This window comes from Budorcas taxicolor, chromosome 13 (genome assembly GCF_023091745.1).
Source record: "Budorcas taxicolor isolate Tak-1 chromosome 13, Takin1.1, whole genome shotgun sequence".
NCBI lineage: Eukaryota > Metazoa > Chordata > Mammalia > Artiodactyla > Bovidae > Budorcas > Budorcas taxicolor.
In genome coordinates, this window is record NC_068922.1 from 56,506,704 (window position 1) to 56,795,061 (window position 288,358).

At 48.5% G+C, this 288,358-nt stretch overlaps 1 protein-coding gene across 1 annotated transcript; it reads right to left on the minus strand.

Annotated features, from left to right (window-relative positions):
• Nucleotides 1-449: 449 nt before the first annotated feature.
• On the minus strand, nt 450-190,570 carry PHACTR3 (phosphatase and actin regulator 3). Its single transcript, XM_052651080.1, has 13 exons — nt 190,453-190,570; nt 88,426-88,587; nt 84,652-84,729; nt 78,250-78,432; nt 69,916-70,128; nt 67,193-67,367; nt 66,140-66,387; nt 38,921-39,074; nt 10,138-10,193; nt 5,960-6,021; nt 4,779-4,919; nt 3,174-3,250; nt 450-848 (listed from the first exon to the last, which is right to left on the minus strand). The coding sequence occupies exons 1-13, from the start codon at nt 190,568-190,570 to the stop codon at nt 833-835; spliced, it is 1,683 nt and encodes a 560-aa protein (XP_052507040.1). The 3' UTR covers nt 450-832.
• Nucleotides 190,571-288,358: the final 97,788 nt, after the last annotated feature.

Below are 288,358 nucleotides of genomic sequence, written 5' to 3' on the forward strand. Positions count from 1 at the left end.
TAGAGGTCATCTTCCTTTTAGTAGAGTTTTTCAACAAGTTGTTACTTATTTCTAGGTTTATTACTCAAATGATTTATAAACTTAATTTGAAAAAGATAATTTGATTTCCTAAGGCACAAACCACAAATACTAAAAGAATTTACAAAACACACAAAAAGTTTGAATTCTCCTGTGTTTGGCTTTTGATGGCTCAAAAATAATAAGATTTGACTTGTTTCACAGATCCTTTTTCTAAAAAAATCTCTTACCCCCACCCCAAGAAACTGTAACACCCAGATTAATTTCCTGCAATAAGTAGTCATTTAATTAAAGAACAAAATTAACAGGAATCGAAATGTTGCAGCTGTATTTTTTGTTAGACATTATATAAAAAAAAAAATACAGGAAATCATTTTGTATAACAGGAACTTAAAGAGTTCTCTAATTGTGATGAGAATAAAAAGGTCTTTTCCACATGGTACTGAAGACACTGTGTACACGTCCCTTGGTCATAGCCTCAGTGTGGTGACCCTGCACACGCACGTCACCATCCTCGGTCACACCGCAGAACTGCAAAACAAGGCGGGAAGGCAAACAACAGTTTTCTTCAGGTCGAGTCCCTGGGGTCTCTTCTGACCCCAAACAGCTGACACTCCTCAGGCCCCAGAGAGTGAAGGGTGTCCTCTGGTCATTCTCTCACAGGTGAGCGTGGCCAGGATTTCACCTGTGTGTGTGGTCCTGCTTCTCTGGCAACCACAGCAGGTAGTCATGAGCTGAACTTCAGGAAAGCTCGCTGATGAATGTTCAGTGTTGGTATCAAAAATTAAGCACAATTCTTCTCAGAAGAAAATCTCTATGGCCTGTGGAATCTAGGAGTTGTAAAAAGACAAGGTTATACATATCTAAGTTTAAATTGCCAAAAACTTTCCACAAATTACTCTGTTGCTATTAAAATCTTTGTGGAAGTCCAACGTGTAAAACATGAGGATGGACCTGGGTTATAGTGGTGTACAGCCCCAGAGGGCACCCACCGCTCAGGCCCCATCATAACACAAAAGGAGTCGGATGGTGAATTCTTAAGCCTAGCTAAAACTTGGCTTGAAAACTGCTAGGTAGGCCCTTGAAGTTCACAAAAACAGCAGGGCTTTCCTGAACCAGCAGAGGTAATGAACTGATTCACAAATGATTGGATATTATTGTAGAGTTATAATTTTGTTCTTGTAGAGTTGAAAATGTGTTTGTGGTACTGTTTAATGCAATTAAAATTTCATATCACTAAAATCATTGCTCTTTTAAAAGCTGACATTAAATGCTAAAATGTGGTATAAAAATCTTAACATTTCCTGATGTGTAAGTTTTGGGCTCACTCTTAAAATTCTGTCATCTAAAAAAGCTATCAAGGACTTACGAGAGAAAGTACATATCTTTAGTAAATGTCTTTTAATAATGTATAAAGAGAAATGTATTAAATATTTTCACATTACCATACATAGAATATGCAGTAATTATATCTTTTTTCTGTAACACAGGATTGAACATTAAAAATAACTGAATATTTTACAGAGAGTGTTTATTTCCTAAACACTTTTTAGTGTTCTGAACACTCAAAAGTAAGATGATTTATTCCTGCCCCAAAATGTGCCAGTCATGGGGGAAAACCTTAAACATCTTTAAACCAACTACTTCCTTCATTTTTCCTGCTTTTCCAACCTCTTCTTCCTCCCTTGATATATTCAAAGTCATCTATCTCATAGGTAGAATTCTGTTTGCCTGCTTTCTATTCCATAGCCACATTGCACTACAAATAACAACCACAGTGGCCACTTTGTGCCAAACAAAAGAAAAGGAGTCCACTGTTTTGGTTTAAGGCAGTATCTCCATTCAGGATTTCCTTTCTCTTTGTGTCTGGGGCCTGAGCATCTCTAGACCAAGGGAGAGATGACAAACAGCCGGTGCAGGTGAAGGCTTGTGGCATCAGGCAGTCCTTTGAGGATAAACGTGTGTGAGAACCTCATCATGGCTCTTCATGGACAGGAAGGGGAAGTGCCGGGGGAATACGCCACTTGTGAGCACTGGCATCAGCAGGCCAACCCGTGCCACCCCTGTTTATGGGTGTATTCCCCTTGTATGAAAAGTCTTGATTATGGAAGAATCAGCCATATCCCCATTGGGATATATGCTCCCTGGAGATGGGACCCTCCTTTACTTATAGCTGACTCGCAGCATAAGAATGGCACACAATACCTATTTGCTGAAGGAACAAAGGCTGTTTGGAAGAGCTTTGGGGGAGCATGAGCTTGTGTTAAAGATGTGAGTATAAAATAAGGTGGGAGACAAGTGGGATTGGTGGGGAGAGTAATTTCACAGCACTCCTCTACATATAAATAAATGGGCGGGGGGGGGGGGGGGGGCGGGTGCGGGCAGGTTCTGAATATGAGAGAAGGGGAATACAGGCAAATTACCTTCAGTGCTTTGAGACTAGTGTCCGACTCCGACCCCACAGATGGCAGCCCACCAGGCTCCCCATCTCTGGGATTCTCCAGGCAAGAACTCTGGAGTAGGTTGCCATTTCCTTCTCCAGTGCATGAAAGTGAAAGTGAAGCCACTCAGTAGTGTCCGACTCCTAGCGATCCCATGGACTGCAGCCTACCACGCTCCTCCCATGGGATTTTCCAAGCAAGAGTACTGGAATGGGTTGCCATTGCCTTCTCCCAATATCTTTAAATACACATTAACTACTTAAATAAAACTATGTGTAATACTGTTCTACATCCCACCCCTCACCAAGTGTTAGTCCCACAGTCCTGTCCAATTCGTTGTGACCCCAAGGACTATAGCCCAGAAGGCTCCTCTGCCCATGGAATTCTCCAGGAAAGAATACTGGAGTGGGTAACCAGCCATTCCCTTCTCCAGGGGATCTTCCCAACCCAGGGACTTGAATCCAGGTCTCCAGCATAGCAGATGGATTCTTTGATCATCTGTGCCACCAGGAAAGCCTGCCAAGCCCTATGTGAAAACCACAGGAACCAATAGCACTTTGAATTGAGTTGCATTCTCTCTGTTCAAGACAATTCTCTGCAGACATACTGAACTGTTTTTTTACCTGAACACAGTGATTTGTGACATTTTTATTTTCTCTTAAAAAAAAAACCGTATTGCAAGTATCATGAAATTCATACAAATAGAAATCTGACCTTGTCAGATGCTTGCTTGATGCATGCACCTCCATTTCATTACTTTTGTATTCATTCAGTTCTTTACGAATTGCTGCCTGGAATTTAAAAACAGCACATTATTTTTCAGGACATTAGAAAGTTAGTATGGGAAATGAGTATCATGGTTGTGGACTGACAGCCATTCCTAATACTTGCTGACTTTGTTATTTTGTGATAGAGTAAAAAAAAATTTTTGTGCTTAGCATTTAGGCTTTTACTTATTTTTATAGCCCTATCAACCTAGTGCAGAGCTGGTGTTCTGGAAGTATTTAGTGAATTTGTTTACTGTGCTGGAGTGGGAATATATCAACCCCCTGCCTTGACCCTGCCCCACCCCCAACCCCATCCCACGTCACCAGGATACATAACAGATCAAACACATGCTCAGGGCACTTATAAAGTAAGGACCTCAGAACAATGAGTGAGGTTCAGCTTTTGGTGAACTTACTTAGAATTTTGCAACTAGATAATCTAGAAGTTATTCTGACTTCAGGATACATTTACATTTTGTGTCATTTGAAACATAATCTTCTTGTTACATGTGGGTGAGATGTGCATCTCAGTCTTTTCAGGGCTTCTCATCTGGCTCTCCTCCAGCTTCCCAACGCCCACTTTCACCGTGTGCGTCTCTCAGATAAACTCTCAGGCCAGGGTAGACAAACATCAGACACAGCTTCTGGGGCAAGGAAAGGCTGCCAAAGGTGCCTGAATTCTCCCTTCACGGCCAGGCTCCTCTGAGCACATCCACCCTGGGCAACCAACTATAGCCTGTCTGCATTGTTCCAAGAGGATGCAATGCTTATGTGCGTTCATGTATAACCTCACAGACTCACACTCAGCTTATGAAGACAGGGACCCATTAGCAATTTCAGCACATTCATTGGCTGAATGTATTATGCTCCTCTCCTTTCGGGAGGCTTTAAAAGTTCTGGAAGTCACTCAAAGTGGGGAGGTAGGAGAGACTCTGTAGACAGAGGCTCCCGGGTCTAAGTCTTGCCAGTCTTTCCCAGTCACCTGTTCAATGGCACCTCTACAGGGATAATAGCAATACCTCTCTCTCAGGAATATTTTGGAGGATTAAGTACCTGGCAGGCTGCCCCTCAGTACAAGCAGCCTGAGGGCTCTTGGTGGTGGTTTAGTCACTAAGTCGTGTCTGACTTTCAACTCCATGGACTGTAGCCTGCTGGGATCCTCTGTCCATGGGATTCTCCAGGCAAGAATACTGGAGTGGGTTGCCATTTCCTTCTCCAGGGGATCTTCCCCACCCAGGGATTCAACCCGGGTCTCCTGCATTGCAGGCAGAGTCTTTACTGACTGAGCTATGAGGGAAACCCATTTGGTAACAACCAAAAATGTCCCAGTCATTTCCAAATGTCCCTAAGGGCAAAACCATCCCCTAGTTGAAAACACAACCCTAAGCCCAGGTTCTGTTTGTGATGCCACATCTGGCCAAGCACAGCCTTTTTTTTTTTTTTTTAATATAATTTAATTGGAGGTTAATTACTTATTTCAACAGCTGATGGTGCCCACTGTCTCCTGACACATATACACCCGTGAGCCAACGTGCACACGTATGCTCAGTACCTTATCTGCTGCCGACAGTCTCGTCCAGGGTTTGTCTGCCCGTCTGTCATAGTCCTGTGCTTTCGCCACCTCCACATAATCACTGAATCGTATCAGAATTTTTCTGTCTCTCAGTTCATCAACCGTGGGTCTCTGATTAAGCTAAAATAAAAGATGACCATAGTTAGGTCTCATGTGCCAAACTAGCTTTCTTAGTTTGTTCAAGTACCCTGAGCAAACCAGGACCCTTCTATAAATAAATGTAACCTCTGAAGCTGAAATAAAACCCTAATGCAAACAAACAAAAAAAAAAAAAAACACCTCTAATGTGAAGGGCTTAAATTATACACTCTTAAATGACAATCCCTTCCCTTTAACACATCTTGTTAAGAGCACTCACACCCCCAGGAAGCTAGTGGTGCCCTATCTACAGCACAGCTCAAGGAAAGCTGGATGAATTATCTAAGGAAAAATTTTACAGCACCAGCTGTTGCTTTTCAACTATCATTAGGTAAGATTTTCCAAAAAAAAGCTACTGATAAAGTTGAAATACTAAATACTACTACTAGCACTCATAACTCAAGCTCAGAAAGGATATTCTATTAACTTCAAGTAGGATGAGAATTTATTATTATTATTACAGAATACAGTAGAGAAAGGAACACCAAAAGACCTGAATTTAGAGATGGTCAGGGCTTTAGAAGGAAACCAAACTTTACAGACTTGCTACCTTTATCGGCCATAGTACATTTTGACTTAACTATTTGACTCTCAGACATAAACCCTTGAAGCTAATGAAGTTTTCCATAGTCAGGAGCTTCTAGACAAATAGAAGGAACCTAAGAGTGTGAAAGGTATACTGACACACTGATATCCAGGCATGCTTTGCTTGAGCACTGTGTAAAGAGCTCAAATAAATGAAGAGCATGCCAGTCAGCATCTGACTTCCTGGAAACAAATGGCAACGCCATTGAGGCCACACGGCCGCAGTCATGTTCTCCATGGCTGAGTGAACACATAGTCCACAGGGACATCAGTCACCCCCAGGTCGATGCAAAAGGCACTGCTTTTTGACTGTCCAGTGAATGAATTCACTGTTGCCCAAGAAGTCACAGGTCAGCATCACAGAGTGATGGCCTGCATCACCCATCTCAGTCTTTCCTACCTTAATATTCAGGAAAGAGATGCTTAAATGATCATACCTTTCTTGTCAACCTTTGCTTGATTTCTCTTCTTTCTTCTTGCTCTGTCTGATCATTCCTTTCTGTGAAAGATGAAAACAAAAGAAGGGAGAAAACAAAGAAGCAGGTTGAGACGTTCTCCTCTTTAGCAAGGACATGTGCTCAGATCTGGACATTTCTGGAGGCTACAGGTGTAACAGGAAGGACACCTGACAGGTGACACTTTTTTCCATATCATTGCACTTTGCCAATCACTGCTCAGGAAACTATGCTCTCATTGTTCCATATAAACACTTGTAGAGGAAAGTTTTCCCATCATCACAGCCTGGTTCTCCTGGGCCCTTTTCTGTGTTAGAAATAACCACACAGATTGATGCTGGGCATTGATTTGCAGGAGAAACAGGAAGCAATTCTCTCCTAATCAGCTATCATCTCTATGTGTATTTACAACTAGGAACATAGATGGCAAACAAAAATTTTTAGTAGGATAAGTTTTATATATATATACACACATATATATAATATATTCAAGTATATATGAATGAATATTGTTAGAACTGTCACTGCTTTTCCATGTAAAAGGGATTCATAGTTTTAGCCAACCAACAGAAGATACAGAACATTCGCCTCAGATTCTGGGCAACATATGCCTGCCTGGAATTCATATTTTCTGGATATATTTCAAATCCAAACATACCCAGGAACCCAGCTGATTCTCCACTGCAGAAGTGAGACGCATGACCTGCCTTTTAAAGGACCCAAGTCTCTCACCAAAACTGGTTTTGCCTAGTGAGTGTCACTATTAACGTGCAAGCCGTGCTCACACCTACACTTGGAAGCTAAAAATGGAGCAGAATGCTGAGACTTAGTGTAAAACTAAGCTCTGCCCTGGGGTAAGAGATAATGGATGTCCTATTTCTGGCTCTCTCTGTTGCTAAATAAAGCCTCAGGTCCCCGGAGGGGGCCCAGAATTCTATTCCTGGGAAAGGGACCTCATCTGTCAGCACTCCTAGAAACACCGCCAGGTTTGAGGAAGGGAAATTCTGCAACTCGTCGTTAACATAAGCTCACGTTACCTGCCTTTCTTTGAAACATTTTAAACATTTGTGCATCTAGGAGATTTGGTGTATGGGCATTTAACATACTAGCCATTGTACTTTTCAGTAATTTTCTTTAAAAAGGAAGATTCATCTTTCATTCAGATGTTTTAGAAAAAGAAACCAATCCCTGCTATGTTCCTTGTTCTTAATCGAAGTGAAAAACCAAAAGAAACCACAATTATAAGCTCTGAGAGCTGATAACACAATTAGAAAAAAATGTGAAAATACCACATAGAAGGCCAACCATAAGAGATTTAAATGATGATATGAAACTAATTCTTTAGATTTTTAAAAAAATTTTGGCACTCAGGATCTTAGTTCCTGACCAGTAATCAAACCTGTGTCCCCTGCAGTGGAAGCACAAAGTCTTAATCACTGGACAGCCAGGGAAGTCCTATAATTCTTCATATTTCTTAAAAACAGGCCATGAACAAATCCTAAGTACACCCTCCATATAAAAACACTGAAACAAGAGCAGATCTTTCTGTTTTTTAAATTGTGGACAACACCGGCATCATTACAAGGTCATCGGAGCACAGCAGGGGTCTTGGAGGTGCCCGGGGAGTGTCCCCCTGCAGGCCAGGTGCTCTGTGGGACGCCAATTCCAAGGTCCTTCCTGAGAGCCTAAGCCACAGATTCTCTGAGCTCCCCTGAGCAATGGGTTTATAGATCTATTTTCAGACTCAGAAGGCCCTGTGCTTTATACAAAAAAAGGGAGCCATAATCAGAGCCTCCATACCCAGATTTTCTGGAAATAGTGCCAGTAGCTTGGACAGTCACACAAGAGCCTTCTGTAAATAATGAGAGATGCATTATTGCTCCTAAGGCAGTGGTCAGAACGTGGATGATGGAGCCAGGCCACCTGCACATGACCTTCAGCTCCTTCCCTCTGCCAACACTCGTGTTAAAAAGTCCTATTACCTTCCGAAGTCTGAGCTTCCTCACTAGGAAGATGGGAACAGCCATGCAAACCTCACGACTATCTGGTAACAATTCAGCGAGGGAACAGAGGCAAGCACTGAGTACAATGCCTGGCACAGAGTGGGCCCACCTTGGAATGACCACTTCTAATATGACCATATAAAGAGGGCCACTGTGTCTCGACACTCTCATATCCACAAACGTACAGGCCCAGTTCTAAGTGTTCTTCCAGCATGATCGCAGTTAGCCATGAGTCCCTACTTGAAGGGGAGAAGATACAATGTGCTGATATTCTAAGCCATTGACTCGAAGCAGAAAATGCAGCAAGAGTGCAAGCCAGTGTCAAGGGCTGTGGGGATGACGCTCTAGGCTGGACTATATATGGTCAGTCGATCCTCATCTCCACAGAACCAAACCAAACACCCACCTCAGACTAGCACTGACATTCTCAAGGATGCTGCCCAGGGCACTCGAGTTGCTTCCAACTAGGGACGGACCTGACTGGCTGAGTGGCAAGGAAGGGACTGTCAGGGCTGCAGCAGGGAGCCTGTTTTCCTGCCCTGGAGGTGAGTGCCGTCAGTCCGGGATCCACCTGCCATCTCTGCTCACCAGGCACAGTTCTGATATTCAGGCTTTCACGTCCAAGAGTCTATGTGCAAAGTTGAACACAATTAGAAGCATTTGCTGTTGGGAGGCCCTGACCATCCACTAGAGCAGAGAGAAAGTGACCACTGGCAGGAGAAATGGTTCCTGAGAGAAAAGCCTCTGCCCACTCTGGGCAGCAAACCAGGCTGAGGGCAGCCTTGAACTTGCCCCATTTGAGTCTTAGATGACTACCTGAGGGGGCATCTGTGACTGATGAGCTTTATAAGTTAGTGACTTAATTTTTAAAAATTCAAATATTCAGTAACAGCTACACGTTTGTATGTGCCCACCTGATTAAGCAGGCTATCCATGAAAAGATGTTCTTGAAATTCTCAGATACGGCGTAGTTGATGTAATATAGAATAGTAGTCACCATATCAAGTTTTAAAAGAACAATTTTTTTTTTTTTTTTTTTTTTTTTTGCTGCACTGCTCAGCATGTAGGATTTTAGTTCCCTGACCAGGGATTGAACCTGTGCCCCCAGCAGGGAAAGCTTGCAGTCCTAACCACTGGACCACCAGGGAAGTCCCTAAAACAAAGAATTCATAATCTTAGGGTTTAAATATTTCCAACAGTCCTTAAAGGGGGGAGTCATCCAGGCAATTAATAAAGGTGCTGAAGTCAAGAAGAGGAAGGAGTCAGTTAGGACTCAGCACCCAGACCAGAGTTTCTGTCTTCTACTTTTGGACAGAAGGTCAGCCATGGGACTGTCTTAACTTTGTAAAAAGACGTTCATGAAATGAAAAACCAAATTCAGAGAATGTCTGCAGTGCTCACTCTTAAGAGAGGAAAACATTTTTAAAATCCAGGCCCTTAGAAAACATGCTATAGAAAATACCTCACAAACTAAGTCTGTTGACCAGATACCTAAGAAGTATCTGGGAAACACCTTTGAAAGGGTTCTACCACCCAAATCCTCAATGCCTTTAATGAGATAGAACAGTGTTCTCTGCACCAGGGAGGCTCTTCCTGGATGCTGGTACTCAGCACATGTTGCAACCACAACCCTCCCTGGGAAAACCCAGGGGATGTGAAGGAGGGGAGGATCTAAAATTGCCTAGTTCTAAGCCACAGGCAACTTCCTAGGCTTCTGTGTTCCTTTGAGCTGCTGCTTTACTCCCCCAGGAGGGAACTACAGAGGGCTGAGCTCTTCCCTGGTAGGTTTTATACTCTGTCCACACCTGCCTGTGATGTCCATGACCATGAGGAGCCCTAGTCCCAAATTGCCAGGAACACCTGCTTGAAACCTAGCCTGCCAAAAGACATCATTTCCCTTCCAACTACAGAGCTGACTCATGACATAACCCCGAAGTAGGGACATTTTTAATGATGCCAGGAGAGCTTTTTCCTTTTTAATTTTCAACGGGACTTTGCTGGGTGTTTCAACTTTCCTGGGGGATTGCTTTCAGAGTTCCCCAGCAGCTCAGGGCGAGGGGAACACAGGAGGGCTCAGTAAGCCTGCAGAGCCAGGTTCCCGCAGCAGCCTCCGTGGAGCACACGTGAGGGGAACCCCAGGGGGCCGCCACTACTCACGTTTCAAGATGTTTCTTCTCTCCAGTTCCTCCACCGCGGGTCTTTGGCTCAGTCGTCTGCGGAAAAACACCAGAATTACATTTTGCACCATGGTGGCTGCCAGCGAATTGCATCCAGGGTCTGTGAGGGTCCGGGGTAGCTGGCGCACCCCTTGAAGATCGCCTCCCAAAAAACAGGAGGCGGGGAGGTGGAGGGGTGGGGGCTCCTCTGTCGGAGGCAGCCTCTTGGTGGCAAATCGAGTCCGACCCCCGCGCGGGAGGGACGTGGCCCTCTGTCACCGGGCGGCTGGGGCAGCCCGCGCTCCCGCTCCCGCTCCAAACAAGCAGCTCATCATGTCCAGATCCGCTGCCGCCCGGCAGGCTGGACGGCTCCCCAGGCGTGGGTCTGAGATCCAGCCGGGAGATGGTCCCTTGTCTGGGGGCGCAGGGAGGGGCGCGCAGCCGCGTTTCCAGCTTCTATGTCCCAAGCTCCCAGCGACCCGGACACTGGCACTCGCCCCGGTCCTGCTCCAGCCGCGGTCCGGCCTCAGCCGACCCTGCCTGCAGGGAGGCGATGGGGAAGCTCCTGCCTCTAGCGGGCGCGGAGCCCAGGCGCGTAGGGAAGAAGCGCATCCAATCCTGGCTGGGAATCTCCTGGGCTGAGGCGCGCGCGCCGGCCACGCCCACGGCCGCCCGCCCGCCGCCTGCTCTGCCCGTCCGCTCGGTGAGATAGGAGGACAAATTATCATTTCCTTTTAAATGGCTTCTCATCGAGGGAGTTGGAGGACGTAGCCAAAAAAAAAGAAATACATAAATAAATAAAAGCCTTGTCAGGAGAGGGAGGCATAATTAGTCAACATTAATGCCAAGCTCCAATTATTTCTGTAACTCCAATAATGTTATCCCTGGGGCAGAGCCAAAAACGTCCCCACTTCCGGATCCTTCTGCCACTGCAGGGAGGTGACAGGCGGAGCCTCTGAATGCCCACAATGCGGGGCCATAATCCTATTTATAACCCCTGTCCCAGCACAAAGCCCAGGGCCCCCCAGGGCTCAGCTGCTCCTCCCTCCACACTCAAGGCAACACTGTGCTGTCGGACTCCTAGGTGGGCTTTGTGTGTCTGCTGGCTGGTGGGTGGTTGCTTAAAATCTTGTCTGCATGTCTGCTGAGACTTCAGCGTGCCCTCAGACAACTCCTGGCTGGCACCCAGGGGATAGGGCCTCCCGCTCCCTGGCAAGCAGCAGGCACAAAACCAAGCTGTTTGGGTGGGGCTCCCTCAGCCTGGTCAAAACCCACCAGGTGCTATTTATTCATTCACTACGTGACTGGGGCGGGTTGGGGGTACCTGCTTTGTACCAGGCACTGTCCCAAGCCCCAGGACACAGTGGTCCTGCCCTTGGAAAACTCAAGTCTAAAGAGGAAGGCAGACAAGCAGCAAGTGAGCAATCATCCCAGCGAGTGGGCAATGCCATGGAGAAGAGAAAACAGGGGTGGGGATGTGATGGATGAGGGAGGGGGCAGGGGAGGTCCGTTTTCTAAGAGACAGCAGAAAAGAAGGAACCAGTCTTGAGAAGCTCACATTTCTAGACAGTGTCTCCTAACTGCTCAGGTGCTGGACTTGGAGACAGCAGTGGGGGCAGTGATCAAGGAGGACTTCCTGGAAGAGGAAACTTTTGGCAGTGTTGTAGAGAATCCTCCCAAGGTGCAGAGCCTGTTGCTTAGGGGCTGCCAGCCGACCAGCTACGATGCCCACAGGGACAGCTGAGGATGGAGACCATGCACCTCCTCAAGCCTGAAAAGTGCCCCAAAACTCTACTCACTTTGCCCCCACGGAGGGCTTTTTCTTGCTGGAGCCCTGTGTTCTCTTCTAAAATGAGGACTGATAATAGATCTTCACAAAGGTAAGAGAACTGAATGAGAAAATGCACAAATACACCTGTTATACCAAGCTTGCTTGGGACAGACATTTCTCAAGAAGTGTGGATATCTCACCACCAAAATCTCCGCTGCTGGCTCTAGGGGTGAAGGCAGGCCTGCCAGGGTGAGGGCCACAGCAGGCCCCCAAAGCACCTCCGAATGGCCCAGAAGGGGCCGTCCAGCAGCTGTGAACAACATGCAGCCTGCTGGATTGTCAGCAACCTGCCCCTCTACCCAGAGGGAGCCCAGGAGCCCACAGCTGGACTGCCAGCCAGAGCCACTCCTTGGGGGACCCCAATCACAGGGAAGCGAGTACTGCAGGTCGAGAGTCCCCATTTGGACTCACACCTACCTGTACCTGACACCCCAGCTCATGAGACTGAGAACTACCTTGGCCTCTTGTGTCAGAGGTTTAGTGAGCACAGAGGACACGCCCTGGGATATGGGATATGGTGGGAAGAAGTTAGACCCAGCCCTGCCCTCAGGGAGCACAGGCTCTAGAGGGGTCAGACATTCAGTCCGTTATCACACAAGTCAGTCGGTCAGTTCAGTTGCTCAGTCTTCTCTGACTCTGCAACCCCATGGACTGCAGCACACCAGGCTTCCCTGTCCATCACAAACTCCCAGAGCTTGCTCAAACTCGGGTCCATTGAGTCGGTGATGCCATCCAACCATGTCATCCTCTTTTGTCCCCTTCTCCTGCCTTCAATCTTTCCCAGCATCAGGGTCTTTTCTAATTAGTCACATTAGGTGGCCAAAGTATTGGAGCTTCAGCATCAGTGTGAAGTTATCATACAAACCACCTTGCATTTCCATAGTGACCAGCACTAGGAGGAGGAGCCTACAGCATCATGATAGCCTAGCGGGTAGGCGGACCGACCTGGACAGATAGGAGGCCTGATAAGCTGATGTTGAGTCAAGATCAGAAGGGTGAGTGGGGATTGCTGAGCCCGGAGGGAGGGGAGGAGCACAGGTCCTGAGATAAGAAGGTCTCCTAAGTGTCACTGGACTGAGTGGAGGTGTGTGTGCACCTATGGGACAGGGGTCAGGACTCACCCACCCTGCAGTCTGGATCTCTGGAGCCCCGAATGTGCTGAAGGGTGTGAAGCAGGCAGGGCGGGGTGGAGAGGATCTGTCTTTGGAAGCACCTCCAGACTCTCCTGGACTGCGATCCAAGGAAGGACAGGGCAGAACCTGCCCATAGGAGACGTGGAGCTGCCAGGGGTGGGGTGAGGGGGAGGGATCCCCATCAGACAGGAACCTCCGGGAGCCAGGCCCACAAGTGGTCAAAGGCCAGTGAAGTGTTCCAAACAAGGGGGAGATATTGGCTCCAGAGTAAGAACAGTGCAAACTATAAATTACACAATACACATTGGACTAAATACATATTAAACACAATATTCCATTCATTTACTACCTGAGACTCGGCTCCACTATCCCTGTGGGAATGGGGCTTCCCAAAGCAGGAGTGGCTACGACCTTAATGTCAAGGACACTCAAGGCGATTATGTCCATTTTACAGAGAGATCGGCGGGGCTCAGAGAAACAAACTTGTAAGCAGGTGTTATTCCTCATGTAGACCGCAGAGCCTGGCACAGACAAACATGCCTGGCTTGAATAAAGCAGCAAACCATGGGTGCCAGTTCCCCTCCCTCCATGTGACACCTTTTTGGTGTGGCCCTGGAGGGGTGTTGCTAAAGCATCCTTGGAGTCTCAGTAGCAGAGGGCTCTCCAGGACTGGCGAAGACATAGCCCCAGGCTGGATGCGCTTTGGGGGGAGGGGCGTGGCCTTAGCCGGAGGAGGGGCGGAGCCTCGGGAAGGCAGAGGAGGAGCCTCGGGAGGGGTGGGCAGGGTCAGCACCCTGAGGGATTCCCCAGCTCTGCCCACGCTGTCCGCTCCCTCCTGATTCAGAAGCTGCTGCTGTGGGTGATGAGCAGGTGCTGCCTGGAACTGGGGAAGCCACAGTCTATTTCTGACTCTCCCCTCTGAGAAAGCACGTGTGGCAGCCAGTTACAGCACTGCGTGGGCGTGGGAGCGACACCAAGAAACCAGGAGAAAGAGAGGCACCTGCCCATCCTCCCACCCCATCCCTGGCTGGCCCCCACCTGTGCACACAGGAGAGGGAGCCCTCCCCTCCCTCCAGGGGGCCGTGGGCAAGACGGCAAGATGGCAGAGCCTCCACACGGAGCGGCCAGGCTGGCCTGTGCATGAGGTTGGCTGCCCTGGAGGGTCACCCAGACACAGCAGACTTCTCCTGCAGGAAATAAGCCTTTTCTGGGTAAAGCCCCTGAGATCTGGGGGTTTCCCCTGAGGCACAGCTGCACCTAATCTAGTACACGAGTGCACGGCTGGCCATGACGCTGGCCCGGTCTCCCAGGGCACCGTGCAACTGAGGCCAGAGCCACTGCCCCCACCTTGCTGCTCGCAGCCAGGTCCAGCCTGGAGCCTTCTCCAGCGCGGTATCAGGGCTCCGGAGCCTCGGAAGTCGTATGCAAGCTCCCCACTCCCTGAGCCCACCTGGGGTGAGGGGGGACAGCCTGGTCACCAGCCCCATCAGATGACCATGGTCCAAATCCAGCCAGCAGCCTCATCGCTGCCCCCATGATACTTCTTAGAATGTGAATATGAAGCAAAAGTTAATCAAATCGGAGTTTTCACTCTTAACAACATCAGCTCCCCTTGAAGACATGGGAGAGCTGGCTCCTCAGATCCATCAGCACCCCTACCCCACCCCCAGCTCCGCAGAGCAGCAGCTGGGCTGAGGGGGCACTTGGCTCCTCGCCGTCCCCATGGCTCACACCTCCCAGTGGCCTCGCTCCCCTGTGGACATTCCACCTGCCTCACCATGGGACCAGGCTCCTGAGTGAGCAAGGCCCCAGGAATCCCCTCCTTGTCTTGAGGACCCTGTGACCCCCTTCTGCCTCCCATACACACTGGACGGGAGTGGCTGCATTCCCGGGAGCTCCAGGCACGGTGGGAAGGTGACCTGAGGACAGCAGGTCCAAAGCTCAGCTCTGTGGACAGTGGCCCTGGCTGGCCACCCAAGGGAGCGTCCGGCAGCTGGTGTCTCCCTCAGGGAGGCTCAACACACAGTCAGACTCTTTCCAGGCACACTCGTCTCCATCAGTTGCCTCACACAGGCTACGGGCACAGGCCAGCTCCTCTCTCTGAGCCTGTTTCCTCTCCTAAAATGGACTGATGACAATAGGCACCCACTGGGGTTGCTGTGGGGTAAGAGAAACGGCCCGAAAAGCACCAACCAGGTGCCTGGCACTCCAGGCCTGTCTATGTCAGTGGCCATGCCTGAATTGTCCTTTGCACACCCCTTCTTGAGAGTCCCTTGCACAGCAAGAAGATCAAACCAGTCCATTCCATCCTAAAGGAAATCAACCCTGAATATTCATTGGAAGGACTGATGCTGAAGCTCCAATACTTTGGCCACCTGATGCAAAGAGTCGACTCATTGGAAAAGACCCTGATGCTGGGAAAAATTGAGGGCAAGAGGAGAAGGGGGCAACAGAGGATGAAGATGGTTGGATGGCATCAATGGACATGAGTCTGAGCAAACTCTGGGGATAGTGAAGGACAGGGAAGCCTGGCGTGCTGAAGTCCATGGGGTTGCAAAGAATCAGACAGGACCGAGTGATTGAACAACAGCATCAGACAGGAACTGAGCCGCAATCTCGCTAAGCAAGGCAGAACGCCTTCCTGGAGAGGAAAGCCACAGTGGCAGACAGACAGCTCTCCGCCCCCAGGGATCCCGGCTATTTTAGGAGCTCCTCCCTGGGAATACCATCCTGTTCCGCCACCAGCCTTGAGTCACCAAGGAGGATTTTGGTGTCCCTGCCTGGGACGGGGTTCCCTAGCAGGTGGGAGTGGGGGGCGGTGCATCTCCCTCCATAGTCATCATGACTCCTGAGCCAGACATGTGGCTCAGGAGAAGACAGCTCCTCTGTCCCCACAGATGCTGTCTGGGCTACGGGACCACCAGGGACACCGGGATGGATGGGGGAGAATCAGGGAGGGGAGCCCTCTCCAGGAGGTAACATGAAGATGAGGGCACGGACAGACCAGAGCCAGGCTGCAGGCTCTGAGGAATACAGCTCATCCATGCTGGGAACAATAGACCCCCAGACCTTAGCCCCCTCTGTCCTTGCAGTTACCTTGGTGAGGATGAATTATCAGCCCACTGAGGGTTTATCCAGCGAGGTGCTGACTGCTGGTCCCCCATCACGGCATCTCACAACCCAGGAACCCCCAACCCCACCTCCTCACATGTCCCCATTGTCCAGCATCCGTAACTCAGAGGCTGGTGCCCACTGTCAGTCATACACTCATCCCAGACCCCAGGGCCACCCTCTGTTCCTCTGGCTCCACACTCCCAGCCCCCAAGGATCTCCAAGTCCACTGGGTTCTAGAGCCAATACCTCATATGTCCATCTGTCTCTCCATCCCCAGGCCACCAGCCTCTGCCAGCCCCCGGCTTCCTTGATGCCCCATGGCAGCAGGCTTGCCCTGTTTCTGAAACATGACCCCCCACTCCCACCATGACCTCAAACCTGGGGTCCCCATCAAACTCAAGACAAGCCCCACAAGGTCAGCGAGTCTGCGGGGTCCCCTCCCCAGACTCTGTGGACCGTGACCCTCACACTGAGCTGCCCACACTGCCTCCCTCAGGCACAGCCATCCTCTCCTAACTCAGGGCCACAAGCTCAGATGCTGCACCCTCCTTACAACAAGAGTTCGGTCTCATTTCCCTTACTCCAGTCCACCAACACACTTACTTTTTAAAAATTGATGTGACACCCAACTGTAACATGCAGGAGGAAGAAGGGAAGTTTTAATCCAATAACATCCATTCAACACATAAGTGTTCAACAGGAGCACATCAGGTGATGTGGTGAAGGCGGATACACAAAACAGTCGCCATGACAACATCAACTACAAACACAGAGAGACCGGGGTCCGTGCTGGTCACTCACACACCCACAGAGATGCCACCTTGGGGGAGCTGTTCCTGAAATGAGTGATTCTTGGTAAAGTTCTGAATGAAACAAGGTGTGTCAATTTCCATCAATTTCCAAGACACTTATGCTCGGGGAAACTCAGCGACAAAGCTCTGCCAAATCCATCTGTGTGTGCATGTCCACTACACACCCAGGTTGCAGGCTCAAGTCATACTAATAGCTCCAGCCCCTCCTGTTTGAGTGTCCAAGGGAAACTGTTTGTGTCCTGTTTTTGATGGTCCTGTTTGAACATCCAAGGGGGTGGGGGCAAGTCTCCTGGGCTGGGGCCTGGCTCATCCCAGTGACAGCCCATGAAGTCTCCCCAGTTGAGCCAGGGGCACCACTGGCTTAAACCTTGTGCTCCCAGGCAGACACCTGTCCTCCTCCAGGAAGATCCCCTGGAGGAGGAGGCCCATCTTTCACTCCAACCCTGGGCCTTGGGGTGTGCTGAGTGGGTGAAATCTGGTGACGACTTTTTGGTCTTTACCAAGGTTGCACCTGGGCTTCCCAGGTGGCACTAGCGGTAAAGAACCCACCTGCCAATGCAGGAGACATAAGAGATAGAGTTTTGATCCCTGGGTTGGGAAGATCCAAGGAAATGGCAACCTACTCCAGTGTTGTTGCCTGGGAAATTCCATGGACAGAAGAGCCTGGTGGGCTACAGTTCATGGGGTCACAAAGAGTCAGACACGGCTGAGGCAACTTAGCACAGCACAAGGTTACAAATGCAAGCATTTATCCTTTGCCCAACACTTCAGGGTTAAGAGGATGTTCTCTGGAGAGCTCATATGGACACAGTGTGTGAGAGCTAGATTCAGGGCAGAGCTCTGGCATCCACTAAGGGCCTGGGTGGAGATGCCATGGTCAGCTGGCAGTACAGCTCCAGGCATGTGTGAAAAAGCACGAACATGTCTAGATTGGTCCTCCCTGGAAGCCCACCTGGCTGCTCTCTGGAGCATAAATCATTTCAGAAGATGCAAAATCATGCCACGATTAAGCACTGGAGCTCTAAATCCAGGCATGGCGTAAACTCAAACACCGCCAACCCGTCTGTTCACAACCTTCTCGGACCATCAGTCGGTGGAGTTCACTGGTGAGGCCCTGTCCCTGGTTCTTCAGTCAGGCACTCATCTAGGAGCCATGGTGGAGGTGTTTTGTAGGTCAATGTCCATAAGCAGGTGACAGTCCTAGATGGCCTAGGTGGGCCTGGCCCTATCAGTGGAAGGACCTGCAGAGCAGGGCTGGGGCTCCCTGGTGAAGAGGGAATTCTGCCTGTGGACGCCAGCTTCAGTCTATGCACAGGAGTTCCGGCCCTTCCTGACTACCAGCCCCATTGGTGGGCCAGATCTGTGCTGCCAGCTCCACAACCGCTGCCACCAACGCCTTGCCATAAATCCCTCAATACACACCTCCCCGGGGCTTCCCAGGTGGCTCCACTGGGAAAGAATCTGCCTGCCAAGCAGGAAATGTGGGTTCAATCCCTCGGTCGGGAACATCCTCTGGAGGAAGAAATGGCAACCCGCTCCAGTATTCTTGCCTGGGAAATCCCAAGGACAGAGGAGACTGGTGGGCTATAGTCCATGAAGTTGCAGAGTCAGACATGACTGAGCAAGTAAACACCCCCACCCCCTCCCCTGGGAGCTGGGTCTCTCTGTCACAGGCACAGCCTCCTTCTCCATTAACAAAGATAACACTACCATGGGAAAAGCTCTCTCGAGTTACCTCCACTGACCTAACCTGGATTAACCAACACTCACAGTCCTTCTGGAAAAGCAGACCCCACTGAGCACACGTGACTGGCATCGCAGGCCCCGTGTCAGCAAGCTGGTCCCTGCCAGGAACACAGGTTCCGTGTTCTCAAACCTATGAGAACCAGGTGAACATGTATCTGTAATTAGGTGATTTAATCAGAATTTATGCACATTGATTTAAATGATTCAATATGGATAGAAAAAGAAAACGTTCTTTCTAGGAGAACTGAGTTGGCTGCCTTGGAGTCGGTAAAGGTGAGATGCTGAAACACGGCCATGCAGGCACGTGTGGTAGAGGAAGCTGTAAATGGTGGGGCTTCCACCTCAGGAAGGACTCGGCTTCTTTGAGTCTAATTCTCACTCCTAGACAACGCATCACACAAGAAAGAACACTAATTGTAGAGCCTTCTGCAATGAGAAGTCTTTGATTCCACCTCAAAAGACAGCGGAATAAACGCACATCTGAATGCCTTAGGTTAAAATAGTGTTCTGAGCATGAATACATCACATTGATCATCCCTTCCTTTAGCCACCTTTGGGGTTTATTACCAGGGCTGTGTACAGAGGAGGGGGCTCTGCTCCCCTCCCTCACGGGTCTGTGGTCTCTTCTCAGCGATGCTCGGCCCCCGTGTGGGGAGGGTGTCCACAGAGCACAGGGCAGGGCTAAGACTCGCCTCCGGGTGGTTCCAAACAGCCCCTGGACACTGGCAGCCTCTGATGGGGTGGGAGTGAGACGCGCTATTTGAGATCTATCATGAGTGTTGGTCCCGTATTCAGATTTGGGAAAGTAAAGTGATGCACAGTGCTTCCCGCTGCTGCCTCCGGCATGAGGGTCACTCGCTCTCCGGTCCACACATTTATGGAGCACCTGCTGGGCACCAGGTCTTGCCCCTCCCCATCCTCCAACACTGCATTTCCTGCCCTCCCCCCATCCTCCCTTCCCTTCCCTCTCACCTTCCTGGGGCAGCTCTCTTGGGTAGTGGGAGGCCACTCCCTGCATCCCTCTCTTCGTCTCCCCAACTGGGGTATCCTGAACATCCTGCTACTTCCCCAGGGCCCTGAACCCCAGGCTCCTCCTTGGCCAAGATCTCAACCATCTGCTGGGGCTGCATCGTTTGGTTCCTACCCCCACCCAGCAAGTCTGGGAGTGGAAGTCAGGTTAGTACAGTGCCCCAGGCCCAGGGCAGAGGCTCAGCAAGACTGCAGTGAACAAGCAAATATCAGGTGAGGAAACAGCAGGGCAGAGACACACAAACTCCACAAAACTGCCCTTGGTTTAAAAAAGGAAAGGGCATCACCCCACACACCAAATAGTCTCAACAGGAGACAGAACCGCACAAGCACTGCTAAGAAGCCTTGGCCTCACCAGCCTGGGGAAAGAGGTTAGGATCTAGCGGGAGTGAGTGGGAGGGAACACGGGACCTCCACAGCGCCCTGAGCACTTCGCAGGCCACTTCCTGTGTCCCCCACGTGCTGCAGGGACCACACTCTCTCTTGCTTGACCTCCCTCCCCATCCCATGTCCTGAGGGCAGCTCCTGCATCTCTCTTATTCCCTCTTCCATCTTGAACGTTCCGTGCCAAGGGGGGTACACCAAGGCTGCCCAGGAAGTATCTCTCCTTGAGCTTCAACGTCATTTAGGGGTTACCACTGAGAAGGTTTCACCGTGGCTCAGATGGTAAAGAATCTGCCTGCGCTGCAAGAGACCTGGGTTCGATCCCTGGGTCGGAAAGATTCCCTGGAGAAGGGACTGGCAACTCGCTGCAATATGCTTGCCTGGAGAATCCCTGGCAGGCTACAGTCCACCAGGTCACAGAGCCAGACACAAGGGAGTGACTTCCACCACCACCACCACCAGTGAGGAAGGGACACTGGTGTCTGACCCCGTCGTCCCAGGGGCCCCTCAGAGTCTGCACCCCCCAACCCCAGCTTCCTGCCACCTCTGAAATCTCTGGGCCCACTGGACAATGGGGAACACAAGGCACTTATAAATGCCCACTACAGGGGCTCCAAGGGACTCCCCAGATTGCTACCTCACAGATGCAAGGTTTTCCCCTCACTCGTCCATCTGTTTGCTCCCCCACTTCCCTTCTTCGTTCAGTCTCTCTCACAACAAAATCAGCTTGAACACCAACAGTAGCAGAGACCTCTAGTTACCTACACAATCTTCATTCTCCCCTCTTATGTACATAGCATCAGAAAGCCAATTCTATTCAAGGAAGCCACTTTTCCAGCTAAGCATAGCCATATGAAGAGGTTCATGATCAAGAAGGCATAGGGAGAAGTGTGCCAAAAAGCCTCTAAAGAGAGTCCTTTTGAAGAGCTGACTCAGCTGGGATCTATGTACCTTTGAGAGCTGAATGTGATGTCTGGCGCTCCTGAAGCCATCCTGGACCATACAGGGTTAAGTGTCAGTGTGAGGATAACTGAGCAGGACGACAGAGGGAAGCCTGGATCTTCAGTGACTATGGCACAAACATGCCAGCCTGTCTGTCTACAACCATTTCACGAAGCAGGGTGCCTCCAGACCCAGTGTCCAGAACCAGCCTGACTGGGTCAAATCTCAGCTCTAGGACATACTAGCTATATGTCTTTGAACATCTTACCTACCCTCTCTGAACCACCATTTCCTAAGCTATGAAAGAGCTAAAACAACAGCATTTACATCTTATGCTTCAGTGAATGCAGGCAGAACACAGTCTCTAGCATACAACCCACATTTAATAAATGTTAACAAAGCTACCCCCCTTCATGGATCACTGCCTTGTCGTGGCAAAGGGGCTTGTGTAACTCAATAAAGCTATGAGCCATGCTATGCAGGGCCACCCAAGACAGACACGCCATAGAGAAGAGTTCTGACAAAACGTGGTCTGCTGGAGGAGGGAATGGCAAACCACTGCAGTATTCTTGCTGCAAGAACCCCATGACTATGAACAGTATGAAAAAGCAAAGAGACACAACACCAGAAGATGAGCTCCCCTCCCCTCCCCGGGTCAGAAGGTGTCCAATATGCTACTAGGGAAGAGCTTGGGGCAATTACCAATAGCTCCAGAAAGAATGAAGTAGCCGAGCCAAAGCAGAAACAATGCTCAGTTGTGGATGTGTCTGGTGGTGAAAGTAAGGTCCAATGCTGTAAAGCAAAATATTGCAAGGAACCTGGAATGTTAAGTCTATGAATCAAGGTAAATTGGATGCAATCAAGCAGAAGGCAAGAGTGAACATTGACATCTTAGGAATCAGTGAACTAAAATGGACGGCAATTGGCGAATTTAATTTAAATGACCATTTATCTACTCCTGGGCAAGAATCCCTGACAAGAAATGGAGCTGCCCTCAGAGTCAACAAGAGAGTCCAAAATGCATTGTTTGGGTACAATGTCAAAATGACAGAATAATCTCAGTTCGTTTCTAAGGCACACCATCCAACATCACAGTAATCCAAGTCTATGCTCCAACCATTGATGCTGAAGAAACTGAACAGTTCTATGAAGACCAACAAGACCTTCTAGAACTAATACCAAAAAAAGATTTCCTTTTCATCATAGGGGATTGGAATGCAAAAGATGAAAGTCAAGAGATATCCAGAATAACAAGCAAGTTTGGACTTGAAGTATAAAATGAAGCAGGGCAAAGGCTAATAGAGTTTTGCCAAGAAAATGCACTGGTCATAGCAAACACCCTTTTCCAATAACACAAGCGACAACTCGACACATTAACATCACCAAATGATCAACACAAAAATTAGATTGATTATATTCTTTGCAGCCAAAGATGGAGAAGCTCTATACAGTCAGCAAAAACAAGACCTTCTGCTCACTATGGCTCAGATCATCAGCTCCTTATTGCAAAATTCAGGTTTAAATTGAAGAAAGTAGAAAAAACCATTAGGCCATTCAGGTATGACCTAAATAAAATCTCTTATGATTATACAGTGGAGGTGCCAAATAAATTCAAGGGATTAGATCTGGTTGACAGCTTGCCTGAAGAACTATGGACGGAGGTTTGTAACACTACACAGGAGGTGGTGACCAAAACCATCCCAAAGAAAAAGAAATGCAAGAAGGAAAAGTGGTTGTCTGAGGAGACTTTACACATAGCTGAGGAAAGAAGAAAAGCAAAAATCAAGGGAGAAAGGGAAAGATAAAGCCAACTGAATGCAGAGTTCCAGAGACTAGCAAGGAGAGATAAGAAATCCTTCTTCAATGAACAATGCAAAGAAGTAGAGGAAAATGAAAGAATGGAAAAACTAGAGATCTCTTCAAGAAAATTGGAGATATCAAGGGAACAAATCATGCAAGGATGGGCATGATAAAGGACAGAAATGGTAAGGACCTAACAGAAGCAGAACAGATTAAGAAGAGACTGCAAGAATACACAGAACTATACCAAAAAAAGTCATAATGAGCCAGATAACCATGACTGTGTGGTCACTCGCCTAGAGCCAGACGTCCTGAAGTGTAAAGTCAAGTGGGCCTTAGGAAGCATTACTGCAAACAAAGCTAGTGGAGGTGATGGAATTCCAGCTTAGCTATTTAAAATTCTAAATGATAATGTTGTTAAAGTGCTGCATTCAATATGTCAGCAAATTTTGAAAACTCAGCAGTGGTCACAGGACTGGAAAAAGTTTTCATTTGAATCCCAAAGAATGACAATGTCAAAGTTCAAACTACCTTACACTTGTGCTCATTTCACATGCTATAAGGTTACGCTCAAAATCCTTTAAGCTAGGCTTCAGCATTACGTGAACTGAGAATTTCCCGATGTAACAGCTGGGTTTAGAAAAGGCAGAGGAAGCAGAGATCAAATTGTCAGCATTCGTTGGATCACAGAGAAAGCAAGAGAATTAAAAAAAAATCTACTTCTGCTTCATTGACTATGTTAAAGCCTTTGACTGTGTAAATCACAATAAAATGTGGAAAACTCTTAAAGAGATGGAAAGACCAGACCACTTTTACCTGTCTTCTGAGAAATCTGTATGTGGTCAAGAAGCGACAATTAGAACCTTACATGGAACAACAGACTGGTTCAAAATTGGGAAAGGAGTAAGACAAGGCTGTATATTGTCACCCTGTTTATTTAACTTTTATGTAAGTACATCATGTGAAATGCCAGGCTGGATGAATCACAAGCTGGAATCAAGACTGCTGGGAGAAATATCAACAACCTCAGATATGCAGGTGATACCACTCTAATGACAGAGAGTGAAGAGGAACTAAAAAGCCTCTGGATGAGGGTGAGAGAGGAAAGTGAAAAAGCTGGTTTAAAACTCACCATTCAAAAAGCCAAGATCATGGCATCCAGTCCCTTCACTTCCTGACAAATAGAAGAGGAAAAAGTAGACGCAGTGACAGATTTGGTTTTCTTGGGCTCCAAAATCACTGCCAATGTTGACTGCAGCCATGAAAATAAAAGACACTTGCTCCTTGGAAGGAAAGCTTTGACAAATCAAGACAGCTTAGGATGTGAGAGTTGGACCATAAAGAAGGCTGAACACTGAAAAATTGATGCTGGAGAAGACTCTTGAGAATTCTTTGGACTGCAAGGAGATCAAACCAGTCAATGCTAAAGGAAATCAACCCTGAATGTTCATTGGGAGGACTGACACTGAAGCTCCGATACTTTGGCCACCTGATGCAAAGAGCTGGCTCATTGGAAAAGACCCTGATGCTGAGAAAGATTGAGGGCAGGGGGAAAGGGGGTGACAGAGGATAAGATAGTTGGATGGCATCACTGACTCAATGAACATGATATATGAGCAAACTCCGGGAGACAGTGAAGGACAAGGAAGCCTGGTGTGTTGCAGTCTATGGGGTCACAAAGAGTCTGACATGACTTAGTAACCAAACAACAACCAAGCTACCACTGCACTGTAACTACTGGGACTATAATTTGTGCAGGATAAGCTCAGACTCTGGGTAAAGCAGGCAAGCATCACCACCCATTTCACAGGCTCAGACAGATGGAGTGATTACCCTGGGTTCCTTCAGTCTGCACTTCCCAGACATGTGAGCTCTCAACCACCAGACCACCTGCGCCCCTGGGTATGGATCATGTTTTATTGATGCTGAAGGGAGACTGGTATTGCTTTGCATTTCCTTATAAAACATGCTGTACTTTCCTTGACAGACTCCCAAGCAACCGAGGAAAACCAAGAGCAGCTGACGCCATGGGAAGTCTCAAAGGCCACTAGCTGATGAGAACGAGGGGGCCTGAGCCCCACATGCAGGGGGCCTGGGGCCCTGGATGCTGCTCTTCCTTCCCTGCAAAGGAGTAGAGGAAAACAAAAGAAAGGGAAAGACTAGAGATCTCTTCAAGAAAACGGGAGATACGAAGGGAATACATAATGTAAGGATAAGCATGATAAACGACATAAACTGTAAGGAGCTAACAGAAGCAGAACAGATTAGGAAGAGATGGCAAGAATACACAGAACTATAAAAAAAAAAGCCATAATGAGCCAGATAACATGGTTATCTGGACACCATGTGCTCCACCCCAAGTCCAATTTTTACGCATATATCCTTGGAGGCTTAGATTTTGTTAAACCTTTCCTGATTTGGAAGTGCCATTTTCTATTGCTTAGCTACTTCCAGCTAAAACCAGAGCACATGAGACCCAGACTTCACAGCCACTGCTCTGCCTGCATTGTCCTGGCCTTGCCCACCTCCCAGACCTTGTGGGACCACCGCATCTCTCCCTCCAGAGTGAGGGGTCTCATCTTACCCTCCCCCCCAGGCATCCGATAGGGCCCACTCTCAGCCCTGCCTTACGAGTCCTTTCTGTATTTTTACAACAAACTGTTGCAGGTACCTAGTTAACCCCAGCATTCCTCTTGACCTTGGAGGCTACATCATATTCACACAGGCCTCTCACCATAGCAGTGGAGCAGCGAGGTGGCACCAAGCTAGGGGTGGGGATGGTTTATCTGGATAGAACAGGCCTCTGTGTGCCCTGAGGTTTCTAAACAGAGGGAAACTAAGAGCCCCAAGAATATGCCCAGAATTCCTGGAGGGCTGGGGAAGTAAGTCAGGTAAATTTACTTCTTCAAAAAAAAAAAAAGAAGAAGAAGAAGAAGAGAAACTGCTAACACAAGGGTCTTTGCTCCTGGGATCTCAAAATCCTCTTCGGAGGGTTGTAGAGACCTGGACCCTGCACCTCCCAGCCTAGGGGTGCCTGGTAACTCGAGATCACCACTCCAACCAGTTACTGCATTGGGTGCACCCTGAGCTGGACTGGCAGAGTCTGAGGGGTCCTCGCCCCACCCTCAGCCTTCCACCACTTCAGGCCCCCTTTCTCTCCAAGCAAGAGTCAGCATGAAGCTCAGATGGGGGCTTCAATTCTGGAAGTGGGGTAGCCGAACCTCAAGGAGACCAAGAGCCACTGTTTCCCAAGTGCTCCCCATGTGTCAAAGACGGACAGTGAAGATGCTGATGGTGATGACAGAGATGTGGATGAGGATGTTGCTAAAGATGGTGGTAAAGAAGACGATGAAGAAGATAACAAAATGATGAAGATAAATGATGTAGAAGGAGAAGAAAGAGACGGATGAGACTGATGAAAATGATGGTGCTGACCATGAAGATGGACAAGGTGATGAAGATGGTGAAGAGGATCAAGACAGTGGCGGTGATGAAGATGCTGAGGAAGAGAATGACGTTAGTGAAGACACAGGATGCTGAGACTGATCATGATAACGGGCCCCCATACAAGTATATCCCTCAACCCTTGTGACAGTAACTGAGAAATTATTGAGGGCCCACATGGCCCAGGTACTGTTCTAAGGATTGGAGATACTGCTAACGGGTGAGGGGCTCCTTGGGGGTGATGAAAACATCCTGAAATTGCTAGTGGTGATGGACGCACAACTCATGGATATGCGAGGACCACTAGACTGTGCACTTCGAAAGGGTGGATTGTACGGTATGGAAATTATATTTCACACTGTTAAAAGAAGCCCCCTAGTTCCATATTTATTTGTTTTATTCTCTGGTGCTTCCTCCCTACCACACAGAAGTCTAGACATTTTACGTATCCCATCTCTCTGCATCCTTTCTGCAGCCCTAGGAGACGGGCTTTGTTGTAATAATTCCAATTTTACAGAAGAGAACAGTGAGGCACACACCAGAGAGGCTTACCTGCCTGTAGAGCCAGAAAACAGCAGAGCCAAGACAGGAAGCAAGACATCCTGCCCAGAGTCCATGCTCTCCCCACCACACAGAGACGCTTCCTCTGATCAGGATGAGAGCCAAGGGGGTCGCACACAAGGTCTTCCAGGTCAGCCCCTTTGCCTACCAGGTGCAACGATAAGACCCGTCAGGGCTGCACAGGGTGCTGGTGCACAGTCTCGGCTCTCGATGCCTCTACTGCTGACCATCAGTTCAGACCCTGACCTGCTGTTTTCCCTACAGAAATTCAACAGTCACAACCCCCCATTCTCAGCACAAACAAGAATGAGCTTCTCATAAAATAGGTGGTATATCACAGGTGGCAAAAGGGTGACCTTCCCCCACAGGACCAATACAGCCCACAAATGTGTTTTCTGGGGTCCACACTTCCTTTTTTTTTTAAATTTTACTTTACAATACTGTATTGGTTTTGCCATACATCAACATGAATCCGCCACGGGTGTACACGTGTTCCCAATCCTGAACCCCCCTCCCACCTCCCTCCCCATACCATCTCTCTTTAAAAGCACTGATACAGAAAGACGATACAAGGATCCTAGATGCAGAGCAGCAGAGGAAACACAGATATAAAGAGCAGAATTTTGGACTCAGTGGGAGAAGGCGAGGGTGGGATGATTTGAGAGAATAGCCCTGAAACATGTACATTACCATATGTAAAATAGATGACCAGTGCAAGTTCAATGCATGAAGCAGGGCACCCAAAGCCAGTGCTCTGGGAAAACCCCAGGGGGATAGGGTGGGGAGAGAGAGGGGTACACATGTATACCTGTGGCCGATTCATGTTGATGTATGGCAAAAACCATCACAATATTGTAAAGTAATTATCTTCCAATTGAAATAAATTAATTTAAAAATAAAATAAAAGAGAAGGAAGATCCTTTCCTCAGTGAGAATCTGCTCTCTACGCGGAGAGTCATACAATCGTGAACCAGCGAGCTGTCCGTGGACCAGCTTCAGGGCGTTACGAAGCAGGTACTGCAGTCAGGGCATGCTGAGAAAAGAACTTGGAGCTGAACAAGTTCAAGTTCATTCCCCACTCAGCTACTCACTGGCTACTGGAAATTCTGAGCCTCAGTTTCCTCACATGCAAGAGAGAGGTTGTGGACCCACCACACAGGAATGAAATGCCATGAGTCCTCAGCACGTGCAGATGGCACAGGACAAAGGGTGAAATTTTGGAAATCGAGGGAGGTATTTTATACCTAGTAGGATTGACCTGTGAAAGTGTTAGTCACTCAGTCATGTCCGACTCTGCAACCCCATGGACTATAACCCACCAGCTCCTCTGTCCTCGGAATTCTCCAGGCAAGAATACTGGAGTGGGTTGCCATTCCCTTCTCCAGAGGATCTTCCCAACCCAAGGATCGAACCCAGGTCTCCTGCATTGCAGGTGGATTCTTTACTGTCTGAGCCACCAGGGAATTCTCAACTTCATGAGCCCCAAGGGTTACTAATCACAGGCCCAACCACCTGCTTTGTAGATTCCAGGTTCCGTATAAAGTGGGGCCCCGTTAGGCTAAACCTTGCCCTTCCCACCCAGCTGTACTTCCTGCTGCGGGGGCCCAGCTGTTAGTTTTTTGTTCAAGAATTACCTTGGGCAAATGAATTAGTCTTATCACTCAGCTCCCTCTTCTCCTCTATTATCTGAAAACCCCTTTAGAAGTTGTCCCCCCAGCCGTTTCAGAGCCAGGGCAGATGCATGTCCTGTTCTGTATAAGAATACTGAGTCCAGCCCTCTGAGGCTCTTGCCGTGCAGTCGAGCTGGGCTGGGAGAACACCCTGTGTCTTCCTTGCGGACGGCGGCTCATTAACCAGCAGCCTCCTTCAACAGCGGCCTCTCCTGACTCAGTCCAGCTGGGCCCCCGGTGGCAGTCCCAGCCTGGCTGCAAGATTCCACCTCCCAAAGTCGGGGAGCCCAGGCCCAGCCCCTCCTCAGCAACGCGAGGAAGGAGTCAGCTGCCCTTGTCCCATTGCATCCAAGCAGAAACACCTGCCCCAATGTGCCAACCGAAATCCTCAAATTACTCAGCATCACCTCGCGGCTGGAGCCCTGCAGGCTTATGGAGCAGAGGAATGTGGGCTTCAAGTTCCCTTACTTCCCCTGGATTACATTTAACGCTGCCCAGTTTCCATAGATGGACGGGACTTATTAAACTCGACACACCTGTTCTGTCCCCAGGGGTCCCCCTCAGGAAAACAGCCGGCCACTTGCTGTCCCTCTGTTGTGCTGCGTGTTTGGAGGGAACACCCTGTGGTAGGAAATGCACCCACGATCAAAGGAACTGCACAACCTGGAAAATGTGCTGGTGCTTCAGTGACCCTGATCTTGAGCTGATGCTGCTGGTAACTTGCATCCTGAGTACAACACCGCCGGGGAGGTGCCTCCACGTGGTCCTCCCACTCCTGCTCATGGATTGGACCCCCAGGAAAGTGCCAGAGATGCGTGTCCAAACATGGATACAGAGCCTCCCTCCTGCACCTGCCTGCTGTCTTCCTGTCTTCCCTTCCCCAGCGCAGAGCATCGACTCCATCCTGTTGGGGCCACCTCCTCCAGCTCTCACCCATGTCCTGCTCCCCGTCCTCCCCCGGCTTCTCAGTCCATCCCTCTCCAGCCACATTGTCATGTGCTGACGTTCCTCTCCTTGGTTCTTACAGACCAGAGTCACGAGCCCCCTTTAGGTCCCCTGCGAAGCCCCTACATGTAGGCAGAGGAGTCCTTGGACGTGCCCTTGCCCTGCCACACCCCTGCTTGCAACCCCTCTGGGACCCTCACTGCTTCTCAGGAAAGGCCAAGATGTCTCTGGCCACTGTTTGCACCAATTTATGGAGTGGCTGCTCAATGGATGAGGGACCATCAAGTGAGAACAGACAGGATCCTGGCATTCTAGTAGGGAGCCAGACCCCAAACCGGCAAATGAAGGAATAAAGGGTAACTTCAGACAGCAGTCATTGCAGGGAAGAAAACAGTGGGATGATGGGATGGAGAGAAAGGCTATGAGGCCATGACCCTGGGGAGGATGGGGGTGGGGGCATCAAGGGAGGGTCCCTCTGGGAGGGACCAGAGGTGGCTGTGTTTGGACCAGGAGCAGGAGAGTGCCCACCCCCTGGCCCTGCTGAGCCCTTCAGCTTCCCCCACCCTGCCCATCCCAGCTCCTCACAACCACACCACGTTCTCCAAGGGGCAATGCGGGTTCAGGCTGTGGTACCCTCTTGCTGCTGCTCTCTGCCTGGGACATCCTTGCATGCCAGCCCACCACATGGACTGACACGTATCAAGACATCAAGACCATACTCCATGTCACCCACTCTTCAAAAACCTCACCCCAACTCTGCCTCCCTCCTGCCAGCTTAATCTCTCCCTCTTAGACCCTTGCTTCCGTGGCTGATTCATACATCTGTTTTGTACGTATCTGATTAGATATGATGGTTCCTGATGCGCCTCTGCACCCTGGCACCCAGCCCCTACGCTCTGCAGGGACCCGAGGTTTGTGACGGGGTTTGTGCTCCCCTGAGACATGCAAGGGCGTGGAAGCGATGCCGTGGGAGAAACAGGCCTGCCCTGCTGCAGTCTCAACCAGATTCCCTGTTAAGTCATCACAACATCCCCTTACATCACAGTGAGCGTGCATACACCGTGGGGTAGGAGGCAAACCTACAAGGAACTGAAGTGTGGTGGTAACAGCTGTCATTACACGAGTCGGGGGTGGTTGCACCAGGCCCTCAGGAGCTGCCCTCTCAGTGATGCCACGGCAGGTGTACATGGCCCCACATGGCAGAGAACAAGAAGGAAGGTTCTAGTGCTGCTGACGCTGAAGCAGACAAAAGACCAGTGGAGGATGTGCACCTTATCCGCTTGTTAGTTCTGATGCACCAGAAATGGATGCTCCCTGGAGTGGAGTGTTTGGTTAAAATATGCGACTTGCCATCCTGGCTGTTCACCTGCCTGGCTGTTTTTGAGTCGCACGCCTGCCAGTGGTGGGTGGCACTTAAACCACCACCCTCTAGGATGGGGTGTTCATTATCAGTATTTATGCTAGTAAAATATAATGTAAACATATTTTAAAATATTTGAAAACTTTGCAGTCACTTTAATTGGGGATGAAAGTTTCTTTGTTACTATGAATTTTTCATATCTCTAGTTACTAGTGAAGCTGAATTATCTTCATATGTTTATTTAGAAATTTTGCTTCCTCCTTCCCAAACCATGAATTCCAGGCTATTTCCCAGAGAACTGTGGAGTTCTGCTAACAACTGGTCTTCATTCATGAATGATGAAATCATCTCACTCAATACATTTTCCCTCCTCTTTTCTCATTTCTGGAAATGTTGTTGTTTTAGTTGCTTCGCCATGTGGAACTCTTTGGCGACCCCATGGACTGCAGCCTGCCAGGCTCCTCTGTCCATGGGATTTTTTTCAGGCAAGAATACTGGAGTGGGCTGCCATTTCCTCCTCCAGGGGATCTTCCTGATGCAGGGATCGAACCCACGTCTCCTTCATTGGCAGGCAGATCCTTTACCACTGAGCCAGCAGGGAAACCCTCTAGAAATGCTGTTCTTATGAGTAACACATAAAAAGAATAAAACCACCGATGTGTGGAAGTAAGCATTATAGGTAGTTTTATATTAAAAGGAAAGATTTTGACAGCAAGAGGGAAAAGGAAAGCTGGTGCTAGTCTCTCCCTTCCTTATATACTAGACCACTATTACAAATGAAAATTTAAACACTAGTAGAAGAATGGAAAATCCTCTGCCACGATGCTAGGTGGCAAAATCTCGTGTATACTATTTTGTGTATACACAAAAATATGTATTTTTAGTTATACTTTTATATTTAAAGTTGAGAACTAGATTTGAAATCATGTATAGAAAAATATACTTCCTAAAGATAAAATTAAGAGTTGAGGAAGTTCAAGTAACACTGAGAAAACAACAAAACAATCCCACTCTGGGGCACATACCTGAAGAAAACCATAATTCCAAAAGATGCATGCACCTCAGTGTTTACTGCAGCTCTATTTCCAGCCAGGCCATGGAAGCAACTTAAATGCCCATCAACAGGAATGGATAAAGAATCTGTGGCACATATATGCAACGGAATATGACTCAGCCATAAAAAAAAAGAGTGAAATTGCGCTTTTGCAGAGTCACAGATGGACCTAGAGACTGATATACAGAGTGAAGTAAGTCAAAGAGAAAAACAAATATCATATATTTAATGCATATATGTGGAATTGAGAAAAATGGTACAGATGAACCTATTTGCAAAGCAGAAATAGAGACACAAATGTCAAGGACAAATGTATGGACACCAAGCAGGGAAAGAGAGGGGCAGGATGAATTGGGAAATTGGGATTAACATTATACAGCACTATGTATAAAATAGATAACTGATGAGAACCTACTGTATAGCACAGAGAACTCTACTTAATGTTCTGTGGTGAACTAAATGGGAAAGAAACCCCAAAAAGAAGGGATACATATACACATACGCACACACACACTCTCAGCTGATTCACTGCTATGCAGCAGAAAATACAACATTGTAAAGCAACTATACTCCAATAAAAAAATTGTTAAAGGAATACAATCGGAGCAGATCTGGAGAACTACAACAGATGGGAAAGAGAGGTAAGAAAAGAAAATTCAAACTGAAACAGAGATGCTCCCCAGTAATCCTGTCTCACTCCTGGCTCATCACTCTCTGCACAACCTCAGCCTCAGGTGGGCATTGGCTTTGCATGAATGCTTTAGAAAAACTTCAAGTTCTATACTTTAGAAATTACTGGCAATTATCCAAAATCCCTAATGTTAGGTCAAATGACAGGAGTCTATTTTAATACATAGTTGGTTTCTGGTAACCACAAGAAAAATGTAACATAGGTGAGTGAGACATAGTATGATCAATAAATGTGAGACTCCTTCCTTCCAAAAAAAAAGTTGATGAAATTAAGACAAAGGCCATACAAGAGAAGGTCAAACATAGACACACAACCCAAATGATACAAGGCAGTTAGTTGCACACTTGGCTCTGAGCTTCCTGGTAGCCAAGACAAAAAGGGAAACATGATTAACTACAAACATGCACGCTCCTTAAAAAACCAACGTAATAAGTCAGGCTTATTTTGGTCCCGAGGTCTCCGAGAACGGTCTCCCAAGGTTCCTGTGACACTCAAGGGAAGGGCTCTGTTGAGGAGATTTGGGGTGGGGCCTCGGAATCAGCACTTTCACAAAGCTCCCTGGTAGCCTGGATGGACGCTCTGATGTGGGCACTGGCATGGATGGGATGACCAGTGACCCCGCCCCCAACACTTCCTGCTGTATGAGCACAGGGAAGTGACTGCACTGTCCTAAGCCAGTTACCTTCATCCGAAAAATAGGACCGTTAACAATTCCTACCCTAGAGAGCTCTCACAAGCCTCCAAGGAGGTGATGTATTTGAAACACCTGACAGGAAGCTGGTACACAGAAGACACTAAATAAGTGTTAACAATGACCATCATTAATAACCATGTTTCTCTGTCCCCACTTATAGGATGTCTGCATGGCTGGACTCAAGACACTGGGGAGGAGCTGGGCTCTTACCCAGCACTGCTGAAGAGGAAAATCAGCAAGTGTTTATCAATATCCGTTATTACGCAATCCCCCGCCCTCTACAAGGATGCCTCAACATTTCCCAAAGGAGCAGCTTCCTTTCCAGCAATTAAGTCATTTTTTTTTTCCTGCTAAGCCCAGAAAAAGTCAGGTTTCAATATTTTCAAAACCCTGTGTCCACAGAACTGAGACCCTGCTCTTTGCCCCAGGTTTCCTGGCACCTTCAGCAGAAACAAAGCCCCACGGCTAATACCCCATGATTATCAGGGGTGCCAATCTCCACCGCCATCCTTAAAAGCAACAAGCCTCCTCCTCAAGTTCTGCAGTTTTCAAGGCAGGTGTGGGGGAGGGGAGCAGTAGCACAAAACACTTATTTTCTGGGAACTTGTGTTTCCTGGAGGCCTGAGTGGCGGCAGTTTGTTCTGGAAACGGGAGAACAGGATGTGCAGAAGAACCAGCTCGAGGAGTATTTAATGCCCACACAAACGTGCTAACTACCAGCTCCTGGAGGACGCTACTGAGCATTCATCAGCTCCTCACAAGGCGGCCCTAGAGCAGAGGAGCCCCCAGGGGAGACTTAATAGAAGGTCACGCAGCATTCTGGAGGCCCCTGGCACCCCGCCCCCCAGTCCAGGCAAATTGCACCGTAAGGGCTTCCCTGGTGGCTGAGTCGGTAAAGAATCTTCTACAATGCAGGAGACCTGGGTTTTATCCCTGGGTCGGGAAGATCCCCTGGAGGAGGGAGCAACAACCCACTCTAATATTCTTGCCTGGGAAATCCCACAGACAGAGGAACCTGATGGGCTACAGCCCATGGGGTTGCAAAGAGTCAGACACAACTGAGCAACTAACACTTTAGCGGGGAACAAAAACAAGGTTGTTAACAACTACACTAACACAACCTGAGTCCTCCAGGTGCCGCTTCTACAGCAGCTCAGCACCCTGGCCTGGCCTCCCAGGTGACCACTAGTCAAGTACATCCAGCCAGGACCACCAGCAGAAGCTCCACGCCCCTCCCCTCCCCACCAGGAACACATTTTCACCTGTCTGTAGAGGGACTACCCTAGAATCTTCCGAAGGTCCCAGGAGGTAGGTGCTGCCACGGTGTTGAATTTACAAACCAGGGGTAGATTCGGAGAAAGTGGTGCTGACCCAAGCCCACAGCACTAAGCCTGGGATTTGAACCCACCTGGCTGCCTTTCCCCGAAGCCCATGGTTGGCCCAGAGTCTCTCTCTGGATATTTTCACTAACCGTGCTGTTTCAGGTATAGGGGGCACATCTGCATCCCCTCCGAGATCCCCACCTTAACACAGGCATGAAGCGTTTTGCACAGAGGCCCAGGGCCTGGCTGGAGGCCTGAATGTCCTGACGGAAGCCATACAACATGAGAAAACCCAGAGACTCAGATAAGCCAGAGACCGCCTCCGAGAGCCTGCTTCCCCTGCCACCCAGGCTGGGAGTTCTGAGGAACCTAGCCCGCCTCCTCAGAGCTGTGTGACTCCGGGCAATTTCTAAACCTCTCTCATCAAGTCTCAGTTTTCTCACCTGTAAAATGGAGATGATGACAATTGGTTCCTACAAAGATTGAATGAAATGAGGGAAAGCAAGCAAAACTCACTGCACGGGCTCTGCACTTAGACGGCAAAGTTGTCATTTGATAACTTTGTAAACAAATGCTGAATTCTAGTGCTGGACACCTCAAGCTTATAATAACAACAACAGTAGTAAAAAAAGAAAGCTGTCGGGCACCCTTGTCACCAGCTCCTCTTAAATGGTGAGCACACAACTGTACTGAAGCAAGACTATAACTTCCAGAACTCACCCACTGTGTGAGTCCCTGGAGCTCTGGGTCTGTGACACACTGCAGATTCATTTACACACACAGTAAGGGTGGGCTGGGCTGCTGGACAGTAAGGGGGTGAGAACTACCACGAGGCTTCACTCCCCACAAGCTGACTCTGACTTCATATGCCCCCCCAACAAGAAGCAGCACGCAGAGTGGGGGAGACCAAGACCACTTCATCCAAAAATGCTCTAGGAGTGCCCAGAAGATGAAAGAGTCAGGGTCTGGAAATTTTAAAAAAATACACAAGACGAAAACACCAACTGCACTTCAGGATATGGTGAATGGCAGATTGCCATGGCAACCAGAGGCTGAATTATTCAGCAAGTGAAGTCAGAAGAATCTCTGAAAGGAGGCAAAACAAAGACAAAGGATCCAATTAAACCACTTCTGTAGGGAAACAAACCAGGCAGCCGGGAGGGCTGTGTATGCCCCCTCACCCCCACCCCCCCGGGTTGTGATTCCTCAGCCACGGCCCCTCCAGGTCTAATTCCGGGTTTGCTTTTCCATTTTTAAACATGGTGACTCCAAGATTTAAAACAAGCTACAGACTCAGTGATTAATGGAGGAAGTCTAGTCCAGAGCCTGGCTTTGGGGTACCACTTAATCAGAGGGACTTCGAGGTCCCAGCACCCTACCTTTTCCCACTTCCTGTCTGCCCTGGGAGACAGGAGTGGAGTCCCCAGAGTTCTCTTAAGTCAAGCATCATCGTGATCATTTTGTTTTCCTTGAATCACATGTACTTAACAATGCTTATTATTTTTTCTTTAATTTGCTTAATATCTTATTTTGAAGGAAAACTTGGTTTTGTTTGAGCGTGTGCGTGCTAAGTCATTTCAGTCGTGTCTGACTCTTTGTGACGCTACGGACCATAGCCCACCAGGCTCCTCAGTCCATGGGATTTTCTAGGCAAGAATTCTGGAGTGAGTTGCCATTTCCTCCTCCAGGGGATCTTTTGGACCCTGGGATCAAACCCGCATCTCTTAATATCTCCTGCATTGGCAGGCAGGTTCTTTATCACTTGCCCCATCTGGGAAGCCCCGGTTTTGTTTAGCAAATAGAAAACCATTATCAACTGGCACAGAAGACAACTGCAAAAGCAACGTGTGTAAAAAAAATTTTTTTTTTTTTGACATCTTGGCAGGGGAGGATGTTTTAAGACTGGGCGCAAATATTATGAACCATAAAGTACATCAGAGGCCCGGTGGGCTGTTCATGTTTGTGTGTAAACCTCCACTGGACCCCAGCCGCACTCACTCACCACACACTGGCCATGACTGAGTGAGTGTGACGACAGAGTTGTGTGGCCACAGCAGACACGGTAGGTCCCTGAGCAATGCTCGTATCTAGCTCCTGACACCAGAAGTACACGATTGATCATCTGGTGACTTTAGAAATGAAGAGCTTTCACAAATCAAAGGGAAACATCAACAAAATGATGAGACCAGCCCCAAAGAGGGAGAAGAGGTGCCATTCACAGACTCGGGAGAGGGCTGGGAGCTGCGATTTCCAGAGTAAACTCAAGTCAGTAAGATAAAGAAAACTTCGGGTAATGGACAGGAAAGGAACCGAAAAAGCTAATAAGCACTAAAAAAAAAAAAGTTTAACCTTGCTAGAAATGAGAGAGACGGAAAACCATGCCTCCTGTGATAGTACATGGCATCATGAGACAGGCAGCTGGGACACAGAGCCTGATCGGCTGGCACATCCCTTCGGCCATGAGATCTATGCAGCCTTGTTCCCAGCCCTCCCTCCTTCCCACCCACATGCACTCATTGAGCACCTGGTTGGTACCAAGTCCGAGACAGGAAGACGTCTGAGGATGCTCTCAGGGGTGTGTGGCTCAGGGGGACCCCTCTCCCTCATTACCCACAGCACCAGCCTGCCCCTCATTCGAGTGAGATAAGCCTTTGCTGACTGACCAGACATAGAGAGACAAGTGCTTGGGGGTCTGACAGTCTCACTGCAATCAGGCTAGGAACATCCAACTTGGAGAGACTCCTTCAACTCATTAAAATCAGGGAATTCAATAAAGTCCCCCCTCACCGCAGAGACTGATCCTGGTTGGGGGTGGGGGGTGGGGTTTGTCAATCAGTATTTTAAAAAAGCTTCTCCACCTGGAGCCCTGTTCTGGGTTGGGGGTCACCAATCACCATGGGCACCTCAACAGCCATCCACAGTGGGCACCCTTACCACGCAGCTCAGAGCCAACACAGGAGGAGGGGCTCCCAGGCCCCTCCAGCCACGGTGAGCACTGATTTGAAAAATGTTAGTCGCTCAGTCATGTCCAACTCTCTGCGACCCCACGGACGCTAGCCCACCAGGCTCCTCTGTCTGTGGACTTCTCGAGGCAAGGATACTGGAGTGGGTAGCCATTCCCTTCTCCAGGGGATCTTCCAGAGGTTGAACTCAGGTCTCCCGCATTCAGGCAGACTCTTTATCATCTGAGCCACCAGGAAAGCCTGAGCACTGACTTACTAAGCACCCACCACATGCCCCAGGTCTGCAATGCACCTTCCTTATGGGACCTCCCCGCAACTCACAATGACCTTGACAGCATCAGCACCCCACTTTGTGAATGAGAAAAGCAAGACCTGGAGAGGTGAGTCCACTGGCCCAACATTAGCACAGAGTGGCGATTCAAACTGGGACTATGTGATTCCAGGCCCTCAGGACCCCAGCCGGGGACCCCACAGCCTGCAGAAACGTGAGCTCACTGCGCCTTCTCTGTGAGCCCACAGCTGGTGTCATCCCCATTCACAGGCAAGAAAACTGAGACCCAGAGAAATGCAACATCTGGGTGCTGGGCTTTACCCACTTACACTCACTGCCCTCGGCCCGAAAAACCTGAAGTAAAGGCATTCAGAGGGTGACACACTGGGCCCAAGCCCCCAGCAGGATGGGGAACAAGGGCCCATCTGCTTGCAGTGAGGCAGCGTAAGCCTCAGGCAGAGGGCGACCTGCGGGGGAGTGGTCCTAGACCAGGGGTGGCAGTGGCTCCGTCCCCAGGGGATGTGTGGTTGTCACAGTGGTGGGGGGCAGGGAGGGCGGGCTGTGAGCATCTCCAGGGCAGCTGCTAAACGTCCCATGGTGCATAGGACACCAGAGTCACCCAACCAAAACATTGGGACCCCTGAGCTCGGGAGCCCCTGCTTTCGAGCCCTGCTTCTCCGAGGGTGCCAGAGACCAGCAGCACTGGCAAACTCCACCCCGTCCCCCCAGAGCTTGTCCAAACCACAGGCCCTGCTTCAACAACCAGTGCCTCTCCACCAGGAAGACTGGCCCCGGCGGGGGGGGGGGGGGGGGGGGGGGCGGTACTCAGCAGTGTCCAGGGACACGTCAGTTGTCACAGGGGATGTCATGTGTCCAGGCCAGGGAGGCCGCCAAGCATCTGATGCCCTGATGGCCCCCCACAGCAAGAACCCAAACATTGACGGCGGTGGGTGCAACGCAGGGCTGGGCTGTGGGCGGGTGGGACCAGCCCCTTTGGGGCCCACGCACCCACACTTACTTGGAGAGCTTCATTTCGATCTGCTGCCGGATCTCCTGCCGCTCCTCGTCCGTCCTCTGGGGGAAGATGTTTCGGTCCTCCAGCTCCTGCCTGCTGGGCCGGTTCCTCAGCTTCACCGCTAGGAGCTCCTTCTTGCATTTCCTTGGCAGGGTCCCTGGGAGAAGGGGTGATGAGATGACGGGTGTCAGGAGGTGCCGGCTGCCGGGGGAGACGCTCCCCACCCCCACTGCAGGGGAGACCCTGCACCAGAGCCAGGGGGGTGAGTCTGGCAGCTACGGTGCCCCGCAGAGAACGGCGGGCACGGCACTTCCCTTCACGAAGCCCCCTCGTCCCACACCTTCCGTGGGTCGTGCACCGATTCTGCATGCAAGTCTCCACTGACCATCGTGAGAGACACTTGCTATCCCAGAGCGATTATCAATAGCACCACCTTCCCTTTCAAAAGTGTCCGAGTTCAGGTCATAAATTAGTTACTTTTATCCACGGTGGCCCTTCCCTTCCTCCCCACTGACTGCTACCCCGTGGCCACCTGGATCCCCTTTCATTCCTGGAATATCCCAGCTCAGGGTCTCAGCAACATGTCCATCCAGTGCTGACCACCCCACTCTGCCTGGACCATCCTGGGCTGGCTACTGTCTGAACCATGTCGTTGGCCCAGAACCCGGCCCTCAGAGACCCAATAGGTCGTCTAATCTCCGTCACCCTCAGGATCAATTCCTCCCTTATCTGATCTCTTTCTGGTTCCTTAGTTTATCATCGTCTCCTCCACTAGACTGAAAGTTCCCTGATAGTCTGTTCTCCTGGGTCCTGGAACAGTGTTGATGCAGCAGGTTATCCAGTCGAGTGAGCCTGACTCAGGGTCTAGAAGGCTGACACTGATCTTTACCTCCTGCCCCCTGAGTCCGGAAGCAGCCGAGTGACATCTGAGTGCACGTAAGATGTAAGATCTTAAGGAATAATGCTCAGATTTACCTAACACATTACTGACTGGGAGATTTTTGCAGAAACTAGCACCTGTAGCTGGCAGTTCACGTAAGCAAACATTGAAACATGCCAGTCACTAACTTTTGGGTAACAAAAGAAAGTAAAAGTGTTAGTTGCTCAGTCGAGTCTGACTCTTAGCGACCCCATGAACTGCACAGCCTGCCAGGCTTCTCCGTCCACAGAATTCTCCAGGCAAGAATACTGGAGTGGGTTACTTTCTTTCTCCAGCGGATCCTTCCCAACCCAGGGAGTGAACCCGGGTCTCCCGCATTGCAGGTGGATTCTTTCCCATCTGAACCACCAGGGAAGTTGGGTAACAGAAGTAGTAGTAACATCTCTCTCATCAGTAAGATTCTAATAGCAGAAATGGGGATTGGCTGCATTCAAAGTCAGAGAAGGGTCACGCCTTAGGTGCCAGGACACGGCACTGAGCTTTCTGAACACCAGAGTCCCTACCTGCCCCAGCCAGTGCACATGCTGACAACCGGCAAAAAACTCCAAGTATTAATACAACATAGACTGTGATTCTGAGGGTGTGTGGTTTTGCACTTTCATTAGGGGATAGGTTTGATTCCTGGAGTTCAAACCATCATCCAATGGTCACCCCACAGCTGGAGGCAAACTATGTATTAAGAATCATGGCTCCCTAAAGAAAGTCAATTCCCAGCATGGGGTACGGACATGCAAAGTAAATACCTCCAGCAAAGTGGTAGTTTAACAGAAATTTGGGATAAAGTAAGATACAAACAATCGTACTTGACTGAAACTTGACTTTCTAATGTAAGCTTGTTTACTATGTGTTTTATAGACAAAGAGAAAAATAATGACCCCAGAAACCATTTCAGCCAAGACTCCAACCTGATTTTGCTTTAATAGCTTTATACATGATTGGAGCTCTGTATTTATAGAATCATAAAAGCCTAAAGCAGTCACACACATTTTTCTGTTGATTTCTGCTACATGGTCTGGGGAAAATTGAAAGCCAAACTGGCATTTATGAATTGAGGGAGCCTCAAAGGTCTCGGGACACGTCCTTCGTGAATGTCAAGGGTCTCATACATGGTGGGGAGGCAAGGGGGGTTGCCATTTCAGATGAGTGTAACATGCTTAACCATGAAATGACACTGAAGGCAGTTTAATCTTTTCAGCTTTTGATAAAGAACGTCTTTAAGCCTACTGCAAATGTCTCAGGCTTGCTGTTACGAACTTTAAGCATATTTGTTCTTAACTGAAAGACCCTTTCATCAGAGATTTCTACATGTGATGAGAATTCACTGCACAGGAAGTCTTAGTTCTAAGAGTGAGTAATTCTCTGCTTAGTCTTCCAGCCTCTATGAGCACAGCTTGGGCACCTATAGGGCCATTATGAAAATGTCTGGGCTGACAGTCTTTCCCAGGCTATCAGGGGTTACCAGGTTTGGTTACTTAAAAGTCAAAGAGAAATTTCCAGACAAATGGCTTAAAGGTTTTACATGAATTTGAGTGGTACTTCTACCAAACTGACAGCATTAGTCTAAATGAGCAGGTGATCCAGAGTAAGGTGTGATGCAAAGAAACGGAGGCCAGGAAACTTCCCTTCTTGACTGTGGGGATCATTGTCTCCGCAAGTGACCCCAAACACACTTGTGCTCCTATCTTTGGAGCCAGAAACACCCAAGAGTCTGCTCCCAAAACAAATGGGACAAGCACATGAAACACACATACGAGGGTGTCCACCCAGCCTTATTTACAAAATAAAGAAATTAAACATAGTCGATTCATAGGAAAAGTCCCTGATGCTGGGGAAGATTGAGGAGGGCAGGAGGAGAAGGGGGTGACAGAGGATGAGATGGTTGGATGGCATCACCAGCTCAATGGACATGAGTTGGAGCAAACTCTGGGAGATAGTGAGTGACAGGGAAGCCTAGCGTGTGGCAGTCCATGCGACTGCAAAGAGCTGGACACAACTTTGTGACTGAGCAACAACAAACACAGCCAAAGCATCCCAACAAGACAGCATGTGCCAAATTACGGTGCGTCATCTGAGTATTATCAACCTATTAAAAACGGTGGTTGTTGTTGCTTACTCACTCAATCGTGTACGATTCTTTGTAACCCCATGGACTGTAGCCCACCAGGCTCCTCTGTCCATGGGATTCTCCAGGCAAGAATACTGGAGTGGGTTGCCATTTCCTTCTCCAGGGGATATTTCTGACCCAAGGATAGAACCTATATCTCCTGCACTGGCAGGCATATTCTTTACCACTGAACCACCTGGGAAGCACCGATTAAAAACAGTGGTATATTCATTATTGAGAGACAAAAAGACAGTCACGATACATTGCTAAGAAAAATAACTTGTAGGAAAATATGCACCTTATAGATAGAGATATATATCTGTATCTATATTTGCATTTAATTTTGTAAATATATACAATCTTCTTATAAATCGGCTTAGAGACACTAGAAATGGACTTTACCTATTAATTTATCTGTATTTTATTTTTAATCATCAACATGGTTTCCTTATCTCTAAATAATTGTTTAAAAAGAAAGACCTTTGTGGAGTGAAAGTAGTGAAGATAGTAGAAAATTCTCCCCTCCATAAGAACAACAAGAAAATTGCAAATATCATCAGGGTCAACTTCTTCAGAATTCCATAAGTTAATTTAAAGCAGCACAGGGGGTCTTTATTCAAGAGGAACTGGTGGAATCTCAGTGAGAATGTTTTGCTCTATCCAGTCCCCTGCCCCTCTCTCGGACTGGAGCACCCTCGCAGCAGTTTGCTGTCTCCTGAGGACCAGGTGCCTGGGAGCCACTGTGGGGAGAGGAACGGCCCTCATCCCCAAAAGAGCTGCATCATTTGACCTGCCACTGGTACCCTGAAGTCCCCACCCCATCCAAGGCTGCCTGCCTTGGATCTGACTCAGAGCCGGCCCAATGCAAAACATCTTCTCCCTGGGGGCGTTGGTTGAAACAATAGTCCTTCCAAGCACAAGGCTTTCATTTATCTTCAGACCACTCTTGCTCAATACTCTATAGAGTTCTTAATTGGCCAAAGTAATAAACATCAATGCATGGGCCAAAAGTACTAAGTCAGTTAAAAGTAAAACCTTGGACTTCCCTGGTGGCTCAGTGGTAAAGAATCTGCCTGCCAGTGCAGGAGACACGGGTTTGATCCCCGGTATGGGAGGGTCCCACATGCCACGGGGTAACTAAGCCCATGCAGCACAATGACTGGGCCTGTGCTCCAGAGCCCAGGAGCCACAGCCACAGGGGCCCATGTGCTCTAGAGCCCGTGCTCCACAACAAGAGAAGCCACTGCAGCGAGAAGCCCACACACCACAACCGGAGAAAACCCACGCTGCAGCGAAGACCCAGCACAGCCAAAAATACATAAATAAGTAAAATTATATATAAAAAAGGACGGCACAGATCCAGTTCCGCTCCAGCCAATGCTGGAGAGCCTTTCCCAGGCACGGCTGGCTGGCAGGCAGGGCTCAGCAGGCACGGTAGGCAAAGCTGGCTCTTCTCCCAGGACCCAGCATGGTCAGAGAGCGGCAGACCCCAGAGCTCCGGACTCCACCTCACCAGGCAGGGGGCAACCTCCTGACTCCATGCAGGCTCACCACCAGCGAGTGCAGAATGCAGAACATCCCCCAATCCTGTATCATCAGCGCCATCATCCACCCAGTAGGGAAAGGATGCTCGTGGGGGATGTCAGGCCTTGGACCACTCTCTTCCTTGTCAAGCCTCCCTCTTCTCTCCCTATGCACTGCACTGGTCGGCATCCTCCCATCAGTGTCATTGGCTGGTTCTTCATCATCCCCTCTCCAGATAAGGGTGTGACCAGGACTCAGCCCTCAAACCCTCCTTCATGTTTGCTTCCTACATGACCTCACCTGCCCCATGACACTAGAGACCAACTACTAACACTCAGATTCTCCCTCTCCAGCCACATCTTCTCTCCTGAATCCATGCTGCATCTTCAGGCTGTCTCCACTCAGGTCCCAATCAAGCATCTCAGACTTAGCATGGCCATAACCAAGCTCCTGTTTTCTTGCTGAAGGTTAAGCAACAGAGCCAAGATTTATACCTGGGCTTGACCCCAGCATCCACTCTCTTAGCTGTGACCTTCATGGATCTATTAGGTCTGGAGTGCTGAGATTCATGGGGTCGCAGAGAGTCGGACACGACTGAGCAACTGAACTGAATTGACTGAAGGCACCATTTCTAGCGGACCTGTTGTTCCTGCTGCACACCTAGCCCAAGAGGAGAAATGACCAGGTGGGGCATACCCTGCTGAGCTCACTTGGATGAAGGAGATGTGAAAACAAGCACCTGTAATGATCTCAAACACATTATGTGTGTGCCTATTTGCACACTCTCACAACATATCCCAATTATCTGTTTGTGTGGCTTCCTCTAACCATGGTCATTATCCAAGCTTGAAACATTTTCACTCAATGGAGGAAAACAAATCTGGTGAGCTCATCCACAAAGAGGATTCTGCCATTTTCATTTCGTTTCCTGCACAAACTCAGGAAATGTCTGCTGAGTTCTATAGTGCGGGCAAGAGAAAACGGGCCACACAGGGAGGGGACTTAGTCAAGATCAAGGAAGGATTTCTAGAGGAAGCAGCATTGGGTGGGGCTGGATCCTGTAGGGAGGATTCCCTTTGGGGTATTTGTCATATCAGAACACAGTTTGTTCCATGAAAATTTATCCAGGGCTCCAAAGGAAAAGTGATGATTTTGATTTCTACTTCTGGAGTAATACATGCTGAATTTCCCACCCACAAATAAACAAAAATAAAAATATATGAAACAGTGGTTTTGATGACACTGGGAAGGATAGTGACCCTTGAGATGGGAACCAAACAGTGAGCTCTATGATCACCCAGCTGACTAGGTCTTGAGGTCATGGACCAGGAAGAGGCACCAGGAAGAGCCTGGAAAGCCCGTGAGTGAAGAAGATGAAGCCTGAAGACCAAGGAGACGGAGAGAGCGAGAGTCTGCAGGGTAGGAGTGGGAAGGGGAAGCAGCACAGAGAGGCTGGAGATCTGAGAAACTAAAGAGCAGATTTAAACCCAATGAAATCAAGGGACCTGTGAAGTGTAAACAGTCTGAAGAGCTTGAAAGAGAAAGTGACTGTGTCCGACTCTGTGCAACCCCACAGACTGTAGCCCGCCAGGCTCCTCTGTCCATGCGATTCTCCAGGCAAGAATACTGGAGTGGGTGCTAAGTCGCTTCAGTCATGTCTGACCCTTTGCAGCCCCATGGACTGCAGCCCTCCAGGCTCCTCTGTCCGTGGGATTCTCTAGGCAAGAATACTGGAGTGGGTTGCCATTCCCTCCTCACAGGATTTTCCCAACCCAGGGATTCCTCTCAAGTCTCCTGAATTGTTTTCAGGCAGATTCTTTACTGTCTGAGCCTCTGAATAGCTTAACTAAAGGCAAAAATTCTCAGGAAGGACAAAAAAGCAAGCACAAACTACATGCTGCCTACAAAACATGCATTTAAATAAAAACACGAGAAATAAATATCGTATATTAACGCATACATGTGGAATCTGCAAAAACTGATATAGACGATCTTCCCTACAAAGCAGAAATAGGGATACAGATGCAGAGAACAAACATAAGGACACCAAGGGGGAAAGGGGCTGAGGGGCGAACTGACTTTGACATGTATACACTATGTAGAAAATACATAACTAATAAGAACCTACTGTGCAGCACAGGAAACTCTACTCCGTGTCTGTGGTGACCTTAATGGGAAGGAAATTCAAAAAACAGAGGGGATATATGTCGATACACTTTGCTGTACAGTAGAAACCAATGCAACATTTTAAAGCAACTATTGTTGTGGTTGTTCAGTCACTAAGTTGTGTCTGACTCTCTGCACCCCCACGGACTGCAGCATGCCAGGCTGCGCTCCTCTGTCCGCCACTATCCCCTGGAGTTTGCTCAAATTCATGCAAAGCAACTATACTCCAATAAAAACTTTAATAAATAAAAAGATGCAAAGAGATGAAAATTACAAAGGGAAAAAGTACCCATTCTAAGATTAATCAAGAGAAAGTTGAAGTGGTCCATTAATATCAGCCAAGGGAGATTCCAAAGCAAAGAGGCTTCTCAGGGATAAATGGGATCATCCCAAATGACAGAGGGACAGCTTATCAGAAAGACAAAACAATCCTAAATATTTATGACCCTATTATAAGAGGTTCAAATATATGAAGCAAAAACCAATAGAACTGAGAGAAGAAATACATAAATCTATAGTTGGTGATTTCAGACCTCTGAGTAATTGACACAACAAGTAGATAGAAAATGTGTAAGAACATGGAAGATGTGATCAACATTGTATCGAGAAATCTGATCCAATTAACATTTATAGAAACACTCTAACACACTACAGAAGAATATACATTCTTACCAAGAGCACAGGCAATATTTACCAAGACAGACATACTCTGGGCCATAAAGCAAATCTCAGTAAATTAAAAAGTCCTCAAGTCATACAAAGTATATTCTTTGGCCAGAGTGGAATTAAATTGGAAATTAATAACCAAAAGATCTCTAGAAATATACCCAAATATTTGGAAACTAAATTTTAAAATTCTGAACAACCCACAGTCCCAAGAAGGTATCACAAGGAAAATTAGGAAATATTTTGAAGTAAAAATAAATACAGCATGTCCAAGTGATATTGGGGGCAATTTACAGCATTAAATGCCTATATTTGAAGAGAATAAAAGGCCCAAATCAATGACCCCTGATTCTATCTTAAGAAACTAGAAAAAGAGCAAATTAAAACCAAGGATGTAGAGAAGAAATAATAAAGATTGGAACAGAAACTGATGAAACAGAAAATAGAAAAACAATAAAGGTAATGCTTTGAGAAGAGCAATAAAACCAATTAAACTCTAGGCAGACTTCTCAGGGGAAGTGGGGAGATAAGAGTGAGAAGGGAAGAGAAAGACACACAGAGAGACACACACACACAGATTATCAGTGTCAGAAATTAGACAGGCAATATCCATCTAAACACAAACCATTAAGACTCACTTAGGAAGATACATATAACTGGAATAGATCTGTTATCTATTAAATAAATACAATTTCTACTTTAAAACCTTCTCCCATTAAAAACAAAAACAAAAACACCTGCAGCCCAGATGCATACATTGACAAACACTGTGAAACATGTAAGAAGCAAATTCTAATTCTATACAAAATATTTCAGAACACTAAAAAGGATAGATGGTAAAACTCATGCTATGAGGCTAGAATTTAGAGGCGTCAAAACTAAGAAAGATACCCTAATAAAGGCTACTAAAGACCAACAGCCCTCATGAACAATGATGTAAAATTCTCCACAAAACAGTAGCAAATCACATCCAACAATTGATAAAAATGATCAACTGGGAGGCAAGGTGGTTTAACATTTGAAAAGCAACTCATGTCATTTGCCAAATTAGCAAACTTAAGAAAAGAAAAAATATACTATTAGATCACCCTTTGATTTATGGGGTGCCGACTCTATCAGAGCAGACTGGCCCCCCTCGGCTCTTCCTGGTGTGTTACCAGTGAGTTAACAAGAGGGAAGGTTAAGTTCATGGAGGTGGGAACTGTCCCAGGCAGGGCTCAGGCAGGCTGCCTTCTGGCTCAAAGAAGCCTGATCTCTCACTCAACTATGAGAACAGTGCAAACAACCAAAGCCCAACTGTGTCAGTTAGAGGACAGGATCCCCTCCCCACACCGACATCTCATCTCCCGCAGAAACCACTACGGATGTTTTGTGGGACTTCCTTCCAGACCTAATTCGTCTGCCGTTAACAACTGACACCCCCATTTAACTGTTTCACAGAAGTGGGATCGCACCACACACGGCACAGCAAAGGCTGGCTCGCTCACACATCTGATTCTAAAGCAGGACGACCTGACCCAACTCTCTCCCTTCACTGGCTCCAGATACTCCCTGAGTGTGGATGTCCCCTGATCCCATTACTTGTTGATCCAGCTCCCCTGTGAATGGACATCTAGGTTAGTGCTTGTTCTGGCTCTTTTAAGCAAAGCTTTAGGGACCGCCCTCATTTCTGTGCTTCCCTGCGCATGAATGAATATTCCCATCAGCTCCATTTCTGGGAAGGCAAGCATTCCTGAGCCAAAGCTGCTGTGTATTTTAGGTTTAGACAGACACTCCTCTCCCTGCTCCACCCTGGATCATCTCCTCGCTATTCCTCCCAGAATCCCAGTCTTGAGTACCATCTTGAGAAGAGGGAGGAACATAAATGGGGTCATGTATAATATGAACAGAAGGCTGAGGAGTTAAAAATAAAGTCAACATGAGATCTTTTTCTTAATTAGTCACATTTCAGAATTTATCCTAAGGACATACTCGTGGAGATGTACACAGCCTTAGCTACAAAGATGCATATCCCCACACCACTAATGCAGCCCTTTCCCCAATAAACGGCATGTCCAGATTGGTGATCCTGGGGGGCGGGGGGTGGGGGAGGAAGCCTCAGGCCACATGAGTGGGGCGAGGAAGACATGAATGTTCCCCTACCTGCCACGAGCTATAGGGGCCCCAATGAGAAGCCCTCACACCTGCCTTGGCACAAGCATAGATGCTGTGGGGCTGTCTTAAAGCTGCTGTGGATTTTTTGGTTCAGATATTATACTTTTTAATTCTAGAATTTGCATTTGGTTCTCTTTTATAGTGTCTGTCTCTCTGTGAAGATTCTCCATCTGTTCATTCATCCTGTTCTTTAAGGCTCTGAACAAGTTTGCAACAATGGCAGGTCTATTTCAGTTTTGAACATGGTTGTCTACTCCACAGCACACTTCTTACTCTGAGGTTTGGCCTTTCTAGGGTTTTAAAAGATGGTCCATGGTGCTCACTGAAATCTCTCCGTGGTCTGGACTGATCCCAGCATCCCCAGTCTCCAGGATCACACACCTTCCTTGCTCCTACAGGTGATCTCTGCTAAGTCCTGAGGAATTCTGTCTGCCCTTGGCTGCCTGAATTTCCACATGAACTTCAGGGGCCCCTTCACATAACCCCCTTTTTCAGGACCCTGTCCTACAAACTCCAGCTGCTTCAGCACCACAGAACTGTGATTTGTTTCCCATATCAATGTGACCACCACTCTGCTTGGAGGTCACTTCCCTGCACCCTCCACCCTAGCAAGATGCTCCAGGCAGAAAGTGGACAGTCAGTTGTGAGGCTCACTCTGTTTCCCCTGTCATCCAACGATAAGAGTGAATTTCAAATGTGAGCTAGTACTGCAATTTCAGTGGATAATTCCATGCATCACTGTAATTCCACATCCCCAGAGTTCTCTGGAGTCTAGAGCCTAGTTTGGGTTGGTTGTTGATACAATAGGAGCTCTGTTGTATCAGATTATCACTGGGCCTATGAGTCCCACACACAACTCTGCTGCTTGGTGCTTTTGGCAAGAACCACCAGAGCCTCACAGGCCCCACCACAAAGAGCCCACCCGCTTGTCCCAAAGCTGGTGGCCAAGCATCCCAGGATGCTGGTCTTGGGAACATCCTGCAATCCAGTGACTTTCTGCAGCGCCACCTGGTGTGCATGTGGGGAATGGCCAGTTTCCAGGTAACGCCAAACCCAGAGCCCCAGGCCAAGCAGGAGCAGTGACTAGTGGTGTTCTGTGCACTCATCCTCTTGAGGACAGGCGAGTTCTCACCTCATCAGACTGCAGGTGACTCTTCACATCAGAGGATTCACTGCCAGGGGCTGTTCAACATACCCTCCACCAATAGGATTCAAATAATAACACACCTTAGCTCTCACTTTTCACCAGTTGTGTCCCGGGGGGAAAGGATGTCAGAGTCTGCAAAGAGGGCCACCCTTTCCTTCAGTTCAGGCAAGATCACAAGTGCCTGGCCATGCCGCTCCGCACGGTGATGTCCCTGTGGCATCACATCGTCCAGCCCAGTGTGTCAGGATTTCTCATCCAGACATGGCCCTCTTCCTCCTCTTTGCCTTCATGGCAACTTTCAGTGTAGCCATGAGCTCCCTGGGGTGCTCTAGTTTTCCCTGAGAATACCCAGGGACCCAGAGCTGGGACATGCAATGCTTGTCCAATAAACAACAAAGCAGATTTTTGTATAAGACACTGTAGCAAATTTTAGCTTTTATCCTAGGGTGGACCTATCAAGGATGAGATGGCTGGATAGTATCACCAATTCAATGGACACGAACTTGGGCATACTCCGTGAGACTGTGAAGGACAGGAAGCCTGGTGTGCTGCAGCCCACGGGGATGTGACCAAGAGGCTGAACGACAACAGCAATGAAGGGTGGATTTTACACAAAGTGCACCAGAATCACTAACCACCCCACCCCCACCCCATCTATGTTGTTTATGAAATGCCAATCTCTGGGCCTCACTTTAAAGATTCAGGAGGTCAGGTGGTGGTACAAAATAAAAATATTTACACAATGGCTATTTCATGACATCTTTTCTTCAGTACTGCTTTTGTGTACATTTTATAATGTTTGCAATACATTGAAGTGAAGTGAAGTGAAGTCGCTCAGTCGTGTCCGACTCTTTGCAACCCCATGGACTATAGCCTACCAGGCTCTTCCCTCCATGGGATTCTCTAGGCAAGAGTACTGGAGTGGGTTGCCATTTCCTTCTCCAGGGGATCTTCCCGACCCAGGGATTGAACCCAGGTCTCCTGCGTTCCAGGCAGATGCTTTAACCTCTGAGCCACCAGCAACTCATGTATACATAGTTTATAAATAAATAAATGAAAATAAATATAATACATAATGAAATAAACATACAAATGCAATATGTGTGTGTGTGTGCATATATATATATATGCTCCTGGGATGCACCAGCAGAAAACTTGGTGACCCTCTCTTTAGACGCTTGGTTCTAAATGCTCATCTGGTCACAGCCTCACTGAGAATGATTTGCTAGGTCCCTTGTTTCCAGGGTGAAGTCCTGCCCCTGAGTGTCTTCAGCTGTAGAGCCTATCTTGGGGGTTCTGTTGAGGTTCAAGTAAACATTTGGATGGCCTTCCCTGGTGGCTCAGTGGTAAAGAATCCACCTGCCAATGCAGGAGACTGCTTGCAATGAAGGAGATGTGAGTTTGATCCCTGGGCCGGGAAGATATCCTGCAGGAGGAAATGGCAACCCACTCCAGTATTCTTTCCTGGGAAATCCCATGGACAGAGGAACCTAGAGGGCTACAGTCCATATGGTTGCAGAGAGTCAGACACGACTGAGCGACTGAAAAACGACAAACATTTGGAATCCTAGGACTATCACAGACCAGATGCTACACCTGTCTGCTCAGGACACAGGGCAGCCCCAGGGCTCCCACTGGGCAAGTCCTCAAAGCAGATCACATGGCTCCCCAGGAGCTCCTCTCCCAACAGGTGACACAGCTCAGCTGCCGGATCAGGTGGGTATGGGAGCTGCCCTTGAGCCGCACAGGGGCCTTTCTCTCCTGTGGCTATTGCCTGGGCTGTGCTGCTGGGCCTCCTCAAAAATCACTGCACTCAGAATCTCAGGTTTTACTTACATTCTTCCCCAAACAGATGTGTGCTTAGTTGCTCAGTCGTATCTGACTCTTTGAGACTCCATGGTTTGTACAGCTCACCAGGATCCTCTGTCCATGGGATTTCCCAGGCAAGAATACTGGAGTAGGTTGCCATTTCCTTCTCCAGGGGATCTTCCTGGTTCAAGGATTGAACCCAGGTCTCCTGTGTCTCCTACACTGCAGGTAGCCTCTTTACCCAATGAGCCATAGAGGAAGTCCTCTTCCCCAAACAGATGCAATGTACCACTCAGTAGTGGTATTTTTCACCATTGGCAATATTGACTGGTGACACCATGGTGGGGATTCTCAGCCTTCTCAGATTACCTAGGCAACTGCAAAACGTTGATGGAGGAGATTCTCACATCAACCCTACGCCCACACCAACAAAGACTCTCCAGATTGTATCCCTTCTGGGTTCCAGGTGGTCCAGGCCAGCTTTAGTTTCCTAAATGCGCCCACCTCTGCCATATCTCTGAGACTTCACCTGCTTGGCAAACTCTTACTTATTCCTCAAAACCCTATGAAACAGCCTCTGGTCCTCCCCCTGACATCTGCCCACCACCTAACCTGTTCTTAGCCCAGGCATCAGCTCCTCTGTTGCAGGCTTTGTTGTGTTACTCTTGCCTATCTGTGTGTTTATAAGACTGAGAACTCCCCCAAAGCAGGAATGAGGGCTTTTCTAAAAAAACACCTATCTTTATCAGTTTGCTAATGATACAAGTAAGACATGTTCATTAAATCCAAAGTAAGCAGAAAACATGGTAAGAATTAGAGCAGACATTGGGGAAATTAAAAATAGAACAACATGGAAAAATCAATAAACCCAAAAGCTGGTTCTTTGAAAAGATCAATAAAATCAATAAGCATGTAGCCAGACTAAGAGAAAAAGATAAAGGACACTGATTGCTAATAATCAGAAATACAAGAGGGACTACTAGGGTAGTATCTACAGTATTATCTATTCTTCGTGTGTTATCTGTGCTTTACTACCTATAATAGTATAGGTAATAGTACATTATTAGTATAGATAATACGGATGTTAAAAGGATATGAAAGGAATACTCCAAACAATTTTGTGCCCATAAATTGGATAACCTAGATGAAATGGACCAATTCCTAGAAGACAATCTGCCAAAACTCACACAAGAAAATTGATCATCTGAACAAGCCTCTACTAAATAAAATGAATCAATAAACAATAATCTTCTGAAACAGAAAGCACCAGGCCCAGAGAGGTCGACTTGTGAATTCTACCAAACTTGTGAGGAAGTATTACATCAATTCTCTACAATCGATTTCACAGTTTAGAAGCAGAGGGATTACTTCCTAACTCAATGAGGCCAGCATTACCCTAACACCAAAACCAAAGATGTCACAGGAAAAGAAAATCAAAGATCAGAATCTCTCATGAACACAGATGCAAAAATCCCTAAAAGATTAGCAAAATTGAATAAAAAAATGTGTAAAGAATTACACACCACTACCAAATGTAACTTTTACCAGATATGCAAGGCTGGTACAGCTTTTGAAAGTCAATTTATATAATGAATCACATCAACAGGCTAAGTACTAATAATCACATGATCAAATTAATTGATGCAGAAAAAGCATCTGACAGACCCAATACCACCCATTTATGCCTTTAAAAACTAGTAAAGAATGGCGTCATGAAATTCAAGCCATGAAAGTAAAAGATGCTTGCTCCCTGGAAGAAAAGCTATGACCAACCTAGACAGCATTTTAAAAAGCAGAAATATTACTTTTCCAACAAAGGTCCATATAGTCAAAGCTATGGTTTTTCCAGTAGTCATGTATGAATGTGAGAGTTGGACTATAAAGAAGGCTGAGCGTCAAAGAATTGATGCTTTTGAACTGTGGTGTTGGAGAAGACTGTTAAGAGTCCCTTGGACTGCAAGATCAATCAGTCAATCCTAAAGGAGATCAACCCTGAATATTCATTGGAAGATGAATGAAGCCAAAATTGAAGCTTCAGCTCTACTACTCTGGCCACCTGAAGTGAAGAGCCGACTCATTGGAACAGAGGCAGGGAAAGATCGAACGGAGAAGGGGCGATACAGGATGAGATGGTTGGATGGCATCACCGACTCAATGGACATGGGTTTGAGCAAGCTCCAGGAGATGGTGAAGGACAGGAAAGTCAAGTGTGCTGTAGTCCATGGGGTCTCAAAGAGTCGGACACAACTGAGCGACTCAACAACAACAAGGAATGACGTCAGCAGCATGGTGGACGAGAAGCTCCTTGCCTGTCCCTGTCAATCTACAACCACAGCTCAAGAAAGCTGCCCCTGCCCACCACGTCAGGACCCTGGAAAATTCCACACACCTATGCATCTACAGGGGGGTGGACTGGAAAACACAGAGGCGATGGGACCTGGGCAACGGCAGAGGTGGGGCCTGTGATCCCAGACCCCCAGCTGCCAAGCTTGCAGCCCCGCAGAACCCAGTAGCAGCACCAGAGGAGGCAACACACACCACTCCAGCCTCCTGGCCACAGTAGCGCCCACAGCCACAGGGAATAGATGGCAGTGGAGGCAGTGGCCTCATTCCTCTGGTCACAGAAGTGCCCATAAACGACCCCCCCCACACAACCTGCAGCAGCAGTGCACATAAACCCCAAGACCCCAGACACACCAGAGCTCCTCAGGACCCCAGCTCCCCCTGCCACAGTGGAGCCCGTGACTCGGGAGACCCTGGACGCAGTGGAAGTGTCCGTCATCTGTGTCCCAGGTGGTGACCAGAAGCAACAAGGTACCAAGACCCTGGACACACAAGCAGAGGCAACAAGGGCACCAGGTGGAGGGTGGAAAGTGCTGATTCTCAACCAAGACCAGAGGGAGTGCAGGTAAGAGAAGCCAGAAACGTGTGCTATAGCACCACCTACTGGCAAAGGAAAGAAACGCTCCTTCCTTCTCACTGGCTAACTCATGTCCCACTCTTCTGCAACCCCAGGGACTGTAGCCCGCCAGGATCCTCTGTCTGTGGGATTCTCCAGGAAAGAATACTGGAGCGGGTTGCCGTATCCTCCTCCAGGGGATCTTCCCAACCCAGGGATGGAACCCAGGTCTCCTGCATTGGCAGGCGGATTCTTTACTGCTGAGCCACCAGGGAAGTCCGTTGAATTGTTAGAATCAAGTTTAAAAAAAATTAAAAAGCTTTACCTAGAGAAGAAAGTTGTTCACAGCTTCAAATGCAGCAGCAGAGGAACACCTCATCAAGTGCCCTGGAGAGCCACAGTAACGTTGCTCCACAAACAAAAAAACAAAACATGACAATTCTCCAGAAATCAAACTTCAAGTCGTGGAATACTGTGATCCAGCTGATAGAGGATTCAAAACAGCTGTCACGGAGAAAAGCAATGAGCTACAAGAAAGCTCAGGAAGTTCAACAAGCTCAGGAATAAAATTAAAGAACAGACAGAATACTGTACCAAAGAGACTGAAACTCTACAAAAGAACAAAAATTATGGAGCTGAAAAATTCAATCAACAAGATAGAGAATGCAAGTGAAAAGCACTGGAGATAGAGGAGACGACAGGCAAGAGAGAATTGGTGAGCTTGGAGATGGAAGTCTAGAAGCGATTCAGGTCCTCTAGAGGAGAGAAAGTGTGAGAAAGCGAAAGTCACTCAGTCGTGTCCGACTCTTTGCGCCTCCATGGACTATACAGTCTGGAATTCTCTAGGCCAGAATACTGGAGTGGGTTGCCACTCCCTTCTCCAGGGGATCTTCCCAACCCAGGGATTGAACCCAGGCCTCCTGTATTGCAGGTGGATTCTTTACCAGTTGAGCCACAAGGGAAGCCCAGAGGAGGAGAGAGAATACCTCAAAAAATGAGGAAATTCTAAAAGAACATTATTATGACTCTTTTAGGATGGACATTAGGAGAGTGAGAAGGCAAGATTTTATTTAAAGAAATAATAGCTGAGGACTTCCCTGGTGGCCCAGTGATTAAGAATCCACCTGCCAATTCAGGGGGGCATAGGTTCGATACTCGGTCCAGGAAGATCCCACCTCCCCCGGAGCAAATAAACCCATCCACTACAACTTACTGAGTCTGTGACAGCAACTACTGAAGCCTGGGTACCTAGAGTCTGTGCTTCACAACAAAAGAAGTCACCTCAATGAGACGCCCACACACTGTAACTAGACAGCGGCCCCTGCTCGCTGCAACTATGAAGCCCCAGCAGGGCCAAAAGTAAATAAAATTCTAGAAAGAAATAATAGCTGAGAACACCCCAGACCTGGGTAAGGAACACACAGACAAGTCCATGAAACGAAGGGAACACCTAATTACCTCAAAAGAGACCTTCCTTCTCCAAGACACACTGTATTAAAACTGTCAAAAGTCAATAACAAAGAATTTTCAAGGTATCCCAAGAAAAAAGAAAAGTGACCTACCAAAGAACCCATCAGGCTGCCAGTGGAACTCTACAGGCCAAGGGAGTGGCCTGGCCTCCTCACAATACTGAAACAGAGGGACTGTCCCCCAAGAGTCTATCCAGAAAAGTTTTCATTCAGATAGGGAGGAGAAGTAAATGCTTTCCCAGACACACAAAGGCTGAAAGAGTCAGTCCTGCTCTGGACCAGCCTTACAGGACATGCTGAAAGGAGCTCTTCCACCTGAAGCAAAAGGGGACAGCACACACCTATGTGAGTAACATGGTAGCAGGCAGAGTCAGAAACTGCAACTCTATATCAGAGTGTGTTTTTAAGGTGGCTCAGATGGTAAAGAATCCACCTGCAATGCAGGAGACCTGAGTTCGATCCCTAGGTTGGGAAGATCCCCTGGAGAAGGGCATGGTATTCTTTCCTGGAGAACCTCATGGACAAAGGGGCCTGGCGGGCTGCAGCCCATGGGGTCACAAAAGGTCAGACACAACTGAGCAACTAAGCATAAAGGTTAAAAGAGGAAATTTTTAGTAAAAATAACTATGTGAAAGTGTTAGTTGCTGAATCGTGTTTGACTCTATGACCCCATGGTCTGTAACCCGCCAGGCTCCTCTGTCCATGGGATTCCCCAGGCAAGAAGACCGGAATGGGTTGCCATGTCCTCCTCCAGGGAATCTTCCCGACCCAGGGATCAACCCTGGGTCTCCTGCATTACAGACAGATTCTCTACTGTCTGAGCCACCAGGGAAGCCCCAAAATAACTATCGCTACCTTCAATTTGGTAACAAACTTGAACATAAAAAGGAATAATGTGAAACATAAAAGGGGAAGAAGAAAAGGACAGAAAGCATATAGGCCAAAGAAGGTGAGAAGGCTACCAGCAGAAAGAGGGCTATTGCATCTATGATACGATTGATACAAACATGGTGAGCACAAAACGTGAATCTAGAGCAGAGACACAAGCACGAGAAAGAGAAAAGAAACAGTGTCCAGGAAAGTCACCAACCCCAAATACAGATACACAAGGGAAAAAGCAGCAGTGGTGAGCCAGTGCTACCAGAAGCCGGAGACAGAACGGCAGCACATCCTCCTGTATCAGGGATCACCCTAAATGCACATGGATGGAACCTTCCAGTCAGAAGACACAGACCACTGGACTGAAAAGTAAGGCCCACGAGGCCCTTCTCCAGGGTCCCCTGACCCTGCCTCTCTCCACTCGAGCGGCCCTTTTCAACAAAAACAAGACAACCATATGCTGCCTCCAGGAGACACATCCTAGCTTTAAGGACAAACACAGGTTCAAAGTGAGGGTATAGAAGATGCTACTATAAGCAAACAGCAGCTGAAAGGAAGTGGATGTAGCCGTACTTATATCAGAGAAAGCAGACTTCAAGTCACAAGAGCAACAAGAGACAAAGATGGCTTATATAATCTTTTTCAACAAATGGTGTTGGAACAACTGGACACCCACACACAAAACTGAAAACAAAAAATGAACCTAGACACAGACGTTCCTCCCTTCACAAAACTGAACTCAGAGTGGATCACAGACCAAAATATAAACTATTACGTGATAACAATCCTAGATCACACAGGCAGTAACCAAGGTGACCTAAGGTATGGCAATGACTTTTTATATACGAGAGCAAAGGCACACTTGAAGGAATAAACCAACTGATGCAGTTAAAACTTCTGTTAGAGACAATGTTAGGAGTATGATGAGAAGAGTTATGGAGTGGGAATCAACATTTCTGAAATATATCTGATAAACAAATGTCATCCAAAATATACCAAAAACCCTTAAAACTCAACAATAAGAAAACAAACCACCCAATTAAAAAATGGGCCCAAAACCTTAACAGACACCTCACCGTTTGGATACAGATGGCGAATGAACAAATGGAAAGATGCTCCATCTCACGTGCCTAGACACTGAGATGTGTGTTAGTCGCTCAGTCTTGTTCGACTCTTTGCGACCCCATGGACTGTGGCCCACCAGGCTCCTCTGCCCATGAGATTTGCCAGGCAAGCATACTGGGGTGGGTTGCCAAAGATGCTCCATGTCATGTGCCACTAGGCAAATGTGAATTAAAACAATGTGATACCACTGCAAACCTATTAGAATGGCCAATATCCAGGACACCGACAACCAACCAAATGCGGGTCAGGATGTGGAGCAACAGGAACTTTGTCCCAGGGCTGGTGGGAACAGAAAAAGCTACAGTCACCCTGGAAGACTGGGGGTTTCTTACAAAACTCAACAAACTCTTTACCATGTGACCCAACAACTGCACGCTTTGGTATTCACCCAAAGGATCTGAAAACTTATACCCACACAAAAACCTACACATGGATGTTTACAGCAGCTTTGTTCACAGCTGCCAAAACTTAGAAACAACCAAGACTTCCTTCAGTGGGTGAAAGGATGAAGGCACTTTGGTACATCCAGACAGTGGAATATTACTCTGTGTGAAAAAGAAATGAGGGTGTGAGGAGGAGAGAAACAGGTGAAGGAGCTGAAGAGGCACAAACTCCCAGTTAAAAAATAAGCGAGTCACAGGCAGGAAATGTACAGTATGGGGAGTATGGCCAATAATTAAGCAGTATCTTCGTATGGTGACAGATGGTAACTAGACCTACGGAGACCATTCTGAAATGCATAGGAATATTGAATCACTCTGTTGTGTACCAGGGACTAATATAGTGTTGTTGTAGGTTCAAAAGCAAACTCACAGAAAGAGAGATCAGACTTGAGGTCACCAGCAGCAAGGGGTGGAAGAAGGAGGAATTGGATGAAGGTGGTCAAAAGGTACACATTTCCAGCTATAAGATAATTAAGGAATGTAATGTACATGATAAATATAATCAGTAGAGTTAACATTGATGTCTGTTATATATCAGTTTTAAAGGAGTAAGTCCTAAGAGTTCTCATCACAAGAAAAAAATGTCTCTTTAGTTTTGTATTTAAATGAGATGACAGATGTTTACTACACTTATGTGAAATTCATTTCAGGATGTAGATAAGTGAAGAACATTATGCTGCGCACCTAACTTACACAGTGGTATTTATCAATTATATCGCCAAAAAAAAAAAAATGGGAAAAAGTAAAAATAAGGGGGGGGGAAATTAAATGAGTCATCCAGCCACAAAGTGACATGGCAGAAGCATAAAATGTATATTACTGCGTGAAAGAAGCCAGTGTGAAGAGACTGCCTACTGTACGATTCCAGCCGTGACACGCTGGAAAAGGCAGAACCAGGGAGACAAAAACGGTGAGTGCTTGCCAGGGGTTGAGGAGGGGGAGGTGTGAGCAGACGGAGCACAGAGGATCGTCAGTGTGGTGAAAACTCTCTACTCATGCACAAAGATGGACATGTCACTATCCATTTGTTCAGAATCACAGCACACACACACCAAGGACAGACCCGAATTAAAGCACGGACTTTGGGTGATGCGTCAATGTAGGTTCATCAGTTGTAACAAATGCTGCCACTCTGCAGAGGGTGTTGATGATGTGGTGGGGTGGGGGGGCCTGTGCAGGTATGGGGCAGGGGATACGGGAAAACTCTATTTGCTCTTAATTTGCTATGAACCTAAATTGCTCTAAAAAGCATGCTGTTGGGTTAGTCACTCTGCCATGTCCGACTCTTTGTGATCCCATGGACTGTAGCTTGCCAGGCTCCTATGTCCATGTGATTCTCCAGGCAAGAATATGGGATTGGGTTGCCACTCCCTTCTCCAGGGGAACTTCCAGACCCAGGGATTGAACCCAGGTCTCCTGCATTGCAGGCAGATTCTTTAACGGCTGAGCCACCAGGGAAACCCAAACAAAGCTTCCCTTACCAGGAACTGAACCTGGCCCATGATGGCGACAGCACCGAATCCTAACCGCTAGATCACCAGGGACTAAGAAGCAAAATCTTTTCTAAAAGTCACCTTTGATGGACCTGAGAACATGCTGCGAGTCCTGCTGTTGTCTGGGGCTGACTGCTCATGCCCATAAAGGTATCGGGTATGCGGGCGGGTATGTGTGAAAACGTCTGTGAGAGCACATACACGTGGCAGGAGACTGAAACACATAGCCCGTAACACATCCCTCTGTACTGATCAAGGCACCGGGTTTGCCGTGCATGGAAATCCAACGGTCAGACCCAGACTATAGCAAATACACTTTTCACTTCAACCGGAACCAACAGGACAGTCTGATCGAAACAGCTGATTCAGGGGCAGGTCTGCCTCAGATGGGGCCCCCACCACCTCAAGAATTAAGCCCTAATGTAGATGCTACTAGAGGATTCTGGTGGATGAGATGTTTGACAACATACACTTCCCGGAGTGCTGACGTTGGACAGACATCACGTGCAAAGGATCCATCGGCACCAAGTTATGAGGAAAAATACAGCGCAGTTTCTTCAAGAAAATTAGAGATGCCAAGGGAACATTTCATGCAAAGATAGGCTTGATTAGAACAGAAATGGTATGGACCTAACAGAAGCAGAAGATATTAAGAGGAGGTGGCAAGAATACACAGAAGAACTATACAAAAAGATCTTCATGACTCAGATAATCATGATGGTGTGATCACTCACCTTGAGCCAGACATCCTGGAATGTGAATTCAAGTGGGCCTTAGGAAGCATCACTACAAAGCTAGTGGAGGTGGTAGAATTTCACTTGAGCTATTTCAAATCCTAAAAGATGATGCTATTAAAGTGCTGCACTCGATATGCCAGCAAATTTGGAAAACTCAGCAGTGGCCACAGGACTGGAAAAGGTCGGTTTTCATTCTAATCCCTAAGAAAGGCAATGCCAAAGAATGCTCAAACTACCACACAATTGCACTCATCTCACATGCTAGTAAAGTAATGCTCAAAATTCTCAAAGCCAGGTTTCAGCAATATGTGAACCATGAAGTTCCAGATGTTCAAGCTGGTTTTAGAAAAGGCAGAGGAACCAGAGATCAAATTGCCAACATCCGCTGGATCATGGAAAAAGCAAGAGAGTTCCAGAAAAAAACATCTATTTCTGCTTTATTGACTATGCCAAAGCCTTTGACTGTGTGGATCACAATAAACTGTGGAAAATTCTGAAAGAGATGGAAATACCAGACCACCTGATCTGCCTCTTGAGAAATCTGTATGCAGGTCAGCAAGCAACAGTTAGAACTGGACACGCAACAACTGACTGGTTCCAAATAGGAAAAGGAGTACGTCAAGGCTGTATATTGTCACCCTGCTTATTTAACTTATATGCAGAGTACATCATGAGAAATGCTGGGCTGGATGAAGCACAAGCTGGAATCAAGACTGCCTGGGGAAATATCAATGACCTCAGATATGCAGACGACACCACCCTTATGGCAGAAAGTGAAGAGGAACTAAAAAGCCTCTTGATGAAAGTGAAAGAGGAGAGTGAAAAAGTTGGCTTAAAGCTCAACATTCAGAAAACAAAGATCATGGCATCCGGTCCCATCACTTCATGGGAAGTAGATGGGGAAACAGTGGAAACAGTGTCAGACTTTATTTTTTTGGGCTCCAAAATCACTGCAGATGGTGATTGCAGCCATGAAATTAAAAGACGCTTGCTTCTTGGAAGAAAAGTTATGACCAGCCTAGACAGCATATTAAAAAGCAGAGACATTACTTTGCCAACAAAGGTCCATCTAGCCAAGGCTATGGTTTTTCCAGTGATTATGTATGGATGTGAGAGTTGGCCTATTAAGAAAGCTGAGTGCCAAAGAATTGATGCTTTTGAACTGTGGTGTTGGAGAAGACTCTTGAGAGTCCCTTGGACTGCAAGGAGATCCAACCAGTCCATCCTGCAGGAAATCAATCCTGAATATTCATTGGAAGGACTGATGTTGAAGCTGAAACTCCAGTACTTTGGCCACCTGACGTGAAGCTAACTCATTTGAAAAGACCCTGATGCTGGGAAAGATTGAAGGCGGGAGGAGAAGGGGACGACAGAGGATGAGATGGTTTGATGGCATCACTGACTCAACGGACATGAGTCTGAGTAACTCTGGGAGTTGGTGATGGACAGGGAGGCCTGGCGTGTTGCAGTCCATGGGGTTGCAAAGAGTCAGACACGACTGAGTGACTGAACTGGACTGAGTCCAGTGTCTGTGATGAATAATCGATGAAGCCACCGCTTGGCACTTTTCTCCTTCTGCACCTCCGTCTGTCAGTCCTAAGTCGCTTTAGTTGTGTCTGATTCTCTGTGACCCTATAAACTGTAGCCCCTCCAGGCTCCTCTGTCCATGGGATTCTCCAAGCAAGAATACTGGAATGGGTTGCTATTTCCTCCTCCAGGGGATCTTCCCAACCCAGGGATTGAAGCTGCGTCTTTTATGTCTCCTGCATTGGCAGGCAGGTTCTTTACCACCAGCACCACTTCTGCACCTCAGAGATCTAATAAAATACCAGCTGTGACCCTAGGAGTGGGGTTTGAACTTGAGAGAAGCCAAGAAAAGCTGATCTTTGCTGCTGCCTTACCGGGCAAAGCAGAATGTGTTCATGGGTTTTTCCCATGGTGAATCATTTTCCCCTGAAAGTAAGATGTGTAGACTCTTCCCAGAACCGATATGGAATTTCTCCCTCCAAGCATTTTGTCTCAGAGATCCGTAACTCTGAGGGAGCTACGGACACACACGAGAGCGTAACAAAGGTGAAGAGCTCACATTCTGTACTGGATTTCAGGGCTCAGGGATCCCAGATGGTGTACCAAGGCCTCAGTCACAGATGTCAGGGCTCCTCTCTGGATGTGGGGCTCTCCAGGTGTGCCTCACTGTGCGCAATGGGCCCAGCCCTCCATGGATGCTCGAAGGGTTGGATGTGAGCCCCTGACCTTGAGCCCCAATGCTGGTACCCACAGGAGGGGCAGCTTTGCCCAGGTTTGCAAATATAATCAGTGCAGCCCTTCCCAAGCACAGCCTGGTGGGACCCTGGGCATGTTAACATCAGCAGAGCTTCTAGAATGAGTTCTATCCTCCCTGTTCCCATCACTACTGTCAATCTCCAAGTTCAGTTAAGGACACTAGTTTTTGGGGACAAACAACAAGAGACTCAGGTTTGGCCCACACCCTGGGAGAAACCTCAAAGGAGGAAAGTGGCTGATCCCCACAAGGGACTACAGACACCGCCTCCTTCCATCCCAATACCCAGTCATGCATGACATTTATTGTGAGTGTAGCACGTGGGGCTGCAGACATGGCAGGAACCTCTGCCTGATGAAGCCCTGACCTCAGGCATCTGTGCTGGAGCGGAGAGGATTCAGGGACAGAAGGTGAGGGAGGGGCCAGCAGGGCCATGGTGTGGAAGAGTCACTTGTTTATGCCTGCCACCTTCCTGGAGGAGGTGGCATTTTAAACCCAGTGGAGCTGCACATACCTCTTACTCAGTGGGAATGGGAGCCCTGTGGTAGATGCATGTGGAGGTAGGGGGTGTGGCCAGGTCCCCAGAGGCCCAGGAGGAGACAAGCCAGGTGATGGGAACAGGCCACAGGGGTCTCGGTGAGGACTGCCATTAAACCCTCAGGAAGCCCCTGGAGGGGTGTGAGCAAGGGGTGATGTTGCCCGATGTCCATCTGTGTGGAGGGGCTAGAACAGGGGTGATGGCGGAAGCAGGGGGGTTCCGGGGGAGGCCGAGTCCAGGCAAGAGAGGATGGAGCAGCTCAACAGAGGAGAATCGGCCTGACATCTCCAAGGAGGCACCACCTGCATGTCAGGTGCAAGGTCACGAGTGGTGAGATGGCCCCAGGTCATGGCCCCAGGTCATGGAAGGTCAGAGGCCCTGCTCATGAGGACAGGAACAGTCTGGGTTTGGAGGCAAAGGTCTAGAGCTCAGATCCGAAGGGGTCAGGTCAGAGACACCTCCGAGACCCCAGTGGACGTGCTGAGTCCACAGAGGACCCCTTGGAGCTCAGGGCACATGGGCTGGAGGACCATTGGATAGGCAGACGGCCGTCAAAGCCATTCACCCAGGAGCTACCCACTCACTCCTACTTAGAACTGGGTGTGTGTGGATGAGAGGCACCAGCCCTCTCGCAGACAGCAGTGAAACACATAATCATTGAATAACTGATAGATTTGTGAAGAGACAGAGAGGCTTCCCTGGAGGCTCAGACAGTAATGAATCCACCTCCAATGCAAAAGACCCAGGTTTGATTCCTGGATCAGGAAGATCTCCTGGAGAAGGAAATGGTAACCCACTCCAGTACTCTTGCCTGGAAAATCCTATGGACAGAGGAGCCTGGCGGGCTACAGTCCAAAGAGTTGCAAAGTCAGACACAACTGAGCAACGAACACTTCACTTCAGAAGATAGATATTCACAAAAATCATGGTAAAATTGCAACTGTGTGGAGCGCTGAAGGAAGGGTCAGAGTGCTGTCTTTAGAGTGAGGATGAGGGAGTTTGATCTGATCAGCGAGGAGGAGGCAGAGGTAGGTAGGGACCTGCCCAGGCTGCAGGTGGCCCCGCAGCTGAGGGCCTGATGATGGGGTTGGTAGGGGTTGGGGGTAAGAGGCCCTGGGGGTGACCCTGCTCCATGGGAAGAGGAGCCAGGTTACAGCATCAGGAGCAGCTGCTCCAGGTGGACCGTGACCCCCAAAGATTGGTGTACCCAGAACCTGGGAACGTGACCTTATTGGCTGGGGGTGGGGGGGGGTGGGGAGGGGAATGTAATTTGCTTTTGCAGATGTAATTAAGGTAAGGATCTTAAAATGAGGAGATCATCCAGGATTATCCAGATGGGCCCTAAATCCCATGATAAGGAAAGGAGAGGACACACAAGAGCTGAAGCAAGACTGTGGCAGCGATCTGACTGATGTAGCCGCAAGGCAAGGCCCACCTGGAGCCCCCGGCAGCTCAAAGAGGCAGGGAGGATCCTCCTCTTGAGCCAGAGGGAGCCCAGAGCAGTGGGCAGAGGTCAGGGGAGCTCCAAACACTGTACAAAGCACAGGGCAGCCCCACACAGAGGACCGTCCAGCCCTCAGTGTTGCCGAGGTCGAGGGACCTGCTTCAACCCTGATCCCTGCCTACATCAGCCATTCTCAGACGTCACCCTGTCCTGTAGGAGGCTGATGGCTGTTTAAGGGGGAAAGTCCCAGAACCAGGTAAGTCTGGGGAACACCACAGGCTTCAGCCTCTTCTCAGATGTCCAGGGTCTTTGGCTCTGGGTTTCTGACATGAAGACCCTGGTTTGACTTCTGTCAGCCACTTCCAACCACATGAGAGCTTCATCCCCACCCCACCTCCCCCACACACACTATGGCTGGTGCTCCCGGAAGTGCTTCACTAGACCCAAAGTGGACAAGGTCCAGAGGGATGCAAGGTCACAGGAGGGGTGAGTATCCAGCCAAGGTCAGTGTCCAGTCCTGGGCTCCTGGGCTCCTGGTCTATCCACCTGGTCACAGCTGCCCCCGCCTGACCCCCTTAGCAACAACCAAGTCACAGTCAATACCAACCTTTCCCTGTTTTCCATCAACACTGGGACCAGGTCCCCAGGGGCTCCCTGCAGACTGTGGTGATTGTCCCCATGAGATGCTTTCAGGAGGAACAATAACCCTCCCCTAAAGGCCTTACAGCCGTGTCACTCTTGACCCTCCTACAAAAGATGGCGCTCAGCACAGCTCACATCAGGACCGAGTGCCCATTATCATGAGGGGTCTATGATGTTCTGGCTCGCGAGCCCCCATATCCTCAAGGATAAGACGGAGCAAATATTCTAACCTGGAGAACACATTTTGAGGACAGACAGACCTCCAAGGACCTGGTGGACACATGGTCCTGAACAAGCAGACACTGCCGGGTTTATAGTAGTTCTGAGAGGACCACTGGCATCAGCCCGCCCTCCCTTCCTCCCTCTTCCGTCTCATCTTGCTTTCTTATTAACATTTTCTGCTACATCCTCCAAATGCTGGCAATCCAAGAGCCACCAACACAACGACATCCTGCCGCATCATCCCAAGCATTGATGCTCTCAGTCGCTGGCTGAGCCACTTTTATTTTTTCAAATACACATGAAAATGTATATGCGACTGTCAGAATCAAACAAGTTTCCTCGGGTTCCTCCTAACTGTGCCCTGAGCCAGCCCACAGGCCCCAGCTCACATACAATGGGGCATCTCTCTCCATTACTCCCTGGCACATGCCCTCCACCCTGTGCCCTCGGCTCTGGCAGCAGAAGAACCCCCAAACCTGCGCTTGGGCTCCATGCCTCTGGAAGGAGGCTCCCGCCCCAAGAGACCCACCCTCTGCTCACCAGAGATGATGGAGTCGTTCAGGGCCTCTTCGTCCTGATACAAGAGCAGGTCGTCCTTGAGTTCAGAATTCAGGATCAGGTTCTCCTTATTCTCCTCAGACTCCTTGGCCACAGTCCGCTTACCGTCAGGGGCCCCGTCGAAGCTCCAGGCCTCCTCCCGCTCCTTGCCCCGCTCCACACTGCACGTCCTCGACAGCCGGACATCCATGCGCTTCTTCGGGGACCCTTTACTGTCCCTGCCTTGGAAGCTGAATCAGAGATGCAGCTCAGGTTATTCACTGTCCCCGTTACCCAGACACCCTGCAAAGTTGACCTGAAGAGTTATAACGGGCTTTGCAAAGACAGCCCCTGAGTGTGTGCAACTGATGCTCAGGAAAAGAAGTGCCAGAGGCTCACAGGGCTTTCAGCCCAAGGCTGCTCACAATGTGTTGTTCTGAATGATGCTGACATGCATGTAATAAAACCTGCTGAGACAGCGCAGCCAACGTGCAGATTAAGGATTTCCTAAGAACCGAGCAGGGCATCTTCTCTGCCCAATATTTCTGCCAAGCCACACGTGTGTTCTGGTATCTGTTTGGCCCTCCAGTGACTCACTAGTCTTCAGCCTATGAGGCATGTGAGGTCAAGAGTAAGAGTCAGCTTCCGGGCAGGTAACTTATGCTCTCGCCGGATGAAAATGGGACGCGATCAGAGTCCCCAACAACATAACGGCTACTTCTGCCTCTCAGTCCTCTCGTGCGATGCTCCCACTCGACCCTGGGTCCCTAGACCCTCCAGGGGAAATGCAGGGGCTTTGTGCCTGGTTCTCATGTGTACAATTCCCACCGTATCCCTCTCAGAATGTGGCCACTGAGACCAGCTACCAACCAGCTGCAGAGCCCGGTGCAAAATTGAAAAAGGAAGTGCCTTGCTCAACAACTGAGAATTCCAGGACAGTGAGAGCAGACCTATGAGGCCAGCCTGGATCCATCCCCTGTGACTCCTCCCAGTGAGATTGGCCTTGGATGGGGTGGTCTAGGCACACAGGTCCCCCTGTCAGGGGAGGGGCCTCACCTGTCCTGGCGGTGCTTGGTGGCCAGCGCCCTGTGCAGCTCCTCAATGACGCGGCTGGGGGGCAGAGGCCGGTGGACAGTGGTGAGATGAGGAGACCCCGTGGGCGTGGAAAGCTGTCCTCGGAGGGAAGGGTCAGTACTTTTCCCGCCAGAGCCTTGAAAGAGTGTGGCCTGGCCTGGGGCATGAGAAGAACCAGTAAGAAGATAAGTCTTTGGGGTCAGAGACGAGGGGCTTTGCTGAAACACAGGAGCCCATGAGCAGAGAGGATGCAGGGCTCCAGGCCAGGTGAACTCACTCGTATCCTATCTGAGATGCTGTGCCTGGCTCCCTCCCCCCAGAGACAGAGATGGGTACATCCCTGATCAGTTCCCCTCCATCCTTGGGACCCCTGAGCTGAACGGATGGCAGTGCCCACAGGCCCTTGGCAGGGTCTCATGCACGGAAAGCCCCCTTCCTATTTCTCTATGACAAACTTGACATCCTGAAGCCACACTTCCTCTTGTGGAAGCTGGAAGAACTCCCCAAGCGCTACAGCCATTGCTCAGCCTGGACCAGCACCACAGCCTCCCTTTGCTTCCCCATCACTCATTCATGTCTGCCTCCAATTTGCACCTCTCCTTGTGGGAGTCTTCTGATCATGGCTCTCCCATTCTCCTCGGGACAAGATCTGGGCTGATGACAAGTCCCAGGGCCCCACAGGTTGTTCCCAATCATATTTTAATATGCTTATTTCTCTTTTTAAAAATATAAATTGAAGTATATTTGATTTGGGTTTCCCTGGTGGCTCAGCAGTAAAGAATCCACCTGCCAAAGCAGGAGAGGCAGGTTCGATCCCTGGGTCAGGAAGATTCTGGAGAAGGAAATGGCAACCCACTCCAGTATCCTTGCCTGGAAAATCCCATGGATAGAGGAGCCTGGTGGGCTTCAGTCCACGGGGTTGCAAGAGTTGAACACAACTTTGCAACTGAATACTCACACATAATTGATCTACAACATTGTGTTAATTCAGATGTACAGCTAAGTGATTCAGTTTAATATTGAGACATATTTTGATATGTTTAAAAAATAGGCAACATATTTTAAAAGTATTAAATGCCATGCGTGTGGGTACTCAGTGGGACTGACCCCATGGACTGTCTCCCGCCAGGCTCCTCTGCCCTTCCTCCTCCTCTGCTGCCGCCTAGTGGCCACATGTTGAAGCAAACATCTCGACCCTAAAGAAAATTAAGACCAAGTCGCCAAAATGCAGACTCAGCTACGAGAGATCCAGGCAGAAGTCCACAGCAGGTAACCCTCCTGTCCTCTCCCACTCCTAATCCAGTCCTCAGACTCCTCACCCCTGAAGGGCGGGTGGGAGTCAGAGGAGCTGACCACAGGCTCCTAGGACCCACGATTTAAGGCGTGGGGAGAGTGGAGGGGTCATGGGATACAAAACGGGCTGAGGTCTGATCGCGTCCAAGCACAATGCGGGCAGAAAGTCTCTATGCAAATTACACAGGAGCCAGAATAAAGCGAGGGGATGGTGCCTTAGCCAGTGGATTTATGTTTCAATGGATGGAATGGGGACTATCGCGAAGATAGTAACAAAATACAGGATAGTATTATTTGCATCAGAACTTCATCTGTGTGACCATATCACCCAAGGACTAAATGCTCTGACTCATTCCCAGAGATGGAGACAGAGGCAGGAGGCAGATAAGGGGATCATATCACCTGACTGTTCCTTTTATCAGTCACCTGCGCTTGCTGAGCACCTGCTGTATGCAGACACTGGGATCTGGGCTAAGGGCAGAGTTCCCTCCCTAGAAGGGCCGGTCCAGGGATCAAGGGCTGAGCTCCTGCAGTGCCTGGGGCTGGGCAGCTCCTGACAAGTGGTGAGTTGTCATATTATTGGTGGTGGTCAGGGATTAGAGTAATGCTGCTGAGCTCTGCAATCCACTGTCACCTTCATGCCCACTGCCCGCAGAGGCAGTGTAAGGATTTATTCTTAAATAACAATCATCTCTTTTCCTGAGACCAGCAGTGTCTCCTGTTTCCAGCAGTGAGGAGACAACATGTACCAAAACTTGAAAAGTCAATGTCTCCATGTCCTGGGATCTTTCAGCCAGGGTGCTCAAAGCTACAGAAGGAGATGCCCTGGGGGGCCTCTGCTTAGCTGGGCTCCCCGCTCTGACCACCACCCTGCAAGTCTGGTGTGGATTCCTGGCTCTGCCTTGCCGGTCGGAGCGCCCACAGAGGTGAGCAGAGATCATAAGTGAGAAAGAGAGAAAGAAAGGGAGGGGAGACAGGGTTGGGGAGGGAGGGAAGGAACAGAGAGATCGAAAGAGAAGGAGGGGAAGGGAGGTAGAAGAGGGGGAGATGAGAGGGAGGGACAGAGGTAAAGGGGAGGGAGGGAGAAGGTAAGAAGAAAGAGACAGACACTGACCCAGAAGCAGAGAAAGACAGTCAGACACATGAGCACCCAGATAGAAAGGCTGTGGTTGTGTCTCCTGCCTTCAGATTCTGGAAGAAATCTTTGACAATTGCCCCATGTTTGCTTAAGGGAGCCCAAGGCCCTGCTCCTGTCAACCAAGCTCCTCATCAAGGGCCGCCCTCCCACCTTCAGCTCTGTTCTCCAGAACCTGCCCAGAGCCCCACCCACAGAAGCAAAGGGTGAGAGCCAGCCCACAGTGGGAGCCCAGTCAGGACCGGTGGGAGGCATGGGTGGATGCTCGTAGACCCACCTGTGACACTTCTCGTGGTTCTGGAGCCTGCCTTGGGTGGTGGGGTGGGCAGCAGTGGGGGGCTTGGGAGCTGGCCCACGGATCTCTCCAGGGGTCTGGGAGGACTGTCCAGGGAGTCGGACGCAGCTAAGGCTTGAGAGGGCTCGTCTGTGCTAGGTGGGAGGCTGCTGGCGGCGTCTGCTTCTTCCTCTCTGGATGCTGACGACATCTTGGCTGGTTCAAAGGAAAAACAGAGTACACAAACCACTGCTTCTCTGACTGGGGCAGGTGTGAAGACAGCGCGGGGGCTTTGGCTGGGTGGGCTTGTCATCATCAGACCGAGTACAGAGGGGTCACTTCCCAAACAAACGCAATTCCCAGGGAGCTCAACAATCAACAGAAACATCAGAAGCAGAGGCAGGAGGGAAGGAAGAGGGAGACAACTTCAAGAGTGTGGGTGACTCTGTCCCTTTTCCCCCTCAGCTGGTGGCACTGAGGCTTCCACCTCACCTGGGGTTGCTGGTCACCAACACAGGCTCTGGAATCAGACCCGAGCTGGCCCTGCACTTTCTCTGTGCCCTCGGATGAGTTACTGACCTCCTGTGTCTCCATTTACTATGGATGACGTTGGAGTAACAGCCAGAGTCCCTCCCAGGATTGCTGTGAGGTTTAACCAAGAAGCAACAACGAGATGCATGTCTAGCACATTGCAGACCTTCAAATTCCTGAGCTACTGATTTTCTGTGCCTGGTTTTCCACAGCCCTGCCCTGGGCGAGCCTGTGAGCTGAGTGGTGAGGGGGAAGCAGGGGGGTTAGCTTTGAGGAAGAGTCAGCCAGCCCAGAGCCCCCTATCCCTCTTCTTCCAGCTGCTGGTCAGGTTCCTCCTGCTCCAAGAGCACTGCCTGTCCACCCCTGTGCCTTCGCCCTACCCACCAACCCCCTCCTTTCCCCCTTCTGTTTCTCCAGCTCAGGTTCCACCATCCGTCCCTCAACCACCATCTCACCAACAGCCCTCAAGCCCTCTGCCACACTTCCTTTCCACTTAGCTAATTGGGAAAACCCCATCTCTGGATGCAGCCTCCATCTGCTGGCTCCTGTCACTGTGGAGCGCTGTGGAAGAAAGACAGCGACACGGGAGCCCCCATCCTGGCATCTCAGGACCCCCTTGCTCCACGCCCTTGGCTCTGCTCCATCCTGCAGTCACTCAGCTTCAGACCTTCTCTGTGTCTCACCTACCTCCACAGTTTCTTACTCCCTCCTCCCTTATAGCCTTACCTCCAGATTTATAGAGGAAACTGAGGTTATCAGACCAAGGGGTGCGGGGGAGCTCAAACACAAACCTACCATCCCTGATATACCATTCCTCCTCCCCTGACACAAGAAGAGAGGCGGCTTCCCATCCCCACCTTGGGACTCCAGCCTCCCTACCCTCTCAGACCACATACCAGGTGCCCAGCCCTGGGGCAAAGCATTGCCCCTCATCATGTAATTTCATCTTTGCAACCACTTATGAGCGAAGAGCCTAACTCACTCTGCAAAGCTGGCCCCACGGTCACTGTGTAGGATTCACCCATCAGTCAGGGAGTATTCCTAGCAGGGAAGGGTGCTGTCCGTGGTGCTGACTGAGGCAGGCCTGATCCTGTCCACACAAATCTCCGAAACTGTAGAAGGGACACTGCACGTCCCATACACCCCACTGTCATCACCATTTCCATTTTCTTATTGTCCCTATTGGAAGCTGAAGACCTCGCCGGCCAGACCTTCTCCCTTGTGAAGCTCATGGAGATGCAGAAGGGCTGGGCCTCTCAAATCCTGATGATCAAGATCTGAGAAAAGAAATGTCCCCTTCCCACCCACTGCAGATGTCAGTCAGGTTTGTATCACTGAGAACAGCCATTATAGCATGATCCTCACTTTATGTCCTGTATGGATATGCACGTGAAAACACTACAATTTTATTATTATTACATATGCCTTATTTAGCTTTTAACTTGAAATTTTTTTTAATTGGAGGAAGAATGCTTTATAATGTTGTCTTGGTTTCTGCCATACAACAATGTGGTTCAGTCACAGTTTTTATATATACACACACACACACACACACACACACGTATATACATATATACATATATATATATATCTCCCCTCCCTGTTGAACCTCACTTCCCCCCATCCCACCCCTCTAAGTCATCACAGAGAGCCAGGCCAGGCATCCTGTGTTATAGAGCAGCTTCACACTAGCTATCTGGGCTTCCCTAATGGTCCAGCAATAAAGAATCTGTCTGCCAGTGCAGGAGACGTGAGTTGGATCCCTGGGTGGAGAAGATCCCCTGGAGGAGGAAATGGCAACCCACTGCAGTATTCTTGCCTGGAGAATTCCATGGACAGAGGAGACTGGGAGACTACAGTCCATGGCGTTGCAGAGAGTGGGACGTGACTGGGCACGCATGCACACGGCACTGTTGGTCTATTTTGCACATCCCAGTATACATGTCAATGCTGCTCACTCACCTTGCCCCACCCCTCCTCCCCCTGCTGTGTCCACAACCTTGTTCTCTACTTGTGTATCTCCATTCCTTCCCTGAAAACAGGCTCATCAGTACCGTTTTTCTAGATTCTCTCTCTGTGTGTGTATACACATACATACATAAATACATAATATTTGTTTTTCTCTGACTGTACTTCAAGCTGTATAATAGGCTCTAGGGTCATCTACCACACTGCAACTGACTCAGTATAACTGTCCTCAAAAGTATGATTTGTTCATAGATTTTTTTTTTAAGACTCCTAGACTTCAAGACCATTGTTATATCCTACAAACTGTTACCTGTTACTTCTAAAAGTCTACAATTCTGATTGTTTTAGTGAAAAAGTTTCGCAAAAATATGAAAAAACATTTTCTACTTCTGGGTAAAAACAGACGTGTGGTTTCCTGTTGAGCCAGAGGCAAGTGAGAGCCATCCCTTTTCTCCACATGGGCAGCAGCCCTGTGACTGTGTTGGGTCTCCTGGTCTGTGTAAATCAGTGCAGGGCAGTGGACCCTGATTCCTGGGAGGCCATGCTTGCAGATGGAAGCACCAGCAGATGGGGTGGCATGAGACTGGGGGACTAGTTCCAGGCTTGGTTCCTACCCTCTGAGCACCCAGCATGCTCCCCATGTCATGGTTTCGGGGGAGACAGGTGACAGAGGAATGACTCACCTGACCTCAGGCCCCCCACTCTTCCACATCCATCCTTCTCCTCTGTTGTGATACGACTTATTCAAGAAGCATGACCTTGGTCTCCAATCGCTAAACCTCAGTTTCCTCAGCTGTATAAAATACCTGCTGCTGCCCACCACCAGGAAGGGAGGGAGACTTCCATGAGATCACAGAGCAGTTGTTAGAAGCAATTCAGAACTTTGGACAGTTACAAGCCACTCTGCCAGGGAGAAAAGCATTTTGGAACAGCAGCCATGGGCTCCATCCACCAGATGCTGTAAGACAACCAGACTGTCTCCAGACGCTGCCCAGTGTCCCCTCCAGAGGGACGCCGAAGGCTTGAGAGCCCCTGCTTGAGGCAGACACTACTCAGACTTCCGAGGAGATGCTCTGTGGGGTCTTGTGGAGAGGGCGGCCCCTCCTGACACCCACAGCTGTTTGATATTAAGTCCCCCGGGTCCTGTCACCATGGAAACTCCAACAGGCCAGTTTCTCCCTCTGGGCCTTGGTCTCCTCACTGGAAATATGGACAAGGTGGGCATGTCTGAACTGGGTTCCACAGGTTCCCTTGGGAGGGTCACCGAGAGGAGGGTTAGCAAGGAGACAGAGCAGCCCAGGGTCAGGGTCCCCACACCCTTGTTGGCCAGAACAGGTCCACTTGGCTGTCTCAGCAGAGTCCTCCCACCTCTGTGGCTCCTGGACACCATGTCCCCTGGTGCCCTCCTGCCACACTGGCCTCACCTGCTCAGCCCCTCTCAGGCTCCTCCGGACTGCCCCAGCACTAAGCCCTCGGTCCTCTTCTCCTTAACTCACTTTCTCATCTAATTCTCTCCTCCAGTCCTCTGGCTTCAGAATCCATCCCATCTCTGTCAACCCTTGACCCTTTCCCAGTGCTCCAGACTCATCCGTTATTAGCCACTCTGACACCTGTGTCTGGAGGTCAACATCAAAATGAAACACAGGCAAACCCATCTCCTGATTTCCCAGGAGAAACCACCCCCCTACTCCCTCTTCTCTCTCACTTATCCATCCATCCATCTCACAAATGTCTTTGCCGAGGCACCCTCCTAGGAGCTGTGGACAATGACGCTGATCAAGACAGAACCCCACCTTCACCAGACTCAGTTCATGGTCCCCCAGCCGTCCAGCCAGACTGGACACAATGCTCCGTCCCTCTCCTGTCCTCCTCACCATCCAATTCATGAACACATCTTGGGCACACTACTTCCAAAACAGTTCTCAGAAATAGTCCTCTCAGTGTCAGCCACTCCAGCCTCTGCCTGGACCTCAGCAGTGGCCTTCAAGCTCCTTTCCTCCAGCCCATGATGCCCCAAATCGAGTCTCTAAAGAAGAGGGTGGCAAACTGTTGCATAAAGGGCTTTCGCTTTGCAGGTTATAAGTCTCATGAATGGCAACCCACTCCGGTATTCTTGCCTGGAGAATCCCACAGACGGAGGAACCTGGTGGGCTACAGGGCTATAGTCCATAGGGTTGCAAAGAGTCAGACAAGACTGAGTGACTAAGACTTTCATGTCATGGCCCAAACCTGTTGTCTAAAATAGGGGCAGTAAACTTCTCTGTAAAGGGCTCGGCTTTATATCTTATAAGGTCTCTTGGTGCAGAAAATTCTGCTGGCGGACACAAAGAGCAAACTCGCCTGGCCGCCCACCTAAGTGGATGTGGGGCCTCGTGTCACCTCAGTGTTGCCCAGTAGACCTTTCTCAGATGATGGAAATGCTTCCGCCTTCTCTGCTACAGCAGCCACACTGGCCAGTTAGCACCTGACCAGTGGCTGATGGAACAGGAGAACTGGATTTTTAAATTGCTTTTGGTTTAAATTCAGATAAATCACCACGCAGCTAGTGGACAGGGTGGCTCTGGATTTCTGGGAGTCAATGGCCACAGCCCTTCAACCAGAGAGATCTCAGGATAAGCTTCCAGCAGACCCGTGGAGGTCCCCTCACCCCACCGGCCCAAGGTGGAATGTGGGTCCCCCATGTGCTCTTGGGGATCTGGGATTCAACACACCAGGCACTTGCACCCCAAATGTCCTGTGATTCTCTCCTCAAAACTCATCACACATTGAGTCCTCACACCCCAACCAGTCTGAAGGGTCCTAGTCTGGGGAACTTGTATCTCAGCACCTCCTCTCTAAATCGGCATCTTCCTTCGCACCCCATGTGAGCATGCAGCTACCACTGTACTCCAGAATACTGTGACCCTGAAACATTAACATCTCAAGGGCTGTGTCGATTTTTTTTTTTTTTAATGTAAAAGCGGACGTCAGCTTTGCATGTTCGCTGCATTTGGAATTCCTTCGCTGCATTTGGGACACCTTCAGGGTGTCCCTTCCTGCCCTGACCAGCAGAGGTCGCTGTTCACCCACCGAGCTCCCAGCCAAAGTTCTGCCTGGGACATGCTGAAGGGGGCGGGGGGGGGGGGGGGGGGGGGGGGGGGGGTTGGGGCGCGCTTGCTTTATAACCTGTTATCACCCACCAGAGACGTTCTGAGACTGAGACAGACCAGCCTGAGAGGAGGACTGGGTGGGCTGGGGGGACAGCTGCTGTGGTCAGTTTCAGTGAACCCCAGTGACAACCTGCATGCTTGGACATGGGCGAGGAGACTAGCCAACTCCCAGAAAAGAGGTTCCACAGCTCGGGCCAAGCAGTGGACGTCGGTGACGTGTGGACACCTGCTGAGAGGCTGGTGTTGGGTACAGGAAGGGTGCTATCTCTGCCTGGTCACCAGGTTCATGGTGCCAGCCCACGAGCTGATTGTACAGACAAAGGCAGGCTGGGTCTGACCTGTAGCCAGCAATCTGCTGACCCTCTTCTAGATGACAGAATCACCCACATTCCAGAACATGCCAGAAGCACAGCAAAGTCTGGCTATAGTTGGGGCTGTTGAATGTTATAGTTAAGAGCATGTCTGGGAATCAAATTCCAGCTTCACTACAGATGTGCTCTGTGGCGTCAGGGAAGTGACTTAATCTCTCTGGTCCATCTTAAAAAAAAGGAAGGCTTCCCTACAGCTGACTCAGGCTGGTGTTTGGCAGAAACCAACGCAATATTGTAAAGCAGTTATCCTTCAATTAACAATAAATAAATTTAATTTTTACAAAATGGGGGCCTTCCCTGGTAGTAAAATGAGAAAGGATTCTCCTCGTAATGCAGAGGATGCAGGTTCAACCCCTGGTCAGGGACCTGAGAGCTCACGTGCCACGGGGCAACTCAGCCTGTGCACCGCAGCCACTGAGCCCGTGAACCCTAGAGCCTCTGCAACAAGAGAAGCTGCTGCAAGGAGCCCCAGCACTGCAACTGCGAGGAGCCCCGACTCACCAGAGAAAAGCCCGAACACAGCAATGCAGACTCAGCGCAACCAAAAATAAAATGAAATTTTTAAAAATGGGGCCAAGATAATCCAGCATAGAGAACATGCTCACTGAATGCCACTTTTCCTTTAAGTTTGTGTACTCACGGGAACACCAGCGCTCAGCCCCAGTCCCACAGAATCCTATCCCACTTAACATCAAAACAACGGGTCCTCCTGGGATTTTTGAAGAATGTTCTATGGCTGATGCCATACCATCCACACAAAACCAGGAACCACCCCAAACACAAAAGCCCAAAGCCAACCCAAATCACTGAACCCAATCTTCTCAGCTCCCAGCCACAGTGACCGTGCGGGAACAAGGGCCCAGTGGGCGTGGACTTTGATGGCTGAAAAGCAGCTAGCTACACACATGGAGTTTTGCAAATGCTCCTGAGTTTTAAATCCAGGCAATGTTGGAAGTGGTGAGTTTAAGGTCTCTGCATTAGATTTCAGTCCACTCCTCATTGAAGGGGCTTTGCTCAAGGTCAGGCTTCCAGAAGAGACTGGAGCTGCAGTCCTGGTCTGTGTTCTCGGTGCAAGATTTGTGACCTACAGGGCTGCCAGAGACGCGGGGGAGTCCCCATTCTAAGCAAAACTCAGGTGCACCCACACCCCCAAAGATGCGTGCTGTTAGTGTCAGGGCCTCTGGGGGGCATTGGCAAGCAACCCAACACCAGGAGTTAATGCATCGCCCTCCCCCAAAGGGCTACTTTTCCACAGTGTATGTGTGTGTGCTCAGCTGTGTCTGACTCTTTGTGACCCCATGGACTGTGGCCTGCCAGGCTCCTCTGTCCATGGGGTTCTCCAGGCAAGAATAGTGGAGTGGGTGCCATTCCTTTCTCCAGGGGATCTTCCCAACTCAGGGGCTGAACCCTCACCTCTTACGTCTTCTGCATCGGCAGGCGGATTCTTTACCACTAGCGCCACCACAATGATGACGACAAAAGTGATGATGACGATAAAGGTGATGACGACGACCCCTGGCGGCAGCAAACGCTGGGTGAGTGCTCAGTCTGAGTGACAACTGAGCCAAGTGGTTTCACCTTAGCAACCCCAAGAAGTGTGTGCCACATGACCCCACCTATGGTTGACGACACAGCTTCAGAGAAGATAAGTGACTTGTCCACAGTCACACAGCTTGGTGAGGAATTCAGTCACATCTCAAACCCAGGTCAGGCCGAAGTCAAAGAATTGCTCTCAAGTTTCTAGTTCTATACCCTTGGAGCTTCCCTGGTGGCTCAAAGGTAAAGAATCTGCCTGCAGTTCAGGAGACACGGGCTTGATCCCTGGGTAGCAAAGATACCCTGGAGGAGGAAATGGCAACCCATTCTAGTATTCTTGCATGGAGAATTCCATGGCTAGAGGAGCCTGGTGTGCTACAGCCCACAGGGTCACAGAGTCAGACACGACTGAGCAACTAAAAACAGCAAAACCCCTTGGATGAGTTACCTGGGTACCCCCTTCTCATCAATAAGTGGGAGGGGGCAACAGCATCAGTTATCTGGGTGTTCTTCCAGGGCTCCACATGCCAACATACGTGATAGCGCTTAGAACGGCGTCATGCACACAAGCAGCCAAGTGCGTTAGCTCTTCTGGTGCCAGCGTAACGATAAAGATCAGTAGCTGCTGATACTCTAACCACACCTCAAAGGAACGAACCAGCCCTGCTTCCTCTAAGCACAACCTTCCACCAAGGCTGCTGCCCATCGTGGGCCGGGACCCTCGTCCCACCCAGGTTAACAGTCATCCTCAGAGCAGCTCGACCCCAGCGTCCAGTCGATACCTGCATCGTCAGCATGGTTATCCGAGGCCAGCGGCTCATCCAGGGAGGCCTGGTCTGTCCCTGTGGCCAGAGGGCTTCCCGGCGGGGCTTCCTCTGACGTCAGCGGCTCCTGCCGGGGTGTGGAGGGTTCGCTCTGTGCAGCGCGGGGCTCTCCGTCGGGACTGCATGCTTTGTTCTCAGCATCTGCAAGAATGTCAGCTATCAGCCGAGTCTGACTCCCTTCCTACCGGCTCTCATTCACGCAAGGTGACTTCCTGGAAGAACGCCATCCCGGGCTGGAGTCGTACCCTGCATTGCTCCCACACACCTTGGGAATTCTTCTCCAAATCCACTGTCTTCCTAGGGCAGCACCAAGCATCACAGCACACCTGCCCCGGCCTCTGCCTGCACCACTTCCAACCCACATCTGAGCCTCTGTGGTGCCCCTGTCCCACCAGCCAAGGCCACCCAGACAGGGGATGACAAGCGCCAATTGCTGTGCATCCCCAAGGTGCTAGGTTGTCTATAAATAACCTTCCACTTCAGCACCCCCTTCCTACCATTTGGTCCCCAACACACAAATGCTTCTCATTTGTCAGATCTGACATTGTGCCAACCCCAGAAATCTGGAGGTTAACAAGACAATCCTTACCCACCTCCCACAGGAGGCTTAAACTCTGGGTGGCCACACGTGGCATCACCAGCCCAGGAACAGGGCACAGCCCAGGGCTAAGCAGGAATGAGGGAGTCCTTGGTCGAGACGGTGGCCATCCCAGGACGGAGGATACCAAACTCCTAGCAGGACACCTCGAGAAGGATCAGCACCACCCCTTGCTTGGGGCTCAGTGGCTGGAGCCTTTGAGGGTCTGGCCCTTGCCTGGTTGATTGCCCCCATGGGGTCATATCAGCGTTGAGGGGCTTGATGCTCTGGAGCATAATGACTGATGGTCCAGGTATAAGAACCACACAGCGCAGGTCCAGGCTGGAGGCTCAGCCAGTCAATCATGGTCAGCTGAGATCAGCTCCTAGCTCTGGGCTCATGGCACCCACACAGCCCCCTGCTCAACCTAATCCCCACAGCCGGTTCATCCAGGCCACCATGGGGCAGGGTGTCAGTGTAACCTGTGCACATCCAGAGGGCTGGCCTGCTCAGCACAGTGCGGGGGCAGCCTGGCTTGGAGAACACGGAGGCGGGTGGAGAGGGAGGAGAGATTGATTTCAGAACCGGGGGTCCACTGCCCACGTCAGTCCTGATTCTTACCTGCTGTCAGGTGGCAGTGCCCCTTCCATTCCCCCAGGTGTCCCGCTGCGAGAAAAAGCATAAGGTTTCCCTCTCCACCCATCCACTCCCTGCCCCCAGTTCCTGTGCCGGGGCAGCAAATGGCTCCAGCCCCCAGCTTCCACTTCTGTAGAATGGGGCTAACAACTCCTTGCTTCAGAGAAGTCAGTGCAAGGATTCAGTGAAGCACTGTCTATAAACCGTCTGACATAAAGCAGACACCACGCATGTGCTTTCGTTACCCTCATTGCTGTTGTTGAAGGGGACGAGGGAGAGGGGGACGAGGGCGATGGTCTGGCCACTTGGCCTGGGCCCCTCTGCCCATGTGGCATCAACAGGCTCCCTGAACAGAGCCCTCCCCGACCCAGGCCAGGACCGTGACAAGACCCTAGAGGGACATACGCTTGTCACCACGGTTGTTCATCTTCCCTCTGCTGCATGTCCCCTCAGGGGAGGTGGGGGGAGAGGGCAGAAAAGACAGAAGTCTGAAGATCTGGGGCCCATAAGATGCCATCTGTGCAGCCACGTCACCCAGTTGGGGGCGGGGTCTAGCCCAGGTATTGGCGACCTTTCCCCAGAAAAGAGAAGTGGCCGGTATTTGTATTTTAGACCTTCTGGGCCACAGGCCGCAAGAGCCATGCTCCATACTCCTTTTCTATTTTTACGAAAATCCTTTAAGTTTAAAATCATTTTAAGCTCAAGGGGCTTTACAAAAACAGATCCTCAGCCAGATCTGAGCAGCAGTCAACCAACCCCACTCCAGGAAAACCAAGACACAAGCCAAGAGAACCTGCCCAGTGGACACAAGTAGAGGTCACCAAGCTCAGAACTATAGCATCTTGGACCCTCTCTCCTGACGAGTGTACACACACCTGACGCGCAGCTGTGACAGTCCCTGCTACCAGCTTACTTGTCCATTGGTTACAGGTGACAGCCAGCACTGACTGAGGCTTTGCAGGGCTGCAGGCACTCTGCTGGCACCATCTCACCTGAGCATCATAGCCTCCCACCCCTTTAGGTCCTTTATAGATGGGGACCCCAAATTTTAGAAGCGGTGGCTCATTTGCTGCTGGTGATGATCCCTGCTAATAAAGGCATCTCAATCCTCCTCATCAATAAAATGGTCAGAACGCTGAACCTGAAAGAGACCCAAAGGTCCCCACCCTCCACAGGGCTCAAGAAATGCTGCGCCCCAACACACAGTTCTGGGGCTCCTCCACCTGCTTCTGTGGCTTAGCAGGCTTGCACGACTCTTTTGGGCTGTGCTCAGAGCTCCAGCTCATAATCATGTTCAATGAAAAGTTACAGTTCTCAAAATAGCCCGGGTGGCAGGGTCGTTGCTAAGCAACGCTGGGGGGTGGGGAAGCTGCGGGCAGCTGGTCCCCTGCTCCCCTCACTGTACGTCGGTGCTCTGTCCCCGCCAGGCCCTTCCAAGGGCGGCAGAGGGAGCACGAGCCGGGGTCACTCACAGAGCAACCACGGAGAGAGGGGACACGCCACAAACATGCAACACGCACCGTGCAAGCACACGCATGCATGCGCACACACACAGACACTGCCCCTGGCATTCCTGCCAGACTTGACACTGGCAACTGCCCCAAGAGAAGGACCTCGCGGCCTCTCGGGTCACCTGAACACAGCACAGGGGCAACCATCACCTCCTTCTCAGACCACTGATGCAGAATGAAACTCCTTAAATCATTTAAGACAAAGCCAAGAGGACACACACTGGAGGATCAGCGAATGCCTCTCAGGAGCACAGAGAGCAACTGGACAGAGAAGCGGGGGTACTCCTGTCCTTACTCAATGTGCTTGGACGGGGGAACCCCATGTGCGGCTGGGATGCCAGCCAGCCCTTGCCTGACACAGACACGTCACCAGCCAAAGCAGTGAAGACAGAGTGAGGGAAAGGTCAGCTCCTCACCCCAGGCGGACCCGGTCCCATCTCACGAGTCTCCTAGCAATGCCAACAGGGTCCTTCCTGGATCTGGCAGATTCTTAGAGCTTCAGGAACCAAGGCGAGCTCAGAGGGGTTCACATAAAGCACGTGTTCACAGTATCACAAAATAACACACCACCTGCCTCACCAGGAGCAGGGAGGGCAAACCCACTCACTGGACATAGGCTTGTCTCGGGGACGCACAGGCACCCCTGCAGGCCTGTCCATGGCCAGCTCATGCTGCCATGATCCTGATTGCCTTGTGGGCAAACTCTGGAGCTGGGGGGATGTCCATGTACATGTGAGTGCACACCTGTGCAGGGTAGAGGACCTTCCTGGGTTTGCCTGGCCAAGGGGATCCCAGTGCGAGTTCCTGGGGCTGTGAAGGACTCCAGGCCACTCTAGGCCCCTGGGTGACTATCACAGGCTTACTTGGCCTCCCAGGTGCCGCCCAGTGTGAAGTCCAGGCTGGGGTGGGGGTGGCTGGCCACAGTGGGGTACTTCTGGCAACAAAGCTCCTGGCTACTACCAGCCCAGTTGGGCGGGTGGGGAGGGTGGGGCAGGGAAGACCATCTCTGAATTGTGTGGGAGGTGGATGGTTCAACTCGCGAGGCCACAGATTCTTATCAGTCCAGCAGGAACCGCGCTATCCCAACTGCAGGACAAATTAGGGACAGACCAGGCCTGACCAAGAGCTGGACCTCACCTGCAGTGGGTACAGGCATTTTCTGAACAAGCACAGGACTGAAACAATCGGCCCAACAGGCATTTATCCCCGGAGGCTGCAGCCAAACATTCTCAGGTCGCCTCTCATCACTGTATGTTCAGTACACAGTCGGCGCAGAGTTTAAGGGGTACGAGTGGGCACTGAGCCCACATCCCTGCCCCCTCTCCCTGACCCAGGTCCCTTCCTGGGACAACCCCTGCTGCCTGACTTCTCACACACACCCCCCAACCAGTGACATGCCCCCAACCAGCAATGCCCCCCAGCAACACCCCAGCAGGCTCACCCCAGACTCTGCCCACTCACCCTGTGGCTTCCTGGGGCCCCCGGGGCCCCGGAGGAGCCTGTCACCCAGCCGCTTCCTGGGGAGTCTTATTCTCTTGGCTCTGTCCACGTTGGAGGAAGAGGCAGGAGGGCGCTAGGCCCTGCGTAATGCCCGACTCTCTCCTTTTCCCCATTCCTGACCTCCCCGCTTCCCCACCCACCTTCTCTCAGCAGCTCCTTCTTGAGGTGCCTGCTCCCTTCCCCCGTGGGGTTCTGCACGGGCTGCTCCATGGGGCTGGAAGACGCTACCCGACTCCCTATCGCTCTCCGTGTCTCGCCCTTGGCGGCACCAAAGTTAGAGCCAGCTGGGGAGGTTTATAAAGCAGGACGCCTAAGCCCCGCCCCCAGCGCCTTGGACAGCAGGGCTCCCAGGTGACCCTAATTGTAGCAAGTTCGAGAAGCAGCCTGTTGACTCCTGCCACTTTTGGCCCCTCCAGCATCAGCCCCGCTCACATCTTCCATGAGCTCTGTGCCTCTCATTCACCACACTCAGCTCAGCTGTGACTGTATGTTGACTTGTGGGATTACCCAGTCTTTGTTCCCCGCCAGACTGTCGGGGTCTCTGGTAGCTCGAACAGTAAAGCATCCACCTGCTAATGTAGATAGACCTGGGTTCGATCCCTGGGTGGGGAAGATCCCCAGGAGGAGAACACGGAAACCCACTCCAGTATTCTTGCTTGGAGAATCCCATGGACAGAGGAGACTGGCGGGCTACAGTCCATGGGGTCACAAAGAGTCGGACACGACTGTGCAACTGAACGACAACAATAAAATTAAAACAGTCCAGATTCCCATCTCAGCGATGACATTCTCCTAAATCTGAGACACAGACTAACCGTTTAACATCTGAAAGTCCCAGGACTTGATACCAATGCCGCGCCCCGCCCCCCCCCCCCCCCCGCCTTTTTTCTTGTACCAGGCAAAGTTGGATTTTTAGCACTAATTTCCCATGTAGTTTTCCCTGAAAACAGTATCATCAAGCTACTTTTCTTCTTAAATCCAAAAAACAGAGAGGATATGAGGGCCCTGCCTGAAGCAGACCATCTTATAAATCTGGATTCACTGGCTCCATGGGCTCCCTTCCTATTTCCTGATGCCTGGGCCAAATTACCAAGACACTAGGAATATCTTAGTGTCTTATCTTGAGATATATCTTAATATCTTACGGAGATAGGAATTCCATTTAGTCACGTGTTCTTGGGGAACTAGCTTCGTGAGGCTGAATTCTTTCAATCAAGGGGGCAAGAATTTGGTTCACCTCCAGAGACACTGGTAAGCAGCAGTGAAGTTTTCTGAGACACGCCCCCCGCCCCCCATCCCCCACCCCCACCCCCGCCTCGCCGCTTTCCTACTCTTGCCAAGCTTCAGGTAACTAGAAAGCAAGAGGCTTAAGGTCAGAATCCAAGTCCTATGCCTCCCACTATCACCAAGGGAGGAAGATGGGGGAACTCAAGCATTCTGTAAATTAGCTGTGATGGTGATAAAACCGGGTGTTTCTCAAAGACGCAAATGCAGACAACCACACAGATGCCACGCTGAGCACTGTCTCTGCACCAGAGACTGAACAGCTCGGGGCCCTGCCTGCAGCTGCGTGGCCCAGGGCAGCCACCTCCCGGGCACTCCCATTCCTCATCTGGAGACAGGGCTAACACCACACCCAGTCCCGAGGATGCTGCGAGGACCAAAGGATGCAGGTGGATCCAGCACAGCACTGGGCATACAGTCGACACTTAAGAAATGGCAGCTGCAGTCCTAGGTGGTCGTGGGGAACGAAGACTCAACAAATCAAGGATTAAACTACGAACGTGAGGAAACAAGAGTCACTGCCAGAACTCCAGAGGAATCGGGACAAACCACTAACTCCATCCACACCTGGCTGGGGTGGGAAGCAATCCCTTGTTCCCCAGGGCAAGTGGGTGTGCTCAGCTCGAGCCCCGGGAGTGGCTGACTCTTACACTCACAGAGGGGTCCTCAGAGGCAAGGGCTGAGCCATGGGTCCTGACTCGGAAAACTTCTCTAACCATGGAGGCCTCAGTCCAGTGCAGCCGCCACATCTGGACAGTGCACCCCTGGGACACTCCGCCCTGAGGGATTTGCTGGGCCCCCAGGAGACCCCCAGCTGTGTTCCCAGGCCCAGCCCTGCCCAGCCCCACGTACCTTGCTCCATCATCTCCAGCAGCCCCTTCTTGATGAGGTCCTCCCGGCCCTGCCTGCCGGCCATCTTCTTCTCCAAGGCTGCACGTGACACAAACATCAGGTGAGTCCCAGGCTGAGCATCTCAGGCCCCACCCTGAGCCCCGGCCAAGGCCACCTCCAGTTCAGGAAGAGAGCGGCAAAGCAGCAGGCAACCGTGGGTCAGGGGGCTACCAGGCGGGGGTGCGGTCAGGAACCCAAGCTCCCTTGCCAATCAGTGTGCTGATCATGTACGGGAAAGCCGGGCCTTGGGGAGGTGAATGAGTTCTGTTTAAGGCAGTGGTTTCCTGGTTCATCTGAGAAGTGATGCCCCAAACACCGCCCTCCTCTAAGTTCTCACTGGCCATTCCTCAGCCGTATTTGCCTTCACTTACCAACCCAGGGCCCTGTTCCCTCTCTGCCCTCGATGCTCTGGGGTGCATGTCTGTGGTTCTATACATCCTGGCTGCCCTTTTGTCTGTTCACAGATCAGCCCTCTGCACAACTGCCCCACTGGAGGCTCCTCCGATGAATCCCAGGTTCACCTTTTCAAAGACTGTACCAGTCAAATAGGAAGGAGGCGGGCTGGCCCCTATTCCCCTCCACTGATTCTAATGTGCAGAAGGACCCTTGTCAATTTCTTCTTCAGAATAGCCCTGTGGCCCTCCTCCCAGAGCGAAGCACTCCAAGCTCACTTGCTTGATGAACTCCTTTTCCCCCTAACTGTCCAGAAACCAATTTGCCTATAGTAGAATGCAATTCCCAAATACAGACCCACATCATTCCTTAGACCCTCTCTTTAAAAGATGCAAAGTGCCAGCTATGAGCCTGGGTCACAAGCGGCCCTGAGTCCCCCACACGTGTGAGTGCTCTGCCTGATACAGGTTACAGCGGGGAATGGAACTGCCATCCAATCAGTGAAGCTTCAAGTCTAGTGGTCGCTGACAAACAGATGATGACAAAGGAGTCACTGAATTTATTCAAAAATATTTACTGAGCACCTACTCTGTGGAGGCATGGGGGAGCAAGAGAGGCATGAGCTCTGCCTGTGGGCCAGCACTTTGGCACAGAGGACTCACATCTATTACAAGCAGGCCAGTGGCATCAACCAGAACCAGACAGCCCAGGACAGGGCATCCAGGGAACCCCGGTGGCCTCCCTGAGGGCACTGACTCAGGGATGACTAGGAAAACCCCAAATGTATCAGCGAAGAGACATTTGGGGCAAAGGGAACTTAATTTCCAAGCCAATTTCCAGGTGCCAGAAGTGTGGATAAAACGGAGTAATTGGGTTGCCATTTCCTTCTCCAGGGGATCTTCCTGACCCAGGGATGGAACCCAGGTCTCCTGCACTGAGGCAGATTCTTTACGGTCTGAGCCATCAGGGAAGCCCCATGAACTCTGGCTTAGGGAGGGACAAGCAAAGAGGCTGCTGTCCAGCCCCAAAACAGGGGCAAGCAGAACCAGAGTTGGGTCTCTGAACTGAGGGACCTTGTCGTCCGACCAGCACTGGGAGGTGCTCACGGGAGGCCGGCCTGGGTGCAGGACATCACGTGTACTGGCTTGTGAGTCCTCCCGATGTAAGAGGCAGAGCCAGGGGCAGTGTCCGTATCTCAGGGACACTCACCCCCAGCAGGTACAGGCTGCAATGCCACTTCCAGACTTCAGGCTTTGAGAGCCACCTTCATGGTGTTGCCCAATCCCCACTCTGGCCAAACTACTGTCTGCTCTGTTTTTTCCCTTAAAATCATCTTTATTTTTACTTCATCTCATCCTGGCCAAGGACGCCTGTGAAATCAGGGATTTGATACGCTGAAGTAAATAACATCCCACACTTTGGGGGGGAAGGATGGCTTAGAATAAATAAATGAGAGGCAGCACTGTCTGCAGAATTCCAAATGCTCGATAAAGGACCCAGCGCTGGGGACGCCGGCCTGAAGCTGGGGGTGCTGCAGGTGTTCACCTGGAGACCCTCGGTCCCCCGGTAGGGTCCCCACAGCGCTCTGATAAGCTCACAGGTCACCTCCCACCGCCCAGTGCCACGTGAATCAGGAGCACAAGAGCACACCGCTCACCCTCCAATCCCACAGCTCAGAGAGCACCAGGGGCTCTCCGAGGTCAGAGATCACCCTACTCCGGCCTCCTGAGCCTTTCACTGATGCCCAACCTGGCGCGTCTGCACGGCTGTTCCCACAGCTGCGATGCTCTTCCTTGCTTTTCTCCAGGGGCCAATTACACCTCGGCTCAGTGTCACCCCCTCACCTGGGTCTCCCCAGGCCACCCATCCCAAGGCCATGCCCACCCCACCCACCTGCTCCCCAGCGTCTGCACCAAGATCCTGCCTGTCACGCGCTCATTCCCTTGCTTGTCTGTCTGTCTCTTCCGACTCCCCCTTGGAGGAAAGCTTCAAGCAGGCAGCGTCTAGTCCCCCTCTCTAGCTCTCTGGCATACGGAGCTGCATCAGATTCATCGAATATCAGTGTTCGGCTTTCATTCTTGACGAGGAGAGCTTGTCAATCAAATTCTTGGGCAGTTAGAAACATAACCTTGTGAAACGCGTACAAAGTGTGAATGGGGGACTCGTGCTATTAGGAGCCCCCCGCTCCTCACAAGTGGCGTTGCCTCTGCCATGCTCTGAGCGCCGGAGTCTGCGCCGCTTCAAAGCTGGGACCCCCAGGGACCGCCAGAGGCAGCAGCCCGAGAAGGGCACTTCTCAGGCAGATCCCTGGGGCCCAGGACTAATTCCACGCCAGCGCCTCCCTCGCTAATTGTTTCCAGACGCAGCTAACAGGGCCTGTGGGAGCTGAGAGTCTCTCTCTCTCTCTCTCTCTCTCTCCCCTCCGGGTTTGCTTCTCAGGGCACCGACCTCCCCTTCACCCAGGGTACCCTGGCGCCCAGGAGCCAGACCTGAGCCCGGCTGCCCCACGACCCACCACTGCTCGGCCCTGGAGGCGGCTGCCCGTCTCATCCCACCTCCCGTCCTGATGCGGCAGGAGCGCGGGCGATGGGGTGGTTCTGAGCATTTAGCTGGTTAGAAACGTGCTGTGTGGCTTTCACCCTGACAGTTAGTTGCGTCATTGTCACCAAATCCACCCCATGGGTCTGGCTCACGGCAGGGGCAGAGGTACAACCTCTTGTTACCCAACTTCCCACAGAGCTGAAGGTGACTGAGGGGGGCTTCTAGAACCTTCAGTGGGTGGGATGCCCAGATATTTGTCTCTTCAGGAAGAGCTTAGGAGCTGCCGAGTGGCAGGCCGTCTTCTGTAGGAGCCTTGAGGCATCACAGCTAAACTGATGGCCTTCACCGTCTGAATCACTGGGGAGACTTTTGGGGTCGGTGGTTGTCTCCAGGCCCCGGGTTATCAAAGTGAGTTTCCAGGTGCAGAAGGGAGAGTGTTTCGTACTCAGGTGTGGTCAGTCAGGAGAGATGGTTACCAGCTGGGTCTCGCCCCAGACTGGCCCTGCACCGACCCCGAGTCTGCACTCGTAACCAGGTCAAGGGGGTCATGTGTGCCCCTTGGCGTCCGGGCAGTGCATGGGCTACAGGTGTGCCTGCTGCTGATGCCACGCCCCCAGCCAGGGACCCGGAGGGACCAGAGGAGGAAGGGACCTGCAGGAGGCTGAACACCTCCTGTCATGGGGTCCACAGAGCACAACCCACCCCTCCCAACATCTGCAAAAGAGAGCGAGCTGACAGTGACATCGGGCCTCCACCCCCACCCCACCCACCCCCCAACCTCTCTCCCACACCCATACTCACCTGACGTGGTCTGCTTCAGTTTTTCGTTTTTCTTTTTCCTCCATTTCCAGGGTTTGAAGATTCTGCCCAGGGTGGCCAGCTTGCTATTCCTCCTCACGGGGGGAGTTCGAATCCCTGAGACCAGATATTCGGAGCGCACTGGGGGGGTTTGGTCCATTTCATCTGAAAGGAGAAAGCCCAGAGAGGGGCCAGTGGTGACCAAGCTCACACGACACCCTGGGGGACCTGAGGTGATCCCCCCTTCCCCTGGGGACCACAGTGATCCTCCAAAGCCTGGAGCTCAAGAGGGTGGTCCAGGCGAGGGACACACTCTCATCTTCCATCGTGTGCCAGCCCATGTTCAAGTGCACACCCAGCAGGTTAATTCACCTCTTGCTTCCTGTGAGGAGGAGCTGGGAGCCTGAGTTTTTCCAGAACCAAGAAACCCCAGAGAGACCTGGAGATGCAAGAAGAGCCAGGCTGGAATGAGCAAGTGCCAGGCCAGAGGAGACCACCGGCAGTCAGAGGGCCCGGGGCCTGGGGCGGGCTGGCCGTCACCAGACCCAGCCTGATGCCCCATGTGACCGGTCCCCTGGTCAGCAGCCTCCAGAGAAACCCCCAAGGTTTGGCTTCCCAAGGGCTTTTCTCATCAGCAGCCCAAGCCACTCAGCCCCCTGAGCCTGTGTCCACATCTGGAAAACAATGGCCATCCCCCATACCTAGGGTGGAGAGGAAGCTTCTGTGTGACCATAGGGTGGCCAAGAAGTCTGGAGTCATGCAGAACCACACGAAATACACAGTTTATTGACAGCATGTTACAATCCATGTAAAGTACTATTATTTATGTTTTGAAACTGTGGACACTCTGATTAACATGGCACACCAGCGTGGGGGACTTCCGGCAGAAATTTTCAAGTAATAATTTATATTATATAAGCAATATAATAATTATTATGGAGTGAAAGTCATTGCTTGTTCAGGGCTGGGTGCTATGGTATTTTATTCCCATAGTAAAACTATGAAGTGGAGACTTATTGCATCCATTTTACCGATGGGCACACTGAGGCTGTTAGAGCAACAGAATTCTGGTCTCAGGCAGTCTGACTCCAGAAACCTCTCTCGTATCGCTAAGCTGCTTCTAGGGTGATGATACAAATTTATCGCCCAGAGCAGGAACCAAAAGGATGGATGGATGGAACACAACAAGAGACATAAACCAAGATGGTCCCAGCCAACCACTCTCTCTAGCTGTCCCCACACCCTCCCCGACCCCACCGCCAAGGTGGATGTGGAATTTTAGTTCCCTGACCAGGGATAGAACCCGCGCCCCCTGCAGTGAAAGTGCAGAGTCTTAACCACTGGACCACCAGGGAAGTCCCTCTCCAGCTGTTATTAATCGAACATTAAATATATACCAGGGACTAGCTCCACAAAGCAATCCTGTGTGGACAGACAGTCCAGGGGTGTCTTGTTCAAGAACTTCTGCCCGCAGACCCAGCAAACCAGCCAGGCTCCTAAGCCAATGCCATCCTCCTTGTGTTCACCTCTTGTGTTCACCTAAGGCCCCAGGGCCGAACATCCAGGAGGGGCCCAGGACTTCTGGGTCAGGGAGTTAAGTGAGTCAGGGCAGTCCAAGGACTGGTCACGGATCCCCAGCTCCACACTCCAGGCGTGCAGGTTGCAGACAGTCCTTCTCTCCCCAGAGGAGGTTTATTCCATGTTACATCCTCTCCCTTCCTTCCTCCGCCCACGGACGCCAGATGGGAGCAGAACGGCCAGAACCATGTGGCCCCAGGAAAGCTGACTGTCCTGAAGGCATTATTGGCACAACGGGGAAAGAATTGGCCAGGTCTCCCCAAGCTTCTGGGCTGGTTTGAAGATAAAGACAAAGATCCCCAGAGATGTACGTGGGGATGGGGAAGAATTGCCATCACCTTGTTTATATTAATGCCTCATCTCACTCCACAAAGGATGTGTGGCCATTACATAAACACATGCCCAATAAGATACAATGAGTGTCTGAGGAAATCCGAAGGAAAAGGAGGATGGACAGGGCCACGGCATCAAGGGTTAGACACCATGTGTCGCTCAGAGCTTCCTAGCAGCCAAAGCAAAAAGGAGTAGCCCAGAGAATAAACCACAAATCAGACCCCGAACCTGCACCTGAATAGCTGGACTTCAACCCAGGCCACCAGCATCTCCATCCCAGAAGCCCGCTTGCTAAGTCACTTCAGTTGTGTTTGATTCTTTATGACCGATGGACTACAGTCCACCAGGGTTCTCTGTCCATTGGATTTCCCAGGCAAGAATACTGGAGCAAGTTGACATTTCCTTCTCCAGGAGATCTTCCCAGTCCAAGGATCGAACCCATGTCTCCTGCATAGGCAGGTGGATTTCAACTGCTAAGGAACATACAGTGCAGTGGTGATTTGGTAAGTTTGCAAAGGAGATGAGAGCCTTGAAGATGAGGAGCACACCGGCTGCCATTGGAAGTTGACAACAAGCAGTTGAAAAGATCATTGAAGCTGATCCTCTTCCAAGTACACAAGAAGTTGCCGAAGAACGCGTCAACCATTCTAACAGAGGCCCGTACAAGTCTTCAAATTGGTGTTCTCTGTGAACCCCGACAGTGAAACTCTGCCCATATCACTTTCCTGCTTACTTCCCATGACCTCTCTTCTCATTTAGGACAAAGCTACCAAGCCTGCAAAGGGCTCTGAGGTCTGCTCCTGACCACGGCCACCTCACTCCTGCCCACTGGCCCCCCTGTCCCATTTCATCATCAGCATCCTGTGCACGAGTGTCTATGGCACTTACAGAAACCAGAATGTCACAGGGGTTAGGACGTAGGTGCCAGAAGCAGGTACTGGGGCTCACTCACTCAGCGCTGTCACTCACCCCCTGGGGCTGAGGGGCTCACGCTACCCTCCCTCCCCTCTGCGTCCTCACCTTTGCCATGTCCTTGCTGGGGGAGCAGGGAACAGGGGACTTCCCAAGTCCTCGTCTGCTCTGCTTGAATGCATGAGAGGCAGGCAGGACAGTGCAGCCCCTTCCTCATCGCCCCCTCCCCTCTCCCTCCGCCATCACCACCGTCACTATTTTAATCCACTGTCTCCTTGCTCTCCCACCTCACCTCTGCCCCCTAGTGGCTGGAGCAGGTACTGTGGTTCCCACCTCACTGACACACCTGGGTCTTCACAGTACAGTCTGGGACACAGGCAGCCTGTGGCCACTGAGCAGACTTCACTCCACTCTCCTCTTGAGAGAACTCACTCATTCATTTATTCAACAAAAACCTACTGACACCAGGCACGTGTCGGGAACTGCACCAGGAGAAGGAGGTACAGAGGTGAACAGAAAGGATCCCTCCCTTCGTGGGGCTTCTACCACCTGCAGGATGGACAACAGGTGTGGCTAGTAAGACACCAGGCCTGTTCACCACCTTGTTCCCTGCTGCCTTCCTCTCCTGATTTTTCCCCATCACATTTATCACCTGGTGTGTGGGCTTTCCTGACAACTCAGCTGGTAAAGAATCCTGCAATGCAGGAGATAAAGGAGACGCGGGTTCGATCCCTGGGTTGGGACTATCCCCTGGGGAGGGCATGGAAACCCATTCCAGTATTTTTGACTGTAGAATTCCATGGACAGAGGAGTCTGGCAGGCTACAGTCCATGGGGTTGCAAAGGGCCGACTGAGTGCGAAGGCATGACTAAGCACACACGCACATGCGTGTGTATGTGCCTGCACACACACAGACACACACACTCCTCTGCACAATCGCTGGCTTGCCTGCTGCTCACAGTCACCTCCCTAACTGGAAGGCAGGGTCTGCTTTGACATCTGGTTTCCAGCCAAACCCCTGGTGTCCAGAACACATGAGGCAAGAACCCATGTGCTGAAGGCAATCTTTCCAGACACCAGGATGGATTGACAGAACCCAGCACCTTCTCAGGGAGCTGGGGGAACGTGGGGGTGACTGTAAACAGCCGGCTATGAAAGGCTGCTCTGAGCGGGGCTATTGGAGCAAAAGCCTGGATGAGAGGGAGCCAGCAGGGTAGATGGGAGTGGAGCAGGGTAGAGGGTCCCAGGCAGAGAAGGAGTGAGCTCAAGGGCTTAGAGGAAGAGCTCGGTGGGGGAGGGCTGTGGATGGGCTGGGGAGGCAGGCAGAGGCTTGATTCAAAACCCAGCAGGAGCCTCTGGGGTTCTTCAGCTCAAACAACTGGATTTGTTCATTGATCAAATATCCAGTGTGTGTGACCAGGAAGACACCTTAGTCTGAGTGACTCCTTGCGGTGGTGGGGGTAGGGGGAGACGTCCTGCTGTCATGGGAGGAGTAAAGACCCCTGCACTCTGGTGGGGACCCCCTCCAGAGGTCTGAAGGCTGTGCCTCCACCGCCCTCTCTCCCTGCCTGCCCCCAGGTGAGGGCTAGGCCAGGTGAGGGCTGTGACTTACAATCCAAGGCCAGAAACTTCAGAAGAGATGAGCAGTCAGTGAAGGAACTGCTTACAAGCCACCTGAGGGCATGAATCTGTCACTGATGGTGTGTCTGGAGGTCCAAGTGAGCAAAAGTGAGGTGGTCCTCCTGGGCACTGTGTGGCCCTCTCACACTGGCAGGTGGGAGTGAATGTGGGCAAGTGTGGATCTAGGAGAGAGCGTGTGTATATGCGTGAGCCTTTATGGGCACCCGTACACGTGTGTCACACAGAGAAGAGAGGCTGGGGGGACTCCTCCCCAGCCCATTAATTTGCTCAGCATCCCTGGAGCTGCTGGGGAGCCTCCTTCCCACATCAGAGAGGATTCCTGGAGGTGCGGACACACTAGTAGGCTCTGAATAGTGCAGTGACACTCAGTTCCAGGGGCACCTCTGCCACCTGCGAGGCATTAGCAGTTAATTAATGAAAACTGTTTTCCCACATCTGCTGCGGAAGCACAGCCTGCAGCAACAGGGCGGGGGGTGGGGCTCACAGGCTCCCACATGATGGATGGGGCAGGTGCCCTGCCCCGGAGCTGAAGGGGCCGGCCCCAGCCCCTCCCTTCTCTGGTCCCTTGGACCAGCAGGCCACAACATTTTTGGCACCAGGGACCGGTTTCATGGAGGACAACTTTCCCACGGACCAGTGTAGGGGTGCAGAGGACGGTTTCAGGATGATTCAGGCACATCACATTCATTGAGTTTGTTGAACAGGAGGCAGAGCTCAGGCAGTAATGCGAGCAATGGGGAGCAGCTGTAAATAAAGATGAAGCTTCTCTCATTCACCTGCCACTCACCTCCTGCTGTGAGGCCCACTTCCTAACAGGCCACAGAGCGGTAAGGGTCTGTGGCTCACAGGTTGGGCACAACTCCAATCTCCTCTCCCAGTTCCCTCTGAGGCTCACAGCAGGGGAGACACTTGCCCCCCAGGACCCAATGCCCATCAACCCCCATTGATAGATCCCACAAAGCTACAAGTCAGGCACTGCCAGAACAAGGCAGTGAAGGACACCAATTCCATGGCTAAGGAGCTTATGGGCTAATTTCCATGTCTGTCTGTCTCAGGACCAGCTCCTTTATTCCTAATATTCCCTTCCATCCTAGCTCTGATCACAGTCAGATCTCATCTTGGGATGTGCTGTTTATTGTTATCATCTATCTTTCCCATCAGAACAAAAATAAGCTTTTTGAGACTAGGAGCTGTGGACATCTTGTTCATCATGGGTCCCTGGCATCTTCACAGGCAACTGGCACCCAGGAGGCACTCAACTAAACACCTGCTTGATCTGTGAATCTGGGAAGCAGAGCTGCCAGGGCTGGAGCCCCCGTCCTCCTAACTCCAAAGTCCTCCTCTTAGTGACATCAGGCATTTCGGCTTCCTTGTCTCCTTCCACTTCACCAGGTCACCTTCCTCAAAACACACTGGGAGGGAAGCTCCCCTCACTGGTTACCAGGTGCCATGTGCTGAGCTACTGGCCTCACAGGGAAAACAGGCCCCCTCTGTATCAGGCAATACTGAAACACAACCTTTTGCTTGTTTCCTTCATTCACTTGTGAATTCATTCATCAAGCATCCGCTGAGGCCTGCTGTGTGCCAGGGCTGCTCTGAGTTTGAGACAGAGCTGTAAACACAACTGACACACTGTCTCGCTCGCATGAAGCTCACCTGCTTATGGACAAGGAAGAGAAGCAAGGAAACAGTGACTTCAGAGTGTGATGTGAGCTATGAAAGAAGCAAACAAGACGTGGGGATGTGGGTCAACAGTGTGGCCTCTGTTTCTTCAGTGAGTCCTTCCCTTCCCCAAAGAATCCGCCTGGCAAAATGTCGTGCCCATATTATGTAAACAAAGCACTGTGCCAGGTGTGAGGTGAAATAAAGAGATGCTGGTCACTCCCCTGCCCTGATGGACTCATTGACTATGGAGGAACTCAAGATGCGCTGAATCACCAGGGAGAACCAAGACGGAGAATTACGACTGCAGAGCAAGCATCTCTTCCTGGCTGGGCTGGGAAAACTCTGAGAAGGCTACCAGGGGTGGCGGTGACATCGGAGTTGGGCCTTGGAGGTTAACGAGGAGTTGAATAAAAGGTGCACACCCATAAAAGCATGACCGTATGTGGTGTCTGCTGCCTAACAAAGAATGCAGGGGAGTACAATTTGATAACCTCCAGTCTCTGAGGTTCAGATGCCCCATAAAATCTCTGCATATAAAACTGAGATCCACACAGAGATTCCATCTGTCTATGGTGCCAACTCATGACCAACACACACCCACAAATACACAGACACAAAATTATCATCATTATCATCACCACTGACTATCAATAATAGGAAAAGATACTCTCAAAGTAAGAAAATAATCTTTCTTATTGCTATATCAATAAATACATGGATAAATGAAAAAATAGCAAGTGTTGTCCTTAGTGTTTTTAATTTGCTGGCATGGGTCTGAGTACATGAATCTGAAAACCCTTAGGCTGGAGCTCTCCATTTCTGGATGGAGAGGATGGAGGGGTTCAGCCAAGAAGGGCCATGTGTGGCCACGATGGCGCCTTCAGGGCATGAGAATCACTTAGAGATCTGGTTTGAGACCAGCCGCATGGAACGGCTGGCAGTGCGGGCAGCAGCTTCAGGGAACAAGGCTGAAGGCCAGGAGGCCTGCTGAGAGAGGCCAGGCAGGGCGAGGGCCGTGGGACAGCAGGGAAGAGGGCGGTGGTCCAGGGATGTCACTGCAGCAGAGTCTTCACCAGATCTTGCTGAGAAAACAAGGGGCCAGTAACACAAGCAGAAGACTCAGGAAAACCAAGGTTTGTCCTGTCGTCACTGTCGTCAGCAACAGCAGCATCTGTTGGGCACCTGCTGCTTGACAAGCTGTGTTTTGAACACCTGACATGGATCAGCTCATCCTGTTCCCATTGAGACCTGAGAAGGCAGGTCGCTATCTTCATCACTCACATTATAGTAAAGAAAATGGAAGCAGGGATGAGAAACAACTTTCCCAGGTCATGCAGCTAAAGTGATAGAGTGGGCTTGGAAATCAGGACACCTGCTCTGAAAGCCCTCGTCCTAACCCCAATGTCAGACCACATGGACCAGATAACAGCGCTGTTATCTGGGATACGGGATGGAGAAGAAGCAGATCTGGAGCAGAGAGCATCATTAAAGCAATGTACATGAAAATCATGGCATTTAGGGTGTAAAGACCAATAACTTGTGTCCAGGCTGCAAGAGATGTGGCTTTATGGCTGCTGTCTATTAAGAAAGTGCTGGGTGCTTTCATAGACCCACCATCTGGATGGCTCTGAAGGTCCAAAGCCAAATTCACGAAATGGATTTGAAGTTGCCCCAGTACAGAACTATTCTTGGTTTGACCGTCTCCCATCCTCCTGGAAAGTTCTGGAGTATCGATCCAAGAGCAGGATATGTTAGGGAGGTACTGATAAACCTAAGAATAACTGGGCCACATGTGGACAGCTTCCAGGAAGCAGTGAGACCACATCCCCAGGGTCATGCTGCTCAAAATGCAGGAAGAAGCTCATTGTTGAGTGGGGCAGGGGAGCAGGGATTAGGAAGAAGAATGAATTTACTTAAAGCGGGAGGGTGGGTGGGAGGGGGAAGAATTCCTGAAGGCCTGTGGCTCAACTCTGCGGACATTTCTCTACAGTTCTGCAAGTGTATCCATCAGAACCTGTGAACAGTGACAGCCCCCTGCGAAGGAAAAACTGCCGCCTTCCAGCTGGGAGGGAACAGGGACCCCCACAGCAGGTGCTCAGCACAGCAGCGGGTGCAGGAGTAAATGAATGAAGAAGAGAATGAATGAATGAGAAATGGATCCTGGAATACAAAAACTGAAACGGAATCAGAATGCAGGTCAACGGTACTTAACAAAGACCTGAGCACCTCTGTGCCCCTTTACAATGGCAGATAACTGTTATTCCTGAGCAACTTCCCGACCGCATGCTGGCCCGTCATTTTCCCTGGCTGCCACCTAAGCAGACAGCACCTCCTTTCTCTCCCTCCCTCATTAGTCGAGGTGCTAAGGAACATACAGAAGGAAACACAAGGCCCTGGCTGAGCTTAGAGTGAATAACCGGTCCGTGGAATACTGCGAATTAAACAAGTGGTTCATCATAGAAGAACATACCTTGGCATGCTCAAAGGAAGGCCATCAAACTCTTCTGGGTGTTCAATCCAAAAAAACAATCCCAGGAGGTGGGGACATCTTCCGCTCTATTTTACGTTTAGGAAGCAGAGGCTACAAGAGGCCCGTGTGGAAAGTCACACAGCTGGGAAGTAGTAAGTCTGGCACCAGATGCCAGGTTCTCTGACCCAAAGCTCCCCATCTGGGCATGACACTGTGTTGCCCAAAGCATCTCCCATGGAACCCTAGTAGTGGCAATGCTTTGTGAATGAAGACACTTGGAAAAACACTATCTACACCGAAAGTCTTGCCTGAAGAGCCCCACCACATATAATCATAGTAAAGGCTCTGACAAGTCCTGCAATAAACAGTCTCATTCAACCACTTGGCCAGCTTCTCCTAAACAGAATGACCGGCCAATCCCTATTTGCACTTGCTGCCCAGACAGTGACAACCACACAAACTATCAAATGGAGCTTGAGCAATAAACCTGAGATTAAGCCCCTTGAATGTATTCTGCCCTAATGACAATTTATTTAGGGAGTTTAAAAGTCTTTTCCTCAATATCTGTTTCCAAAGGTAGTGGGACTCACTAAGGTCTTAGCAGAGGTATCTAAATTTCCCAAGTCTCTAAGCCTCTTCCAGCTATCTCAGACCCCCTGCAAAGCAATGATGCTGAAATTAATTCTAGATAAATGGGCATCATTCACATCTCTGACACCAGTGGAAAAATCAAGACATTATTAAAGTGGCTTCTTTTTTTCTCCCTCATATGCATCGTGGAAAAAACAGCACATCTAGCTAGAAGGCCCATCTGTTTAGCATCAACTCCATAATTCTGCCAATGGTGGCGGGTGTCTGCCAGACATATGGCCAATTCTCCAAGTGAAATCAGCTCAGATCTGTAAATCAAGTGGGTCCAAAAAGGCTCCACAGAGCTTAGAACCAGGAGTTGAAACATGAAGAGGACAGGGTCACGCAAGGGAAAAAGTGGGATCTGGAAAATCAGCTTTGTTGTCATTGGGCTTAGAAGGATGCTGCATGTGAGCAAACACGCATAAAAATGATTCTTCAAGAAGCCCAGAGACTTTGCAAAGCCTAAAAGCTGGTTTTAGAGGCATCCTCTTAAAGATCCTATTTTACAGAGTGGAGACAAATGAGTGTTTCAGAGAGAAGACATAAACAGTGAAATAAGACATCAGGAGAGTTTAGCATCGCAGGATAAATTTAGACAAAAACATCACCCAACATCTTCAAAGCCCAAGTTCCAACTCTGACTTTCCAAACCTCAAATGCAAGATGAAATTCTTAAATAATGTCAGTCAATGCTTAAGGATATACAAATGTTAATTTTAAAATATGCATACTTTAGCATTTTTCACAGGAACTAAACAAGTTATAAATTCTGGGAAGATTCTGAACCAACAGATATCTATTTATATAGTGTGTCCCAGACCCAATTTTGCTTAGGTCAAGGATGAGCAAATATGCTCTGAAAAAGGCCAGATACTAAGTATCTTAGGCTCTGAGGGCCGGACAACCTGTCACGATGACTCAACTCTTCTGCTGCAGCATGAAAACATCAATAGATGTTTGTAAATTAATAGTTGTGGCTATATTTAAATAAAGCTTTATTTGCAAAAGCTGGTGACAGGAGGATTTGGTCCATAGGCTGTTGCTTGTCAACTGCTGCCTTAAACGGTCCCTTTGGAAATGTCTTCAGGGAAAAAGTACTACAGGACACTCCTGTAGTAAAATAAAAAGAGAGAAAAGGAACATTTTCTGATCTGAACCTTTACCTTCTCTCCAGCCCACTCCTAACCTCCAGGCTCCAGGCCAGCATCACTCTGCCCACCTAACTCTGCAGCCTCCTCCCTGGTTCCCAGGCATCCACCAATCCTGCTCCCCTAAGCAAACAGGGCTTTGCATCACTTCCCTGCTTCATGTCATAGCGGCTTCTAGAATGAAATACACAGCCTCAGCTATGATCCCAGAGTCCTGGCCTCTGCTTATCTCACACACGCCATGCCCCACTGTGCTCTACTTCTGTCTCGTTCTGCTCCTCCCACCACAGGGCTGGCCAATCACTCTAACAGTAACATTTTCCCTGAAAAACTCCTATTCATTCCACATGGCCCCATTGCCTATCCTCACCTGTTAGGTCTCCTGTTATTTTTTCTACCATAGTCTTCAACACAATTTATAACTAGCTATTGATTTCATGTTCATTAGTTTAATGCCCATCTTAGCTATTTGACCATGAAAGCATGTAAATGAATCCAAGCTTGTACTGTTCTCTGCACCAAAGGCCTGTAAATCAAGAGACGAGTTGTTGGAGTAAGGAATAGCGACTTATTCAGAAAGCTGGCAAACCGAGATGGTGGACTCGTGTGCCAAAGAGCCATCTCGCCCGAGTTGGACTTCAGGCTTCTTGTGTGTGTGTGTGTGTGTGTGTGTGTGTGTGTGTGTGTGTGTGTGTAATAAAGTTTTATTAAAATATAAAGGAAACAGAAAAAGCTTCTGACATAGGCATCAGAAGGGGGCAGAAAGAGTACCCTTCAGGCTTCTTTACTTAAAGGGGAGGGAGTAAAGTCAAGCACTTTCTGGTTCCCATCAGTCTCTGGAGGGAAATGTACTAATTTCTTCCTTCCTGCAGTGACTCATAGGTAGGTCTAGTCAGGAGGTTTCCTAGGAGCAAAAGGCATTTAGCCTAATGCTCATTATCTGGGAGGCAGGGTTTCCAGAGATGGGCCGTTATGCATCATTTTAAGCTTATAGGCAGCTTCCCTTTAGTGATGAACTTGTAACAGAATACAAAGATTCTTCCCTATTACAAGCAGAGACTAAATGTGTCCTGTATAATTGCCTCCCTATGTCCCAAACAGTCCAGGTGGGTCCAGCAGGTACTTGAGAGAAGCTGAAGATTTCTTTTTTTCTGTGCTCAAGTTCACAGCCCTTGCCCATGGGGACCTGTCCAGGAACATCTGAAGGCTATAATCCTACCAGAATGAGGCATGGTTCTCAGGATTTACCAAGTAGAGTTCCCTGGCAAATCTGATGAGGTTTCCTCTATACTGTTAATATGTTTCTGCAGCTGCTTACCGAGAACTTTTACCCAAGAGCCAACGATGTGATGCTTGAACACCTACAAGTGTCTGCATGCCTGTTGTCACCATGGCCCCTGCTTCTCCCTGGGTCCTGGCGACTGTCATGGAAGCGACAGAACGAGAGGGAGACAATAGACAAGCCAGTAGCCATACCACGCATGCTTTCTGGGAACAATCATCAGCTAGTGATGGGCCTGTCCTGGAAACCTGCCCCTGCAGGTGACATCTGTCTGCCCAGACCATCCCTAAGGGCTTCCTGCTGCTGTTGGACGACAGCCCCCTCTGGCACCCCCAGCAAGGGCTAGCCCCGGTGGCCCCATTCGCAGCCACCGTTTCCTGACATTCTGGGCCACCAGAGAGTCACTCTGGGTAGGGGCTGCAGCCAGTTCTGTCCACTCCCCACCACACCCACACTGGACGGACCCACTTACACTACAGTCCACTTTCCTGAGCATCTCCACCATACCTGAGACCCAGCCCCTGCGCATCCAGTCCCAGGGGCTAGAGATGAGGGAGGGGACAGTCAGGTAAATAGACAATTAGGACAGTGGGCTTTACCACTCCACCCTCCCCTACCACCCACCCCAGTCCTGGTCAACCCCATCACTCCCAGGTTCCTGCAATGTCCTCCCTGGGTCATGTCCCCTGACACCCACTTCTCCCTGCCTAAACTCCTCCCATGGCTTCCATTTGCGACTGGAATAAAATCCCACATGGTTCCTCACGCCCCATGACCCCTCCTCTCACCACCAGCTCTGGCCCTGGGGGTCATCAGCTTCCCCTCACTCCTTCCCGCCTCTGGACCCCTGCACTTGGCGGCCCTTGAAGGACCCCTCTCCCTCCTACCTTTGCAAAGAGCTGCTTCCTTCTGATCTCCCAGATCTTGGTACCACAGTCTCCTCCACGGGGAGGTGCATTGAGCCTTGGCAAGACCAAGCCCAGGCCCAGCACACCTCACCCCAGCAGGGCACACTCCCCCCAATCCCCAATATGAGCTGATCTCCCAGCCTCTGCCCACTGGGGAGATGCAGGCCTGGCTACAGGGGGCTCCTGAAATACTCCAGAAGCAATCAGTGAATAGACTGATGATGGACGAGGCACTGTCACCGAGAGTGAGACAGGACTCTGTGGGCAGAAAAAGGACTGGTCTCTGGACTCAGGGAAGACTTCCTGGGAGACTGAGGACACCTGAAGTAAGCTTTGAAGCATCAGTAGGAGTTCAGTGAGCTCTAATAAATACCTAAAAAAAAAAAAAAAAGGTAATATTCCATCATATGAATAGAGTTTTGTTTCTTCATTCATCCCCTGATGGCCATTTGGGTGGTTTCCACCTTGTAGTGGTGATGAATAGTGATGCTATGAGTATTCATGTACAAGTTTTATTTGAAAAACTATTTTCAATTCTTTTAGGTATATACCTAGGAATGGAATTGCTGGATCCTATGGGCTTCCCTGGTGACTCAGACAATAAAGAATCCACCTGCCAATTCAGGAGACATAAGAGACAAAGACGTGGGTTCAATCCCTGGATTGGGAAGATTCCCTGGAGGCGGGCATGGCAACCCACTCCAGTATCCTTGCCTGGAGAATCCCATGGACAGAGGCACCTGGTGGGCTACAGACCACAGGATCGCAAAGGGTCATACAAGACTGAAGGACTTAGCATGCAGCCACACACAGTAGCTTTAAGCATCACTTGAAAAAAAAACTGAAGTACAGTTAGTTTACAATGTGTTAGTTTCAGGTGTGCACCAAAGCGATTCAGTGATATCCTCTATTGTTGTTTTCTCACTAAGTGGTGTCCAGCTCTTTTGCAAATCTATGACCTATAGCTCACCATGGAGAGGCTCTTCTGTCCATGGAATTCTCCAGGCAAGAATACTGGAGTGGGTTGCCATTTCCTTCTCCAGGGGATCTTCCCAACCCAGGGATCGAACCCTCATCTCCTGTACTACAGATGGATTCTTTACCACTGAGCTACTGGGGCTTCCCATATATCCTTTAGAGGTTATCAAGAAATACTGACCTGTGCTATACAGCAGGTCCTCATTGTCTATTTTATATTAAATATGTATATTTAATTGTTTATTTATATTAAATATATCTAATCTATTTATATTAAATATGTTAGTATGTGTCTGCTAATCCCAAACTCCTACTTTATCCTTCCGCCCGCCCCACTTCCCTCTTTGGTACAGGTCCACTTTTTGAGGAAATGCCAGTCTGCACTACATGGGGGCTGCACTGTTTACATCTGCAGCAGAAATGAAACACTGGCACACACTACTACAGGGATGAACACGCGAAATATGAAGCCAGTTACCAAAGACCACATACCATCTGAGTCCATCGACATGAAACGCCCAGAAGAAGTAAATCCATGGGGACAGAATATAAACAAATTCACGGCTGTCAGGGCTGAGGGTAGAAAGGAAGGGGCATGAAATGGGTCTAGAGTTTCCATTTATTGCTTAAAAGTTCTGGAATGAGAGAGTGGGGATGGCTATGCAACAATGTGACGTGTATCCTTTACAATGGCTAAAAAATGTCCAATGTTATATCATGGGCCTTTCACCTCAATTACAAAACCCCAGAAAGCATGCCGTGACCCCACAGAGCTCCCTGACATGTCCTGCAGCCAGGGACAGACCTGCCAAGCCCACCCAGCAGAGCAGTGGTTTCTGGGCAGAGCGAAGAGCAGAGGGTTATGTGGTTTCCTGCCTGCCTGCCCACATCTGAGTGGGGCCTGGCCTCGTGCCGAGGAAGCCCGGTGTCCCCGGGAGTAAGTGATGCGGTTATTCCGGCCCTAGCAGGTCTGCACCGGGCAGAGCAGCCTTCCAGGGACTTCTGTCGACTTGCTTCCTGGCTGCCTCCAGGCCTGGCCATCGTTCACACATGTTAACCCAGCTCTTTGTAGAATCAGGACCCTGGGGTTCTTCTGGAATGGAAGAACCCCAGGGTTCTTGGGGTTCTTGTACAGCCTGTTTGGCCAGTATGCCAAACAATAACCCCCACACACATTAGGGCTGGGATTCACGCAGTAAGAGAGCCGTAAAAGCAAAAAGCCTCATGCAATGTGCAAACTTCACAATCTCCCTAAATTAAAAACTCATTCAGGATCACTCATTTCAAAGTGTTCTGACTGCAGTGACCGTAAGCTGGGCTCAAGCCCTTGCCATGTAGAGGCAAGACCCTATCTGACAATCAAAACCACTCTCCCCTGGAGAAGGAAATGGCAGTCCACTCCAGTATTCTCGCCTGGAGAATCCCACGGAGAGAGGAACCTGGCGGGTTACAGGCTATGAGGTTGCAGAGAGTCAGACACGACTGAAGCTGTTTAGAACACACACATAGGAGAGCTCTACAGGATCATGTGATGGGGGACTAGACAAATCTCCCAGAGGAGATTATCCAGACCAGATGAGAAGGATGAGCTAGGCTGGGGAATTTCATCCAGGGGAAAGAAATGTGCAAACCTCCCTGGAAAGAGGCAGCTTGGTCTATTCACAGTCATGCCGTTCTCTGAACATCTTCACTGCCCGTTCATCTTACCAGCATTAATATCAGGAACAACAGGGATGGCAAGAGGCCCGGAGTGTTCTCCCCACGGCGTGTGGTCCTGCCTCCTCTCCACCTCATCACTTACCACCCTGACCAGACTGGCCGCGACTTTGTTCTGCAGGGTCTTTTTTTTTTTTTTTTCTTTGCTTCAAGGATTTTACCCGGGTTTTCATTTAGAAACCCTTCTCCTGGCCTGGCCAACTCCTGCTCTGGGCCACAGTTTTAATTTTACCTCCTACAAAAGCCATTCACAGCTCACAAGTGGGGGCTCTGCCCTGTGCACCTTCAGCCCCTGCATCATCACCCACCATCATCATCTCTCACACACAGCCATCTGAACTGCTGTTTCTTTGGCTCTCTGGCTGGAATGACTAAAGCAAGGCAGAGAGACATGTGGGCCTTGCCCACTCACACCAATCAGGCCAGAATCCCATACAAAGTCACTCCTCAGGAAGGGCCTTTGACGTGACGGCAGCCGATGCGGGTTTATCCTACAAAGCACAGTGTGGCATTTCAACGCTCAGGTTCCAGGAGCCAGAATGGACTGGGTGCACAGGCACCCAGCTTTTATTAGCTGTTGAGATTTGAACAGGGTACTTCACCTCTCCGATACTTGGGTTCCTGACATCCATGACATGGGCATGACATTAGTGCCTACTGCAAAGGGTTTTGGGAGCATTAGATGAGTTCATGCGTGTGGATGGCTTAACATGGTACCCGGAACACAGCAAGGTTTAATCAACGTCACCTCCCATCACCGCCTTTCTCTGCCATCCGTTTTCTGGGCTCCTTGGGCATCCGGGATCACAGTCTCAGGGAACACAGCAGGCACTCAGTAAATACCTGATGGATGAGTGAAGATACCTCAGAGAACCTGGCCTAAATCTCACGATTTTCAAGGGGATCATCGAAAGCACTTTTACCAAGTCTTTCGATTTCAACAGAATGGGTATTCCCTTCTAAAAGCAAAATACCAAAGACAAATAAAAAAAGATTACTGGCTCCTTTTGGAGTCTGCACGGGCTGGGTTGGAAGCTTTTAGGAGAAGTGGCCATTATGGCAGGACACTTAAGATGCCTGGAAGAACAATTCTTTTTAAAGACCTGGAGGGAAAATGAACAGCAAACAAAACTGGGAAGAACCAGAGTCCTGAGGTCAAAGGAAGGTAGAAAACTCTGTGTGGCTCACCCTCCCTGAGAACTCAGGCTGAGCAAGGAAGACCAGCCCAAATGCACAAACACGGGGACCATCAAACGTGATGGCAGCGTGCCGAACGGATGCAGGCAGCTGTGCGTCACCAGCATTACTGGACCGCTGCAATACTGGGCCCTCAAAAGCAAAAGGGAACAGGAACCGGGAGACATAAAATGCCGTGGCCTCCACCTGATTTAGGCTCCACACACCTGTCCGTGTGAGCCCCTGGGCTCCTTGTGGGGGGCTTTAATGTTTACTGATACGTGCGTGCACCCAGCATGGCAGCTCCACTCTGTGTCGGCCTCCCCCAAGGAAATGGTCAGATGCACTGCCTCCCATGGCACCTTGGTGGTGCTGCCTCTTCCTCACTGGAGGACCCCACCCCACCCCAGCGTAAGTGTGCCTTTCTTCCACACTCACCGCCTGCCTCCTGGGAGAGAGCTGGGGGCTGTGGGGACAGTGAGACATGTAAGCACAGGGCTCCTGCCTTCTAGGAGCTCACAGTCCCGTCTGACATCCTGGAAGGAGCCTGGGCTCCAGACGCAGGAGGGGCGGGTGGCTCCATGTCACACTAGCGCCATGACTGCAGGCAGGTCCCAATCCTCTCCAGGTCTCCCAGGGATGCTTGACGGTGATATGTGACAATGCTGATGTCAACATCAGTCACTCTTGTGATGGGCCTGAAAAGGAGCCAGCTTCTAAGACACATGCATGGGCAAGCCTGGCAAATCCCCCAAAGCCTATTTAAAGCCCCCCTCATTGAGGCTCAGTTGGGGACTGCCGGTCTGATTCATCCAAGTCTCTCAGGGAGGTGGGCTGACAGGCCCTACTACTCCATCCTGCACAGTAAAAGCATGAAATCCAGTCAAAATGCCCAAGAATCTGTCAAACTTGAAATTTACCTCAGGAAGAAAAACAAAAGGCAGGAAATCCCTTTATGGAAAAACCACAAATAAGAGAGAGAGAGAGTGGGGACTCCCTGGTGCTCCAGTAACTAGGACTCTGAGCTCTCAATGCAGGGGGCCTGGGTTCGACTCCTGGTTGGGGAACTAGATCCCACAAGCCACAACTAAGACCCAGTGTAGCCAAAGAAATAAATACATAAATATTTTTTAAAAAAAGAGAGAGAATGAATTTTACCCCAATCTGCTGCCTGTCAGCACCACAGCCTTGGGGGAGGTCTGTTATTAATATAGTTATCTGGTGTTACTGGATGAGATGGTTGGATGGCATCACCAGTTCCATGGACATGAACTTGGGCAAACTCTGGGAGATGGTGAAAGACAGAGGAGCCTGGCATGCTGCAGTCCACGGGGTCACAAAGAGTCAGACATGACTTGCAACTGAACAACAACTGGTATTACCAAGGGCTATGAACTAATTTATTTTTTTTCAAAAACCCTCATCCAACTAGACATTTGGCCACATTAAGTTTTCATGAGATATGATGGCTTCTTATCTAGATAAGGAACATCCCTTGCAGATGAGATTCCCGCCACCTGGAGAGCAGGGAGGTTTTCAGTGACAAGAGGAAGCCACGTGTAGGGCGACCACAATGATGTAAACATTAACAGTCAGTCACAAAACACAGCAGAACCAAGGCTGAAATAACCTGACGGCCTTGTGAAAATCCAGAGCCAGGGAAAGAGTTGATTTGCATATTCCTCCGGTTTAATTTAATTTGCTGTAGATTAGATTGAGCCAATCGAAACTGCCCAAATCCGGCTGTTGCTGACCTACAAAAATGGCAGTTTCATACAGACTAGCCTAATAGAAATTAAAATTAGATCTTATTCTGTAAATGAACAAAGATGGAAGAGGATGAGAACTATCTGCGGGAGAGTTTTCTCTCCATCAGCAACAGGGGCCATCCACTATCACTGACTGTCCTTCGCTTGTACTCTCACACGCAAGGAGAGATTCCTGCAGCAAATCCAGGCAGGCAGAGCCAGAGATTCTGGGGCTGGGGTCCCACTGACACTCAGCCACAAATACAGCATCCACATATCCCCCCACAATGGGACTGACAGAAATGTCGGGCAGCAAGAAGCATTTTGTCAAGGGTCACTCATAGCCTCACAGCAGCCAAGAGAGGAACCAGGTGGCCTTGGACAGCATTCCATGAGCAGGGGAGACTACGCTGCCTGGCCCTCAGGCTTTGCGGAGGCTGTCTCAAACCTTCCAAGTGACAAAGTGCTTGGAGGAAAAACAGAAGAAGTATGTTTTTGTTCTTGGCCATATAACTTCTGATCCCTGGGAAGATCCCCTGAAGAAGGAAATGGCAACCTGCTCCAGTATTCTTGCCTGGAAAATTCCAGGAACAGAGAAGCTTGGAGGACTACAGTCCATGGGGTTGCAAAGAGTCAGACACGACGGAGCACACACCTAACTTCTAGGTTGTCCCAGCCACCAAGCACCTAAGAACACATGAGGATACTGCCAACCCAGGTTACCTACCACTTGGGACCTTTCCCCAAACCTGGAATGGGGAGCTCCACCAGGATGTGAAGTCACTGCCTAGGAGGAGACCGCCATCTACTTAACCTGGCTAAGTTGAAAGACTATAAATTGGACACATGTCAACTCAAAAGAGCTTCTTCAGATACTTGGGTGCCTTGAATTTTGGAAGTTTTCTTTAGGCTTTAAGAGAATATGACTCTGAAGGAATATTAAAAAAACACACTTGACAACACAATTATTTTTTTCCCAAAATCATTTTCTTCTCTAAAGAGGGGCAGATCCCAGATTACGGTTCCCATTAACATGGTTAAAAGCACAGGCTGGAATGTCAGTCTTCTTGGCGTGAATTCAGCTTTCTGCTTCACGTCTGGCAAGGCCAAGGACAATTCACTTCATGAGGCCCTAGAACATGACAGTTAAATGAGATAAAGCATTCCACACAGAGCCACAAATATGAAAGTTTCTATTACAAGTTCATCACTAAAGGCATGATGACTATAAATTCAAACACAATGGCCCATCTCTGGAACTTAAGCTAAAGTACCTTCATTTAGCCCACAGGAAACATTCTGAGCAGGCCCACCAGTGAATGGCTACAGAGAGGAAGAAATTAACATGGCCCCACGGGAGGATGACCGGGAGGATGACCAGAGGCTGACCGGAACCTAACCAGAACCAGGAAGTGTTTGACTTTACTTCTTCCCCTTTGAGTATAAAAGAAGCCTGAATTCCAGCTCAGGCAAGATGGTTCTTTGGGACAGGAGTCCACCCTCTTCTCAGCCTGCTGGCTTTCTGAATAAAGTCACTATTCCTTGCCCCAACAACCTGTCTCTCAATTTACTGGCCTGTTGTGAGGCAACCAGTGTGAGCTTGGACTCAATGACAGGATGAGGGTTCCTGAGTGCATGGACGCATGCTCAGCTCTAAATTGAGAACAGTCCTCTGTCCCGGGGGCAGGGCCTCTGTGTGTGGCTCCCTCACTGCATATCCCTGATGCCTGGCACTGCCTGGTACAGGCCAACAACCAGAACGTTCCAGCTGGATCAATGAATCCTCCCTACTAGTGGGAACACAGACAGGCACCTCTGCCTTTGCCTTTTTTCATTTTCTTAATGTGCAATCATCTAAGAATGATGTCACCTCTTCTAAACACTCAAGTATCTGCTGAAGGATGCGTTGGCTTGATGGAGAATCCCTCCAAGCTCTTAAGGAAGAAATAACATCAGTCTTGAAGAGAATAGAAAAAGAGGGAACCTATTTTAGGAGGCCAGGATCCTACCTCCATGCCAGGACAAGAAAAGGGCATCGCTTGAAGTGAGAACAGGAGGCCCATCTCTCTTGTGAACAGACACAGAAACCTACACATAAGTTAAAATCAGAGAGATGTGTAGAAAGACAAACATCACAAACCAGCTGGGCTTATTCCAGAAACATAAGGTTGGTTCAACATTCAAAAATCAGTCAGTGGATAAACCACATTAACTAAAAGGGGAAAGGTCATATGATCATTTTGATAGATAAAAAAATAGAATTTTCTAGAATGCCACACCCTTTCATCATTAAAAGTTTTTAATGATGGCAAACTGGGACAAGGAGGAAACTTCCTTCATCTCAAAAAGAGTCACAAAATACAAAATAGCTGTCACAAACTCATACTTAATGACCAAATGCTGAACATTTTCTTTCTGAGATTGGAAATGAGACAAAAGTGGCTTTCTCTAAAACTGTACTGGAGATCTTTAACCAGTACAATAGGAAACAAAAAGTTTAAGGACTGGATGGGAAGAAATGAAGCTATTTTTTTCCCTAGAGAAACATTTTTGGGAAATCCAAAAGAATCTCTAAAATCAGAATAACTTAACACGTGTGCTTCCCAGGTGGCGCTAGTGGTAAAGAAGCCTCCTGACAATGCAAGAGATATAAGAAATGTGGGTTCTATGCCTGGGCTGGGAAGATCCCCTGGGGGAGGGAATGGCAACCTGCTTCAGTACACTTGCCTGGAAAATCCCATAGAGAGGAGCCTGGTAGGCTACAGTCCACAGGGTCACAGACACACGCATAGCACTAAATCTAAACAGTCCCACAGTAAGAGGAATGTTTAGACACACTGGATAAGAGAGGACAGGATTTCAAGCAAACAATAAAAATCCTACATTTAAAAAATATTCAATGATGCTGAAAAATTTCAAGATGTAATCCTATATTTAAAATCAATATCTATAATAATATCTAAAATATGGTATCAGTAGTATAAAGGAGTTTTTCTGTATGTTTGGATTAAAAGGGTGAATGGGATATATGAAAATATTTGCAGTGATTAACTTCGGGTGACACGATGGAAGATGATTTTTGTTTTATTTATAAATATTCTACAATAAGCCTGTAATGCTCTCGGATGCAGGAAAAAGAATTCCAGTTTCCCCCTAAAGTCTTCCTGAAGGTGTAGCATTTGACCTGGCCTTTGAAGGCTGGATAGAATCCTTACAGGTGTGGAAGAGCTTTCAGATGAAAGGAAAGCTGTGATGTAGGAATCCCAAGATGCTGGGCTGGGGGTGAGAGGAAGCAATGGAGAGAGACATGAGACGGGAAGGTGGGGGCAGACCCTGGAGAGACATGAATGCCAAAATAACAGCTAATGACAATGAAAAAGGCAAAAAGAGGCACCTGGGAACTGGGAAGTCACTGACAGAACCGCTTGTGAAACCGGCAGAGCTGAAGGCTCTGTTGAAAGAGGTCAACTATTTCCAGGAAACAAGAGTTGAGAAAGAATTTAAACAGCTAGTTGGACAGCACTATTTACAACAGCCAAGACATGGAAGTGTCCAATGACACAGGAATGGATAAGGATGTGGTATATATATACAATGGCATATCACTCAGCCATAAAAAGAAGGAAATAACACCATCTGCAGCAACATGGATGGACCCAGAGATTATCACAGTAACTGAAATGTCAGACAAAGACAAATACCATATGATATCCCTTATACATGGAGTCTAAAACAAGTGATACAAACGAACTTATATAAAAAAACAGAAATAGATGCACAGACATAGAAAACAAACTATGGTTACCAAACTTACGGTTTCCTGGGAAGGAATAAGTTATGAATTTGGGATTAACAGATACACACTACTATATACAAAATAGACAAGCAACAAAAATTTACTTATAGCATCTGCTAAGTCACTTCAGTCGTGTCCAACTCTGTGCGGCAACCCCATGGACTAGAGCCCACCAGGTTCCTCTGTCCATGGGATTCTCTAGGCAAGACTACTGGAATGGGTTGCCTTGCCCTCCTCCAGGGGATCTTCCTGACCCCGGAGATCCAACCCATGTCTTTTATGTCTCCTGCATTGGCAGGCAGGTTCTTTACTACTAATGCCACATGGGAAGCCCCTTATATATACTTATATATGCCTTATATACTTACATATCCCTTATGTACTAATAGCACAGGGGACTATATTCAATAGCTTGTAACAAATTATAATAAAAAAGAACTGAAAAAATATATATATATTTGAATCACTTTGCCATACAACTGAAACTAACACGATGTTGCCACTCAACTATACGTCAGTGAAAAAATAAATACAAGTAAAAGGCTAACTGGAGACTGTGGGGAATTAGAAAGTGTATGTCTGCCTGAAGGAGGTAAAGAGTGAACTCAGCTGTTACTGGGTTCATTTTGCCAGGTCAGATGATGCTCTGAACCCCAACTTGACCCTATCCTATTTCCCAAAGAATAAACCAACCTCCAAAAATTAGGGCCTCATCATGACCCAAGGAGAATTATTTTCATCTGGTGTCTCCCAGACTCACCCCTCCTGAGGTCCACTCAGACCCCAGGAACAGCCAGGTTAGGACCAGAAGTAGGAGAAGGGGAGGATACATGAGGTTGAGTCTATGTTTTCAACTCTTGTCCACAATACCCAACAGGATTCTGTGCTTGTTAAGTCTACTGAAGGACCAGTGGTTAAGACTTCATGCTTCTAATGCAAGGGACGCAGGTTTGATAGCTGCTGCTGCTGCTGTTGCTAAGTTGCTTCAGTCATGTCTGACTCTGTGTGACCCCATAGATGCCAGCCCACCAGGCTCCGCCATCCCTGGGATTCTCCAGGTAAGAACACTGGAGTGGGTTGCCATTTCCTTCTCCAATGCATGAAAGTGAAAAATGAAAGTGAGTCACTCAGTCGTGTCCGACTCTTAGCGACCCCATGGACTGCAGCCCAACAGGCCCTCCATCCATGGGATTTTCCAGGCAAGAGTACTGGAGTAGGGTGCCATTGCCTTCTCCAGGTTTGATCACTGGTAAGATTTAAATAAACCTTTCCAGGAACCAATCTGTAAAAGTAGAGAGAAGGAAAACTCGAAGCCAGGAAGACTTGGTCACCAATCCACACTCTGCCATTCATCAATGCCTTCCCTGAAACCAGACTGATTCTCCTCCCAGATAAGAAAAACCAGAACCCAGCAGGCTCTGCAAAGGACCCGACAATACAATATATGTGAGGACCCCATAAAAGACCACATTCCAGTGACCATGAGTAATCAGGGCAAGGACTGGGACCCTGACACAGCCCTGGGACCCCATCAGTGGCCTGTCTCATTCCCACCACTTCAAGTCAGACCCTTCTTCCCCGGCACAGGTTAGGAAACACAAATAGATAGCATTTCTTATGACAAACCTGGACAGCGTATTAAAAATCAGAGACATCACTTTGCTGACAAAGATCCGTCTAGTCAAAGCTATGGCTTTTCCAGTAGTCATGTATGGATGTGAGAACTGGGCCACAAAGAAGGCTGAGCGCCAAAGAATTGATGCTTTCAAATTGTGGTCCTGGAGAAGACTCCTGCGAGTCCCTTGGACAGCAAGGAGATCAAACCAGTCAATTCTAAAGGAAATCAACCCTGAATATTCATTGGAAGGACTGATGCTGAAGTTGAAACTCCAATACTTTGGCCACCTGATGCGACGAGCCGACTCATTGGAAAAGACCTTGAAGCTGCGAAAGATTGAAGGCAAAAGGAGAAGGAGGTGGCAAAAGATGAGATGGTTGGATCGCATCACCAACTCAACAATGGACATGAGTTTGAGCAAACTCTGGGAAGCAGTGAAGGACAGGGAAGCCTGGTGTGCTGCAGTCCATGGGTTCACAAAAAGTCTGACGTGACTTAGCAACTGGACAACAAGAAAGAAAGCAGTCGGACACTTTCAGAGAAGCTCTGAGGAAAAGGCCCACAGACCTTTGAAGGCCTGAGCAGTGGTGGGTGTTTTACACCCGGGAGAGGATTCTGACCAGCTCCCCCCAGGTCATCTGGTCCCAGGAAGAACCCAGGGCCATGCCCTAGGGAGCTAGGCTCAGGACGGCCCCCTCCTATCTGGCAAGCTTGGGTTCTCCAACAGAAGGGCTCAGCTGTTCTGGTTCTTCACATATGTGTGTGAGCCTGTATGTCCGCATTCTAAGCAAAACCTTAAGACTGGAACAAGCAAAGCAGAACAAACACTTCCCTTCCCAATTAACAGCTCTCAGGGAAACAGCTCAATTATCTTTCCAGGCCCAAGTGTGATGTCCATTAATGCTAATGGGATCCAGGCAGGAGGCTGAGGCCCTCTGGCTTCTGGGAGCCGGAAATGCCTGGTTTCTGGTTTGTGGGGGCAGGCGCTGATGCGCATCTTTCCGTCTGGCCATCAGGGTAGGGTCAGGGTGCTGTTTGTCACTGCTGCCATGTTCTCAAGATCCTCAGAAAAGACTGTCAGAGAGACACGGTCAGGAGGAGTTATCTGAAAAGCTGCAGTTTTGGAACCTCTGTGTCATTTCCTCCTCTGGAGAGCCCAGACCTCAGCTACACTCCGAGGGGCCTCATCAGCAGCACATGTACTCTTCTGGATACAAGTGACAGAAACCCATGGTCAGAAATTCCCCGATCAACTGTCCTTTGAGGATACACAGACACTGCCGGCTGGCACCCTCAGCTGTCTGCCTGTTGAGTGGGGACAAATTCAGATAACAAACAGACCTGCCTGGAACCCTGAATTCTCAGTGACTCTCTCATTACTCCCCAGACACCTGCCAGGTAGATGCTGCAAACACAGAGAGCTCACTCTAGACTGGTCCCCAACAGTGGACGAGATACAAGTGCCCCTCCCTCGGGAGCTGACAGTCTTGTGGGGAGAAGTGAAAATGCCCTGGCCCTCAGAAGTCTGGTTCCAGTCCTACACAACCAAACTGCTGATTGCAGGTGAGCTGCTTAAACTTTATTCAGTCATCCTGGGGCTTACAGCCTATGGGAGAGAAAGAGCACATTAACGCTAGTCAGAGCATCTTCACAGAAGATGTATTAGGAGCTGTGGACCAGAGCTGCCCTTGAACCAGGGCCATCTCAGTTGAGTGGACACGGCCGGATGTTTTACAGGAAGAGCCACTCATCACTAGCTATGTGGGCAGCTCATCAATCAATCTATGCTCTGAAAACTGAAGAGAACCAACTAGAAAACTATTTCAAATGCTATGAGCATTTTCAAGACAATTTGTTACAAAATGGACTCAAACCAGTGATTTTTCCTAATTAGTTAGCAATAGTCACCCAACTAACTCAAAGAAAATGAAAATCCCATTCACAGTAACAAATGCAAAATATTAAACACAGAGATATAAAACTCATTAAAAAATGCTGAATTCCTCAGGAGGAAATGATAACATCTAAACTGAGAATTACATTGATTTTTTTAAGTCTCAAAAAACAAAGATATGTATCTGGTTCTTGAATGGGATACTCAATTTGGTAAAGATATCAGTTCTCTAAAATGATTTTGTAAATCTCAAGCAATTCTAACTGTATATTATAATCTAGTGTGATATAACTCATAATAATTCCTATAGAATACGTATGATATAATGGCCAAAAATGTTGAGAAACACAGAATGTGTGAAAATATACCATTAAAAGACAACCCCAGAATGAGGGAGGCCTCCTATTAAAGTATATACTAAGTATATTTTAATGAATATATAATTACAGTTAATTTTAATATATAAATATGTTTTGAGGGAGGCTGGATATTAAAATACATACTAAGACTGTAGTTATTAAAAGGACAGACCCAGGTAAATAAAAGAAAGTTAAAAGTCGAGGAGGAGAACTTTATATAAATAAAAGAAGTAGGTATATTATAAAACACGCATTTCAAATCAGTGATGAATATGAACTATTTGAAGGATAGGGCTGAGTTTCTCACCTAACTCAGAAGGTCAGGACATCACTCCTCACATGGAGATGCATGAGCTGAGAGTCAAATATAAAGAAGAAGAACCCAGAGGCCTCCCTGGCAGTCCAGCAGGTAGGACTCCACACTTCCAACACAGGGTGCCCAGGTTTGATCCCTGGTTGGGGAACTAAAAGCCCATATGTTGCATGGCACAGACAAAAAATAGAATTTAAAAAATTATGTACACCTATGGCTGATTCTTGTTGATGTCGGACAGAAAACAACAAAATTCTGTAAAGCAATTATCCTTCAATTTAAAAATAAATAAATTTTTTTAAAAAGAAAAATTAAATTAAGAAAAAGAACCCAGGAAAGAACCAGAAGAAGGTCTTTCTGGTGGGAATGACCTTAAGTATAAAAGCAATTGACAAAGCCATAAAGAAAAGATACTAATATATTTGCTCTAATAGTTTTTAAAACTTCTGAGCATGAAAATATACCATTAAAAGACAACCCAGAATCCTCCTGAGCCACTGTAGAAAATGGTTTTAACATACATTTTAGGAATATATCAATATGGTAAGAGGACCCCCCTCCCCTGCATTTCACAGGGACACGAGTACAGGAACTAGTTTCTTCCTTGCTGATGAAAAGGGACCTCAGCACTTTCTCCCTGGAGAGTTATTTAGCAAAAATGTACAAAAGCCTTAAAAATATTCAGGCCCTTTCCCCAAGAATTCCATTTCTAGAGATGGATTGTAAGGAAACGAATGAAAATGATCTCAAACTCTGCAGTACGAAGAGGACTTCCAACACAGCTTTTCATTCAATGAGATAACATTCCACCATTAAAAATTTTGTTTTCAAAAACACCTTTTGAAAGTGAGGAATGGCCGGCATTGAATAGGAAAAAAAAAAAAAAAAAAAGCAAAATACAAAACTAAATACAGAAAACTATCCAAATTTTGGTTTGAAAGATGTGACACGTACCTAAGTTCATTCAGTAAACTGGCATTGAGCATCTTCTCAGGGGTAGACATAGAGAATGAGAAAACAGACAAGCAGCTGCCTGGTTGGAGTTTACAGTCTAATGAGGTTACACACACACACACCAAAATGTTACTGATATTTAGGTGCACTTGCATAATAATTATTTTCTTTCTTACACTTTTCTGAAAATAAGTTTGAAAATGTTTCTAAAATACACATCTGAATCGCATAACTAAAAAATGAGACTTCAGTTAAAATTTTTATCACTCCCTACTTTGAACACTATCCTTCCTCTAAGAAAAGATGCGAACACCTCACCAATGTGTGTAGAAAGCTATATTCCTCCTGGGCTGGTTGTGTATCATCTAAATCTTCTTTCCCTGGAAATAATTTCCTTTGTTAAAAGAAAGAATGGGCAAGGAGAAAGAATGTGAGACAGGAATCCGCCTACTATGTTTGAAAAATCTAAATGACCTTTCAAAAGATTTAGACTTAAAATAAATGCATGAGTCAGGAACAAGTGATCCCCAGTGACTAAACATCCTCATAAAAATGCCTTCAAACCGTTCCCAACTGTGGATCACTCACCACACCGAAAAAAGGCCATTCGCACTCATGAGAACTGACAGGACAATGGAAATTATGTCAGTAAATTTCAAGACCCGTTCAATACTAACATGTTTATGGTGCTTATCTGAACCTCAGGAATGGAGAATGGCAGAATCAACATAAACACCTTTCAAAGTCCAAAGTGATGGGGAGGAAAAGGAGAGAAGAGGCATTTCTAAAGAATCTCTTTGGAATTGATTCTTGCAACATGGTGGTTTAGAATGATACAATACTGATGGTTCCATCCCTTCTATTTTACTGATGGCCCTATCCCTTCTGTCATGAAGGGAGGGGATGTGTAAACTAACCTCCAGCAGAAGCTGCCTGCAAATGAGTTACGGTTTCCCCACAAGCTACTGGAAACACAGTACATGTCACTGAAGATGCACTGTCTCTATCTTATTTTTAATGGGTGAATGTGATCCGTGTAATGGTAAGGCTAACAATTTGAGGGGCATTAAAGAAGTCACACCAAGGAATGAATCATTCACTCATCCCACAGATATTCTTTCTTCCCTCCACCCCAGGCATTGTTCTAGGGCAGTCAATATGGCCAGAAAGGAACCTGATGGTGTCCCGTGCTCTGTGGGGAGACAGGTAACAAACAAACAAACAGAAGACCATTTCAGGGAGCAAAAAACACACTGAAGAAAATCAGAACAGGAGTTTGTGAAGGAAGGTTATTGGACAGCCTGGATTTCTTCCAGTGAAGGAGGGCTTCTCAGAGGAGGTGTCACTGGAGCTGAGATCTAAACAGCGAGACTTGGGGTAAGAACTGTCCGGACAAAGGGCAGAGGAAGCAGGAAGGTGTTAACGCAGGATCCAGCAGGGCAGGTGGAAAAACAGGAAAAAGAGTAGCTGCGGGTGGGAAGGGATGAAGCAAGGCAGGGCGGTGAGGGCGATGGTGACCAGGCCATTTGGACCTCAGATCATGGGAGCATCGGATGGTACTTTAAGAGCAACGAGATTCACAAGTAAAACCTAACCACTTTGAATATGTAAATTTCAAAATTTTTTGTGTGTCAAAAATTGGAAGCCATCAAGATGTCCTTTAATAGGTAAATGAGAAAACTGTGGTGCATCCATACAATGGAGTGTTATTCAATGATAAAAATAAAATGAGCTATCAAGGCACAAAAGGACATGGTGGAAACTTCCAGGTGTGTTGCTAAGAATGCAGTGCGTGCTAAGAAAAGGCTGCAAAATCCATGTTTCCAGTGAAACAACACCCTGGGAAAGGCAAAACAGTACTGGCAGTGAGATGACAGGGTTTGGGGAGGTGGTGGTGGTGGACAGGTGGCACAAAAGGGACTCTCAGGACAATGAAGCTGTTCTGTATGATTCCATAGTGGTGGCTACACAACATGACACATTTGTCAAAACCCACAGGACATGCACCGCTAACAGCAAGCCCTAATATGTGGACTTGAGTTAATAGCAGTGTGTCGGTGTTGCTTTATTAACTGTAACAAATGAACCACATTAACACAAGACACTAATCTTTTAAAAAGTGGGCGGAGTAGGGAAGATCTTTGGGAACTCTGTGCTTTCTGTACAATTTTTCTGCAAACCTAAAACCACTCTTGAAAAATCAGATCTCTTTAAAAAGATGAGTTGCTGTTGTGATGCTTGAATAATCCATTCATATCAGTTCCAGTCTCTCCTGCCCTGTTAGAGTCAATCTACTAACCAGACCTCAGAGTGACCAGTGTCTCCAGAGCCTGGCAGGTAGGTGGCATTCAGCAGCGGCTGCCAGGCAAAGGGACTGCCAGTCAGACATGGTGTGGCACTGTGTTAGATGTCTGGGTTTCCTGGTCCTGGACCCAGTGAATCTCTCAGAACCTCTGTTATCTTATCTGTAAGACTGAAATAAAATCATCACCTCCTAACCTTGCAGAGATGCCAAGAGTGAGTAAGATGATCACACCAGAACTTCATCTGTTGCCTGGCACATGATGGGCTTTGACTAAATGCAGGCAGAAAAATAAAAATCCATGATAGTTTACTGCCCAAATTTTTACTGTGTAGGTCAGATGGTAAAACTGTTTCACATGTGACTTGAAAGTCTCCGTTATAAAAAGTATAAAGAAATGCAAGTACCTACAAAAGTACATAGCATGAAAAAAAACAAACTGCCACAGCCCCGTGGCTCAGCTTCAAGGACTTCTAATACATGGGCGATCGCCTCTAATATCATATACACCCCCACCAACTCCAACTCACACCCCCACTGCATTATACTGAAGAAAAGGCAAGACATTATATCATTTCCATGGTTAATACAGCTTGAATTTAAGTAAAAAATGTCTTTTTAAGGACCACCCTAGTTGACACATCTCTTAAAATTTTTAATGACCTGGCTTAGTGAGGGGGTTGGAAAACAGAGTGCCTGCTAATTTGGGCGTGATTATAAACTGGCATAATATATTTGCAGGCCAATTTTTCATATCTATTCAGACTTAAAAGGCATGCATGATTCGACTCAGCAGTCACAATGATCAGAACAGATGTCACAAATAAACCTGAACCTGAGAATAAAGACGCACACACAGGGATAAGACTGTTCACGGTAGAGCTGATTCTACTGACAAATGTTTAGAAACAGCCTCGCTATTTGCCAGTGGGGTACTGGAGAAGAGCAGTTTTGCTACACATTCTCCTTAGAATACTAGGAACACATGAAAAGAGTAAAGAAGATCGACTTGAACAGATAAGGGATGATCTATGAAAAATACTGGCGAATAAGAAAAGGCACCATGCAACCTTGATGGAATGACGTGAAGTACACCATCATTAGGGCTTCTCAGGTGGGGCCGGCGGTAAAGAACCCACCTGCCAAAGCAGGTAGACGTAAAAGGCGTGGGTTCAGTCCCTGTGTTGGGAACATCCCCTGGAGGAGGGCACAGCCACCCACTCCAGTATTCTTTCCTAGAGCATCCCATGGACAGAGGAAGCCTGGAGGGCTGCAGTCCATAGGGTTGCACGCAGTTGGACACAACTGAAGTGACCTAGCATGCACGCACACCATCCTTAGCGTGAGAAAAGCAGAGTCACATATGCACATATATGACTTGAGGATATTTGCCAAGAGTCACAAAGAAGACACTCATAACAGTGGTTACCCCAGGTGGGGAGGACTGGACCACCAGAAAAGCAGAGAAGGGAGCCCTTCTACTGTCTAATCCTGGGTCAGGAAGATCCACTGGCGAAGGGATAGGCTATCCACTCCAGTATACTTGGGCTTCCCTTGTGGCTCAGCTGTTAAAGAATCCACCTGCAATATGGGAGATGTGGCTTCAGTCCCTGGGTTGGGAAGATCCCCTGGAGAAGGGAAAGGCTACCCACTCCAGTATCCTGGCCTGGAGAATTCCATGGACTGTATAGTCCATGGGTCGCAAAACGTCAGACATGACTGAGTGGCTTTCACCTTCACTTTCTGCTGCTGCTGCTGCTGCTAAGTTGCTTGAGTCATGTCTGACTCTATGCGACCCCATAGATGGCAGCCCACCAGGCTCCTCTGTCCCTGGGATTCTCCAGGCAAGAACACTGGAGTGGGTTGCCATTTCCTTCTCCAATGCACGAAAGTGAAAAGTGAAAGTGAAGTCACTCAGTTGTATCCGACTCGTAGTGACTCCATGGACTGCAGCCCACCAGGCTCCTCCATCCATGGGATTTCCCAGGCAAGAGTACTGGAGTGGGGTGCCATTGCCTTCTCCGTTTCACTTTCTACTGTCTAATAAAAGTGATGGTAGTAACAGTCTTCACAGTAGAAACGCCCATCTTTTCATGATGCTTAATTTTTTTTTTTACTACAGGCATATATTATCACAAACAGCCATACATGATTTAGCGACTGAACAACAACAACATGTATTATCTATTCAAATATTTTTAAAATAAATGTAAGGAGAAAGGGAAAAAAATATCTGCCAGACCAAACGTATTAGCCAAGCACATACAGACATTTGAAAGAAATCACAACATACAGGAGACCAGCATCAACAGAACTGGTAGCCTTGTTTTAACAGCATAAAAAGGAATGCCAGGTCTTCACCAGTCACAAAGGGTAAGTGGGGGATCAACGGATTCCTCAAGAACCAGTGACTTGGATTGGAAGTGACTGGTTGGGGCCATGTTTCCTGCAGCTCTAGGCCCTCAATCTAGAGGAAGCCACATTGGTTCCAGCCCAGGACTTAAAACAAGATCAGAAAGTACGGCTGTCTCCTTGCAAGCCACACCCCGAACCCCACACCGTGGAAGCAGATAAAGGTGACAGCCATGTGCCTGGCATGTCTGTGCTCTTCTGAGCTGTTTCCCTACTCTTGGAGTCCTCTAGGCTCATAGAGAGTAAGAAATGACATCCCTTTCCACGTAATATGCCAACAATTTTATGATGTTTTTATACTTATTTTTTGGCCTTGGGAATTTGGGATCAGCAGAAATACTGGAACATCAGGGAAAGTCGTGCTTCTGAAGGTACGTCCTGGGTGCTGATCATCTGCTTTCAGTATTCCATAGCTTATGTCGGCCACGCATGACGATGTGAACCCTGATCAGAAAAATGACCATCAAAGATGAGCTCATGTAATGAGGGGACTTATTTGTGTGTAAATTATTTATTTGTGCTAGTTATGGAACTAGCACCATGGACAGTTCTGCAGACTGTGTACACAACAGGCAATTAATAAGTGTCTGCCGAAAAACACTCTCTAGGAGAAAAGAAAATTACCGAAGTAAGTCAAATTAGACCTTGAACTTAAAATAGGAGTCTTCAAGTATCCAGCCTCTTCCCATCCCCAAATAAATCTTTCTTTTAAAACTGTTTTTCTAATTTCTCTGAATAAGTTTTTAAAAATTTAAAGTACACAGAACAATATATCCTGTAGCTCTGGGCCCTGCTAAGTTGCTTCAGTCATGTCTGACTCTATGCGACCCCATAGACAGCAGCCCATTAATATATTTGATATTATATCAAATTAATATATTGATATTATATAGATATTATATTGAATATATTAATGTAAAACTGGGAGTTGTTAAAGCTGTCACGTGGTGTGTGTGCATGTATGTGTGTATAATATGTACGCATATACACAGTGAAAGTCACTCAGTCATGACTGCCTCTTTGTGGCACCATGAATATACAGTCCATGGAATTCTCCAGGCCAGAATACTGGAGTGGGTAGCCATTCCCTTCTCCACAGGATCTTCCCAACCCAGGGATTAAACCCAGGTCTCCCACATTGCAGGCAAATTCCTTACCTGCTGAGCCACCAGGGAAGCCATGTATATATATATATATATATAGATAGATAGATAGATAGATAGATAGAGTGTAATAATATAATAATACATAGTGTGCAATGATATATATTAATTTAACAGTGTATATGATATATATGGTATATAATGACATATATAATATATATAGTGTATGATAATAATAGTACACAGTTATATTTATAATATATACAATGAAGCATTATTAAGGTAAAATCCTCTTTTACTCCATTCAACACTCCCAAAAGTGACAATTATCATGGATTTGGCATATGTCCTTCTGGTGGTAGTTTAGACTCGAAGAAATGTCTGACTCTTGTGACCGCATGCCAACTACTGTAGCCTGCCAGGCTCCTCTGTCCATGGGATTTTGTTCAACATTTAAAATGGTCACTAACACACTCTCACTTATTCTCGCTTGCTCTGTTTCTCTCTCTCCTTTCCCCCCTCTTTCCTTCTCTCTCCTCCCCATTTCTTCATACCACACTTATCTGACATGCATCATATTGTTTTGTTGGGGGCAGTTAGGTTTACATACATAACGCATGTATGTATGTAATGTGCATGTGTACGCTAAGTCGCTTCAGTCATGTCCAACTCTTTGTGACCCCATGGACGTAGCTCACCAGGCTCCTCTGTCCCTGGAATTCTCCAGGGAAGAATACTGGAGTGGGTTGCCATTTCCTTCTCCAGGGGATCTTCCCGACCCAGGGATCGAACTGGTGTCTCTTGCAGCTCCTGCACTGGCAGACAGGTTCTTTACCACTAGCACCACCTGGGAAGCCCACATACGTAATTTCACACTGTAAATTTTGTCATGCAAATTCTTTTGGTCATAGAATTTAGTTCATTGCTTTCAACTACTGTCTAGGGTCCCAAGGTAGGGACACATCACCTCTGACATATCTGACCCCTGACTAGTAGCCGTTCAGGTTGTTTTCAGTGTTTCATTATCACACACAATGCTCTAATCATCAAGACTACCACAGCCCACCCCTCCTCGCCCGCTTATACTTGCCTAGAAATAGACAGTGGGTGTATGCACATTGCCAATTTCACTTGATGTTGCCAGGCTGCCACTCCAAAATGGCCATCCCAAATTATAGCTGAAATGTAAAAAAGCTGTTTCCCCGCATTTCTGCCAACATGTGACACTGTCAAATTTTAAAAGGGTTTTTTTTTGCTGGTCTCTCGGGAGGAAGATGCCCTGCCCTTTCTTTATTTCCTCTCTTCCTTCTAACCATCTCCAGTCCAGACATCCACAGCACAAATGACCACCGTCCCCTCCTTCCTAGTAGAGGGTGGGGTGACTAGTAGCTACAGTTCCTATGAAGTTGAGGAAAGGGGGGTGACTTGCCAAAGGCCCCATAACAAAGAAACGGTGGCTAGGTCTACAGCCAAGTCTCCTGGCTTCCAAAGTCCCCTCTCCCCACTTGAAATTTGTTAGGGCCCTCTGGGTCCAGGGCAGGGATAAAGAAGTAGGTCTAAATCGCCATGAAAATTAGTAAGATTTTCCTGTTTCCATATAGTTATGACATGGATCCAGGGAGCATCTGAATTCAGTCTTCCAGTGGCAATCTATCAAACATGATGAGCACACGCTGAGAAGAAAGGCTGCGAGGAGATCCGCATTGGGACCACATGCGCCTACATCTTTTATGGAAGGCTCTGGAGAATGGCTCCTGGGTCCTGGCCAAGTCTGGGGGGCAACTACCTCCACCTCTGAGCCTGCATTTCATAACCTGGTAAGTGGGGCAACACTAACCTCACATGTCCCTAGTGAGACGCAAAAGGGACGACATATGTGACTGATTCCTGTCACATCATCCTCTGGCTTCATCCCCAGCCTGGCTCCTCCTCTCTGTGCAAACAGCTGGGACTAAACCCCAGCATCCTCTGTTCAACTCTGAGGTTATTTTATTATCCTTGCTGACAGCCTCAGTGTCTATCCACATGGTGAGCCAGATATCTCACAACAAGAAAAGACCCTGATGCTGGGAAAGATTGAAGGCAAAAGGAAAGAAGGGTGGCAGAGGATGAGATGGTTGGATGGTATCACCAACTCAATGGACATGAATCTGAGCAAACTCCAGGAAAGAGTGGAGGACCAGGGAGCCTGGTGTGCTGCAGTCCATGGGATTACAAAGAGTCAGACATGACTTAACAGCTCAATGACAATGACAAAAGTAAGAATGAAGCAAAGACAAAATTCATGACCTTCAAGGTCTCCCCAAAGCAGATCTGGGTAACCCAAGGGGCTGCCCTGGGACCTGTCAACCGCAAGTGGTCAGAAGCTGACCAGCCTCTCATCAAAGACCACTGGTATGTGTTCTTCCCTGGACAGCTGCCCAGGGAGGAGGGCCCAGGCTGGACCAAGGCAGGGGTTGTTCCTTAGTATTCAAAGAGCCACCCCTGCGCCTTCTGAGCAAAGTGGCTGGAATACAAACGCCCCAACTTGAATGCACAAACTCCACTGAGGTGTGATGAGCATCTCAAAGCAGTGAGGAAGCAAAATATACAGCCTGCGGCGGACTCCCGCCACACTCGGCCACTTAGGAAGAATGGGCAGGTCCCTCCCTCTGGGTGGGTCAACACATACTTACAGGAGGCACTGAGGTCATCTCTTCAATCTCTCCCTCCATTGTCGCCACTCTCTAGAGGCGCTCAGTAAGCCTTGAAAGAGGTTGGCTGTCCATTGTTTGGTGCTAATTGCTGTGTTCAGAATCTTAAAGGCAGCACTACTGGACCATTTCTGTAATTTACAGCCAACCCCTGTTCTGGACACTCTGGGAATCCCTAAGCACTCTCTGCTTGAACCTCCAATTAATTTTACTTCGTGCTAATACCAAAGCCTTCAAAACATTTCTCTCCACACTTGTTGTTTAGTCACTAAGTTATATCTGACTCTTTTGCGACCCCATGGACTGTACCCCACCCAGCTCCTCTGTCCATGGGATTTTCCAGGCAAGAATACTGGAGTGGGTTGCCATTTCCTTTTCCAGGGGATCTTCCCAACCCAGGGATCAAACCCGCGTCTCCTGAACGGGTTTGCAGGGATATTCTTAACTGCTAAGCCACTGGGGAAGCCCTTCTCCCTACATATGATATGGTGACATGGACCTTTCAAATAGCCTAGCATTCTGTTTGCTCTCATCCCAAATAAATGCACATGTATAAAAGTTTAGAGCTTCACAGGATGGGGCTAAGTGCATGAGTTCATTTAACCCTCCCCAAATCAAAGCAAACTAGACACCTTCGATGAGGTAGATCCTGTTATCATCCCCACTTTCTAGATGGAAATGAAGTTTAAGAGGTAAAATATAAATGCCTGAGCCAAAAATACTCAGCCAATAAGATATTCATGTGCAAATGTTCACTAAGTAACGTGAGGTTAAAAACACAGGCTACAGCATGAGTGCAATTTTGCGGATAGAATCTGTACCTACACACACAGAGGGGGCAGGATGTCAACAGCGTTCATCTTTGGGTTGTAGGGTTTTGTCTGATGCTGTTTTTATTTTCACATACCTACATCCTAGAGCGAAGCCACAGGCAGCAAGTGGCTCTGCCCTCCCCTCTCTGGGGCTCAGTTTGCTCATCTGTAATATGGGGATAAAAACAGCACCTGCCTCAAAGGGTTATGTGAAGACTGAAGGGTTAATTCCCAGAGTGTGTGGAGGATGGCGTTGGGCATGCGATCCAAGAATGTTCATTGCTAATATCAGCAGCATCTGTCATTGCCTCCCCTCCCGCTCCAAGTGAGGTCACAGAGACTCACGACCAGCACAGGCCTCCAGCAAGGGACAGTCAAAACCATCATCGGGCAGCTGGCCAGATGCTATTTATAAGCTGACGCACACTCTGCGCAAGCACAAACAAGGACACCTCCAGAGCTGAGCCACGTGTGACCACTGGATCCTCACCCAATTCTATTTATTACGATTCCAGTCCAGCGGTCCCGCTGGGTCAATGCTTGCGAGGTCTTTGTTCCTCAGACTCAGTCTCACACAGCTCGCTTCCTTGCTCAATGCCTTGCTCTGGGTAATTTTAAATTTTGCCCACAAGTTCAGTGGCGCTGACCCTGCCAGTGGAAGGAAGTTCGAGCTGAAACAAAAAAGTGGTGGTGGCCACATTGCAGCTTTGCTCAGACAGTGAATAGCAAAATGAAGATCAAGGCGGAACCCTCAGCTCCATCCTCTCCTCTGAAATCAGCACTGGCAGAAGGCAATGCTTTGACTCAGATCAAATTTAAATCATCAAGGTGCACTTAGCCTCACTGATGAAGTATCTCCTTGACCATGGACAAGACCAGGCTTGGAGCTGGAGGTGCTGACTGGGGAGTGGGGAATCGGGGTGGGGAGCAGGAATGGGGGTACTTTCTGGTTCATCACCACTCCTAGCGTACAGCATCACTTGGAAGAATCTCTGTCCTGTCTAGAAAATGAGAGAGTTAGACAAGGGCTGTCCAAGCCTTCTTTCAGGTTTAAATCTAGTCATTCCTATGGGATTAAAATCCTGCTAAATTTATAAGAGATTTAAAAGACAGAGTTAAAAAAAAAAGGCCAGACAGTAGACAAGCAAAAATTTAAACAAACAAAAATATAATAATAATAAAATACTATAATAAACAAAAAGAACCAGGAGAAGGCTGAGAGAAGAATAGGATGAGGGGAACAAACTTCCTTCCTATCAAAACATATAATACTGTGACGATAATTATAACAATGTGGTTTCGTTGTGAGAATAGACAGATTTCAATGGGACAAAATGAAAAACCAAATATAGATCTCAAATCACATGAGACTTAATATATTTATAGAGAAGGCAATGAAAATTGGGGGAAAGTGGGATGACTCGATACATGGAGCTTGGACAATTGCTGACAAACTGGAATAAATGTAGGACAGGTCTGTCCCTCACATTTACATCAAGATAAATCCCAGATTTGTGAAAGGTTTGAGTATAAAAAGAAAATGACAGCAAAAGTAAAAGAAAACATTTAAAAAAAATTTTAGTGAGGTCACACTGGTTTATAACATTATATCAGCTTCACATGCATAATATTATATTCCTACTAAAACATTAAAAGAAAAACCAGACTAAAGAAGCCCTTTCTAATATGCCATGACACTCAGAAGTCATAAAAGAAAGAAAATCCTGATATAGTCATCAGGAAAAATGAAAATTTCTGTAAGACAAAATCACTGTAAATTAAAAGAGTGTCAAAACCATGAAAAAATATTTGCGACTCATATCTCAAACAAAGAGCTAAGCTCCCTAATATATGAGTATTCAGAGACAAAAGAGAGGGAAAAAAAAAACAGCAGAGAGGTGAGCAAAGTGAAGGACAAGTCCAGCTGGAGAAAGACTAGTTTTCCGCCACGACATGCATGAGGCCACATGGGAGGTGCAAAAGATCCCTCCTGTGCACGAATCCTGATTTCTTACCAAGACAACCCATCCAATTTGTTCTCTCAGCTCCTCACCAAAGACCACCGAGATGCCCACAGTGGAAGGACACACTTGACAATACCAGTCTTGGGCTGGCCCTAGCTTCCTCCTCTCCATCCCAAGCCCTGAACCCTATAAGAAGCCCCTCCCAGCCCTCCAGGCCAGGATGCTATCAAGGCCCCTGGGTGAATGCCCTCCTGCACAAACCCTCCCACAATCAACCGAGCTTTGTTTGACTGCAGGACATTGCTGGTGACTTTTGATGGCTAGGCTCTGGCAATATGACAGATAGCAAACAATCAGTTAAATATAGATTAGTGGCCATAGTCCTGGCAGCATTGGAGACTCTTCTAGTGTGGAAAGGGCAGGGGCTCTGAGAATGGTGAACTGAAGATGGTCCCCCTGCCTGGTGTCCCTAAATCCGAAAGCTCACAACACGATGCTTTGGTAACCAGATGAAGAAAGATTTTACCAGCAGGATGAAGAGGAGAAGGAAGACACCTCCTGCTTGGACCTTACACTTCTGTGTACCTCACACCATCACTGCACAACACCTAAGGTCTCTGTCACCTCGGCACATACTGACTGCATGCTGGAATGTGCTGCAACTCGGGGGGCATGAGGCAGGTGTGCCTGGCTTCCATGGAGCTGACAGTCCAGTGGGTGAGAGAGAGAAAGATGGAGAGAGCCCCAACTCAGACACTGACAGTAGGTTGTGGGTGTCCCAAGGAACCAGGAATGTACTGGGGCCAGATGAGCAAGGGAGGCTTGAGCTAGGATGGGAAGGGAGAGCAGGAGTCCACTAGGAAACACATGTGTGTGTACATGTTGGAGAGGGTGGTTCCGGTGCAGGTTACAGCAGGTGTCAAGGTCATGAGATTGGAAGACCACTCCATCATGAGGCCAGAGAGGCAGGGAGGGGTCAGAGCAGGCAGGTGAGACCAGCACAGTAAGGAGTTGGGGTGTTTTTAGTCTTACAAATCATGGGCAGCCCCTGAGAAATTTTAAGCAAGATAAAAACATGGCAGAGGGGGTGGGGTTGGGGTGGTTGGATATTGCCATAATGAGATTAAAGGTTTAAAAAGATCACTCCAGTTACCCAGCAAAACCCAATTAAGTGAGCCTACCAGAGGAAGCGGTTGGGGTGGAAGGGGGTGTCAGGATGCAGCCGCATCCTCCCAGAGGAGGCAGGAGGAGGCCTGGACCTTGGTGGTCGGGGCTGGAGGTGATGAGAAGCAGATGGATACTCAGGGGTGGAGCCTGCAGGATGCAGGAATTCTGTGGGGATGTGGGGTGAGGAGGGAAAAGGCCGAGTCAGGTGGATTCCCAGGCTTCTGATAGCAGGTGGGGCGCAGAGCCTCTCCTGGGATCACTGCAGGAGGATGAGAAATTGCGGCCTTGGGTCTCTTTCTGAGCCTCGGTTTCCCCAAGTGTCAAGTCAGGGGGCTGGGCTACTGCGGAGTTTCCCCCTTGTCTCATCACCCAAGTCTGGGCCTCCAACCAATCCAGACAGCACTCTCATATCCAAACAAATCACACGGGAGGGGACAAGGGACACAGCACTCAGCCCACACAGCCTGGCAGGCCCCCTTGGGTGACCACCCCCCGAAAAACTCTGAACCATGTTTAGACATGTGTGAAAAAACACAGGACTCAATTTCGCCAAGCCCTGCTGTCTCTGTCACACTCCGCTATTTGACAAGCTGTCTTTCTCCTGAGTCATTCTCTCTACCTGGCCTCAGACATGACCTTCAGGCCATTTGGCCTCCTGGCCATTCCAGCAACTGTGAGGACAGACACTAGGAACTTAGTCCTGCCCTGCTCAGGAGCGACCTCCCATGGGTTACAAGGGGGAAGAGCTTCCCTCTCTTCCCAGGGGTTAAAGTCTCTGCCCTCAGCCCTTGCAAACCCACATGGCAACTCTCCTGGCACAATGATAAGCCCGCTCCTGCAGAAAAGTTGGTTCTTAAGATGTGCATTTAAAAATACCCATGGGATGGTGTGGGTATATATAGAGAGAATGAAGCCAGGCACCTCAGCCCACACAGAATGCAAATATATGCCTTGAAATCTATGTTGTATCCTAAATAGAGGCCTGAGATATGAACACCACCAAATAATAGAAATTAGCCTTCAGAGCAACCGTGACGTCATCCAGCCCGATTCCCAGAACAAAGGCTTGCAGCCTACAGGGCTCTGCTGCCTCTGGTCTTGATCACTTCCAGATAACTCCCGTAACAGAGCTGCCCCCAACCTCACAGTATGAGGACTCATCATTAATTCATTCAGCATTTATTCACTACCTCCATCGTGCTCCAAAAAAGGAGGTATGGAGGCTTACAAAAATGCCTATGGCAATTTAAAAAAAAAAAGATAAAACAAGAGAAGGAAAGAAGACACATGATTTTGGCTTAGATATACAAAAAACACACACTATAGGATTCTGTGCAGAGATTGGAGATTTGAGATGAAGCTGGACACTGGTCTTCCTAGCAACCCCGGTGAAGACAGAAACACAATTAGACATATTCTCAGAATCTGAAAAATGAAGCAAACTCTGGTACTAAGAATAACCTCTTCCTCTGACTTCTCACCAAGTGGATGTTCAGGACGGAGTGGGCATGTTCTTTATGCTGTCCCACCAGGGAGGGGGAGGGGTTCACACAGCCCCAAATGACCCCCGAACTTCACTCCATCAATTCCCACCTCCTGACTCTGCCTTCTATTAGTCTTCTGAAAATTTGTCAAGAATCCTTCCTGTACAGTTTTCATTAGTTTTGTCATATATGTACAATCAGCTGTGGGATAATTTATATTTTAGGTCTACTGACTTTTTGGATCTACATAAAACTTTATTCCTCTGCTTTAATAAGAAAGTCAGAATCAATTTCCAAAATGTTAAGAGGCCACAAAGTAAATACAATGGAAACAAGTCAATGTAATTATATTCTGGCAGACACTGTACCCTTGCAGGGCTCCGTGCCTGAGGCTGTTCTCTGCTTGTTAAAAGAGGGAAACCAGCCAGCATCCAGTGTCAAAGACACACCAGCCACAAACTAAAATTTCCTCCTTGATCCACAACCAGAAGACTGAAAGAGAATTCAAAGAGAATAGCCCTCTCACCATGGGATTCCCATATGACAGTCAAAGCCCCATCTAAGTTATATCAAAAACAAGAGTGCCCACAGGGCATCCAGGACCACTGCCCACTTGGCAAGTGTGTGTGGCCAGTGGCAAACAGGTAAGGATCTGTCCCAGGCACCACCCTCTGCCCTTTACGATGAAGTGCCACGGCCACTTCTCTGCACACTAAAGAAATTAGTTTGTGACACACTGGAAATTTAAAAACAGGTCCTACCCCACAGAGAATATGAAAAGCACTATTGGAGAATCATCTCTGATATCTGCTGGGGGCAGTGTCCACACTCTGGGAAATGGGTCCCATCGTCAGCTTCAGCGCATTTCAGTGTCAGTGAAGTTCATGAGTCTGAATCCTACTGATACTGCAACAGGGCTCATTCATTCCCTGGCAAACATTCCCTGGGTCCTGGCTTTCCTCTCTTTAGTTCATTAGATTTTTCTTTAATTCTCTGCTACTCTGCCTTTCGAAATCTACTAAAAAGCATCATCATCATCATCGAATCAGCGCCCATGTACGCAGCAATCACCTCTGTGCCAGATGTTGACAGTGTTTCAAACCTTTAAACATAACTAACTCATTTAATCCTCCCAACAACCCTTGAGACAGGCACTATTACTCTCATTTCACAGATGAGGAGACTATGGCATTGAGGGATAAAGCTGGCCAAGGGCACTGAGCTAATGAGGTATAGGGATCAGGATCACATGACCTCTAGGTCCATGATCCTTACCACTTTGCTCATCCCTTTTCAGTCTTAGAACACGAGGCTGCACCTATGAACCAGGCATCTCACACGGTGCAAGCAGGCAATCCTGTTCGTGTGACTTATCAGAGGGAAAGCACACAGGAAAAGTTAGGCACAGGGTGCAGCCCACACCTCATGCCCCGTGAGTGACACAGCCCCTCCCACCACTGTTCAGTATCTGTGTGTTCACCCCTCCATTCATTCATTCATTCATCCATCCTTCCAACATGTAACCCAGCAGGACCCTCTGGGGCCCTACCAGGACAGATCCTTCCCACATGTCCTCCTCTTTAGCTCTGAAGTCCCTGGGTAGCAGTATTTAATACACATCTCCTGAATTGTTTTTCAGATGCCAGAACCAACACCAAATGGAAGACATTAACCACTTGATGACCATGAGCATGTAGTTCCCAGATCTACTGGCACTGAAGATAATGTTAATTGTGACACTGCTCGCCCTGTAACCTATCAACCAATCAGAGGACTGTTCACAAATGGATCCCACACCCCGGCCACTCCATCTGGCCTCAAAAAATGCTTTGCTGAAACCCATCAAGGAGTTCAGGCTTTTTGAACACTAGCTGCCTGAACTCCTTGCTTGGCACCGGCAATAAATGCTATATTTTCCTTCACCATAATCCAGTGCCACCAGATTGGCTGTACTTGGTTTGGTAACAAATAGAATCATTGGTGGCCTCCCTCCAAACAGTGGAGGGAACTACAGGCAAGGTCCCCACCCTGTGACAAGCACACTCTGGTTGGCACAAACACAACTCACTAGCAGACAAAAGCATCATATAGGCACGGTGGTGCCTACCTTAAGTGGGGTGGTCAGAGAGGAGGTGACATTTAACCTGAAACCTGGAAAATAATGGGCTGAGTGAGTAACAAGCTGGGGGACATTGTCCTTAGTGAGAGGAAAAGAGAGGCAACAATGAGAAATAGTCTGACAAGTTCAAGAAACATAAAAAAAAAAAAAAAAAAAACCCTAAAGGGGCAAGAAGGCTGTGCAAAGCAGGGAGAGAAACAAGAGAACTCTTGGGTGGCAGACCATGAGCCTGGAGTTGCACTGTCTTTCATCCTTGACTTGAAGGACAGCCTAGGAGGTGAGTACTTCCAGCATCACTACTTTACAGAGGAAGCAAATGAGGAAGGAAGTCTCAAAGCTAGCATGCAGGGAGTGGGTTCAAGCCCAGGCAGCCTAGGGTTCCAATTCCACACTCCCAACCAGGGCCACACGGTCACCGCTCACGGGGTGGAGGATGTGGTGCCTGAGGGAGGCAGGTCTCAGAGGTCATGGCTGGGGGTTTGGGCTTTATCCAAGGGCACTGGGGCTTCCCTGGTGGCTCAGACAGTAAAGAGTCTGCCTGCAACGCAGGAGACCCAGGTGCAATCCCTGGGTCATGACGATGTCCTAAGAAGGAAATGACAAGCCACTCCAGTATTCTTGCCTGGAAAATCCCATGGACAGAGGAGCCTGGTAGGCTACAGGCAAAGAGTCGGACAAGACTGAGTGACTAACACTCTATTACTCTGTTAATGGGAAGCAGAGTGGGACAAGATCTATTGGCACTTTGAGAGTCTCTCTGGCTGGACATGGAACAACAGACTGGTTCCAAATAGGAAAAGGAGTACATCAAGGCTGTATATTGTCACCCTGCTTATTTAACTTCTTTGCAGAGTACATCATGAGAAACGCTGGGCTGGAGGAAGCACAAGCTGGAATCAAGATTGCTGGGAGAAATATCAATAACCTCAGATATGCAGATGACACCATCCTTATGGCAGAAAGTGAAGAGGAACTAAAAAGCCTCTTGATGAAAGTGAAAGAGGAGAGTGAAGAAGTTGGCTTAAAGCTCAACACTCAGAAAACGAAGATCATGGCATCTGGTCCCATCACTTCATGGCAAATAGATGGGAAACAGTGGAAACAGTGGCTGACTATTTTTCTGGGCTCCAAAATCACTGCAGATGGTGACTGCAGCCATGAAATTAAAAGACACTTACTCCTTGGAAGGAAAGTTATGACCAACCTAGATAGCATATTGAAAAGCGGAGACATTACTTTGCCAACAAAGGTCCACCTAGTCAAGGCTATGGTTTTTCCAGTAGTCATGTATGGATGTGAGAGCTGGACTATAAAGAAAGCTGAGCACCGAAGAATTGATGCTTTTGAACTGTGGTGTTGGAGAAGACTCTTGAGAGTCCCTTGGACTACAAGGAGATCCAACCAGTCCATTCTGAAGGAGATCAGTCCTGGGTGTTCATTGGAAGGATTGATGTTGAAGCTGAAACTCCAATACTTTGGCCACCTGATGCAAAGAGCTGACTCATGTGAAAAGATCCTGATGCTGGGAAAGATTGAGGGTGGGAAGAGAAGGGGACAACAGAGGATGAGATGGTTGGATGGCATCACCGACTCAATGGACATAAGTTTGGATAGACTCCAGGAGTTGGTGATGAGCAGGGAGGCCTGGCATGCTGTGGTTCATGGGGTCACAAAGAAACATGACTGAGTGACTGAACTGAACTGAACTGACCTGGCTTCCCCAGAGGCAAGGGCAGAAGCAGAGAGACCACCAGAAGCCAAGTGACAGTGGGTTGAAACTGGATGGTGGCAGAGGGGCCACAAAGGGGGCAGAGGTAGAGGTGGTGGGTCAAGATTTCATACAACACGGGGGCCTGGCTGCACAGGCAGGATTGGGAAAGCAGAGAGGATGTTCCAGCTGAGACGGGGGCTGGACCTGGGGGCCAAGTTGGGCTCAGTGACCTTGAGTCAGACAGCTTGCTTCAGTGGAAGATACCTTCATCTGACCACCCATCCACCCATTTAGCATTTCAGAGCCTGACCAGGGCTGGGAGTGATGTGACAGCAGGTCAGTAGGTGTGACCCTTCAGGCGCTCCCCACCCAGGGAAGGAGTCTTGCAGGAGAGGTTACAGAGGCAAAACTACACAGAGGCACAACAGGCAGGACCTCAGGGGCCCAGAACCCTGCTATCACAGAGGAAAGCCTCATTCAGCTTGCATACAACCTGTGACAGTGAGCTCCTCACTCACCATAAGCCAAACAGCACAGACAGTTCCCATCTTCCTCTGCCTGCCTCCAGACCACCCATAACGAGAAGACTCTGCAGGTGCCCTCGGCACAAAAGTCAGCTCCAGATCAGGACAGCACACTACACGGAGGCAAGCACCTGGCCCATGTGCATGTCCAGCTCTCTGCTGCTTCTTTCTGAAGCAGAAAAGGTCAACCATGGCACTAGAGGTAAGCCTGCACTGTGAAGAAGAGATCACAGAAATAGGAAAAAAAGAAAAACTGCAGAAGAAAGAGATGAGTCAGGAAGCAGATGATTTAATTTAAAAACACAAACTCCAATGAGGATTCTCACAGGGAAAGCATGTGCTCTAAGGGAACTGAAAGCTGTCTGCTGTACTCCCCCCAAAACTGCATGTCCCGGGCCACCTTCTGCAACCAGCACTGACAAGTCCCACCCTCTTTTTTAGGACTGTTATCTCCCAAGCCTGTTCTAGAATAAACAGCCTCGGTCCTTCTCAGTATTCTTGCAAATTCCAGTCTGCCAAAGTCCTTTAGAAAACATAGCGTCTCAAGGGAACTCAACCTTGAGCAGAGGGTCAAGGTGGACCTCAAGCTCCATTACTATATACAATCTCCATTTATCAGCTGCTCAGCTCAGCAAGATCCAGGCACAGATACGAGGGTGATAAGGTGGCTTTGGGGGCTCAGGGACCTAAGGCAAAGTCACATAAGTTAGTCCCTTTTCAATTATCCTCTACACTTCCAGAGAACATTAAGGGAGAACCTTAGTTTTGTGCTAAGATGATGCTGACTCCCCCAGACCTTTGCAGATCTTGGTGTTTTAACAAGCAGAGAGGGTCCCTTGGGTCAAAAACCTTAGTGGGAGATCATGAATGCATGTGCTAAGTCATTTCAGTTGTGTCCAACTCTTTGTGACCCTATGGACTGTAGCCCACTAGGCTCCTCTGCCCATGGGATTCTCCAGGCAAGAATACTGGAATGAGTTGCCATGCCCTCCTCCAAGGATCAAACCCACATCTCTCATGCCTCCTGCATTGGCAGGTGGGTTCTTTACCACTAGTGCCATTTGAGACGCCCCAAAGGGAGACCATGTCTAACTAAATGTTATTTTATATTCATTGTTTAACTTTTATGGTTATTTTTTATCAAAAGCAAGTGATACTGGTTTTCCACTTGAACTCGCAGCAAAAGATTTCATTTTAAAGTGGGTTTTACCCACAGCAAACATTATCCTCAATGGTGAAAAATTGAAAGCATTTCCCCTAAAGTCAGGAACAAGACAAGGGTGTCCACTTTCACCGCTACTATTCAACATAGTTCTGGAAGTTTTGGCCACAGCAATCAGAGCAGAAAAAGAAATAAAAGGAATCCAAATTGGAAAAGAAGAAGTAAAACTCTCACTGTTTGCAGATGACATGATCCTCTACATAGAAAACCCTAAAGACTCCACCAGAAAATTACTAGAGCTAATCAATGAATATAGTAAAGTTGCAGGATATAAAATCAACACACAGAAATCCCTTGCATTCCTATACACCAATAATGAGAAAGTAGAAAAAGAAATTAAGGAAACAATTCCATTCACCATTGCAACGAAAAGAATAAAATACTTAGGAATATATCTACCCAAAGAAACTAAAGACCTATATATAGAAAACTATAAAACACTGATGAAAGAAATCAAAGAGGACACTAATAGATGGAGAAATATACCATGTTCATGGATCGGAAGAATCAATATAGTGAAAATGAGTATACTACCCAAAGCAATTTACAAATTCAATGCAATCCCTATCAAGCTACCAGCCGTATTTTTCACAGAACTAGAACAAATAATTTCAAGATTTGTATGGAAATACAAAAAACCTCGAATTGCCAAAGCAATCTTGAGAAAGAAGAATGGAACTGGAGGAATCAACTTGCCTGACTTCAGGCTCTACTACAAAGCCACAGTCATCAAAACAGTATGGTACTGGCACAAAGACAGACATATAGATCAATGGAACAAAATAGAAAGCCCAGAGATAAATCCACACACATATGGACACCTTATCTTTGACAAAGGAGGCAAGAATATACAATGGAGTAAAGACAATCTCTTTAACAAGTGGTGCTGGGAAAACTGGTCAACCACTTGTAAAAGAATGAAACTAGATCACTTTCTAACACCACACACAAAAATAAACTCAAAATGGATTAAAGATCTAAATGTAAGACCAGAAACTATAAAACTCCTAGAGGAGAACATAGGCAAAACACTCTCAGACATAAATCACAGCAGGATCCTCTATGATCCACCTCCCAGAATTCTGGAAATAAAAGCAAAAATAAACAAATGGGATCTAATTAAAATTAAAAGCTTCTGCACAACAAAGGAAAATATCAGCAAGGTGAAAAGACAGCCTTCTGAATGGGAGAAAATAATAGCAAATGAAGCAACTGACAAACAACTAATCTCAAAAATATACAAGCAACTTATGCAGCTCAATTCCAGAAAAATAAACGACCCAATCAAAAAATGGGCCAAAGAACTAAATAGACATTTCTCCAAAGAAGACATACGGATGGCTAACAAACACATGAAAAGATGCTCAACATCACTCATTATCAGAGAAATGCAAATCAAAACCACAATGAGGTACCACTTCACACCAGTCAGAATGGCTGCGATCCAAAAATCTGCAAGCAATAAATGCTGGAGAGGGTGTGGAGAAAAGGGAATCCTCCTACACTGTTGGTGGGAATGCAAACTAGTACAGCCACTATGGAGAACAGTGTGGAGATTCCTTAAAAAATTGCAAATAGAACTCCCTTATGACCCAGCAATCCCACTGCTGGGCATACACACCGAGGAAACCAGAATTGAAAGAGACACATGTACCCCAATGTTCATCGCAGCACTGTTTATAATAGCCAGGACATGGAAACAACCTAGATGTCCATCAGCAGATGAATGGATAAGAAAGCTGTGGTACATATACACAATGGAGTATTACTCAGCCGTTAAAAAGAATTCATTTGAATCAGTTCTGATGAGATGGACGAAACTGGAGCCGATTATACAGAGTGAAGTAAGCCAGAAAGAAAAATACCAATACAGTATACTAACACATATATATGGAATTTAGAAAGATGGCAATGACGACCCTGTATGCAAGACAGGAAAAAAGACGCAGCTGTCTATAACGGACTTTTGGACTCAGAGGGAGAGGGAGAGGATGGGATGATATGGGAGAATGGCATTCTATCATGTATACTATCATGTAAGAATTGAATCGCTAGTCTATGTCTGACGCAGGATACAGCATGCTTGGGGCTGGTGCATGGGGATGACCCACAGAGATGTTATGGGGAGGGAGGTGGGAAGGGGGTTCATGTTTGGGAACACATGTAAGAATTAAAGATTTTAAAATTAAAAAAAATAAACATTAAAAAAAAAAAAACATGTATCCAAGTTAAAAAAAAAAAGATAACAGCAGAGCTTTTAAGGCATAATCTCATAACGGCATTAACATTTCTCAGCTGAATAAAAAGAGATCTGTGTATTTACTTCTAGTGTTCATGAAGTAGTAAATTGTCAGAAATATTGGAATATAGATATAATGTGCTAGAATAAAAACAAACATCTATTCAAAAAAAAATAAAATAAAGTGGGTTTTAGGTTAAAATACACTTTCTTTTAATAAAAATTAAAAGAAAATGTTCAGCAAAGTCACTAAAGGTGGCAGATGTGTGGGTTGAGGAGGGCTCATCAGAGCACACGGTGTCTGTCTGTCTGTCTGTCTGTCTGCCACATCTGTGATGTAGAGCCGCTGCTCAGCCCTTTGCTGGATGCTGGCTCAGGCCACCAGGCGCCACTTGCCATGTCCACGTGGTGTCCCACTGATGCCTCAAGCTCAATGTGGCCCAAGTGAACTTCTCTTTCCCCATAGCCTGCTCCTTCCCAAGCAGTCCCCTCCCAGGCCAGGAAGGGAATTCCATCCTTCTGATTCTCAGGACAAAACCTAAGGGTCACCATCAGCCGCACTGTCCCCCTCTTCCTGATCCGTCCCCCGATTGATCCTACTGGCTGCCCCTCCACCTCTGCCCACTGCCCCCACAGTACTCAGTCACCACCATCTCGGCCTGGACCACTGCAGTGACCTCTAAACTGGTCTGCCACCCTGACACCTGCCTGCCCTCACTCAGGGGCTCAGGGTTCCCTGAAATCCTATGTCCAGTCTCTAGTCTCTGGGTTTTAAACTCTCCAGTGGCTCCTGGCATACTGGGTACAAAACCCAAAGTTCAGGTACCCCCCTCCCACGACCTGTCCAGCTCTCTCTTGCTGCTCCCTGACCCACCAGGGGCTCCCGCTGGGGGCCTTTCCCCTGAAGCCTCTCCCCACTCATCAGATGGCTCGTTTCCTCCCTTCCTTCTAGTCCTGGCTCCAGTGTCACCTCCTCAGTGAGGCCCACCCTGATGCTCCATTCAAACACTCAGCTGTCTCCCACCCACCAGAGGTTGGCTTCCCTCCCCCTGACCCCCCTCCCCTTGCAGGCAGGGTGATGCCCTACTGATGACAGGTACCAGCTAGTGCTGATCTCCCCATTGGACGCCAGGCCCCAGGACCAGCTACATGCCTGCTCTGCTCACTGACGTCCCCACGGCCAGAACAGTGCCCACACTCTAGGGTGACAGACAGCAGCTCAGCTCAACAAAGAGACCTGATTCCTATCCGTGTCTCTTCCTAGCGGCACCTGGGCTTTGTGAATCCAAGCTGGGGACTTGAAGTTTATCAACATTAAACTTCTCCATGATGGCTCAGCCTCCCAAATGGCCTGTTGAGATGTGTGTTTGACAGTTTGACGCTTAGTCACACCACTAATGCTTTTATCAATTCTATCATCTACCCAATTGTTAACCTGCCAAGTTGTTAAAGCAAATATTGATGGTTCACAACTTAGGAGACAGCCCTGTGGCATTCCTCTAGAGAACTGGAGGTCATTACTATCACAGTTATCAAAATGTTTTACCTTTTTTTTGAATATAGCAAAAAGTAGAGAAAAATAGTAAAATGGACAATTATATATACATCACTGAGACTCCAAAATTGTTACATATTGCTGCATTTCCTTTGAGTGTGTGTGTGTCTGTGTGTGTGTCTGACCTCCACTCAGAGAGCGACCTCATAGGAAAAATCACAGGTCAGCAAACTTTTTGCAATAGGCCAGATAGCAAATATTTTCAGCTGAATGGGCCTATGGTCTCTACCTTTGTGCCTTTTTATATTGTTTTAAAAAGCAAAGACATCACTTTCCCCACAAAGGTCTGTCTAGTCAAAGCTATGGTTTTTCCAGCAGTCATGTACAAATGTGAAAGTTGGACCATAAAGAAGACTGAGCGCCAAAGAGCTGATGCTTTTGAACTGTGTGCTGGAGGAGACTCTTGAGAGTCCCTTGGACAGTAAGGAGATCAAACCAGTCAATCCTAAAGGAAATCAACCCTGAATATTCACTGAAAGGACTGATGCTGAAGCTGAAGCCCCAATACTTTGGTCACCGGATGTGAAGAGATGACTAATTGGAAAAGACCCTGATGCTGGGAAAGACTGAAGACCCTGATGCTGGAAAAGACTGAAGGCAGGAGGAGAAGGGGACGACAGAGGATGAGATGGTTGGATGGCATCACCAACTCAATGGATGTAAATTTGAGCAAACTCCATGAGATAGTGAAGAACAGGGAAGCCTGGTGTGCTGCAGTCCATGGGGTCGCAGAGTCGGAAAAGGCCGAGCAATTGAACAACAACATGGTGTCTATAGACTACTCCTGTTTAGAGGTTCACATGAATTACTTGCTAGGGATGCAGCGCTGGGCAGTCTGCCTCCATGTCCAGAGGCTTAGCACTCGGTCACCCTACCTGGAGGGAGTGAGTAGCCAGGCCTAAGGGTGGGCAGGAGAGCCCGGAACACACTAGAAGACCCCTCACCCTGCTCTGCTCTCCCTACCACACTGTTGGGGAAGATTGTGGGTTTGGGGTTAATGGGCTCATGATCAGGATGAGGGGCAACATCCTTAAGCTTTGAAACCTCAGTTTGCCCATCTGTGAAATGGCAGCAATGGTAGGACCATCCTCCTAGGCCCTGGTGAGGATGAGGGGGGATGTGCAAAGGGCTGGGATGTGATGTGCGCTCCCCGAAGGTGCTGCCAGGAAGCCACAGGTGAGCTGTTTATTTACCACGGTGAAACTGAACAATTCTGGATTCCTATTGTGCCACTTATTCAGATCAGGAGCCATGTGGGGTAAAGGAGGAGAGAAACAAGGACAGAAATGAGCTCGAGGAAGGGAGGAAGCAGACAATCCTCAGGGCCAGGGGGCAGTGACCCCCCAGGGCCCATGGTCAGCACCCTGCAGCCTTCACTTCATGCTCCCCTTCTGTTCTGGAACTTTCTCCAGCTACTGTTAATTCCACCCATCTCTTTGTCCCCAGTCAGCTTCTAGGAGCTTATTCCCACAGTGTCACAGGCCTTGAGCATATGGAATTCTCCTGTTAACAACCGGGGTTAAACCACAGGGGCACAACTGCAGTAGGAAGCTTATATGTCACAGCAGAATTGACATCTCTGAGCTGAGCTCAGGAAGGACCTTTATACCAGTGCCAGTAAGACAGCCCAGAAGAGAAATGAACCAGGGGCACGATGGTGTCCCAGGGACTAACTCTGACAACAACAGAGCTGCATGTATGTCCACACACAGGCCTGACAGCCAGAGTAACTGAGCTCTAACCCCACCGTGGTGCACGCGCAAAAAAAGACTAGATGAGCCCTCAGCCCTACTATGGTTCCCAATGTGTTTAACAAACACCCCTCAGGTTCAGCAACAGTTAATATCTTGCTCTACGTATTTCATATATTCCTACACACGTACTTCTCTTATAGACCATGGGCCCTGTTCAACCATCTTAGAAGTAAGTTTTCTAAAATCGTGACCTTTCACTTCTAAACAGTTCAGTCTTCAGCCCCCTAAAGCAAGGGTTCCCAACCTCCAGGATCTAATGCCCAGTGATCTGAGGTGGAGTTGACGTAACGATAGAAATAAAGTGCACAATAAATGCAATGCTCTTGAATCATCTGAAAAACATCCCCTCAATCTGGTCTGTGGAGAAATTGCCTTCCGTGAAACCAGTCCCTGGTGCCAAAAAGGTTGGGGACTGCTGCCCTAAAGTAACGTCACATCAAACCAACAAATTCCCTGGATCATGTAATATTCAGCCCCTTTATCAAATAAAAATTTTCTCTAAACTTGGCATTTCTTTTTCAACTGAGTTCATCTTCATCCATGTGGACAGGATACAAACCAACAGAAATCACCCACTCTGCTGCCTGAACATTTTCTAAAATGGTTCTAAAATCAGGCCTCTTCTCCCCACTGTAATTATTCCCTGACCTTCACTGTGATTCTACAGCAGTGGCTCTAAGAGTAGCTCTGACCAGCAGCATCACCTGGGAATGCACGAAAAAGGGAAACTCTTGCAGTCACCCCAGAGCTGCCCCAGAGCCACTGAATCAGAAACTCTGCAGGTGGGGCTGCAATGGCTGGTATGACAAGCCCTGCCCCCTCTCCAGGGAATTTGGATGCAGGTTCTCAAACTCCGAACCACTGCTCCCTGCTCTCTGAGCCAACATCTGGAAGAATACTTCCTCCCCTCCAGGTACTCACTGTGTCGGCTGGGAAATTAACAGAGAAATAAAATAACTGGTTAGATTTTATTTTGCATGTATCTTTAGAAGTAAATGGGTAATACCTTAACCTCCTGCCTAAGTAATAACAATGTGATATGATCAGGCAAAGACTATTCCTGCCCCACAAAAAAACAGACTGCAGAACATACTAAGCTCTGCAAGTGGATGGGGTTCAGCTGTGACATGTCAAATTATGTCAAGATGCAGTGAAGAAAGAGAGCTAAAAATAGCACCACCAGGCTGAGCAGAAAGGGTTCTGGTTCATCAACTCCAGGACCAGAAAGAAAAACATCCTCCGGCCATGCCTCAGGTTCTTGGAGGCCCCAGACAGCAGCCTGTTCATATGTCATGTGCCCTCATGCCCACAGCTACATGGGTGCAAAAGGGAGGACTGCAAGGGAGGCAGGAGTGAGCAGGTTGCTCCAACAATGATATTTTATAGTTTAAAAATAGAATGTTCTGTGCGCGCAAGGTATGAACAGTCACCCCACAAGCAAAACTATCGCCTTACGTAATAACAACAATGTAATTGACAATCCTGTAAGTTAGACTCAGGGCTCAATTGCTTGGCAACCAAAGAGTTAATACCAAAAAAAGAATAATAATAATAACCAAGGGAAAAAAGTCTAAATCTAGTCCATGCAGACAGAGAACTCAAACTGCAAGCTGCCCATGGGTATGGCTCTGGAGAGAAGGTCATTTATGGTAAGGAAATAGTACATTGTCATGAGAGCTTCTTCTGTTAGCTCGCCTGGAAAAAGTTGTGAAATTAAACAGCAGCGATTTTGCAGCGTCTCTGCTTTTCCGGGAATGTTTGCTTCTTGGAGAGTCACACCGAGGTGACAGCTAAAATGATTGCTCCAGGACAACTGTTCCCTTTCTCTCCTTAATCAAACCATGTACCCTTAATGATTTTTGAATGAACTTCAAGCATGGTGTTTTGGGGTTGTTTTTTTTTATGATGTGTTATGCTTAGATTTCTGTAAGTGGTTACCATCATTATGAATTTGCATAAATCTGTAATTCATCCTCACAATATAACATGCCAAAGACATCCCACAAAAGGACTGTTACATTACCATCTTTACCCCACCCCCACCACATGCCCAGCTAAGGAAAAAAGCAAGCATTTGGGGGATGGGATTTGGCATTCAGAGAACCACCCTCTCCTGAAGAATTTAGGGTCTACATCCCCATTTCCCTCCGGATCCAAAAACTTGCCATTTAGAAAGACAGCAGGGCATGATGATTGGGAGCCAACTTTGCTTCCAAAGACTTCCCACGACCCACATTAACACTGAGAACTAGCCTTCCATCTCCCTCTTTGGCCCCAACTCCAGACAACCAACCTCACTGGCAAGCCATTTTTCCAAACCCCCCAATACAAAAATGGTGCTCAGTGCAAACTCACAGAAAAGCAGGCTCACCCCCATCCCCCGCCTCCCAAGTAGTGATTCTGTGGAGGAGATTCCAAGGGATAATGACTTCTGCAGGTGCAACATTTTTTTCCAGATGCTAAACGAAGCTTTAAACCTCCATGGTTGGAAACTTCCCCTACTTTGAATTTTGACAAACCCGGCTGTAGAAGAGGACCCGGTGGAGTCAAAATGCACATCGATTTCAATCTATTATTTCCTGAAAATTATCTTACAAGCTGGAGATGAAAAGGCATCCAGGTGGAATTTTTCTTTTTAGCCCAGAAGTAATAGGTTAAAATAGCATTGCTGTGGCAACAATAGACTCTTTTTCTGGTCTCTGTGGCTGGAGGGCAGGGGGGCTGGCTAATCCTGGCCTGACCCACCAGAAGCATAAGATGCATAAAAATGACCCATCTGTGGGGAGCAGGGCACACCCACCCCTCACCCTAGACTCCCAACTTGACCATTTGATTCAAGAGGTCAGAGGGTGGGGATGGGGAGGGGAACTCCTCCCCGCCTTGACTGGGCCTGCTGCTGTTCACATTTGCAAAGTCTGCCTTTAAGAGGCCTCCCCCCCAAAAAAAGACACCCACTGCCCTCCCTCCGTGGTGGTGTCTGGGGAATCCTACTCACCTTATGGTCAAAGAATGGTACAGAATTAAGGCCCTCATCCTCCCAGGAAACTCTTTTCCCTGCTGGCGCCCAGATCCTGTCCCCCCAAACCTCCCTCTGACGGAGTGGTTGGCAAACAGCCCTGCAGCGTTCAGGACTAGCTCAGTTCCCCGAAAAAACCTCCAACCGGAGCAGCACTGCAATTGTCAGGACGCTCCCGTCTGCCTTTGGGGGCTGAACACCATTATTATCCGTAAAACATTTTTAAATATAGACATTGCAGGAGTGCGGCTGGGGGCGGGGTGAGGAACAGGGCCCAGGGCCTGAGGAACCAGCTCGGGACCAGTCCCTCTTGCTCTGCTTGGTCCCCAAGGCTTGTCCCCCAGCACTGTCAGGAGGCTGCCCAGCCGGCAGCTGGCCAGAATCTGAAGCAGCCCCTAAATCATACTGCTCCAGCCACTGCTCCTGGCCTCAGGCACGCTCAATCAGTTACAGGGGTGCTCTCCCCATCCCCCACTGCTGCCTCGCTGACCTTGGGAAGAGGGTGCCCTGGCCGTGCACAGCTGAGAGGCAGCTGCTGCAGTCTTAGGTCAGGAGGCTGCCTGGAGCCAAGCCCAGAGGGACCAGAGTGGGAGAACGGGACTCTGACCTCCAACCTCAGTCCAAGGATGCCGAGTGCAGGACCCCGGCCTGGGATGGGCAGCAGACAGTTGAGGGGCGCACGTGAAGGCCCAATATCTATTCTGTCTGTACCTGTGTGACTGGCTCAGGGGCTCCGCCCAGCGAGGAGGACCCAGAACAGGGTTACTGGGCCTCAGCACTGTCTGTTGACATCAGGGGCCACACCCTTCTCCACTATGGGCTGGGGTATCATAGGATGTTTGGCCTCCTGATTCCCACGCCCCACGAGATGCCAGGAGCCCCCAACCCCAGTTCTGATGACTCTCCAGCTACTGTGATATCCCCTGGGGGGCAGAACTGCCCCTGGCTGACATTTCTGCTCCAGAGAATGGCAGCTGTGGGTCTGGATCCTGTCCCACCACCTCATGACAGTGTGGACTTAGGAGAGCGACTGTGCTGAGCCTCAGTGCTCTCATCTGCAGAGTGGGGTAACAGGCTGCCCAGCACTCAGTCCAGGGCCAGGAACTGATTAGCGAAGCTCCTGCTACTGGGTCAGCCTCACTGCACTCAGAGGGGCCCAGATCCTTCCTGAGGATGGAGATGAACCCGGGAGTGAGGGCTGGATTCCGGAGCAAGGCTGACCCAGGTGCGAGTTCTGCATCCACCACACTGTTGCTGGGGTTTACCCCAGTGTACACTGTACACCTCCCCAGGGCTGTAGTGAGATGAGCTGAGATTAGCTGAGCAAAGTGCAATAAAGGTTCACTGCGTAGGAGCTGGGGGGCGGGGAGGGGAGGGGAAACAAAGGAGGAGGGCAACCCCAAGAGCAGGGCCCAGAGGGGAGTCAGGCCCCGCCCACAACCCTGTAGTGAACACACTGAATGTGAACACAGAACACTTTTTGAGATTTATTCCACATTTGGGAGCTTCCCAGGTGGCTCAGTGGTAAAGAATCTACCTACCAGGCAGGAGACCGGGGTTCGATCCCTAGGTGGGGAAGATCCCCTGGAGAAGGAAATGTCAACCCCCTCCAGTATCTCTCTGAAAACCTCTAATTCCAGCAGGCACAGATACATTGCTTCTGCCTTTCAGAAAAGAGGCCTGGCCCTGCTAATGATACCTTTCTGTTCTCCTGCTGGGGAGACGTTGGGGGGAGACCTTGGGCACTGAGGAGCCAGCCAGAGGCTCTTACAATTGAGGGGCAGCTGATTTCTGCCCCTTTGCAGCATTGAGAAAACCGAGGACTAGAATCTTGGCTGAAGGCAGAGGATAGAATATAAACAGTTTACAGTTCACTGGGTAGCCAGGCCTGGTCCCACCCTCACTGTTGATGATCCCAAGGCAGGCCCTTCTATGACCCCTCTGTCTGGTGGGGAAACTCAGGCTTGGACAGGTAGAATACGCTGCTTCCAGGCCACATGTTAGGAGCTGCTCGGGGGGCGGGGGGCCAGACACAGAAATCACCTCTCTCTGAACTGGACCTCGACCTCTGCAGCACCGAGGGGACAACATCAAGGGGCCACGAGTCACTGTCCAGCTCAGGGGTAGTCCCAAGGAAGCACCAAGTGAGGTCAGATCCAAGGCCCGCTCCTGTGAGCCCCCAAGTCAGCTGAGCACTGGCCACATGCTGAGCCCCAGACCTAGCTGTGAGCAGAAAATGAGAACTCAAGGTAGTCCCCAGGCCAAGTCACTGAGCTAGATGGGGTTAACCACAGAAATGCCGCTTAGCCCAGTGCAGGGCTCCCGGGAGGTATGCAGCCCCCGGGGACCAGCTCTCAGGAGGATGACCCGCAGTCACACCCTCCTGTACTAGGGAGCCCATCACCGCTGGGGCTCCCTGTACCAGGTCTTGCTGAGTCCTCACAGAGACTGTGGAGGGAGGTACTCCATTCCCCTTGTACAGATGGGGAAACTGAGACCCAAAGAGGCTGGGGAGAGAGACCCCAACCGAGTCTTAGGACAATCCCATCACAATGATCCTAAATCAAAGGAGAGATGACAGATGAATCACGATTGTCCCAGAGGGATGCCCCAATAGCTCCAAGCTTACTTAAATCCACCAACCATATTGATTCAGACGATGGGGAGACATGACTGAAATGAGGAGCCCTCCTGTCCTCAGATACCTCCCAATTCTGGAACAGGCCCCTCGATCGACTCATTGGCAACTTTCTGGGCTCTACCTCCCAAGGTCTCTCTCAATTCCATCCCCTACTCCCCATCAACACCAGCCTAGCCTAAGCCACATCCACTTCTCCCCCAGCAACCCCTCTACTGTCCACTCACCAAAGGCCAGGCACAGCAGAATTCCTGCATCTTCCTGGAGAGTGGTAAACCCCCAGGAGTGGGTTTACTCACCTCGTGGACGAGGAACAGGGATGTGGAGTCGGGGTGGGTTTACCTGCCTCATGGACGAGGAACAGGGATGTGGGGCAGAGAGAGAGGCAGAAGCTGCACAAAGGGCCAGGCTGTGCCTGGGGAGACCAGGACCACAGGATGCTCACACTTATTTTCATCCCCCATCTGCCAAGTAGCAACAGAATCCTGTTTTATCTCACATCCTAGAAGGGTATACTGTCATTCTCTGTGATGTCCAGGTGGGGACACTAAAGCTCAGGAAGAGCATGTGATGAGCCCGAGGTCATGGTTCACATGCAGCAGAGGGCTAGAAGACTGCCAACTCTCTGAAAACCAGAGCTCAGTCCTGGACGACCGGGAATGTGTCTGTGCACAGATTACTTCCTTTACAGCCCACATGCCCACAAGGGATGGACACTTCTATCATCCCCAAATCAGAGTTGGGAAACTGAGGCTCAGAGAGGCAACAGGTCAAGGCCACACTGAGGAAGCAGAGCTGGGGGAGCACTCCGGTTGTGGCTCCAGGACAGGACTTCCTTGAAGACGCTGTGGCCGCGCGATTCTCTGCAGTGGGGGTGGTCTCGCGCACTGCAGTATGATGAGCAGCGCCTCTGGTCTCTACCCTCTAGAGGCCAACAGGACTTCCCTCCCAGCTGTGCCAACTAAAAAAATTTGCGTAAGTGCTCAGCTGTCTCTGACTCTTTGCAACCCCAGGGACTGTAGCCCACCAGGCTCCTCTGTCAATGGGACTTTCCAGATAAGAATACTGGGATGGGTTGCTCCTCCAGGGGATCTTCCCCACCCAGAGATCAAATCCACATCTCATGTCTCCTGCATTGGCAGGTGGGTTCTTTACCACTAGCATCACCTGGGAAACCCAAAACAACTACATCTACAGGCTAAACATGGCCCCCAGGCTGCCTGGACCTCAAGGTTCTATCCTTTTCACTAGATTCAGAGAGGAGCAGAGGTGGGTCACATCCTGGGGCGGCCTCTACATCTTGTGGCTTTCAACCCAGGCTAAAGAGAGACGGGGGAACACATCACAGCTCAGGGGGAACCATGTCTTACTTCTGACCTTCTCTGCTGAGGAGCGGGAGAGCAAATGAAGTGCTCTGCCTGCAGCCCCAGCAGGTAGAGACAACCTCTGTCCCCATTTTACAGATGCAGGAAGTGAGGCTCAGAGAGTTTCGGCCACCAGGCTGAACTCACGCAGTGAGACAATGAGAGAGGCAGAATTTGAAGACATGTGTCTTCTAACAATGCTTAAGCTTCTGCTGCTCAACTAAATTGTCATCTCTCCATTGTTTCCAGGAAGGAGCTGACTTTGGGAGACCCCGGTCTCATATGAAGAAGGATCCTCCACAAAAAGGGAGGATGTATGTCTCTGATGGGGGACAAGAAGCAAGGGGCTATACCACCTCCACGAAACTAACAAGCCCCACCTGGACTTAGCCAAGAGCCTAATACTCCCAGCACACTCTTGCAGCCAACTCAGCAGAAGCTGCTGGTCATTTCCAACTGTTAATTAAACAGACAACCCTGACTCTGAAGCAAGAGCAGGGTTTGACTGACCCATGCAAAGCTCACTCTCCCAGCACATGCTCTTGGTCAGACTCACAGGGATTCTGCAGCTGATAATGAAGTTCTGCACAGTTGCTTGGCAGTGTGGCCAGCACTGCCCTCCCACATTCTCTGGTGTTTGAGACTAAACCCCAGAGACAGGTGACCCACTGAGTTGTTATGAGATTGGGATCCATTTGACTTTCAGGATAGAGGGGAAGGTCAGAGAATCTCTCCTACCATCCCTCTGTGAACAAGAGGGCTGGACTCATCCAGCCAGAACAGGCTCTCTCCCACCACGTTTGCTCTGCTGAGCCACCTTTTGCTCTTTTTACTGGGCCCTGCATTCGCACTACATGCTGAGGTCTCTTCAGTCATGTCCGACTCTTTGTGATCTCATAGACTGAACCCCTTCAGGCTCCTCTGTCCATGGGATTCTCCAGGTAAGAATACTGGAGTGGGTTGCCATGCCCTCCTCCAGGGGATCTTCCTGACCCAAGGATCGAACCCACGTCTCTTACCTGTCCTACACTGGCAGGCAGGTTCTTTACCACTAGTGCCACTGGAGAAGTCCCTAAGAAGTCCCTAAGGACCCCCAAACTACCAATGACAAACAGCCTAGAGCAGGTCCATTTAACTTTCAAGCTTGAACTCTTTTCCAATCAATTTCCTTCTCCTCTCACAGTGAAGATGCTCCCTCAGCCCTGGGGTCTGGAGCTCCAGTAGACTGAATGCATCTCTGTGATCCTCTGCCCAGGTCACCCCACCTTCCCACCAACCTGTGTTGAACATCCCTCCTTCTTGGAAGCTCAGGACATGCAGCTGCATGAGTCCTAACCTCCACCCATCCTCCCCCTCATCCTGGACACTCCCCCAGGGGCATCAGTGCCCAGCAGATGGCTTCAGGATCCTCCCAACCATCACCCAAACAGCTCCGATGCCCATGTGAGGACCAGTCCAGCCCCTGGCGTCATGAATCCTTATGTTCCCAATACCAACCCCACCTCCAGTCACTGTGACCGTGGCCAACATAAGGTGGCTTTTCCCAGAGGTCTGCCCTCCACTGAACATGTGACGCTCCCATGTCTCACTTCCACCTGAATTGCCCATCCTTCCATCTACAGAGACTTCAAGTCCACAAGGTTCTCATTCCTGCTCTCAACCCCTCAGCCAGCCCCTCCCAAGTATTGCTTCCATTCAATTCAACCTGGGGCCCCATGGTCAGGATGTCCTGCCAGCACCCAAGACTCTCTCACTCCCCTGACCTCCGCCACACCCTCCTCGCCCCTGCCTTCTTCTTTTTTTTCTCTTTCTCATTTCTGCTCCCAAGCTGAATGGAGAAAAAGACCAAAACCATGCTCCCTGGCAAATTCATTTTATTTGACTTCAGCTGGACACTAGGCATTTACAGGCTCTCTCCTCATCCCCAACTGATCTTCTATCTCATTTTCCAATCCTCGAAGGAAAGCAGTGAAATCAAACATCTTTGTGTATTTCTAGAAGCACTGTAAATCAACACAACCCTCCAGAATGGCAATTTTGCATTATTTTTCAAGAGGCACAGAACACTGAACTCCTTTAATCCATGTCTCAGAATCTATCCTGAAGAAAGGGCCCTAGATACAAAGAACACCACAAGTGTGAAGGCCACACGGTTTTACTAGTAATCAGGCTGAAGATTTTGAAGCACTGAAATTATCTGACAGGAGGAGGGCCAGTTAAGTAAATTTCACCAACGTGAGTATTCCATTGAAACACTGTTTGTGCCTGCAATTCTGGAAACTAAACTCCAATTTCAACTACTTGAAATGAATCCTTTCATGTGATGACAAAAGAAAATAAAACAAAGTGAACCAGGTGCAGAGTAAGCATGTTATACTCTCAGGGTGGAAGATGAGAGCAATCCCATAATGCAAGCATGAGGGTTGAGAACGTGAAAGTGGCCAGAAGTCTACACCTGGGGTATGATGGTCAACAGAAGGACATTCACTGTCCTCTGATGAATCAGGGCAGGAGGTTTCACAGGGGAGGTCAGATTCCGGGAGCTGACTTGTGAAAGATGGCGTCTTGGCAGCCAGACAGTTGGCAGAAGATGTCTGGTGCTTCCAGTAAGTGATGCTCGTGAGACTTGAATCAAGGTCTTCATAATTTGTGACACCAGGATATACAAGAGGATGGGCAAGCAGCCCTTTGACCTTGGTCAAGGTTGGGGAAATAGCCAAGGCATGGCTATGATTTCTGCCATTAATGAGAAGCCAGATCCCTAGGACCAAGAAAGGAAAGGTTGGGGATGGGGGTATCAGTCAAGGCTGAGGTTAATGGAAAGTGAGACCCCACATGGTCCTGGGTTCCAGGCTGGGTCAGTGAGAAGACTGTGCCAGGAAAGGGCTATGAGACAAGAAGAGGGACTGGAGGACAATGTCACATGGAGGTTGAGAACAGGTGGGGCTAGACAGAGCGCTGGCTGTTTGAGTTAAGTTCTGGAGGAAGAGCCCTTCTAAGGGTGTGGCAACAAAGCCAAGAACTGAAGGACACTGGAGAGATACACAGTGGTAAAGAACCTGCCTGCACTGCAGGAGACGTAGGAGACACAGGTTCGATCCCTGGGTCAGGAAGATCCCCTGGAGAAGGAAATGGCAACCCACTCCAGTATTCTTGCCTGGAGAATCCCATGGACAAAGGAGCCTGGAGAGCTACAGTCCATGGGGTCACAAAGAGTTGGACACGAGTAATTGACTGAGCATGCATGCATGAAGGAACCGACAACTATGCTTCTGATCTCTCTCAAAATGCAAAGTCCTTTAGCATTATCACTCCTTTTGGGGATTTTTTTTCACTTTCTTGTCTTCTTTTTATGGGGTAGCTTACTGCTTTTTCTTATCGATCTGCTTATTACTGGGTTAACCAAAGAGTTCATTTGAGTTTTTCTCTAACATCTTATGAAAAATTCGAACAAACTTTTTGTCCAACCCCATATTTATCCAACAACTACCATTTTCCCAGGCTCCCAAATCAAGTATTACCTTAATTAAAAAAGGAGAGTCTACAGCGAAATGGGTTTTTCTCTCCTGAGCATAGCAAAGGAAGAACCACAAGCACCTGTCGATAATTCACGTGCAAGAGAAATGCAGATGTCTCAACAAGCATCTTGTAATCACGAACACTCTTAGTTGATATATTTGGTGAAATATGAAATAGACTCCTTATATGGAATTCCTCCATTAAAAGTGAAAACAGAAACCAGACTGACTATGTGTTGAGCACTTTCAAGCATTATGGGATTTTTTCTGTGGCCCTGTTTGTTAGTGTTTTCAACCCCACTATACAAAAAAGGCTTCCCAGGTGACATTAGTGGTAAGGAATCCACCTGCCAGGCAGGAGATGCAAGAGATGTGGGTTCAGTCTCTGGGTTGGGGAGATCCCCTGGGGAAGGAAATGGCAGCCTGTTCCAATATTCTTGCCTGGAAAATTCCATGGACAGAGGAGTCTGGCAGGCCCCTGGGGGGAAACCACCTCTGCTCCCACTCTGACCCCAGGCTAGGTCAAGCCTCCCTGCTAAGTGCCCATCAGACCCTGGCTTCTGCACATACTCCCATCTGTCATTTCTTGTTCAGTGTCCATCTCTCCCTCTAGACTATGAGCCCCCTGTGGGCAGAACTGTCTCCTGCTTGCTTACCCCCATCATCCCATGGCCTCACATGAAGCCTGGCACATAGTAGGTCCCCAACAGATGTGGACAAGTGTGTGAATGAATGAATGGTTCACCTGGAAAGTGGATACACCTGGAAGGTCCCTGGAGCTCCAGGTTTGTACCTCCATATGACATCCTGGTAGCACTGATTCCCTTTTTTAGGTTCCTGAGAAATGGATCCAACCCAAGCCAACCAACCAGAAGATAATGGGCCCACAAATCAGGACTGATGGGGGTGGTCACTTTATGAACTAGTAAAGCCAGGGCAGATTTGGGTTTCTGCACCATCCAACTGCCAAGGCCAGTCATGCATCCAGATCAGATTTCCATCTGATTAGACATCCTGAAAACTCCCACTGAGAGGCAGGTCTGTCACTGCATGGCCAGCCTGCCGTCCAAGAGAGTCGAGGTGACAAGCATGTAGGAAACTACTTGTATTGGCATCTTTGGCCACAGAAAGAGTGCCCTACAGGAGGCCAGGCCAGACCAGTTCCCAACGCGGTTAAGGAGATTCAACCAAACATATTCGTGGACACACGTTGCAGTCATGGGGCCAAAGAATCAAGCCCTAAAATAAGGATCCTGGCAAGTATCCATGGAGCATCATGATAGAAGTGACCACTTGGATTTGTCCCTGCTGTGATCACACACCACACACCACAGCTATACAAGAACAGCCCAGTTGGAAATGACCACTTTCTCCGCTTTAAACTTCCTTAAATTAGAACAAAGTCATGGTACTTGGGTGAACTCTTCTTCTGATCAGCCTTCAGCCCAATTTTCCTCTCACTACCAGGTGATAAGAAGCTTTGTAAACTTGAGCAAGCCAATGCCTGCTTTAAAATTCTGAAATTTGATGTTAGAAAAATGAGAAACCACATCACATGAGGAGACCTGGTCAAACAGACATTCAGACAGCCCCATTCTCTTCCTCATCCATCAGAATTGTGAAAAAGTGATGACGTAAGCAGTGCAAACAGAAAGTACTTTCCAGAAGTAAAGTGACAGTCTCTTGGTTTCTCTTTTCTATAATTTTCAAAGATAAAGGCAACAACTACTGTAGAATTTCCATGTCTTTTTAAAATACTGACTAAATTAGAGATGTTTCAAAAAAATAACTCACTTTCTGGCTTTCCAAGAAAATGATGCCCTTACTGTGAATATGAAGTGTTTACATATGACTAACATTTGTATGAAATCCAGAGTATGGAAGTGGAGTGACAGAAGAGATTATTTAAGTTTTCCAGCTGACTGCTTTCACCTCTGAGAGAGCAGTAAGGGAAGAACAGAAGGAGGAAAAACATTCTGATGGTTGAACGAATCTCTGATGGCCAGGGGACAAGTTAGAGAGTGAAGAAGCTCCAGTCACAGAATGAGTCTGCACCCATGGGCTACTCTTTCCCACAGTTGAAGCCAGAAAACTGAAAGACCCCTGAGATATGTAGGGTCTTCCCCCTATGGAAGTGGAGGGCTGAGGAAGAAACTCAAGAGAAACCCATCCTGGAAAAAAAAACTCCAGGCTTTCAGCCACGGAGACCTAGAGAACAGGAGAGAGTTGGAGGAAAACCCTTCAAGGCAATGCAGACCTACACTGAATGTGAGACAGCCGCCCTCCAAAGTCTAGGGGCAGAGGAGCAGTTCTGAGAAACTCTCCAGTAGAACCAGAGGTCAACCGTTAGTCTCTAGGGCCCCTGTATCTGCTAGCTGGGCTGCAACATGGAGACAGAACTCTCAAGGTTCAGAGAAATGGGACCTCAGATGTAAAGCACAAGGAGGCCTCTCAGTGAACAGAGCCCAAGCTATGTGGAAGGAAAGTCCTGACCCTCCTTTCAAAGCACTTGAAACCTGTAGTGAACTGAATCAAACCAAACCTTAAAAAGAGCCCAAACTCAGTTCAACCATGTATGAGATTGACTTGGCGCTCCAACTCTGACAGCTTGAAAGAAGAGGAATAAAATGTTGTTTGGTACAAAATGTCATACAGGTTGTAAAAAGTCAGATGCATGAAGAGGCAAGAAAATTTGACCTATGATCAAGAGCAGAAATAGACAATAGAAGATCTGACTAGGACCCAATTATAAATTGTTCTTAATTTCAATAGTTTAGCTATAGAAATGATTAGATAGGGACTTTAAAGTAACTATGAGAAAAAATTCTAAAGAATAGTGTGTATATGGTAGAAAACATGTCTCAAGAGATGCAAAACTAAAACACATAGAAACTATAAGAATGATCCCAGTAGAAATGCTACAGTGAAAAATGCAATATCAGAAATAAAGAATTCTTTATATGGGCTTAATGAAAGACTAGGTAGAGCGAATGGAAATGACCAGTGAACCTAAAGACTGGTATACAAGGCTCCATGATAGCAACAAGCTAAACTATAGATCAGCTATATTATCAAAGAAAGAGACAGCTAAAAAAATAGCCCTTTTGGCCAAAGATTGGGTCTTCTGCAAAGGAATCCAAATATAATTGGATCAGACTACAGAGGAACCTAAGCCTTTGTATATTGTTGGAAATAATAGAGCAATCAGCTGGCAGTTAGTGGAGCCTAATAGCTGGGTTGGTGTGATACCAACAGAAGCCAACAGCTTAAAAGGAAAATTAGGGAAGAAACCTTCAAAGAGAGACCTACTAAAAGTACCATCATCTCAGAGTGACTGCACAGTTCCAAGGATGCATCCTCTGAGAAACAACATCAGGGGCTCCACAATGGTTGCAAGCGGGTGGGGGGTGATAAAACAATAAACTAGCCTACCTAAGTCACAAAACATACAAATGAGAAAACAACAAGAGTGAGGGAAGGGAAAATAAGTATCCAGTGTTGCTAAAGTATATTATCCAAAACACTCAGTTGCGGGGGCGGGAGGGGGGGGTAGTTATGAAATGTGTAAACAAACAGGGCAATGTAACCAGGATATAAGGAAAAAAGCAGACAAACAAAACAGTCTATGAAAGGACCCAGGTGTCAGACTTAACAAAGACTTCAAAGCAGCTATTATAAATATGTTCAAAGACTAAAGAAAACTATTCTTTGAGAGGAAATGAGAGATCTAATGGCAATGTCTTACCAAAAAGAGATTATCAATAAAGAGACAGAAGTTATTTAAAAGAATCAAAAGAAATTCTAGAATAGAAAATTACAAAATCTAAAATGAAAAATTTACAAGAGGAGATCAATAATAGTTTTGAACTTGCAGAAAAAGGAAATTTCAAACTTGACAGTGAAAAGTATTCCATTTGAAAAACAAAGATAAAAAGTAAAGATAAAGAACAAAGGAAGACAAACAGACTCAGAAAGTCTGGGGTCACCCTTAAGTGCACCAACATATGCATAACAGGAGTACCAGAAGGAGAGGCATGTGAGAGAGGAACAGGAAGAAAATGCTGGAAGAAATAATGGCTGAAACATCTCAAATGTGATTTTTAAAAAAAGTAATCCAAGAAGCTCAAAAAGCCCTACAGAGGATAAATTCAAAGAGATCCACATCCAGATACAAGTGCTGAAAGATAAAGACAAAGAGAAAATCTTGAAAGCAGCACAAGAAAACTGACAGTGACAAATAAGGTGACCCAAGATTAACAGCCGACTTCTCACCAGCAATCATGGAAGCCAGATGGCAGTGGGATGACACATTCAAACTGCAGAAAAAGGAGAAAGACTGTCAACCACAAAACTTATATCCAGCGAAACTATCTTTCAAAAATGAAGGTGAATTAAGATATTCCTATATAAACAAAGCATAAGACTCATTGCTAGCATACCTGTCTTATAAGAAATGCTAGGAAAGTTTTTCAGGCTGAAAACAAGAGATGCCAAACAATAATTCAAATCAACATACATGCAAAAACAAAGAACATCAGCACCAGTGACTATGTAATTATAAATGTGTGTTAGTAATTATACTGGGTTGCCCAAAAAGTTCATTCAAGTTTTTCCATTACATCTTATGGAAAAACCCAAACGAACTTATTGGCCAAGCCAATATATGACGGAATGAATGCATATTCTTCTGCTTTCTTTTGTTATCTGATTTTAAAAACAATTACATAACAATAACAATACAAACTAAGTGTGTGGGGAAAGCTGTATGGGGAAGAAAAATACACCAGATGGTAACGTGAATCCACAGTAACAAAGGAAGAGAACCATAAATGGTAAATAAGAAAGTTCATATAACAAACATTATAAATATCCACTTGATATCCTTTATTCTCTTAGCTTCTTTAAAATATATAAGTTCATATAAAGCAATAATTGTAAAAATAATTCACAGGGTTTGCAACATATATAGACATAATATGTATAATCATTATAGTAGAAAAAGAAAGAGGAAAGAACTTTATAGCAGTAATGTTTCTGTACCTCACTGAAATTAGCATAAATCTGAAGTATTCTGATAAGTTAAAATGTATTTGGTAAGCTCTAGAGAAACCACTAAGAGCTAAAAAAAAAAATTAAAGAAATAAAAACGTGACACTAAAAATTCACCAGTTCAAAAGAAAACAGTGAAAGAGGAACAGAGGTACAAAAAAGACATGAGTCATAGGAAGCAAAAGGTGAAATATCTGATGCAAAACCAACTATGTCAACAACATTAAAGGCGAATAGATGAGACAACCCAACTGAAGGGGGAGACTGACAGGCTGAATAAAAAATCAGAGCAGGTCCAACTATACCCTGTCTACAAGAGAAACACTTTAGATCAAGGGTGCAAACAGGGTGAGTGTAAAAGGATAGGAAAAGATGTCAACACTCAATGATAATTAAACGGACCAGTGTTTCCCTTAAGTTGGCCAAAAGGTAATTTTCTAATTTTATCTTTCTTTCTATATTTATTAACTAGAACTGTTCTATAAAGGAAAACTTTGCCTCATCAACTATTCAGATACCCTGAAATATACAGAAGGCAGAACAAATGCTTGATTCTCATTTAGTGACTTTCAGAGCAGTGTGCTGCTGCCCTGTGCTGTGCTTAGTCACTCAGTTATGTCTGTCTCTTTGTGACCCCATGGAGTGTAGCCCATCAGGCTCCTCTGTCCATGGGATTCTCCAGGCAAGAATACTGGAGTGGATTGCCATGCCCTTCTCCAGGGGATCTTCCCAACCTAGGGATTAAATCCAGGTCTCCCGCATTGCAGGCAGATTCTTTTCTGGCTGAGCCACCAGGGAAGCCCAAGAATACTGGAGTGGGTAGCCTATAACTTCTCCAGGGGAACTTCCCAACCTAGGAATTGAACTGGGGTCTCCTGCATTGCAGGCAGATTCTTTTCCAGCTGAGCTACCAGAGAAGCCTGTGCTGGTGCCCTAGAAACATATAATGGTGACCAATAATCTTTTCAAGTATCATTCTGAGGTTTTTTAAAAAAAATAATTTTGATGTATTTCAATCAGTTTTAACCATTATTCTCTTTGACATGCAAGCACCTCAGTTTAGCCAGCAGAAAAATCATTCAATTTGGTTCCTACATTCTTTTCTTAATTAATTATTTATTTATTTTTCATTGTTCTGGGTCTTTGTTGCAGCATGCAAGCTTTCTCTAGTTGTGGCAAAAGAGGGCTACTGTTCATCGTGGTGCATTGCGGTGGCTTCTCTTGTTGCAGTACGTGGGCTCTAGGCACACGGGCTTCAGCAGTTGCAGCACGTAGGCTCAATGGTTGTAAGTTGCGGGCCCTAGAGCACACGGACTTTAGCAGCTCTGGCACACTGATGGGCTAAGCTGCTCCACAGCATGTGGAATCTTCCCAGATCAGGGATCAAACTCATGTACCCTGCGTGGGTGGGTGGATTCCTATCCACTGTACCACCAGAGAAGTCCAGTTCCTATATTCTTTTGACATAACCTTGTTAATCTTCGATAGCTTCTTTGCTTTTTGGCATGATAAAGCGTCTCAGACCAAGAATCAGTCATTTCTCCAAGAAATATTGCTTCCTTTAATGAGGAATGGGACTTAGCAGCAAAATCTGGGCAGCAGGGGGTGTTCATTGCCACAGGGCTATCACTACCTGCAGGTCTTTTCAGTGAACAGCTTTATAAAGCAGACATTTTAAGACAAAAGATAATTATGAATGCATGTTGGTATTTCCAATTCAAATTTAATATTATAGGACTCTAGGTAGCTTTAAAAATTGTATCTTTTCTATTGTGCTAAGAGTCTTGATTCCTAACAACAGCAGTGTATTTCTTATTCGCTTTTTCCAAAATTATTCCTATAATAATTTCAAAGTTTAACAATATCAATGTCACAGCTCACAATAAGATTAACAAATGTAGCTGATGGTTTCTTGGCATTTATATAAGCATGTGTGTCCTTAAACTGGGTTTCCCAGGTGGTGCTAGTGGTAAAGAAGTTTGGTTCAGTTCAGTTCCGTCACTCAGTTGTGTCCGACTCTTTTGCGACCCCATGAATCGCAGCACGCCAGGCCTCCCTGTTCATCACCATCTCCCGGAGTTCACTCAGACTCACGTCCATCGAGTCAGTGATGCCATCCAGCCATCTCATCCTGGGTCGTCCCCTTCTCCTCCTGCCCCCAGTCCCTCCCAGCATCAGAGTCTTTTCCAATGAGCCAACTCTTCACATGAGATAGCCAAAGTACTGGAGTTTCAGCTTCAGCATCATTCCTTCCAAAGAAATCCCAGGACTGATCTCCTTTAGAATGGACTGGTTGGATCTCCTTGCAGTCCAAGGGACTCTCAAGAGTCTTCTCCAACACCACAGTTCAAAAGCATCAATTCTTCGGTGCTCAGCCTTCTTCACAGTCCAACTCTCACATCCATACATGACCACAGGAAAAACCATAGCCTTGACTAGATGGACCTTAGTCGGCAAAGTAATGTCTCTTCTTTTGAATATGCTATCTAGGTTGGTCATAACTTTTCTTCCAAGGAGTAAGCGTCTTTTAATTTCATGGCTGCAGTCAGGATCAGGAAGATCTCCTGGAGGAGAGTATGACAACCCACTCCAATATTCTTGCCTGGAGAATCCCATGGACAGAGGAGGCTGGCGGGCTAATGGGGTCACAAAGAGTTGGACATGACTGAAGAGACTTAGCACACACTCACACACGTCCTTAAACTACCCCACTGCTGCTGCTGCTGCTGCTAAGTCGCTTCAGTCGTGTCCGACTCTGTGTGACCCCATAGACGGCCTCCTACCAGGCTGCTCTGTCCCTGGGATTCTCCAGGCAAGAACACTAGAGTGGGTTGCCATTTCCTTCTCCAATGCATGAAAGTGAAAAGCGAAAGTGAAGTCACTCAGTCGTGTCCAACTCTTAGCTACCTCATGGACTACAGCCTACCAGGCTCCTCCGTCCATGGGATTTTCCAGGCAAGAGTACTGGAGTGGGGTGCCATTGCCTTCTCTGATACCCCACTAGGAATGGATAGTTAAAATCAGTGGTTTTAAAGTCACTTGGAGAAATTACTTTCCCCAAGGTTAAGCCACCAACTTGATATACAGTTAGGGTTGAAAGTGAAAGTGAAGTCACTCAGTCGTGTTCAACTCTTTGCGACCCCGTGGACTGTAGCCCACCAGGCTCCTCCGTCCATAGGATTCTCCAGGCAAGAATACTGGAGTGGGTTGCCATTTCTGTCTCCAGGGGATCTTCCCGACCCAGGGATTGAACCCAGGTATCCTGCATTGCAGGCAGACGCTTTAACCTCTGAGCCACCAGGGAAGTTAGGGTTAGGTTCAATGATTACATCTGATTCAAATGTTCCCTTTTTAATTTAATTTTTGAATATATAAAGTATATATGTTTCAAATCTTAAAATTAGGTAACAAAGTACACTCATCGAGGTCTCACTTTTGTAGCTATCTCCTGTACTCCATGGCTGTTTCCCCAATAAGCACCATCTTCCTTAGTTTTTGCTTTGTGCTTCCAGAGTTTCTTTTGGACAATCTAAATACACATACACATATGTAAATATGCATGCACACAATCCCCCTTCAAAGGTAGTATACTATAAACACTGTTGTAGATTTTTTCCTCCACTGCCAATATATTCTGGGCATCACCCCATGGTGGTACACAGAGCAGCCTCGTTTTTCTTTACAGCCATCCAACATTCCACTGTGTGGACATACCACTGTTTATCCAGCCAATCCACTAATCATGAACATGTGGGTTGTTTCCAACATTTTGCTACAATGAGTAATGGCAAAATGAAGAGGTTTGCATTTGTGCTATTTTATATTTTGCCAAGATATTTTGGGATAGATTCCTAGAAGTGGGATTACTGGGTTCAAAGGGTGAAAGTGAAGTGTTAATCACGCAGTCGTGTCTGACTCTTTGTGACCCTATGGACTGTAGCCTGCCAGGCTTCTGTGTCCATGGAATTCTCCAGGCAAGAATACTGGAGAGGGTAGCCATTCCCTTCTTTAGGAGATCTTCCTGACCCAGGGATTGAACCCACGTCTCTTATGTCTCCGGCAATGCAGGCAGATTCTTTACCATCTGTGCCTGTAATTTTCCTAAATACAGCCCAGTTACCTTCCATAAGTTATGCAGCTGCTTTGTAATGACAATAGAACAGTGTTTTTGTTTTTGTTTTTTAACTATTTTTATATGGTTTATTAGGTAATACACACTAGCAGGACATTCTGACAACTAACTATAGATGCAATAATGCATGATTTACAACATACTTCAGTGCTTTGACTTATTCTAGCTTCTAATATAATAAGTTCCACTACTTTTTTAGAGGATGCAGTATGAATGGATTGATTTCTTGTAAATAATATACATGCACAGAAAAGAAACATACATGTATCCAATAGCCAAAATTTGCAAAGATGAACACTTAACATAGATGCTTAAGATGAGATTCATTTTTATTAGAATAAAAAAAATTACAGATGGAGTTTAAGCCCCTTCAGTAACCTCAGGAGCCTGATCACAACTCCAGCTCTGCCAGCACTGCAGCGCAATGACTCTACTGACTAAACTGTCAGTTTTCCTGCTCATGACTTCCTGTTTCTCTGTTATACACACACATTCCCCTTTTTTTAGCTATTCAATCAATGCTATGATAAATATCCCTTGATGACTGTTCTACTCATGATGTGATCTTCTCCTGGGCAAAGGTGTGGTTGGGCATTCCTAGGTCACAGTGTTCTGAACACAAGAATGTATGCCATGTTAATTTCCTAACTGGTTGTACTCATTCATGCTAACATCAGCAGTGCATAAAATTTCCTGTTTCTGCAAAGTTTACAAACACTTGCCATCGTCAGATGTCTTGGCTTTTGCCAGTCTCATGAGTGGAAATAGTATCTCATTGTTTTAAATTTTCATGGAATGAGAAAATTTACTTTCCATTGGCTTTTTAAAATTAATTTTTCCCCTTACAGGAAAAATCAGCATAATGCAAAAGGCAGGGAACAGCTTATACATCTATTCTCATTCTTGAGAACTTAGCATCTTTATGTCTATAACCCCTTATATAAATCTTGGATATGTGCATATATAGAAAGAATATACTTCATTAATTTTAGAGAAATGCAAAGATAATCACACAGATCCATTTGGAGTTTCCCCGATTGCTTGTTTTAACTGGTAGTTCTGCAGATGGTTAGCTATTTCTTTGTCTTCTGTGTTTCACAGAAGAAATAGAGACTTCTAAGAATGGTGTCTTTGAAAACTTGACCAAAAAACTCCACATTTTCTGTTATGACTATTTTCCTGTACCCAGAGCCTAGTATTTCATTTTTTATAGTTTGATTTTTTATGCTCATTTGCCAAAAGGAAATGCTTTGCAAATCTCTTGATATCTATTTCTATACCCATAAAAATAAAATACATTCACATTTACAAGTAATTCATTTATATTTTGGGAAATTTACCTTTTGACCTTAAGGGAAAAAAGTATGCAGGAAAATGCCACTTGAGTTTCAACACTGAAGAATTTGGAAACCTACCTATTAGCAAGTATGTAATAATATGAAATAATATCTCGGGGGCTTCCTTGGTGACTCAGAGAGTAAAGAATCTTCCTTCAATGCAGGAGACCTGGGTCCAGTCCCTTGGTTGGGTAGATTCCCTGGAGAAGGTAATGGCTACCCACTCCAGTATTCTTGCCTGGGAAATCCCATGGACAGAGGAGCCCATCAGACTACAGTCCACGGGGACATAAAGAGTCAGACACAAATGAGCAATTAAGACACAATAATATCTCTAAAATAACTCAAGTAAGACCAACCTAGACAGCATATTAAAAAGCAGAGACATTACTTTGCCAACAAAGGTCCATCTCGTCAAGGCTATGGTTTTTCCAGTAGTCATGTATGGATGTGAGAGCTGGACTATAAAGAAAGCTAAGCGCCAAAGCATTGATGCTTTTGAACTGTGGGGTTGGAGAAGACTCTTGAAAGTCCCTTGACTGCAAGGAGATCCAACCAGTCCATCCTAAAGGAGATCAGTCCTGAGTATTCATTGGAAGGATTGATGTTGAAGCTGAAACTCCAATAGTGTGGCCACCTGATGCAAAGAGCTGACTCATTTGAAAAGACCCTGATGCTGGGAAAGATTGCAGGAAGGAGGAGAAGGGACGACAGAGGATGAGATGGTTGGATGGCATCACTGACTCAATGGACATGAGTTTGGGTAGACTCTGGGAGTTGGTGATGGACAGGGAGGCCGGGCGTGCTGTGGTCCATGGGGTCACAAAGAGTCAGACAGGACTGAGCGACTGAAGTGAACTGAAGTCAAATAAACGCTAATTTGTAAAAGTATTCTGAATACCAACAAAGATAACATGGAAAACTACATTATGAGGTTTTTGTTCCTTATTTTTCACGTGTGAAGGTAAGCATGGATCAGACACGTACAGGACATATTTATCTTGTATAGAAGGTATACTCTACCTTAACAGTAACACTTCTGCACTACAGGAAAGACACCACTGAATATTACTGAGTCTTGAACTAATAGAAAGTCTTCAAAACATCAATTTGTACTGGCATCTGAATTCTTGATAGGAATAAGCATTTTTGTGATTCTAAAAGGATGATTCTTTTTAATGAGGTACAGAGAAGTCCTTCAAGCCCAAATAAAAATATTATCACAAATCTACCTTGTATAATTTAGCCCCAATTCACAACATGAAATATATACTGCATCTAAAGAAAGAAAACAGCAGGCTGCTGTATATGGTTTACCATCTGATGAATTTACTTCACTAATGCAAGTGACTGTGTATAAAGAGCTCATATGGAAATTCATGCACTCAAAAAATCCTTTAAGAAAAATACAATTCTGTATCTTGGCTGGAATCTCTATAACCATCAAGCATTAAATAGAGTTGTTTTACTCTAACCATTACCATAATAACTTTTCTTATAACAATTTCATAGATGGGTTATTTGCTATTTGCTTTTCAGTATGCTTTGCATAAAATTTCACTCTCATTAGCCTTTTTTTAAAAAATATGAGGTCAAGTCATATAAAGAAAACTCAGAAATTAACTCAGTAAGCAATTACCCAGCACATAAACCCTGGGAGGGTGGGGGGAATCACTTGATTCCTGATCGCACTCTTAAGTGACATTACTGAGCTGGATGGAGCAAGGGAAACTGAAGACTCAATGGCCACACTTCCTGTCTCATCTTTCCATCCCAGGTGTTTTCAAACAGAGGAAAAGAAGGTCCCCCTAATACAAGCAAGCCTTTTTAAGAAATCTTTTGGCCACACTATGCAGCATGCGGGATCTCAGTTCCCCAACCAGGGATCGAACCCACGCCTCCTTCATTGGCAGTGCAGAGTCTTAACCACTGGACCACCAGGAAAGCAACCCTTTTGGAGGCGGTAGCTCCAAAGTCATCCCCGGCTCTTCCACAGGTGAGCCAGGTTCTCTACTATTACTTGGAGGTCATTTCTCTATGAGCAAGCCTCTCCCACTCTTACTCTTCCCACACTGAATCTCATCGACCCAATCCATCATCCTACTAATCCGAATGTGTCCCCTTTAATTAGCACCAAGATGATGTGACAATGACAGATGCTGGTGAGCTGAGGAAAGGACAAGCCCACATTAAGCACCAAGGTCAGCGCAAGTACATTTCAGGGAAGGAAAGCAAATGGGACCACCAGCCCCAGAAGGTCAAGTCTCCCAACTCCTGCCCCATCCCTCGACTCAAGCCAGCCTCTCAAGGATTAAGGCATCACTAGTAAGCTTTATTTTCTTTTTTAAAGATTGTTTTTGATGTGGACCGTGTTTAAAGTCTTTATTGAATTTGATATACATTGCTTTTGTTTTACATTTTGGCTTTTTGGCCACAAGGCATGTGGGATCTTAGCTCCCAATCAAGGACTGAACCCCCACTTACTGCACTCGAAGGCAAAGTCTTAGCCACTCAACCACGGGGGAAGTCCCAGGAAGTTTTAAAGGACACCTCTTTTGAAGACCATGAGATGGACTTATTTTTTCCTACCCAACAGCCATTACACCCTTTTCCTGGTTGCAGCCCTGGGTTTCATTTGAGGGACCCATTCCTTGCCCCTTCTTTTCATATGATTTCAAAGAGTCTGACCACCTCCAAACCAACAAGACACAATTTCCTAGAGTTTTGTTTTTTCTTTTTGAACTAATAGAAAAGGGGAAGTCCCCTCTTTTCCGAATTGGCTGGAGCCTGCAGCCTACAAGAGGCCCAAAGGAAAGAAGAGCTGGCCTAGGAGTGGGCCCAGCATAGGGTCCCTGGTCAGGAGATGGAGAGGCAGTGAAGGCTGATGATATAAGATCCTCTGGATCTACGAGCCTATGTCAGTCTCCCCATGGACTCATCAGATTTGATAGCCAACATATAACCTTTACCTGAAGCCAGTGTACTTGGGTTTCTCAATAGCAACTAAAGCCACAAGCAACCAAAGAATCTTGACCAATGAGATGAAAAGCCTTCTGAATGGAAGGCATCTTGTCTCCAGCACCCACAATTAATCACAAGGTCATGTTCCACCATCAACAGGCTACAGAGAACAGTGTCACATGGAAAATTTTGAAGCTGGAAGAAAATGCAGAAATGACATGATCCAAGTCCTAGATCTGAGGTATCAGAACCAAGAAAGGCCACAAGGTCACAAGCAACAGGGACATGGGACATGGGACAGGGACCTGGGTCACATGGGACAGGGACCTGGATTCCGGGACCCTGATCCTGGTGACATTCGGGAAACCCGATTAGGAATCTGGATGCTGTGGGAGATGACTTTCTACACGGCATGTGTGCCCACATGTGGAAACATGATGATAACATGTTTCTACCCTCCTGAAACTGTGGAACTCATCCATCAAAGGGACTTGGGAAATCAGGGGAAAAGGAAAAAGGAAGGGACAAAAGATCACAGGGGACTCAGGCAGGCCTGACACCATCTCTGTTGAGACACACATGGGGTCCCCTCAAAAAACCAGGGGCCTTAAGACCCTGGAATGGCCCACAAGGTACTGAAAGAAGCTCTCACCATCATCAACTCCCCAACCTCTGGACTGCGGGGCCTGCTGGGTGGCTCCAGCAGTGGGCAGGGTTTCTGGGCTTCACAGTCTCATGAAAAATACAGCCAAGTGGAGGGAAAAGGGAAAGTCATTCATGCATTCCAGTCATAGTTCAGCATTCACTGTGTGCCAGGCACTGCGCTTGGTGCTCGAAAAGACTGTTTTCATTTAAATGAGATTCAGGTGATGAAAACAGGCATGCACACATGATGCGTACCGTATATATTTGCATTTCATATATACTCAATAGAAGCAATATTCAATTGTGCATAAATAATCTGTTTCTGGATGGTGCTAAGTGTGTCCAGACAGAATGCGGTGGGACCAGGAGGGGAGTACGGGGGTGGCTGGGGAGGGACGGGAATAATGAGAAGGAGCCAGGGATGCTAAGACCCGAGGCAAGGCTGTTCCAGGCAAACTCTTCCTTCTTTTCTTCCCTTCCTCCCTTCCTTCCCCTCCCCGCTGAGTCTAAACAGGACTTCTGTTTGTTCTAAAAAGACTGAGCACCTGTTATCTGGAAGAAGGGAGGTCAGCCCAGCCCTGCTAGGCAGTCCCAGCCAGGTGGAGCAGCTGATACGAAGGGAAGTGGCAGGTGCAAAGGCAGTAATAGGAATCAGCTCTGGCTGGGAACACACCTCTTCTCCACAGCACCACCTCCAGATGCTCAGACACACTGCTGCCTGGGAGGAGCAGTGGATTCAACATGTCCCCGGCGTGATATGTAGACTTAACATTTCCCCGTCCAGCCATCCCACACACACAGGTCCCACTGCTAAGTGCTGGACTAGACCCTGAGCTCCCACCTTTGCAGAATTCAAAGTACAGTGGGCTATGGGCAGGCAGAGACAGGAAGGGAAGAGGAACTCGACACTGAACAACTGATGTGATGGGCGTTTTTCTCCATCCTTCATTTCATTTTACATCACAAGAGACAGAAGCTTGCTTCCCAGGTGGCTCAGTGGGTGAAGAATCTGCCTGCAATGCAGGAGACGCAGGTGACACGGGGTTCAACTCCTGGGTCAGGGAGATCCCTGGAGGAGGGCATGGCAACCCACTCCAGGATTCTTGCCTGGAGAATCCCACGGACAGAGGAGCCTGGCGGGCTACAGTCCATAGAGTTGCAGTCAGACACAACTGCAGTGACTGAGCACGCACACACTCCGACAGAAGTTGATCAAGGCTGTTTTTACCACCAAGCGCGGCACATACATGTTTCTCCAGATACACCACACACAGAGCTCCCTTTCACTATAAACTTGCTGGTGATTCATGGATAAACAGTCATCTTTTCCATCAGAGGGCCAGCCCCGTGAAGAGGATGTCATGTCCCTTTTGATCCTGGGGTAGCCACGGTCCCAGCTCTGTGCCTGCATGTAGCAGGCCTCTGATGGACCTTAACTTCTTAAAGGAGTCTTTTCCACCCCACTAGCGATGGCACCCCACTCCAGTACTCTTGCCTGGAAAATCCCATGGATGGAGGAGCCTGGTGGGCTGCAGTCCACGGGGTCTCAAAGAGTCAGACACAACTGAGCGACTTCACTTGCACTTTTTCCTTTCGTGCATTGGAGAAGGAAATGGCAACCCACTCCAGTGTTCTTGCCTGGAGAATCCCAGGGACAGGGGAGCCTGGTGGGCTGCCGTCTATGGGTTCGCACAGAGTCAGACACGACTGAAGCGACTTAGCAGCAGCAGCAGCAGACTCTAAGCTGCCATTGCATCCATGACCTTTAGAAATCATGAAATAAACATTTGCAGAGTGGACCAGTGGATGAGGGTTTGCTCTGGAACATTCAGGGTCAGCTATGTTAATCACAGCCTGGAATCAAGAGTAATTGATTAACATCAAATATGCAGATGACACCACTCCAGTGGCAGAAAGCAAAGAGGAACTAAAGAGGCTCTTGATGAAGATGAAAGAGGAGAGTGAAAAAGGTTGGCTCAAAACTCAACATTCAGAAAACTAAGATCATGGCATCTGGTTCCATTACTCCATGGCAAATAGATGGGGAAACAATGGAAACGGTGACAGATTTTATTTTATTGGGCTCCAAAATCACTGTGGATGCTGATTGCAGCCATGAAATTAAAAGGTGCTTGCTCCTTGGAAGAAAATATATGACAATCTTAGACAGTGTATTAGAAAGCAGAGACATCACTTTGCTGACAAAAGATCACGTAGTCAAAGCTATAGTTTTTCCAGTAGTCATGTATGGATGTGAGAGCTGGACCATAAAGAAGGCTGAGCACCAAACAATTGATGCTTTTGAACTGTGGTGTTGAAGAAGACTCTCGAGAGTTCCTTGGACAGCAAGGAGATCAAACCAGTCAATCTGGTTTGATCAAAGTCAATCAAACCAGGAAAACAACCCTGAATATTCATTGGAAGGGCTGATGCTGAAGCTGAAGCTCCAATAACTTGACTACCTGATGTGAAGAGCAGACTCATTGGAAAAGACGCTGATGCTGGGAAAGATTGAGGGCAGGAGAAGAAGGGGATGAGAGAGGATGAGATGGTTGGATGGCATCATCACTTCAATGGACATGAGTTTGAGCAAACTGCACGAAATAGTGAAGGACAGGGAAGCCTGGCATGCTGCAGTCCATGGGGTCACAAAAAGTCAGACACGACTGAGTGACTAAACAACAACGACATGTTAAGGCAGAAAAGGGTACTTCAGCCCAGAGCTGTCTGACCACCCTCCTTCCTCGAGGCCAAGAATGCTCTCCAAGGAGCTCACAGAGCAATAGCAAATGGGACTGACACCCCCTCCGGGCTGCCCACATCGGATCCGCACACTGGGCCAACGCAAGACATTCTGGAAGGTCTCCAACCCCTCCTCCTATAAGTTTGGAACCCAGTATTTTTAGACAAAGTAAAGGGATTGTGTCAGCAGCCTGCAGGCATGTGCCCTGAGCGCCCCACGAGGACTAGCCCTCATGCCTCCCTCTCAGCCTCGCGCTGCTCCATCAGGCATGCACCAAAGTTCGCCAGCACTGCCAGGAAGGCTGAGTCCCCCCGCCTGGGGTTTTATTTAGATGCATTTGAACGTGCACCGTTTGCCTTCTAATTTTAGAGTCTAATTATCCCATGAAGATTGAGGCAAATATTTGTTCTCTTCTTGGAGTAAGGACACAGATTTGTGCAGAACTGCTCAAAAAATGGGCAAAACTTAACCAAACTGGTTGGATCACATTAAATCAAGATGCTTGAAATAATAGTGTGTGTGTGTGAAAGGCATTCATCAAGTGTCTGCTGCATGCTGGGTGTGGGGCTAGGTATTTCCACCCGCTCTGAACTCCAGCTTTCAGGAGCAGAATTAAGCCACTTAATGCTATCTGCTTCAACAGGATTGCTTTCTCTCCAGGAATACTCCACCTTCAGCTGGAGAACATGCTGGTACACTGTATCTACATGCTAGCTTTCCTCCCCTGCACTCAGGAATCTTATTTCCAGGAATCTCTCCTAAAGAAATCATCAAAGATACCCACAAAAAGATATGTAGTCTGTAGTCCAATACGGAGGTCTTTATTACAGCAAGAAACAAAAAATAAATGGAAGACTCAAGCCAGACTAAGTTTCCCATGAAAGGCAAATGGGCGATCAATACATTTTGGCAAGTTTGTGTCCTGGGATGTTAGGAGACCATCAGAGACCATGGTTTCAAGTTTACAGAGAGACACAATGCAGTGCTATGACACATTAATTTAATAAAGTGGTAGTTGCTCAGTGGTGTCCGACTCTGCAACACCATGGACTGTAGCCTGCCAGGCTCCTCTGTCCATGGGATTCTCCAGGCAAGAATACTGGAGTGGGTTACCATGCCCTTCTCCAGGGGATCTGCCCAACCCAGGAATCAAACCTGGGTCTCTTGCACTGCAGGCAAATTCTTTACAATCTGAGCCACCAGGGAAGCCTAATTTAATAAAGGAGAGACTGAAAGATCACAATACAGTAAAACTATCCTGTGTCAAGTATTTTTACACAAAAAATGTCTGGAAGGAAACATTAAAAGTAGTCCTAACAGTTATATCTGGATGGTGGTGGAGAGTTTGTGAAGGGTTCTTATGTCTTTCACACTATTTTTGTGTTTTCTGAATTTTCAATAATGAATATTTCTTAAAAAAAAAAAAAAAAGCCTAAAAAGAAAAGCAAAATAAAGGGGCATTAGACAAACAAGCAAATAACCAAATAGTGAAGGGCCTACCCTGCCAGTCTTGTGGTTAAGACTTCATGCTTCCAGTACAAGGGGTTGCAGGTTTGATCCCTGGTCAAGGAAAAAAGACCCCACATGCTGTATTGCACAGCCAAAACAATTTTTTTTAATTTTTAAAAAATGGTGAAATAACCCAACACTCATCCAAATCAAGGACTCCAAAGAAAGTAGAATGGGGGTTGGCAAGCTTGTCCACAAGTCTGAGTCCCCTTTTCTATGTAATTCTGACCTCTTCTTGCCATAATCTAGTTTGTAGAGAGGCAATCTACTCTACGTCCAGACTTCAGCAGGACAAGGTCATCCAGACAACCAGGGAGTTGGTCACAAGGGAAGCTGTCCACATTCTCTGTGAGACTAGAACAGCCACTCGTCATCAGGTTTTCTAAGTGACGGGACCTGATTTTCATGGGAAGGCTGGGGCTCTGAGAAGCCTAATTGACTTTACACAGACTAACAGAGGAGTAATAAATAAAACAACTAGGGCATCATCGCTGTATAATTTATCTGTACATAAACAGACACTGAAAACCACCAAGTCAGAGTTAACTGCTCCCTGAAAATTCTGAGATATCCTTGACAAGATAATTAAATGTTTTATATATATATATATATATATGCGCTGGATCCACACATATCCATAGATCTGTTTATGCATCTCTCTCTACCAAGGGAAGAGAAAAACATAGAGACACAGAAAAACAGACAGAGAGGGGAGGAAAGGGGTGGAGGTGGGCAGGGAGAGGGAAGAGAGGTATAAGAATAATACTGTACGTTCAGTTATGTGTCCCTACAATGCTGGTCCATTTTTGGTAATTTATAAGCTGAGTTCCTTCTCTCCAAAGACACATTCATGGTCCTTTCGCATGACAGGTATATTTTTCAGTATTCTTATAGTTTGTTACATTTGCAACACCCCTGTTGTAAAGTTGTACTGCATTCTTCGAAGGGGCAAGGTGAAAGTTTACAACTGCAAAACCACCACAGCCATCCAGGTGATCTCCCTAGAAACCAAGCACATGTCCCCTCTTGCTGCCTTCTGTTGGTTGGAGGCACTCATCAGTCTGGCCATTCATATTTTCTGTTTCTTTCCATCATTTGACTTGCCCTCTCTACCCGACCTCTGCCTTCAGCAATACTAGGGCAAAAAATGTGCAGCTGGGTGCACATGGCATTTTTCTCTTGCTGTTTAGTCACTCCTTCGTGTCTGACTCTGCAACCCCAAGGACTGCAGCACGCCAGGCTTCCCTGTCCTTCACTGTCTCCCAGAGTTTGCTTAAACTCATGTCCATTGAGTCAGTGACGCCATCCAGTCATCTCATCCTCTGTCACCCACATCCCCTCCTGCCCTAAGCTTTCCCAGCATCAGGGTCTTTTCCAATGTGTCAGCTCTTCACATCAGGTAACCAAAGTATCGAAGCTTCAGCTTCAGCCTCAGTCCTTCCAATGAATATTCAGGATTGATTTCCTTTAGGATTGACTGGTTTGATCTCCTTGCTGTCCAAGGAACTCTCAAGAGTCTCCTCCAGCACCACAGTTTGAAAGCATCAATTCTTTGGGGCTCAGTCTTCTTTACGGTGCAACTCTCACATCCACACATGACTGCTGTAAAAGCCATAGCTTTGACTAATAGATCTAAATTAATTCAAGCTAAATAAAATGTAAAATTCCATTCCATAGGCACTGGCCTCATTTCAGGCATTCAGTAGCCACCGGTGGCCAGTGGCTGCCATACTAGAAAGCATAGCACAAATACAGAGAGCTGCTGCTGCTGATCTGTGAGGACACCTCTCAAGTGTTACCAGAAAGGGCAAAAGCATGAATGATGTCTCTAGTGCAGGAGGCAGCAAACAAGTTCTATGAAGGGCCAGAGAGGCAGTATTTTAGACTTTGTGAGCCAGACATCTCCGGGCAACTACTCAACTCTGCTATTGAAGTGTGTAAGCAGCCACAGGCCATATGTGGATGAATGAGCACGTCTGCATGCCAATAAAACTTTATTTACAAACACAGGAGGTGGGCTCCCTGGTCACAGTCTGCCAGTGCTTGTTGTAGTGAACATTAGTATTTATCATCATCACTAATAGCCAACAGCCTGTTATCCCATGTTGGGTACCACTGGAAATTCTGTAACTACATCTTTAAATTTATGCTTTAATTTGTTTTAATTTGTTCACTACGTTTCCCTGGTGGCTCAGATGGTAAAGAATCTGCAAAGCAGGAGACCTGGGTTCGATCCCTGGGTAAAGAAGATGCCCTGGAGAAGGGAAGGGCTACCCACTCCAGTATTCTTGCCTGGGAAAATTCCATGGAAAGAGGAGCCTGGCAGGCTACAGTCCATGGGGTTGCAAAGAGTCAGACATGACTGAGTGACTAACACACACATGATCCAAGTAGATTAAGACTGCCGGTATCCGCATTGTACAAAGGAGGAAACTGAAGCAGACAGGTCTAGTAACCAACCCACGCAGAGGGGCTGGGATCCACACCCAGGTCACCCTGACCCTAAAGGTTGCACTTGAAACCACCCACAGTCCCATGAGAATGAAAGGAAACTTCACCATGGAATTTCTAGCCTCCAGAACACTGAAATACTGCCTTGTGTTGCAACCACTTCCATGGACTTCAAAAAGTCTGAATCCACTCTATGTATTTCACAGGCAATAAAAAGAAGACCAAAAGCTGTGAACTGAATGGCTTTGGAAAATTCAGAATATTAATATTTAAATTTTGCAAAGAAATGAGTAAAAATAAGATGTTTCCCAATAACTTTCTACAGCTGAGTGGTTTTGGAGAAAGTATTCTTTGCAAAATTCAAAATGATAATTGAGTTAGGAACCTATTAATTAATCTATTACAAAGTCTTGGTTTTGCAAGAGCCTCCTGTCTCCACGTTCTAAATAATTAATCGTGCAATCCATTAACCTCGAACTCTTAAGCCACTCAAGGAACCAGAGTCAAAAGCCACAGTAGGTAATAAATAGTGAGCAGGGGTGTCTCATTATTGAAATTAAATATGACATTAGCAACTCCTGAGAATATCCCTTCAGTGACTTACAGAGCCCTCCATGACACACAAGACCAGGCAACATAAAAGTGTCCAAGCAAAGCCCCACATCCATGAAAAAAACCTGAACCCCCAGCATCACTTAAGTCATGGGAGTCAGACAGGTCCTCCCAGGAGCAGAGGCCTGACAGTTGCCTCTTCTCAGGCCCCCATAAACTCCCACAGTCCTCCAAGGACACTTCTTTTTTCAACACCCTCAGGGATCTCCAGCTAGGCAGGTGCCCCAAAGACTGATGGGGAAGAAGTTCATGCTCTGGCATCTCCCTGGGGCTGGGCAGGTGCGTGGGAGAAGGATGGAGAGCATAAAGCAGGGGAAGCAGGAGGGTCTTTGGATTTTGGCCCCAGCACTTCCATTAGTCTTGTGACCTGGACAAAACCACTTCCACCCTCTAAGTGCCTGCGACAATTGGAGCTCTTGGTTGTAAGTGATGGAATCCCATGTCCAACCAGCAGAAGCATTAAGGGGATTATAAGTGATTCACTGAGACACACAGGGGTGCACCAGCTTCACTCACAACTAGATCCGGGACTGAAATGAAATTTCTGCCCACAAAAATCAGTCCTCACCTGCTAATGGGCTGGTTGGGAAGCCGGTGAACATCGAAACCTCCCCGCGGTGGCCTGGGATTTAAACCACTGCCCAGTGTTCTTAATTCTGCCCAAGTGTTTCTTCCTTCGGCTGCAGGGAAGTCTTGGTCTATAGCCACTCTTGTGGGTGTCATTTATCGTCACTGTCATCGGGAGCTGGGGTGCTTCCTCCCGACGACTCTCCATCAGTCATGGGCGTCAGAACTCAAATCCACAGTGGCTGTCCTAACGAGCAGGAGGCTTTTTCAGTGTCAGCTACCGGGACTGTTCTGAGGACAACCATGGAACCGGGTTTTCTTCTTCTTTTCATGTTTTGAATAACTTACACAGAATCATAAAAGCTAATCTCTGAATCCAGAGAGACAATTGCATTTATTCTGCTCCATTTTCTGACATGAAACAGAAGGTTCCCTTAGACGGTGCCCCTGTGCAGCGTCTGGCAGCAGCCTAGGCCCTCGGGATCCACTGGTAACAGACATGTAGCTTTCATGCCCATGTGACCTCGCTTAGCAAAGACTACAGAGGCGGGACATGTGCGCAAAAGGTAAACATGGAGAACTCATTTCATCGCTCACAGTGAATGATACAGCACAGTAACGTGACCTGGGGAAAAGGAAGACAGGGAGAGTGACAGTAGACCTTTAGGGATTAGTACTAAAGCTTCCCAGGTGGCGCAGTGGTAAAGAATCGGCCTGCCAATGCAGGAGATGCAAGAGACAAGGGTTCGATCCCTGGGCCAGGAAGATCCCCCAGAATAGGAAATGGCAACCCACTCCGTATTCTTGCCTGGAAAACTCCATGGACAGAGGAGCCTGGCGGGCTACAGCCCGTGGGGTCACAAAACGTCAGACACAACTGAGCGACTGAGCAGTAAAGCAGAGTAACATGACGTAGAAACAGAACCCAGATCCTAAGGACTTTGTTCATTTCTTACAAGATGCTATAACCTTGCTTCTAAGCAGTTAGCTCCAGAGAAGCACCATGTGAGTTGCAACATGAAAGTTAACAGACATCAATGACAAGAACAGCACCTACCGCTTCTGTAGGCTCACCCAGCCAGGCAAGGCCACAAAAGTGAAAGTGAAAGTGAAGTCGCTCAGTCGCATCCGACTCTTCGTGACCCCATGGACTGTAGCCTACCAGGCTCCTCTGTCCATGGGATTTTCCAGGTGAGAGTACTGGAGTGGATTGCTATTTCTTTCTCCAGGAGATCTTCCCGACCCAGGGATTGAACTTGGGTCTCCCACATTGTAGGCAGACGCTGTACCGTCTGAGTCACCAGGGAAGTTGGCAAGGTCACAGGTGCTCTGCTAATAAATAATTCCTGTAGGTTAGTGTAACCGCTACTCTCATTTTACAGATGAGGAAACTGAGGAACAGAGAAGTTGATGAACTTGCATAAGGTTACCCAACTAGTAAGCGGTAGAAGCTGCACTAGAACCCAGGCAGTTTAATCACCACGTCGCCAGCCACAAGAGCCACAGGATGTATTGTAACAGGATCTATTTGTTCAGCTCTTCCTAAGTGCCAAGCCCTACATGCTTTTCCATAGGCTGTCTCATGAAATTATCACAACAAACCTGTGAAGTGAGACCCGTGATCGACAGAAACCCAAGACCAGAAAGAGGTTAGGTAACTTGTCCCAGGCAACACAGCTATTTGAAAAGCAGCTCATCGCTGTCCTAGGTGCTGGTCACTGCAGCAGAACAACACAGATGTGCTCTTTTCCTCCCTGGAGCTCATAATCAGAGGGGTAGCAGGGGGAGAGGGAAATGGTAAACAAATAATCTCTAGAAGCATGGACAAATTATAAAAGCAAAAAAAAAGCATTTAATGGAAGAACAGGATGTTAGGACAGAATGCTCACAGGCTCTGAGAGAGAGAATGGAAGAGAGGGGGCCAGGGATGGAAGCACACCCAGAGTCCAGAGTGGAGATGCTCTGAAGATGAAAGCGGGCTGATGGCACGAAAGCTGCAACAAACACAGCTGAGAATCACCCAGGAACAAAGGCTGGACACCTGCCCTCGAAAGCTCACCCTCCTCCGCTCCACTGAGTGGCCAGGACAGTTACCCCCTCTCCCCACTCTCCCTGTATCTGGCCACATGCAGCTTCCCCCTGGGTTCCACCCTCCCCATCTCAGTCCTCAGGCTTCGGTGAAGCTGACCCACTGCAGGTGCTCAGGCAGGTGTGTTACCCAGCTGGCCAATGAGCTTCCTCCATCCTTACTCCCCAGCCAGTGATTGGTCAAGGCTGGACACAGGACTGAGGCAAGCTGAATCAGCATCAACCCCAAGAAATGTATTTGCCTTTCTGGAGAACTTGCTTTTTGCTGAGATTGTTGAGCTGGAAGGTTATGAGTGTGGAACTGCCAAGAGCCAGCCTATGAAGACAGCCTGCCTGAGAAGGAGTCCAACATAGGGAAGGGCAGAGAGGAGAGAGCGAGAGAAAGAGATTCCAGTGACATGGCTGAGATCAGGAAACAGGAGGCCAGGCTTATTTCCCACTGTCCCCCCACCTCCCTAGGGTAAGCCAAGTTGAATTGGGATGTTTGTTACTTGCAGCTGAAGGCTGACTGGCTCAGCTTTGAGGGGGACGACATGCTAGGAAGCAGACCCTGGTGGCACAGGCGGTAGCAAGGCTCACAAGTCACTGTTGCCAAGGTGAGGAACCTTTTGTCTGAATCCAAGGGAGAAGGAGGGGGAACAGAGACCTGAGAGGCATCTGGGGTGGGGCAAGGGGGCCTAATAGGAGGGGATGGTTCAAGAAGGTGGGCTGCCATTGCCCTCTGGGATGGGAGGGAGGGCCACTGTGATATTGGGACTGTGTCCCTAAAATTCCATGCAATTCACAAGCTGGAGTCCTAACCACTAGTTTCTAAGAATGTGACCTTATTTGGAGAGAGGGTCTTTACAGGGGTGATGAGATAAAATGCGGCCATTCAGGTGGGCCTGATGCATTACAGCTGACGCTGAGCCACACGCACAGAGGGAAGGAGATGTGAAGACCCAGGGAGGAGACAGCCGTCTGCACGCTGGCAGGGAGAGGCCTGGAATGAATCACAGCCTCAGAAGGAATCCTCCCTGCCGACACCTGGAGCTGGGTCTTCTGGCCTCCAGAACCAGGAGGGATCCATTTCCCTTCCTGAGGTCACCCAGTCTGCAGCTCTTTGTTAGGACTGTCCCAGGAAACCATGGCAGCCCCTAAGAGGGTGGGGATAGAGGAAAAGCAGCCTCCCCAAGTCCCGGCCTTTCAAATGTGCAGAAGGGGCAGGGTTGCTGAGCCTCACTGGGAACCAAAGAAGTGGGGCCTGGAGGGTCCAGAAGAGGCGGCTCCCCACCCAGGGGCATGAAGGGAGCACAACGTGGATTCAGGAGCTGAGGGGGAAGGGCCCACCACCTGCTGCCTGGGCACCAGCACCCCTGACCAAAGGGCCAAAGGGCTTTTATCTAAGAGTCGAGTCTCCTCACCTGATCGTGGTGACTCTGTAAGTGTAATAGAGTGTCCTGCAACTCACACCAAAGAAGGTGCACGTACAGTCTGGTGACATTCGCTGTGGCCCCTGGTTTAGTGACAGTGCTGTGCCCTGCGTCCACTAGCGTCCTGTGCCAGGTCAGGGGTCACCATCGAGAGAAGCTGGCGGAATTCTAAGTACTACTTTTTTGCAAGCTCCATGTGAGTTTAAAAGTATTTATTTTTTAGAGTATTTATTCAGCCACGTGTGGCACACAGGATCTCAGCTGTGTCGTATGGGCTGTGGTGCATAGATAGACTAAGCTGCTCCTTGGCTTGTGGGATCTTAGTTTCCTAGCTAGGGATGGAACCCACATCCCCTGCATTGTAGGATGGTTCTTAACCACTGGACCGCCAGGGAAGTCCCTAAAAGTATTTCAAAATAAAAACAAAGGAAATACACAAAAATGTAAAAAGTCTTACTGCTTCCGTGTGGCTCCCACTCTCCTTTGTCTTACTCACAGCCCATCAGTCTTTCTCAAAGCCAGCCTCTTTTGGCCCCTCTGAATATGAGTTGTGGGGAACCTTCCAGGACACTTTTGCACCCCTGAACAGGGTTGGAGGCCCACTAGGAGCCAGGAGAAAAAGAACAATTCTCCCACAATTTCAATGCTCAGTGTTTGGGCTCACTGAGGAGAGAACAGGATGGGCTTTCGTCCCAGTGAGAGGAGCCTGCTCAAGCCGCAGCCCCTTGGCCAAGGACTCGTCCAGGCTCTTGGAAGCCCACTGGGAGATGTTGTGGGGCTTGCTCCTGTGAAATGCCTAATTCTAGCTTCCAGCCATCCTTCGCTCAGGCACAGCATCCCCTGGCCTGTCTCAATGGCAAGCCTTGTCCTGGAGGAGCACAAAGAGGCCCTTGCCTAGGAGCCAAGAGCAGGGAAGTTGCAGCTGAGATGGGGTGTCTCCCCCTGCTCCCCAGTGACTGGCCCCATTCTTCCCCCTGCCCCCCTCGCACTGGGGGCCTGGGAGCATGCACAGCTCCAAACTCCTAAGTGCCTCTCCTGGCAAGTGGAGAGTGTAAATAAACCCTTGGGGGAGGAAACAGGAGCGAGGCACCGTCCAGGAAGTGGTCCCGGAGTTGGAAACTCTGGGTGGGGGAGGGGAGATTTCTCTATCACTGGGGACATTAAAGCAGGGGCTAGACTCTGTGCAGGAATGCCAAAGAGGGGCTGGAGGTAAGCAAGTGATGCATGGACAAACGGGTACATGACAGACTGACAGATAGGTGATGAACATTAGACAGAAAGACAGACAGCACCTGCTGCTCCGTCTGCCTAGAAGGCTACTCTCCAAGGTCTCTACATGACTAATTCTCTCCTTTCCACCTCGTATCTCTACAGATGCCCTTGCTTAGAGTCCCTCTAATCCCTGCCAACCACTCTCCTTCCTCCAGTCTGACTGCAGGCACTATTTCATCACACACCTATTTCTTTCTTAACTACTTCCCCTTGTCCCAGAAGACTATTCACCTTTTGAAGGGAAGGACATCATAGTCCTTACTGTAACCTTCCTAGCCCCCAAAACAATGACAGGCATACAGCATTGGTGTATGCATTGGTGTATACAGCAGGTGCCCAATAAATACTCGTTAATGCCTGGCAATCACAAAGTCCAGGGAGAAAGTTTTAGACTAACTTCATTTTTAAGCTCCCCAGAGGGAGTCATGAAGACTACTCCTGGCTCAGAACTCCTGGGTTGAATGCCCTTCAAATCCAGCCCAGCCCCGGTGCCCCCAGAGGGGCTAGCCAGCCCCAGCATAGAACAAGCCCAGGATCTCCCAGACCCTGGCTGTCAGGAATGAAACCTCCACATCCACCACCACAATACAGGGGTACATGGCCACAGATGTAACGGGAACCTGCTCCAAATTCAATGCAGAGTCAGAGCCCGCCAGGCACAGAGAAACCTCACTTAAAACTCAGCACCTGCCCAGCAGCTCGGAACAGAGGATCATTGTGTAACTCAGGGCAAGAAGTGGCTCTGGCCTCTTCACATGTACTGGTCAGAGTGGGTATCAGTTACTTACGAGACGTAACAAACCACTCCACCACTCAGTGGCCCTGAATAATAACCATTACATCATCCACTTGCTTGGGCAGGGCCCCTCTGCTGGACGTGGTGCCAGCCAAGCTGGAGACACCTGGAAGGCTCCCCTCTCAAGAACCATCAGCTGGGGCACCCAGTTTTCCCCAGCAGGACGATCTAGACTGGTGGCAGGTGAGAGGGCCAAACAGAGGCTGCTGGGCATCCAAGTCCTGGGTCCAGAAGCCACACTGTGTCACTTTCCCTACACTATGAGCAAGTGTAATACATGGACACAAGGGGGCAGGAGACAGTCTCCCCCACCCCCAACAGGAGGGGTGACAAAGTCACACTGCACAAGGGCAGTGGGGTCAGAGGGAACAATGTGGCCACCTGTAGAAACAAACTGAATAGCGGAGGCACAGAGTGGGCAAGAGACTCGCCTGAGATCACACAGAGTCAGGATGGGAAGCCCTGCAATATAATCTCGCAACCTCCCTCTGACCCCCACCGCCTCCACCCTGGAATTCAAGTTCTGAGTCCTACACAAGCCATCTGTGTGCCCAGCAGAGGTCACTCAGCTTCCAATAGGATAAGCTTGGACTTCTCCAGAGGGCAGCTCATGGCTTCCAGAAGGGATATGTCTCTTCTGGGGGCACCAGGAATAACCAGAGCCTGGCCAGAGAGAGGACCCTGGCTGCCTGGCCACCTTCCTTCCTGTCAGACTGGTGCCCGGCACAGCTCATGGGACATCTCTGACTCTTGGAGCTGGAGGGGCTAGAAACATGAGAAGCCCTTCTGTGTGTGGTGAGATGGTTAACTACACCAGGTCAAGGTCTCCTAGCAACTGTGGAGGATCACCCTCTGCAGGCAGGTCAAGGTGACCTCCTCGCCAGATCCACTGCCCAGCGTGACCCAGGAGAAGGGAGGAGAGTATCGTTTCCCCAGACTGAGCTTTCTGCTCTATGAGCTGAATTCATGGACCACGCACCTGGGGGCAGGAAATACAGTTACCTGACAGTCAGCTGCAGGCGCTGGGCTGCGGTCAAATACCTCACCCAGCCTCACAACCACCCACATTCTACTAAGGAGGAAAGTGAGGTGATGCCTGCTAGAGGGTCCTGAGTCAGGGTTCCAGACTGACTGCAAGACCAGCTCCGAGGCCCCAGGCACCATGGCTCCAGCTGCCTGCAGGAGGGACAAGGGCTGTGCCACTGACCGTGTCCAGGACTGCCTGTGGCTTTGACAAATGAGGATAAGTTACAGCAGGACACACACAAATGTGTACACATGCATGCCACAACTCATTCATCTACCCTCCATCCTCCTCCAGCCACTAGCTGACTTCAGCCCATGACACTCCAGAAGCTCCCTCCTGCCTCCTGGCCTCTGCCCAGCCGTTCTGTCTGCCCGGCACACCCTTCCTGCTCATTCGGCCTGGTGGACTCAAACTATCTTTTGGGTCTCAATTCACTGCCCCTGAACACCTTCTCTCAAACAACCCCAGCCTGCCAGCCCCAGAGCAGTCCTCCCCACATCCCCGCGACTAGCATCTGAGCCCACCCCCACTAGACAGCCCACAGGGTGGGCCGCCTTTCTGCTCTCCGTGGCCTAACAGAAGGCCCTTGATTTGGTGGGTGGGAAGTAGGGAGGAATCTCACTTGCCATGAGCTGTGGGTATCATCCTGTATCTCTTGGCTCACACTCTCCCTCCAACCTGCACTGGCTCCCGGGAGGTCACCCTGGGCAATGTTAACTGGGCCCTCACAGCCTCCCGCCCGAAGAGCTCAGCAAGTGAGATGCAACAGTCAGCTTTGTCCAGGTCAGAAAAAGGAAACAGAAAAAGGAAACAAACCAACACAACAGTGATTAGAATCTCTGTTTCCTATGAGGGGACAGCTGCTCTGTGCTAATATCCTCCTGGAGTAAACCGTTATTAGTTAATTTTAAAAACCACACAGAGACCAATTATTAACAAATCTGTAGGCCTATTTTAGCCTGGCGTATTACTGATAAGTTGTCCTCTGAGCTACTGTCCCCTCTGCCCGTCGATCAGCTCCAGGAATTCCTAACAGGGCAAGACCATTTAACCTGCTCATCATGCTTTGCTGTTGCGTTTCTGGGGATCTTTTCCCCTCAGTTTTACTTTTCCTTATGGGTACATGGGACCAGGAATAAGAAAGGGCTGCTGGGTGTCATTACCATGTTTTTACAGTAAAAGCGGTTTCTTGTGCACCTTCTATGAGCAAGACACTCACACTTTGGCTTTTGGAGCCAAAGACACAAGAGTGGACAAGACCTATCTTTAAAGTAAAAAGATGCAAATATGTTTCCCAGAAAGAGTTTGAAAAATACCAGAGGAAAGTAATCACATTAAAATGCGAATGCTGTTTGCAATAAGGGTCTTGAGGAAGAGACAAGTTCCATGAGATTCAAGGGGAAGACAAACAGGGTTTGGCCCCTGTGTCCCTCACCCAGAGTGCCTGCCCAGGAGAATGCAGGCAAGAAGCAGCGCTTGGTTTGTTCCATGTGGTATGTTATTAGATGCCCACCCCCCCCCCCTTATTCACCCTTCCCTCTGAAAGAATGAGATAAATAATAAAATATCCCTAAATCCTGCATTAGTGCCTATTAAGGCAGAGGCTTCTAGTTGCAAAAATTAGGGGAAAAAAGCACAGAAATTAAAACATAAGCTGCTGTTGCCTCCACTATCCACATGCCCTCCTTCCTGAGCCCGAAGCCAACCTCAAGGAGTCTGGAGTCAGCTAAGCACATTGCAAACTCATGTCTGTGAGGGTGTGACTCAGCCTTTGACCTTGACCTTTGACTTGGGCCAGTTAAACTAGTCTTGCATTCTGGCTCCCCTGGACCAGCTCCCTAATTAGGAAGATGGACACAATCCCCCCGGAGGAGCCCCCAGCGCACACTAGCAACCCCTGGAACCAGCTCCAGGGCCATGCAGGAGGGAGGGTGGGGGAATCCTACAGAGCTACCTGATATCGCTCAGCAAGAGTGACCTTAGGCCAGAAGGGACCCTTGTTTCAACATCGAGAGGCACCATGGGGGAGCCTCAGAACTGCACAGAATCAGGGATTTCCACTGTTACCAACAAAAACGTTCAAGGGCCTCCAAGAGGCCTCTGGTGTTAATGTCTCCATAATGACAGGTGGGGATAAACACCAGCTCATCATGACCCAGTCTCCCTGTATTCCAGGCACTCTGCTAAATGCTTTAGAGAAACCAACCCGTTGAATCCTCACCACCAAATGTCCATGCAGAGACCCTTTACAGCGGGGAAACAAGGCTCAGAGATGTTAGGTAGGACTGTCAAAGTCACATAGACCCAGGTGACATCAAAGAGTCCACACGTCTGCCAACTCCCCTCAATACCTTGTCTGCTGGTTTCCTGAGGCCAAGGCCCAACCATGGGAGAATAGAGGCTGCAGGAAATCCCAGCATGAATGCAACCAAGCCCCTCCCATCAACCGGTGGACTGTATTCCCTCCCCTTGACCTTAAACTGGGCATTTTCCCACTCTAACAGAATCAGGCAGAAGTGAGGACCACAAAGCCTAAGAGGGCCCATGCATAGCCCCAGCCAGGAGGCAACATTGCTGGGTCCAAGGAAGATGAGGTACAGGTGAAGAAGAGCCACTCAGCTGAGCCCAGCCTAAATGGTCAACCCTGCCAACCTGCAGACAGCAGAGGAGACAGCACCCAGCCTGCAGCACAAAGGTCTGCAGGCTGTCCTTACAGAGGACACACTGGATGCCACACAGAATAGGACAGATCTGGGAGGCCTGGTATTTATTATGCATGTGTCCTGTCATTTCACAAGTCAACACCGTATGAACTGTCCCCCCAGCCCCCCCCCCCCCCGAGCCAGAGAGTGAGATTCCAGGACAAGCAATTCTTCTTTACATCACCCCACACACACCCAAATGCACACAGGGGCATTTCCTACATCAGCAGATAAATAAGAATGGGAGAGTCACAGGTCAAGATGACAATGCACAAGAACACCTCTCATTTCACAGAAACGCACCACATCTTAGCGATTCCCACCACACCTGTGTCTCCTCAGTGGATGACCGTAACTAATTCATTAATATTTGAAGCCCATCTTCTTTCGTTTGCAAAGAAACTTGATTTAAAGGAGGACTGCAACCTACCACTCTGTATGGAAGTGCATCCCCATTTACCTGGATGATAACAGGAAAATGAAGAAGGTGGGGGCGGCTGAGGGAACCCTACAGAGCAGTGCTCAGATGGGGACATCCCTGATGCAGGGGAGCTCTGCATAAAAGACCTGCCAGCAAACAAGACAAGGTCAGCAGTCACTTGCCCCATGTGACTGCAGAAAGGCAGTCACCCTACAATTAACATTGCCGAGACAAAGTTTTCCTGCCAAAGGGAAGCAGAAAGATCATTTTTGGCAGGTCTTCCTGCGTTTATTTAAATCCCCTGAGCTAGTGATTACAGCAAGGCAAAAATTTTCTCTTCACATGGCTATAAACTTCCAAGAAGTAATGGGACCAAAAAATTAACTAATGACAATACAACTCAATAGTAAGAGTATTAAGACCAATGGCAACTTTAACAAACTATTACATTTAAAACAACTGCATAACAATGTGTGATAAATACATTTATTAAGTCTGTAGCCACAGCTGCCACTTTCTCTACTCAGATCTTGGCAAATTCATTTTCTGACAGCTGACCAATTGATGCCAGAGTCTACTTATGTCCCAGCCATGAGATAAGGTATGTTGCCAAGCAACCCACCCAAATGACTTCCTTTAACACACATGGACACTCACCCCAGCCCATTAAGACAAGACCTTCAGCAACTCTGCCCATGGCTGGTTCTCTTTCAGCTCCTTGCCTGACCTCGAGTAAATAAATCTTGTCCTGGTGGCCATTCTAGTTAAATGAACTAGGAAAGTATCTGTGCCTGTGTGTTTATGTGACTACAGATTTGTATGTATTTGTGGCACAGGTTGCTTGAAACAGAAATGGGATAAACACATGGATCTGCTTCATCTGAAGCACAGGAAGTGAAAGTATTAGTTGCTTAGTCATGTCTGACTCTTTGTGACCTCTTGGACTGTAGCCCGCCAGGCTCCTCTGTCCATGGGGTTCTCCAGGCAAGAATACCAGAATGGGTAGCCATTCCCTTCTCCATGGGATTTTCCCAACCCAGGGATCGAACCCGAGTCTCCCCCATTGCAGGCAGATTCTTAACTATCTGAGCCACCAGGGAAGCCCAAAGCACAGAAGGCCTTCCTGTAAAAAGATGCATTTTGAAGCCAGTAATGGGTGGGCAGGGCCTAGAGTGACTGGGGCAGAGTGGGAGGGGCTGGCAGGTGGACGGGGCAGAGTGGGTGGGGCATGCGGAGCGGGTGGGGCATGCAGAATGGGCCAGGCTTGAAACTCACCTAGATTCTAACTCCTCTCCACACAAATGTCCCCAGGGCCATCTGGCCCTTTGAGCCTACCTCAGGGTTTGGAGGAAGATTAAATAAAAGGAAGCAAGATGCCCCAGTGTAACACTGAGCTGACAAGCATGTTTTCACTTCAGCCACTGAAAATTTACCAGATTATCAGCTAGTTAGAAAAGGGGCTGCAGAACAACCCACAGGCTCTCCCCACCTCTTCATCACAGGGTCCACTGCCTCCCAACTTTATTCCCAGAGGATGGAATGGTCTCAAGGTGATTAGGAGATGTCTGAGGAGACTGTTGCCCCTTCATAGTTGTGAAACCAATGACAGTGTCCGTTACAGACAATAGCTCAGTGATCCTCACCCACCTGGAGGAATGGACAATACTGACCACAATGTTACAGACAAGAAATGGAGATTCAGAGAGGTGAAGCAACTTGCCCAAGGTCACACAGCTTGTATGTAGCAGAGCCAGATCTGGGACTCCATCCAACTCCAGCCAAAGAATCTCTTTGGATGTCATTGTTTTCTTTGTCAAAGAGACCCATCCAGCCAGAGCCAACCATGGCACATTGTAGGCTCTCTGGAGGAGCTCACTGAATTGAGATAAATGAATCTTGTGTGGATGAGAAATGACCTCTGCTTGGGTGTCCTCCCCTTAAGGATGTGAGATGATCAGCTGAGGGTCTCCAGCACAAGGCCTCCCAGACCATGTCCATTCCGTCTGCGCTCTGACTTGTCTGTTCAGTCAACAGACAACCACTGGGGAACAGCCACAGGCTGCACAGCCAAGGAACAAGGGATAAGGACCTACCCGCAGGTTCTTCCACTCCAGAGCAGCGTTGACTGAGCCACCCACAAGAATAGAATATTCTAGATCCATGCTATCTAACATGGCAGCTGCCAGCCACATGTAGCAACTGAACGCTTGAGGTGTGACAAGTGTGACCGAGGAAAGGAAATTTTAAGGTTGATTTATTTAATTTAGATGTAAATTGCTGTAAGTAGCTAATGACTACGGTATTGGAGAGTGCTACCTAGCAGGAGGGACAGAGCATAAGCAAGTGGGTCAAATAAGTGAGATCATTTCAAAGAGTGAAAAGTGAGGAGATGGAAAGTGGCTGAAGTGACCACAAGGGATGGGGTGGGGGTAGGGGATAAACCCTGGACCCTGACTGTATCTGACCTTCTGCCAAACAGCCATGCCTGGCACCTGGGAAGGTCCCAGGGACAAAGCTGTCCCTTGTCACTGCCTTCTGTGCCCTGTTAACGGAGCAGGGGATGAGGAACAGAAGTTTCAAAAGCTTTCAATCACTTCCTATGAGGAATGTGCAGTTGTTTTCATAACCAGGAAAAATTCTGTTTTTAAATTCTGTATTTTTTTTAAGCACCCAGCTTTTATGTTTAATAACCCCAAAGAAGAAGATGACGAGGTAATTACTGCAGAGTTCTATCGCTAATTAAGCCATGGAGACGCTCTGCAAGGGGCCAGAGGGAGAACCCCAAAACTCAGGACTTCAGAGCAAGACAGCATTTGAGGAAAGAACCCCAGAAGAACCAGGCCATGCCGAAAGCAGGTTGAGACCCCTTGTCTCCACCCCACATGGGGCACCCATAAACAGCAAAGGAACACCAAGCCTAGAGTCTGAGGTGGGGCTGTGTCTGTGTGTCTGTCTGCAGCTCAGGTGGATGCTCTGAGGGTTTCGCCCTCTCTGGGCCATGAGCAGAGGTGGACCTGTCCATGCAGAGGGGCATGGCCCCTGCCCCCTCCACACTGAGCCTCCAGCCATCTCAAGTTGCCCCTGAGCAGCTTGCCCATAGTGGGCCCATCCAGCCACCTGGCTAGCCCCAGGTCTCATTCACTCAGACACTATGCCTGGTCCCATAGATGCTTACCAAGGCCTCCAGTGAGCAGTTGGCGATGGGCTCCCAGCCTAGTGGGAATGGTCCACTGAGAATAAGACCTAAGTCCCAGGCACTGATGAACATTGTGAACAAGTTGGGAAGAGAACTGGGTAGTGTGGGCAGGGCAGCTACTTAATCTTATCAGATGAACAAAGAGGGCCCTCTGAGGAGGTAACATCAGATGAAGACCTGGGAAAGCAGGGAGTCGAAGGACACAGCAGTCTGGGGCTCAGGAGGCAGACAGGTCAGGGCAGTACCCACTGGACACATACTTAGACACACACACACACACACACACACAGAAGTTGTCAGCAGAGACTGAGACAGTGGCTCAGGGAGGACCAGACTCAGTGGGTCCCTGGATCTGGTCCCCTGACCGGTACCATCAGCATGACCTGGTCACTCGTTAGAAATGCACTTCACCGGCATCCACCACAGGCTGAACCGGAAACAAAGGGGGTGGGGTGAACAGGTGACTTCCAGGTGACTCTAATCCACAGCAGGGTTTGAGAATGAAATAGCTACATCAGCAGTCCTCCAGGGAGATTTTGCCCCCAGGGGACATCTGGCAGGTCTGAAGACATTTTCGATGGTCACAACCAGGGGCAGGGCTGCTACTGTCGTCTTGAGGGCAGAGGTCAGGGATGCTGCTAAACATCTGACAGTGCACAGGACACCCCGTAGCAGAGAAGGACCCCATTACCAACGTCAGTCGTGCTGAGAAACCCAGTTGAGATCAAAAGGTCCCCTACCTGGTTGCACAGAAAAAGACAAGTTGCAAGTCCCCACGGAAACATTCTAAACAGCTGACCCTGGTAACTCTTCATTTAGTCTCGGGTCCGGCTCTCTGGAAACCAGAAAGAGAGCTGAGAGTGGAGGGAAAGGACAGCAAGGGATGCCCTGCAGGGACCGCTGTGTGTTGGGCGGGGAGAGGAATAGAGGGACGAGCAGGGAGCAGAGAGAAGGCAATGCAGCGAAAACCCAGGGAGGAGAGAGTGGTGGGGAGAAGGGGACCAGAGGAGCAGCAAAGGGGGAGAGATGAGGGGATGGCACATGACTAGACTGGTAGGAGGCCCGCACAGGACCAAAGCCGCAGTCTGAGAGCTGATAGAATTCCTTAAGACTAGGAACTCAGAGGGAGGAAAGGCGATGGGGATGCCAAGTTGCCTTTTTAAAATTTTAAGTTGTGGGGGAAATCCTGACCATACTTGTGGGCACAGAGTGAGGATTTGCAGACAGGAACCCTGGAAAGCTGCCTACAGAATCATGAGTGGAGCAACGATGTGGAAACAGCATGAGGGTCGGTCCTCAAGGAAAGGCCTTCACCCTTGCCAGGCAGTCCATAGCCATAGATGCAGTCACAGAGAGATTTAACACACAAATAAGGCCACAAAAAGATGCTCACACTTGCCATCAATCACAAAGCCACAAATGAACACGAGACACTCCTTGTCACCCTTCACGAGAGAGAACACCAGATGGACCACTCCAGGCATCGGGAAGGCTTTGGAGAAAGGATGTGCTCAGATTCTGAAGAAGCATCATGGGTCCATTTTCCAGGGGGAAGTGATATCAGAAAAATTTTAAATGTGAGCCTCCTGTAACCTAGACACATCCTACAGGAAATTCACATGGGAGTACAAGGAGGCTTTGCTTGGATGACCACTGCCGTATTGCTTCTAATGGGTAAAAAATGGAAACACACGTATAGCTCAACTGAGAAAACCATATTATTCAGGATACTATGCAGTTATTAAGAAAAGGAGATGGAGATACACTTGCCACATGGTGAGACCTCCTCCAAGATCCAGTGTTGAGTAGAAACCCAAACTGGAGAACCTTCCATGTAGTGTGAAACCACTTGTGTTCTCTTAAATGCCTTTTCCCAAGAACCTGCAGATATAAACATGCAGGAAAAGGTGGAAATGCCCCATGGAGCTCATCACAGAGATAACATCTGGAGAGGGATGGAGAGGGGTGTCACTGCTTACTTTCCTGTGATGTTCTGAGTTTCTGTTATGAGAATACTGATGCATCAAAAATGCACTTTGGAGGGGAAAAGGGCAAATGCCTTCACGAGCTGTTTTATAAAAACAAAGAAACTGTTGTTTCCAAAGATGGAGGCAGGTGACTGCGCACCAGGTCATTCCACAGCCGGCTCACCAGCCTCACTTCAGAGCAGCAGGTGGGCGAATGGGAGAGGTTCTTCAGGGAAAGAGAACGGAAGGCCTGGACTCTACAGCCTAGTGAAGAAATGCCTCAGGTGGGTGTGACAACACCACCAGTTTCTCTGGAAGCCAAGGTGCATCAGGAGATGATCCCATCAGGACTGACTGACAGCAGACCATTTTGAACCATTTGAAAACGAATTTTTAAATGGGTTTGCCCAAACAGAAGCATGCACTGCCTCAGAAAGAAGTGAGTTCCCCATCAAAAGAGGTATGCAAGCACACGCCGAGCCAACCAAGCAAAGCAGTTGTAGAAAATGCTCCCCTAATCCACCCTTCCCGCTTCAAGCTCCCAGGCTGCTTCCGACCTGAAGATTCTGAATTTCTTTCCACCGGAACTCCTGTGTCTAACACAGTTCTTAAATACTTCATTCATTTTTCCTTTTCAGTGAGGTTCTACCACTCACAGAATTCTGTATATAAAGACGTTCACCCCAGGTCTCTGCTCTTTGGGCGCCCTTCTGTGCATGTGAACCTGAGACTAACTTGGGCTTTCATCATCCCACGCCATCACTGCATCACGGGCATCCAAGCCCTTTCGCCTCTCTCCCAAGTGGACCGGCACGAGTCACCTGCCAAGCCCCGTGTTCCCACCCACGGAGGCATCAACTCACAGACAGCCAAAAAGCTAGATCCTCCATAGTTCCCATGTCAAGTTTGCGTCCTCTCACTGCCAGGGAGACAAAAGGAGCTGGCTTCTCTCGTGAGGAGCCACTCAACTCCCATAATTGGAACAATCATGGATGTGCATCTCAGGCACAGAGAAAACCAATCCATCATGGAGTGCTGAAAGCTTAATCCCCGATTTCTAATAAAAGGATTAATTAAAGCCTTAAGGGTCTGCTTAGAGCTGCCTCTGCCTGAAACTCCAAGGAAATTAACTTGCCCTCCCAGATGCCAAAAACAAAAAGCCAGGGATTTCCTCAGGCTGGTACCTTAGTTTGACCAAATGACACAGTGTCAACAGTCCTAACAAAGAAACCTTACAAGCCTTGTATGGGTTTATTGTTTAAAATTTCAGCTTGGGCCCTGGCGCCCCCAGAGCTGCCTCTAACGGGTCTTTCTTTGCAGTTAAATAGCGAAGCTGCTCTGTGTTCCAGCAAAGTGAAGGCATCTCCCCACAAAGCTGGATCACCCCAGCCCCAGGGGCCCTGTGGAGCTGCACGCCCACCAGTTAAGGTGATCAAGTCCCCATCTGGGTCTGGTGCCTTCAGAGAGAAAGAGTCATCAGAGGAAGGTAAGAGCAACTTACTGTCAAAACAGAACGTGTGAAGGGACCCTGCTTCCCTAGGATACGAATGGAGTCCTGTGGCTCCATACCAAAACACCAGCTTTGATTCTTTTTTTGAACCCTACATTTCAGAAGCTCAGACTTCTCCCCGTGAAGTGAAAATTGCCTTCTGGTGGAGAAAGGTTTTAATGATCACTTTGCTTCCTGCGTCTCCATGGTGACAGGCGCACAGCCCACCCCCCCCTCCCCCCCTCCGCTTTATTAGGCCTTTCTTCCTCTCTGGAAAGTAATCAATCAAGCCTTATGGACGCCTTTGTGACCGGATTTATCACCTAAACAATCGACGGTGCTGTGGGGGTGGGGGAGTGAACGAAGTCCATATTATTTAATGAAATCTGGCTCCGTCCTGGCGCACGCACGCCCTTCATCTCCCCGTGGCAGCTCCGCCAACACACCTGTCCCGGGAGGCGGGTGGGCGCGCCCAGGTGCGCCAGGCCCCGCCGACTTGGGAGCCCCGCGGAAGCCCCTCCGTGGCGGCAGCACCGAGCGCTCCCTGCCCGCGAGGGGACGCCCCAGCCAGGCCGCCGGGGCCACCGGAGCTGGGGTCCGGGGGAGGGAGGCAGAGCTCGGAGCCGGCACTGGCGGAGGTGGCCACGGTTCTGCCTCTGGTCCCCCAGGTGGTCAGCACCCAAAGGAAGGCAGCCCCTCGGAAAGGACAGCAGAGCCCACCAGTCCTCAAGGAGGGCGGATGCGGAGCGCCGGTCTCTACCAGGAAAACCGGTTCCTCCTCGGACAAAGGGGTCTCCGCCGCCTTACGGGGAGCCTGAGTCCTGCCGCGGCTCCCCAAACGCAGACCCGACGCGGAGCAGCGCCCGGAGACGTGCGCCCAGCGTCCCCTGCCCTGGCCTTCCCCGCCTGCCCCGCCGCCCCCGCCCGCCCATTACCTGGGTTCTCCCCGGCGTCCGCGGAGGAGGTGGCCGAGGAGTCGGTGAGGACGCTGGGGTCACTCTGAGAGCGGCCCCGCGACACGAGGCAGCTGCTCTCGTCCTCGGACGCGGCCATGGGCCCGGCGGCGCTGGGGCAAGTTGGAGGGAGCCGCGTGCAATCAGAGCATCCAGGCGGCCAAGGTCACTGGCCAGGGGGCTGGAGGGGGCGCTTTTTAAAAAAGGAAAATCAAAAAGGACAGGGAAAGGGAAGCAGCGGGAGGACGAGGCCAGGGCTGGCTTCAGGGCGGTGAGACAATAGCCTGGCGGCGGCAGCCAGGCGCATCCCGGCGCGCGCGGCCTCGCTCCGTTATTTATTCGTGTTTATTCCCATTCTTCAGTCTATATTCCAGGAAAAAAAAAAGTTGAACCAGGAAATAAAAACTTTTTCTTGTCAGTGTTTATGGCGTGCTTGGGGCAGGGGGTGATGTCCAGGAATTTCTGGGGGCGCTCCCTCCCCCCACCCCACCCCCCACCCCCCGGGGAAAGAAAGGAAAAAAGAAGAATCTTTGCTCTGGCAATAGCTTTAATCTGAAAGCTGTTCTTGGAGCATCTGTTGGAAAACATTAGGATTCTCCCATCATGCCGCGCGAGAGGAGCCTGACGTCACGAGAGAGGGGAGTGAGAGCCAGCGCCGTGATGGGGAGGGGTCTCAAATACCTGAACTGCACGCCACCAGCCCTGAGGGAAGTGGGGGCTTACTCCTGAGTTCTGGGTCGCCCACCCCCATCCCAGCCAGGCTCTAGAAACAAGGAGTCCACATGCTGCTTCCTTCCCCTCCCCCAGATGGAGAGGGTGCCTCCCTTGGTGGAGGCAGGGCCTGATCTCCCCAGCAGCTTCCCAGAGGTTCCCGGCCCGGGTTTGCCCTCTTGGGGATTTAGACAGGGGTCTTGCTGCCCAGGAGCCTCCTGGAATGACAGGGCGGGGCGTTCCCAACCTGTATCCCCGCCCACCGCATCCTCGTCCTCTCTGTCCACCCTTTCTTGCCCCACCCCTCCTTGCCCGGAGGAGAGAGGCAGGAGGGGTGCCTGGCTCCTCCAGGGAGGATTCCCACAGATTCCTTGATGGAGTTGAGGAGGCCAGGAGAGGGAGGTGACACCCGCTAGAGCTGCCACTTACAGAGGTGTCCCCCGAGGTGTTAACGAGCAATTCTCACCCTGCTAGATGGCGGGGGGCGGGGGGGGGGGGGGGCGGGTAGCGGGGGAGAGTGGGGGTGGGAACGGGGCGCGGGGGAGACGGGTGCCAGGGGTCGGGGAAACACAGGCAACTCCCACATCAGCTAAGGCAGGGACCCAAGCGCAAGGAAGAAGAGGCCAGCCTTGTAAAGGGCACAGAGAGGGACATGGTGGGGAGCGGTGTCACACAGCCTGGGCTAGGAAGGGGGCCAGATGCCTAGAGGGCAGGCCCCCAGGGGCACGGGGGGCGGGGAGGGTGCATCAAGCTCCAATGGGCGGGATCCCATCTCAGCCCCTCAAACCACCCCAGGGGGCAGGTGCTGCTCTCAGCCCCACTGCGATGACAAAACCAACTGGGGCTCAGAGAAGGCGCGGGCCAGGGGTCTGGCAGCTGGGCAGGGCCCAGGGACTTTCCTGGACTGCTCATTCGTCTCCAGCCCTGGAGCAGGGCTGGGGTGCAGGGGGTGCACCTGGCAGTGTTGGGTGAAGGACCAAGGACAGAACTGAGACACAGGAGATGACAGTCCTCACTGCACATGGGGCTGTGGGCTCTCAGGAGCAGGGACCTCAGAGAAACCAAACCGTCCTTCCTTCCAAAAGCCCCCACAGCCCACTGCGTAGGTGGTGGGCTTGCCAGACACTAGGAATCCAACAAATGAAACAAACGAGAAACACTCGCAGTGGGTCTTGCCGGGGGCAGGAGGATAGAGCCAACAATGGTGGCCAATAAATCAATAGAGGACCCCAAAACATTTCACTGGAGTTCTAAACATGTTGTTGTTGTTCAGTCACTTAGTTGTATCTGACTCTTTGTGACCCCATGGACAGTAGCATGCCAGGCTTCCCTGTCCTTCACCATCTCCCAGAGCTTGCGCAAACTCATGTCCATTGAGTTAGTGATGCTATTCAACCACCTCATTCTCTGTTGCCCCCTTCTCCTCCCGCCCTCAATCTTTCCCAGCATCACGGTCTTTTCCAATGAGTCAGCTCTTCACATCAGGTGGCCAAAGTGCTGGAGCTTCAGCATCAACACGTACCATGAGGCAAAGAGGAACTTGGTAGGACATTTTACTAAACACTTTTTATCCACATAAAAATGTGCTCGTTGGGGAACACCTGGCTCCAGGCTGAGCCCTTTTCTGGGGTGGCGGTGGGAGGAGGGTATCATTTCTTCCTCACAAGCCTCGGAGGTGTGAGCTACCTTAGAAGTGAGTATACCTGCCCAGGTCGTAAGCCAGGACAGGCAGGGCCGATGCTCCTGGTCTGGGGTCTCTCCAAGTGCATCCTCAGGCAGCCCCAAGAGCCTTGCTGAGTCCTGGCCCAAACACAGGCAGGTCTCAGGAAGCCCTCAACCTCATCATCAGTGCCTCCCACATCTACATGACAAGGCCTTCTGTGGGCCTAGCCAGCAGCAGATGCAGAGATGGACCAGTGGGGTTGAGGCAGGCAGGGGAGTCGGGGAGACAGCAGCCCAGGGTCATGGGCAAAAGGAGAGAAGGAAGGTGGCCTCATGGGCTTCCAGCTGTGTTCCTCCACCCCCCACCCTCATGCTTTGGGGCTTTCCCTACTCACAACCTGTATTGTTACTGACAATATTTTTCTTTTAATCAATCAGTTTGGTCCCTGGGTTAGAAAGATCTCCTGGAGAAGGAAAGGGCAACCCACTGCGGTATTCTTGCCTGGAGAATCCCATAGACAGAGGAGCCTGGTGGGCTACAGTCCATGGGGTCACAGAGTCAGACACAACTGAAGTGACTCAGCACAGCACAGCATGGCTCAGCACTTAAATGCATTTTAAAGGAAAGCATCATTCCAGCGACAGAAATGTAGCCTCCCTGTCACACCTGCGGAGGATGAAGGACACAAGGATTGTCTGTAGTTGCTAATATTCCCCCAATGCCTTGTCCATGTATGTACTATCTAAAACCATTTCTAGTTCCTTTGGGTGGTCTACACAGCTGTGCCTGCTCCCCTTAAGTGCATGGCGGGACTTAAAGGCACAGAGAAGGATAAGACTTAGCATTTGCTCCTGGAGCTCACATGGAGATTGGCGGGGGGTCAGGGGAGGTGTGGTGTGCAGGCAGAAGACAGGGGTAACAACCAAAATGTAGTTCTCAAACATATATGTCAGTACCATATTGATTTGTTTGAGCCAGGTAGGGAAAGATATAGCCATTGTCTTTTTCTCTGGCTTTGAAATGTTCCATAATAAAAACAGTTTCAAGTTTAAAACAAATTAGTGAGCCCACCTCGACTGATCAGGAGAAATAAAAGTCTGGTGAACTGCTGGAAGGAGAAACTTGGACCTTCCAAGTCATCCACGCCGAGACTGGGGCTGGCGGGAGGTCTGGCCCCCGAGGTGTGCACAAGGCTGCTGTCTGTAAGTTCCAGCCTGCAGGATCCCCAGGAAATTGTGAAAGTCACCAACTGTCTGTCCTCAAGATTTCTGCAGGGGCCCAGGAAACAGGTGTTTGTTGACTGAACCAATGAGCACGCACACAGTGGGGTCGACATGTCGCTGCTCCAGGAAAAGGGGATCAGCATCTTCAGAACCCCAGTAGCTCCAGGCTTTCAGGGACAGAGGTGGTCACTTCCTGACCCCCCTTCCCCAATCCTATGTTTCTCCTGATGCTCCAGGGAACTGTCCTTCCCCATCACAGGAACAGAGTTAAACCAGCAAATTCAAATGCTTAAAAAGAACTATTCCAGCCAAGCTCTTAGGGAATCAACAAAAGAGGGTCCAGAGGTCATACCCCAGGATAGGGATTCAAGACCAGAGGAAAGGGGAGAGTGAAGACAAAGCAGGTCCCCCAGAACCTGCAGTGAGGAGGGGAGTGCTGCCCTCTGCTGCTTACAGGAGGAACTGCACCAAACTGTGGCCCTTGGGAACTTCCCTGACTGAAGGGCTGACTTAGCCTTGAACTTGGCTTCTTTTGCCCTTTGCCCTTGGTGGGGTCTCCACCACTGGCCTTGCGCATTAGGCTACCCAGGGTGGTGATTCATGTGATGCCAGCTGTGGCTGTTTTCTAAACACACCCAACTCTTCTAAAACAAAAGCCTTCATGTCAGCAACCATGGTCCCCACTCTGAAGGGCATGGCAGCCAGAGCTGGCCTGAGAAGCGTGCTTAGCCTGCCTCGCAGTGTCTTCTGTGCTCAGGCTGCTACAGAAGCCCTTCTGGGCCAGAGTCTGAGATCCAGGCAGGAGAGGGGTTTTGATCACTTTCTGCGTCTCCCCTCTAGGTGAGGGTGGGGGAAGGGCACTGCTCACAGGGTGAGGGCATTCGACAGGACACCCAGCTCTCAGGACACAAAAGTCCTCTGATGCAAGACACTGACCTTCTAACATCTTATGTGCCTTGAGCACCTGCAGGTGACCAGGAAGAAACACATAGGATGGAAGTGATGGAGGCAGAAGAATGGGGAACAAGAAGCCCGACCAGGGGAGGGACAGGGTGCCCTCTGTAGGAAAGACAGAAAACAGCCCCAGGCAGGCTCATCTGTGTCATGGACCCTCCCGTCCTTTCCTGGTTCATCCTATTTTCCTTCCTTGCCGGAGGATGTTTCCAGCTAATGAAGGGAAGCGCCAAACAATTGATGCTTTTGAACTGTGGTGCTGGAGAAGACTCTTGAGAGTCCCTTAGAGTACAGTGAGATCAAACCAGTCAATCCTGAAGGAAATCAGTCCTGAATATTCGTTGGAAGGACAGATGATGAAGCTGAAGCTCTAATACTTTGGCCACCTGATGGGAAGTGCTGACTCATTAGGAAAGACCCTGATTCTGAGAAAGACTGAAGGCAGGAGAAGAAGGGGACGATAGAGGATGAGATGGTTGGATGGCATCACCGACTCAATGTACAGGAGTTTGAGCAAGCTCTGGGAGATGGTGGAGGACAGGGAAGCCTGGCGTCCATGGGGTCGCAAAGAGCTGGACACGACTGGACGACAGAACAGCAACAACTAATGAAGGGAGAGGGGCTGGTGCAGGACCCCAGGAAACGTGCTGATGGAGAGCCACACAGAGAAAAGGCAGTTGTCGTCAGGATGATGGCACTGTCCCTGCTCCCTGCCTGAGTGTCCTATGTGGCCCTGGAGTCGCAGCAGCCACCTGTGACCCTGGGGGGACACACACAAGGATGGAATGCCCCAAACTGTGGAGAAAGGGATTATGAGGGGCATGGATGCTTGGAATGCTGACAACAAGTAAAAGGGCAAAGGACAACGCTCATCGGAAGCCACGCTCACCACCTCGACCATCCGGCCACTTGACTCTTTTAAAAGGAGATAAGTCATGTTTAAATAAAGATCACTGTCACCCAAACACTGACCCTTTCCTCCGATTCAACGTGTACACTGTAATATGTTTACCGGATTTACATTCTAAAGGGACCCGTTTCCTTTCCCACGGGAGACCCCGGAGCCGGGCTCACTGCCTCACCACACACAGATTTATGCCTCCAACACCCCATCGCAGCGGGAAAGGGAGACAAAGTACTTCATCGCAGAAGAGTTCAAACACGGCATGGCGCCCAATCCATAAATTACAGAAAACCCACAGCACAAGGCTTATCAGTAGTACTTTAAAAATACATCTTAAGTTCCGCAGCTGGAGTGACAATTCCAAGAATCCACTTGTACAAACCTATAAATAATGATGGCCTGTCCGTGTTTTCACAGAAGCCGTGATCTCTTTCAGGGCCCATAATTCACTAAACTTGTATGTGGGTTAAAGCTTGTGGGGTCCACTGGGGTTTCATGGGGGAAGGGGAAGTTATTTAGGCAATTAGTACTGGCATCCTCACCAGGCTCCGTTCTGGAATAGTAACAAGAGTTCCTGTGACTTCCACGGCACACAGGCAGACAACATTCATATCTGTGCTTAGCAGAGGCTTCATCAGTTCAGCGAGCTGGGGTGCAACAAAGATTACTCCTGGTACTTCACATTGCTGTTTTGGGGGATTGCTCACCCTCCTACTTCATTTTTTTGAAGGGTCACCTGGGAGACCCAGGATTTTAGGAGAATGGGCTCTGGGGGTCTATCAGCAGGACAGAGTGGAGGGGCCGAAATCTAGAGTGAAGTGGGTTCTGTCTCCCACCAGAACCTGAAACACACAGCAAAGACCCAAGGGGGTGGGGCCGCTGGCACTGCATTCAAAAAGAGCCCACAGCCTTGATCTAAAAGATGTTCTAGAGAACATGAGGCCCCTGTTTAGGGTCTGACTGACTGATTCACTCATTCATAGTACATGCCAGGCACTGTAGGGGGCAGGGAAGGGGAGGGGAAAGTCCCTCCCCACAACAGCACATGCAAAGGCCCTGGCGTGGAAGTACTGGGCAGTCAGAAGGGCTGAGAAGGGGCTGGGTGGTTGAAGTGCTGAGGGCAGGGTGGCATGCAGGGAGGGTGGGGGACAGGCTCAGGACTCAAGGGGTCTCATGACCCATGGTGCAAAGCACAGATTTTATCCTGGGAGGAATGAAAAACGCAGAAGGGTCCCCAGCCAGGAAAGAAAGAATGAATTTCTCTTCTCTAGGGAGGTTATGTGGAGAAGGCAATGGCAACCCACTCCAGTACTCTTGCCTGTAAAACCCCATGGACGGAGGAGCCTGGTAGGCTGCAGTCCATGGGGTCACTAAGAGTCGGGCACGACTTGAGCAACTTCACTTTCATGCATTGGAGAAGGAAATGGCAACCCACTCCAGTATTCTTGCCTGGAGAATCCCAGGGACAGAGGAGCCTAGTGGGCTGCCGTCTATGGGGTCGCACAGAGTCGGACATGACTGAAGGAACTTAGCAGGGAAGTTACAGGAGGCAAAAAGGGGCTGGGAGATAAGGGGGTGGGCTGGGGGCTGCTGCACTGGACTGGGAGAGACACAGGCAGCCTGGAATGCAGAGTGCTGGATGGAGCCCAGGTACACTGTAACTGTGTATGTTGCAGCCACTCTTGATGCAAAGGTACCCAGTAGCTGAACTGTAATAAGAAAATTCCTACACAGGATTACTGTTACAATTCAGACAGTTACCAACTGATTCCTGCGCTCTGTAATTTGGGCAAGGGGGTTGTTCCTTGAAGTTGGATGTCACTGCCCCTCCCCCAACACAAATTCATGGAGCCTGGTCCACCACGGTGGATTCACCCTGTCCTTACCTAGTGCTCAGTGTGGGCTGGACCCTGGGCCAGTCAACTTACCCAAGAGTGTAGACGGGAATACCCTCAGATTCCAGCCCCAAGTTACTCATGCAAACATGACTCTAGGCACTACAGGGAAGGCTTTTGTGAACAAAAACTGGGTTATCATAAACTGCCTGATTGATATCATCAGTCTCCTGATGATGGGAGATTATCCCAGATGATTGGACCTGGCCGTGTAATCACAGGACCCTCAACGCAGAGGGAAGACAGAAGGGGAGGAGTGGGCAGAGGAGAGACGAGGCATTGGAAGATGTGGCCACCACCGCTGGTCTTGAGGGGGCCACAGGGGAACATGGTGGCCTCTGGAAATGATCCCCCAACAGCCTGCAGGGAAACGGGGACCCAGGTCCTGCAACCCATGAGCTGGACTTGGCTTCCCTCTCGGAACTCCAGGAAGGACCACAGACCTGGCCACACCTCAACTCCAGCCCATGGGACTCAGAGCAGGGCACCGGCTGAGTCCACCACACCTCCAACCCAGGGGAGGATACGTGACGATAAACAGGTGTCGCTTTGCCTGCAAAGTTTGTGGTCCTCCATTTCGGCAGTCACACATCCTCCCATCCATTCTCCTGAGTGTCTGAGGCCTCCAGTCCTGGTGTCATCCTCTAGCCACAAGAAGGGCGAGGTTCAGAGGGGAAGGTCAAATGGGGTCAGAGGGGAAGGTCATGCAGGTCTCCAAGGGTCCTTCTCCCACTGCTGCACAACCCTGGGTGACCCCACACAGACCACCTGTGAAGAGGGATGTGCACACATCCAAGGTCAACCTAAGACTCAGATGAAGGGTATGACCCATGCAGGAAGACTGGGGGAGAGAACCACCCTGGCATCCCACCTACGGGGCACAGACATACACCTGAGGGGCAGGGGTCTCTCCTGCCACCAGCCACCTTGTTTCCAAGTCAGGCTTCTCCCAGGTGCAGCCAAAGTTGGGGCACCCAGAAACGACTCCCCCAAGAGGCACCAAGAACTAGCCTTGTCTTCTAGGATAAAAGGCAGAGAGCATAAATCCTGAGGCAGGAGAGCAAAGGCTAAGAATCCAGAGGCTGCCAAAGCTGACCACCCAGGTTCAGGTGCAGCTCCAGCAGCTGTGTGACCTTGGGCTACTTACGCCATCTCTCTGAGCCTTGGTTTTCCTCATCTGTCAAGTGGGCTCACGCCTCCCATAGAGACATGCAGACAAAGGGGAAGAGCTAAGGACAGGTCTGGCCCTGGCTGCTGGATCCACAAAGGAGATTTCAACCTGGCCTCTCCCACCATGGTAACTCCCACGCAGACCCAATGCAAATGACTGTTATCAAATATTTGTCACTTTCACCATAATTCTCCAAGTTAGAAATCACTCTGTTCCATAAATGAAAGAATACCTCCTCTTAATTTTTATCATCCCAGTGTTTAACCAAGAGGTAAAAGGTTGAAGCTAATTTACCGTGAGTTTTTACTGTGGCTTATAGGAAAAAGGGAGCTTCCCTGGTGGCTCAGATGGTAAAGAATCTGTCTATGATGCAGGAGACCTGGGTTTGATCCCTGGATTGGAAGATGCCCTGGAGAAGAGAAAGGCAACCCACTCCAATATTCTTGCCTGGCGAATTCCATGGACAGAGGGGCCTGGCAGGCCACAGTGCATGGGATCACAAAGAGTCAGACACTCACTTTTTCATAGGAAAAAGCCCAGACAGAAAAGCGATTAAAGTAAAAATAGAAATTTGCAACAAGCCTCACCCGTGCCAACATCCTTATTATCTGAGTGCGTAAGAATTAAAAGAAATGAAGCCACAGATGAAAGATAACATTCTCTTCAGACAGATGTTCTGGACACTCTTAAGTGGAAAGAGAGGCAGTCCTTCACTCGTAGCAGAAACCTCATCAAGGGCAGGGTCTATTTCTGGTCCTTGCCCTGCGGGGCAGCGGCAGTGACCCCACCATCCGAAAGCACACGGTGCAGGCAGCAGGGTGCCTGCCTGGCTTCCAGGAGCCTGCTGGGGACAGAATGGGACACAGATGGACAGGGAAGCAGGTGAGGCGGACGCTTTGATAGGAGCTTCTAAATTAGGAGTAAGTGTAATAAATTAGGAGGCTGGGAAGGAGGCAACTGCCAAGGGTGCCTGTCTGTACCTATACAGAGTACAAGGAGTCAGTATTGGAGGAGAGGGCCCAGGTGGGCCTCCACTCACCTGTTTTAAGTTTGCTACAGCAAAGGTGTGTTAATAATTGGAAACAGCCTAGAAATACTATGTGCTTTCAGAAGAACGGGGCAGACTCAAATAGAGATGCTGCGAGCTGCTTCCTATAACTCTGGAGGGAAATCAATGCCAAACTGGGGGATTTTTCTGCAAAAATGGGTCTCCTCTGGGGAGAAACCAGAAGCTCCATGTAAGACCAGATGCTGCCCAAAGGAAGAAGCTTCTAGAGCCTGAGGGCAGCTCTCTCCAGGGGCTGAGAAAAGGCAGGATTTCCCAGGCCCCACCTGCTGTCCAGGCACTCAGGAAGCCCCCCTGCCACGTGTGTGGCAGGACATGGGTGTGCCCAGAGCAGTGAGCAGATCGCTGCAGGACCAGTCCACACTGGCCACGGAGGACAGAGTGCTAACAAGGGAGTGAAGAGAGGGCTGTGTTATGAGGTCTCCAGAGACTGCAAGCCCCTCTGGTCACCACAGCCCCAGCGAACACCCAAGCCCAGCTGGGGGGAGTTTTATGCAAGGGGTGTGCACTGCTGCTACTGCTCTTCCTTAAAATAAACTGTAACTGTATTCAGTAGAAATCCCAAAGGCAGCAGGTTGCCTTAATGAAGCTCAAACGGCAGAGGGGTCTGGGGACCCAGTGCCCTGGGTTTATTAAGTCTTGAGATGCATGTCTGTGTGGGTACACAGGGATCAGCTCCTTCCGGGGTCGGGGTGGTGGGGCGGGGTGGCAAGTTCAGCCTTTGACAGCAGCTGAGCAGCAAGGAGGGGCACCTAGGATTCTCCAAACACCTGACCCTGTGGGCTGGTGTTTCTGGGTAAAAGTGAAAGTGTTAGTTGCTCAGTCATATCTGACTTTTTGCAACTCCATGGACTGTAATCTGCCAGGCTCTTCTGGGCATGGAATTCTCCAGGCAAGAATACTGCAGTGGGCTGTCATTTCCTTCTCCAGGGGATCTTCCCAATCCAAGGATTGAACCCAGGTCTCCTACACTGCAGGCAGATTCTTTATGATCTGAGCCACCAGGGAGGTTCACTGGGTAAAAAGTGTTTCTTAAATGCAAACTGAAGTATTGATCATATCAATAAAACCATATAACATCGAATCAGAAAGCAAATTCTTGCCCCAAACCTGCTTCAGTTTAAGGTTCAGGAGACACAGGCTGCCTTGTAGTCACGTGTCCACTCCCCTCCCGCAGGCCACCTTTCCTCTTCTGCTAACACATGGCTGGACCTTTCCATCAGAACCAATGACTCCCTGAGTTAAACATTTTGACTCCTAGAATTCCTATTAAAAATCTGTATTCAGGAGAAATAAATCAAGAATCTGGGATTAACAGATATACATTACTATATATAAAATATATGAACGGCAAGGACCTACTGTATAGCCCAGGCAACTATAGTTAATGCCTTGTAATATTGGAAAATGGAAAAGTATCTGAAATATATCTATCTATTTACATGTGTAACTGAGTCACTTTGCTGTATACCTGAAACAAACACAACATTGTCAGTCAACTATACTTCAATATAAAAAAAAATCTGTATTCTACCTCATACTAGTCATGGAAGTATAGCAGATTAGAAACAAATGTAAAGAAAAAGGCTACACACTCATCAAAAGGAAACAGGGATGGAGGTGTTCATGATGAGTCAGTTGTCCTGATTTGCCCAGGGCTCAGCGGTTCTCAGGACATGAGAGTTTCGGCGCTAAACCAGGACCGTCCTGGGCAAACTGGGACAAGGCAATCACTCTAAATTTGAGGCAGAAAGAGACTTCTTAAAGAAGACACGAAAGGCAAAGACGTAAAGAAAAAGCTTAATGAACTTGACTACATCAAAGCTGAAAACATGGAGATGAAATGTACGGCTTGGTGATGACAGAAGTATACTGTAGGTTTGAAAGTTGCTAAGAGAGCAGATTGTAAACATTCTCATTACACACACACACACACACACACAAATTATAACTATTTATCATAATGAACACTAACCAGACTCATTGTGGTGGTCATTTTGCGATATATACAAACAGTGAATCATTATATCATCTACCTAAAATTTACATGTTGTATGTCAATTATACCTTTAAAGAGCAAACTAAAAACTTCTACTCAACCAAAGATACAATAAACAGAATTAAAAGCCAAGCCACAGGGAGAGCAAAAATCTCTGCAAGCAGAGGATTAGAACCCAGAATACACACAGAGCTCTCGAGACACCAATTACAAAAAGAAACTAACAATCCCACAGAAAAGAAGCAACTCACAAAAAGTGAATCCACATGACCAATTAACGTAAGAAAAACCTTCTCCAGAAATCGAGAGAATACAAATGAAACCAAGAAAGTCCCCCTCTTCTGCTGTGGGACTGACAATATTTAAGAAACTGAACAAGAGAACTTTTCAGACACCGCACTTGGGAGTGATACAGCCGCTCTGGAAAAAAGTGTCGCTAAACCAAGAGAAATTTACAACAGGCTCTTTCTATGCCCTAGAAATTCCACACCTTAGAACAAGCCCTCAAGACAAACTCGTGTATAAGTGCACGAAGGGGATGCGCAGAGAGACACAGCCTGTAACAAGAAGGACTGAGGACGCCCTCCACGGGCAGCAGCCACAGAAAGGTCGCAAATGGTGGAATATTCTAAATCAAATAGGAAGACTCTACGAACCCAGATAAACCTCCCAGACATGCTGCTGAATGAAAACAGTAAGTTTCAGAACAAGACGGCTGTATTCAGACACCATTTCTTTAAAACACTGCTGCTGCTAAGTCGCTTCAGTTGTGTCCAACTCTGTGCGACCCCATAGACGACAGCTCACCAGGCTCCTCCGCTCATGGGATTTTCTTCCAGGCAAGAGTACTGGAGTGGGTTGCCATTGCCTTCTCCGCTTTAAAACACTACAGGAAACCATTCTGTACAGCTTCTACCAAGACCCCCACACACACATGAAGACAGTCTTGTGGGAAAAGATTCACAGTAACAGTGGTTCTCTCCCAGGAAGAAGAGGAAGGAGTCACTTTCATTTCCTGCTTGGAGAAAATTTGCGACCCCATGGACTGTAACCCATCAGGCTCCTCTCTCCATGAATTCTCCAGGTGAGACTATTAGAGTGAGTTGCCATTTCCTCTTCTAGGGGATCTTCCCAATCCAGGGATCAAACTCTGGCCTCCTGCACTGCAGGCAGGTTCTTTACCGCTGCACCAACTGGGAAGCCCATTCATGAAATACTAGAGTAATTATATATACTTTTTTTCTCCAAAGAAACCTGTTGCCTGCCTAGAACACCTCAGACGTTCACCTGACAAATATTTATCAGCTACAGACAGATCCATTCTAAAACCTGAGGATCACTCATTTTCCTTCAACCAAAAATGGAGCCATAGACCAATTAATCTGGCCAAGCTCATCTGCCGTCCTTAAGGGAGTGAGGCACCGCTTTGCCTGGATGCAGCATACATGGCACCCCCACTGCTGCCTGGAGGTGGCAAACCCTGCCTTCACCTCCCAGTGCACACCTGTCACAAGAGAGAAGACTGAGGCCAGAGGATGATCCAGATGCTGGGGGGAGGGGGGACGCTGATGGTCAGGTGCACACAGGTGTGGGCTTCCCATATTGCTGGGGATGGGGCACTGGAAACATGCTGGGGTTTGCAACACCCAGCACCAACTCCCCTCCTGCTGCCGTCCCGTTAGGGGAAACACTGACTGGAACCTGGCCAGGCAAGAGAATAACCACTTGCATGAGGTATCCTAACAATAGGAGGTCCTGGTAAAGAACGTGGAGCCAACAAGCTACCATCAACCATAAGAATTTGAGAAAGCAGAGAGGATTTGCCAGTCCGTATGTCCTACCAGCCTCCCAGAATCCTCCTTGCTGGAATCCACCTTGGCTGAGTGATGTGTTCACCACCAGGAAGGACCCTGAGTCAGAGTGACTGGCCAGAGACAACCAGGAACTAACCCCATCACCTAAAACCTGAGACTGTGAGCCACGCGGCGGAGCCGTGCTCCTGGGCTCCCTTATCCTGCTGCTCTCCGCCCAGGCACCCCTTCCCAGTAAAGTTTCTAGCTTTGTCAACACATGCACCTCCTCCGAAAATTCATTTCCCAGTTTTAGATAAGAGCCCACTCTCGGGCCCTGGAAGGGGTGCCCCTTCCTGATTTTCTTGGAGCTGGGGGAAGAGGGGTCTCAGGTCTGGCTACTGAAGGGACGCTGGCTCCATCCTTGCCTGGGACTCGCCCGTGCAGCCTCCCACCCCCATTCCCAAGGGCAAGTGGTGTGACCCAGCCTGAGCCCCAGACAGGCAAGGGGACACTAGTTGAAGCTACGAGGTCACCCGCCTTTGAATCTCCAGCTTCCTGAATTGCTTGTCACTTGCTAGCAGGAAGGCCTCCGAAGTACAGGGGGTCATCCTGACAATTTCAGAAGAGTTGAGCAGCCCAGGCTCCTAACTCTGAGCCCTGGTCTAAGCCTGGGAGATGGGGCATTACATTTCCAACTGCCTCCTGCAGCCCCTATAGCCACAGCCTGTAATGAGCACCAGCTGGGACATGCCATGCTCTCATCAATCACTCCTTTCCCTTCAAAAATTAAAAAAAAAAAAACAAACAACTATTTGGTGCAGAAATATCCTAGTATGAGTCAGGGCTTCCAAATCAACTTCGAAGTCCAGAAGAATGAGCAGTTCATTTGTTCCTAAATTCACGCTGGCCACAGAAATAGTCCAAGAGCCCATCAGGGTTGGGAGTGAGGACCTGCCCCAAGCAAGCTCCAGGAAGCGGCTGCAGAGACGGAAAGGGCAGAGCTACAGGTGGCAGCCGGACAAATTCTCCCAGTTCCAGAGGTGAGAGGACCCCCCATCAGGGTCCAGCCATCAGAATGCCCAGAGTGGTGGGCACACAGCCTAGCTGTAACCTGGGTCCCTGGAACCTTGCTCTGAAACTTGGCAGTTGGACTAACAGAAAGGCAACAGTGAAACCCAAAGCCTCAGCCCCACACCAGGGACTCTCAGATGGGAGGCTGCAGGCTGCCCGCCCACCCCAGCTCCAGACTCAGACAGGCAGCGGCCTACTTGGCACATTCTTGAAGACATCAACAAGCCTGTCCAAGTGGACGTGGCCTCCTCTCCCCAACCCCTTCACCTCTTGACCAGTCTCCCCACTCCTCCACCAAGCCTACCACAGCTTCATAGATGGAACCCCCACCCACCAGGCTTAAGACACAAAACCTATGGCAATCCTGGATTTCAGACCCCAAGGCTTCAGCAGGTCCTATGGGCTCCAGCCTCTGTGCTGCCCAATTCCACCACCACTGTCCTCCCTTCAATTGCAGGTGGCCCCCTCCCCACCAGGAGCCTGGTGCCACAGGACACCACTGGCTGGTCATGCCATTTCTGAGGCTAAAGCACACCGATGGCCTCAGATTGCACACGTGGAACCCCCACCACTCATCAACAGATCCAGGGCCTACCAACCATCTGGCCAGGCACAGGTCCTAATCTCCCTTTGCCTGGGGTCTCTAGCCTCATGAGTTTCTTCTGGCCCCCAACTCTACCAAGCCAATGCCGTGCAGGGCCACTGCCTTTCCTTCTGCTGGAAATGCTCTCACCCCCTCTCCTCACTTGGCTCCTGCTTCTCCCCATTCAGGTCTGCATCCAAACATCCCTCTTTAAGACCTTCCCTTGTCACCCCCCACTCGCCGCCCCGGTCTTCTTCCAACATTTCTCTGCAGACAGATTGGGCACCCCTCACCAGAATCAAAGTTCCCTGAGGGCAGGAAGCTGACCCCCGGCTCTGCCACATCCTCAGCATATAGGTCAGCGCCTGAGCCATTTTCAGCGATTAATATAAACATCTGCCAGCCCGTCTCTCACTTGGTTTTCTCCTTGGCGAAAGTGGGTTAGCAGCGGCTGAGCCCAGCATCCTTCAAGGCCCGGGCAGAAGCCATAGAACTATTTTAAAAATGCCCAACAACTGAAATGAGCATGTGGGGCAGGAATTGCATCATGTCCACAGGCAGGTCATACATTTGTGACAGCTCTGAATACGCTGCCAAGCTGAAGGTCAGGATGTGAAAGGTCCGCTCTCAAAATCTGACCCCAAAATGCTTCGTTACAAACTCAGTGCCAAAGTATTGCAAGGGTGGAGGTGGGGGGGTGGCGCTGCTTTCAGGGGAGGAAGCTGACACTGGTGCAGTGTGCCGACACTCCCCTTGTGCAGCCACAGGGTGAGGGCGCTTTCGACCCCACTAGAGGGTGAGTGCGCCCCCGCTCCTTCACCACCTTACCCCGGGGCTCTGCCCAAGGTCTCCCGTTAGCAGGTGCTTGCTACTCATGGTGGGTGGAGTCAACAGAAGGGCCGTCCACCCCCTAGATGGGGCTCAACTCACCACATGGAGGTGCCCCCAAGCTTCTGTGTGGGCCTCTCATCTTCAGCGCACCGCAGAGGGTCTGGCATGTAACAGGCTCTCAAATGACGCCTGCTGGTCCCAACAACCCCAGAATCTCATCCTTCCCGACCCAATAACTCCAGGTATCTCAGAGTTCCCCAATCTCCGCACGGTTGCCCTGGTCCTGACCATTCTTTTTCTTTCTTTTCTGGGGAGGGGGTTGCTGGGGAGAGGGGAGCTTCCCGAACGTCATAGGATGCTTGGCAGCATCCCAGGCTTCTCTCCCACAAGATGTTTCGGGGGACACCGCCCCCCCCCCTCCCGTTGAGAACCACTGGTGTTTCTAATCCAGAGTTCCCAGACCGGCCTGAAATCACCTGAGGCACTGCTTAAAAATACAGATTCCAGGAGATTCTAAGGGGCCGGCCTAGGGTTGGATTCCCCAGAGAATTCGAACACGGGACTAACTCTCTTTGGGCTGCCCCAGCGTTCAGCCTAGTCACCAATTATACCAACCTCCACGGGATCCAGGCAAATCTCTTTGGCCCCCTCAAGGGGAGATCTAATCCTCTCTCCACTCCCAGGTCCTCTCCCCTTGCCCAGAGCGAGCCCGCACCTGTTTCAGCTTCCTTAGTTCCTCTCCGGAGATCCTGTCCCTTTAACGTGGCTGGACCGGCTCCAGGAGCAGGTGTCTATCCGCAGGGGCCCTGGCAGCGCCTGCCTGTACAGGTGGAGGGAGGCCCGCGATCCTCCCTGGGAGGACAATGGACACGTGTGGAACTCTCACCGGGTGGCAAGCGCTACTTACGTGATCCCAGCTACTGCCCCAATACTTAAGTGTTGGATCGCACCCCATCTCACAGACGCGGAAACTGAGGCACAGTGAAGTCCAGTGCCGTGAGCACCGGGTCACGCAGCCACCACAGAAGCGTTCTAATCCCGGGACGGCCGACCCCAGCAGCGCTCTGGACCACTGCGCCCACTGCCTGCCCTTGTTTGGGAACGGAGTCGCCCGCCTTGGCTGCCGGGACAGCCCGAGCCAGGAGGCGCCACCTCTGTGCTGGGGGCGCAGCGGATATCCGAGACACCCCGCAGCGGTCAAAGGCAGGACGCAGGCTCCCGGCCCGCTGGCCCCCAGCCCCGTGCCGGCCCCTCGCGCCGCGCGCTTACCTTGCGCCGGGCCTCGAGCGGTGGCGGCGGCGTCCTGGGCCCCGAAGGCGCGCAGCAGCGAGCGCACAGGCGCCGGCCAGCGGGCGCGCCCCCCGCCCCGGCCGCGCATCCCACCGGAGGGCAGCTCCGGGAGGCGTCCAAGGGGCAGCCCAGCGCCGCGCAGAGCCCCGGGCTGCGGGAGGGCAGGGGGCGGGGCGGGGGCGGGGCGGAGCCGGGGCTGCGGGAGGGCCGGGGGCGGGGTCGGGGGCGGGGCCGCTACGCGAGGCCAGCCCCTCCACCTCGCGGGGGCGCAGCCGTGACCTTGATCTACGGACCCCTCGTGCTCCGCAGCCCGGGATGCTGGACCTCAGTGCCAGGACGCTGTGGACACGTTAAAAGGAGAGCCGGGCCGGAGGTGGACCGCCCGCTTAATTACCTTGTAAAGAGGTTGCCCAGTTGAGCTGCTGTGCGACGCTGGCCGAGTCGCTTGACCTCTCTGAGCCCCAGTGTTCACGGGCTTGGGGAAGGTGAAAGATGAGTGAGCCTAGCTCTGCACCCGGGCCTGACCCTCCGGATGTGGGCGGCTCCTTGGCCGCCTTCGGTGTAACTGATGTGAAATGCAGAATGCGCTTCCCATTAGAAAGGTAACAACAACATATATTTCTTAATAAAAGAAAACATAACTATTTAGCTTGATGAGAACTGAGTGCCCAGGCCCCGCTCCCAAGGCCCTCTTAGCTGTCCTCCCATCACAACCCTTTCTCCACTCTCAAGCACCTGGGAGCCTTCAGTTCTGAGAAGCTAAGGAGGCCCTGCTCATTTTGTGGTGGAGGTTGCCTTTGAGGTAGGGTCTCTGGCCTGAAATGGGCTCAGGGACCGTGTCAGCACCAAAGCCATCAGAATGACTCACTCAGTGTAAGAGGCATAGGTCCTGAGAGCCCCAAAGTTGATCACCTCCACCCCATCCCCATCACTGAGGGCTTTCCACATGCAGCTCTGCTCAGGACCTCAGAGGTCCTCCTATTCAGGCCCAGCAGCAAACATGAGCAGGTCCATTTCACAGATGCAGAAGAGTGGGCAGCAAAAAGGAAAGCCTGGTCCACATCCACGGGGATGTTGAATGCAGTTGCGGGCACCTGGATGGAGCCAGCAGTCACACCCATCTTTATCCTCCCTGGGACACACACAACTGGATGCTTCTAGCATCTCCCCTACTGGAAGACAACTCACTCTCATCTTCAGAACTTTGTAAGAATAATAACAGTTACCAGCTAACAGTATGCGGCACCATGATGTATAGTCACATATTCATTTGCTCTTTATGACAACCCCTTGAGCAGGTTGCAGTTACTATCCCCACTTCTGTTGTTGTCCAGTCACTAAGTTGTGTCCGACTCTTTGTGACCCTGTGGGCTGCAGCATGACAGGCTTCCCTGTCCTTTACCATCTCCCAGAGTTCGCTTAAACTTATGTCCATTGAGTCAGTGATGCCATCCACCCATCTCATCCTCTGTCATCCCCTTCTCCTGCCTTCAATCTTTCCCAGCATCTGGGTCTTTTCCAATCAGTTGGCTCTTCGAATCAGGTAGGCAAAATATTGGAGCTTCAGTTTCAGCATCAGTCCTTCCACTGAATAGTCAGGGTTGATTTTCATTAGGATCTACTGGTTTGATCTCTTTGCTGTCTATGGGACTCTCAAGAGTCCTCTCCAGCACCACAGTTTGGAAACATCAATCCCCCACTTAACATATGAGAAAATACAAGTTCCAGGAGAGCTGAGACCTTGTCACATCTATCACTTCATCTGCTAGCTCTTGTAGGAGAGCGCAATAATCACCCCCCATTTTTAGAGGGGGAAACTGAGTCTCGGAGAAATGAGGGAACTTTCCTTAGGAAGTTAGGACGAGAAAGCATCAGGATTCAACTCCCAGTTGACATCTCAGTGCCCTTGCTCTCCACCATGCCCACTTTGGCATGCCCTGATGAACTGCTACTCATTCTATAAGACTCAGTCTAAGCACTGCCTCTGCTCTTCAGCCTCCCTGCTTCTCCTCCCTATGCACTTGGTTCTCCTGTGTCCATGCCCCCAGCATAGACTGCACCTTCTGTTGGGCACTTGGTGGCTCAATGGTAGAGTCTGCCTGCAGAGTGGGAGACCCAGGTTCAAGCCCTGTGTCAGAAAGATCCCCTGGAGAAGGAAATAGCAATCCATTTCAGTGTTCTTGTACTCAACTGGTGGCTTAGAGGTTAAAGTGTCTGCCTCCAATGTGGGAGACCAGGGTTCAATCCCTGGGTCTGGAAGATCCCCTGGAGAAGGAAATGGCAACCCACTCCAGTATTCTTGCCTGGAGAATCCCATGGACTGAGGAGCCTGGTGGGCTGCAGTCCATGGAGTCACAAAGAGTCGGACACAACTGAGTGACTTTACTTACTTACTTACTTCAGTATTCTTGCCTGGAGAATCCCATGGATGGAGAATCCTAGCAGGCTACAGTCCATGGGGATCACAAAGAGTCGACATGACTGAGTGACTTCACTTTTACTTTCTGTTGGGCATTGTGCCATCAGATACCCACATACCTGCCCCGTCCCCACTGGGTTGGTCTTCTAGGAGAGAGGTGTTGATCCTAGTCACTGCCTTCCAAGGCCCACTCAGGGTCAGTGAGCATATGTTTTGCAGCCTCTGTCTTTCTCTGCTAATAAAAAGAAAAAAAAGATCCATTTGCCTCTGGGAAGCTTCCTCCCCAAGGCTGGTGGAGCCAAGTTCCCTCCTTCTCAAATGCCAGGGGTGAGCTCATGACCCAGTCTGACCAATCAGCATAGTCTATCCATCTGACTTCAATGATCAGGAAAGTTTGTTCAGGGAGGCATACTCTTGAGACTTTCAGTGGGTGGGGAGAGAAACCCTTTTAATCCACTGGCCCTGATTCTGGGATCAGGGATTCTGAGAGCCATCACATGCTTCAAAATTGAAAAGACACAGAAGGGGGAGAATTCCAGAGGTACTGGGGCTGAGCATCTGGATCCAGCTATGCCTGAAGGTAGATCCATATAGGGTTAGAATTTACAATCACCCTCCCTGCGATCTCCTTTCCACCTCATCCTTCATGGGAAAGAAGTCATTAGAAAGAGAGAATAGGTATACAGATGTTTAATGTAATCACAAGTCAAAAGTGTCCTTTGGGAAATCCACAGAATGGGGGAAAAATATTTCCAAATTATACATCTGGTAAGGGGTTAATATTCAGAACACATAGAGAACTCCTAGTATTCAAAACCAAAATCAAACAACCTAATTCAAAAATGGGCAAAGGATTTCACTAAATAAACATTTCTTCGAAGAAGATTTACAATGGCCAGTAAGCACATGAAAAGGTGTTCAGCATCATCAGGGAAATACAAGCCAAATCTATAATGAGAAATCACTTCTCACCCATTGGGATGGCTACCATGAGATAAAAATAAATAGCAAGGGTTGGTGAGGATGTAGAGAAATTGCAAGCTTTGTGTATTGTTGATGGGAATTGACAGTTAAATAGTAAAGCTGTCATTTAAAAAAAAATATTAAAGGTACTAGGACAAACCTCCCTCTCTCGATACCCTACTCTTTCCTCCCTCCCTGCCTCCCAATCCTTCCAGCCCTCTCTCTGTCCTTCTGTCCTCCCTCTCCCTCCCTCTCAGCTCCTGGGCTCCTCTGCCTGTCCACAGACCAGTGCCTTCAACACCTTGCATCTCTCTGCAGGTGACATCACGCCAGATCACAGGACAGGACCGCATGGTCTTACTCAACCTGCACAACAGGGAGTGAAGCTGACCAACCTCACCTGAGGCCAGCACACACCCCATACCAGCTGCTGTGGTCTGGGGATGGGTTTCTGGTCTTTCGGGGGCTGAGCAGTTTCCTTCAGGAGAGCATGTGACAGGGTGGTGGGGGAAAGTACAACGATCATTCACATTTATGGAACACTTCCTACTGCCAGCCGTGCTAAACACTTAATCCCAGTTAATCTTTACAACAATCCAAAGAAGGGATTACGATTTATCCCCTCTTACAAATCAGGAAACGGAAGCTCACAGAGGTTACTGAGGCCCCACAGCTAATGCCTGGATGACCGGGCTCAAGCCTGGGAGCTGGGCTCCAGGACCCACGCTCCTGGTCATGGACCACATTACTTGTACACAGTTCTGAGGCTGAATATAGGCTAGTCAGGCCCTGTGAGGAACTCAGAGTCCTAAGACTCCAGCAGCCCTCTCCCACGCCCCTGAAGGCCCATTAAGGCCAGTCCTGTGTGCACCATCTCCCGTCCACAAGGGCCCATAGGTGTACTGATTTAGACCAGAGCCCCAGTAGGCTGGCCGTAGGTGCCCCACAACAGCCCCTTCCTGGTAAAGTGGACAGACACCCTATGACCTGCCACAGACTCTAGCAGCAGAAGGGCCCGGAATGTCTGTGAATGTGACTGGACCACGGAACAGAGGAGGGGCAGCAGGAGGCCCTGCTGATGGGGTGTGGGACAGGCCAGGGCCCCCAGCCACGGCAAACGGGCATCTGCTTGGCCCAGCCGTCCAGCCCACACTGGAGCCCACTCACTCAGTTCCAAGGGGCCAAAATCCAAGAGTATCAGGCTGGAGCAGAAAGGGGATGCATGAGCTCATGAGAGTCCAGGAGGAGGGTGCGAGGAAGCACAACTGGGTCCAAGAGTTCGTATCGAGAGACCTTCGTTCTCCTCTGCATGAGCCCCACAGCTGGTCTTACACCCATGGCCAGAGACTGCCTCCGAACCAGCTGTTATCCCCGAGGGATGGAAGGTTTACTGGTTGGCCAGGACTGGTGACCCAGGGGAAGGGATGGAGATGGGGTAGGATCTGCTCACCTGGCCCTCAGGATCTGAGATGGGGGAAAGGGAGGTGCTCCAACCACTTGGGGGAGGGGTGGGGCACAAGAGGACCCAAGGGCTGGCCCAGAACACTGCACTTTGGGCCAGTTCCTCTCACTTCTAAAGATCTGTGCTAGACCGTGCTGTTCCAAGCCACGTGTCAGAGATAAGTAGGGCAGTTTGGCTGTGACCAGAGCTGCTCCAGGATGTGTGACCTGGGAAGTTACCAAGGTGGCACTAGTGGTAAAAGACCCATTTGCCAGTGCAAGAGATGCAAGAGACACGAGTTCTATCCCTGGGGTTAGGAAGATCCTAGGAGGAGGGCATGGCAACCCACTCCAGCACTCTTGCCTGGAGAATCCCATGGACAGAGGAGCCTGGCGGGCTACAGTCCGTGGGGTTGCAAAGAGGCGGACAGGACTGTGTGACTGCGCACATCCGCAGCACACTCGGATGGGGCCGCCCATGCTTTACGGCTCTGCTGTCATGGTTCTGCAGCTCTTAAGAGTGTGCATCACGGGCACCGCATTTCATTTGCAGATTGGGTAGCAGGTCGAGGCACTGAGCAGCCTCCCCTCAATACATGCACACGCAACCCCAAAGTAGTGCTTGTCCAAGTTCATTCTCTCTGTGTGTGCCAGGAATTCCTCCACGTCCTCATGTCCCCAAGGAGTCAGTCACGATGATGACACACATTCTCCCTGAGATCTGGGAAGGGGCCGTGAGACCATCTATATGGCTGAAAACCCAACGACTCTGCCACTTATGGACAAGTCAGGCTGGGGTCGTGGGATCATAGGCTGTGAATGTGAGTGTGTGTGTGTGTGTTCTCCTGGCCACTGAGAATCTGATTTCCCTCCAGACAGATTCTTTATGTCTAAACCAAGAACTTCCAGATGTCCAAGCTGGATTTAGAAAAGGCAGAGGAACCACAGATCAAATTGCCAACATCTGCTGGATCATAGAAAAAACAAGAGAGTTCCAGGAAAACACCCACTTGTGCTTTGTTAACTATGCCAAAGCCTTTGGCTGTGTGGATCACAACAAACTGTGGAAAATTCTTAAAGAGGTGGGACTACCAGACCACCTCACCTGCCTCCTGAGAAACCTGTATGCAGGTCAAGAAGCAACAGTTAGAACCGGACATGGAACAGCGGACTGGTTCCAGATTAGGAAAGGAGTACGTCAAGGCTGTATATTGTCACACTGCTTATTTAACTTATATGCAGAGTATATCATTCGAAATGCCGGGCTGGGTGAAGCACAAGCTGGAATCAAGATTTCCAGGAGAAATATCAATAACCTCATATACGCAGATGACACCACCCTTATGGTAGAAAGCTAAGAGTAACTAAAGAGCCTCTTGATGAAAGTAAAAGGGGAGAATGAAAAAATTGGCTTAAAACTCAACGTTCAAAAACCAAAGATCATGACATCCAGTCCCATCACTTCATGGCAAATAGAGGGGCAACAATGGAAATAGTGACAGACTTTATTTTCTTGGGCTCCAAAATCACTGCAGGTGGTGACTGCAGCCATGAAATTAAAAGATTCTTGCTCCTTGGAAGAAAAGCTATGACAAACCTAGACAGCATACTGAAAAGCAGAGGCATAACTTTGCCAACAAAGGTCCATCTAGTCAAAACTCACTTTTCCAGTAGTCACGTATGGTTGTGATAACTGGACCATAAAAAAAGCTGGGCGTCAAGGAACTGATGCTTCCTAACTGTGGTGTTGGAGAAGACTCTTGAGAGTCTCTTGCACTTCAAGGAGATCAAACCAGTCCATCCTAAAGGAAATCAATCTTGAATATTCATTGGAAGGACCGATATTGAAGCTGAAGCTCCAAATCTTTGGCCACCTGATGCAAAGAGCTGACTCATTGGAAAAGACCCTGATGCTGGGAAAGATTGAAGGCAGGAGAAGAAGGGGGTGACAGAGGATAAGATGGTTGGATGGCATCACCAACTCTATGGACATTAGTGTGAGCAAGCTCAGGGAGTTGGTGATGGACAGGAAAGCCCAGCCTGCTGCAGTCCATGGGGTCGCAAAGAGTCAGACATGACTGAGCAAACTGAAATGAACTGAAACCCACATTGGATGAACATCAGGGTGTGCCCTGCAGTGGTCTAGAACCTAAAGACATATACACCCCAATCCTAGAACCCCAGCCTGACTAGTCCATAAGTTGCAGGGTGGTTGGGTTTTACACCCATGTAGATGGTCCCATAGCCCCTTTCTTGGTCTCTAGGAGAGCATATGTCATTGTCGTGTCTGACTCCTTGGGAACATGAGGATGTGGAAGAACTTCTGGCACACACAGAGACAAAAACTTTCATTATAAAAATCCATGAGACTTTGGCAGCATCTCCACACAGAAAATTTCCCTCCAAATCTTCCCCCAACACTGATTCTCCGGGGACAACTTGTCAGCCTCCTTCAGTCTCCAGGCTGGACCAGGGGCCCCAGGAGGGCGAGGGGCTTGGTGCTCTGATCTAGCCAGAGTGGATATTTCTGAGAGCCAGCTCTCCCTCCCTCATCCCAGTTCCCGGCCCTGGTCTCCTTCCACTGCTGGAGTTGGCAGGTGTTTCTAGAGGGACTGTCAGCTCTGTTCCGGAAATCCCAGTTCACACGAGATCGTCCCCTCCTGTGCATGCTGGCCTGGATTCATCCTTAATATCACTGCCTTCACTGCCCACAGTACCCTCATCTGTGTGACCCATTCTCTCTGGCGTGATGGTTGCTTCTATGTGTCAACTTGCCTGGGCTGAGGGAGGCCCAGCCCAGATGCTGGTAGCAGGATCTTTTTGGTGTGTCTCAGAGGGGCTTTCAGGAGATGTATTTGCATCAGAGGCTGAGCAAGGAGGTGCTCTCCCCAGTGTGGGTGAGGATCACACAGCCTCCTGATGCCTGAATAGAACATGGAAACGAAGGAAGGAATGCCCTCTCTCTGAGCTGCACATCTGGCTCCTGCCCATGGGCATGGGCCCTCCTGGTTCTTGGGCTTTTGGACTGGCACTGTGTGCCCCCCTCTCTCAAGCCTTTGCATTGAATTAAGCCCCGGCCTTGTGTTCCCCAGGCTTCAGTATGGAATTAGTGGACCATGGGCCTCTTTGGCCTCATAATTACATGAACCAATTCCTACAATGACTCTCCTCTTCTGTGTCTCTCTCTAGCCTCCTGGGTCTGCAGGATCCTGACTAACACACATGCTGCTGCTGAGCAGAAAGTTCAGGATGAGTATTCTGCATCAGTTCTGGGGTTTCTGGAATCTGTTTTCTGACCTGATTAGATGAAAAAATGCTGAGATTCAATTTCCAGTAGTCGAATCAGCACTGGCCATCCTGTTGATTTTTTGCTATTGTTGCTGTTGAGTTGCTAAGTTGTGTCCGACTCTTTGTGACCCCATGGACTGTAGCAGCCCAGGCCTCCCTGTCCCTCACTATCTCCTTGAGTTTGCCCAAGTTCATGTCCATTGACTCGGTGATACCATCCAACCATCTCATCCTCTGTCACCCCCTTCTTCTGCCTTCAATCTTTCACAGCATTAGGGTCTTTTCCAATAAGTTGGCTCTTTGCATCAGGTGGCCAAAGTATTGGAGCTTCAGCATCAGTCCCCTAATGAATATTGGGGTTGATTTTCTTTAGGATTGACTGGTTTGATCTTACGTCTAAGAGACTCTCAAGAGTATTCTTCAACACCACAGTTCGAAAGCATCAGTTCTTCTGCACTCAGCCTTCTTTATGGTCCAGCTCTCACATCCATACATGACTACTGGAAAAACTGTAACTTTGACTATATGGACCTTTGTGGACAAAGTGATGTCCGTTTTTTTGTTTTGTTTTGTTTTTTTTAAGATGTTCACTTTTTAATACGTTGTCTAGGTCATCCTTATGTGGGGATGCTGTGAATCATGAAATGGTGTCCTCTAGTGGCCATTGGAAGAATTGCACAACGATGTCACAAGTTTTCCCAAAGGAACTTGTGACCAGTGGATCCTGGGACATCTTGTTGTTGTTCAGTCACTCTGTCGCATCCGACTCTTTGCAACCCCATGGACTGCAACATGCCAGGCTTCCCTGTCCTTCACCATCTCCTGGAGCTTGCTCAGACTCATGCCTGTTGAGTCAGTGATGCCATCCAACCATCTCATCCTGCTGCCCCCTTCTCCTCCTGCCTTCAATCTTTCCCAGCATCAGGGTCTTTTTTAATGATTCGGCTCTTAGCATCAGGTGACCAAAGTATTGGAGCTTCAGCTTCAGCATCAGTCCTTCCAATGAATATTCAAGATTGATTTCCTTTAGGATTGACTGGTTTGATCTCCTAGAAGTGCAAGAGACTCTCAAGAGTCTTCTCTAACACCACAGTTAAGAAGCATCAATTCTTTGGCACTGAGCCTTCTTTATGGTCCAACTGTCTCATCCACACATGACCACTGGAAAACCATAGCTTTGACTAGATGGATCTTTGTCGGCAAATAATGTTTCTGCTTTTTAATACGCTGTCTAGGCTTGTCGTAGATTTTCTTCCAAGGGGGACATTTTAGGAGTACAATAAATATATATATTTTTAAACTACTTTATCTTATCAGTTTTATTTTAATTTATTTAATTTATTTTAATTTAATATATTAATTAAAAACCTAGCCATGTTTGTTTTAATACAAGGACATGTTTGCTTTGTTCTGTTTAAATAAAGGTCTCCACGTGGTCCCTGAGGGCCCCTTTGAGTGCACATCTGGCCATCTTACCAGGAGGGTCTTAGAGATGAATTCCTGGCCGTTCTCTGGTCTCTAGGCAGAGAAGGCTTTGTCATGTAGGGCTGCCAGATGAAATACTACATTAGGTTTGAACTTCAGGTAAACAAGGAATGACTTTTCAGTAGAAGTATGTCCCCAACATTGCCTGGGAGAAGACTGGAAATAAGCCTGTCAGGTCCTGTATGACCCCCATCTGCTCCGACTTGGAGACTAGCTGGTCCGATGGGCCCTGACTCCTGTAAGAACGCACTTTGCTCACAGAGTCTCTGTCATTTAGAGGCAGAACTTTGTCAAGGTTATTAGGATAATCAGACTCAGACCTCTCCAGGGAACAGACCTCAACCTGGAGCCCCACATTTTTGGCAGGTGTGCAGCTGATAACCACCTGCCCATGTGAGGACCTTCTGTTGGTTTCTACTTCCCCTGAAGGATTGATGTGTACACAGCAAGCGGTGTTGGCAACAATATAGGTCCTACCCGGCTCTGCCAGCAGATTGTAGAGGGTGATATTGCTGTCCATCACCGCTTGGCTGGGCTTCCCTGGTGGCTCAGTGGTAAAGAATCTGCCTGCCAATGCAGGAGATGTGGGTTTGATCCCTGGGTAGGGAAGATCTTCTGGAGCAGGGCATGGCATCCCACTCTAGTATTCTTGCTTGGAGAATCCTGTGGACAGAGGAGCCAAGTGGGCTACAGTCCAAGGGGTTGCACAGAGTCAGACACAACTGAAGCAACTTAGCACGTATGCACACACACCAACTGGCCAGCTAGTTCGCTGAGTCTTGTTGGTCTTAGGGAAGGTCCAAGTCATTGTGTACTGGTAAGAAATGGAGTATTTCCTGCCACATCAATAAATAAGGATGTCACAGCCATGAGCGATTCCTCCAAATGTGAGTTTCTGAACCCCAAGGGCCCCCAGGAAGAACAATACCTGCTATCTGGCAGTCATCAGCCACACCCCACGGTGAGCACTGAGGATGTTGGGGGATGTTAAAGATGCAGGATACTGGCCCCGGATAGCCAAGATGCACACAAAAGGAATGACTCCAGTGAGCCCATCTCTTTGCATCTTCCCACACACGGAAAAGCGCTAAGATCTTTAACTTGAGATATCTGATTTTCCTTAATTAACAATAATCTTTAGATGTTCAGACTTGCCCCTTGTTGCAAACTTCTACAGAACCTGACTGCCCACTGTCCATCTCCTTGGAACAGTTCTCTCAGGGTCACTTGAGATACGGTCTCCCAGGCTTGAAGTCCTAAAAATTCTCAGCGAATAAAATGTAACTCTCAACTTCTATAGATTGCACGTATTTTTTCAGTTGACGCTGTCCAGGAGGATACAACAGGAATGGGGAAGAGAGCCTTCATGCCCAGACGACAAATCCACATGAAGTCCAGGGCTGTGCTGATTTTTATCTGGGGGCTGCTTCACCAGGAGCAGCTGAGGGTTCTGCAGGGCAAGGTGAGTACCCCAGTCCCTCCCGGTCCATGCAGCTCTCTGGGCTGAGGGGCTTTTCGCCACATCCCTGGGAACCTTCTGCCCCTGCAGTCTCACCTAAACCTTTGAGCACCAGTTGTCCAATTCTGGGAGGGAAGTCACTCCCTCAATGCAACTGACATGCCCTTGGTGTCACCCTGTGTGTTGAGCTTGGTGTTGTCATTGTGTCAGGGGCTCAGGGCAGAGCTGCACCACCTGTTTCTCTTGAGGCCAGAAAAGCAATCAGCCAAGTCAAGAATGACTTACCCACCTGGGGAATGGGCTGTCACTGACCACTACAGTAAGAACATCTGGCACCCTGGTGGCATCCACCCTGGGATGGCCCCTTGTCAGTTTCTGTGTCGCTGAGGCCTTCTTGATCAGCCAGACAGGGCTGGTAGATGGTGGCAGGATGGTCTGTAACATTCCTGTGTGCAGCCAGCCCTCAGTTAATAATGTCCCACATCTGCCGGGAGGGCAGCCTAGCTTGTGATGGAGCCCATTGGGCTTGCATGACTTAGGAGGTTGGGTGGGAGTAGACATGCCTCATTATTTTGGCTCAGATTTTTTGCTGAGGGTTAGAGGCCTTCAGATGACACTGACGTTCTAAGCCACAAGCTGCCAATATGCCAGGGCCCACCGTGCACTCTGCTGTGAGACTGGCCATCGTCAGCCCCCATGACGGTCCAAAGGCCCCACCCACAGGGGTATCAGCACCTGGTGTCACAGAGCATCAGATCACCCTCAAACCCCCCAACGTCAGCCATTCAATCCCACCCTAATGGGGACCTGGAAATATCATGTGGTCATGAACACCCTGAACCCTAGAAGAGTTTGAATCCCCGCCTTTCTCCCCTTTAATCTGACAGGAGTGGAGGGTCACTGGTCCCAGTGGGGGTTGGAGACCTCAGTCCATCCCTGACTGCCAAATGCCTGAGAAAATTGGGTCCGAACGTCCCTTCACCAAACAGACACTAGGCTGCACAGGGCTCCCCCACTTCTGCCCACGTCTGTCCTTCATTCTGTGCTTCATCCTGAGGGAAGGACCTCATCTCTGCAGTGCCATTGATGGCTATATATACTGAGTGAGGCCAGCAAGCGACCGGCCTGGTGGAGCCCCTCACAGGGCCCTGCTTCCCTCTGACATCATCCATGGCCCCTGGGACGCCCTGGGACGCCCTGGGAGCATCCCTGTGGCTGGAGGGCACCTGAGCAGCCCGTCACCCCCACTCCCCAGGGAGCTGGCATTGCCCTAGGGCAGCAGGCTGAGGAGCCTGTGCTCCCACCAAGCCATGGAGTGCCCCTGGGTGACCCTGCTCACTGCACCATTGCCTAGAAAGTGGCCTCTGTCATCTGTTACCAGGAGCAGAAGTTTGAAAGATCCTGCCCTTGGCATTGTGTGGCACCCAAGTCGCCAGGGAAAAAACACCAAGCTCTGATGGGAGCCATGCAGACACATCGGATCAGCCTCAGCAGTGAACGTGGCCCCTGGGGGCGGGAGGCCATCCAGGGCCACTAGCCTGGCACAGCCCTCCTGTGCCCATCAGAAGGGCCATGCCCCTCCCCTGAGCAGTGAGTGGCCGGCTGCCATGTGACACAGAGCAATGGAGCCTGATCCTCTCCCGCTGGGGACACTACGCTCCAGGCCCAAGGTCTGTCCAGAAGTAGATAGTGAAGGTTTAGTCGCTAGGTCCTGTTCGACTCTTGCAATCCCATGGACTGCAGCCTGCCAGGCTCCTCTGTCCACGGGATTTCCCAGATGAGAATACTGGCGTGAGATTGCCACTTCCTTCTCCAAACCTTCCTTCAAACCTGGGTCTCCTGCATTGCAGGCAGATTCTTCACTGGCTGAGCTATGAGGGAAGCCCTCCAGAAGTGGGTGAGTGGGGTGGAAAGACTGCACACATGAGACTGCCTCTCGCAACAATCCCTTCAGGATCCAGCAACCCCACTGCTGGGTCTAAAGCCCAAGGAATTGTGAACAGGATCCCAAAGAGCTACACCCGTTTCACCGCAGCATCACTCACAATGGAGACAACGCATAAACAACCTAACATCCATTGGCAGACGCTGGTACATGCCACATGGTACAGACATCAGGAGAATGGATCAGCCCAAAGACGAAGCAAGTCTTAGTGTGCTACATACAACATGGGTGAGCCGTGTGGACCTCGCAACGACTGAAACAAACCAGACATGAGACATGCCCTGTGTGAGACCGCTCCCTGAGGACCTACAACTGTCAAAGTCTTAGCAAGTTTGACGATGAGGCCCCCACGTGGGGGAGGAAGACTTGCTCCATGGGTAGAGTTTCAGTTTTTTGAGGGAAAAAATATCCAGAAATCAGATGCATAGAAATATACACAGAGAGGACACCACTGCCCTGCACACTAAAACTGGGTCTGGTTTTGTGCTATGTGCTTTTATCACAATAAAACAACAACAAGAATTTCCATTTATTTGTCCTAAAACCTCTGCTTCCAGACCCCTGGGTAGCATTCCTTACTTCTGTGTACTGTGTGACCTCCCAGAGCTGTCCATGCCAGAATCCACAGAACCTGTGATCACGTTAGACAACATGGCAAAGGACAGTGACATTTGCTGATGAGTTAGGGTGACTAATGAGCTGACCTCAGATGGGGAGATAGCTCATGAATTTGGGGGTAAGCCCAGTCTGAGCACAAGCAGCCTACAAATAGGAAGAAGTAGGTTGAAGAGGAGGTCAGAGGGAGTTGTCCTGCAGCATGAGCTGAATTGCGTGCCAACCTCCCACACAATGCTTATAAGTTGATGCCCTAACTCACACAGCGACTGTGTTACAATATAAGGACTTCAGCAGGTCGCTGGATGGTTGGATGGTATCACCAACTCAATGGACATGCGTTTGAGCAAGCTCTGGGAGATGGTGAAGGACAGGGAAGCCTGGCGTGCTGCACTCCACGGGGCCACAAAGAGTCGGACACAACTGAGCAACCGAACAACAACAACAAGAGAGTAATTAGGTTAAATGAGGTCAGAGGGGCAGGGGCTTCAATCTGTGCCTTTGTAAGAAGAGGCAGGACTTCTCTGGCGGCCCCGTGGTTAAGACTCCACCCTGCGATGCAAGAGGGGTGGTTTCGATCCTTGGTCAGGGAGCCAAGATCCCACATGCTGCAGGGTGTGGTCAAAAAGTTTAAAAAAAATAATTTTAAAACATTAAAAAAGAGGCAGAGAAGGAGGTTTCCTTCTCTGTCCCACCTGAGGACAGTGGGAAGGGAAAGTGGCCACCAGGAAGTGAGACCTCCCCAGAAAGCAACCCTGAAGGCACCTCGAGCTCAGGTTCCTGCCTCCAAAATTGTGAAACAGTAAACATCTGTGGTTTAAGTCCCCAGCCTGTAGCTTTGTGTTATTTCAGCCTGAGCTGATGGAGCCAGCCCTCTGGCCGGCTTTGATGACGGAGGAAGTGGTCAGGAACCAGAGATACAGACAGACGCTGGCAGCTGGAAGTAGATTCTCCCCGAGAACCTCAGGAAGGGATGCATCAACTCTGCCCACGCTTGTGAGTCCAGTCCTGCAAAACCCATGTCACTGTGGTGGTGGTTTAGTCTCTAAGTCATGTCCGACTCTTGAGACCCCAACACTGTAGCCCACCAGGCCCATCTGACCATGGGGATTCTCCAGGCAAGAATAGTGGAGTGGGTAGCCGTCCCCTTCTCCAGGGCATCTTCCCAATCCAGGGATCCCACCCAGGTCTCCTGCATTGCAGGAAGTTTCTTTACCAGCTGAGCCACCAGGGAAGCCCCTGTATGCAATAGAAGTGTAAGATGAGAGATTTGTTTGTTGTAGTTACTGACTTTGAGGTAACAGGAAACTCAGACTTATATCAGGACTGAGCATAATTTCAAGAATCTGGATTCTTACTAACCCTAACATCCATGATTTTACAGATTCGATCACATTTTCTTAATCTTTCCAGAACTTTGTAGACTAACCAGTCCAATTTTTTTTTAAAGATTTTTGTTTGGTTTGGACCATTTTTAGTCTTTATTGAATTTGATACAATAGTGCTTCTGTTTTACGTTTTGGTTTTTTGGCCGTGAAGTGTATGGGATCTTAGTTACCCAACCAGGGATTGATCCTACACCCCCTGCATTGGAAGGTGAAGTCTTGACCACTGGACCACCAGGGAACTCCTTCCAATTGCTTTTAACACCCATGTGCTGCGTGCTAAGTGGCTTCAGTCATGTCCAACTCTTCGCGACCCCATGGACTATAGCCCACCAGGCTTCGCTGTCCATTGGATGCTATAGGGAAAAGAATACTGGACTGGGTTGCCATGCCTTCCTCCAAGGTATCTTCCCAACCCAGAGATCAAACCCGTATCTCATGTCTCCTGCATTGGCAGGCAGGTTCTTTACCATGAGCACCACCTGAGAAGCCCTCTTTAATAATAGCCTCTGGTTATTTTAGACCTCTTTGCCCAGGCCTTCTTCCTTTTCCTTGCCTCTGGACATACATGATGAAAACTATTGCAGAGCTCAGGATTTCACCTTATTCCGGTTGGGGATAAGGTCACCATGATGGCTTAGTGTAGCTAATTGACTCCGTTAAAGTCGTTGCCCAGATGCTGTTGGCTCTGTTGGCTGTGGCAGCAGATGAGGCCAGTGTCTGTGGGAACAACAAACAATGACTCTTTATCGCCTTTGTAACTGACTTCTCACAGCTATCATTGTAGAGTCTGGGTTGTGCTTCCCTAAATGTAACAGGCTCAGTGCCATCTTTTAACTGGCTCACTGTGCCTGAAGGAATTTGCATACATTTTGCCACCTGGAGGAACTTCACATCATCTGTGAGGTTGGATATTTACCAGCACAGTCTCTACTTGAACACACTGAAGTACAGTTTTTAGTAGACACCAGCCCTTCCACTTGGGCTTCCTGGTGGCTCAGTGGTAAAGAATCCACCTGTGGAGAAGGACACCACACGGGTTTGATCTCTGGGTCGGGAAGATCCCTTGGTGAAGGAAATGGCTATTTACTCCAGTATTCTTGCCTGGAGAATCCCATGAACAGAGGAGCCTGGCGGGTTACAATCCAAGGGGTTGCAAAAAGCTGGACATGACTTAGTGGCTAAGCAACAACAACAAGCCCTTCCACTCAGCACTTAATCATATTTCATCCAAAAGAAAGTCAGTTCATATCTATGAAGTTGTCTGTCCCGAATTTTGTCCCAGACATGACGTTCCTCTCCTCCAGCTGATACCCTACCCCACAGCCACCAGTGGTAACTTACTAATATCCTCCCTGTGTGTTACATAGTTTGAATTTTGTTGTTAGGTTGTTGTTGTTCAGCTGCTCAGTTATGTCTGCGTCTTTGTGACCCCGTGGACTGCAGCACGCCAGGCTTCCCTGTCCTTCACCAACTCCCAGAGTTTGCTCTAACTCATGTCCATTGAATCAGTGATACCATCCAACCATCTCATCCTCTGTCATACCTTTCACCTCCTGCCTTCAATCTTTCTCAGCATCAGGATCTTTTCTTTCTTTTTTCTTTTTTAATTTTTTAATAGATTTTATTTTTGACAGCAGTTTCAGGTTCAGAGAAAAATTGAGGGGAAAGTACAGAGAGCTCTCATATGTCCCCCCTTCCCATACACACACACAACCTCCTCCACTATCAACATTCTGCACCAGAGTGTACATTTGTTACAGTCGATAAACTTAGACTGATATAACATCTTCACCAGAGTTTACATTAGGGTTCACTCTTGGTGTTGTATATTCTATGGCTTTGAAGAAATGTATAGAGACATTTATCCATCATTATAGTATCATATAGAATAGTTTCACGGTCCTAAAAATCTTCTGTACTGTGTATTTTCATGTTCCCCTCTCCCCAGCTCCTGGCAAGCACTGATCTTTTTACTGTCCACAGTTTAGCCTTTTCCAGAGTATCATATAGTATATAGCCTTTATAAATAGGCTTCTTTCACTTAGCAATATGCATTTAAGATTCCTCCAAGTCTGTTCATGGCTTGATAGCTCTTTTTTTTTAGTGTTGAATAATATTCTCTTGTCCACATGTAACACAATTTGTCCATCTACCTACTGGAAGACACATAGAGCTGGCTCTTCGCATCAGGTGGCCAAAGTATCAGAGCTTCAGCTCCAGCATCAGTCCTTCCAGTGAATATTCAGGTTTGATTTCCTTTAGGATTGGCTGGTTTGATCTCCTGGCAGCCCAAGGGACTCTCAGGAGTCTTCTCCAGCACCATAATAGCATGACAAATATTCAGTTTCTTCAACAGATAAACACCATGCCCACCCTCCAAATAACAACAAAAACCAAACCAACAAGGAAGCAAGTAAAAACGAGAAAGTCAAGAAATCCCATAAGTGAAAAGACACGTTAAAGACATTCTATCCAACACAAATGCACCAATCTTGCTTAGATGGGGTTTGAACAACTGCAGAGAGGCATTTTGAAATAATCAAGAAGTTACAAAAGCTGAACTGGCTTATATGATATCCAGGCATTGGTGGTGTTTTGTTAGGTGTTACAATGGGTGGTGGCTATGTCGAGGGATTTAATGAGTCTTTTTCTGGAAGAGATGCATATTGGATTATTTTCAAGTGAATCCAAAAATGTGGGAGGTTCAGGAGGGAGGGGACCTATGTATACTTATGGATTATTCACGTTGTTGTATGGCAGAAACCAACACAACATTATAAAGCAATCATCTTCCAATTAAACATAAATGTAAGAAAACCAAAATTTGCTTTAAATGAAGAAAATGGGTTTATAGGTGGGATGGATGTAACAAAACTGGCCAAATATTAGACAGTATCAGGGCTCAGAAGGGGAACCTGGAGGTTCATGTTCCTATTCTCCTTACTCCTATGGAGAAACATTTTCCAGAACAAACAGGAATATGTATACTGCTGCTACTGCTAAGTCACTTCAGTCATGTCCAACTCTGTGCAACCCCATAGACGGCAGCCCACCAGGCTCCCCCGTCCCTGGGATTCTCCAGGCAAGAACACTGGAGTGGGTTGCCATTTCCTTCTCCCATGCATGAAAGTGAAAAGTGAGAGTGAAGTCGCTCAGTCGTGTCTGACTCTTAGCGACCCCATGGACTGCAGCCCACCAGACTCCTCCATCCATGGGATTTTCCAGGCGAGAGTACTGGAGTGGGGTCCTGCGCTATTCTCAAGACAGCGGTAGGAATCCTAAATATACTCATGCTGTCCTCTAGTGGCGGCTGGGAAGACTGCAGTCGAGATTCTGCAAGCTTGCATCAGGATCTCACAGAAGGAACACGCCAGGTGCCCAGCAGAGAGCTCCAGGTGGGCCAGCAAGATGGGACGCTTTTGCTGAATGCAGGAGACACAAACGAGCTGGTTCGATCTCTGGGTTGGAAAGATCCCCTGGAGCAGAGCATGGCAACTCCAGTATTCTTGCCTGGAGCCTGGACATAGGCGCCTGACAGGATACAGTCTCTTGCAAAGAGCTGAAGAAGGCTGAGCGCACACGCACGAGACTAGACTATACTCCACGTCGCTGAGCTTCCAGATTAGCTGCTACACAGTGGTTCCAAATCAACTGCCTACATAGGGATGTTTGGTCAAAGCAATTAAAACGGAATTTAAAATTTTCAAATGTTAAAGGTAAACGATGTACGGGGTTTGGACCCCAGGTTCACGTAACCCCGAGACCCGGCGGAAGACCACGTGGTTGGTAGCCCACCTGGTCGCTGAGAGTCACAAGCTCAGAGTCTGCATATGCCACCCCGTGTGGCTGGTCCAGGGACCCGGTGGGTGACCCGAACCTTGCCCAGGACCATCTCACGGGCCGACACTTGCTTCTATTCACAGTTCCCCATCTCTGTCCCTCCACAGAAGAAAGGAGTGTGAACGAACACCCAGCCATGGGAGTATGATTATAAATTAGCTTCTGCTTCCTGAAGACCCTGTGTGACGTCACAGCTGCACTGAAGGTGGAGGCCCCTGTCTGCCGGGGTCCAGCCACGGTGGATCCAGGGAATTTGAAGGTGGGGACGGAGTAGGCATCTTTGGAAAAATACATATTTAATCACAGATATAGAGAGATTAGAAATGGATAGTGTAGTAGGAAGATTAGTGGAGAAAAAGAGGCTGAATAATTTGGATTACGTGGAATAGCATCCATGCTCCAGATGGGAATTCAGCCAGAAAAATGGGAGCAAGAAAGAAGCGACATGGGGGAATCAGTCTTTCCAGAAACTGATCCGATTTCTTTATTTTGGGGTTTGCTTATATACCTTTTGTTACACATAGGGATGAATATAGAGTCACACGGGAGTCAGCAGTCCTGACCTTTATCAAAATCAGGTGCTTCACATAAATGTATAAAAAAGGTACATCATCTTCTGGCCATGAGTGAGACCTGCTGACATTTTATGATCCTTTCTTTCTGATAACCAAAAAACTTATTTCTTCCAAGGGTGTTTTTTCTTAAACCAGGCACCACCCTCCAAATAAAGTTACATTCCTATAGGGTGAGGGTGTAGTGAGTTACAATCAAGAAAGGAATTTATTTAACCCAAGGTTAACATGATTAGTCTTAAAGGTTAATACTTATTTCTCCTATATGCTTAAAGGTTAATACTTATTTCTTCCTATATGCTAGTTATATTCATTATAAGGGTAGGGAACATGGAGATTTAGCAGCAAACATCAGCCCAACAAATGAAAATCCTTTCATCAATGCTCCCCTTAAGATCTATTTAGTCTTAAGATATGATAAAGTTACATTTTTACATAGCAAGGACACAGTGATTTATAACAAAGTACAGTGATCTATTACAAAAGAGAAAATCCATTAACTCAAAAAGTCTAGTATTGCTAACATCAAACTACTATATTTCCTTTGCTATATTCCAAATACATTGATTAATATATTCCCAGGTGCCTAAGGATATGGAGGCCTGGCGGCAATCATTGACTCAACAAGAAGAAAAAGCCCTATGCTAATTAAGACTCTCAAAATACTCCAAGACTCTCTGTGCTGTTTATGGTTAAGAGCTAGTAAACAATAATGTGGCAGGAGTATGGATAATGCTGTCACACAAGCTAGTCTGTGAGCAGAGAGGTTTGACCTGAGACATCCTTGTCCCACCCAGAGGAGAGAATTAGCAGCAATTATTGACACAACAAATGAAAAAGCCTTCATCAATATAATTCCTAACCAACCCATTATACTAATAATTTCTAACTCCCCAAAAGAATTTGCCTTTAGTAAGTCTAAAACATCTCGTGCCTCTCAGATTGGGAGGCTGTAAACAATCACATGTGGCCAGACGAACCTATACAGGTGGGCTAGATAACCTTGAGAGGAGTCCGTAAGCTGAAACACTCTTGTCACGCCCAAGAATTTTTATTGCCTTGGAGCTGCACGTTTACTCCTTCTCCGAGAGAAACGGTTATGGGGGAGAGCCCCCGTAAAGTCAGAGGTGTAGGTGAGAGCATAAAACAGACTCTGGTTTTGGGGTAGATGCTCGGGAACAGGGGGTTTCCTGAGGCTTGATCACGCCTTTGCGTATGCCAAGCCTCGTTCCTCATGACCTTTGCCATGGGAGGAGTTCTTCACGCTGGCTCCCGGCAACTGTCCACTTGGAAGAGGACACAGGTGCTCAGACAGGCCACAAGGAGACAGAGCTCACGAGTCATCCTGCCATGGGGTCTGCCCAACTGGGCGTGAAGGGACCAGCGCATCCTCAGAACAAGGAGTTCCCTGGGGCCCTGCAGCTGTTCCTGCCCACTCCAGGGAGTGGCTGCCTGCAGTGCCACGAGTGAGCTGCCCCCCTACCCTTGGGGAAGACCTCATGATGCTCTAGCATCACAAGAGTCAAGGAGGCAGACAATGGCAGGAGCCGCTTCTCCAGCCCACATGGAGAAGCTGGATTTCTCTAGAGAGCACAGGTTGCTGTTATCTGACAGTAAAAGTGAGTAACTCAGTCTTTCTCAAATTCACACGTGCAGACCCAGTGGGGACATGGGGGATGTCTGGGGTATATGAACATGTATAATTGACTCACTTTGCTGTGCACCTGAAACTAACACCACATTGTAAATCAGCTCTACTCCACTATAAGAAAAAGAAGCGACTCCCGGTAATCTCAATAGTAAATCAAAGCTATCAATATAAACACATGTTTTCTTTGTAAGATATCTTCTCTGTCTCCTAAAAAGACTTAGAAGACTACAACCCAGTAGTATTTAAAAATGAGCACTGCTAGGGTACAGATTTTAGTCCCTAAATATTGTCCCCATCTTGTTATTCTGAAAATTTGGTACATAACTGGAAATGATAAAACAATTATCTCGATAGTCTTGTATGGACTGGACTATGTTTCAGAGCCACCATATAGATAATGAGGAAAAGCCTTCTTTGGAGGAAAATGCTCAGGTGGCACTAGTGGTAAAGATCACGCCTGCCAGGGCAGGAGATGTAAGAGACGTGGGTTCAATCCCCGGGTCAGGAAGATCCCCTGGGGGAGGGCATGCCAACCCACTCCAGTATTGTTGCCTAAAGAATCCCATGGACAGAGGACCCTGGTGGGCTACCGTCCACAGGGTCACACAGAGTCAGACACGACTGAAGCAACTTAGCATGCAAGCATGCATGCCAGCTAATATATATTTAGGAGGAATAAAAATCATCCAGAGTTTTAAAAATCATCCTTTTGTTCCCCTTATAGTAGTGGAACTAGGCAATAGTTATCAAGGGACATTGAAACCAGGAAGTGAGATAATAGCAGGGACCATTTTACTGGCTCATGGGAAGAAATCCCACGTGTGTTCATCATCCCCAAAGTGAGATGATAAATCGCATGCCCGGTGGTCCAGCACCCACCTCTGCAAGATGCTTGGGTCATACACTGAAGCTGAATTTAGTGATACTTCTGGGTTAGATATCTATTTGTACAAACTACAAAAATACAGCAAAAGATGCAAGTTACTACACAAATCCAGAATGTGAGTCCTTCCAACAACTATTAATAGATGACAGGTCTGTGCTGGAGTGGGGAGTGTCTGCACCACAGAGTAGGGGGACGGTTATGCAGTAAACAGGAAGCAGAAAAGTGCACCAAAACAGACATGCAGTTGGCCTGGAATAAATAAAATGAGGCTTAAGTTTCCTTGGAACAAAGGAAATGCTGATTAATATTAATTGATACACCATTTTTCTTTGGTCAATTTGCCTCAAATCCAGAAATGTGACTCCATTCTCGGTAGGCAAGACCATGAAACAGGTATTTTCATAAGTTTCTATTTGGAAAGAAAAATTGGACAACTCCGAGGAAGGGGAATTTGACATTTCTTTGTTTGCAAAAATGGTATGTGCTTTTATCCTTTAACCCAGCAACTCAGCCCCGAAGGATTTAGTCTAAAGATTCATGAGCAAAAACACAAAAAGGCATATGTGTAAGGCTATTCCTTGCATCTCTTTTTGCAGTGTCAAACATCTGGAAGCAATTCAACTACGCACAATTGAGCATCATTCAGCTGAAAAAGAAATGAGCAGTGTCTTTATATACTACTGGGGAGTGAGTCTGGGATGTATTATTAATCAAAAATGCAAGTGAAAAAAGTTTTTATGATATACTACGATTAATCTAAGAAGACGGGCAGTGCAGGGGTGTGTGTGTGTGTGTGTGTGTGTGTGTGTGTGTGTGTGTGTGTACTTGTCCATATTTTAAAAGCAAAGAAAGACCAAAAATGTTAAAAATATAAGTCTCCTTATAGAAAGAGAAGGGGACCAGGGTGGAGGGGAAAGATTTAGGAGCTAGACTTCTCATGATGTATTGTTTATAGAGATGACTGTGCTGCTGCTGCTGCTAAGTCGCTTCAGTCGTGTCTGACTCTGTGCGACCCCATAGATGGAAGCCCACAAGGCTCCCCCATCCCTGGGATTCTCCAGACAAGAACGCTGGAGTGGGTTGCCATTTCCTTCTCCAATGCATGAAAGTGAAAAGTGAAAGGGAAGTCACTCGTTCATGTCTGACTCTTAGCGACCCCATGGACTGCAGCCTACCAGGCTCCTCCATCCATGGGATTTTCCAGGCAAGAGTACTGGAGATGACTGTAGAACCAGGCGAATATTTTTATATGTTATACAAACTAGTTCTAACTGTAATATTAACATGATAAGTAATAATTATGTAATTATATACAGATAATTATTTTTTAAAATCAATCCCTACTAGTTGCAATGAAAATATAACAACTAAACCTAATTAGTGATTGGTTGGCAGAACAGCTACATGAAGGAACTCTCTTTGCTGACTTTAAACACAGTTATTTGACGGAATAGCCCCAGTAAACTACACCAAAAGAAAAAAATATTGGGGAAAAAAACTGATTTCTGTAATTCTAATTTTGCTGGTTTTGATTTATTGGTGTGTATTGTACCAGAAAGCAATAGAGTGATTGCTTTGCCATCAGGAGCTGGAATTTTTGGAGTAGGAGAAAGAAGGGAGAGATGTAAGCTCAATAAGGTCAGTAAAATTCCTACACGTAAATCTATTTGATTTGAAAGTCTCAGGGGAAATTCAGAAGGTGTCTTACCTTTAAAATCTGTGTGGTTCGTAGGTGTGTCCACTGGCAAGGCCTAGACACAATGGCCTGGACAATGGACACAAGTGTTGAACAGCCCCAAGCACACACACTGTGGTCTATTCCATTCTCCTTTAAAATGAACCAGAACTTCTGCAGAAATAATGATTCCAGATCTAGGGCAAGAAATGTCCCAGATGGTCCTAGGAGAATTACATTTTTAAAACCCACTGTTTTGGGGGGCTCCAAAATCACTGCAGATGGTGATTACAGCCATGAAATTAAAAGACGCTTACTCCTTGGAAGGAAAGTTATGACCAACCTAAACAACATATTAAAAAGTAAAGACATTACTTTGCCAACAAAGGTCTGTCTAGTCAAGGCTATGGTTTTTCCACTGGTCATGTATGGATGTGAGAGTTGGACTATAAAGAAAGCTGAGCACCAAAGAATTGATGCTTTTGAACTGCGGTGTTGGAGAAGACTCTTGAGAGTCCCTTGGACTGCAAGGAGATCCAACCAGTCCATCCTAAAGGAGATCAGTCCTGGGTGTTCATTGGAAGGACTGATGCTGAAGCTGAAACTCCAATACTTTGGCCACCTGATGTGAAGAGCTGACTCATTTGAAAAGACCCTGATGCTGGGAGGGATTGAGAGCAGGAGGAGAAGGGGATGACAGAGGATGAGATGGCTGGATGGCATCACCAACTCGATGGACATGGGTTTGGGTAGACTCTGGGAGTTGGTGATGGATGTGGAGGCCTGGCGTGCTGTGATTCATGGGGTCGCAAAGAGTCAGACACAACTGAGCAACTGAACTGAACTGAACTGAAGTTTGTATGAAAAAAGGCTCAGGTGCTGACTTGAATAAGCTCTACCCCAGAATGGGCTAATTTAAGCATCAAAATGAATAAAAACTGTAATGAACTGAAACATTCAAATAATGTTTAAATCAACAGCATCACCATGGCACTAAAGAGAACCTAACTGGTCGTATTCTAAGAAGCCTAGGAAATCAATTCAGTTCAGTTCAGTCACTCAGTCGTGTTGGACTCTTTGTGACCCCATGAACTGCAGCACCCCAGGCCTCCCTGTCCATCACCAACTCCTGAAGTTCACCCAAACTCATGTCCATTGAGTCCGTGATGCCATCCAACCATCTCATCCTCTGTCATCCCCTTCTCCTCCTGCCCTCAATCCCTCCCAGCATCAGGGTCTTTTCAAATGAGTCAGCTCTTCACATCAGGTGGCCAAAGTATTGGAGTTTCAGCGTCAACACCAGTCCTTCCAGTGAACACCCAGGACTGATCTCCTTTAGGATGGACTGGTTGGATCTCCTTGCAGTCCAAGAGACTCTCAAGAGTCTTCTCCAACACCGCAGTTCAAAAGCATCAATTCTTCAGCACATAGCTTTCTTTATAGTCCAACTCTCACATCCATACATGACTACTGGAAAAACCATAGCCTTAACTAGACAGACCTTTGTTGACAAAGTAATGTCTCTACTTTTTAATATGCTGTCTATGTTGGTCATAACTTTCCTTCCAAGGGGCAACTGTCTTTTAATTTCATGGCTGCAATCACAATCTGCAGTGATTTTGGAGCCCCAAAAACTAAAGTCAGCCACTGTTTCCACTGTTTCCCCATCTATTTGCCATGAAGTGATAGGATCGGATGCCATGATCTTAGTTTTCCGAATGTTGAGCTTTAAGCCAACATTTTCACTCTCCTCTTTCACTTTCATCTAGAGACGTTTTAGTTTGAAAATTGGTTTAAAAAAAGAGAGAGAAGAAAAGAATCTGAAAAAGAATAAACATGGGCTATAGAGTCCATGGGGTCGTAAAGAGTTGGACACAACTGAGAGACTTTCAATAAACTGAAACATTCAAATAATGTTTAAATCAACAGCATCACCGTGGCACTAAAGAGAACCTCACTGGTCATATTCTAAGATGTCTAGAAACCAATTCAGTAGTTTGAAAACTGGTTTAAAAAAAGAGAGAGAAGAAAAGAATCTGAAAAAGAATAAATATATATGTATGTACGCTTGTATATGTGAATCAGTTTGCTGTACACTTGAAACTAACACAACTATACTTCAGTAAAAAATAAAATTTTAAAATAATCAAAATAAATTGAAAAATAAAAGGGAAGTACAAAACATCAATTAATTAAAGAAGAGAGAGAGGATCAAGACTTCCTGCCTTCCCTGTACAAACTATACCATGGGGTGAACAAACAGTTGGGCAAACTTTAGAAAGCATTTCAGCTCCAGGTAATAAGTAAAGAAGTCATGGAATTAAAGTATTGCTATGTTACAACCCCTGATGTAATAGCAGATTTAGGCAACAGCCCTAACAGTCTTGAAACATCACAAGACTAGGAACAGACATTATATGCTCCTGGTACATGTAGACAACTTGACCTGTGAAAGATTCTTATCCTCCACATCCCCCAGAATGAAGCAAACTTGAAATTAATCAAGCCTCCAGGTCTAGCTATCAGTTTACATGAAATATAGAAATAGTAGAGAACAGAAGAATGTATTAAAAGATTACACTGGAAGAAACAATAGATTACACTGGGACTTTCCTGGTGGTCCATTGTTTATGACTCAGTGCTTTCAATGCAGGGGCCATAGTTCGGTCCCTTGCTGGGGAACTAAGATTCCACATGCTGCACAGTACATGGCCAAAAAGAGAGAGAGAGAGAGAGATTACATGGGAATGCAGTCAGCAAAACCCAAAAGTTATGGGAAATTTTCCAGACAACTGACCTGATTATGTTAACAGATAGATTCCAAGAGGTTATGGATGATGGATTGTGAAACTGAAAAGATCTATCAAGTGATTGAGATGAAAGCCTCTTATTTGGGTCCTGGTTTGAATGCACAACTGCTCACAAAGATGACTGAGGTCTCCAGATGAATTCAACCATTGGCTGATAGAACAATGCCCCTCCAACCCTAACCAAGATGTCCACAACCTGAACCCTGGAACTTGGAGTATGCTAGGTTACGTGGTAAAGGAGAATTCAGCCTTAAAACAGGGTCCTCATCCTAGATGATCAAGTGAGCCCAATGTCATCACAAGGGTCCTTTAAAGAGGAAGTGGAGGCAGAAGAAGAGTCAGAGTCAGAGTGATGGGGTGTGAGAGATTACGCTGTCCATCACCAGCTTCAAAGACGGAAGAAGGGTCTAGGAGTCACACAACGCAGGTGTCTCTGGAAGCTGAAGAGCAAGGAAGGAGACTCCCCGGAAGCCTCCAGGAGGAACTAGAGCTGCCGACTCTGATTTCAGCCAATTTCAGGCTCTGGCCTCCAGAAATGTGAGACAATAAATTCCTGTTTCTAAACCCCTAAACTTGTGGTAATTCATTGTCATAGTAAACATATATCAACAGACGTCATCTCAGAGGCCACATTGGAATATACAGAAATGGGCTTCCCAGAGTACAGACTTGAAGATTGCAAGGGCTCATCTGTTACAGGTGAAGACGATGTTCATGACCTGGTCAGTTTCCTGTGCTTTGCTTAGTCACTTAATCATGTCTGACTCTTTGTGACCTCATGGTCTGTAGCCTGCAAGGTTCCTCTGTCCACAGGGATTCTCCAGGCAAGAATGCTGGAGTGGGTTGCCTTGCCCTCCTCCAGGAAATCTTCCCAATACTGGGATTGAACCCAGGTATCCCACATCATTGGCAGATTCTTTACCATCTGAGCCACAAGGGAAGTCCAAGAATACTAAAGTGGGTAGCCTGTCCCTTCTCCAGGGGATCTTCCCAACCCAGGAATAGAACCAGGGTCTCCTGGATTGCAAGTGGATTCTTTAACAGCTGAGCTACCAGGGAAGCCCGGTCAGTTTCCTATGTGGTAACAAATGACCATAAACTTGGCAGCTTAAAGAGGCCCCCTTTCAGTATCTCACAGATCTGTGGGTCACAAGACCTGGCCCTGAGTTCAGTGGATTCTCTGCTCGGGGTCTCACGAGGCTGGAATCAGCCTTGGGCTGGATCCTCAGCTGAGGCTCAACAGGAGAAGGAACACTTCCGAGCTCAGTGACCCAGATGTTGGCAGACTCATCAGCTCCTTACTGGTTGTTGGCTCTCAGTCCTGGGGGCACCTGAAGTTCTTTGCTCCACGAACAGCTCATAATGTGGCTGTCTGCTTCTTCAAGGCCAGTGGGAGGGTCTCTCTCCAGCATGCTGAGATGGAGTCTTAGGTCCTGTAACCTAATCAAGGAAGTGACGTTCCATCACCTTTGCTATAGTCTGCCGTTACTCAGTTGCTCAATCGTGTCCGACTCTTTGTGACCCCACAGACTGCAGTGTAGTCTGCTGGCTACCATCAGGTCACGGCTGCCACCCTCACTCGAGGGCAAGGGATTATACAGAGCTTAACTCCAAGCAGAGACATTACTTTGCCGACTAAGGTCCATCTAGTCAAGGCTATGGTTTTTCCTGTGGTCATGAATGGATGTGAGAGTTGGACTGTGAAGAAGGCTGAGCACCATAGAATTGACGCTTTTGAACTGTGGTGTTGGAGAAGACTCTTGAGAGTCCCTTGGACTGCAAGGAGATCCAACCAGTCCATTCTGAAGGAGATCAGCCCTGAGATTTCTTTGGAAGGAGTGATGCTAAAGCTGAAACTCCAGTACTCTGGCCATCTCATGCGAAGAATTGACTCACTGGAAAAGACTCTGATGCTGGGAGGGATTAGGGTCAGGAGGAGAAGGGGACAACAGAGGATGAGATGGCTGGATGGCATCACTGATTCGATGGACATGAGTCTGAGTGAACTCTGGGAGTTGGTGATGGACAGGGAGGCCTGGCGTGCTGCGATTCATGGAGCTCCAAGAGTCGGACACGACTGAGCGACTGAACTGAACTGAACTGGACTCCAAGCAACAGAGATCATGGGACCACCTTAGAGTCTGCCTATCACAGTGGTTGGTTTAGAGATCTCCGTTGGACAGGACAAGGTGGGGATGGTGGTATGTGAGCTGCTATTTATACATTTCAGCCTGGTATTGCAGCTCTCAGGCTTTCCTCGTGGCTCAGACAGTAAAGAATCTGCCTGCAATGCAGGAGACATGCGTTTGATCCCTGGGTTGGGAAGATCCTCTGTAGGAGGGAATGGCTACCCATTCTTGCCTGGAGAATTCCATGGACGGAAGAGACTGGAGGGATACAGTTGCAAAGAGTCAAATGCGACGGAGTGACTAACGCAGCTGCTCTCAACAAAGGATTTCAATTAGAATCAGCTGGGTTGAGGCTTCCCTGGTGGCTCAGTTGGTAAAGAATCCACCTGCACTGCAGGAGATCTGGGTTCGATCCCTGGGTTAGAAGATCCCCTGGAGGAGGGCATGGCAACCCACTCCAGTATTCTTACCTGGAGAATACCATGGACAGAGGAGCCTGGCAGGCTACAGTCCATGGAGTCACAAAGAGCTGGACACAACTGAGCGACTAAACACAGCCCAGGGTTGAGTTTTTTGAAAATGTAGATGTTTAGTTCATATCAGAATAGTTAAATTAGAATAACTGATCATCAATATATGTACAAGCTCCCCCTACCACATACCATACACGTCTGATAGGTACACAAGGTGGCACCATGGTTTCCCAGAGGAAAGAACCATTACTCATCTCCCAGATGCTGGGACACAGCTCAGGTGGGCAGGGGCTGGGGCATGAGATGGCCGGTGGAGTGGATGAGCAGGAGAAGAAAGAGTCGTCAGATGACGGAGATGACAACATTTATGCGAATTAATCAGGAAGAGCTGAGTCAGACCAGCGGCTTTTCTTGTCTCTTCTGGGCCCAAGTCCTCCAGGGGGCAGAGTCTGTGAGCAAGATTACAGCAGGGCTCCTCCCTCCAGCTCAGCTAAGGCGGACAGAGCAAACTCACCAGGGACCCTCAGAAGACCCGTCAGTGGTGGGATACAAGCATTACCTTTCTGATGATCATTTTTGTTTGTTTTAAATTTTAGAAGATGCTCACATTGCACTCCCTGCTATAGGGATGCTCCTTGTAATACCAAAAGTGCCAGGAAGGTAGGTAGGTGGACAGATAGACAGACAGACAGACAGATATTGGGTTGGCCTAAACATTTGTTTGGTTTTTTCCTGTAACATCTTAGGAGAAACCAGAACGAAACTTGGCCCAACCCAGTAGATGCTAGATGACAAATGATGGGAAGGAAGGAAGGAAGAAAGAAGGGAAGACGGATTTTTAAATTTTATTTTAAGAGCCTTGATGTCAAATATGTGTCTGGTTTCTCCGGGCTTGACTGAAGCCCAGAACAGGCAGAGTACAGGAAGCACATATGTGCCCCAGGGCCCCAGGCTGGAGCTGGAAGCCCGCCGGTGTCCTACCCCTACGTTTGCTCCGCGGCTCCTGGAGATGATATGAGTTCCAGCCCCTCTGGGGCTCCTTTCACGTCCTGACCTTTGAAAAGGGAGCCTGGAAACTCACAACAAATGCGATGTGATTAGATGAGAGCTCGCTCTGCACCTGAGAGATTGTGTGCCGGAACAGTGGTTTGTCTTCGCACCCCCACCTTCCCTCGCACACACGGAGGCCAGAAACGATAATGAATTTACACAGATCACACATGCCTGTGCATTTGTGCTGTGAAGTGTCTGATGGATCAGACTGAAGAGCATCCTGTAACTTCGGGAGGGAACCAGGCCATGGGGAGTGCGAGTGTGCTGTGGCAGGCAGGAAGTCCGCAATGAATCAGTGATGGCTGAGGGAGGCAGGAGGGGGAAAGGCAAGCAGTGGTACCCAAATAACAGAATTGTTAAGGACAGTGATAATATTAACAAAATATAAACAAGAAAGAAGTAGGTGAGGGAGATTAAGAGGTACGAACTCTCAGTTACAAAATAAATGAGTCACAAGTATGAAATGTACAGTGCAGGGAATACAGTCACAAATTATGTGATATCTTTGCATGATAACAGATGGTAACCAGACTTACTGTGATCATTTTGCAATGTATAGAAATAGTGAATAATGATGTTGTGTAACAGGAGCGAACATGGTGTGGGAGGTCAGTTACACTTCAAAACCAAGCAAACACACGAACTCATAGGAAAAGAGATCAGATTTGTGGCTACCAGAGGTGGCAGGAGGAAGGGAATGGCATGAAGGTGGTCAAAATGTACAAACCTAGATAAATGAATACTAGATATATAATGCGCAGTATGATAAATACAATTAACACTGCTCCTGTTATCTTTTAAATTTGTTAACAGCATAAATTCTAAGAGTTCTCATCACAAGGAACAAAATTTTTTTTTCTGTTTCTTTAATTTTGCCTATATGTGAGAAGATGGATATTCACTAAGCTTATGATGATCATTTCATGATGGGTGTGAGTCACATCATTACGCTGTACACCTTAAACTGATACAGTGCTGTATGGCAACCATATATGAACAAAACTGGAAGAAAAAAGACAAAAAAGGACAAAAATGAAGACAGAAATGGTGTCCATGTTGGACAGTAGTTTTTTTGTTGTTGTTCTGTTCTTCACTATATCCCTGAGTTTGCTTAAATTCATGTCCACTGAATTGGTGATGCCATCCAACCATCTCGTCCTCTGTCATCCCCTTGTCTTGCCCTCAATCTTTCCCAGCATCAGGGTCTTTGCCAGTGAGTCAGCTCTTTCCGTCAGGTGGTCAAAGTATTGGAGCTTCAGCTTCAGCATCAGTCCTTCCAGTGAATATTCAGGGTTGGTTTCCTTTAGGACTGACTGATTTGACCTCCTTGCTGTCCAAGGGACGCTCAAGAGTCTTTTCCAGCACCACAGTTCTGTTTGTACTCCCAGGTAACTGGCCAGTCCTGGGAGGCGAGAGCGTGGGCCCTCTGGTGGATGCTACAGGAATGGCAGCCAACTCTTTCAGCTTTCACTCCTTTCAAGAGGGTCCCAGGTGGCCTGCAGAGGTCGGCCCCCTTGAGTCAAGGGTGCACTGCCTAAATGTCTTTGATTTATTTTGCTTCATGCTGTGAAATCCATGAAAACATCACATCTTAGCTTCCATAGCCTAGAGATGTTTGTGAAAAGTGATGGCATTTTTCTCTAACTGGATGATAGAGGAGCATCAATTGTGTCCTTTGACTCCAGGTGGTCCCAGCCCCGGGGCAGGGACTCCCGAGGGTCAGCGACCCCCATCTGGGCTCCCAGCCACATGCAGCCCTCCTGCCAGGCATGTGCCCAGGCCTGGGTGCAGGGTGGGTGTGCCGAGGCCTCTCCCGGGGCTGTTTCATGTCCTGACGGCCCCCCAGCCTGACCTGCTCTGATCTGTGTGCCATCGTGACCCTCAGAAATCCACCTGGAGACAAGAGAACATGTGAATAAATGGGAGATTTGACTGTAAGCCCCGTTCAGGGGTGACTAGAATGATCTGACTGGCTCAGGTCGGGGAGCAGTTCCTTCACTTCGGCCAAATCTGAGACTCTGCGGACCATCCGTGCTCGGTCCCCTTGTCCACCTAAGCCAGGTTCTGTGGGGGTAAAACTCAGTACCAGAGTGTCCTCAAATCCAGCTCACAGGTGCCTGGCAGGTGGCCAGCTCTCAGGACGTAGGTGGGAAAACGGCCCCCTCTGCAGCAGAAAACAAGAACCCCCGCCCCACGGAAGCCTGGCAATAGGAAGAGGAAGGGTACTGGCACCTGCCTGATACGAGGAGGAGGGGCGGAGGAAAGCGGCAGCGATTCTCATATCAAAACCCATCCAGAGCAGTCACGCTTCCGTGAGATTGCCGGGCTCCGCATCCCTGGGCGCTGTGAGTCATGGAGGTGATTATGTTTCTAAAGGTGGCAAGAGGCACTGTAGCAAAGCCTCACCAGTTTTCCCATCGAAGTCCTCCCAAGTTGAACAAATAGAATTCAGCATCTGCCCTGCTGGGTTCTGGAGTAATAGCATGAAAGTATTCAATTTCCTTCATTTTTTCCCCCCTTGAGCTTGAAAATTAATGGGAATTTCAGCTTTTACTCCCTAATATGGGCATGTTTCTTTGGGTATAAAATAATGGCATTTTTTTAATCTTCAAAGTTTCAAGTTAGAAGATGAACCACGTTTGTCCTGGGGTTTTATACCACCCCAGCCTGGGGGCCAAGTAGCCCACTAAGAGGTCTTGTCTGCAGAGCGCAGGCTCACAGCCCAGGTGACCCTCCTCCCTGCAGCAGGACCTGCCCTGAGATAGTAGGCAGGCTGGGGGTTAGGGGGTGTGATCTGGGTTCCTGCCTTCCCCTGGGGCCACCTGGGGCCCTCATCCTTGAGTTCATTGATGAGGCCTCACTTTCTCATTTAACTTTCAAGTTCGTATCCACGGTGAGCTTCCAGTCTCCCCTCTTTAAACCGGGAGCTCCCATTTTTGGGAAAGCATGAGGGCTTCTCACTCGCTTCCTTGCTGAGCCCCCAGCACTCACTGGGGGTGTCCATCCCCTTTTGAGAGAGGACCCTGACATCAGAAACGTTAATTCCTTTACATGAGGTCATGGGGCTGGTGGAATTGAACTTGAACTAGACAATCTTGCCAGCGGTCAGAAAACAACCCGCATAGACATCTGTGTCCATCACGTATGTATAGAGAGCAGCAGGCTCCATCTACAGGGAGCACATCTCAGAGGATGGCTGGGTTTCCTCAGGCCTGCGGGCAGTTGGGCTATGATTGATTAGTGATGTCTGCCATGAGTAGGGGAGGTGGGGTGGCAGCCCTTCCACCTTCATTAGTGACACTGAACTAAATAGACTTAGGGCGTCCAACCCAGCCAAGGGAGTCGCCAGGGAAGAGGTTGAATTAGCAGCATCAAGCTTGACAAGGGCCACCGTTTTCATTTTTCCTGAGCATCAGATTTGCTTTATCCAGAGGGACAGTGTCAGCCCTGCATCCCAGTATTTCTCAGACAGGTCCTGCAGACCCTGTAACTGTGTGACCTCTGAGGCACTCTGTAATACGCTTTGTCATTTTCTGGTTTCTTTCAGTGATAATCTTTTAACAATTTTTTTTTTTAACACATTGAAAGAAATCTGCTCTGTTGAATTGTTCATTTACAATTGAAAGGCATTTTCCATCCTCTGAAACATGAGACCCTTCTTTTTTTTTTTAATGTGAGATTCTTAAATCAGTAGATTTCAGCTGGGGTCTTCAGACACCTTGAAAGCTCTGTGCAATTTCTTTGCCTCTGAAAGAAAACTGGCTTGAGTTTCAGAAATACTGATGGAATGGATGAAACCTCACCATAATGACAGAAAGAGAATAGACAGCTTTGCATTTTTATATTCTCTGTCAATGTGTCTCAGAGGTGCAAGGGGAAAAAAACAACTTCCCCCAGGAGGTCTGGGGAGGAGTGGAGGAATCTGACGTGGGACAGCGGGATGCAAAAGTCCTGACATCTTCACTATTTCTTCAAAAGGCATTCAAAGTGTGTATTCCATAAACAACTGATTTTCTTTACATGGAAAATGCATTTCTAAATAAGGTTTCTTATAATATAAGTTCTCAGTAAAGTCAAGGCAGCAGAGTATGTACAGGTTGAAAGTAAATACTGGGCTGTACATACCGATTGAAAGTATGAACTGGGAGATACGCAACAGGGGACCAAATCCTGGCTCTGTTTTTCATTAGTTCTGTTTTTAAAGCCTTAAGGAAAACCTTGACTTCATTGTGTCTCAGTCTATGCACAGTGGTAATATTGGGATGATAGCTGAATCTACATCACAGCACCATAGTTAGGATGAAAAGACATAATCCATGTAACATATCTGGGATTGCGCTGGGCGGAGCAAGCGCAGTGCATAACTGTTGGTATTCTCGGAAAGTGCAACACATCATCCTGCAGCTTCCCCAGCTCTTGGTGTGTGGCCTGTGCTCCTTGCAGGACAAGCCCCAGTTTGACAAGAATGTCTTTAGGCCTTTAGTCTAGGATCAAGTTTAGTACGGAGGCTTCCCAGGAGGCACAGTGGTAAAGAATGCGTCTGCCAATGCAGGAGATGCAAAAGATGAAGGTTCCATCCCTGGGTCGGGAAGATCTCCTGGAGAAGGAAATGGCAACCCACTCCAGTCTTCTTACATGGAGAATCCCACGGCTAGAGGAGCCCGGCAGGCTACAGTCCCTGGGGTCACCAAGAGTCGGACACAACTGAGCGCACACACACTGTTTAGAAACAAATCAGTGGTCCCTTCCAGCAGGTACACATTTCTTATTCCTGGTTTGCCTCACTTTAAATTTTCTCTATTACCTACTTCTAATTTTTTGTTGCTCTGTTTTATACTTCTTCACGACCACTGAATGCCAGCTTTGAAACAATAATGGCTTAGTTTTCCTGACAGCACTGTGCTGGGCTGGTCCATCCACTCCATCACACTCTCAAGACGGTGGGCTCAGGTGGAAATTACTGCCCATGTTTTACGGTACTGATCCATGTGCCCACAGAGTTTACATAACCCACCTGCAAACATATAACTGAGGAACAGAAGAGGTGAAAATGAGAGCAGAGAGGAAAAAAATCCATTCATTTGTCCACATAAACACACACACACACACACACACACACACACACACACACACACAGTGTGACACAGGTAAGAGAGAGAGAGAGAGAAAGTGAAAGCACAGACATCCAGCAGCAGGAATGAGAAAATAGAGCCTTTCTGTTGTCAGCATTAAGGAGACGAGGGAAGGTTACAAGAAAACGTTTATGCCAAGAAACTTGAACATTTTGATAATGGACGATTTTTTTAAAAATAGCCGTACCTTATTAAAATTGAGGCAAGAATACAAAAAGTCTGAATAAGCAGCCCAGGGCCATTACATCAGACCCTCTGGGGCCTGGCAGAGCATGTGCTTCCAGACTCTTCCTGGAGACCACTGGGGCAACTGGGGCTGAGCACCTGGATCTGCAGGGCACCTTTCTCTCAGCTGAGAGGTCACGGGCAACTAGGGTGACTCACGCTTCAGGCTTGCAAGGGACTTACAGGCTTAAACTGGCGAGTACTGGGCAGGCTGGGAGAGCGGGTCACCCCATTTACAGAGAGAGAGAATTCAGGGGGTGGAGCGTGGGAGGGCAGGGGTGACCACCTCACCCCTGTTTGCCCAGGACTTCCCTGATCATAGAGCAGTGAAAGTCCACATACTTGTTGGGAACTCTGGTCCCAGGCAAACCAGGATGGTTGGTCACCCTGGGGGCACCTATCTATCTCGGGAGGAACAATAGAGAAAGGAGAGAATAAAAATAACAACGACAAGAATAAGCAAGATTCCCAAGATGGCTCGCTTGCTCTCACACACTGAGACCCCAGGAGGGGGTCTCCCCACCCCCGACTCCCTGGGCAACACTTAGCTTGACTTTGTGTTGGAATCATGAGAAGGGAGGAAGGGAGGGATTTAAAACCCTGACGCCCTGTCCCAGCCCCAGAGGTGCAGCTCTGCGTTCGTCCCCTGCGTGGCCAAAGGACCACAACTGAGTGGCTTAAAAAATAAGAACTGAGTCTCTCAGTCTGGAGGCTAGAAATCAGAAATCAGGACCCCAGGTGGGCTTCGCTCCTTCTGAGCCCCTGGGTGGACCCTCTCTCCCAGCTGTGGGTGGCTGGGGGAGCGGGGAGGGAAGGGAATCAGGGTCAGTCCGCAGAATTCCCTGGCTCATCACCCCAGCCCCTCTTGTCTCTGTTGTCATGCGGCTTCTCCCTGTGTGTGTGTGTGTGTCTCTTTTCCTCTTCTTGTAAGGGCCTTAATCATGTTGAATTAGGACCCACCCTCCCCGATCCCCGCAACTACACAAAAAGACAAAAAAGACCCAGCCGCAACAAAGACCCAGCACAGCCCCAAATAAATGAATAAATAAAATTACCAAAGAACGGATTGCTTTGACCGTTCATTAGGGTACAGCTCGACGGCATCGCCTGCGTGCACACTGCTGTGCGGACATCACCATGGTCCACAGAGCTTTTTCATCTTTCCAAACTGCAAGTCTGTCCACACCAGACGTAATCCTTCATTTCCCCCTCTCTCTGGCCCCTGACAAACACCCTTCTACTTTCTGCCTCTGTTAATTCATCTCTCTCAGGTAAGAATGAATGAGTGAATGAATGAGTGGAAGCACACAGTAATTGTCTTTTTGCGACAGGCTTGTGTCATGTAGGGCTTCCCTGCTGGCTCAGACGGTTAAGTGTCTGCCTGTAGTGCGGGAGACCCAGTTTCGATCCCTGGGTTGGGAAGATCCCCTGGAGAAGGAAATGGCGACTCACTCCAGTACTCTTCTCTGGAAAATTCCATGGACTGAGGAGCCTGGTAGGCTACAGTCCAAGAGGTGGCAAAGAGTCTGGACAGGACTGAGCGACTTCACTTTCACTTCACTTTGTGTCATGTAACCTGATGTCCACCAGGTGGCAGCCTTTACTAGAAATAGATTTTCTACATGAAGGTTCTTAATGAAAAAGTGCCTGGGTTTTTCCCCCGGCTTTACATAACCCCCAACACAGAGACAGAGTTAGGGACCTTGGAGGGGCGGGCTCAGGGCCCAGCATGTGGCCCAGATCCGGAGCACAAGTAGGTACCAACAGGACCTCCTGGGTGCCAGCTCCACCCCTCGCCCTGGGCTTGTTCCCTGGGCAGCCTCTCTCCTTCTGCTCCAAACCAGTCTTGGTTCTGCTGTTCTTCTTTAGGAGCGAAGAAGCCCTTTTTGAAAGGACAGAAGTGTGTGAACAAGCCCACGACAGTGGTGATTTGACTGAAACCCAAGCCCTGTGTTCTAGAGGTTTCCATGCCGTGAGGGACACCACGCCCTCCCCCACTTCATCCCACACCAATGGAAAGGTGAAGGTTTATTTCTCTCATTTGATAGAGGCCATCATGGTCCCTAAAGGTTAATTAATTTTCACAGGGTCACACTGTCAGGTGGAGATGAATCATTCTGGTCACATCCAAAGTGGAAAGACACAGGGGTCACCAGATTTGGGTGATAAATCATTTGCCCCTGCTTGTCGACTGGGATCCAGGGCTCCTGGCAGTCCCAGGAGCATGAAGGCAGGCTTCATCCTGTATCCAGGTTCCCAGGAAAATGGCTTTAGTGGAACAGTGATTCTGGGGAAACGTGGAGTGGCCTAATAGATGGCCAACCATACTGGTTTATCCAGAATTGCAGGGTTTCCTGGAGGGAGCTAGCTGAATAAGAGCTCCCACAGAGGTCCACATCCTAATTCTTGGAATTTGTGAATGTGTTACTTTAGACAGCCAAAGGGACTTTGCAGATATTAGTGAGTTTATGATCTTGAGATGGGAAGGTTATACTGTGTTATTCAGATGGCCCAAAGGAATCACAGAAGCTTCTACAAGAGGGAAGCACAAGGGACTGAGTCAGAGAGAGATTCTTTGAAGATGGGAGAAGGGCCAGAAGCTATAGAGTGAAAGTAGTTTCAGAAGCTCAAAATAGTAAAGAAGGAATTCTCCCCAGAACATTCCAGAAGGAATGAGGCTCTTCTATAATTATGATTTTTCAACTTATTTGTGAGACTTGAGAACTAGCGACCTCCAACATGCCAAAGGAACACATCTGTGTTGTTTGAAGTCACTAACTTTGCAATCCCATGTGGCGCTAGTGGTAAAGTACCCACCTGCCACTGCAGGGGACTAGAGAAACCTGGGTTTGATCCCTGAGTTGGGAAGATTCCCCTGGAGGAGGGCACGGCAGCCCACTCCAGTATTCTTGCCTGAAGAATCCCATGGACAGAGGAACCTGGTGGGTTATGGCCCATGAGGTCACAAAGAGTTGGACACGACAGAGCGACTTAGCACAGTCAGGAAACAAGCACAAAGGGACATAAGACATTCCAGGCTGAAATCAAGAAAGCCAAAGGCACTAGGACCAGCTGGTCACTTTAGAGCCCAAGAACCTTCAGTTAGTTGAGGCTGATTTAGAAATGCAGCTGTGTCCTTCAGGAGCATCCCTGGGTCTCAGCTGTGCTTCTCCAAACTCCTCTCATGCCTTCCTAGAACTAGCAGAAAGTGATGTCTATCTGTGAGCTCTGGAGTGGGGCAGGACCCATAGCTCACTGGCAAATGCTTAAGTACTGGCTTTCCAAGGGGAAAAAAAAAAGTGTGCACATGTGTACATATATATGTTTACGTTTGTTATAAACTTTACTGAATAGTTTGTAGCAAACAACCCACAAATGATGTTACAAGTCTCTACTATAAATTCCATGCAACTCTAGCTTCAGTATAAGTCAGATTTCTTGCAAAACCCATTGTCAGTTTTCAAATTTGATTGCCAACCGCAGAGGCAGGTGAGCAGGTGGCAAAGGATCGCTTGATTGAAATCTGACTTAGCAAGAATTTGGCTCACATCATTGACAAACAACTCTAGTTCTGACCGTAATTTTGGTTGATATTTTCATTTATGTTAACGAGTAATACAAAAGTGAACCAGCAAAGACAGCTGTCAAAACTTCACTCACTCAACAATGATGGGAGTAACTTCCTTGCTGAAGGAGATAATAGCTTTCAAGTATGGATAGAATATTTCCTCCATGTTTTGTGCTGTTCACAACGCAACAGCCACAGACAAGACACAGATTGGAGGTTAATTTGCATTATTAACATTTTCCCAACCACTTGCTTAAGTCTAGACAATCAACAAAACAATATAACAAGGGCTGATTTCCAGAGTGTAAATACTCCCACCATCGATGATTTCGAGCTGTGAAGTGACATTGCTGAAATGGAGCTGGGCAGAGATGTGCACCTTTGACGTGTTTCTTCTATACTGATGCAACCGTCACAAACAGCCCATAAACACAGAGCATAGTAAAGTGCAGTCAAATAGTAAGTGGAGGTTTTAAAGCAAGTATTTCCTTTGGTTTTTATATAATTTATTTAATCATTATGTGTGCAAATTTTAATTTAAAACAATTTTATTTATTTATTTTTAATTATTTTTGGGCAATGCCACGCAACACGTGGGATGTTTTCCCCAACCAGGGATCGAACCCATGCCCCTTGTGCCGAGTCCTAACCACTGGACTGCCAGGGAAGTCCCATGAAATTTTTGATTTTTAATAATGTTAATAAGCAGCTTATAAAATTCCTGAAAATTTCTGATGAGCTTTCCCAAGCAGCTCTTACACGAAATTAGAGGAAGAAGCCTAAGGGGGTTTAACATTAGTGCCATTTCTTTTTCTTCTTCTTTGCTAAAGTGTGACAAATAAAATTACAAGATGTTTAAAGGGTACATGGTGGTGCTTTGATGGATGTCTACACTGTGAAAGGATTCCTCCCATCTAGTTAATTAGCATCCATCACAGTGTATATTTATCTTTGTGTGTGTGAGAGAGAATATTAAAGTTCTACAGCCTTAGGATATTTCAGTTATAATAATGCTATCAACTGCAGTCACTTTGTTACGCATTAGATCCTCAGACCTGACTCATCTCACAGCTAAAAGTTTGTTCCTTTCACCCACTCCTCCCTATTTCTCCCACCTCCCAGCCCCTGGCAACTACTTTCACCATTTCTTTGTGAAGTACCTTGTTTTCCCATAAAATACATTTAAGGTTTGCAATTATTAGATGATACAATTGTTTATTTTAATATAAAAATTGCTTTTCTGAGTTTTTAGTGAAATGAAATCCTAACAAAATTAAATATCAAATGAAGAATATTATTCTAGTCTTCCAACAACACAAATTAAAATTAAATTAAATCCACAACGATGAGATACCACTTCACACCCACTGGGGTGACTCATCAAAAAAAAAAACAAAAACAGAAAATAAGTGTTGGTGAGTATGTGAAGAAGCTGGAATCTTTGTGTGTTGCTGATGGGAATACAAAATGGGGGAGTCTCTGCGGAAATTATCATGGTGAGAACTTATGATAAACAGGATTATCATGTGATCCAGAAATTTCACTTTTGTGTGCACCCAAAGAGATATTTGTACATCCACGTTCATAGCAGCTTTATCCGCAACAGCCAGCATGGGGAACCAAACTCCCTGTCATAAATGGATAAACAAAGGTGTATATCCATGCAGTGGAGTATTATCCCATCTTTAAAAGGGAGGAAACTTTGACATATGCCCCAATATGCATGAGTCTTGAGAACATCATACCAAGTTAAATAAGCCAGTCACAAAAGGACAAATACTGTATGATTCTGCTTATATGAGATTCCTAGAGAAGTCAAGTTCAGAGAGACAGAAAGTAGAATGGTGGTTGCCAGGGGCTGGAGAGAGGGGGAATTGGGGGGATAGTTATTGTTTAACAGGGGCTTGCCTTGTGACTCAGACAGTAGAGAGTCTGCCTGCAATGAAGGAGACCTGGGTTTGTTTCCTAGGTTGGGAAGATTCCCCTGGAATCTTGCCTCAAGAATTCCATGGACAGAGGAAACTGGCAGGCTATAGTCCATGGATTTGCAAAGAGTCAGACACAACTGAGCGACTAGTACCTTCGTTTTTTCACTTTTGTTGTTTAATGGTGGCAGAGTTTTACTTTGTGAAGATGAAAAAGTTCTATTCATGGTTGCCCAACAATGTGACTGTACTCTATGCAAAAGAGCTGTGCATTAAAAAATCTACAGTTCTCAGGACTTCCCTGGTGGTCCAGGGGTTGAGAGTCCACTTGCCAGGGCAGGGGACATGGGTTCGATTCCTGGTCCAGGAGGATCCCACATGCTGGGGAGCTGCTAAGCTCATGCACCACAACAAATGAGCCCTCCAGCTGCAATGACTGAACCCATGTGCGTAGAGCCCGTGCTCCACAGCAACGGAAACCATTGCAAAGAGAAGTCCATGTACCCCAACTGGAGAGCAGCCCCTGCTTGCTACAACTGGAGAAAGCCCGTGCACAGCAACGAAGACCAGCACAGCAGAAAATCAATTAACTAATTTCTAAAAACCTATAGTCCTGATGGCATATAGGTCCAATGGCATAGAATTATACCTTCACGATGGTTAAAATGGTAAATTTTACCTTGTGTCATCTCACTGCATCAGAGGCAGGTAGGAAGTACCCACTGTCAGATGCTGTCCAGGGGGCTGAATTCCTGCTTCTGCAGATACCCCCTAGGGCTGAGGCCCGTCCTCTGAGAGGGGTCCTGGTTAGAGTTGCCCCCATTTAGCAAACAACAATACTGAACACCCAGATCAATTTGAATTTCAGATAAACAACAAATATTTTTTTCCTTTTTAGTAGAAGATTGCTCCATGTAATATTTGGGGCAAACTTGTACTCTTTAAAATGCTGTTTCTTTGAAATCCAGATCTACCGTTCTGTATTTTAATCTGCCAACCCCAGCTGGACCACTGTCCATTGCCACCCTTTCCTCTATCACCCTGGTCACCACAGGGGCCTGACTGCCCCCAAAGCCTCGTCTGAGGGCACAGCTGACCATACAAGACCTTCCCTGTGCTGGGTGGTGGTCAGCTGCCTGCATGTGTGTGTTAGTTGCTCAGTCGTGTCTGACTTTTCGTGACCCCATGGACTATGGCCTGCCAGGCTTCTCTATCCATGGAGTTCTCCAGGCAAGAATACTGGAGTGGGCTGCCATTTCCTTCTCCAGGGGATCTTCCTAATCCAGGGATCAAACCCAGCTCTCCTGCATTACAGGCAGGTTCTCTACTGTCTGAGCCACCAGGGAAGCCCTCGGGCCCTCCTGAAGTCCAGCTCGGCTTCCAAGGCAGCCTGGGTTTCCCGGGAGTTCAAGGTCTCCAGCGTGCCTGCACTGTAGAATCACCGGACACTTGGTGCCACCCCAGGGGTTTGGATTGAATTGGTCTGAGTGAGGCAGGAGATAGATGGGCTCCAGGCCGGACATGTACAACTGGCCTCCTGTTCACACTTCCTGGGGTAACAAAAGGATGGGCTCCAGGCCGGACATTGACTACCAGCTCCCTATCTACATTTCCTGAGGCAAAAGACAAATGGGCTCCAGGCTACATATTTATGACCAGACTCCTGACTACATTTCAAGTTCTGCGTGGATATAAGAAACAACAACAGGAATAGGGCGGACAACCGGACACTGGACATTTTCTGGCAGGAACAGAGAGGGGCTAAACCCTGTTAGAAGATCAAGAGGTCATACATTTCCCATCCTTGGGGCAAGGCAGACACTGCAGACGTGGAAGAAGACTTCACAGGGTCAAAAAGGCAGAGGATGCGAGTAAGTCTTGGTCTTCTCCTCCCATCTGCCTCTGCGACGAAGTCCATCTTGACCGAGGTGTGTGCATGCACCCAGGTGGACGGTCCTGAGGCAGGGTAGCCAGGGAGTCAAAATGGGACGACTGGCCACGAAGAAGGCCGAGAACTGGAAGACTGCCCCCTTATAAAGGACGTAAACTTTCCAAAGGCGACTCTCTTGCAGAGCTCACCCAAGCCTCTTTCTCCATATACTCTGCTTTTCTAATAAATATTTTCTTTCCCTCAATATCTTCTGTCTCCTTGTCAGATTCCTCCTTTCAAGGTAGGCAAGGACTAGGGACTTAGATTGCAGCACTGGCCTCTGAGGTCTCGTGGTTAAGGTTCATGGTTTCCACCCAGGTGACCAGGGTTTGATTCTGGGTCAAGCAACTATGGTCTTGCTTTTAGCCGTTGCTCACTGCAAACTACTGCTCACTGCTGCATGCATCCAAAACCATGGAGACAGTGCTGACAAAGCTGGCCAGGGGGTTCACCATGCAGTCTGATCTGAGGCCTGCCCCCTCAGAGGCTGCCCTGACTCAGGGACCCTGTCTGAGAACCAGCCTTGGAGCGAGGAGCAGGGTGCCTGGCTGTGGCCGCTGGGTTCGGGATCAGCGGGCCTGTGTTGCAGTCCTGCCTCTGTCAGTTTCTAGCCATGGGGCCCCAGGCACGTTGCCTCTGCCCTCTGAACTTCTGCTCCTTCCTCTCTCCCTCAAAAGGCTGTTGTAAACATCAGTCCAAATGGTGGCCTTCAAACCGGTCTCTGGACAAGCATTGCTTGGGGACCATTAGGCATAAATTCTCCTTCAACCGCATGTGTTGTAAAGCAGGACCTCAGGGTGAGGAGGAGCAGCAGTCTATTTTTAATAAGCCCTCCCAATGACTCAGATGCATGCCCAACCACATATATAAGGTAACAACGGCCAAGAGTAAGAGGTAAAAAGATGAATAAAGGAAAGTTAGTTACAAGCCTCCAGGACCGACTCCTGAATCCTGGACTTCCACCTCTTAGTTCCAGGAGCCCTGACTTGAGACTCCCCTCCTCTGCCTATGGGAGACTCAGGCTGCTGATCACCATGCCACAAGGTCCAGGGTTCTTTCCTCCCTGGTCCGGGGGTGCTCACCTGCAACCTCGGAGACATTAAAGCTCTGGCAGGCTCCTGCCTCTCTCCCTGGCTCCAGGCCCTTGAGCCTGCACCTGTGCACAGGGCAGGGTCCCTGTTGCCCTCTCCCCCCAGGGCCCCAAGTCGAGAACTTTCTGCTATAACAGTGCTTCACAGATTCCAGGTTCCACCAAACTGCTCCAGAATCTGGAATTGGGGCGCAATTCAGGGAGAAACTTTTAATTTCCCTCTGATTCTTTTAACCCTGCAAACTGTCAATTGCTTGAAACACACACAAAAAATTGTAAAGTGATTGCTGATTATGGGCTAGGACAGAAATAATACACATTTTCTTACTTTGGCTAAGTTAAAATAGCTTCCATCGTAGCATGGGGCTTTGGAATCACAGAAACCCAGGTGCTCAGCCCAGACTGGCTGGACCAGTTGATTTCTCTGAGCCTCAATTTTCTCTGCTCAAATAAAAGTAATAATTGCCATTACGATGACGAGGACAATAGCAGAATTTGTAAGTGCTTTATCCTTACAGCCGCCCTCAGAGGTAGGACCATGGTTTGCCAACTTGAAGGCTCATTAGAATCACCTAGGGAGATTTTTGCAACCATATTCCCAGGCTACATGGGACCAAGAGAACCTGGGGTAGCTGGGCCATCTGCATTGTTCCAACTCCCCCATCATTCCAACCTACAACCAATTCAAAGAGCAGATAGCCCAGTGGACAGCCCAGATCACCACCCACTGAGCCCAGGGCCCCTTCTCTGGGAAGTAGAAGGGACCACTCTCATTCAGGGACTCCCTTTTCAGACATACTCATCTCGGGTTGACAAAGGCACTTTTGGGGCTTGGTCCTCAAAGGTGGGGTTACATAAACTTCTGCAAAGGGATCTAACCCAAGTCGATAAATGGGTTTAAAACTTTTGGTTTTAAAAACTATTAACTTGTTTTAAGAAAAAAAAATGAATTTTTGGTTGAGTTTACAACGACGACAGAGCAAGGCTGTGTCGTTAATGGGAAGCAGATGGGGGGCCTCTCTGTAGATTGCCTGAGCACAGATCCATCCGTCTTCCTGCGCCTTTCCACATGCACAGGATGGCTCCATCCCCCAGGCGCTGGTCCAGCCGGTTGCGGGTGCAGAGCCGCTGGCTCTGGGGCCTCCACCTGCCTCCATTCCCTCATCATCTCAAACATCTGCCACCCTGAGCCTGCCTTGTGTCCTCTGGACCTGGCGAGGCCGTTAGTCACCGGCTCATCTGGCGACGTCACAATTGCCTGCGTGCTTTGCTCATTCCAGCTGGTCCTCGGGCTCAGGGGACTGAGGGGCGGGGTGGGCTCCAAGACCCCCTCCTGCGCCTGAATCTCTCAGATATAGACGCCCACAAGCCGGGACCCTGCGTGGCTGCTGTTGGCGTGGGCCAGGGTCAAGTGGTGGGGCAGAGGCCACAGCCCTGATACTGCCTTTTGCCTTACTTTGTGGGGCCTCAGCTCTCTCTGTGTCTCCTCAGTCTCCCTTCCCATGAGGCCTGGAAGACCAGGGAGGGGAACCTGCAGGGTTTCTCCCTGCCCCAGGGCCTTTGCACTTGCCCTGGTCTCCTCACTAGAGGCGGCTCCCCCCAGATCCCTGCCAAGCAGCTGCTTCCTTATTTGGGTCTCAGGTCTTCCGTTGACACACACTGCCCCCGACCCCCACCCCCATGTAGCCTTCCTCTTTCCTGATGACTTTTAATATCACATCAACTTGTCATTTTATTTCAAACCATTAACACTATGCCTGTGTGTGTGCTAACTCGATTAGATCGTGTCTGACTCTGTGCAACCCTATGGACTGTAGCCCGCCAGGCTCCTCTGTCCATGGGATTCTCCAGGTAAGAATATTGGAGTGGGTGGCCATACCCTCCTGTTTCTCCTTTGTTTTGGTGTCCTCTTGTGTCCCTCTGGCATGTGGGCAGGGACATATCCGTCTTGGACACTCGTGTAGCACAACCTTCTTGTGTGGCCCTTGCACGTAGTAGGTACTCAAGGGACATTCTAGATGTTGTCTGGCTGGGATAGCCCTGCCTCCCGAGCCCATGAGGGTGGCAGGGCCGGGCGGGGTGGGGGGAGGGGGAGAGCTGCCACCCGGGTCTCCTGGTCCCCACAAGCTGTGGAAGGGCAGGAAGATGGCCAAGAAGAGCCTGGTGCAGTGCCTGGCTCAGCGTGTGAGGTGGGAGGGACCCACATGTGCTTCCCTGCAGGTGAACCCCAGGCCTGGAGACTCAGAGGTGGATGGGGGGTCAGTGATCGTGAATATGTGATGGGCTCAGTACAGCACAGATCCGCCCTTCCAGCGGGTGGGGGTTGCTGCGGCCACTGCGCATGCGCCGACTCCGCAGCCACTGTGCGGTTTCTTTCAATGAGCATCTGGCCTGATCTCACTGCTGGGAGACGAAGCAGGCTCTGTGACTGCGATATAGACGTGCACGCCTGCGGGAACTGCACGGACTATTTTAAACACTCGCGAGGCTTGGTTAGTTGGTGGGAAGCCGGGAAGACTCATGTGGGGCTCGTGTGAAGCCCTCCACTGATGCGTTTTGGCATCTTGCAAAGCCGGGTTCAGATACGCGTGGGGGTGGAGGACAGGCTAGGGCTCACCTCCCAGATAAGAGGCAGCACAAGCCAGCACGGGGGTCTCAAGCTGCCAGTGTTGGGGCGGGTGGGATGGAGAAAGGCAGTCAAATCTTGGCTTGGAAACCACTTCTGCCGCGTGGAGCTGAGGCACACATTGCTCTGTGTCTCAGTTTGTCTCTATAAAATGGTCATGGAAACCACCTCCCCTTTGTAGCTATGATTAGGAAAGATGATGCGTGCAAAGCATCCTGCCTAGTCATTAACAATATTCTAAGAGGAAGTCCCTGGTGGTGCCGTGGCTGGGACTCCGGAATCCCAGTGCAAGGGGGCCAGGTTGGATCCCTCCTCAGGGAATTGGCTCCCACCCACGGCAGCTAAGGAGTTCACATGCCTCAACTAAAGATGCGGGGTGCCACAACTAAGACCCGGCTCAGTCAAATAAATAAATATCAACAAAAATAACAACAACCAGAAACGTTCTGGGTGCCTTGATAAACAGAATGAATACCGTCACAAAACCCAAAGCTTTAAGCTGGGACACAGAGCCCAGTGCTTGAGTTCAAATCCCAGCTGCCCTGTGACTGTGACACATTGCTCACCCCATGTGAACCTCTGTTTTCCAAACTGTGAGATAGAGACGATGTTCATACCTCCCTCGGGCTGTTTTGAGCGCTCATTGAGTTTCCAGACAGGCCTGGACATGGTGAGGATGAAGGTATTCCCTGCCTGCTGAGGGATGCTCGGCTTCACTATCACACATGCTTATGGGTCCTGTTTCCGGTGGTAGAGACTGGCCCGCCACCACCATCACGCACAAAATTCAGGTTGCCACTTTCTCTAGACTCCACCCACAGGGAGGTTGAGAGCTCTGGGTCTGAGGGAAGCTGCTGGGAGAAATCTGCCAGGCTGGCCCCAGAGGTGAGGAGGGGAGGGGCTGCTGAGCCCCGAAGAGTTAGGAGAAGGGCCCCCAGGGGCACTGGTCCCCTGCCCAAGGTCACAGAGCTGGACTCCAGTGGAGGCCACGTCTCCCACCTCTGCTGCCCTTTCTCAGATCTTGCTGGAAGTCACTGAAAGCCCTGCTAATCTGGGGCAGGGGAATGGAGTGGGCGGTGGGGGGGGGGGGTGTGTGGGGGTGTCACCAAATGGATGGAACTTGCATTGCCGTTTTCTTCAGAAATTGCCCATGGAGTCTCTGACAGATAAACAGACCCCAGACCCCAGGTAAACCTGGCTCTCTGGAGTTTTCCAAACCAAACAGCGCACAAGTTTCCAAGGTTGCTGTGCTTGCTGGGGAGGCGTCCAGGCAGGGGTCCAGGCAGCCCCTAGAGTGGCAAAAGTCCACAGTGAGCTTGTGGTCAGTCAGTTCTGGGGGTGGGGGAGTAGAGGAGAGGGGTGGGGGAGGGCCAGGAGGGTGAACCATGGACTCTTCAGATGCCGACCCTTCTTCTGCCCCCCCTGTCCTTCCTCATCATCAGAGTTCAGGAGCAAGATTAAGAGGCAGGGGGCCATGACCACAACTATGGGGGCAGGAACCCAGGCTGCCTTTATTTTCCTGGAGGAATCCTGCCCCTTGGCAGGAACCCCCCCCCCACCAGGAACTCAACAACCGTCTTCTTACACTTGGGGTACAGGTACTTTGCCAACAAAGGTCCCTATAGTCAGAACTATGGTTTAATCCATCCATTAGTCATGTATGGATGTGAGACTTGGACAGTAAAGAAAACTGAGCGCTGAAGAGTTGGTGCTTTTGAACTGGGGTGCTGGAGAAGACTCTCGAGAGTCCCCTGGACTGTGAGGAGATCAAACCAGTCAATCCTAAAGGAAATCAACCCTGAACATTCACTGGAAGGACTGAAGCTGTGTTGAAGCTGAAGCTCCAATACTTCGGCCACCTGATGCAGAGCTGACTCACTGGAGAAGACCCTGTTGGTGGGAGAGATTGAAGGCAAGAGAAGAAGGGGACAACAGAGGATGAGATGGTGGTTAGATGGCATCACCGACTCAATGGACATGAGTTTGGGCAAACTCTGGGAGATAGTGAAGGACAGGGAAGCTTGTCATGCATGCTGCAGTCTATGGGATCGTAGCGGGTGGGACACAACTGTTTCAGACAATAACTGAAACCCAGAGAAAGTTCTAGAGGAAATACCACTCTCTGACCAGAGGAGGGTGCTATTGCCTCACAAATAAGCTGCCCAAGGTGGTGGCTGGAAGAAATCTCTCTGCGGTCCAAGAACGAGAAATTTCCATCTGCAGGCAGCTGGAACAGGGAGTTCTGACAGCCTCAGCCTTTCTCCTGCTGGCCAGGAAAGGGCCCCTCCAGACCCTCACAGGCTGGGGAGAAGTCTGGGGGAGTTACCAAAGCTTGGGAATGCAAGTCAATGTGCCCCCTCCTCAACCATGAGTTATCACAAACTTCTGTAATATGTCACAAGGTAGCAACACCTGACTCTGTGCTAAATGCTTTCCAGACGTTTCCTGGACTCCCTGCAGTCACCCCAGTGGGTGGACTGGGTGGTCTCTGCATTGCAGAACCTCAAAACATCTGTCTCTTGCCCAAGACCTGGGGTGTCCAGGCAGAAAGAGATTGGCCTTCGGACTCGGGTCTTTGTGGCTCCAGAGTAGTCGATGGGCCTCTGCACTCCCTTAACAGTGTTTGGGGGCTGTGGGGCCTCAAGCTTCAGATGGCATTTCTGCACACTGACTGCCTGTCTCGGTGCAGGGGAGTAGGTGTCTGGCCTCCCCATTTGGGGATGTGGTGCTGGCTGGATCTGGAAGTTCGAGTCCTGGTTCGTCCTCCCTCTTCTGGCTGGGCTGCAAAAACTTCACGTCCAAGCAGCCCTGGAGGGGGTCTGGCATGCACAGAACTCCTCGAGATGTTTCCATGAAACAATCATCTCCAGCCAGATGTTCTCGGTTTTTAAGCCACAGTTTTGTTTTTTTTTTAACCTAAGAGGGACCGATTTCCCCATTTTTCAGGAGGGGAAGAACAGAAGGGAAGAAGCTGAGCTCAGGCCGCCTGGTTGATTCTGCAGCCCAGGACGGGAGGCCAAGGCCTGGGCCCCCGGCGACCGCTGAGCCAGCAATCAGCAACGCTCCGGCCGTCCATCAGGCGGGGGAGGACAGAAGGCGAAAGATGTGTTTTCTTTGCGCATTTATGTGTTAAAAAAAGAGAGAGAGCACGGCATGGAAAATGGACAAGGCGGCCGTGAGCATGCTTCCTCCCACGCCTGGGTTTATGGAAACACAGACGTCAATTCAATGTCCACAAAAGCGGACTTTTTTTCCCCAACGTGGACAGTTCTGCCAGTTCATCTAGTCCATTTCTCGGGTTCACTCTGAGTTTCTGTCAATAAAGCTGATGAGGACCACTTGCAAATATTGAACGTTGTTAGGGAAAACGTGTTCATCTGCCACCAACTGGAATTCTCTGGGCACACTGAGATCCTGAGGGGCTTCAGATGACTCAGGAGATGGAGGGTAGCGGGGGGGTGGGGGGTGGTTCTAAATGTTCTAAATGGCTCGACATCTGTCCAGTGGTGCCTGCTGGACTCCAAGAGGGCTGGTCCTCAGGAAGGTTTGGCCCGTGTCTGGATCCCGAGGAGATGGACAAGATAGCGGCCCCTCAGCCCCTCGGCCTCTGAATTCCCAGGGCAGGGTCTGCCCCACACACTTGAAAGGGATGCAGACTTTCAAGGGATGCATGTTCTGGAGGCTTCTCTTTGCTTTACCAGCTTTCTGGATGCTTTCTGCAGCTGCAGAGCCAACCAGCAGGGGGACCTTCTCTCCTCTGTCTGCTCTGCTGGCCATTCACAGGGGGTGACCTTCTCTGCCCCCCAGGCCTCATCCGGCCTGCCTGGGGGTTCTTCCCATGGTTGTTCCCTAACTTGAAGAGAGAGAGCTTCTTCTGGGCCCTTCCCAGGGTCTTCCAAATCAGTAAAGGTTTTCTCCCTTCTTTGGGGGGCTGTGTAATGTGACAGGGAACCCAGGGGGTCTCAACCCCGGGGGGAGCAGGGCTTCTCTCCCAGGGACATTTGACAACTCTGCAGACATTTTGGTTGTCACGACTGGGGAAGGGGGGCCACTGGCATCTAGTGGGCCGAGAACAGGGATACTGCTAGACGTCCTGCAACTGACAGGACACCCCACAGCAGAGAATCACCCAGGCCTGAACATCAGGGGCGAGTTCATCTCTGAACACCAGGGTCGAGAAGTGCAGCCATAACCCGCTCAACCCACTCCCTAGTGATGGACATTCATATTGTTCCAAATATGTTTGCTGTTGGCAACATTGCTGCCAAAACTGCTTTCACACCTAGGCTCCTCTGCTGTGGGTGAATGTAACCGGTGATGCAGACAGTGTGGTACCACTTGGGCACCAAGAACGAAGGCAGAACACACCTCTATCCTGATAAGACACCTCTGGAAGGTGACACAAGAGAAGTGCTTGCTTGGGACAGAAACTAAGGGGAGCAGTCCCCTTGGGCTCTTCCGACACACTGGACCCCTTGTGGTCCTTTCTGATCCAAGGAGGACTAGAAGTTGGGGGGGGGGAGGGGAGCAGAAGGATTGGGAGGACCAGGCCTGCGTCCGGAGGGCAGACACAGCTCTTGCCCCAATAACTTGCGTGACTCACATGCAAGGATGAAGCCCAGTGCTCCATCCTGCCCCTCACGTCTGAAGAAAGAGGCTGCAGTGGGTAACCTGGCCTGGTCCTGGGTGGCCTGCCTCCGCTCCATCTCCATCTCCTCCTGGTTCCCAGTGCTCCCCCCTCTGCTCCTGGGGGCCTGAACTGCCCCACCTGGGCTGGCAGGTGTCCCTCGGGCTGTCCCCTCCACTCTCTGGACACTCTTTGCCTGCTCTGCCTTCAGCGCTCAACTCCTGAAAAATTGCCTGGGTGTGACCCCAACCACAGAGCGCTGGCCTTGACTATCTCCTCCTGGCCCAGGCCTCCTTAAGGCACCACAGCTGCAGTCTATTCCCAGCATGGAACCCAGTCTGAATTTTTTCTTGCTCCTCTTCAGGCTGTGAGAGTCTCATGCAAAGGAACTTTTTCTCTTGTTCACGGCTCCTTGCCCAGTGCCTATGTGGTGCCTGGTCCCTAACAAGGTTAGTTACGTTCTAACTCTGACTCTGACCCTGACCTTAACTGATCTTAGGACATATAAGTCAATAATGAATTAGTGAAAGAGTGAACAAATAAGAAATGGAGAGCTGGGGATAAACAGGCTGGACATCATGCCACGGTTTTGCCCTTCCATTCTCCCATGTGATCTTGACAGCATCCATGAACAATATTAGTCTATTTTATAAATGAGGACACTGAGGCCAGAGGTGGCTTAGCCTGTCCTCTGCATAGTAAAACCAGTAAGGAGCCTTTTCCCACCTGAGCCCTCTGACTCCACAGTCAGTTGCCTTTTATTACCACCAGGGGGCGCACCTCCACATGTGCCTGTGTACAAATGCTTCCCATCTTGTGTGAGGCAAAACCATAAATTCATCCCTTCCCTCCCCAGCTGAACGTTTATTCCAGCTCTGTCTGAGCAGAACTGTGTCCTCAGGAGGGGAAGGGGATCCAGATGTCCCCATGCCAAGAGCAATAATCATCTCCTAGGAAATTTGAAAAATGCTCTGCTTCTAAGTGTCACTCTGTCGTCCGGGGTTTTGGGCTCTGGTGTGGCTGGTCTGCTTGCCCAGGCTGCCTGCAGACTGGCCCCTGATGCGATGCACTGGGATCTCACAAGTGATGATGGAGGGGAGGCCCTTGGTAACTCTCAGTAGCTTTGCTATTGTCGCTTTGGGGAGTAACTGATTTGTATTTCAGATTTTGTTGTCACTTGAAATCTTAGCTATTTCAGAGGAGAAATGGCAAGTATGCAGTGAGCTTTGCTTGTTCAAAAAGAGGGAGGAGCGGGGGGGGGGGGGGGAGCATCAGATATTGAGCTGAACAGGTGTTGAAGCTGATGTTTGAGGGGCTAAAAAAGCCTGAATCTGAGAGGGAGCTAATAGTCCCTCCTGATACCCCAGTGGAAGGAACTTTTACTTAGCATGTAGTTTTAAACCTTGATAATCAAACACTGGTGCCTGACAGCTGTGTTACCCACAGCCAACTTTTTAATTTCTCTCTGCCAGGTTACTCATTCTTGAAACATGTGTGTTCTTTACACCCCAGGGGAATATTTTCTGTTTTCCAAACTTCCAGAAAGCTGTTTGAATAGAAAAACAGGGATCTCTGCACCAGGCCATCGATAGCTTTTTAAATGAAAGTAGAAGCAGCAGTGGTAGCCAGAGGAACAGGGACTAGAGATGCGTGGAATGTTTTCTAATCACCTATGGATACGTCTGAGGTTTTCTGACCACCACGGGGTTACTGAAGATGCTCACACAATCTTTTTCCAGATCAGCTCCTTATTTTCAATGATGCATCTCAATGAGGAATTTATGCATCTCTCCATATGCCCCTTTGTCAATTAATTTATTCGGTATGAATTGAATCGAGTAGTGTTCATTATGTGTAGCATGCTCTCCAGGGCGAGGAAGTGATTTTCCTAAGACCATCCAGACTGGTCCAGTAAGGGGTGCCACTTCATCTAGTATCTCATCCCAGGGAATTCACAACAGACCTCTTCATCCTTGTCTTCAAAAGGGACAGTCCAGCCCAGGGTTGGGGGGAGGGGGAGGATGAGGCTGCAGACCCTGTCTAGGTCCTCAGCCTCCTCCCGCACCAACCGGGGAGGTCGTCCTCATCTCCGCTTTCTCCCTCTTCCTTGGAGTTCCCACCCCAGCACAGGTGACGCTGATGCTGCGGAGAGCATCTGCCCCACACTGCCCTCCTGTGCTCTCATCAGAGGATGAGACTTGGGAGGTGGGGGCAGCCAGTCCAGTGGTCTCTTGCCAAAACTTCTAACACCTGCTCATCTCTCCCCTTCCTGGTCCGACCTTCACACCACCTGGAGTGAGCACTGATCAGTGAGACATCCTGCCCCAGTGGAGAGCCTCTGTGACTGCTCACAGCCGCAGAACCAGACCCTAGGTCATCAGCACGGTTTTCCGGGCTCAGCTCCTCCTCGCCTCCCACTTCTCGGCTCTCTGGAGCCAGCTCCTCTTGCCCCAGGGGGGCCTTGGGGCTCTGTGCTCTGTCCTGTGGGCCGACCCTTCTTCATCCGAGCCAGATGCCGCCTCCGGCTCTGAGTTGTCCCCACCCTCTTCCCCTGCACCCACCACCCCTCCTTTGGGTCTCTGCACCCCCCTCTTGTTGCTCTCTTGACAAATGCTTGTTTCTTGTCACCACTCTCCTTGCCACGTGCTGAGCTCCACAAAGATCCGGGACACCTCTGTCACTGTTCCCTCCGCCTTAGCAAGGATGTCACACCCAGGAGGAGCCCAGCAGATGCGAGCTTCCAAAGGAAGGAACAAGGGTTCACTGCTTGTTTCTTCACGTCGTGACCCTGCGGAGACAGACGTGTGCAACGCCATGCATTTATCTGAGAGTTATAATCTCATTTGTTCCAATTGTTGTGGGAATGACATGTTTTTAAAATGACATCATTGACCCCATTTTTCATGGCCCTGTTGTCCATCAGAATTTATTGCAGGGGCTTCCCAGGAAGCTTCATAAATGTTCCATGTCTCTGTGGACGTAAGCTGGGTCCCTCTCAGAGAGAAAAGGACAATCTGTTTTTCACTTTCCTTTTCAACGAAACATTGTTCTTTTGTTTGTTTGCCAGATACTAGTTGAAGTGTAAGAACAAATTTTAATCAGTAGTATAAATATATTTTTACACTTTTTATTTTATATTGGAGCATAGCCGATTAAACAGCATTGTTAATAGCAGTAACGAGAAGCACTATTATAGCACCTCATTTAATTCACTTACTAATCACTAAATACAAAGAGACTGATTTACTATTATCTTCATTTCATTAATAAGGAATTGGAGGCACAGAGAGGTTAAGTAACTTGTTAAATGTCACACAGTCGATACATGTAAGGAGCTGGGACTCTTTGTTTGCAATCTGCTTTATATTATGCTTTGCTCCCACATTGCCCATGAACTTTGAGTTTCTCAGTGACCTGGAAAGCATGTAGAGTAGGGGCGGTCATTACTGTGTTACAGCCGAAGAAACAGAGGTTCGGAGGGGTGCAGCGACTGTGGCCAAGATCACACAGCATTGTTGGCAAAGTCGGGTTTAAACCCAGGTCTGTCTACTTCTTGACCAAGCTCGCTCAGCTTTGGGGTCACACCTGCGGGCACAGGTGTGCAGTGTGTGCATGGGTTCATGTGTGTGACCCAAACCAGCCTTGAAAAGATGTGAGGCTAGGTCTCACCTAACGGGAGACCCCAGTCTGCTTGTATGATGCTTTAGTGGTTTCATTTGGAAAATGCTGCTGTCCGTGAACTATTTTAAGGCATTTTTAAGAGTCTCTAGTACAGGATGCAACACAAATCTTACTCCCATTCAATAAGACGCAATTTCCCAACTGGCTGTAAGGGATTAAAGAAAAAACACAGTAAATCACAAACAGGAGATCCTCAAGAGTTAACGAAGTTCTGACTTTAGGACTTGGAATGCCAAGACGCTGGGCATCAGAGAAGGCCCAACGCAACCCAGGTTTCTTTTCCTAACTTCTTTAGAGGCAGGCACTTAATTGGACTTTTAAAATTCGATGACTCCTGTGTATATCTCTGAAGATAGACTTTAATTGAGTCTATTACTTTTATTATAAGTATTACTGTTTTCACGACCATGTGGCCTAAAAAATAATAGAGCCATGTCCTGACCTGTGTGTTGGCGCTGACTGCATTTCCTTCAGGGTCAGAGTTCAGGGTTCAGGTGGTAGGTCCTCAGGGAGAGTTTCAGCCCTAGTAGAATGACATTTTTATGAAGAGCAGGCAAAACGAGTGATCACAGTTGGAGGGCAATTTGGGGTTTTTCAAATCTGTTAATAGCATACATTTTCAATTCGATAGTGTATTCAATTAAAGGACCCAAGGAGAAGACGAAGACCAAATAGAGCATTTTGTTTTGTTTTGTTTTTTATTTTGTCCTTCTTCAACTCATTTTCTCTGTAAGTGCAGACTGGGGTGGCCTTTCAAGCAGAAAGTCAGCTGGGGATGGGGTATGTGGAGCCAGACTCCACCACCACCAGAAGGAAGACCTTTGCTCTCATAACACAGACAGTACTTTTCCACTGCTAGCAGCTACACGTGTTGTTAGGTCATGCTCAGACCACACCGGTGAGCCCATAAGCCCCACTTTCCATTTCCTCCCATTTTCTGTCTCATCTTTCTTGGAAGTTAAGAGAGAAAGGGCTTTTGGTAAAGCCCTTTGTTATTCCTACGCGTCTGTGATCTTTGTTGATGGCACTCGCCTTCTGAGACTCAGGATTCTGTCATTTTCAACATTTGGCAGAGATACAAAAAGCAAAGAAATCAATATTGCCATGGAGACTATCATTTCTGAGCCAGACTTAATTATGAATTATTAAGAATGGTTCAGTTGAATTAAAAGAATTAGGAGGGCTCCTCTGTTTAATGCAGGCTCCAGCGATGCGTGTTAAGTAGCAACTAGGTTCATTACCAAAAGTTACATTCATTAGGTTATATAATTTGCAAGTTTCTATTCTTAATTTCTTCTAGCCAATTCCAATTATTTTCTCGAAATAGCATAATTAGTGGCAGGGAAAAAAAACACATTAACATGACATGCAAATAACACATTTTTCTTTCCATTGGTTACAAAAACCGTTTGAATGTGTTTTTTGTCTCATATATAATAGTATCTTTATGCACACAGACATGCCAAATAGGTGTCTCTTTGAATGTGTAACCCAGCCACCAACCTCACTATGTTTTGTCAGCAACAGGTATCCTGGGTAAACAATTTCATTTTAGCTTTTGGAAAAATCTGAGATTTGCATTTAGCCTTTTGGTCTCTAATTAAAATCCCCACTGAAGGTCGTGTTGGTGCCTTTGTTTTTCACCCTCTGTTCCGTTCAGGAGAATGTAATTGAGACTTGTGGACTTGACCTTTTGCAACATTCCCATTTCATATGTAGCACTGGGAATTTTAAGGAGGGGGTGGCAGCTGGGTGCGCAGAGGGAAAAGGCAGAACCTTTCGGAAGTGATTTCCAATTAGAGCTCCTGATAGGCAATTTCATAACCTGTTTGTCTCCAAAATGCTTCCGTGATTTTCTGTATTTCGCTATCTCTTATTATCTTGCGTGACTAAGCATTCAGCTCAGGTGAGACACTGCCTGCTACAAAGCAAAGAGAAAAACTGACAATTAGCCAGTTGATTTCAGCTATATAAACTACTGAACTGGAATGTTCCAGGCAAGAAATGAAGGAAGGAGGAAGAAAAGTGAGGAAAGGAAGAGGGGGGGAATGGGAAAAGGAAGCGGGAGGGGAGAGAAGCAAGGAAGAGAGGGAGAGAGTGGTGGAGGACAGAAAAGACAAGTCCACCCTGTGGATCAGTTTGTCCAGGTCAGAAGGATGGCCGTAGTCTTATCTCCATCAGACTTTCTCTTCTTTTGAATCAGACCCATTCAAAATGGCTCCCCGGTCTCAACAGCACTGCCCGTTCCAGACACTATGGCCTCTAAGATCACAGTGGTCAAGGGGGAATTTGATGACTGGGTTGTTTCTGTTTATCTGGGAATGTTTTCACATCTTAACAGCTTTGGTTCAGCACCCAAGAATGGCGTTGCTGTGAACCGTCTTCTCCGGAACGGAGGAGCCCCAGTGAGCACACTGTTGAGCCTCCAAGCCTGGATGCATGACGTCCTTTATCCACAGGACGGTTATGGGAAAACTTTAAGGTCCGGTCCAAAGAATCAGGAGTGAATAATAAGAAGCACCAAATTGATCTTTCCTCTAAACTCCAAAAGGGATGCCTGTTTCCTGAAAACTGTATCATTCTAATACTGTGCCTTGACTAATTTCAGAATCCCCTAAAAACATTCTGACTCCAAGGGAAGAAAAGGATCTGGTTGGGAAAATGGTCAAATCCAAAGACTACCTTCTGATGTCATCATTTAGAAACTTGGATGGCAGGACTTCCCTGGTGGTTCCAGTGGCTAAGAATCCACCTTGCAATGCAGGGGACTCAGGTTCAGTCCCCGGTCAGGGAACTGAGAATCCCACATTCCACTGAGCTACTAAGCCTGCACGCCACAACTAGAGAGTCAGCGCATAACACAAGATAAGATCCTGCATGACCCAAGAGAGGTCCTGCATGCCGTAAGACACAACACAGCCAAATAAATCAATAATCATTAAAAAAAAAAAGAAAAGAAATTTGGATGGCATCTCCTCTATTTCAAACCAGGCTCTGTGACTTGCCAGACACTGTGCTTGGTGACTTACCTGATAACCACACAGCCACCCCGATCCCTGAGCCTGGCTAAGGGGACAAGCTCATAATTGATCATGTCTTCCAAATTAGAGCAGCCTGGAAAATATTTCATTTACAATAAAAACAAATGCTCGTTATGCCGTGTTTTGACAAAAGAACTCAGTTAAGGAGACATGTGGTTGAATTCAATCTTTTGGCCTATTAGATGGGTTTCTGGGAGTGTTTTTAATGGCCCTTCCCTTCTTACCAAAGGGCTCCATGGATCAGCAGGACAGAAGCATGGGGCATAGGGGGTTGGCAGTGAGCTTGGGAGCTCCGCACTTCCCCTGGCTTGCTTGAGGCAGGATTGATATGTACGCGTGTTTCTATGTAAGGGCCCAGGGTGATGCTTTGATCCACATATACATTGTGAAATGATATTTCTAATAGAGCTAACTGACCCACCCATCACCTCACATACTTACTGTGTATGTGTGTGTGAAGACTCAAGACCTCCTCTGAGCAAATTCTAAATGTACAACAAACTACTGTTATCCACAGTCACTGTGCTGAGACTCTTCCAGGGGCAGGGGGTTGCTTTTCACGACCTTGGTGCCCCTCACTCCAAGACGATTTCCCCCTTTGCTCTTTCAGGCCATAGCGGAGCCTCTGCGATGCCCAGGTGAGAGGGCCCTGCCTGCAAACATGGTTTCCTGTCTTCTCCTGACTTCTGTGCCCATTTTCCTCTTTGCCAGAGATCGTGGTGAATCAGGGAGGTTTCATCCTAATTAAACCCGTGAAACGTATGTGAGTAAAGAAGCGAGGTGGAAATGGGTCCAAAGACAGAAGAAATGTAACCCAGGGGAGTGCAAAGTCAAGGTTATTTTACTTTCTAAGTCCTACAGACACCAGCATTTGGGAAAGAAAGTGTTCAACATATGATTTCTCCTTAACCCTGATGGCTAGAAGTCTTTTTTTTTTTTTTTAACATCCATTTATATCTTATCAGCAGGAGGATCAGAGTCAAGAAGTCTGAGCTCTGGGGTCACTAGCTGAGAGTCACTGTCACATTTTAGCCTTTCTACCTTCCAGAAAAGGCCAGGAACACTCTCCCGGGTCTAGGATGCTCTCGGCTGCTCATCTCCCAGGTGAGGGCCCTGTTTCCTGGAAGAAAACTGAATCAGACCTCTACTTTCCATAAACCTCTCCCAAGTACAAGACAGGCCCAGTTCCCAGGTGGGGTCATCCCCTCGACAGCCTTGCAGAGGACTCTGCTGCAATGTTAAGACCAGAATCTGAAATGTTCACACTAGTGAGAAAGTTCCAGAAAGTACATTCGAAATGAGCTGCTTTCCTGGAAGAAAAAATATCTTTTTAGGCCTCTGCCTTTGAGTTGCATGTCAACTATAGGCCAGGACATCATTGCTATTAGCAATAATAACAACAGCCAGCATTTATTACATGCTCATGCTGCTCTCCTAGTGATTCTCCCAAGCATGCTTACAACTGACCTAAGTATTCCCATTTTACAGATGAGGAACTTGAGGCTTAGAGGCTGAGTGAATCACTCAAAGTCCCATGGCCCAAAACTAGCAGAGCTGGGATTTGGCGTGAAAATTTTGCATTATTTTATTTTATTATTAAAAAAAATTTTATTGGAGTATACTTGCTTTATAAAATTGTGTTTGTTTCTAATGTACAGCAAAGTGAATCAGCTATGCTTATATTTATATACCTTCTTCTTTGGATTTCCTTCCTATTTTAGGTCACCATAGGAGCATTGAGTATAGTTCCCTGAGTTATACAATAGGTTCTCATTAGTTATCTATTTCATGCATGTGTGCGTGCTAAGTCGCTTCAGCTGTTTCCAACTCTTTGCGACCCCATACACTGTAGCTCACCAGGCTTCTCTGTTCATGGGATTGTCCAGGCAAGAACACTGGAGTGGGTTGCATTTCCTCCTCCAGGAGATCTTCCCCACCCAGGGATCGAACCCAAGTCTCCTGCATTGCAAGTAGATTCTTTGCTGTCTGAACTACCAGGGAAACTCAGTGAAGATTCATACATGGTATCAATAGTGTGTCCATATCAGTCTCAAAGAGCTAGGATTTTGAATTCAGATCCATCTGAGCCCCAACTCATCTCCTGGGCTGTTTCCATCACCCATCGCCCCCTGCCTTGGTCCGTGTTACAGACCTGAGAAACCAGGGTGGGCCCAGCTCTACGCCCAGCCTTTTACAGAGAAGAGGCACATATCCTGACATTCTTATCATGGCCATCATTGTCATATTTAATTAGGCTGCTACAAGGGGGCATCTGAGGTTTCAAGGATGGAAAAGCTGCAGCCAGAGGGCTCTCAGATGGCAAGACACAGACTCAATCCACTTGGATCATGAAAGACAGGAGTGGCTCTTTAATGACGCCTCCTTTCTCTCTAGTCTGGCAGGAAGACTTCTTTCTGGTCTCCCAGACTGCCTTGTCTTGTCACGAGGGACTGTTTCCACTAATTAGCAAAGTGTTGTCTGTATAGGGCAAGAGCCTAGGTTGGAAACTCAGTGGAGGAGTTTGCATCAACCAGAACACATGCTTTTTATGGGGTTTTGTCTTTCAGGGGCACTTAACTAGCAGGCTTTGCAAAGCACGTCAGTGAACTAGGCAATGGGGTGTCTCTTTCCTGTCTCCAGATGGCCCAGGGTCCTGCCCCAGCCTGGTGTTGAATGAAAATATATCTAATTAATGCAGCCCCCTTGGGGAGGAATGGTTTCTGAACAGGCGAGGATACGCTTTGTTAATGAGGCAACTTTGCTCTGTGTGTGCGGCCTGAAACCTTCGTGCCATCATTTATTACGGCCCAGCCAACTCAAGACAGAGCCAGATGGCTTCTTGTCTCTCCTGGGCAGGACGCAGCAGAGGCTAGTTAGGGACCAGCATAAATACTAGAAGGGGGGATGTCCCTGGCCATGCAGTGGTTAAGGCTTCGTGCTTCCAATGCAGGGAGCATGGGTTCAGTCCCTAGTGGTGGAACTAAGATCCCATATGTGTAGCCATAAATAAATAAAAAGATAATCAGTATTTTAAAAATGCAATTATATTAAAAAAAATACTAGAAGGGATCAAAACACACTTTGACTGGAAAGAAGTTAACAACCATGATGACCTCATGTCACTCAAAGGATGAGGGAGTTTTGTAGGGTGCTACATGGGGACCCCCATCTCCCACCTCTAGATGAGGAAGCAGAGGCAAAGAGGTCAAAGGCCCTGTGAAAGTTTGCACAGTGTGCTGGTGTCTGAGCCAGGATGAGAAGGTGGGGAGAAGATAACGTAACTTTAGATCAAACCTTTGGGGCAGCATCGGCCAGTGCTTTCAGTCTTTAAGGCTGAAATCCAAGCAGAGGAAGATTCAGAGCCAGTGACCAGAGCCCAGTGACCTGGTGGCACCCACTTCAAAGGAGGGCTCTTCTCCATCCTCATTTTTAACTGCTCCTTGGTCGAAAGCATCTTCCAATGCTGGAGACAGTACTCAGGCTCTGACGCCCACCCCCTCCCCAACCCCAACACGGCCTCATCTGTCAGGCAGTTAATGATCTGTAAATAGACATTTCAATCCTCTGGTTAATGGAAATCATTTGGGCAGCTCCTTTGGCGAGTCCACAATTCTTTTCTTACATGTGAATAATCAAAACCAAATTTACCGTTTTATAAGCTGTCTGTCCCCAGGTTGAGGCAGAAATGGAAGGCCTTGTGCCATCCAGGGGAACTTTCCACAGTGATAGGGAGATTCAGGGCTGGGCCATATGGCGGCCACTGGCCATGCATGGCTGGTGGGCCCGTGAAATGGGGCTGGTGTGACTGCGGAACAGAATTTCAAATTCAGCTTTCATTCATGCAAATGTAAGTTGTCCCATATGGCTAGTGGTAACTGCAGGGAACAGGACAGTGTGGTTTAGACAGTGGGGTGCAGTGGTCCAGGGATGCAGGAGCCCAGCTGGGTGGGCTCCAATCCCCATCACAGGAGTGTAAACTTTCAACTCCTCTGAGGCTCAGTTTCCCATCTTGGAGATGATGTGGCCCCTACCCTGTTGTGGGGATTCAAGAAGATCATCCCTGGAGTGTGCTTAGCATGGAGCAAATGCTTCAATAAACCTCAGCTTCTGGGACCGGCCTGGTCAGGATTCAGGAGACAAGGTTCAAGGAGAGAGATCACCTTAGTGATTGCTAAGAAAACCAACTTCTTAACAACACACTTCACATTCTTTCTCTGTAATCCTCACCAATGCTAGAAAAGTGGGCATAGTTTTCCCCATTTACAGAATGTAACTTGACTCAGACATGTACGAGCTGCAGCAAGAAAAGGAGGTGGTGGGTCTGGAGTTAGACCTTCGGGGCCCCTATGGACGGCGGCTGCTACCCCAGCTCTCTGTACCCCCATCTCCCGCCACCTCGGCCCAGACTGCAGGCATTTCCCCACTCGAGCTCACCTAAGGCCTCCCTGCTAATCTGTGTTCAGAATAAACTTTGGAAATCACTCTTCCCCTGTGTGACTGCAAACGTGCAAACGTTTACCAGGACTGAACTTGGCCTGGTGGCAAAGCGCACAGTGGAGACCAGCATCATCCGACATGGAATTCCCAAGATTAGATAAAACGAAATCCTACACAGCAGAATTGCAACACTGCAGATTAAAAAAAATAAAATAAAATCCTGCTCTCTCCCACTTATTCAAATCCTTGGGATTCTTTAGCTTTGGGAACTGTATCCCTTCGTTTGGGACCCTACCCCCACCTCTTCATCCTGGAAACCTCCCCCTCCACCATGTTTGGGAAGTATAGATTCCCTTTGCAAACTGGCCCCAGCCTGAAGTTGCCCCAGATCTCCTGGGCTTGGCTTTTTCCAAGTTTCATCTAATTGTCTTCATTGTATATTTGATTTCCACTTTAAAACTTCTGAAGAAAACATGTTTCTACATATGATCTCTGGGATGACATTTTTGTGGTTTACAAAATCTGGATTCAATATATTGGATAAACTGTGGCTCCAGAGACTTTTTTTTGGTTACAGCTTGATACTTTCATTCTAAAGTGGCAGAGTCTACAAGGTTGTCATAACATCACTCGTGGTCCCAAACTGATTTCTCTAGCATTTCTTCGATGGCAGAACTTTAGAAGTGCAGTTTGATGTGGGAAAGATTTGGTACCTATTTCTCTACGCATGTGTCTTTCACATGTTTCTTCTTTCTATCATGCAACTTTCAGTCAAATGCTTGAAAGGAAGGGGGTGAAGATTTTCTGGTTTTTTTAATCCCCACAAGCCTCCCCTGAAATCAGTGTGCCCCAAGCAAGGCCAGTTCACAGGGCAATGGACAGTGAAAATCTGATTGTTATTCTCATTTTCTGGGGGGCCCTATTGCACAGCATGTGGGATGTTAGTCCCCAGTTGTAGTTCAGTCACTAAGTTGTGTTTGACTCTTTGTGACTCCATGGATTGCAGCACGCCAGGCTTCCCTGTCCTTCACCATCTCCCAGAGCTTACTCAAACTCATGTCCATTGAATCGCTGCTGCCATCCAACCATTTCATCCTCTGCTGCCCCCTTCTCCTGCTTTCAATCTTTCCCAGCATCAGGGGCTTTTCCAATGAGTTGGCTCTTTGCATCAGGTGGCCAAAGTATTTGAGCTTCAGCTTCAGCATCAGTCCTTCCAGTCGTTCAAGGCTGATTTCCTTTAGGATTGACTGGTTTGATCTCCTTCCTGTCCAAGGGACTCTCAAGAGTCTTCTCCAGTACCCAGAACAGGTGGCAAACCTAGGACTCTCAGCAGTGAAAACATGGGGTCTTAATCACTGGACTGCCAGGGAATTCCCCTTTTTTATCTTTTTAAAAATGTCCATGAGAAGTTTCCAGAGATGGTTCTGAAGGAGTGGGCAAAATCACAGCTGAACCAAATGAAAGGAGGTTCAAGAGACAAAATATGCAGGCACTTTCATATCTCACCTGAACATTTGCCTCCTTAGACACTGGAAGTCATAGAGTAAAATCACATCTATATTCATAAAACCATTGAAAGTCCATTGCTGAATAGAAAGATATGGGCTTTCCCCGTGTACACTTGAACACGACAGAGAGGAATGTATTTCAGTATATTGTTGAAATATTGTTGAGTGTGTGTAGGAGAAAAGAGGCAAAGGGCGGGAGTCTTCTAATAATGTATGCAAATGAGTTGGTGCATCCAGCATTCAAGTATGGAAAAGGAGACAGAAGGAAGAATAATTCAAGAGCATCTCTCTAGTAACATTTTCTGCAGAACTAAGAGCCTCTCTCTTCGTTTTCACATTCATTTGCATCCCGCTTGTATTTAGTGAGGTAATCAATTCATTTCCAACATTCCTTGACTTGTAAATCTGGTTTGAATGTTAGGCGAGGGAAAGAGTCCCAAGGGTTTTCACGGAACTGTTATTAAAGTTGGAGGAGAGAGATCGGCTGTGTTTGCATTTGAGAGGCAGAAGGTCTCCTGAAAGGCAGAGAAAATCAATCCCCACTCATTTCCCTGTGATACACAGGTTTCCTCAGGGCCCCACCCACCTGCTGGTACAGGCAGACATACGTGAACACGGGTGAGTGGCTCCACTCATATGTGTGTGTATTAACTACAAAAAACAGTATTTGGAGATGTCTTGTTTCCAAATAAAATGGGATGTAAATCGGTGCAGCCACTATGGAAAACAGCACGGAGGTTCCTCAGAAAACTAAAAACTGAACTATCATATGATACAGCAATAGCCGTACAAACTATCATTGGAAGAGATACACATACCCGTATGTTCATAACAGCACTGTTTACAACAGCCCAGACGTGGGAATAACCTAACGTCTATCGACAGATGAATGGATAAAGACAATGCGGCGCATATACACAACGGAGGAGTACTACTCAGTCATAAGAAAGAATGAAATAATGTCATCTGCAGTGTAATAGCACAGAGTCGGACACGACTGAAGCGACTTAGCAGTAGCAGCAGAAGCAGTATGATAGATGGGCCCAGAAATTATCATACCAAGTGAAGTGAGTCAGAAAGAAAAAGGCAAATACCATACGATATCACTTACATGTGGAACCTAAAATATAACACAAATGAACTTATTTACCAAACAGAAACAGACTCACAAACATAGAAAGACTCGTGGTTGCCAAGAGGGAGGGGTGGAGGGACTTTGGGGATGGATGGATTGGGAGTCTGAGATCAGCAGCTACAAACTATTATACACAGGATGGAAAAACAGCAAGGTCCTACTGTCCAGCTCAGGGAACTACATCCAAAATCCTGTGACAAATCACAACAGAAAAGAATATGATAAAGAATATGCATATGTGTAACTGAGTCACTTTGCTGTACAGCAGAAATGAACACAACTTTATAAAGCAACAATGCTTCAATAAAACTAAAAGAAAATTTTAAAAAAGAAACAGGGACTTCCCTGGTGGTCCAGTGGGTCTCAAGTCAAGGGTTCAATCTCTGGTCAGGGAACTAGATCCCACATGCCACAGCTAAAAGAACCTGTGTGCCATGATGAAGTCGGAAGAGCCTGTGTGCCACAACTGAGATCTGGTGCAGCCAAATACATAAATATGAAAGCAAGCAGACAAAAAGTCAATTTAAATGGGCATTCTAAAAAATTAAAAGGAAGGTCTTCAGTACCCTCTCATGTCTATGAATTTATCATCCACTCCAATCTGTCTGTCCTTCTGAATCGAACTGAGAAATTTAGGGCAGCTGAGACTTTTTCACTGTTAATCCCAGGTGACTAGCATGAGGCCTGGGGGCCAGGGCTGTGGAAGGCAGGAGGGAAGGGGTGCCAGAGTCTTTCAAAAGGCAACCTATTTACATGTGTTAAGTGAGTTGTCTTAAAGAGTAATGTTCAGTAAGTGCTATTGCCTGTCCTCTGTACGAGGAGTGTTTGAGGCAGATGTTCTCTGTTTCTCCCCATCCTCACCTCCACCCACAACGGCTGCATCTCCCTCCATTTGGAGACCCCTGAGGGACCAGAGTCACTGTTCCTGGAGGCAGCTCTCAACCCCATCAGTTAAGTGTGCTAAGTTGGGTTCCCCCAGGAGCAAAGCCTGAGATGTCGATTTGAGGGCAAGCAGTTTATCAGGGATGGGGTCCCAGAAAACACCTGGAGAAGAACAGGAAGGGAAGCAGCCGAGGGCGGGTCCCTGATGGACTGCTGGCCTCTGAGGGCAACAGAGGCTCAGAGATGGTGCAGGACAGTGATCTTCATACTTCATGTCATACAGAATTCACTCATCTTGGCAAACTCAGGAGGGCTGATGTGTTTGTAAAGTATGATAAGATGGAGGAAAAAAGTGTACAAAATCCAAGCCCCATATTCCTTATTATTCATGGCAACAGTCGTGAAATGAAAATATCAAATTACTCTAAAATTTTCTAATCTCTCACATTCAGTTTCAGTCCCTGGCTCGTCATAGATCAGTAACAAACAGCTCAGAAAACAGTACTGGTGCTGGGACCATGCTTGGAGTTGTAGGACTTTTGTGAGCCACAGCTCAGGATGACCCTATCCAAGGGGTAGGGAACCTGGGGTATTTATCCACCACCATCTTGCCTGTGGTTAATTAAGGGCTGTTTCCAAGGGCATGAACTGTCCATCAGTCCAGCATCTCTGCAGGCCCAGTGCCTTTCTGCAGTGGAGAGTGGCCGGGGATGCTGTGATAGCCTTCAGGTGTGGAGTTGGTGATGCTACGGGGATGTGGACAGGACACCAAGGTCAATTGCTACTTGGAAGGCTTATTGCTTCATTTTCACTCTATTGCTATGATTTTCAGCGTGTGGTACCTTGACCAGCAGCAGCAGCCCCTGGGAACTTGTTTAGAAATGCAGTTTATCTGGCCTGATCCCGGACCTCTTGAATCAGAAACTCTGGAGGAGAGGCCCAACTGTGTGGATTTCAACAAGCCTTCCAAAGGGTTCCGACATGCTCCAGGTTGAGACCCTCCATGCTACTATATCTTAGGGCAATTAGGCCAATCGAGATTTAAGGATGGGCTTCCCTGGTGGCCTAGTGGTAAAGAGTCCTGCCAATGCAGGAGACACTTGTTTGATACCTGGTCCAGGAAGACCCCCTCATGCTGCAGAGCCACTGAGCCTGTGTGGCACAACTGTTGAGCCCGTGCTGTAGAGCCTGGGAGCCACAGCTGAAGCCCACAGACCCTACAGCCTGTGCTCTGAAACAAGAGAAGCCGCTGCCGTGAGAAGCCTGTGCACCGCAACTGGAGAAGAGGCCCCGCACGCTGCAACTAGAGGAAAGCCCGCACAACTATGAAGACCCAGCACAGCCAAAAGCAAGAAAGTAAATAAAATCATATGAAAAACGAAAAGATCAGTGGAACTGACAATAAGAAAATTATCTTAAGAAAAAAAAGATGTAAGGAGAAATATCCTTGCTCTCACAAACAACTGATTCAAACTTTAGGTTTGGTGACTTTTTTTCAAAGGGCTCAAAGGAGCATATTTTCCCAAAGTTTGCATTATTGGAATAAATACAACCTTAAGCTCCATATCGCCTTTCTTTAAAGCAGGCCAATAAGCCCAATGCATAAAAATCACTTTCAAGTCCAACTTTGAAGATCTGTGTTTGGGGCTGTTCCTCCAGTCCCTCCTCTGGAAGATGTCAACAGTGGCAGATGATAAACTGTCTTCTGCAATGTGACACCTTCATTATACTCACAGGCCATTAAGCTGTCTGAAATGGAGTGCTTGCTGATTAAACAGGAAATGCCATGTGCAAAGTCTGGTATCCTTCCAGGGTCTAGAAGATGGGACCCAGACAAAGGAAGGAAAAACCTTTCATGTGCTCCAAGCGTTCTATTCCTCAAGGTGCTTTCGTATAAATAACCCACAGGGAGCCTGGTGGTAGCCACGTGAGAAAAACAAAAAGGCACAATAATGTCTACACCTGGGTTGGTGAGGAGTGGAGGGGGGTGGCAAGGAGACTGAAGCCAGGGTGGTGGGGGATTGGGTGGGGAAGTGGTGTTTGCTGAGTGTGGGGTCCCATTTCACTGCACCATGCTCTTTCCTCCCTTGAACCAGAACTTGGATGGATTTGCTCAGACACAAACGGTTTCCATCTTCTCCTGAAGTCGTCAAACAGTTGCTAGTGAGTGGAGTGTGGGCTCAGCGCCCCAGCCTGGCTCAGTGTCCGTAGCCGCACATCTCATACCAGGGTTGTCAGCTTTTCACCAGAACTTTGGTGTTAGGACTTCCCTGGTGGCCCAGTGGTTAAGAATGCACCTGCTAATGCAGGGGACATAGGCTCAATCCCTGGTCTGGGAACTGGGATCCCACAAGCCAAGGAGCAACTAAGTCCATGAGGCACAAATACTAAGCCCACACCCTAGAGCCCACACTCCACAGCAAGAGAAGCCCCTGCAATGAGAAGCTGGCATACCACAACTAGAGAAAGCTCTTGGGCAGTAACGAGGACTCAGTGCAGCCAAGAATAAATAAATTAATTAAAAACAAACTTTGGTGTCACCTAGGAGTCTAAGATCCCTTGGAGAAAGAAATGGCAACCTACCCCAGTATTCTTGCCTGGAGAATCCTATGGACAGAGGAGCCTGGCAGGCTGCAGTCCATGGGGTCGCAAAGAGTCAGACATGACTTAGCAACTAAATCACCACCATAAGTTGGGTGAAACCAAAAAGGTTTAATTAAATAGATCATTGGCCCTGAGACTAGAAACACGAAGGAAGGCACAGTGAGTATGTTTTGCTGTTTGTGGATATGTGTCAACTGTAAGTGAGTAGCCCAAATTAATCAGAAAGTTTACTTTGGCATTTCAGCTGTGTCTATTATTTACGTCTTCACTGGGGCAGTTTTACTCTCATTGGATAACGTCTGGAGACATTTTCCATTGTTAGAATTCTGGTGGGGATGGGCAGAGATGCTGACGGAATCTAACAGGTAGAGGCTAGACAGGCTGCTTCACGCATGGGATGCCCTCCATGGAGAGAGGTCTGGCCCAAGGTAGAAAAATGTGGCTTGATGGCTTTCTGTGGGCACCATTTTCCACTCAGCCATACCTAGCAAATTGTAATCAACAAAATGACACACTGGAAACAGAGTGGGGAGAAGTGGGCAGGTCTCTACTATTAAGAGTACAGTCTTATAGACCAGGGAAGCTGGGTGTCTCAGCTACATTCTCTTTGCTGGAGGGAGGAATCTGCCTACTGAGGGTTCATTAGTTAGTATATTTGAGCCCTATTTTAGGCAACCAATCAAGCAATTTATTTTTTTTAATGAAGGTTTAAACCCTATCCTTAGGCAAACTTAGCTGAACTGAACCAGGCAAACTGTATTGAAATATGGATTAGGGATAAGCCAGCTCTCGCATTTGGTGTTCTGGACTTGGGCTGGCTACCAGGTCAAAAGCAGCTAGACTTTCTTGCTCTAACAGTTCAGTTCTGTTTGACGGACTTTTATTGAGTGTGTATACTGCTGGTTGCCATGGGGCTACTTCAGAGTGGAAGAAGGGCATGGGAAGAGAAGAGGTGAAGGAAAAGTACAAAGCAGGGTGTCAGAAAGAGGTCAATGAGGAGCTAAAAGCGAAGAGGCTGAAAGAGACGGAGCTGATGAGAGCAGGGAAGGGAGAGGCATGGGGTCAAAGGGGTCTTCGTGGAATCAGAAAACCCAAAGGATGCTAGGTTCCCCACCATGTACAATGACTCTAAAGCCCTGGGGAAAATTCTCTGCAGTTATGCAGGGTAGAAATGTCAGCGGGACTCAGAAGTGTGTGTGCCTGCTAAGTCACGTCAGTCGTGTCCGACTCGACTGTAAGGACTGTAGCCTGCCAGGCTCCTCTGTCCATGGGATGCTCCAGGCAAAAATACTGGAGTGGGTTACCATGCCCTCCTCCAGAGGATCTTCCTGACTCAGGGATCACACCCACATCTCTTACGTCTCCTGCATTGGCAGGTGGGTTCTTTACCACTAGCACCACCTGGGAAGCCCAGAAGTGTGCAGGTCTATTCCATCTCCTCCCTTCAACTTCTCCTTTTTCCCACCTGCTTCCCATCCTGCCCCCCAAATAGAGACAAACATCTACAGCACACAAGCTCCCTAGAGCCCAGCACCAGGTTTTCCAGTTTCTTAACTGGAGAAATAAAAGCAGTCATGCCTGCCTCCTGCCTTCTGTGTAAATGAATACATTTTGGTAAACTCTTTGAGGATACACTGGGAGATACAATTATTCCCAGCTGAAATGGACCATCACAGACTCACTTCATGAAACATCTCATTTGCTCCTTCTCATAATCGGATCTCCATGCACTAACTTTATTAGTGTCAAAACAGAGCCCGAGTGCCCGGCGAGGGATGGACTGTCACGGGAATCGTATTTACTCCATCCAGCATGCCTGCCGTAGAGCTGGCTGTCAGGAAGAAGGTTGGAGTGGCCATAAAATCACTCTCATGTTGGAAGTGTGGACTCCACGGGGGGCAGGCACCCTGAGGCAGAGAGAAACTCTCTCAGAGTCCATGGAAGAATTACCCTCCTTTCAAAAACCGGGCAGAACCAGTTACTCCTATTTCCAAGCCCCTGGGGCTGGGACAACTCCATTTCCTAGGGAGCTGGTATGATGGCTCTTGATCTTCAGAGCAGGTGACTTGGTTCCAGTAGCTTTCTTGATGTTTCTACAGAAATAATAAACACCTTTCAAAGGAAGTACTTTATTTTAGCCCACAAAACAGGAGGTGACAGGCTCAGGCTGGGGCGAGTTGGTCAGACGGGTTGAGTACAAGATCTACGGCAGTGCGGTTACCATCCCGGAAAGGACCTCACGCGAAGGCAACTCGACAGGAAATTGGAATTTCTCTCCTCTCAAATTACTCATTATCTTCAGCGACATCTTAATAAAACAGACACGGGGTCAGTGATTTGAGCTTGGTAATTAAACTGAAAAAGAACAGCTTAGATCAACGGCTGAGCACGGTAATATATTCTGACACATAATGACACACGCAGGAAGGGAAGGGACACGCTAGGAGCGGCTCAGGAGATCAGACATGAGACAGATGTGCGAGTCACTGCTGAACGGTCCTGCATTGGTGCAGGGGGTGGCTTTTGTTGGCTGGGGCCACTGCTGGGGCCTTGGACTGGTGGCTGGTTTAATCAGATTGTGGGATAAACAAAAATGAGATGTCATTTTCATTTCATTTCATTCATTTTCATTTCTTTTCAAAATGGTAGATGCTAATGGTCCTGAGAAGCTTGATGTTCGAGCACAACTCCTGGGTGAAAAAGATGCTGATGGTGGAGGCAGATGGAGAGGGGGAAAAAAAAAAGCAACCTCAGAAAACCCCACCTTGGGCTGTCACTTTCAATGTGCTTATCTCCAGGCTAATTATAAGATCTTGAGGCCTTCACCCCAGGCAAGCTCTCCACTAGAGCTTGGTTGAAGAATCAGAACAGTAAGGATGCTTGGTTTATCTAAATAACAGGCTTTGTCAAATATACCGAGAGTGTGGGAGCTGTCATCCTGAGAGCTGGTTTTCCAGTGATCATAACTATTACGTCCCAACAGCCCGATTCTGCAAAGGAACAGCCGACCTGGGGACTTGGAGCTCCTCTGAAGCCCCTTCACAGATGTCTTGTGTGCCTTTAGCCAGAGCCTCATTTGAAGGCCCTTATGGTTTTCAGGATTTGCTCTTGTATTTCTGAGAGGATCAAAAAAGCAATTTCATGTGTCTTCCATGCAGGGAGAGAAACATCAGATTTAAAGCTTGAACAGGCGAGTATTCCTTCTCTGAGCAAAGAGAATTCTCTGCTTCTTGACATTCGTGTCTCCACAATGTCCTGGGAACTTTCTTTCCCTGGGGACCCCCTGCCTCCCACCCACCCACTCTCCACACCTTCCAGCCAGTGGTCACCTCTCCCTCTGCCTCAGTCCTCATCCCGCCTGACTGGTCAGGTCCCTTTTCCCTCCATGGTTGGAAAACACCTTGCCTTGGATTTTCCAAACCCTGAGCACATCCACCCCTTGTTTCAAACATGCTAATTAGGTGTTAGCCCGTCAGCGTAGATCACTGCCCAGAGTCAGGAGGCAGATGTCCAGAGAGGGACGCTGGCAGGGAGAATCTAGCACAGCATGGCACAACGAGAGCCCGGAGCATGAACTGTATCCCTTAGCCAAGGGATCTGCTTCTCCACAGGCTACTTATCTTGTCAGTTTCCCCTGCATACAGCAATGGTCAGTGATGCTATAGGAAACACTTCTGTTATTCCATTTTATCAGCATTCGAGAGGATGCTCAGAAACCACAGGAGCCTCATCAAGATTCCCTCCTGATCAGAGATGGGAGATGAGTCCTGGATCATAAATGGAGTCATAGCGAAACTCTGTTGTATCGTGGGCCCACAGGGCCCATGGATCCCCCACCCCCACAGGGGACATTGCTCTGATTCCTGGATACATATTAAGGATTCTTGTTCTGGGAAGCTGATCCTTGTTCTGTAAGATAAAAGCCATATCAGTGGAGAAAGTCAAGTGGAAACGGGAACTTCATCCCCTTCAGCCCACATATCATACCCCAGGAAGAGGTGTGGTCAGCGTCACTTTTATTTTTTTAAATTTTTTGGCTATGCCATGTGGCATGTAAGACCTTAGTTTCCCAACTAGGGATTGAATCTGTGGCCCTTGCACTGGGAGCTCAGAGTCTTAACCACTGGACTGCCAGGGAAATCCAAGCATCACTCTTAAAAGAGCTAAAAGATCCAGGGACAAGGTTCCCGTCATATTGCTGGGATTCGTCTATCCAGCCCTCACAGAAACAGGAGGAATCCTGGAGGGTAACTGTGGATGACTGTTCATAAAGATCCCTAACCAATGTCTGTGCCAGGCGTGTCATCCTTGTGAAGGAACTTAGTGAAGGTCTGCAAGCACTGAATGGACAGTTGAGCTCCATTCCCTCCCAATCAGAAAAGAGGTCCAGAGATGGTTTTCTGGACTGCACAAGTGGATCTGGAATGGACAGCAAAATATACCTGCAGATTTGTCCCCAGGTGAGTGACCTTCCCCACCTTCTCTCCTAATGGAACCTGGGCCATCTGGACATCCTCAGAGAGTCCCATTGGTCCATGACAGTGGTGATATGACATTGATCAGGCCAAATGTGCAAGAGGTAGCCAGTGTGCCAAGGCCATGAGAAGACACACGGGGTTCAGGGGCTCGAGACGGGCCCCACAAAGAGGTGCAGGGCCTGTTATACCTTCAGGGCTCCTGCAGTCAGAGACATGCCAATACGCTCTCCCTAAAGTAGAAGACAGTGTGGAATCTTGACCCCTTGTCCTAATCGTGAAAGAAGCAGTACAGCTCCTGGCGGGTCACACCTGGGTACTTAGTCTTCATATCTTGGTGATATGGAGCTGCTGGCTTCAAGTGGGTTCCAGCGTAGGGCCCTACAATCCAGCAAAGGCCATGGGGTTGGAGGTGTTAGTGGTGAGGAGAGAATTCACTGGAGAGTCCCACACTTGGTGGAAAACAGGTCCTAAAGTGCCCTGGTACACCTTAAAGGCCATAAAATTAATGCACATCCATCTTTAGTAAATAACAAGCCTCAGTTTTGAACACAATGGGTGTGCTCAGTTGATCAGTTGTGTCTGACTCTTTGGGACCCCACAGACTGTAGCCCACCTGGCTCCTCTATCCAAGGTATTTCCCAGGCAAGAATACTGGATTGAGGTTCTATTTCTTTCTTCAGGGGATCTTCCCAACCCAAGGATGGAACCCAAGGCTCCTGCATTGGCAGGTGGATTCTTTACCACTGAGCCACCAAGGAAGCCCAATGCTTTCTTTAGACTATGTGTGAATGTCATGTACGTTAATTAAACAGAATGGTTTATAGTGTGTTAAAAATTCCATTCCTGATAGAGATGGAATGCCTAACCACAGGACATTGTGTGAACACAACATCATGACTATCCATCGGGTGCTATCTTTCCACCAAACCATGGGGCCACGATGGCACCACAGCAGCCACTATAACACGTAAATGGTGCAGGCAGGACCAGAGTGTTCAAGCACACCCATGTTCCCACCACTAGCCATGCCCCTTCTGCTTACTGATGGAAACTCCCAGGGCCCCCGTCAAAGAGGGACTGGCTCACAGCTGCAGGAAAGGTGGGTAGCGGTCAGCCTGGAGCTTCCATTCCTTTTGGGGCAGCCTCCACTGTTTCAGCAGCATCACTCCTTTCCTGGGATAGCCAATACCCATCCAGAAACAGCAAGGGGAGGACCTGGAGGCCTGGCCATTCAGCCTGATGGGCACAGCTTCTCATACTCCTTCCTGTTGGATCAGCTGGGTCTGGCGGACTCCCAACTGGCCCTTAATTCTACTTTCCCCTTTGCTCATCTCTGCCTCCTCCTTTCACAAGGGCAGGTCCCTAACGACCACACTTCCATTTCAACATCTGCTTCTGGAGAACTCTACCTGAGACCAGGAAATACCGAGCGATGTCTGTCCATCAAAACTTGCTTCTTGCTCACAGGTCTGTCTGCACAGTTGAATTGTTTGGTGAGATGGTTTTACTCTCCGATTGGCATTGGCTTTGACACCCACACCTTCTGTGTTCTGGTGTCATCTTGGTTGTTTCCCTCCCCTCCAGCTGTCGGGGGCAGAGGAGACCATGAGGAGGAGACAAACCTGCCTTGGAGATGCTGCGACCCCAAGGTGACACATGACAGGCCACACCCAGCTGCACTGCAGCTTGGGCAGCTCTGGGCAGTTGATCCGTGGACCCATGCTGGCTCTAATGCCCCGAGTCACCTGTGTCAGCGTCTGCCAGAAGCAGACCTTGACACAGGGACTCAAATGCAAGTAGTTGATCTGGAAGGTGATTCTGGGAAACACTGAAAGAGGATGGAGAATGAGAGACAGAGGGGAGGAAGCCCATAGCTGCGCATTAGCAAGCAAGGTACCACTGATGCAAGCGGAGTTTATCCCCCAGAGAAGCATCAACCCTCCAAACCTCCCTTTCCATTCATCTCTGGGTGTTTCCTGGGACTCCCTCCCCCACAAAACTGCTTGCCCTCGAATCCTCCTCTGAGTCTGCTCTTTGGCGGAACCCAAACCAAGACCCTAAACTGATGTGATTTCTTGAAATTCTTTAGAATGAAAATCACTCTTCGTCTTTAAATGTTAAAACTCACTTACGGGGAGATGTTTACATAAATATTCAGGTCTTCTGCTCCCTTTGAAAATAAGACTAAGTAACAGCAGGAGACCCACTTCTAAGCATGGCATCGAGCAGCTGTTTTCTCCACATCCTCCACCACGCCCTGTGGTTTCCCTGAGGCTATTTTCCTTGCCAATTATCATTTTGTTGCAGGGTATTTTCCTCAAATTAGAGAAATATTTCCCCTGATCATAGTCTCCATCAAAAATGGGTACAGATAAATCAAGAGCACTACATGTTTCAAGCAAGAAATAGAAGAAAACACATCTCTATGGAGGAATGAAGAAACTGCAATTCCGTGCATTTCACAAACAACAGGAAAGACTCTCAGCCCCAGCTCTGGCCTCTGAGGGAACAGAGCCTATGAGTTTGTGGTCTGGAACTGAGGTTTCATCTTCACCTCCAAGGACAATCAGATCAGACAGGCAACAGGCATTTTGAGGAGTGCCAGTGAGACCTAGTAAACCAATCCTGGACAAAACTGGAAAGCCAGTGGGGTGTGTGGATGAGAGAGCTTCCTTATCTCAGAGGACAGAGCCGACTGGAGTGTCCTCACGTCCATTTCTCTCTGAAGCCTTGGACCAGGACGCTGGGCTCCATATGCAAAGCCTCATCACGTTATCTTGGACCCTGGTAAAGTCATCTCAGATGGCCTTCTTAGACCCAGTGCCCCCTTGTCTATGGTGATGCCCTCACTGGCTTGTATGGAGCAAGCCAGTGCTTGCAAACAAGTATGGAGCAAAAGAGTGCTTTTAAATGAATGGTTTTCTGTAAACTTTCCAAATGTTGGTTATTATTGTTAGCAGTGTAAAAAACATTTACTGCCAAACACCTTTGACCCCCTTCCACCATGTTTACCTAAAGAGATTATTTACAATCTACAGATACATCTCCTTGCTGTCCAAGGGACTCTCAAGAGTCTTCTCCAGCACCACAGAGGAGATCAAACCGGTCAGTCCTAAAGGAAATCAACCCTGCATATTCGCTGGAAGGACTGATGCTGAAGTTGAAGCTCCAGTCTTTTGGCCACATGATGCAAAGAGTCTACTCATTGGAAAAGACCCTGATGCTAAAAAAGATTGAGGGCAGGAGTAGAAGGGGACGACAGAGAATGAGATGGTTGGATGGCATCACTGACTCAATGGACACGAGTTTGAGCAAACTCTGGGAGCTGGTGAAGGACAGGGAGGCCTGGACTGCGGCAGCCCATGGAGTCGAAAAGAGTCAGACGTGACTGAGCAACAGAACAATAACAACAGGGACACATCACTGCTTGGAATACTGTCATTGCTCCTTCAGAATTCTGCTAGAGCGGCACCTGCGTTAGTCTTTACCTGGCCTCTCTTCTTTGTTCTTTGCCTTTCTATTTGTCAGAAAGGCACAGTTTTAAGCCCAAACAAGGGGAGAAGTCCTGTCCTCAGAATTGTGCTACCCAGACACAACAGCCATTTCCCTCTTTCCCACTGCAGAGGGTACCTAAAAATTGTAGGTTCTCAGGCTTTCCCCCACATTATCTCATACACATTTCCGTATGTCTGGGCAGCTTTCACAATGTCCACGTGGGGGCTCCTGGACACAGGAGCTCTGGCGGGGCAGGCCAGAGGTTGTTTTCGGTTTTCTTGCTTGTTTATTTGTTCAGCTATTATTCTCTTGTATTTGAACATCTTCATGCAGGCAGCAATTTTTCCCCCTCTAAAGTACTTTTCTCTTCCCTTGGGAAAAATAAGTGGGAGAAAAGAGGATGCCTAGGATCAAAGAATGTGAGCTTTTGAAGGCACACAAGAAAATCAGCCTCAGGACCTTGTGAACAGACTTTACTGTCCACAAGTTTATCTCAGAGCATTAGTTTCCCAGCTTATCACTAACTGGTCTTGGCTCTAATGACTTAGATCAAGAAATCCAGCCCTCCCTCAAAGAATGTAAATATGACATTACAAAGATTTTCAAATTGTGCCAAGTTCTTGGTTTCCCAAAGGAAAAGCTGCACTGACAGAGGGGCTCAGGCTCCCTGGGGGAGCCCATTTTTCAGAAAGCCCCCACCCCCAGAGGTCCTTCTTCTTGCCCACACAGGCCCACTCCTGCACACCTGTGTAATTTCCCGCATGCTCAGTTGTGTCCAACTCTTTGTGACCCCATGGACTGTAGCCCACCAGGCTTCTCTGTCCATGAGATTCTCCAGACAAGAATACTGAAGTGGGTTGCCCTTTCCTTCTCCAGGGGATCTTCCAGGACCAGAGATGGAACCAATGCATATGCTGCATTGGCGGGTGGGTGTTTACCACTTGAGCCACTGGGGAAGCCCACCCGACCTGCAAATCCGTGGCCACCTTACCTAGAGCAAGATGGGTTCTGACATTAAAATGTATTAAATTAGATACATTCTGTTTCTCTCATATTTATGTTTTTGATCCCCTGTAACACCAGTGGTCACCCCCAAATCAATTAACATGGCAGAAAACTCCAAAAATCCATCTTATTCTGTACTAAAAAGCCTGGAAATTTTATACAGTTAAGAAGATAGCATTTTAAATATAATCCTATCCATTCAGCTAAATGCTCTCAAACTATAAGATCCTCTCTCTAAAACAAAGGAATACATCTTTCTAATCAGTACAATTACATTTTTAAATGAAATTTTTAGAGTACCCTTTCCACGGGGCATGTCAGTTGTTTCCAAATGCTTGATTAGGTTATTAATCTCCCTTCCCTCCTTAGCAATGCACTTCGAGAGGTTACTTTATATCAAGTTCATGTTAATGAAACAATTAAGACCAATTAAGATAATATATCATTTCAAAAAATATATGATTCCGGATCCCTGAAAGCATATTGTAAAAGAAGCGAGCGTCTCATTGTAGAAATGGATCATCAAAACAGAAAAGCATCTTGCACAATTGGAAAGACTCAGATATTCTTTCAGCTTGGGGTGTTTTTGCCACAGCCAGAGTCCAGAGTTATCTAAAACAGTTCTATCTTTATTTCTCTCCTTTAAGATATTCATGATTCCTAAGGATCTAAATAATCTCCAAGAGCATTTGGGAAATTAAATGAGAAAGTGTCTCTGAGATAAAGCACTGCTGCAGATCAGGAGGCTATGAGGCTAGAGATCAGGATGGTGACACATGGGTGGAAACTGATGGGAAGGCAACATCAGAGAATCTCCCAGAGGACAGAAATGTTTAATGTCTTATAAGGGTTCATCCATACAGACAAAAAATTAAGATTTGTGAGCTTTGCTGTTTACATGTTCCATATTAATTTGAAAGTCCAGATAAACAGTAATTAAGAGGAAAAAGGAAACACCACCAAAGAATCATCTCCCTGAGAAGTCAGGATGGAATATATTGTGTAGGGGGGTGGGGGGCAAAGAAGACTATTTAAAAGGATGCTCGGAGGGAAGGACCAGGTGCGTGCATGAGTGCTAAGTTGCATCATTTGTGTCTGACTCTTTGTGACCCTATGGACCATAGCCCACCAGATTCCTCTGTTCATGGGATTCTCCAGGCAAGAATACTTGGGTGGGTTGCCATTCTCTTTTCCAGGGGATCTCCCTGACCCAGGGATCGAGCCCACGTCTCTCACATCTCCTGTATTGGTGGGTGGGTTCTTTACCACTAGTGCCACCTGGGAAGCCCTTCAACTATATTAGGAGTGAAGCAACTTGCAGCCCCCGTGGCTGGAGTGCTAATACCTTTCAGGCACATTGTTCAACATTGACATTGAGTTCAAGATTGACTTTCACTGCTCTGTTTGGCCTTTCGGAGGACTTGAACGAAAGCAGGTAGGGGAGGGCCGGGAGGGCTGGGAGGGCCGGGAGGGCCTGAGGGTCCATGATCAGATCCAAGGATAAGATGCAGACAAGAAGGGCCAGTCAGAAAAGGCACCCGGACTTGGCCCAGAGAGTGCCTCTCGCCAGCAGTCAGGCCCAGCGGAGACACTTGACCTGCTTCCAGCTGTCAGGGATCTTAGTTACATCCTTCCAGGATCCCACAAACCACAAAGGCCAACCCTGGGCACCTAGTTGTGCCAGCCTGGCCCCCACTCTGCCATTCCTTGGGCTAGAGCGAAGGGTATGGAGAGAAATGAAAATGTCAGAGTGAAAAAGAAACAAAAAAACGTCCTTTTGCCTTTCTTCATCTGACCTTCTAGGCGAGGTTGCTAATAGGAATTATAAAACAATTTAATGATTTAATAACTAGATCCAGGACACATGCGGTCTTCATTATGACCACGATTGCTTTTCAGTAATGTGAGGAAAAACATGAGTCTTAAAGCAATTCTCAATAATTGAGCTGTGGGCCCCCCTCCCCTAAAGAGCTGCGGCTTTGCTCAGGGGGAACTTCTGGGAAACCATGATAAAGCAGGAAGGGGCTTTGGAACAGCTCCAGGAGCCCCAACACTTCTCAATAGCAGGAGTCGTTTTGAGAAAGAGAACTACAACAGAGTCCCCAGTGTGCTGATTTTATTTAAGCCCCCCTGAGGATGAGTAGGTCCCAACCCCAAGCATTTTTCATGATCTCCATGCAAGGGCTTTCTGGTTCCGTCTGTTGCTGCATTGCGGTCATCGGACCTCCAGTTAATTCTTAGGTCCCATGAAACTAGTTTAATTTACTACAACTGAAATTAGGAAACAAGCCCCATTCGCTCCAGTACAGGGCAGCGGAGATGACAGAAAGCCTCTTTCCTCATCAGTCTGCTCCTGCAGCTCCTTCTCCAGCCCCAAGCAGTGACGCCCTTTCTTTCAATTTTTTTTTTTTTTCCTTTCTTGGCATGTTGATTGGGTCTGAGCTCCCCGACCAGGGATCAAACCTGCGCCTTCTGCAGTCAAAGTGTGAAATCTTAACAACTGGCTCACCAGGGAAATCCCAGGGATGTTCTTCCTGAAGTAGAAATCACATTTGTCAAATGATCCCCAGACAGATTGACCCCTTCTGCCCGACCCCCCTGGCTACACCCTAAACAGGTCTGCCTGCATGCCCTCCACCTTCCTTATTCCTCTCCCCCTCTCCAGACTTGTACCCAATGGTCACAATGCCTGGCTCCCTCCTGCCACTGGGACTTTGCTCCAGCCGTTCCCTCTACCAGCCAGAAGGGTCTCTCCTTTGATGGCCATTTGCCACCCTCAGCTCCAAAACCACTTCCTCCTTGGGTGGCCTGCCAGACTACCCCCAATGTCCCACCCACCAACCCGTGTCATTTCAGCCACGGGCCTCGTCACTGCCCGTATTCTCCTTGCATTTCTTCCACTGTCTTCCCCCACAGACATACAGCCTCATTGAGGTGCTTGTCTCCTTGGCCAAGGCTGTTTCCCTGGGTGTGCAGACAGTGCCAGGGCAGGAGAAGTGCTCCCTGAATGAGTGAATGGAGTGACTCCTGGGTGTGAAGGCCGTGCTTTGTGCCTTCGAGGTAGGGGCCAGGGTGAGGGGTGAGGGGAAGGCATAGCAACCAGAGCCCAAGAGAAGTCATAGTGAGAAAAGCAGGACCTTAGCCTGCAGTTGGCAGGGCAGGTTGGGAACAATGCCCCCTCCCTTTCTGAGCTCTGATTGCCTTGGCCCCAGTCTCTGCCAGGTCCGTGTGCAGAGGACCCTGCGGCCAGCCCT

Coding starts and splice junctions, on each gene's coding strand:
- PHACTR3 (XM_052651080.1), bottom strand. CDS start 190,570: ATGGCCGCGTCCGAGGACGAGAGCAGCTGCCTCGTGTCGCGGGGCCGC. Junction 88,588..190,452: donor GGACGCCGGGGAGAACCCAG/GTAATGGGCGGG, acceptor TTCTCCTTTCAG/ATGAAATGGACCAAACCCCC. Junction 10,194..38,920: donor ATCGAAATGAAGCTCTCCAA/GTAAGTGTGGGT, acceptor GTTTTTCCGCAG/ACGACTGAGCCAAAGACCCG.